The sequence below is a fragment of the Arvicanthis niloticus genome, chromosome 5 (assembly GCF_011762505.2).
Source record: "Arvicanthis niloticus isolate mArvNil1 chromosome 5, mArvNil1.pat.X, whole genome shotgun sequence".
Classification (NCBI taxonomy): Eukaryota; Metazoa; Chordata; class Mammalia; order Rodentia; family Muridae; genus Arvicanthis; species Arvicanthis niloticus.
In genome coordinates, this window is record NC_047662.1 from 51,292,020 (window position 1) to 51,580,377 (window position 288,358).

The following is a 288,358-nucleotide window of genomic DNA, read 5'->3' on the forward strand; positions in this document are numbered from 1 at the left end:
CTTGCATGGTGGAGGTATACAGAACTGAGACCTTTCTGGAATAGTCAACACAGCAAGTAACTATGTATTACGAGATCCTTGCAAACCATAAAATGAATTGTAAATATTAGTATTATGATTTGTTTTTTCAACATCTAGAAAGAGCCCAACAACACAACCCTGCCTGACAACTTACTGTGGAGTAGATACTGTGCTCACTCGTTTCCAGATTTGTGCACTGAATGATCCTCAGGCACCCAACGTTAGAGTTACCCTCATCTCCTACTTTGAAGATGAGGAGAATGGCATTCAAAGGTCACTTGAGGTGTCAGGTAGGATTCAAACCCAGCTACTTGGCTTCAAAGTCCATACCTCTAACTGCTGTGTTACCCTGCGGGCTCTGAGGGTTCTGCTCCTGCCCTGTTAGCAGTCCTGGGACAGCAACATGACAGGACACATATATGACTTTGCTCCACCAGATCCTCCAGATCTGAAAATTACCTTCTTTCCCAAGTCATTACACCAAGGTTTCTTTGATAACCCTGGGGGTTTCCAGAGGTTGCTGACCTGATGAGATTAAAACTTACAGTTCTTAAGTGAAAAGATTTTTCAACCTGCCCAGGAATCAAGTTTTTCTGGCTAGGACATCAAAACAAAATACAATCTCCCCTCATCAAACAAGGCAAACGGTCTGTTTTCTTTCTTTATAGTTATAAATAAGAATGACAACAGGCAACAGTGTAGCACATTCTGCTTTAATACCCCAAATATCTGTGCAGATGGGAGATGCAAAATAACACAGAGATCTGAAGACAAGCACATCTCGCTCGGAGGAAAACTGATTAGAGAGAAGGCACGAGAAACCATATTCTGTTGGATTGCATGTAAACATAAATGGGAGACATTCACAGTGAAGCAGGAACTTTGATAGCATTTTACAGGCGCACCCCATGGACAGGAGGTGGCCTTGTTGCTGACCCTCAGTCTCCAAATCTTTACAGTGTAGTGTACTGTACCTGATGCTGGGAGACAAGGGCCCACACAGCAGCAATTCAATAGGGCAAGAGAAGGAACAGACATGGGTGCGAGCCCTCAGGTCTGCTTTCCCTCTCCTCACACAGTGGCAGTGCCTCACAAATGGCTGTTTATCAAGTGGGAAGTAAAAAATCAAGACCGAGTCCTAAAAGGCCCAGGTGAACACACTGTTTCTGTCTGTGCTCTTCAGTCAGATGGCGTGGACAGGTCCTGGGGGAGGGACATGCCACATCTGGCCATCTTTCTAGGTGATGACAGTGGGTGCAGTGCGGCCTGTCCTCTCCTGGAGCTGGGACACTTTCAGAGCAATGGAGATCAGGGGCGCCAGCATGACCTGAGAAAAACACAAAGGAAAGAACCCTTTCCATCACTTTTCTAAACAGATCTGTGGTCTATGAGTCCAACCACCCATCCCAGGTACCAGCATGCCTAAAGCTCTTTTAAATAAAACAGCAAACCCAAGCCTGGTTCCAACACTCCTTACTCCAGTGAATGAACTCCATGGTCTATCCTGCAAAGCAAGCAACCACACCATTCTCAATAACCTCTCCATATGCTCCACATACACCCCGCCAAGCCTAAGAGACCCTTACGTTATGAATCTCTCGCCATGGTACTCAGTTCTCCCCAGCCCTCTGCTGTTACCTCTGAGCTGATCCTCATACTGTACTAAAAGAGACCTTTCAGGACTGGAGAGATAGCTCAGTGGTTAAGAGCACTGGTTGTTCTTCCAGAGGTCCTGAGTTTAATTCCCAGCAACCACATGGTGACTCACAACCATCTGTGATAGGATCTGATGCCCTCTTCGGTCACACAGACATACAGAAAAACAGACCACTCATATACATAAATACATACATTTTAAAAAGGAGAAAGAGACCTCTCAGACATCCCCCTTTCACAGATCCTTCAAGGCACTGGGTGGGGGAGGGATGGGATGAGCAGGGAAGGGGGTGGATTCCGCTGTTGAAATGAATCATCTTTGATATTAGACAAACAAAAACTATTCATCTAGTTAAACTACCCGTTTTCCAGAGCAGGAAACTGATACCACACCATACCAGAAGTGTGGCTAGACCAGACACGAACGGCCCGGAACAGGACCTTTGCTTGCCATTCCTGCCTTTCATCCACACCAGATCATGCTAACTGGGAAAGCCAGCTCCACCGCTGAGACTACCACGTGCCGCTGCCCTTGGGGCTTAGATATACCAGCAACAGAGTAAAGGCAGATGCTCCCTGGCTGGATGGTGGTGTCTGCAGGCACAGAGGGAACCACAAGCTTTTCTGATCCTCCATCCTGGGAAGTTAGGTTCAAAAGAAGTATACTTTTCATTCCTACTGTCTAGCATGGATCAGGCTTTTGTCTTGAAGGTAAAAGGACATGGGCATGTCCACCTTCCTCCTTTTCTCCTTCTCTATTATCTTAGGGGCCTGCACTACACGTTCCAGGGCCCTTGGTTCAAGTTTTATGGATGCCAGAATCACGTAAGGATTTGGAGATTACTGATGTTGGAACCTGGCTACTGGAAAAAGTGTGAAAGAAAAGAAGCTCTTGCTACTTCCTTATTAACAAAAGAAATTGTACGGTAAGTATCTAGTCAAATTCAGACACAGGAAGCAGAAGGTTGCCTGCAAGGACTGTCAGGAAAACAGGCTACCACCCAACGGTTAAGCTTCAGCTCTGCAAAAAATGAAAAGGTTGGGATGTGGGGATGTGAGGATGTGTTGGGAACAATGCAAGTGTGCACAACGTTACTAAACTTGCAGACTTAAAAGACACGGTAACACAGTTTGTTCAAAAAATTTTTATATAATTAAAAACTGGGAGTCAAAAATTTGAACTAAACAACTATAAGATAATCATTCTTTGTTATGTTTTGTGGGATAGGGAAGTCAGAAGGCAGCTTAGGGAGCCAGTTCTTCCACCATGTAGCTTCCGGGGTTCAAGCTCAGGTCCTAAGACTTGGTATCGAGTGCCTGTAACTGCTTTGCCACATCACCAGCTTTGAACTGTCTCGCTTGATTTTTAATTTTTTAAGATTTCTTTGTTTTATACTTGTAGGTGTTTTGCCTGCATGTATGCATGTGTACCACATAAGACTAGGATCCATGGAGGTCAGAATAAGGTATCAGATTCCCTGGAACTGGAATTATGCATGGTTGTGAGCTGCCAGGTGGGTGCTGGGAACTGAACCTGTGTCCTATGCAAGAGCAGCAAGTGCTCCTAACCTCTCCAGTCATGTATCTCTCCAGCCAGGACCTGATCATTTGTCAGAGCTGATCTAATGTGCCACTCCCAATGCCGAAGCATTTAAAAGTCACTGTCTCCCCAAACCCATAGACCAATGCAAAGTTATCATTGTACCATTGTACAAGACATACAAACATGAAACAATTCGCCCATGTACACGGGTCTTCAGTGACAGGAAAAGAATTTAAAATAAGACCTCAGTAACTGTACAACCTGTATGCTCACACCCACTCTAGCAGGACTCACCAAATTTGAGTTTTATAGATTTTATTAGGCACTACAAAAAAACCACGAAAAACAAAAACAAAGAAGCTTTGTGTAAAAGTACATATGGCATACATTATTTCATTTTTTTCATAAAAACTGGTTTGGATTTAAGGTATCAAATGAAATGTTTTAAAGTTTGGTTCTCTGCAGGACAGTGATGACAGAGGTGCTCTATCATGAGACCAAACTCCCAGATCCCAACAAGACCTATACAGTGAAGTGGCTACTGTCAAACTAACCTACACATCCAATCTCATCACATAGTTCTTTTTGTCATGGTGGCAGAGAAGACATTAGCAATACATTTTCTCAGAAAAAGTTAAGCACTTAATACAGCATTACTAACTACAGGCATCAAAGTGGTTAAGATCTCCAGAACTGCCACATCCTACGTAAATGCAAGTCTGTACCCTTTGTCTAGCAAATCCTGGTCCCACCCAGCCCCTGCTAAGGACACTTCTTGCTGTTTCTGAGTTAGACTGTTTCTTTTTAACCTCCACAAATAAATGAACTCATACAGCATCTGTCTCTGGGTCTGGCCTGTTTTACTCAGTATAGGGTTCTCCAGGCTCACCAAGGGGCTGCAAGTGGCAAGGTCCTCTTATTTTTAAGGAGGAGTAATTTTGCATGGAGTGACTTGGTTACACCCTTATCTCTTCATCTGCTGACAGCAAAAATGCTCGACCCACACATGGACCCGTTAGCACGGCTGCACAGCGACAGGCTAGGAGGTGCAGCCATCTCTTCAGCATAAAGGCTCTCGTTTCTCTGGAGAGACATCCAGACAAAGTCTGTTGACCACAAGGACATTCTTTGTAATCTGCGTGTCTGGGGTGGGGGTGGGGTCATGCGTTTTGGATATTGGCATACCGAGGTGCTTCCTATTTCCCAATACCAACACCTATCTTCGGTTGTTTTGCCAACAGCTGATCTGCTGGGATGGGTTGTAGCTTATTCTGGCCTTCATTTGCATGTCTCTTATGAAGAGACATGGCCTCCTTTCCACACACCTCCTGGCCATTTGATGCCTTCAGAAAGTGTCTGTGGAACTCTTCAGCAGATGCTATGAGCATCTTGGGGCTTTACGGAACAGCAGGAGCTGCAAATCACCGAGAGCAAGTGTGCCTTACTTCCCAGACACCGTGGAGATAAAGCACTGGCTCCGGAGCTTCTGTCAGGACGAGTGCTGTGAGGACACACCTGGGATCCTCTTGGCTCCTCCATTTTGGTGACTATCCTGAAAGTCCAGATCCCTTATCATCCCTATATCCAATCCACCAGACTGCAAGTCAGTAGGCTTTTCAATGAAGACAAATAGAACTGCCTGTCAACACTTGTCCCTGACCCCAACATGGCTGGAACCAGCAACCAGCGAATGCTTTGTCAGAGCAGATGATCCACCATGCAAAGCGATGCGTGGTCAGTGATAGCCCAGACATCATTGGCCAGAACCAATTCGAAGATCCATTCTCTTGTAACTGCTACTGAATAGAGCACAAGCCTAGTAAGACCTAGTTGATCTTCTGTGCCTTGGTGCCCTAATCAGTACAAGGAGAATAACAGTCTATATAATTTGAGAATAATGAAGAGGGGCTGGGCAGGGAAGGGCACTTGCTATGCAAACATTGTCATATGCATCAAATCTCCAGCACCACATAAAGTAAGCTGTGCATGGCTGTGCACATACTAAGAACTCCAGAGCTCTGGGGAACATAGACACAGGAGGGCCACTTGCTAAGTGACAGCCTAGCTTCAGGCTTAGTTAGGAGACTCTGTCTGGGGGGAATAAAGTAGGGAGCGATGGCAAGTCACTGCATGTCCTTCCTTCCTCTGGCTTCCAAGAACACAGGAGCATGCATTACATACATACACAATACACCACACACACACACACACACACACACACACACACACAAACACAGGGTGGGGGAGGGAAGGCAAAAAGGAGAGTATTAACTGAGTGTGCCTATGCAATGGGCTTAGGAAACAGCAAATGTTCAGAAAAGCTAAGTATTACTGTGGTAGTTATCAGGCATTTTGGCTGTAACATACAAAGAGCAAGTACAGCTGGTGACCTGATGGGCTGTTGACACTTGGCCGTGAGGTCATGGGTTCGGGGGACCACGATCACTCCCTCAACCCAAAACAACAAACCAGGGTACAGGCCTTAGCCATTACCTGGGGGTCCTGGTTGATCTTGGCAACGTCCTTCTCGTAGCTATCAATATATAGCCGGATGGTAGCCCCTGCACTCCCGGTGCCACTCAGTCTGAAGATGATACGAGAACCATCTGCAAAAATAAGCCGCAAGCCCTGGAAAAAGATAAGCAGAGGGTTTTCCCACTGAATCCTGAAAGGGGACTGAAGCCTGGCAGACCCTGGGCTGTCCATTTGGAGTCTTAATCTTATCCATCAGAGGATTAGATCCTTGACAGATGGCAGCCATCGAGCCCTGTGAGACTCGCTTCTATCAGACCCTTGCTGCATCCAGACGAAGAGGCTTAAGTAATGTAGGAGCAGCATTTCCAGGGTCATCTGGGAGATCCGTTCGTGGTGAGGCTGGACGCCAGGAGGCTCTTTCCCCTGCCTATTTCCCTGTGATTCACGGACTGGTCATTTCAGTTTGAAGCTTAATAAATAAGTAAAGCGGCTAGATGCACAGATCTGACTCATGGCTCTTGAGGGAGCTACCTGCAGATGAGAGGAAGAGCTTGTTATAAAGCACTGGTAGGGCATCCCATAAAGAGGCCACGTGCCCGACAGTAGGAGCAGGTGCTCATACTACCCCAGCATGATCCAGGGGTCAATCATCTGAGGATGAGGTTCATGTGGGTGCAGGGCTTTTTTCTCCTTCCCTTCCATCCAGTACCTTTATGCCTTACTTAAGAAGACGTTGAAGACTCGTGGTATGTTTTTTTCAGTGTAAGGAAGAAAGACTACAACAGACATTTTCCTAAGGGCCCTTCACTCTTTATGAGTCTATCTGGGCTTTGTGTGATGCCACAGATTGACCAGAGGAAAAAGTCCTCATCTCCTGGGGTTTGTCACCACTTCACAATTCCAGTGTGCCATTCTTTAGATTTACTGTGAGGACCACAGACAGGATACATAGAGCGTGTTCTCCAGGTAGTCAATGCAGAGGGTACACTCACCCCCACTCAGCACGCTTTACTTTTTAAAAGTATTCAGGGTGGCCTTTACTCCCAAATTTCAGCTTGAAGCTTCTAGTATCTTCCTGTTTCCTCTGGGCCCTTCTCTCTCCTACCCCATCTTTCTGATACATGCTCTACTCTTCAGCATGGCACAGAACACAGCCCTAGCTTCCCAGTGTGCCTCTGACCTCATGGGCGAGGTGCCTATACAGTTGGGGTATCTGTGTTCTGAACGTCTGCTCTGACTCTCCAGGCTTCACTACAGCTTCTACACAGGCCCACTCTCCCCTGGGCTACCCTCTCCTCTACATGCCTCCTCCCTTCTGATTACGAGACCAAAGTTATAATCAATCAAACCGATCCAGAGTTTTCATACGTGGTGGAGACATGCAGATATGCCACTTGCTAGAACTGGGCATGGAAGTTGAGGAGACTATGGTGTCCATCCACTTCCCACTCTCTGCAGAGGGGCTTCTAGTCACTCCTACTGAGGGGCTTCCAGTGACTCCCCAAACCCATCCCCTCCAAAACATCTCAGATGCCTTCTAAAAAAAAAAGCAGACCAAAGCTCTGCATCTCTCAGAAAACAAGCAGAGAGGTTAAGGTGCAATGACACCTTTATCCCCTTCATTGTTTCTGCTTCTGAATCCCCAGACATTCCTTGACAACAGGCTACAGATCTGAAAGTGAGTGGACCCTGGGTGCTGAATGACCATGGGGAGAGGGGAGATAAGTGACTGCCCTGCCACCTTAGGTACCCTTCATGAGAAACCCCAGCCATCTGTCACCATCCAGGATGGTCCAGATTCTCAGCTATGCTGTCCTACTATGCATTGCCTTGTCAGATGGCCACACATAACAACAGTGGGGATTTCTAACCAAGAGGCCTGCCTTAGAAAGGCATAGCCTTATTCTGGGTCTGGAACACGTGAAAGGAGAGCATGTAATGTCATTCATGATGTCATACTGCTGCGACACCTGAAGAGAGCAGAACTGATCTCTAGGGCCACAGTAACGTTCTTCTATGGTTTTAAGACTTTCCCATACATTCCACCATGGCATCTTGAGTATAATTACAAAACTCCCTCTGGCATATAGGCTCAGAGTTCTAGCATGGAGAATCAGGGGGCTGCAAAGAACTATGGGAAAAAAATTCTCCCTATGAGTATGCATGAGAGTCACATGTAATTTGGCAGAAATCCAACTGAGAACAACTGCCCCAGGAAAACACACCTGCCAAGGAAGCACAACCAAGGGGCTATTTCCTCCTTTTCTCTTGAGGTGGAGATGGCACTCTGGGGTATCTCAGAAACTCACAATCTGCTCCTACCTGATTTTTCGAAATGCTTCCATCTACTGGGTCACTATATTCAAAGTTATCAGCTTTCTCCACGGTGTAGACTTTATCGTTTGCTGAAAACTGCTTCCCCACAAAGGAGCGGTCCAGCATCAGGGCCTCCAGGTCCTTCATCATTTTGCTTGCACCCTCAGCTTCCACCTCCTCGTAGTCATACCTGAAAGAAGTTATGAAGTTGAGAGCCTGGGATGACCTTACAGCATCCGAGGCAAGCAGCACTGTCTCCATTCTTGGCTCTCCCCCAAAGCCATCTACCTTCAGAAGGCTTGGCTGTGAGCTTGTCAGTCAGCAGAGATGGAGTGGGCTGGGGGTGAAAGGAGAGCTTAGAAGAAAAGGGAAGGGCCTTCTGAATAGCCAGAGGACTCCTGGCTTGCATTTTCTACAGAAAGAGGCTCTAAGAAAGAGACATCACCTTCTGCCACTTGAGGAGAGAATATGAAAAGCTCTCTTGCCTCCAAAAAATTGCTGTCAGCCAGCAAATAACTTAGACCCTTCTTGTCCAAACTTCTATCACTCTTACAAGGTGAGGGTGGGGCCTGCCTGAGGCTCTGGACCTGTGTAATTCTATGAGACTGTGGCTACACAGAGTTCCAGTCTCCACAGGGATCTCCTTGAGCTAGGCCAGAATGTCAGAGACCAGATAAGCAGCCAAAAGCTAACTAGCTGTGCTTCAAACACCAGGCTCCTTCAGTGGGGCGTGTATTCTGCTTTAAATTTAGCCTGGCAGAGGATGCCTTAAGTGGATGATAAAGGGTCAAGAAAAGAAAACAGCTGTACCACAAATCAAATTCTGTGACTATTACTTTCTGTCAAGATTTGTTCTCAACCTCCTTTTTTTGTGAAGTTAAAGACACTTGCATGTCTTTAACTCCAGCTCCAGGAGTCTTGGAAGCTGAGACAAAATAGCCCCCTCCCTACTGAAGCTGGCGCGTTCCCTCTGTTACAATGATAAAGAACAAGAAATTACAACCAGGCTTCTGCTCTATTTTCTTATTTTCTTAACATGGCAGTACATGTCCTCTTGAAACAGTTAGAGGCTCAAGATGGCAGAACCCATTTGTTTGCAATAGTGAAACAAATACAAGATGTGCACTGTAACACCTCTGAGACATGAGGGATATTGCCGAATTACAGCCAACTCATGCTGGCTCCAGGAGTCTTGGAAGCTGAGACAAAATAGCCCCCTCCCTACTGAAGCTGGCGCGTTCCCTCTGTTACAATGATAAAGAACAAGAAATTACAACCAGGCTTCTGCTCTATGCCTGTGACCTTTGGGTGTTTGGGAAAGAAGATTTTTAAATCCCAGAACACAGAGGGTTTGGAATGGAAAGAATCCTGGCCTTATAACCAGACAGAGCAGGTTAAGACTCCAGCAAAGAATGGTCAGTTGTCCTAACTCTTGGGATCTAGGTTGTATTATCAACTAATGGTCTTGAGGCTTATGACAGACAACAGTGTGGCAGTGTCTAATGTTGTTCAGTGAATGGAGAGTTCAGTGGAGTCAGAGTCAATCACAAAGGCAGGTTCTGAAGGCTGGATTTGTAATCCTTGATTGGCAGTTGTAGTTGATAAGTAGTAAAACCAGAAAAATAGGGAGTAAATATTTGTTGGATCAATGACTAAGAAGATGACCAACAGCCATGGGTCCTATTCAATGAGTCAGAAAAGCCGATTTGAACTGAGTATTGTTTCCAGAGTTTAAGGAGAAACATTTCCAGGCCTTTAGAGCTCTAGAGTTTATAAAACATCTCCAGACTCTGATGTCACTTCATCTTCTCAGTAACCAAACTGATATTCTTCTGTCTACGGATGAGAAAACTGAACTCAAAGGTTAAGTGACTCCTTAACTCAGAAAAGAACAAATGCATATTCAAATCTATTTCTATGAATCCAAATGCAGTGTTATCATCCTGCCAACCTGATGTATACCTTTAAAAATGCTTATAAAGCATATATTCTTCTAATTAGGCTAGCTAAGATTTAAAAATCCTTGTTCTTTATGGCTGGCTTAAAAAGCAGACTTCACCTTGACCCTGATCAAATCATGTTCAAAGTTACCAGCTTAAGGTGAGTGAACCTGAGTGTTCCTATCTTTACAGACAGCACAAACACTGCCTGCCTGAGAATTCTCTCTGCTCATTTTCTCACCATCCATTTAACCCAATCCAGGTCTTACCGGGTAAAGAAGTTCCGACCAAACTTCTGCCAGTGGTCTTTGAGGATGTCCTCCACGCTCTGTTTGCGGGTGGCCAGAATAGAGAGCCAGGCCAGGACAGCCCACAGACCATCTTTCTCTCGGATGTGATCTGAACCTGCAAGGGAATGAGAAATGTGGCTTTTCAAGAGTCCTTGAGAGCAAGCCCAGCAGTACACAGACAAATGAAGCAGTCAAGGACTCTCCTGAAGACTCCAGGACACAGAAGGGCTCATAAATGCAACAAAGTAACACAATAGTTACAAACAATGGAAGTAACTTAGGAATCAAATTGGCAGACATCAAAAGGCATCTGTGGGATAACCTGGTAGAGCTTGGTGTGTCAACCACCAAGTATTAGTGTAGGAGGAAAAAGTCCCATATCAATAAATAATAATAAAGTGGCTATTGTAAATTCTTGGTAAATTAAAACAATCTGTAGCACCATGGAATAAAACAAAGTACCCAGAGACACAGATACAAGAGAGACTCAAGTTAATAAAGTCTCACTTTGAGCCTATGGGAAAATGGTGTATTGCTCTTAATGATATTATCATAACTGGTTCATTACTATAAAGGAACTTTAGGGTTTATTCCTTAAAAAGAAAACAGTTAAAACTTAGAAATTTAAAACCCTACTAGGCATGATGGTGTCCACATGTAATTGTAGCACAGGGAGGTGGAGGCAGGAAGATCATAAGTTCAAATCCAACCTGAGCTATAGAAGACTTTGTCTAACAAAAAAAAAAAAAAAAAAAAAAGGGACACGGGACTGAAAGCCTTTACATACTAGAAAATATGTAAATCTCTGTTTACTATTGAGAGTAATAAATACAGGTAAAGCTACTATTCAGAAAGAAACAACTGACATATTTATCTACCTTAAAAATACCTATTTCTTCATAGCACTATATTATAAATAAAATTAAAGGTCATTGATACAACTTAAAGAATCTACATATTTACAATTGTAAAACAAATTATTGGAGGGAAGGGGGAAGGACTGTGGGAGGGGTGACAGGGAGGGCAGTGAACAGGATATAAAGTGAATAAGTAAAAAGTTAATAATAATAAAAAATAAATAAAATAAATAGATTATTTATAATACTCAGTATAAAAAAGAATATTATTAATAAAAGAAAAACAAGATCTAAATTTTAAAAATACACCAAAGATAAATGGAAAATTCATACAAAAATTAATCAACTAATGTAATGAAAGGCCGACATTATTTTTAAAAAGATAAGTTAAACCACAATGAGCAACTGGTACTTGCGTGACAACAAGCCACAGATTTAAAAATTAGAGCCTTAAATTTAGGGGAAGCATAGTGGAAATGAGATTCTAACACAATGCTTGTGGGGTGTGCACTAACACCACTCTTCTGAAAAGCAATCTAGAAGAAAGTACAAACTCTTAAGGGAAGTCAGCCTGTTCTAAGACAGCTTTCTCTAAACCAGTAAGGACCCATTTAGTGATGTGACACATCCTATTTGCTTGTTAAGTTCCCAGCACTCAGAGTCAGAGGCATGCTCATATCTGAGTCCAAGGCCATCATGGTCTACAGAGTTGAGTTCCAGGACATCCAGGGCTAGACGAGAAACACTGTTCAAAACAAACAAACAAACAAACAAAACAACAACAACAAAACCCCACCAACAACAAAATCTCCACCAAAATTAAGAAATTATCTTGTGTGTGTGTGTGTGTGTGTATAAACCATTTTTAGAAGTCTGCTATGAGCCAAAATTTTAACTTTTATCATTTTAACTTTTTATATCAAAATAAAGTATACAGTACAGTGAGCTAATTTTCTTTCTTGAGGACTGTACACAATCTTTAAAGTCATGTTTCCCATACTGCCATGCTGAATTCTTTATATGCCTTCCTGCTCTGCTTGCCTTTGTACCTGGTCTTTTCTTGGTGCTTTAGGGTATCTGGAATGATGCTGGCCACTCTGTGGGCATGTTCAGGGACATCTTTCCTTTCTGTCTTCATCCTTTTAGACCCAGCTCAAATATCCTCTCCTCTTTGAGACTAGCTCTCAAAGCAATCCTCTGAGCAATTATGAGTTCTGTTTTTTTTTTTTTTCTTCTCCATGGCAACCCAAGCAAGAGCTCAGAGCTGATAACCATACTCCTTGAGCCCTACTCTTCTGTTTTCCCCACTAACAATGTGCTTCTCAGAGACTTTCTATCTTTGTAACTAGTTCTGATGACCAGCATAACATGTGTCATTTAGTGGAACTATGAATTTGTGCATGAGTGAGCAAGTAAATTAATTCATCTAATCCCAAACTTGCTCTTTTTTTATTAAAAAAAAAAAGACAACAACAACTTGTTTTGTTTCCAAGATTCTTCTCTTTGATGGATGCTACTTTTAGAAATTTCTTTGTTAGGGTTTCTATTGCTGTGACAACCATCATGGAGTGGAGGAGGAAAGTGTTTCCTGTGGCTGTCATCCAGCATGAAGGAAAGAGTTCAAGGCAGAAACTGGAGCATAAACCTTAAAGGAATGTTGCTAACTGCATTTCTCTCAGTTGGCTTTGTACACAGCCAGGACCACCGCCCAGGGACAGCATCACCCACAGTGGGCTTGGTCTCCCACATCAATCATTAATCAAGAAAATGCCCTACAAGCTTGCCTAAAGGACGATCTAACGGAGACATTTTCTCAGTTAATATTCCTTCTTCCAAGATATGCCTAAGTTTATGTCAAGTTGACAAAAACCAACCAGGATAAGAAGCAAAGGGATGTCTCAAAACCCAGATGCCACAGGAGACACAGGCAGTACATTTTAAGGCTTTATATTTTGGAAATATTTACACAATTTCATTATCTACAGACTTTTACTTTTATCACTATCTTAAGGAATAAAAAGCTCCCTGCCTGTCACAGCATTTACAAATGAGATATTCTGGAACAATTCACCCTGAGGATTCTGGCAGCGTCCCCAATACACTGGAGATTCACGATCGTTTGGAATTATTTATCTATGCTCCACTTTGTTTTCTTAAAGATTTATTATTATTTTTAGGAGCACGCTTGTGAACCTTTGCAGGAGTTTATGTGCACCATGTGTATGCAGGAGCCTGTGGAGGCCAGAAAGGGCATTAAAAACCCTAGAACTGGCCTTAAAGGAGGTGTGAGCCACCTCACATGGGCAGTGGGAACTGAACCCAGGGCCTCTGAGAGATCAAATGCTCAGCATCTCTCCAGCCCGTGTTTTACAGACAGGGTCTCCCTGTGTGTCCCTGAGGAGAGTCTGTAGCTCTCCTGCCTCTATTCTCAGAGAACTGAAAACAATAAAAATAAGAGAGATTGCCTGAAAGAAAACATAAACAATTTTTATCTAAATAATTTTAATTGAGTGAATATATTCATCTGATAACATTGCCTCTATCTTAGAATATAAAGTGCTTAGATTACCTGTAGTAATAAAAGTAGCATAAGTCTCAGAGAACTGAAAATAATAAAAATAGGTGAAAATAATAAAAATAGGACCTGTCTCTATCCTCAAGGACTCTGACAACTGCAGGTATGTGCCACCATGCCTGCACTTCCTTTTTGATTAAAATAAATTAATACATTTAAAACTTCACATTAGTTTTTTTTTTTTTTTCCTTTTTGGGTGTGGGTGCTACATTGAAAGCATTAAGATATTTCCACTTCTAAAAAAGAAAGTTTTTTTTCTTTCATGAGAAATGAAAATGAAACCTTAAAAAAAATCATACCAACTTTGACTAATTTATTTGGAAATACTAGACTCAGACAGACACTATCATAAATGAAGCCCCTGCCCTGAGTGACATCAGCACACATTCTAGTCTGCTTGTAGGGTCTTCAGTCTCGGTAAGTGTTCCGTGAATCTTGGATGGAAGAAAACTCCCGGTAATCTGGTTACTCCTCAGGAAGACCAGATCAATTCTATTTCCTTTAGTACTCTGATGAATAGTAATGGTTCCCAAGGAAAGAAAGGTGTGGTGCCTATGCGGCTAACCTGCTGTCATAGCTGTGGTTCCATAGAAAGAGACAGAAAAATCTCAACTTTTGGGTTGCTGCTCCTAGGAGCCATCTGGGTTTAAATAGGTTACTTCACTCTTTTCAAAGCCTCCATTTGGTCATTTGCAAAACTGGAGGGAAGCCTGCCCTCTCAAACAGCACTGAGACATCCAGTGGAGACATACAAACTATTGGATGTTTTACAATACAAATGCAAAATGCTATTAGAAGTAAAGAGAAAAAAATTTTAAGGAAAGCAATGTTTTCCTTTCACCATATTAAGCTTTCAAAACTTAATGTCCTTTCATTATACACATGGGAAGAAAACGAATAAATATAATCCAGGACACTTTCTCCTCTAGAAGAGGAAGCACCCTTCACCCCTGAGCTTTTTTTAAGGTGCAAGAAGCTAAGCTTTCTTAAATGTAAGGCAGAGAGTCAGTCCACTGTCACCCTAGCCAGCAGGAGGGTAGTGCTGGGTTTTGCTCTCAGCGTCTTCACTCTAGCTCTGGTGCAGGGCCTAACTAACCCCCTGGGAATTCTGCCCTTTCAGCATCTTGTACCACCTGTCACTGTCCTCCAGCTTAGTCAGCGCCTCGTGGTAAGGACAAGCTGGGCTCAGTCAGGGCACGATCTGGGTCATAGGCAAGAAAAATGTCAACCCCAGCTGAGGGAGCCAAAAGTTAACGGTTTAGGGATTCAGTTACATTTACTAGCATGGGCATCTCAAGAGCCATGCTGGCATCTGCCTCTGCCAGATGACAGCCTGAGACAGGGGTGGGACAGCTGGAAAACGGCACCATGGACTTCTCTGAAAGTATCAGTGTCCCTGCCTCCCTCTCCCCCTCCCTCCCTCCTGAACACACAACACTCTCTGTTTGGAAATTTCCATGCATCCCCAGTAGCCTGGCTAACATCACCTCACCCTCACTGAGGACTGAGGATGGCACCCTTGACCCCTCTGTGCTGTGGCTACCATTCCCCATGATTATACCCTATTCTTGACTATGTGATGTGCCCACCATTGGCTCATGAAAGCTCTCTAGAAGGGCTTTCCCCAGAATGGCCACTTCCTAGCTGTCTGGATATAGTCCCATCCTGTTTCCCTCTCTGTGTTCAACTCGTATCAGCTGGAAAGGACTGACTCCACAGAAAGCCTTCTCCAGCCCACTCCAACCCTCAAGGGGTTGTCCCTCAGGAGCACCCAGCTCTTTTCTTAGCATTTTTTCTGCACAGCCTCATGACTGCCCTGGAACTAGGTTTGCTTCCCACAGAGTTTGGTGGGAGGTAGTGAGTGCCTGGACAATAGGAACTGTCTTAACATGAACTCCACTTTATAGTCAACAAAAAGAATCAATGCCGGTATGTTATAAGTGCCAAGGTAGGTCTCCCATCCTTGCAGATGAGCACCAAGGCACAGGTGAGGAGGTAGACATGCAGGTAAGAGTATACTGGGTTAAATATAACTAGGGTCCAAGCCTAGTCCCATTGGGATAGTTTACCTGTAACAACTCCAGACATAGGATGCTGCCATCGTCCCTGGATGCTCTGTGTGTATCACAAATGTACTCAAAACTATGCAAGTAGAATGGGAAGACAGAGTATCGAACTTTCTACAGCAGGAATCTGGCACTCTGAGTAGAAAGCTCTGAGCACCTGGTCCAACACCTCCTATCACTTTATATCTATAATTGCATAGCTAGGATCTGGCTTCTCTGAAAGGCAGAAACTCATAGAGCCCTCCAAGAGGACAACTTGTTTACCAAATGCCTACAGACTAACATAACATCAAGGCATGGTCAAGTCCAGTGAGCAATTAAGGAATGATTTGGTACAAAGAAATATAAACACGTAAGGTTTTTATTAAGAAAACGAAATAGATCCCAGGATGTGTTAATTTGTTATCACCTCTGTGTGATATTTCACCATTTTTTAGATGGGATAAGGGAAAAAACAAAAAGCAAAAACACATTGTGAGTCTCCAGTTGTAGAAAGATCCTAACTGACTGCAAATCTCCGAGAGATACGAAGTTCATCTCCAAGATTTCCTCTCTGTGTTTCCCAAATCTTCCATTTTCCTGAAGGATTTCAAAAATAGTGACACTCTGAACTATTCATCTTTGAATTTCCTAACTTGACCAAAGTGGGTCGGAACTGCCACTATCCCTGCGTGTCATCACTACCTATGGTTATGAGAACAACCAGTTTGGCACCATGAGATCAATGGAAAACAATGGGCCCACTATCCTGCCTAGCTCTGCCTCCACATTCTGAGTCCTAACAAAAAACACATTTATCTCTGGCACATATAATGCTGGTGCCTAGGGGGGTGCCCAGACCTGCACTTACGGTAGTTATGTGAGAAAGTTGCTGTCTCTGTGGGAAGAACAGCAAGTGTATCCTTGGGAATGTTGTGTTCACAGTAGCGAGGCCTGCTCTTTAAGAGAATAGGTTTGACTCACATCGTGAGCTACTGCTTCTGAAGTCCTGCTTGTTTGCACGGCTTTCTTTGCCTTTGTAAAACGCTTACTTCTTCTAACAGAGATGGCAGAGTCCTCAGTCCTGGGATCTGGAGTAGGGATGAAGCTGAGTCCTTACAAGAGTCCCATCCCGTTGTTACAAGAGGTGACATAAAGATTCTTCATTATGTTCAAGAAAAACAAAAACCAGGAATACACTGACGGGTGCATACGGTTCCAGAATCATACTGGACATCACATCTGATGACGTACAAAGGTCTTTCCCTCCTAAAGGGGTCCACCTGTCTAAATGGAGGGCGCCAAGGAAGGAGTGCTCTTACTTTCTCACTCAGTAGCATTTGCTCAACACCTCTTCTACTCAGGATCCCACCGAAGGCTGTCTGAATATAATGGAAACTGGAACAGATAAAGCCCTGTCCTAATGGAACTTACAGTCTGGTGCAGCCAACAGGAATGGCAGCAAATAAAAGCACTGTGGTGAGTACACAAAGGTAAGTACATGGGGCCTGAGAAGACTCATCCTAGAAGGCCATAGAGGCTTTCCTGAGCAACTGCCTGCCATCAGTTGGGAGAGTGCAGGAATACAGTACCTTCCAATTCCAAAATCAGAGAACTGAAACAGGCTCACTGGCATCCACCCTGAGAGGAGCTGTGGAGGAACTGTCGGGGACATTTACCAGGAAGGGATGTGGTAGAGGACAAGATGCCTCTATGACTGAGGAACCCAGATTCAGATGAGTGAGCCAGTTCCACTTGGGCACAGTACCAGAGACACAAGTGAGCAGCCTAGTTTTCACCACACTTAGCAATTCAACAATTGGTTTATCTCTTACAAACGGTTTAACAATTTTCTTTTTTTCTCAAAGACAAGAAGAGCTGTGAATTTGTCTCAGGAGATTTTTATCTTTTTGAATATAAAAGGTAGCAAGCAAGGGAAGAAAAAACCATGGCTGGCACCAGGTTTGGCTGAATGGGTTAATAAGAACCAACTTGATCAATCAAGAGTCTGAAGTCTGACACTTTCATTCAAACCAATCAGCTCCACAAATATATCCAGGACAATTTTCCTTGACAGACAGATGGGCACATTCCACACAAACTGATATAAGCTTAACAGTATTATAGGGTGTCCTAAGAGCTACCATTAGTGAGCTGTACCAAAGAAAGCAGAGTGCCCAGCTCACTAGAAACAATTTCCTCCACACCCTTCAACTGCCAGGTCTAGAAGATTTGGGATCAGTTTGGGGTATGACATCCATGAGAGGCACTGGTAAACTCGGGAGCATTTAGAAGCTGGTGAGAGAGAGTCTACCAACAAGTCAGAAGTGAAGAAGCTGGAGGAAGGAGTAATGAGTAGCCTGGCGAAGACAGGATCTGAGTACTGCTGCTGGTACTTGAAGCCCCGCTGTCTACAGCAGTTGTGATATCTAGCTTTCAGGCTTCTTCTCAGTCAATGCCACAGATTCCTGCTTGGCTCTGATCCATTCTACACAATGAATGCTTCCTCCCATATGGGCCCACAGGATAAAATGTTAGTGCATTTGTGTGTGTGTGTGTGTGTGTGTGTGTGTGTGTGTGTGTGTGTGTGTGTGTGTGTATGTGTGTGTGTGTATAGAGGAATGAGTAAAACTGTGTTAACAGGGTTCTTATACTAAAATATTCTGGGTTTTTCAAATGCTAATATCAGTATGACTATTCAAGTTTCCCAAACTAGTTTTCAGGAAACTAGCATTCTTCCACAAATCTACCCGCTAAGAAACCTGACTCTAGGTCCTTCTCTGTTCTCCAGGCTCAGCACTGGTATGGCCCATTAGAGACACAGACCCAAAAGTTTAGACATAGTGTCTGCCACAGAAAAACTCCTCTTCTGTGAGGAAGAGTGACTGGGCTGGATGTGGATTTGCACCAGTGTTTTCCTAGCATGTTCAGGATTCAGCTTCTAGCACAGAAAATGAAGGATGGGAGGACCAGAAGACCGGCTCGTGCTGCAGCTTGACTGACTAAAGACCACTAAAAATCCCATGGGAAACGACCATCTCACAGGGAACAGTCATGCGCTGTCGTGCGTGAGTAACACTCACGGAGCTAAGTGGCATTGCCCTTGTTTGGCGACGCAGGACAAGACTAAGCAGTTGTCTTATATTCTCTTATTAAAGACCCAGAATTGGGTTTCTCTGTATAGACCTGGCTGCCCTAGGACTCAGACTCAGCAATCTTCCTGCCTCTGCCTTCCAAGTGCTAGGATCAAAGGCGTGTGCCACCAGTGCCTGGCTTCACCTATCTTTCTTAACCCTAAAGTCTATTAAGTCAATTTGTTATCAAAAAGTACTGGCATTCTCCCAAGAACAGTGAACTGCTTGGAACTTCATAAAAGCCCACGGGGCAGCTATCAGCTCAGACTCCCAGCACAGACTCTGGGGCCGAGGAAAGATCGGTATTTGGTCCTGACTGACAGGCATGAGAGCACTCAATCACAAGGCGTGGCGAATGCTTGCTTTGGATCTTTTCCTACTAAATGGAGAGTAACAAAGGACCACAGAGATGAGCCTCTGTACTTTAAAATGTGGGCGGAGAGAATGTAAGGAGTGGGACTACTTGAGAGCCTTGCAGCCTAGCTAGAAATGAGCACATGCTATGCAGACGTCTGGAGAAGAACAATTGTGACAGATGCGGTGAGACAGGAGGGTAGGGAGAGTCAGAATCTGAGGGAGGCCAGAGCTCAAGTTGATATTTTGACTGGCAGACATGAGAATGGTGTGTATAGAAACAGGGCTCAGAGATCACCAGATTCCATGCCATCCTCCCTCCAACTCAGTCCACATAGAAACCCTCATGCCAAGGCTATATTTTTACATTATTCTCACCCATCTACTTAGGTTCACACACAAGGTCTACTTTAGTTAAGCCTGATAAATCATAACTTGTTGCTACAGAAAACTTGGATCCATGAAAGGGAAAGATTTAATGCCATGCCTAAACCTTTTCTTACATAAAAACAAAACAAAACCAAAAAAAGTGACTTGTTCTGTCATATTTCTTCTTAGAAATGAAAACATTTGTTAAGGTTTCCTTGGCCACGAAGGGAAGAAAACTGTGTTTACTCTGTGTTTAATCACTAGAGACTCAATGTCCAATGCTGCCAAGAAGGCCCCCAAACTTCCTGTCTCAGCAGTTGTAATCCTATGAAAGTAAAGCCAGCCCTCCTGTCCAAAGGCGCCCACTGCTTTTCAAATGTGTATGCTTTACCAGGTTGTCATAAATAAATCGTATCTTGATTTAGAGCTCACCAGCTATTCCAGGATCTAGGCAGTCTTAACATTCCCCTGAGGCAGCAGTTGTGGGAGAAAAAAAAAATGTTAGCATGAGTGGCACTTACCAGTCCCAAAGCTCTCCTCTCCACAGAGGGACAGCTTGCTTGCATCCATCAAATTCCCAAAAAACTTCCAGCCAGTTGGGGTCTCATACAAAGCGATCTTTGTGGCGTTTGCTACCCTTCAAAGGCATGAAATCAAAGTTACATCACAGCAGGACTGCAACAGGGCCATGTGAGGATGGAAAAGATCAACCATCATTGTAAGCGAGGGTCCCATTTAACATTGCTTACAGGTCAACACAATTCTACGACTGGAGGAAAATTAGAAATGGAAACTTGGGCACAAGGGGCTCTTCTGTATGGATTCAGAGGAACGTGGAGCAAAAAAGAGAAGAAAGGATTAATTCAGATCAGTTTAACACTTGAAGTTTAACTGTAGTACAACAGCAGGGTTGGGGGCATTGAAACCCATGGGTCTGGATACAGAACACATCTACAAGCATTCTACAAAGAGCAACAGAATAATCACAGAGGTCAGCATTTCACAGGGAAAGTGCAGGTCAGAGCAGGTCACATGACCCACAGCCCAGCACTGAACGTCTAGCCAGCATTTCTTTCTTATCACCAGGCGTCCCGCTGTGGAGACTCCAATTCCAGTTAGCCTCACCCATTCTCATGAGTGGTCCCTTTCTCCTCCTAGAAATTTCTTATCCCTTCCTATACAGATTGAAACTACTGAATCTCTGAAGGGCTGCATCTGTAGCTCAGCAGAGGGGAGCATGCTTACCATGTTCAGCCCTGCATCAGATACCCAGCCCTGAGGAATAAGGAAAAAACTTTTCAGTGACTGGAAAAAAAAAAAAAAAAAAAAAAAAAAAAACCCTAGTAATGGAAGTAGCTTGGTACTTTTAATGCAGTCTCAGTGAGGTGTGCATTCCAGGTTCCTGCCCGCTTCTTTCAAGCATAGCTTGTCTGAACTCTAGCAGGGAGGAAAATCACATCTACAGTTCTGAGAACCATGAGAACACTTTTATTTGAAATAAGATTTTTCAGTTTTGATTCTATATAGGTTATCAATTTTTCCAAACATCATAATTAAAGTATTCCTGAAAAGGCACAGAAAGTATTTCAAGGCCACCATAGTGAGGCCACCAACCAGCTCTGAGTTCCAAATGTCAGATCTGGAGACAGAAACACTGGCTTCTGGTGTTGCTCTTGGTCAGCTGTGGGGTGTTAGCCAAGGCTAGCAACTCCTGACTCTTAGCTCCTTTCTCTTGAAGTCGGGATTCAGGGAGGATCAAGAGATGGAGCATGTGAAGAACTCCAATCAGTCTCAGCACCAATACTTTCTCCTTATTAACTTAAGTGGAGCCAGCAGTACGTCTGCGACCACCTCACCTTCAAAGGGGAAACACCGTGTGGCCTAGTGGCCGGGGGCTGGGGCTCCACATTCAATGTTCTTAAATTTTGATGTGAGAAAGATTAATTTTCAGTAAGCAGTTGCTTTTAGTTGGTAAAGCAACAAAACCAAAAACTCATCATAATAAACAAAGCATTTAGCTGGGTGGACGTGGCACATGCCTTTAATCCCAGCACTTGGGAGGCAGAGGCAGGCGGATTTCTGAGTTCGAGGCCAGCCTGGTCTACAGAGTGAGTTCCAGGACAGCCAAGGCTATACAGAGAAACCCTGTCTCGAAAAACAAAAAAAAAAAAAAAAAAAAAAAACCCCAAAAAACACAAAAAACAAACAAACAAACAAAAAAGCATTTACTGTCTACGACACACGGGGATAAACACCTTACACAATCTCCTTTGTTTTCACCAATGTAAGGAGAAATTTATGTACAAAATGTTCATTTTAGGCAAAGAATAAAATGTTAATTCTCTTAACATACTCATTATATTGACTATAAATAGTTACATTATCCAGCTAGCCTGACGTAGCCACTTACTATCTGAGTGAGAATAATTAACCTCCTTGACCTTCGACATCCACCAATAAAGTGGGGTTATTAACAGCATTTAATAGGAATTGAATGAGTTAATCAAACATGTAAAGTATCTACTGTCCTGGCCAAGGGACCATTGTAAGCTTAGCCACTGTTGGAGGTGTCTGGACCAACACACTCATTTTTTCTCACGCCCATGGCCTTTTACTCATTCACCGTTAATTCACTGGAAGATTCCTGAGGTCCTGACATGCTGTAAAGCATTGCCTGTTTGTTATTTATGACCTTTTACTTTTAATCATTTTCCATGGGCCTCATAAGCCACCTTTTATAAATGAAAAATGCCCGAGTGAGCAGACATGCAAGAAAATCTGAGAGTCTGTTTACTGCCGCTGGCCTTCCACTGAAAACATGTACCCCCCCTATTTTACTTTTTTGGACTTTCTGCTTTAGCATTTGGACAAATGCAGCATCACTGTATTTAAGCCTGCAAGGGTACTCAGTTCTGATTAAAGCCTGAAGTTTCTTTAAATGACTTTTTAAAAATGTATTTTATGTATATGGCTGTTTTGACTGCAGGTACCTATACGCCACATGTGTGCAGTGCCCTCAGAGGCCAGAAGGGGACACTGGATTCCTCTGGAAATAAAATTAAATATGGTTATTAGCCACTATGTAGGTAATACGGATCGAACGCTGGTCCTCTGGAAGAGCGGTGCTCTTCTGAACTGTTGAGCCATCTCTCTCCATTGCCTTAAAAATACTTTTCTCAGTCATGGTGTATGCACACTGCTCAACAAGAGTGACCCAGCATAGATCAAGAATAACGTCTTAAATACAAAAAAAGTACCATCATTCATTTCTTCTCTAATGTTCATTTACTCATTGTGTACATCCTATGATATTTAGAAACACTGCCAAGCAGAATCTAAGATTGTGAGAAAGACAGTGTTTTCTCTGTAGAGGTGACAGCCTAGCTGTGGAGCAATTAAACAGCTAGCCTGGCAGACCACAGTGTGGCAAGTACCAGGCTGGAGGAGTGCAGTATGCTGGCAGGACCTTAGAAGAGAGCTAACCCTGAATATACCTCATTCAAGAAAGACTGCAGCTGCTGGCTATCCTAAAAGCAGAGAACGCATGCTCTGGGCATAGTGCTGGACATAATGAAGAACTGTGATTGGAGACAGGTGGGCCCAAGAATGGAGACCTACCGGTCCAGAGCACCACTTGTGGGCATGCTGCGTGCAAAGCCACGAACCCCGGTCTGCTGGAAATACGGAATGCTGAAGATGTTGGCAGCAATGACAGCCACAGAGTCAGAAGGGTTCACAAAGAACCCGTGCTTGCCCAGAATCATGTTCCGATCCTGAGGAAGAAAGGAGATTCGATGTAAGACCTTTTAATCAGACAGTAAACAAAAGAAACAATAATCTGTGGAGTTTTCCAAATTTCAACATGGATCCTATACTCATACCGTGTTTTAAACACTGGACTTTTTAGTGGATTTGTACAACACTGTGAGACCAAAGGCACCTCGGTGCCCAAGAGTTAAAACTGGTTTCAATTAAAATGCAAGCACAAACCCCCTTTGAGCTAAGCCCTCTGTTCTCCCTCCTGGGGCCACTAACTTTAACCTCCTAGACCTTTCCAAACTCTGGAACCAATCATGTCTCTCCCAGAGGAGGGGAAAGGGTGCACACGAGAGGAAATGCTGGCTGTTGATGCAGTTTGACAGGTCTACTGGGCATCCTTTGAGGAACAAAGGCAGACTTCTTCACGGAAGGACTTTTAAAATCACCGTTCCTTTCATTTGCTACCGGACCCGACAAAGAAGGGAGCCATCCTCACCACTGCCGAGGTGCTCCTCTGCAGCACCACTCCAACACCTGAGAACTTGAGGGGGAATGGACATCCCCCACTGCACCCTAAGATACCTGGAGATATAGTATCTGCTCTGAGCCCCTTCAAGTTTCCTAAATTTTGATGTAGGGAAGATTAATTTTCAAGAATCAGTAGCTTTTAGCTAGTAAAGCAACAACAACAAAAAAAGTCATCATAATAAACAGAGCATTTACTGTGCGTGACACACGGGGATATACACCTTACACAATCTCCTTTATTTTCACATGGTTACCAGAGTAAGGAGAAATTTATATACAAAATTTTCATTTTGGGGAAAGAACAAAATATTAACGCTCTTAACATACTCATTATATTGGCTATAAAGAGTTCCACTATCCAGCTAGTATTAATGAATGCACAGGCACGTTACAGGATGAAACCTTCTGTAAAGATTAAATGACTAATCAGGGGCTGGCTGCGACCTAGCTTAGGACCAGTATCTAGAACTCCTGCAGCTTCTGGAGTATAGTCATTAAATCCTAACTGGGACCTAAAACCCCCACTCAGCAAATACGAGTGCCTGAAATTAAATGCACTGGTTATATTTCAAAGACTTGTTTCTGCTCAGGAAGGTCTTTTAATCATTTGGCCCTGGCCTCCGGTGTAACAGGGGGCTCTTGAGAGCTACTCAGCAGGCTCCAATGGCCTGGCAAAAACTGTCCATTTTCCCTGCATCCTCAAGGCCTAGCTTGCATGAGAAATCATTTAAATGTACTTATACACACCCCATCACCATCAAAGGCAGCCCCGAAATCATGCTCTCCTGACTTCATGGTCTCCACCAGGTCAGCAGCATAGGTGAGGTTGGGGTCAGGGTGGTGGCCTCCAAAGTCCTCCAGGGGAACACAGTTCACAGCTGAGTTTGCGGGGGCACCAAGCTCTTCACAGAGGATCTTCTTCACGTATGGCCCCACAACTGCAACAAATTAAAGGATGAAGAGCCAAACTGTAAAACTTATTAAAACATGGAATGGCTGCAGGGTGAGATACACACACTGTGGGAATAAGAATGGCGTGGGCAACCTCCTATCCCTAGACACCATAGTCTTTGAAGGGAGCCATCTGCCAAGTCTCTGCCCATTCCCCAAATGTGCGGAGGAGGCCTTCAGCTTGGCTGACTAGTTGAGGACACAAACCTTTCATATGAAAGAGGAAGGAGATTTTTTTTTTTTTCTATCAAAACCAGAGGGCCAGCAAGGATCCACTGGAAGGCTACAACAGCAGATTTTCCTTTCTCAGGGTGTTCTTCAGTGTATCAGGAAGCTCTGCCCAGACCCATAAAAGGGCTCAGGCAATGCATCCTTCAACAACCACAAGTGTGTGGGTTCCATACCCTTACCACTCAAATATCCCTACCACTCAAATATTCTCCAGTCCTGGATTGCTGCAGAACAGGCAGAAAGTTTATAGTCATGAATTTTCATGATCTATATATTGGAAAGTCTCACGGCTTCAGTTCATAGTCTTGATTGTCCCTACCAGCCTGGTCAAACAGCCCACAGAGGAAGAAGGGCAGGAGACACACATCCTGTTGCTGCTGAGTTTAATCCTAGGCTTGGCCCGGCCATCTGCTAAGAAAAGAAGTGTGTGGAAGCAGCGGGAGGTGGGGCTTGAGAACATGTCCCCCACAGCTAGCTAGTTAGCAGGCCAATGTCACCCTTCAGAGTATATGCGGTGCATAAACAGAATGTGGGTTACCCGCTGAGGGACAGAAAAGTACCTACAACAGCTGCAAGGGACTCAAAGCCCAGGGCTTGATGTGAAAACAGTGACCTTCACACCAGCTTACCACGAGGGACATCTCTACTGCTCTGTCAGCCTACAATGAGGTCTGTAAACTGTGCAAATATGAATCTGAAGTGCTTGTGAAATAACTCTGTTTAAGCCATCAGCAGCTTAAGAAAAGGGCTGTGAAGGCATCATGGCACACACAGCAGAGAGCAGCTCCCTATCTTTGCAGATCCAACAGCGTGTACCTCCGTGCATGGCATCTATTCGGATCTTCAGTCTGTTTGGACCGGAGAGTAGCTCCTTCAGGGCATTGAAATCGAAGATGTTTCTCAGCATTGTAGCATAGGCCTCCACTGAGTCCACAATCTCCACTGTGAGGAAAAGTGACATGGGAAGGAAAAACATATCCAGACTTATTACACTCCAACCTAACTGTATTTCTGTATTTCCTGCAGTAACTTATGCAAAAAAGCAACGGTGACGGCTGTTAAATGTCACCTTATACATACTAACAAGTCCTCTGACATAGATGTTACTCATGATTTATATGATTTTGTAGACGGGGAAGCTTAAGGTTTGGAAAACAGGGACTTGCACAGCTAGGGTGGGACACATGAACTCCCAGCAGAGGCTACATGACCTCTGCTCTGCTGCCGCCCACTGTCCCTACATATCCCCAAATCACTTCTATTTTTGGCATCAGGAATGACAGAAAAGATAATACCCACTTTTTTTTTTTTAATTTTCTTTTTAGAGGTCCAGGAGGAAAAAAAAAAAAAGTTTCCTCAATGAATCACTTTCTGTATCTCCTGCTAGTGGCTAAAACTAGTATCTTTGCTCTGGATATTTTCAATGCACAAGGAGTCTATGGAGTGCTCTAGTGGTGGCTCTAAACCCTAGGAATGTGTGGCACTTGGTGTTTACTGCAGTGCAACTGTCAGCCCCCAATGCACCCCCTAATGTTGTCCAGTGGAGAAAATACAAGCTGAGCTGGGCCAAATGCAGGTCCCAGAGGTAGCCCTTTCATCTTCTTAATATGAATTAATAAATATTTATTCCATATATCCTGCAATGTCCTAACATTCAACACAAAATGTAACCCACCACTGCCTTTTCAGGGAGTTTCAATCGGCCCAAACAAAGGGTCTGATGGACTGGACTGCTTGTCAGTGTGGCGGGGAAAACCGAAGAGTCAGGCTTGAGAGACATTCAGTGAGTCTGAATGCTGCTTTTACTGCTCACTAACTAGTGTGATCCTGCTTCTTGACCTCTCTTTGCTTTTGCTTCTTCCTCTGCTGAAAGTCTGCAGTGATAGTGCTGTCCCCACAAGCTATGAGAATAAAATGGACGGACACACATACACAGTAGAAGCCCAACAAGATTAATCAGAAGGTCTTCTAGTCAAGGCTATTGTAGAAACTGAGGCCTGAGAGTTGGAAACTAATCACCCAAAGTCATATCATTGCATCATTCACAAGGCCGGTGGCCCAGCTCTCTACACTCCCCAAGCACACTGCAGACCTGCTAAGTAATTAATCCTGTGAATGCTCACAGACCGCCATTTCCCAAAGCTGAAGACCCACTTTAATAAAACCCCAAAAGAAAAAGAACTGCTCAAGTTGAACACAGAGAAGAGTAAGATGCCTGTGAAGGGCAGGGGACAAGAAAGATATACATGCCTGTGAAGGGCTTGAACTTGTTTTCCAAGTCAAACTGCTGCTTTCCCAGAACACTGAGGTCTACCTTCAAGTCAGGGCAAATGGCATATTCTTCGATTGTCTTGCTGATTTGGAAAATCTTATCAGTGATTGCTTCTGGAGCAGGACCTACAAATCACAAGAGCAAGCAAGGGTCATCACATGCAGTGCACGAGGAAACACAATCCATCACTCAGCAATCACTCGACCCTAGCATGCTCCCCTGAATCACAAAGCATCAGGACTCTTTTTTCCAGATGTTTCTGAGACAAAGTCTCACTCTACAGTTTAAATTGGCCTTGAATTCACAAATCTCCTGTGTCAACCTTCAAAGTGCTAGGAGCTAATACCAGCTAGAATTTTTCTATAGCAAAATACCATGTTAGCTACAATTCATTACAAAGAAGGCAGCTGTAGACTAAGAAGTACTTTACCATCTCCAAGGGGAAGATGGCAAAGCCCCTTCTTAAGCTGGGAATCAGAGCCCAGGGCTTCCGGTACTAGCTTATCCAACTCTATCTACCTGTTCTTAACATGACAGAATACTTACCCCCATTGGAAATATTGAATTTAATTCCAAAATCTCCATTGGGCCCTCCTGGATTGTGGCTGGCTGTCAGAATGATCCCACCAATGGCTTTGATTTTTCGGATGATGCAGGATACAGCAGGAGTGGAGAGGATTCCATTCTGTCCAATAACCAGGCGACCAATCTAGGAGGAAAAAAAATGCAGAACATATAAATACAAAACTACTGCACAGAAATGCCAGGGAAAGGAGAGAATGGACAATGAAGACATTGTTGGACCAGAAAAGATGTTTTCTTCAGAAAACATCAGCATATGTGACATACAGATACGTGATATCTCTACCACATTACTGAGATAGAGTCAGAGCTGTTGAGCAAAGTCATTTCTTCCTTCTTTCCTTTCTTATTTTCCCATGGAACTCTGTAGTTAGAATCGTACACTGAGGTGCTGTAAGGCAAGAACATATTTACATGTGTGATCGTCCAGCCAGGGCAGGTTCTCAGTGTGGACGTACTGAAGGTCTGTGAGAACGCCTGCATTTTTATTCAACTCCAGCAGTATTTTCCATCCACAGTGGGAGAAAGAACATAGGCCTAACTAGTGAAAGGCATTCTAACCAAAGATAAGGCTTTTGCAATTAAGACCCTTAAAAAGCAAACAGATTGTACATGATGTCAGGAATAATACACAATGCACCTTACAAATTTCTTTCCGGGAATATCTGGTTTTTACATTTAGTGGGATCCCTCATGGTTCATCATGTTTGACTATAGCCGGATTACTTCCTGAGCTTAAGACAAGACTGTGAGGCATGGTTGCTGAGGAAAACGGTCTACCCATCTACATGAAAGGGACACTGGGACTGAGTTGCATTTGCAACTCATTTTCCTGCATCTCTAACTGATGGCATTCGCCCAGCTCTTGAAACTTGCCTTCATAAAATAAAACTCAAGCTGGAAAGGCATTTGGTCAGCTCCTTGGAGAAGGTGGGACTGCCATATTAAAGATACTTAGAATGTGGGGAGTCTGTGTGTCCCCATCACTATTCTCAAAGAAAGGATCAGGAATGTCTTTTGTCTTTTGCTTTTAATTTTCCATTAGTTTTGTTCGCTTGTTTGTTTTTGGTTTTTGTAGTAGAGATAACTTGGTGGTGGAGGATGTATTTTCCTTTTTAAAATTTTACTTTTATTTTTAGTTATGCGTATGTGTGTGCATGTCTTGTGTAGGTGTGTGAACATAAATGCAGTTGCACATACAGAACTATGACCACAGCTAGACCAATGGCAGGAGCACATCATACAGAACATTAGTTATATATATGGAAGAAAAGGGAGATGGGACCATCTCAGCCCTCCAGGGGTTTCTCTATGTGACTACTTTAAAAATAAAGCCAGGAGTCAGGTAATTTTAGATGTCTCTGAGGGAACTTAGAAGCTGTGATTTACTAGTCATTAGTCATTGTTTGAGTCACCTGAAGATGACTTTTCACAGTGAACACACCAACGTTTTCTTCGATTTTATATGTATTTGGTATGGAAGGAAGGTCTGATGAACAATAAGCCACACCACGCACAACCCCCCTTCATTCTCCTGTTCCTTATGGTAAAATGTGTGGTCAGCCATGACTGCAGGCTGTGGGGACTGTGCGAAAGGTTAAAAATGGCAGCGGAAACCAAAGCAAGAAAACCCAGGGCTGCTTCTCTCTTGAAGGACTAAAGGTTCTATAGCATGCTCCCATGGACTGCTTGACTAGAGAAGGAAGGGCAGTTCCCCTCCTCCTAAAGATGGCTGTACCACTGCAAGCACTCCCCATTCCACCTCCCACCATGAAGCTCACCCAGCTGCTCTTTAAACACAACTCTGTCCTGCTAAAAACCAGGCCCTGTTACACACAGTCCCCAAACCCCTCCCACCCCAATTATCCCTGAAGACTTAACAGGACTCAGCTGCTCACACACCCGTGTTCCTAGCAGCATCTCTCACCACAGCCAAAGGGGGAGAAAACACAGACATCCTGCTCCAGAGGAAAGGATGGACACACACACACACACACACACACACACACACACACACACACACAAATGTAGTATTACTCGGCCTTGAAATAGAAGCCAAACTGGAGGGTGTTATATAGTAAATGAGTGGGTGGAGGAATAAGAAGTAAAGATAAAGCAGATTATGAAGAAAGAATTCTTGTCACACATTACAATATGGATAAACCCTGGGGACGTCTCAAGGACAGATAAGTGCAGGATTCCATCTGCATGAGGTATCTTAAAATCATCAAAACCACAGAAACAGGAAGAAGAATGATGGCTGCCAGGGGCTGCGTGGGGGAGGGGTAGGTGAAGAAATGAGGAGCTGTTCAACACAATGGGTGTGCAATACAATAAAAGATGAAAACATTCTAAAGATGTGTCACAGCAACGTGAATACAGTTCACACCACTGACCCACACAACTGAAATGGCTATGTCACTGAAAAAAGTTATGTTTTCAAAAAACAATTAAATTGCTTTTTAAAATTGGTTATTATATCCTGAGACGGCATTGTTCTCTGTGCATAGGGAAGTGATTGGAAAGATGTCTATAGGGTCAGCCTCAATGGCTTTATTTTCTATTTTGAGACAGTGTCTTGCTGTATCTCCTCAGCTAACCTCAAACTCCACAATCATTCCTTTAGCCTCCAGTGCTGAGGTTAAAGGATTTGACCACCATGCCTGGCTTAAAAGCTTCTTAAAACTCAAAGAGAAAGGAATGAAACCATTCCTGACCCATGCTCCAGCATGATGAGATGTGAAAACATTATGCTAACTGAAACAGGCTAGACACAAAAAGACAAGGACTGAATGTTACTTATACAAGGGAACCAGGACAGGCAAACGTGCAGAGACAGAGGCAGACACCAGAGGCTGGAAAAAGCAGGTATGGGAAGTGACTGTTGAATGGGTACAGAGTTTCTGTTTGGGATGGTGATTGTACCGCATTATAAATGCCACTGGAAACGCTTAACATGGCAAAGCTGATGATATATGCTACCTCCCCTAAGAAAGGGGAAATACAGCTTGGTGGCTCTCATGTTTTGTTTAAAAGAGAAGGAGGAGGAGGAGGAGAAGGAGGAGGAGGAGGAGGAGGAGGAGGAGGAGGAGGAGGAGGAGGAGGAGGAAGATACCCCCCTCATTTTCTTTGTTCTGCTAGCTACTAGTACAGTCCTTCTTTTATTTAACCTCTGAACATTCTCCAATTTCAAAGCTCTGGGGACAAAGTAAGATGCCAGCAGTCTAAATGGGCCCTCCAAAACCTCATTCTGTGCATTAAGATATCCATTAAAAGTAGACAGCTCCATGCAAATGAGAACAGAGAGGAACTTCGACTGAAGCCTAATTATACTCCCTGCTTCACAGATGCCCCAGACAGGGAAACGGAAGACACAGACACACCAGACAGAGAAAAAGAAGACACAGATGCGCCAGACAGGGAAAAGGAAGACACAGATGCACCAGTACACAGAAAGGAAAAGACTGACCTTACCTCTAGCTTACCATGCCAAAAGGTCCTCCATAAAGTCATGGGGGTAGGGGGTAGCCACTGACAATGGTGAGCAGCACTGTCTTTTGCTAAAATCCATGGTAATAACCCTTAGATTTCCTGCATCCTACCACAACCAGGGATGTTAAAGCTGTCAGAATGTGAACTATCTTAGAAAAAGAAGAAACTAAGCAAGGTCTTTAGAACTTCAGGGTTGGTATTGGATTAGAGCATTTTATCAGTCTATTAAATGTCTTTAAAGTGATTCAGCCAGCCAGCAGGACTGCTTTCAATGCAATGCTGTTTTTTAATATGGAATGTCCTTTAAAAATATTGCTTAAGCTGCACAGCCTTAACAAATAGGCAGTTACCATATTTAATCAATTATTATCTCCAAAATGTATTATTTAGCAAACCTTCAAACAGTCAATCAGAGAAAGTCTGCAGGGTCTTCCTGAATTACACATTCCATCCACCTTACCCACATCCTTCAGCTCCACACAAAAAAAAACTTTAATGAAGCTGAATCTGTCAGAGCAAAGGGGACAGTGTACCAGATCCATTCAACAGCCTAGATATATGGAGAAATAATGTTCCATTTGTCCTCTCAAAAGATTAAAGCATCTTTAACACCATTCCCTGAGCAGCGCTCCTCAAAGATGAAATTTACAGCACGTCACATTTTATCTTAAAAATGTGTATGCTTCATAATAATTTCATATTTGAGTTCTTTATCAGCAATTTTTACATGACAAGCATTCAGATTCTGAAATCCCAGACTGTAGACAATAGTCTGTAGCACCTCTAAGTTTACTCTGGTAGCGTGCCTTTTGTTGTTGTTGGCTTTTCCAAACACCTGCTTGGCACATTCAAACAGATTCCAGATGAATGCCCAACACATTTGATTGCAGTGCTAAATATTATGGTCTCCAGGCCAGGATTTCTTCAAAAAAAAAAAAAAAAAAAAGTACAACAAGCGTTAAAATTTTGTAGATTGTAATAGAATGTGTGCTCCAAATTTTAACTAAGTATTTAACTAACACACACACAGGGTTGGCTTTGGGCCTCCAGAGGAATTGGCAGAACAAAACCAGCAATGTCCTGACATACACCTTCCTATAAAAGTGGGCTGTAGAGCTGTTCTATCAAGACCAGTGCTTTTTGCCATTTTCCTTCTAATTTGCTTAATCTGACCAACATGTATCGATAATGTAGCCCTTTGGCAGAGTCTACTAACAGTACTGCCATATAAGACCCGTTATCTCTACCCTGCTGCACAAATTCTCCCTAATAGAGGGCTTCTTTGTGTTGCAGGTCATTATAAGCAGATCCCTCTGTAATGGTCTTCCCTGAAAACTCCCATCTAACATCCAACTACCCCCCAGCCCCCACCCCTGGTACTTTTCTTTACATGACTACCAAGATCCACAAACAGCATGCCTTGCCTTTGTTTTCCTGTTTGACAAATGACTGAACTTCAACAAGGAAGCCATTGACCACACAGCAAATCCTCCCCTTGCCCCCAACTCATGACAGCTCTCCATAGGACAGGGGTAATTCTAGAATCTAGCTAGCAAGGAGTCACAGAAGCTTGGGGCCAGGAACATGCTTTATGTGTCTACAAAGCAATAGATACTTTACAAACTACAGGAACCAAGCACAACACATGCAAAGCTGAATGTCACTCCCAGGTCCCCATCACTGCTATAACTCTGAACTATTTTCACAGCACAATGAAGTCACAATGACATTAAGCAGGTGTTAGAACTGAGGTGTAAATCACATCCACACCTCGGTGAATCTGAGTATTTTTGCAGAGTTAAAAAGTTACTTGGAAGGGCCAGAGATGTAATAATACTTCTCGTATACCAACCCCATTGGCAGCTGCCATCTGCACTATTGTCTCTATTGCTGATTTATTAAAATACCGCCCATCTCCACCGACCACCAGTGATGATCCCTGGCGATCTTTTAGGTCTATGGAAAAGAATATGCTCTGGATGAAATTCTCCAGATAGCAAGGCTTTTCCTCAAAGTAATAGGTGTTCTTCCGTAATCCACTTGTTCCTGGCTTCTGGTCATGGTAAGGAGCTGTGGCAAAAGTCAGCAGTGGGAGTGGACCCTCTTCTGTTTTCCTGTATGTCCCAGAAATCCATTCTTCAAAGTCACTCATCTTTCATATCCAACACTTGGCTCTCTGAGGGTGTCCAGGAAGTAGCTGAGGGTCCCCCAAGTTGTCTATCGGACCTGAAGCTACCACAGTGTCCTTTGAGTAAACAACACAGAATTTTTCCTTGGACCATCACTGTTGGTTAGGAAGTCTCATTAATTCCCTACGTTGGTTGTCTCCTGAGAAAAAGTTACAGGCCACACACCCACCCATACCCCCACACAAAGCAGATCTTCAAAGTCGTTCAGATGAAGATCCTTCTGCCCACACAATGAAGCTGAACGCCCTTCAATTATTTTTGCCTCGTTTCCCGTTAGGGCAGAGTGCCCCGGAGTGCTGCCTACAGCAGACTTTGGTTTCAGACACAGACAGCTGCCAGCCTCTGCTCCCGAAGCCAAGGCTAAGATGGGACAACTGCGGTCCCTAAAGCAGGTTAGGACAAGATACCTGGTACGGCTCTGACTATTCCTGTTGCCTCTTGAACTGGAGCCTCTGGGCCATCTGGGCCATCTGCAGCTAAAGTTGCTTGGAGCCACTGAGCAAATAAAAGGTCAAGCTTAAAATGGAAGAGAAGGATCTCAGTTACCTCTGGTTTCTTCATTTCAATGCCATTCTGAGACCCACAGGATTATGTCCTAACCGCATGCCATCCCAGGTAGAAGAGGAATAATCAGCTAACAGAATATATCTGCTGGTTGGCCACCAAGAATTTAACCAAATAGGACTGGAGTACAGCATAGGGAGAATGTGCTTGTCAGCATGGGCAACGCCCAGGGGACACCTCCAGCACTGGGGGTAAAACTGGTGTGGGTACTAAAATGGTTTAGTAAGAGTATCAATCCACCAACCAACAGCTAGGCTCTTCTCTTACATTTATAGAAAAATGACTCTGGGAATTCATTACATTTTTGAGAAATACAGAAAGGACAATGAGGAGTTGATAGATGTATTTTCCTATATATATAAACCTGGATTAATTACTAATAATTAGACAAAATATAGGATAATAAGATTATTTTAGATAGGATCTTACTATGTTGCCCAGACTGGACTTGATCATGTAGCTTACACTGGACTGGATCTTGAAATGCTGCTAGCCTCTGATGGCATACAAACATGTGACACCGTGTCTGTTTAAACAGAGTTTACTGTCAAGAAAACACTTTAGCAGGGCAGTGGTGGCGCCCGCCTTTAATCCCAGTGCTTGGGAGGCAGAGGCAGACGGATTTCTGAGTCTGAGGCCAGCCTGGTCTACAGAGTGAGTTCCAGGACAGCCAGGGTGACACAGAGAAACCCTGTCTCAAAAAACAAAAAACAAAAAACAGAAAAAAAAAAAAAAAGACAGAAAGAAAGAAAGGAAGAAAGAAAGAAAGAAAGAAAGAGAGAGACAACACTTTAAACATTTTTATTTTGTGTGTACATGTGTTATGTCTTGGTACGTGTACATGTGTATCATGTGTGCCGATGGAGGTCAGAAGGGGACAATGGAGGCCCCGGATCTGTAGTTACAGGCAGCTATGAAGTGAGCTTGGTGTGGGTACTAAGAACCAAACTCTGGAAGAACAGTACCCTCTCTTATCTGTCAAGCACTTCTCCAGCCTTCTCAAGGAAACATTTTTGGTGAAGCAAATTGTCTTTTGCATTTGAAGAACCTAAACTGTTTTTAAAACATTTTAGCTAAACAAATTTAGTACCTAATATCCTCTGACTCCTGAGGTTTTCTTAATAATCGATTTAAATACACACCTGTGAGTTTCTTCTCTGGCTCAGCAGAAGTTACCAAATTGAGAAGCTGTATCATCAAAGTTTTGAATGTGTTAAAGATATTTAAAAAGTAAACCAGGTCTGGTCACACACAGGTCTGGGGAGTCTGATAGAACATAAGGTTTTGAAGGGAACCGTGAATCATCACCTTGGAAAACCAAAATTATTTATCTACCAGGGTGCCAACTTGGGTGTGATGGCAGACAAGTTCTGTAAGCAGCTACCTATCCTCTTGGAGGCAGGAGTGGCCCTATGATGGGGGTGAGGAGGGGCTACCTAGCAGAGGCCCAGCAGAGTTAATGGGCACATGGCTGAAAAGCAGTCAATTGGTAGGGGAGCCTGGTGCCCTTCATATAGCAGACGTGGCCACACTGACCAACTACCGACACCTCAAGTCCCTTCAGGTCTACTGGACTGTATGATCCAAGTGGTAGAGCAGCCTGCATAGCAGCCTGGACCTGCTGAAGAGCTTTACCGAGACACTTGGTGTATGGGCCTGAGAAACACACCCAAGTGTGGAATGTGCTGTCTTCAGAATCCAAACAGGCTTCTTCCTGGGTGGTGGGAGGGGGCAAGTGTAGTAACTTAGCCTTCACCCTAGAAGGTCAATCTCTCCATGCCCCACACTACTTAATGCTTGGGAATTTCACTGAGATAGAAGGCCCTTGAATTTTGGCTGGATTTATTTCCGATCTTCTGATGATGATATGTTTTATCAACAAGTCCAAAGTGGTTGCTACCTCCTGCTCACGTGGTCCAATCAGCACAATGTCGTCAATATAGTGGACCAGTGTGATCGTTTGTGGAAGAGACAGATGATCAAGATCCCTTCAAACTAAGTTATGACATGGGGTTGGAGAGTTAATGTACCCTTGAGACAAAACTGTAAAGGTATACTGCTGGCCTTGCCAACTGAAAGCAAAGAGAAAGAAAATCTGCAGATGTGGAAACAGCTCACGGGGCACATGTATTAGACTGAGAACCAGACAGCCCAAAACCAACTGCTCTTTTTAAAAATAGCTTATTTAGGGCTCCTGTTTTTTGTTTTGTTTTGTTTTGTTTTGTTTTGTTTTTAATGAAATTCTTTGAAATTGATTTTAAAAGCACGCTTGTTTTATTCACAGTTATATACCATGACTTTTTTTTTGACTTATTGCAAGTAGCTTTTGTTTCTTTAATTCATCTATTTTAAGTTCTGTGACAAGTTCCCCTTCATTTCTTATAGCCTTGCAAATTAGACCAACATACGTGTCTTGGCATATGCAACCCAAGAGCTAGATTTATGAAACATTATTCCAGTGATCTTTTTATTAGTCTAATAAGAGTGGCCCAACACTGCAACTTTCCTAATGAGACCCCGATATCTCAAGGCACTTCAGGGGCACGTGGACATGAGGGCGCTTGGGCAAACCCACCCAGCACATTACATTTCAGCATGCCCTCTGCTCCAGCTGGGCCACTTGCTCGTGAAGGGCTTTCTGAAGCTGAAATTACAAACATATCCATTTAGATGGCTGTGCATGCCCAGTCTGGTATTATCAATATGCAAAGGGAAGCCTGAAGGGACACATGGTAGACGTTTATTGTAGAAAGCTTCCTTACTTAAAAAAAAAAAAAAAAAAAAAAAAAAAAAAGAACACGAAGTCGTAATTTTACGGACACCATAGAACTCAACCTCATATAAAAATATTACCAGAAGCAGCAATGTTAGATGGACTGTGAAGTGGGGTAAGAAAGAAGAGGCATTAAAAACATTAAGCTTCCTGAGCCGCTCGGACTAAGTGGGGCAGCTATTAAGAAACTCATCCGTTTTAGCTCTCCAGCAAAGGTTGAACTTCATCTTCAGAAACGCTACTGTCGAGCAGAGCGAACCCAATTTGGCCTAATGAATTCGCCTGCGTTGCCAGTACTCCTTCACAATGACACAGATTACATTTAAACCATATGGGGGATTTAAGGATTGCTCCCTTCAGACAAGGAACTTTCATACTGGTCTTGGGCCCAATCATTCACAATGGCAGAGTTATGAACCCCTTCACTCCTGGCCTCCCAAAGATTCAGATCCTTTTCCCATCAGCAAGCTGGAAACCTCTCTCCCTCCTTTGCTTGCTTGCTTGCTTGCTTGCTTGCTTCCTTCCTTCCTTCCTTCCTCCCTCCCTCCCTCTTTTTCCTTTCTTCTTTCTTTCCTGTAACATATTTATTGGACAGCTAGATACTACTATATCTAGGCCCCATGCAAGCATTGGATCTATGTTCAAGTGGGTTCATGCTTCCAGACACAGGGCTCAGTTTTAGAAAGGTCACAGGGAGAGAAGTGCTAACCCTGATTCGGGTGCAAAGCCTAGGAAGCTTCTCATTCAGCTAAAAGCAACAGGGCATACCCAGCGCCTGGCCCATAGCTCTCTACTTCATGGCCCCAGATCCATACCACTATGAGCCACAGCAGTGGGGAAAGCCCATTCATTTCTCCAGCCAGCCCAGGCTCAGCACAGCAATATATGTGGTACACAGGACTAGGAGACAGGCACAACCAGGCCCCAAAGCTATGATTCTAAAAAGTATTTAAGTACACTCAGGAACAGGTCATTGAATTGAACTGAGTCTGCAAAATGTATCTAGCTCTCAATTGAAATGGGTAGTAAATCATGAAAACATCCAGTATTGTACATGGCATCCAAGTAGCTGCAAGTGAAGACTAGCCCATCCCAAAGCTCAGTTTATCGCTAAAGTGAGATCCCAATGTCTGCTTCATTCACAAGAGCAGGGTAAAGACCCTCCTCCTCCTGAGTGTTGAGGCAAGTCTCTGGAAATGATGTAAAGATACTAATTACCACTTATTTCACATTCTGGGTGGGGGCAGGGACAAAGATGTATGTGAGTGGGTCTTTGTTGGAAAGAAGTCATCATCCCATCAGGAGAACACCATCATGATGTGGTGGCCATCGGACTGTCCCAGGGGAACATTTACAAGCGCTGAGTCTCTGAGCAGTAGCAATCCCAGGGATGAGCCCTGAAACACACACCTGGGCAAGACATGGAGTTACATGACCCATAAACCTACTTTTGTAAGTATCAGAGAAGAGTGAGGAATTAAGGCAGGAAGGACACAAACCACCACAGTTTGGGAAACATGACTGGCTGGAAAGACTGTATAAAAGAGCTTGCAGAAAGAGATACCAGACAGATTATCCAAGGCTGGCAAACTCAAGCTGGTACACAAAGCCTGGCAGACCAAGCAAGGCTGGTAAAAGCACACCTTCCTTAGCTGGAGTGGCTTTGAAGATCCTTGTGGATATACTCTGCTGAGCACTGAGCTCCTGCTGGCCTTCTGAATACACCTTCAATTTTGAGTCCCTGAGCCTGCCAGAGTCTAGAGGTTTCTGCCCTCAAGCAGGAAGAGATTTCCTAAGCAACACTGCCCTTTGACCTCTTTCCCCACCTCAGCTTCTATCCATTCTCTCTCTTCTCTCAGAACTACCCCTTTCCCTGCCCCAGAGGACTCTGACTCCAGTCCATGATGACCAGGGTTACAAAGCTGAACCGCTTGTGACTTCAGGTCTTGGATTCTAAAACTGAGACTTTGAAGTATACTAGCCAGTTAGCCCTTTAACCAGAGAGAGGCAGATTAAGGGACTAGAGGAATTAGACCCGCCATATCTCAAGCATATCAGTAAAACTGTTTCTGACATCCAGGAGATACACTGGGAAGGATACTCAAACATTACTAACACGGTACCACTTACATATCTTGAGGTTCTGTGGCCTTGATCTGTAAGGAATAAATCAGAAAAGAATGCAAAATAGAATCAAGCAGAAAATGGGTTAGATGTATGTTCTGAACTGTGTAGGGGTTCAGGCTATCAGACCTGACCTTTAGGGAATACCTGCAGAAATCATGGAGGCTCTCTGTGGCATTGGCATTTTAGGCCAAGGAGGTTCCACATTGCAGCATGCACTCCATCCAGTGCACAGCATCACCCTCATTCAACTAGAAAAGTAACTCCTAATTGCTCAGAGCAAGTGAACACATGTGTGTTTAAGTGGGGAAGTGGGTGGTAGGAATCGAATCCCCGACCTTGAGCATCTAGGCAGACAATACACACCGAGCTACACTCATAGCCCCTACAAGGGCATTTTAAAATATACATTTAGAATGAAGTATAGACTAGCCAAGTATACCTGGTATAAAAATAAATCAAATTTACAGTACACGTTGAGTGCCTCTTATCCAAAATTCTCTAGGCCAGAGGAGTTTGGATTTTAGATGTTTCTGAATGTTCCCATTGATAAAAAATGAGATGACTTAGGGATAGAATCTAGGTCTAGGTAAATTCATTTTGCTCATATGCATCTTCTACACACAGACTGAGGGCAACTTTATACAAAATTTTTAGTGTGCCTACAATTCCATTGTGATCTGCAACATGAAGTCACACATGGAACTTTGCATATGTGGTACTGTATTGGTGCTCAAAAGTATCAGATTTTTGGAGCATTCTAGATTTTGGGTGCCATTTTCATATAAGTTGTATCTATCTTCACATATTAAGAAACCTCCAGGACACTCACAGTGTCTAATAAAATATAAACAGTTAACATTGCATTATTTAGAGAGTCTCTGCAAACCAAGGTTAATGAAACTCCTTTTCAAAGTTCTAGAAGTCAGGACTGGCATTTAGTTCAGTTAGCAATGCTCAAAGTCACAGGCTTAACACCTGAGTACTGTATAAGCAGGGCGTGGTAGCAAAGAGGCTGTAATTCCTGCACTTGAGGTGGAGGCAGGAGGATCAAAAACCTAATATCATCCTCAACTATGTAATCCAGCCTGGGCTACATGAGAACCTGTTTCAAAAAAAAAAAAAATCCTAAAAGTGAATAAAGCAAAGCATGTAAAATGTTACTGTAATGCTTGACCACAGAATAGCTACTTAACAGAGGATCCGAACACTGCATGACCATGCAGAACCAGACAGAGGATGACCTGAACACAAACATGTGATTTATAAATCTAAAATGCAGCACCAATGAATTTGAAAATAGAATAGTGCACACAGAGTCAGAGGTGCACATGGTACACACACGCCCCCCCACCCCCACCCCCCAAAAAAAAACCTTACCCTGAACATGAAGGAACATGAAGGGTTTGGGCTGAGATACAGAGATAAGGTTTTTTCTGTTGTTTTTCGAGACAGGGTTTCTCTGTGTAGCCCTGGCTATCCTGGAACTCACTCTGTAGACCAGGCTGGCCTCAAACTCAGAAATCCGCCTGTCTCTGCCTCCCAAGTGCTAGGATTAAAGGCGTGCACCACCACTGCCAGGCAGATACAAAGATAAGAATCAGAGAGCTATTGCCTGGGCTCCTCCTACACCTACTGTGAGGCCAAGGAGCCCCAGCTCCAGCTCCCAGCAGCCTTCAGCATTGTGCTATGGTCCTCACAGTGGTTCAGGGAATCTCACTGGGCTGACCACCTGCAACCACCAACATCTACTCACAGTTTTGATGAGCCTCCGTAATGCTGGACCTGTTGACTAGTTTGGTCTCCAAGCAAATGGGAAGAAATGGGAAGAGGGAGAAAGGCAACTGTCTCCCTTATCCTTTGAGAACTTTTTGGTAGAGGAGAGAAGATAGCTCAAAAGCTGGAGTAAACATTGCTCACTAGGAACTTGCACTGGAACTGTGTGCTCAGAAGGAAGAACATGGCCAGTAGCCCTGCCCTACAGGGATGCCATTCTTAGTCCTGTGGCTAAACTCAAAATCTCCACCAGTCTCCTTAAAGATGCACCAGTCTAAGTGTGCGCCCTCCCACACTCTGGGTATTACCTGGAGTTAAGTACTAAAATCCCTTGGTTCTTAGTTGGGGGACTGGGGGGGGGGGGGGGACCAAGTTCCAAAGCTGCCAGTCACAACAAAATAATAATTGTTATGGAGTACTGCATGTATGCATTGAATCACCACACTGTGACCCATAAGGATGTACAGTTAGTATGAATCCATTTAAAAGATAAAGGACACCCACACCCACAAGTCTGCTTACAGAACTGCTTTATTTTCAAAGCATTTGTGGTTATGTGTTTCCCTCTTGTGGTGGGAAAAAGAAAAATCAGGCAAATTTGCTGTAGCCTTGGGGTGACAGAAGTGTTCTCTTTTCCAGAACTGCTGCCCTGTCTAAACATAGGAAAGTCCTGCTCACCAGGCCCCTTGTGTCTTCTTATGGCCCACAAATCATTAAGATTTTAACACAAAGTGGAAAACAGTGTTACTCCAGGACAGTCTCATGCTTACACAGGCCAGCTTTGGAGAAAGGTGGCTCCAAAGAAAGGAAACTGCCTTCTAGTGGAGAATCAATGTGAAGGGAGCAAACTCCCTTGAGGAAGTTCAAGCAAATAAAATATATGAAGTGTTTATCATAACTGCCTGGATGGACACACAATAACAAAAATCAAGAGGAACTGAGAAGGCCTGATCTAGCCCTTCTAACTCATCTGATGTGAGCCAGGGAGGAGAGATGGTTTGTGGAATAAACACTCTCTCAATTTCTGCATTAGCTCAGGCACTGGGGGAGGCAGGGAGAAATGAATACAGAGGAAGGAAAATGGAAATTGAAAGGAACAGAGAGGAAGAAGAAATGCCTAGAACTGAACCAAGCACACCTTTGCTCTACCCAGAGGGCTCTGGATAAGACAGGCCTGGGTCTGCCTTCTTCTGGTTGTGTACAGTCTCTCTGACTTCAACTTCTTATTTGTAACATAGGGACAATGGTGGATGACTGTAACACCAACACTCAACAGGTTAAGACTGAGGAATTACCATTAATTTGACCAGCCTGGACTGCCTACTGAGTTTGAGGCCAGCACGGGCTACAAAGTGAGATATCGTCTCAAACTAAAATAAACAAATTCCTGGAAGGGCAGTGGTGGTTTGAATAACAACAGTCCCCATAGGCTTATGTTTGAATACATGGCCCCTAGTTGGTGAAACTGTTTGGGAAGGATTAGAAGGTGTGGCCTTGTTGGGGGAGGTGTGTCACTGGGAGTGGTCTTTGAGGTTCCAGTTAGCTTTCTCTGCTTAGTGCTTGTGGGTCAGGGTGTATGTAAGCTTCAGGCACTGCTCCAGCACCATATCTTCCTGCTGGCTGCCATGCTCCATGGCATGATGGTCAGACTCACCCTTTGAAACTGTAAGCTCTCAATAAACTCTTTCTTCTATAATTGCCTTGGTCATGGTGTCTTATTACAGCAATAGGAATAATGGTGGTGATGTGGATGATGATGATGAAGGAAGAAAAGAGGAGGAGGAAGAGAAGAAGGAGAAGAAGAAGAAGAAGAAGAAGAAGAAGAAGAAGAAGAAGAAGAAGAAGAAGAAGAAGAAGAAGAAGAAGAAGAAGAAGCAGCAGCAGCAGCAGCAGCAGCAGCAGCAGAGAGGTAGTTGTTTTGTTGTTGTTGTTGTTGTTGTTGGAGACATCATTACTTGAATGACTTCTTTTGGACCTCATGGATTAGTGAGCATAAAGTTATGGACTCTGCACTTTGAGGACCATCTTCTTTGAGGAGTTTCAGTACAGTGGAAACAAGGGCTCCAACTCAAATTCTTGACAGGCTTTATTTAGTACTTAAGTAGTATTGAGGAAATCAGTCTGGTTCCTCACCTATAACACAGCAGCTCAACCGCTTTCTCTCTCAAGCTGTTGAGATCATATAAATTCATGTAAAGTCCAGCACTGTGCTAACAGCACATGTAAGCTTTCTGGCACACATAAGAACAATCCCATGGTGTGGGTGTTCTCACTAGTCCCACACTACAGATGAAATTAAAGTATTATTGTATTAGGTCAAGCACTAAGTCCAATCAATGGCTGTCATATTTATAAGGAGAGAGTGATTTGAAGACAGAGACAGACGCCCCAGGAGGTGTGCCACATGGGGACAGTGATAGAGCATGTGAGCTATGCTGCAGTACCAAGTGCTAAGAGCTAGGAGGGAGCAAGGGCAGAGCCTTCTCTAGGGTTCCTAAGAGCATGGGCTACGGCTATGTCCAGAGTGGAAGGGTGCTTGCCTGGCATATGTGAGGACTGGGATTTGGAAGGAGGTGGTAAAGAGAGAGGAAAGAGGAAGGAAGAAGCAGCAACAGCTTACCCTCAGGGCTGCTACTCTGATTTCAGAATGCCAAGCCTTTGATGATAGAAGAGTGATTGGGTATTGTCTGAAGCAACAGTGTATCATAGCTTGTTCTGGAAACCCTGGGAAATTGACATAAGTTAGTAGTATTTTAAAATGACATGGGGCAGCTGAACTCTCTGCAGTAGGGTTGGCAGACTGAGTAAAAACATGCTGGCTTTCCCTAGCCCCTTCCCATGTACCTTTACTTTGCCCCAGCATGCTTGCTCCTCACCACCAAGTGTCAGCAGGGATGGTGGCTCAGGAACTAAGGGGAAGCTTCCTCTTTCTCTCTCACTACTTCTTACTTTAGTACCTGGAATAGGCTTGCTCAAAGCAAGTCCCCGAGTGACTCAACTACTGGCATGAGAGCATCAAATGCCCTCTGAGACTACTGGGGGCGGGGGCTGATGAACATGGGCATCTTCCTAGGGAGTCAAACAGTCTCCCCTTCTTAGAACGACCGCTAAGAAACTTCTCCCCTATCATAGACAACTTAGGCATCTGTAGAGGGCTCCCTGCCTGAGAACGATCATGTGACTACTTTCTAGAGCACACGAGACTTGCATAGTAACAACTGAAAATATATTAGATGTGGGGGGGTTGCCAGAGCAGTGAGGCAGGAGCGGGTGAGGGGGTGGAGGAGCACCCTCATAGAGGCAAGAGGGAGGGGGATGGGATGGGGGGTTAGGTAAGAGGTAATCAGGAAGGGGGATAACATTTGAAATGTATATGAATACAATGATTAATACATATGTGTTATGTATATAGACTGGAATCTGCAGGAGGGAGGGAAGGACAGTTGATTGGTCTGTGGGGCTCAGATAGAAAGCTTACTCCTCTCCTGAGCAGAGCCTCAGGGATCACTGGCAGAAATGGCAAGGGGCCTTCATGGTTCTATTCCCAGTAAGGTAGAAAATGTGAACTACACAGAGGATACACCGAGGCAAATCAGAGGGAAAGAAGGGTCACAGGAGACACTGTATCCTACTAGACTTGTCAACAATGTCAGAGAATGTCTGGTGTAGTGGCATATACCTGGAATCCCAACACATGGGAGGTAGAGGCAGGAAGATTGTCATGAGTTCAAGGACTACATCCCAAGTTCCAGGCCAGCCAAGGCTATACAGAAAGACTATCTTTAAAAAAAAAAAAAAAAAAAAAAAATATATATATATATATATATATATATATATATATATATACATGCATACAGACATGTCTCAGAGAGAGCTGTAGAAAAATAGCTGCACTGTGTAATTGTTTGCAGTGTGTTTTTTTGTATCTGTAAAATATGTAATTAACTAAGTACTCGAGTTTAATTCATTCTACAGTAACAATCTGGACCATGAACCGAAGTTCACAGACTTGCTCTAATGAAAACATCAGGTGACATGAAGACCTGTTTCATGTCATGTAGCCTGTTAGTTAAACAAAGAGCTAGAGCAAATAGCTGGAGTTTCAGTGTCACTGGACAAATACTGCGACCAGCCCTACTCAGAAACAGCCTTTTGGGTTTGCTGACCTAAGTCTCCAAAACTCTTTGTTCCCCTTGGAGTCATGAAGTAATTCCTGGACCAGGTTGAAGGTTGGCCTATACATGAAACAAATCCAGGGACTGACAAATTTCGATGAGGCTGCAGAGACGGGGAACTGCTACTCACTGTAGGTGGCCATGTACATTGGATTGGTATCGCCATCATAAATTAATATAAAGGCGCCTCAAACACTGTGAGTAGAACAGTGTGGCCCAAGTATCCCAGGGTTGATTATAAATGCAAAGGAAAAGTGACCAATATCATGTTTATCACAGCCACTATTCACCATAGCCAAGATCCAAAGTCAACTGAGTCCTTAGTGAATGAATAGGGAAACTGTCACACACATACAAAATGGACCACTATTCAGTCATGAAAAAAAAAAAAACCCTTCTGTTGTTCATGGCCTCATGGATAGAACTGAGTGCTCCGAAAGCGTAACAAATTACCAGGCACTGAAGCTGTGCTGGGTAACCGTCTAAGGGACAGAAAGTTTCCAACACTGTTCTAGAGAGGCCCCAGGAACAAGGGGACCCATCTGGCCACTTCTTACAACTCTCTTTGAATCCTAATGAGCAGCGGCACTGTGTATGCAAGACCACTCAGGGACAATTCTGCTTATATCAGGGCTGCCTGCCGTGAACTGAGAGACAAGATAGCTGAGTGTCAGAAAAAAGACAGACAGACTGAACCTAGTTTCTTGGAACAGGCTCCTCTCCCACCCCAAGCTTGCATGAAGCACTGTATATGAGAAAACACCTGTGCTCTGCAACATGAAGGTTAGCGGTGTGCGGCGGCGTGCTGCTAGACACTGGCAAATCTGCCAAGAGAAGCGACGCCGGGAAGGCGGGAACTGCTGCAGGACTCTTGGCAATATAAAGTGTATTTCCCACTGAATCCTGACCCTAGCCCCACTTAGGCAGCCGACTAAGACTGTGTGTGATTTGTGCAGGCAGTCTGTAACTACACTATGACATAATAATTTGAAAAATAAGTAAAAAGAAATTCAAAGGGCTAGGGCTCTAGTTTAGTTGTAGTGTGCTTGCCTAGTATGCAAAGGCCTGGGTTTGCTCCTCAGCACAAAACAGACATTTTTAATTTACCCTAAACAGAACATCGGGTAAGAAACAGTGTATCCAGGAACCAAACTCATGTTTGGCTGACTCTAATGTCATACTATAATAAAATCCTAAGTGAAAGAAATGATCTAATTTTTTTATTATATTTGTGTGTGTGTGTGTGTGTGTGTGTGTGTGTGTGTGTGTGTGTGTGTGTTCTTGTACACACGAGTGCATGTGTGCCCCTTTCTGGAGACAACTGCAGGAATCAGCTCTCTCCTTCCACCCTGCGGATCTCACTTTTCCCTGTAAGCCTCCCCTTCAACCTGGAGGAAGTAACTATGATAAAACTCCCACTACGCTCCTCAAGAAGCCGGAAGTCTGTACTGGTTGAGCTGCTCTTCAGCTCATCTGAGGCTTTGTCGGGTGGGCTCTGAGGTCTGTTTGGGGCAGGACTGAATCAGCCCGAGGAGTGCAAGGCTTGTTTGAATCAAAAGTACAGTTTCAGTGACAACCCTGGTAACTGGCACTCAGGCTGCATGCTGAGTTCCTCAAGCATTCAAAAGCCTATGAACTCAATCAGGCCCCATAACACTCTTCATCAGATATTAGAATAAACCCCTGGTCACAGGAGAGGATTCTGAGCCTTAGAGATGACAGGCAGAGCTCATAACATTTCACAGTAAATTGAAACTACAGCATGAACCCAAGACAATTCCAGCTCACACTGTGAACTACTTCTTTGTGCAATGCAGAGTGCCACCCAGTGGCCTGTCTTCTACTTGGCATTATGTCAGAGGCAGTCCACAGGGACATTGTGAAGGATGAAGCCCTGAGACCTAGAGTATGCATAAAGCAGTGCTTGCCTGATGTGACAGATGCTCTGGTCCCATCAAAGCAGCAGCAGCAGCAGTGTGTGTGTGTTTTTGTGTGTGTGTGTGTGTGTGTGTGTGTGTGTGTTTGGGGAGCAAGGGTCTCTGGGTTCCCATCACATGCTAATTGTAATAGATTAAATGGTGGTCTCTATTACCCTCAGGACTCTTCACTCAGAGCATGTGATGGAAGATGACCTTGTTTGATAAAATCTTTGCACGTTAAGGATCTAGAGAGCATCCTAGATTACCTAGGTGGGCCCTAGATCCAAAGACAAATGTCCTTCTGATAACAGAAGAGGGCTGAGGGCGTGGCACAGCAGTAAACCGCATACTTCAGGCCAAGAGCTGAATTCCCCAGCATAGAAATTCAGGGTGGGAAAGAAGACAGACACATAGAGATGGCCTTGGGAAGTCAGAAGTAGTGACTTGGCATATTCCAGGAACCCCTGGACTACCCAAAGTGAGAAGTATCACAGAAGGGTCCTCTGTCTACTATTTCTGCTACCAACATCTTGATTTTAGATTTCTGGTCTCCAGAAATAGATGATAAATTTCTGTATTTTAAGCCTTCAGCTTGTGGTCAGTCATTTGTCTCAGCAGTCACAGGAAACTAACCTATATATATATCTTTATATCTTTAGCTATCCATGGATGGGCCCGTCTTTCCAATGACCACACAGCTTTACCTGTGTTTCACCACACACCTTGCATAGTCACTGAGTCACTGGCACACAACACGTCAGTGTTTGTCAAATGAACACATCCATGTGTCCCAGGAGGCTGATGGCAATGTTAGATGTGTTTCTGGAAGCTTCCTATCTGGAGTATGACATTGGCCTAGGCCAGGGAACCACACCACAGATTCATCTTAAGGTATCACATTGAGCTTAACCGTCAAATCCAGGGGATGCATGGCTGAGCCTCATAGGGACCACAGACCACTGCCTGAACAGGCAAATCTAAGACACACTTTAGGGCTGGAGATAGGATGAGATATTCATGCAGTGGCTAGCAGCAGACACAAAAAGACTCTCTCCTTGTCCCTTCTCTCTCTGTCTTCCAATGGTCTTGGTATTTGAAATCACTGTGAAACCCTTAGAATTATCAAAACGCTCCTGTTTAGTAAATCATCAGGCACTGTGGTGCCTCACAAAGGCTGGTTCATCCTCGTACTAAGGCTGAAGCCACTTCACACTTCTCTCTGTTAGGTCTGCCTCGGGAATGCTGACAAGGCTGAACTGTGCGCTAGGCACTTTTCTCTCGGGTGTGGCCCCACCTACAGAGGAAGCTCACCCTTCATGCCGGGCGGGTGGGCGCAGTCTTCCTCCTAATGTATCTGAGTGGCCTACACTTACTTCCCCTCTGTTTCACTTAAAATCTTCCTTAAATCGTGCTTCATCTTGAGCCACAGAATAAATTTTTCAGAGGCCCCGTGAAGACCCTGGAATATAACAGTTTCATTACTACTAAATCAAAAGCCTTCCTTCCCTGTCCTCACCCAGTTACGCCATCTCAGCTCCACATTGATACCGTTCTACCGTGGGTCAGGTGGGTGTTGTCCTAAGGCTTGGGTTTCTGTGACTTAGAGTTGATGGGAGTATCTTCCTAGGTCAGGACTTGGTACTTAGCCATTTGTTTGTTGTGCCTGAACACTTCCCAAAGTTACACAGTTGCAAAATGCCCACTGGAAGAGATCTCATCCTGGCGAGCAGATCACATTGGGTAAGTAAACAGTTGTCTCAGTGGAGCAACACACAGGAAAGTGGGAAGGTGGGGTTCCCCTCAGCATGAGCTGTCTTCTAAGGTCCTCTCTATAGTGTGGAGGGAGCTCATGGTCACTCACTCCCAGTTCTGCGCCAGTGCATTCATCTCAACACTGGCTCAGGGAGCAGTAAGATCTCCAAATGATGCTGACACCCCACTCACTCTTTTAGGGGAAGCTGTCTTTCCTGTCTGCGGCACTTCCTTTGAAAGTCCTCAGTCATAACAAATTTCATCCTTTGAGAATAGATTTGAACTTTGAAAAGAGACCAAAAAAATTGGCTGGAGCCATGTCTAATGAATGAAGTGGGTGTTCAAATCTCATTACATCATTTTAAGTGAAAAATGAAGCCTGACTATAAAATAATGTGACTGCTTTTCCTACATGGCCCATAAACCAGTGACCTGAAAAATAATTCCCACAGAGGCGTTTCCGAAGGCTCTGAGCACTGGGCACACGACTGGAGTAAGTGCACCGTCCCGGAGTGGTCACGTGTCAGGGAACAATGCTCACTGGGATGTGGAAGTTCACATATGTTTGTCAAAAGAGAAAGCTGATTGCTTATGCACTGAGAAGCAGGGAGAGGTTATCCTGGAGACACTGAAACTGGCCCTCCTCTTCTTGATAGCCTTGTCTGCTCTGAACAGAAAGTGTCTGAGAACAATGCCCTCACCTGCAGCAAGCCCTCTCCAGCCTTACTCCCCTTAGAGACAGACACATATAGGACCATGCCCCAGGCTGGCCCTGCACTGACACAGACATCATTTTTCCCTCAACATCACCTCTTAGCACACCTGGTGATAACTGCTTTGGCTTATCACGCTACCCCATCCATCAGGGAGGCCCTTGGGAATGAAGACATCACCACTGTGGCACTAGTGTGTAGGCCTTGTGACACCACCATGTGCTTACTACTGCACTTCCGATCTTCAGTGTCCCCAAAGCCCCATGTGCTAAAAGTTTGGTCTCCAACATTACAGTATTTTGGAGAGGAAGTAGAACCTTCAAGAGGAAGGGCCTGAGGAGAGGGCATGCCTCTCTCCTCAGAAGCTTGTGGACTCCAGCCTCTTTCTGCATCCCGGCTTGTGATATAAGTCATTTTGCTCTACCACATGTACCATGTGCTCCCACCATAAGCTGTCTTACCACAGAGCCTGCCAGCAGTGAGCGTGCCTGGCCTCAGACAGGAACCTCTAAAACTCTGAGTCAAATAAACCCTTTTGCTTTATAAGCAGACCAGGGACGTGAGCAGAGCAGGCCAGCAGCCCTGAGTCTATAAGGGAACATGGACCCACAGCCTGCAAAGGCAACCCTGTCTTCCTAGCTCCACCTCTCATCAAAAGAAGCCTCTAAAAGGGTGCAGGGGATGCTCAGTGCTGTTCACTATGAAAAGGGGTTGGGGAGAAATGTTCCTTGCAGAGGGTAAGACCAGGGTTCCCCATGAGCTCACCCTTGACCAGGGCAGGAAATCTGCGTCCCTGGCCAGCAGAGTGAACACATCTATGGCCGACACTGCTCAGCACACGTCTCCATACAACTGCACAAAACTCTTCCGTCTCTCCCAACCTACTGACACTATTCTACCCACCTACCTGTACACACACATAGGTGGCTACACAGCTACGTTATTACACATATTAGTTACCGGATGCTGCGCTTCGAGGAGCCATCCATGGCCTGATGGAGAGAACACCAGACACTTAGAGACTGGAGACACTGAACGGACTGCATTGCTGGAAGCATGTGGGCTACTTGCCCTGGGGGGGGTAGTATAAACAGTAGGTAAGGTGGTCTATGTGGACAACAAAGCAATGGACCAAGGCAGGGATTTGAATTTTTTCTTCTCTCAAGTTACACAAGTATTTTAGCTAACCCCATGCCTAATATACTAGGTAAGGTGAGTTAGAGGACATGTGTCCTTTGGAGGACATGTGTTAGTGTTAGGCTTAGTTCTGGGCCCGGGATGCTATTAGGACTTTAAGAGGTGAGCCTACTAGTATTTAGTAGGTTGGTGCCCTTGAGTGGGACAGTGGGATCCAGCTTCAACCTTTGCACTAGGCCATGAGCAGCACTTCCTCTACCATAGACCAGAGAACCCCACTATGACATACTGTGCTACTACAGAGCCACCACAGTGGGGTCAACAGTCCACCCATCGAAAATTCTCAAAGATGAGCCAAAGAAACCTTTCCTCCTTTGAAGCTGACTCTACTCAGGCATTTGTTGCTATAATGGAAAGCTGGTTCATATGCACATCTCTTTCTACTGCCAACGACCCAAACATGGGTAAGAGCAAGCGGGGTGCATAGGGAGCCATGTGCAATCAGGTGGGCAAGCACAACCTCATGCATGAGCAGGATGGCAAAGCCACAAGACCATAGGAGGCCGGACCCAACCTGCTTGTACCTGCCATCCTAAGAAAGAAAAACTTCTATCTTCTTTAAGCCATGTCTATTAAGTCTCTTACCATAGCCTAACCTATGTAGTCATACAAATGATTTGGCTTACCATATAGACTGCATAGTATACACAATGTTCCCTTTGGGGGCCACCTCCGAGTATCAATCTCCAGAGCAGCCAAACCGAGCTACAGTGGGGGGCGGGGGGGCAAGCATTACTGGAACAATCTAAGAGGTTTCAAATATAAGACAGGCAGAAAGCTCCAAAGCCACCATGTTCCAATTTACCCATGTTAAGTTACAGTTCATGGGCTTTCCATATGTGCAGCTCAGGGTAACAGAAAGTTTGCAATGTAGTCACAGTGCTACAGCTGACACACACCGAGGAAGAAGAAAATGTCAACAATATGGGCAGTTCTGCCACCGTGTCACTCACAGATCACAGGCTCTCACTCAGCCCTGCTCCTTACACAGCTCTGAGTGTTAGCCTGGCCCTGTTGTCCTCTACAGATGAATATACTGGATTATGTATTTTTCTATACATCAGTGCAAAGGACTGAAGAGTGATTTGGCTATGCTGAAGTGTCACCTTCCACTCTAACGTGGAGCACACACGAGTATAGCATAACTTCCCACATGAACTGGATGTTGGCCACTGTCACCACTGACCCCTGAGAGGCCAGCTGGTCCTTGGATTACAGGCATCTAGTTCAGTTTCCATCTCTTAATATGAATCATCAAGAGAAAGAAACTTTCTCTTGCGGATTTTAATGCTTCTTTCACACTACAACTCCAAAACTCGTTTTGATTCAATCCAGAAGTCATGAAAGTGGTCTCACTCTAGGTGCCCATGGCCTTCCTGTTTAAAGTCATTTAGACTGTCTGTGCTTCTCCACCACCCAGAGTGGGAACCCGGCATTTACAACACTGTCCTGAGAACGCATCTCTGAAGGTAATGTGCCAGCTCACTGAGTCTAGTAGGAGATGGGTATCTAGTCACAGGGGGCTTCTGTTGCTCCCCCATGACTCCCCCCATTGGAACCTGAAAGAAAAACACATTTTGTGCTGAGCCACTTTTCTTCAGAGCAGCCGAACACAAATTCAAGCATTCCTTGCCATAGCAAGCTATGCCAGGTATCCTGCAGGAAAACAGATCTCATGTCCCGTGTGACATTAGAGAGTGGAAAAGGAAGAAGTCAGCTAAATTTGAGAAGATAGTTCTCTATGTTGTAGATGGCCATACACACTCAATGTCATGTGTGTTGGTATTCTCCAAAGTTGTTCTATCTGGGGACCACTTGTAAATACATAGAATTCATCTGAACATCAAAGCTCTGGGAGTCCATCAGCACTGCCTAATCCAGTGTCCTCAAACTTTGAATGAGGATGTCATCACATCCCCCAAAGCCACTTTCTCTGACTCACTATAATGAGTGACTATATAGTCACTTTTGTTTCTGGCTTGCCTTTTGCCTTTTGTTGTTAGGAGACACTGTCCCACTTAGTAATCCATGCTGGCCTTGAACTTACAGGCTTCTTGTCTTAGCCTGACTGCTGAGATTATGGGCATGTGTTGCTGTGCCCCATGACATAAACTTATTTATAGAAAAGATCAACTGTATGAAATATCAGAAGACCAAAGTCCCAGTTCCAACACTACCAAGAAGCTGGACAAGTGAACAACATTTTATGGTTTAAGAAATGCACCTGGCATAGCCTTCTCCAGTTCTAGGCTGATGAGTACAGTTGCCATTTATCAAGGGAACTTCTCTTTAATACAGATAGAGGCCATTATAGAAAAAAACACAACCAATCAAATCACAGTGCTGTGGAGCCCAGTCCCAATGGACACATCTTCAACACAATTCCTGCACCCAAGGCTGAGAGATCACAGCCTTAGAAGGGAGAAAGGAAATAATGTTATAGACAGAGGATCGGGAAGTTTTCTGTGACACTGTGTTTCCTAGAAACTTCAGAAGCTACACCCAAAAGTCTCACGAACATGACTGCCTAAATGTAAGTTGCATGAGACTACAACAGACATGCTAAAGTGCACAGGGAAAGTCCATGGCATGGCCTTGGCCCTATGCAAAGAATACAGCAACTAAGGAATGCTGACAGTGGGGGAAATAGGAAAGAGGACACCAACTGGTTATTCAGTACCAATGGCCAGCCCTGCATATATACATACAAGTAACATTATACAGGCGTAGCAGGTTATGTGCGCGCACGCGCGCGCGCACACACACACACACACACACACACAATTTAGGAATATATATATATATATGTATGTGTGTGTTACAGCAATTAATGAAGAGGCCATGAATTTGAGAGAGAAAAGAGGAGTATGAAAGGGCTTGGAGGGAGGAAAAGGAAGGGGGAAAATTATGTAATTACATTATAATCTCACTGGGGTATTGATTATGTTAATCCTTTTTCTGTAGTTATAGTGGAATGCTTAAAGTAAATACAATACGAAGAAAGAGACTGAGTTAGCCTGAAGTTTTGCAGATGGACGGTCGGAGCAAGTTCACATTACCATTTCACAGCAGCTCGCAGGGCTGCCCTTCTGTGTTGGCTCCTTTTCCATCACTTAACACAAGCTAAAGTCATCTGAGAGGAGACTAAATTAAGAAAAAACGTTCCCGTAAGGCTGGGCTGTAGGCAAGCCTGTAGGACATTTTGTTAATTGTGATTGATGGCAGAGGGCCCAGTCCACTGTGGGTGGTGCCATCCCTAGGCTGAGCAAGCCTGGGGAGGGGGTAACAAGCCAGTAAGCTATTATCCCTCCCCCATGACCTCTGCACCAGCTTCTACCTCCAGGTTCCTGCCTTGCTTGAGTCCCTTCTTTGATTTCCTTCCATGATGAGCAGTGCTGTGGAAGTGTAAGTCAGATAAATCATTCCCTCCCCAAGTCACAGCCACAAAAACCCCAACTGTGATACCCTCTGTAGCCATTTCTATCCTGAGGACAGCAGCTGAGAAAAGCCTCCTTCAAATTCTCCACCATAGCTCCTTCATGGACCCTTAAAACTTACCACACTAGGTAGTGATTTTTAAACATGGGAAGGAGCTCCCCAAATATGAGCTCAGCTCTGAAGTCAGGTGAGTGGCTATGACTGAGCATAAGACCAAGTTTTCCAGGGAGCTTCAGGAGAATGGGTGGGGCAGTTCAGACTTCCCTGCCTCGATTTCTTATACATCGTGGCTGGGCCTATCATGCAGAACACTTTCGCCACATGTGTGAGAGCTGGAATTCAGTCCCCTTACTCAAAGAAAAAGAGAGTTTAGTTTTCCTCTCCAGCAGCTTCATGATACAACCAGAGACAACTAACTCCTTAGAACCTTACAAAAAAATAAAATAAAATAAAATAAATAAATTAAAAAAAAAAAAGCATTACCACACCACTATATCTCTACACTGTTCTTATAAGGGCTCATTTATTTTTCCTACAAGTTATGTTTTCTAACAAAGCCCCTAGTGTCTCCCTTCTTCCCCTACTAAGATGGTATATAAACCAAAAATTCTAACTGCCTTGTCAGAACTTGGGTCCTCTTAAGGATCTTAATCACTGGGCCATCTCCCCAGACACCTTTTAGTCTTTAAGGATGTAGCAATAGACCACATTAAAGAAAAAGTGCTATTCATTTATTTTTAGAGAGAACACTCATGAAGATGAGGAAGAGAAAAAAAAAAAAAAAAAAAAAAAAAAAAAAAAAAAAAAAAAACAACTCAATAAAATCTTATGTGACCAGGGGTTAGAGATACAGATTAGTGGTACAGTGCTTGACTAATTCCAGTGAGGCCCTGGGACCAATGCCCAGCACAGACGGATAAAAAACATAAAAAAAAAAAAAAAAAAAAAAGCACATTTTCAGCAAAGACTATGTGTGACAAAGTGCCAGTCTCTAAAGCCTACTCTTGCCTGCTCTTCCTGCTGTTCTCCTCTCCTGAGAGATGGGCGCATGTCCTCTGTTTGCAGGCCATCACCTCAGCTCCCATGCTGAGGAGAGAGCTTACTCCACAAAGGCTGCATTGTAAGCATCAGGACCAGAGTTCTGGGACCAGGTGAGCTTGCAATCCCAGTGCTGGAGAAGCAGATACAGGAAGAACCCTGGGGCTCCCTGGCCAGCCAACCCTGATGGCTTGGCAAGTTCCTGGCTAAAGAGAGAACCTATATCGAAAAACAGAGTGGATGGTGCCTGAATAACACCTGAGGTTGTCCTCTGATCTCCACATGCATGTATATACATGTATCCAGATAAATGCATGCACGCATACTTGTGTACACACACACACACACACACACACACACACACACACACACACACACAATGAGAGAGATGGGGAGAAGGAAGGAGGGAGACAGAAAGACAAAAAGAGTCAGAGACAAAAAGAGTCTAATCAGTTCAGCCTCACTCTTTTCAAATCCAGAATGTTCTCTCTTTAATAATTTTTTTTTTCTGTGTGTATGTATTTTTTCTGGTCAGACTCTCCCAGAAGTCAAGATATCTTAGGTAAAAAAAAGACATAATCTTCTTCAGCCTGGTATTTAATACTGATTCAAAATCAGAAAGTAAGAACTACTGAAGAATCATTCAAAAGTTGCTGATAATTAAGAAGCAGAAAGTTATTAAACTTTTTAAATGGGTAGTCAATAACAAAGTGACTCAAAGACATTTCTCTGCTAAGCCAGGCCTACCCTAAAGATACAGCATAGCTTACTAGGGCTTGCTGGCTAGCTAGCTGTGCTTGGGGAATTTTAGGCCAATGAGAGATCCTTGTGTCAAGGAAAAATATAGACGGTGTATGAAGAAAAACATTCTAGTCTCTAAACACATACATGTGCATATACATGTAAGCATACCTGCACACACATACATAGGCACCCACCCATATAAACACAGGCCAAAACAGAGGTAGTCATCTCAAATGGGAGACTGGGAGTTCTCAAGTTCTGGTTGATTTGATCTGTGATCATAGGAACCTTCATGTCTGGGTCAGTATATTTCAGGCCCATTTTGGTACCCAGCCTGCTCAGACTGTTCTTTCCTGAGTGTACACATGGTGGACAAGAAATCCATTTCCATGGTATTGCTTTGTATCTGTGCTTGCAACATTGTCTACATTGGTGACTGACCAGTCTGAATTTACAGTCTAGTCACCAGGTCCACTCCCCTGGGTTTAATCAATCAAGGGCTGACAATATTCAGAAAGAACAAAAATAATGCAATAAAATATAATACAGAAGCCAGTGAGATAGCTTAGCGGGTAAGAGCATTTGCCGCTAAGCATGAGTTCCCAAGACCCACATGGTAGGAAAGAACCAAATCCCACAGTTGTCCCCACCTCCACATGCCTGCTGTGACACATGCATCCTCATACATAAACATTCACATATAAACATTAAGAAGTAATATGAGACAAATGCGAACACTTACATTGTATCCTCACACAGCACAGCATCTACGCCATATTTGGTTTTCTAATATAGAGATGATTTAAGGTGAATGTGAGGATTATAAGCAAGTAAGCATCTCATCTTACAGGACCCTCACTATACAATAACAAATTCAAGAGAATAGCAAGAGTGAAGCAATTTTTAATATACCAGTCTGCAGACGGAGGGACCAGCATAGGGAACAGGTGAAAATGGCTGGCGTGCTGATTCGGCACAAGTCAGTGTTTTTAAAAGTCCTTGATTGTATCCTGTTCTCTTTTTCTCATAGGCCAGTACTCCAGAGAGGTACAGTCTTCAGTTCTTCTTGCATAGCTGCCTTCCCAAATTCTCTATCATCCTGGTTCAGAACACAGAGCCTTACCTGGTGGTGAATACTCTGGGGCCTGAGACTATCCCCTTTTGTACTCATGGCTCAGTTAAGGTGCAGCCTGCCTGCAACTTCTCAGCTTTCAGAGTGTTCAGATAAGCAGATGCCAGCCAGCTAGCAGAGAAAGAAGCCCAGACCCCCCCCACTTATCTGCCACTCTCTGATGAGCTCTAACTGCACCTCATGCTGAAAATAGACCATAACAATTTGTTTCTTGAAGACTTAATCTTTTACAGAGTTTGCTAACTACAGAGGTCCTGGACCCCTGAGTATACCAAGGAAAGACCTTCATGTAAAATGCAGTCCTGTCTTAAACTTACTCTCCAATGGGCACACGTGACTTGCAAACATAACTTCACTGGAATTAGATTAATCTATCCTAGTGTTATCTATGGAAAAGGAGCAGTAGCTTTCTGAAGATATCGTAAAGGAATCACACATTTACACAGGCTGGGGAGGAGCGATATTTAAGAGAATCAGAGCATCAAGCTGGAGACAAAGACCTAGGGCATGGCTAGGGTGTATGTACGGCGGGCAATCTGTGATGGTGAGAAGGATCGGTGACATGCTCAAGACAAGGAATGAGACTATGCAAAGTCGGCCAAATGCAGGGGACAGGTGAAGGCCTACAACAGTGCTATGGGGAATGAGCAAGCAGAGTCACTCTCCCTGAGGGGGTATTTTAGCCAAGAGGTGGAAGCAACAGAAGTTAGATGGCAGTAAGGTGGCCAGTGGCCACTGTGTGAAATGGTGGATACAGAAACTATTAGAGTGTGGCCAAAGAGGGACGAGCAGCAGGCCAGTGGCTAAAGCGTGATGAGGTTCAGTAACTTTTGTTTGTTTGTTTTTGTCATAACTGATTCTTTCCTTCACACCCCACAGCACTCCCAAAGTGACAGACATCCATTTGAACCCTAAAACTCACATTATGCCAAAAGCTCCTAAGGACGCTGCTCATTGCTGACTGTGAGCCTCTCTTTCCCCCACCCATTCTCTGAAATGGGTATACATAGGCCAAGGAACTGCTGAATGAGGCCCCTGTAAGCACAGGCAGAGATGAAGGGATTGTCCTCTCTCCGGAATAGAAAGCTGTGGTGGTCTGAACGCTCAGGGGCATAGTAATAGAGGTCCTGATGTCTTTCACTGTAAATGTCTGGCCCATTCAGGAAAGTACACAGAGCTCAGTTTAGATCTTGAAAACTGGGGAAAGAAGGTCCTACAATTTAAGAGTCCCTTAATTTTCAGAAGCCACTTAAATGGGACTGGCAGGTCTGTGCTGGATTCAATGTTCCCGTTACAGTAAATTCTTTAAACCTGCCCAGGCTTCAGTATGGTCATCGGTGATTTTAAAGTACCCATAACAGCATCTTCCTTATAGGGCTTCAAGAAGATTCTTGAGTCACACCCGTGAAATGTTTGTCATGGTAGTTGGTAAGACAGCTTGAACTAAGTTAAAATACAAGTGATTGTTGAAGGGAATGAGCCCCAGAGGAGCTGAGGAAAATTCCAATGTTATTTTAAATATACAAAGAAAATGTGTTTCTTGAAACTTCTTTTAAAATATCTTGTAGAAACAAATAACCAATTCCAAATTCAAATTTACAAATCACCAGATTTATAGGGGAAAAAGAAGTTTCACCTTTCTAATGGACCTGCCCAATTAAGACAGTTAACCTCCTTAACCAGGGGGCGGAACCGGAGGCGTTGCATTAATTTCCTGGCCTGTCAGGACAGCTTGCATAAGAGAGCCCTTGGGCTTATTGTTACTGCTTTAATGAAAATTCAGGTCCAGCCCCCTTAGTGGAACAGGTCCAGTAGAAACTGGACTTTTCAAAAAGCCTGAGCCCAGGCAGCAGGCCCAGAAGGGGAAGAAGCACCTTTCCCAAGCCAACTAGAGGGTAGAGAGAGAGGCTGGACATCTGCACGCCCAGATCGCTGGCTTGACGCCCCAGAGGGATGAGTGCTGGGGTCATCCGGGCCCTCCCAACACCAGGCCGCGAGCCAGCGGGAGGTGCCCCAATCCCAGACCAGAATAGCACAACACCACCCAGGGTCTGCACGGCGGCGGGTTCACCTTTCCTGACAGTGCTATTGCGAAAGTGGGGGTGGGGGTGTCTAAGGCAAATGGGGGTGTGGGGGCAGGGTACTGCCAAGGTCAAGGGAGGGTGCGCGGGGCGGGGACGGGATGGTGGCGCGCGGAAGCGCCGGCCCAGAGGAGCCCGCACGTCGCACACGCTCCGCCTGGGCCGCGAGTCCCTTACCCCGTTGGCTGCGGCGATGCGTACGATGAGCTGAATGGCCTCGGTCATGTAGAAGCGGCCGTCCCCGCCCACAACCAGCGTGGCCTCCTGCCTCAGCGCCGGGTCCACCGTGGAGACGATGCTCTGGATGAAATTCTCTGCATAGTTGGCGTTGCTCTGGAACACCTTCACTCGCTTCCGCAACCCGCTGGTGCCCGGCTTCTGATCCGGGTATGCCTGAGTCTTCACTGTCACGATCTTCACCATGGTGGCGGTTGGCTGCGAGGCGACAGTGGTTGTGGCTCTGGCTACTGCAGAGGGCTCAGGGTCCGCTCCGCTCTGGTCCTGGAAACGACGGCCCAGGGCCTGCCCACGGCCCGCCCACTTCGCCAAAGTCCGGCTGCCTGAGAAAGAGGACGGGTCACGGGGTCGAGAGGGGCGGAGTCTCCGACTGACACTTCGTCTCTACCTGAGCCAATGATCTATATAAAGAAACTAGCTCTTTAACTGGAGAGCAGAGCTTGATGTAGGTACCGATCATAGTGCAAGGACAAAGACTTCAGTACGTTCCTGATTGGACTAGAGTATCACGTATAAATTCTAGAAGCCAGTCTAAAAGACAGAAATGCCATCCTCCGACTTATTTTCTGCAAGGACAGAGAATCAACCCCAACGTTAAATTTAGCTTTCTACTTTTTATGTGTTTGCTGTGGACCACAGGCTACTTCATTAGTGATTGTGGATATCCAAAGAACCGATTTGTTTAGTGTATAGTTTTGAGATCTTCCAAAAGTATGGGTTTTATTTTTCCATGTTTCTGCTCAAAACACTGAAAATTCCAATAATAAAATCCTCCCTCACAGCTAAGTATGGGGGCCACTTGAGGAAGTTCAGCTAAGTTTGGGTCTGAACAAGCCAGGCAGGCTCTTACCGGGATTTACCTGCCTGTCATCCATCGGAAACTGAGGGCAGCCTAGATAGCCACAGATAGATATAAGGTGTCATAGGATTACTGTGACAATAACCCAGTGATGGTGGAGACAGCAAGGGCTAAAGCAGCCAAAAAGGATTTGATTATTCAGTAGGGCTCCTTTTTTCTGCCTTCTGTAGTTCCTTTGGTTTGTTAAGAGTCTCTGCTTGACAAATGTGTCATTTACTAATTGTGACAAATTACTAAAATGTGTCATTTTAGTATACCAAGTAAACAAAGACCCTTAAGAAAGTTAACATATAGTTAACATCTGTGAGTGTCCAAAACTTTCATAAAGGATTTCTGCAAGAATAAGTGAGGCTGTGGTGATAACTGTGCCTGCATTCCTGTGCACGAACACACACACACACACACACACACACATACACACACACACCATGGAGGCACAGACCTATACAGACTTGAAATGACCCCGGCCTACTACAGTCCATGTGAATTCCGTATTAGTTGATTCAGTCATCAGACTGTATTTAAAACCTATCAGGCCTAAAATTATCAGCTTGCCTCTCCAGTTCCAGTACTAGCACATACTGATAACCCATGAACTCAACTTGTATTCATACTTTTACAGTGGCTAATTGGTATCTCTTGATTAAGCAGGGAGGTTGTCTGACCCATTAAGTTCTGCCTCAGAACGAATTCTAATTCATTATATGGTTATATGGTATATGGATATAAAGTTTATGAGAACATAGCATAGCTGGTTATAATCACTATCATTGAACTTCTGTGTTAACTATGTGGAAATTGAATCCTAGACGGCTGCTCATAATTTCTAATACTTACAACTTATCGTCATATTTTTGTACAGTAAGTTGTGTGAAAAATCCATTAAATAGATGAGAACTTTGATGGTAGAATAGTGGATATGATCAAGGTTACCTAACTCAAAAATGAAAATATAGCATGGAATCCTCTCAGTTTTAGAAATATCTACTTTAGATTTATATAGTTTACATTGGTGCATTCACCTTGGAACTGATTTAAAAAAAAAAAAGTACTCAACAAATGGTAATCACATAAAGTGCTGGGCTCAGACCCAGAACCCATGGCCTTCCAGCAGTCTTTTTTGTCTGTGGAAGTATGATGAAACTTTTCACTTAAGAATGGCTCTGTACTTCTCTCACCTTAGAACATGCAACAGTTAGCTTCAGGTGCAGAACAAATCCATCTAAAACTTATTAGCTTAATAAAACCTCCATGTATTATCCCCCAGGCTGTGGTTTATGCAAGTGTTACAGCTCTAAGAAAAAAGATTTCCCCAGTGCAAGTGTTGCAGCTCTGAAGGGAAAGTATCCTGGGAGCCAGGAGCCAAGAAATACCCCAAAGTCACACTGCATAACCAACCTCACACAAGAGATGTATGGGGAAAGACACTAGAGTGTGGCTGCCTGTGCTCAAGCAAGAAGCAGCAAAGAAAAACTGAGCAGAGCCAGGCTTCTTATGTAGGGTTTCTTGGGGGCAGGATTTATTTACCAGGGTGGAGATTTCCAGGGGCGAGGTGGGGGCAGCACTGCTGAGATTTCAAGTCCTGAGCTTGGGGTGAGCACAGAGATTGGAGGGATTTCAAACTCAGGGATTGGTGGGTTTTGAAAATCCAGAAGTGAGCTTGGAGTTTTTTACCCAACAGGTTAACTAAGCCATTCTGCTGAACTGAGCAAGACTCAGCCAGTCTTGGCTAGATCCAACGTCTCCTTTACAGTCCCTATGACCCTAGTAATCATTTATATAATCCCTTTGTATTACTTTTCTAGTGCTGGGTAACAAAATAACACACACACACAATGATTGAAAATGCCCATTTATTACCTCAAAATTCTAAGTCAGAACTCTGCCACATTTGGCTGTGTTCCACATTCTCAGACTTGGTAAAAAGATTGAAATCATGGTCTTGACCATGCTGGGCTCTTATCTGGAGGCAACGTGTTAAAGGTAAATAAAAGTAGAGGCCACAGTCTAGATACCCAAAGTCCAATCACCTGTAGCTATGTAGCCGTGTATTCCAAATTGCATTCATCCTGATTGCCCTCAACCACTACTAGCTCCAGTCATAAACAGCACAGAAAGTCCTCGTCATTATGAGTCAACAAAACCTACCAGCTACAGACAGCTTTCAGAGCTGTGCTTGCCACAGAAGGAATGCGGATGTGTAACAGCACTGTGGATGGGGCCTGTGCTCTATAAGGTGAGCAGGCTTTGCTTCTTTCTTAGAGGCTCCCACTTGGTGAACTACTCTTGCAACAATAAACTAAATTTAAACCATTTCGAGCTGGTTGCTGTGGACACGTCTCTTGAGATTGCTGAGAATGCTGTTTTCTTGGCAACTGTGGAGCTGAGACCCCTGCTTCTTTGGGAGCTGCAGTCCACTTCACTTTGCTACACTGTCCTCATGATTCAAATCTCTAACTTACTCTAAAGACATTAGCCAAAGAGATTTCAGGTTTTTAAAAAACATTGATTTGTGTGTACGAATGCACACTGCAGCACTGTACCTGAGGATGTCCTGCAGAAAGTGGCTCTCTCCTTCCACCATGTGAGTTCTAGGGATAGAACTCAGATTATCAGGCTTGGCAGCAGACCAAAACATACATACATACATACATACATACATACATACATACATACATACACACACACACACACACACACACACACACACATTATTAACAGTCTGTGTGAACTGTATCATGAAGTCTCAATAGCTACATTGCCTGTACACGACCATACTAGTAAATGCTCAAGCAAGGATGGGCAGAGAGCTGTTGTATAACAAAACTTTTCCTGGGGAGAGGCAATGCACATGTCTACTCACCCTACATGGGGAGTCTGTGACAGACCAAAGTACAGATCTTGTGTTACAGCTCTGAGGGGAAAGGTTTCCCCAATGGAAGTATTTCATCTCTGAAGGGAAAAGTATTCTGGCAATCTGGAGCCAAGGAATACCACAAAGTCACACTGCACAACAAACCTCACATAAGATTTATTGGGAAAGACACAAGAGGGCAGCTGCCTTTGCTCCGAAGAGAAACAGCAAAGACCTGAGCAGGAAGCTGGCTTTATGGAGGGTTTCTTGTGGGGCAGAGTTTTCTAGAGTGTGTATTTACAGGGTGGGGATAGGTGGGACATTTCAAGTCCTGAGCTTGGGGTGAGCCCTGGGATTGGTAGATTCTGAGCTTGGGAATTGGGTTTTCCAGTTCAGGGATTTGTGGGTTTTCAAGTCAGGGACTGGTAGGTTTTCAAAACCTGGAAGTGAGGTCAGACTTTTTAACCCTACAGATACCACCCAAGTCCAGATTGGCAAACCAATGAGTTTAATTGGTGTTATTTACAGGTATATGGGTGAGAGGTTACTTACAGGAGCAGACATGACAACATTTGGTAATGCAAAAATGAATTACCAAAGCCCACCTCACACAGGGTTGGACAGCTTCCTTTTCAGCAGACTCTGATCTAAATCTCTTCTAGCCGGTTTGGCTGGTTTCTGCTTCTTTTAGGTAGTCTGGTCTCAGTCTTCCTTGTAGCTGGAATCTGCTTATTCCAGCAGGGAGAGGCCTAGTGAGTCTGGTCAGTTATGAGGATTGGCTGAAGCTATTGTGATTTCACCTTCCTGTTTAAGGACCTTCCCAGCAAGATGGGATGCTTCAATCTGGGACAAAACTGTTAAACAAGGGCCTTAAGATCTCACCCCTAGTTGGGGAGCTATATGTAGCTGACAGAAAAAGAGTCAGTTTTCTTCTAGGACAGCTCTGATAGGGGACCACACCCAAGAGGTCAGCCTAACACCCATGTACAAGTCCAGGACTAATTGGACTCAGGATGGATAGATACAGATAGATGATAAATAAGATACATATCAATAATAATTATAAAAGACTTTCATTTGAGAGAAAAAGGACACCCAAGAGAATTTAGAGTGGGGAGATGAAAAGACATGATGAAAATGTACTGTAATAAATATATAATAAATAAATAGCCTGTGTAATCAGACTAGATTTTCCTGGGTAATCTCTGTTTTGCCCTGTAATGTAACACGTCCATGGAAGTGATATTCACACCCACAAGAAGAGAACAGTGAGTTGGAATTTGAAGAAGAGCAAAGGTGTGAGGTGAGGTCGGGGGCTGGAGGGAACTATTCTTGGCATATGGATAAAGAATTAAATGGGCTGGTTATGTGTCTGCATTTGACATCAAAACCTACGTGTTCTTCCTCCATGCTTTGGCATCCAAGCTAACAGTATTTCATCAGCCCAAGGAAGCACAGACTTGGAACACAAGCACCAAACAAGGCACAAAACAAAACAGGAATCAAGGCAGACTCTGAAATGAGCAGGATGGTGCTGGCCTGTATCAAGTGCTCCAGTGAGACAGGTACAGGTACAGTGTAGATAAGAAGCTAAGCCGAGGAAAAGTGACATAGAAACCAAGGCTAGACAGATGAGTAGTTTGCAAAGTGAAAAGGGAAGAATAATATTTCATGTCAGGGCAGGAACTTCAGAGGGGAAGAAAGGTGTGAGTTATAAGAACTTACAAGGCACCTTTCCAACTTGGGCCCGGCAGAATGACTCCTGCAAAGAAGGGTGGCGAGAAGAAGAAGGGCCGTTCTGCCATCAACCATCAACGAGGTGGTGACCCGAGAGTATACCATCAACATTCATAAGCGCATCCATGGAGTGGGCTTCAAGAAGCATGCTCCTCGGGCACTCAAAGAAATTTGGAAGTTTGCCGTGAAGGAAATGGGGACTCCAAATGTTCGAATTGACACCAGGCTCAATTCAAGGGAATAAGGAATGTTCCATATCGCATCCGAGTACGCTTGTCCAGAAAACGTAATGAAGATGAGGATTCACCAAGCAAGCTCTACACATTGGTAACTTATGTGCCTGTTACCACATTCAAAAATCTACAGATGGTCAATGTGGATGAGAACTAACCTGAATATCAAATAAAGTTGCAGTACTGCCTTAAAAAAAAAAAAAAAGAACTTAAAGGCAGCCATTGTAACCAGCATAGAACCAGCATAGAACTGGAATAGTGGGCCTGACCACACTGGCCTCCTACATACTGTCAAGTACTATAGTCTTTAAATATTAGCAGTGAAAAACAAAAGGATTTTTATTGTGGCAAAATGTGTACAAAAGTTATCACCTTCAGGACTGGAGAGATGGACCCATGGTTAAGAGGGCCCAGGTTCATGTTCTAGCACCCATATGTCATCCCACAACCATCTGTGACTCCAGTCCCAGAGGATCTGATGTCCTTTCCTGGCCTCCACGGGACTAGGCACACATACATACATATTGGCTAAACACTCATAAACATAAATACATACTGTTTTTAATCATTTAAAGTGTATTTTAGTGGCAGTAAGTAACTTAACTTCATGTTTTATGTGTAGTCATTACTACCATCCATGTGTAGAATTTGGGTGGTTGCTGAAACTTGAACTTAGGGATTCTCACACACTAACCACATACTCTAGCACTAAGCTATACCTGAGTGTCTCTAGAACTTCCTCATCATCAACTGAACCTATGTAGTCTCTAATTCATGATTCCTCCATGCACTTCCAGACTGCTCTTGGAAATCACGATTCTCTCTTCTATGAATTTAACTAACTCTCGCATAATTGGAATCATATAGTATCTTTCTTCTTGTCTCTGGTTTATTTCAGGTAGCATATGCTACCAAGGTTGATCTTTGTTGTAATATGGCAACATACTTTGAAGCAAATACTGTGTGTTTATACTGGCACATTACAGAGCTCACTGTAGCTACTGTAGATGAATAAAAGGGAAAAAATTAGGTTAAGTGAAACCAGTTAGGCAAGTGGAAAACTGGTGGACCTGCTACTGAAGACAATAGAGATGGTTGGGGTGAGTAGAACTCAAGACATTTTTAGAACAAGTCAACAACATGTGATAGTTTGTAGTGGATAAGTGAAATGAATGGCATCTCCCAGCAACTTGGGGTTAGGGATATTTAAAAAAGGACAGAGTTGTGTAGGAGAAGCTAAGGTGGGTGGAGTAAGGAGAGGAAGAGGAGTAAGGAGAGGAAGAGGAGAAGGAAGAGGAGGAGCTAGGAGACGGGAGAAGAGACGAGAGAGGGGAACACGGAGGCAGATGTTCACATGTCTCCTGCAGTCAAAGGTAGTTGGTATATCTAGGTTGGGTATTGGGTTACACCTCAATTGATTGAGTGGGCATCTTGTTATTGATCATTACCAAATATATAAGCCTATGGATAATCTAAGCATTTAGAGTCTCATTTGTACAGAGCCCTCGTGGTTGGCGGGATGGTCTGGGCAATGCCCAGCCTTGTGGAGACAGCATGGAAGATTGGCAGAGCCATCTCCCATGCTGGTGTCTCGTGGGTGGCAGGGCTGGTGTTTCTGGCTGGCTGTTTCTAGCTGCAGCGCGCATGTGGCCTCTGGCCACAGAACATGGTGGCTGAGCCAGGCAGAGCAGCTGCAGCTTAGATAGTCTGCTTAACCAGCAACCGATTTAAATAATTAATACAACAGAGTGGTAAGTTGCATATTGTATGAACATGAATTAACTTTTGAACATGTAAAGTTTGAACTGTCAGTCATGTACCTAAGGAGAGATATACCATAAAGTGTAAGACATACAGACCTAGACTTAGAAAAGAGACTTTGCCAAGTGCTATAAATGTAAAGGTATCAGCATACAGTATAGAAATTACATTTGAGGATGTGGGAATGAAAGAGAAGGCTTTGTACAGTGTGGAGACTGGGAGGAAGGTCCAACACCAATCTCAAACAAGTTCAAAGAAACTAGAACTTTAAAGTCTCAAAAAAATTAGCTTTTCTACTTTTGAAAGAAAATTTATTTATCTAACTATCTATTTATTTATTATTGTGGTGTATGTGGTGTGTGTGTGTGTGTGTGTGTGTATGTGTGTGTGTGTGTGGACGCACATGCACAGAGCATGTATGGAGGTCAGAGAACAACTTTGGATGAGGGTCTTCAGGTGCTTTCTACCTTTTTGACTGAGACAGGGTCTCTCCTTGGCCTAGAACATTGCCAAGTAACTTGGCTACCCGGCCAGTGTGCTTCTAGGGCTCTGCAGCTTCCTTTCACCCATCTCACCATTGCCGGAATTGCAGGAACAATACTACTTCATCAAGTGTCTACATGGGCTCTGGGATCAGAACTTAGGTCTTCACACTTGGCCATCTCCCAAGCCCCAAAAGACAATTTATTCAGAACCACTGAACAAGCATCAAGAAGAGACGAACATGTTTCTCAATATACTATTTATTATAAAACCTAAGGTAACAAGGTTGGGATATATTCAAAAGCCAAGGAGATCTAACTTTTTAATTTATTTTTATTTATGTGTTAAGTGTATGTATGTGTACCATGGTTATGCAAGTACCATGAGGGTATCAGACCTCCTATAAGTACAGGTCATTCTAAGCTGCACAATCTAAGTGCTTGTGGGAAGCCATAGCAAGGCCTTATTCTTGACAAACACTCATCCTTGTCTCTCCTATCTATTATTCTTCTTTCTGCTTAACTTCCATGATTCACTTGCTGCATTTTTAGTTCTTAGAACTTCAAACAAGGCCTCATAGCAACCCACATTAGTAACCCTTCCTTCTGATCTCTATATTTAGCCAACATCTTGCTAGATAGATGTTTTTAGAACCCCTGGTAACAGCAAAGGCTTTGTTAGAATAACATAGTTAAGACCCCACAGCTGCAGCTTGCTTCCTCCACCTGCAAAGCCCTCTTTCCTTTCCCACTCCTCCCCATATCCTGCTTTCAGAATATATAACCTGTGTGAACAATAAAAATTTTGCCAGCTTGATCAGACTTCTTGACTTGCTGTGCCTCCTTATTTTCTTGCACATCTCAGTCTTCTCCACAGGGTCTAAGGGTCTCACTTGATTGTCCAGCTGGACTGGACAAGTACTGGGAATAGAACCTGAGCCCTCTGCAAGAGGATGGTGTGCTTCTAACTGTTGAGCCACCTCTCCAATTCTGAGATCTCTTTCTTGAGAAAACTACTGATATGTCGCTTAGAAGCATGTTTATAGCAGAATTCCCAGATTTCATTAGCTTCAATCAGTGAAAGTACAAGCACTTCTAAATTTCTCTACCTATACTATATAAATGTATGCACATGGAAGGTAAATTAAATGTTAGATAGATAAAAATACCATGTTTGGTCCAAACTCATTTCCTTATACAGTATTATTTTTAAAAAGTTTTTCTTTAATTCATCACAAATAATTTACACTATTTTTATGATTTAAGGAAATTTATTTGCTATAATTATCAAGCTTTGTAACTGAAACAAGTAGCAACTATTTGTATATAAAATTTATAATACAAAGATGTATACAGAATTATAGTGAAGTTCACTATACCCTATGGGATTAGCCCATCAACATTTACTTAATATTAATATATGGTTCATGTACTGAGATAAATTATCAAGGTAAGAAACACTGAAAAAGGAATTTATTAGCATGTCAACAAAGCCTTAGAAGGCCAAAGCATAACTCCACATTGTGGAATTATCTGATAACACCAAGTGATGTTAGGACAACCATACTTAAACATATTAGAATGATCTCCCATTTAAGATGAGAATGATGATCCTTAATCCTTTTCCTACTGGACAGTTCACCTAGGCATGTGTGCACGAGTACACACACACACACTAGGAGTCAGTTATTTTCTATAAGAATTTTCAAGAATTTATAGCAGATATCCAATTGTTGATTTTATGTAAATCCAAGTTAATGCTGAATTGTTGCAAATGTCAATTTACTCCATTTGTTGAGTCTACCATTGGCTGTTCCCAAATTCAGGCTTAGTTAATTTATTGATGTCTAATCTATCTCAATTTTTCTAAAATGGCAACTTCATATTGAACTGCAGACATTCAGCAGTTTGTATATATTATGTATATACACTACAAGTTGTATCTATATATTATCAAGGTATTTGAAATTTTAATTTGACTAAAGTTAGTGATACTTAAAGAACATCATTCTAAATGAAAGCTTTTTCCTGTGCCAAAACAGTTTTAATCCATGCTTCACTATCGAGAGATTGTTCATACGGCTGTATGTGAAAAGCCCATAGATGATGAATTGGATTTCTTCTTTTGAATTCATTTTTGGAACTTTCTGTAAATCATATCAGTCTAAATTAATTTACATAAATATTTGATGTGCAAATATTAATATTTTAAATGGCAAAAGATAAGGTTTTTAAAAATACAGATTGTAAAGGACATTTTTCAGACATAATTAATGTGTTTGGTATCCCATCTCATCAGCATTCTCGGTTCCTCGTTAGATCATGGGGTAGGCTAATAATACCCTTGTCCTGGAGTGCTCCGAGTCCTCACCTCAGAACCAATGAGTATTAGCTTATATGGCAAAATAACTAGAGGTGAAATTATATTAAGGATGTAGGGATAGGGAAACTATCCTAGATGATCCAGGAGGACTTACTGCAATCACTCAGTGCCCTTTGAAAAGAGAAACCCAAATGGTAACTGGGCTACCACATTAGTTACACTGGCTTTCCTGTGACCACATGTCTGACAAAACTACTTTAAGGAGGAAAGGTGGCTTTGGTTCACTGTCTCAGAAGCTTTATTAGCCCATCACGGTGAGGAAGGCATGGCTGAGGTCATGGTAGAAGGGAGTGTGTGACTGGAGTTCACAGCAGGATGGCAGCCAAGAAACAGAATTAGCTAGAAGTAGCAAGCAGTAAATGTAACCTTCACTCTTCATAAACCACTAGCTACGCCCCACTATCCAAAGGTCCTCTACCTCCCCAGACAGTGTCACAACTGGGAACCTCATTGTTCAAGATCATGAACACAGGAGGATATTTTAGATTCAAGCCATAACAACTATAGAAGAGAAGGCAATATGACTGCGGAGACAGATCTTTGATGTAGTCACTGACCATGGAACATACACAGCCACCAAAAGCTGAAAGAGGCAAGAATGCAGCCTCCTCCAGAACTTCCCAAAGACACACAGACCTGCTGTTCTTTGAAATCTTTCCAGTGTAACTGATTTTGAACTTTTAGTCTCCAGAACCATAAGAAAGTCAATTTACATCACCAACAGAATACGAGGGAGATACCATAGAAAACATTGACACAACAATCAAAGAAAATGCAAAATGCAAAAATCATTAGGTCCTACTACAAAAGCATATACCCAACAAAACTGGAAAATCTGGATGAAATGGCCAATTTTCTAGATAGATACCAGTTACCAAAGTCAAATCAGGAGCAGATAAGCCATCAAAACAGTCCCATAACCCCTAAAGAAATAGCAGCAGTCATTAAAAGCCTTCCCACCAAAAAAAGCCCAGGACCAGATGGTTTTAGTGCAGAATTCTATCAGACCTTCAAGGAAGACTTAATACCAATTCTCTTCAAACTATTCCACAAACTAGAAACAGAAGGAATACTACCCAATTCGTTCTACAAAGCCACAATTGTGCTCATACCTAAACCACACAAAGACACAACAAAGAAAGAAAACTTCAGATCAATCTCCCTTATGAATATCGATGCAAAAATAATAAAATTTTCACAAACTGAATTCAAGAACACATCAAAACAAACCATCCATCGTGATCAAGTAGGCTATATCCCAGGAATGCAGAGATGGTCCAATATAAGAAAATCTATCAACATAATCCACCATATAAACAAACTCGAAGAAAAAAAAAAAAACACATGATCATCTCACTAGATGCCAAGAAAGCATTTGACAAAATTCAACATTCCTTCATGGTAAAAGTCTTAGAAAGATCAGGAATTCAAGGGCCATACCTAAACATAGTAAAAGCAATATACAGCAAGCCAGCAGCCAACATCAAACTAAATGATGAGAATCTTGAAGCAATCCCACTAAAATCAGGGACTAGTCAAGGCTTCCCACTCTCTCCCTATCTATTCAATATAGTATTGGAAGTATTAGCCAGATCAATTAAACAACAAAAGAAAGTAAAGGGATACAAACAGGAAAGGAAGAAGTCAAAATATCACTATTTGCAGATGATATGATAGTATACTTAAGTGACCCCAAAACTTCCACCAGAGAACTCCTAAGCCTGATAAACAACTTCAGCAAAGTGGATGGAGATAAAATCAACTCAAATCAGTAGCCTTCCTCTACTCAAAGGATAAACAGGCTGAGAAAGAAATTAAGGAAATAACACTCTTCACAATAGTCACAAATAATATAAAATACCTTGGTGTGACTCTAACTAAGCAAGTGAAAGATCTATATGACAAGAACTTCAAGTCTAAAGAAAGAAATTGAAGATCTCAGAAGATGGAAAGATCTCCCATGCTCATGGATTGGCAGGATTAATATAGTAAAAATGGGCATCTTGCTGAAAGCAATCTACAGATTCAATGCAATCCCCATCAAAATTCCCACTCAATTCTTCATAGAGATAGAAAGAGCAATTTGCAAATTTATTTGGAATAACAAAAAAACCAGGATGGCAAAAACAATTCTCAACAATAAAAGAACTTCTGGGGGAATCACCATCCCTGACCTCAAGCTGTACTACAGAGCAATAGTGATTAAAAAAAAAAAATCCATGGTATTGGTACAGAGACAGGCAGGAAGATCAATGGAATAGAACTGAAGACCCAGAAATGAACCCACACACCTCTGGTCACTTGATCTTTGACAACGGAGCTAAAACTCCAGTGGAAAAAGGACAGCATTTTTAACAAATGGTGCTGGTTCAACTGGAGGTCAGCATGTAGAAGGATGCAAACCCATCCATTCTTATCTCCTTGTACAAAGCTCAAGTCCAAGTGGATAAAGGACCTTCACATAAAACCAGATACACTGAAACTAATAGAAGAGAAGGTGGAGAAGAACTGGGTACAGGGTGAAAGTTCCTGAACAGAACACCAATGGCTTATGCTCTAAGATCAAGAATTGACAAATGGGACCTCATAAAATTGCAAAGCTTCTGTAAGGCAAAGGACACTGTCAATAGGACAAAACAGCAACCAACAGATTGAGAAAAGATCTTTACCAATCCCACATCCGATAGAGGGCTAATATTCAATATATACAAAGAACTGAAGAAATTAGACTCCAGACAACCAAATAACCCTATTAAAAATGGGGTATAGAGCTAAACAAAGAATTCTCAACTGAGGAAAATTGAATGGCCTAGAAGCACCTAAAGATATGGTCAACATCCTTAGTCATCAGGGAAATGCAAATCAAAACAACCCTGAGATTCCACCTCACACCAGTCAGAATGGCTAAGATAAAAAACTCGGGTGATAGCAGATGCTGTCAAGGACTTGGAGAAAGAGGAACACTCCTCCATTGTTGGTGGGATTGCAAGCTGGTACAACCACTCTGGAAATCAGTCTGGTGGTTCCTCAGAAAATTGGACATAGCATTATCTGAGGATACCACTCCTGGGCATATACCCAGAAGATGCTCCAACATATAACAAAGACATATGCTCCACTATGTTCATAGCAACCTCATTTATAATAGCCAGCAGCTGGAAAGAACCCAGATGTCCTTCAACAGAGGAATGGATACAGAAAATGTGGTACATTTACACAATGGAGTTTTACTCAGCTATTAAAAACAATAAAATCATGAAATTCTTAAGCAAATGGATGGAACTAGAAAATATGCTGAGTGAGGTGACCCAATCACAAAAGAACACACATGGTATGCACTCACTGATAATTGGATATTAGCCCAGAAGCTCGAAATACCTAAGATACAACTCACAGACCACATGAAGTTTATGAAGAAGGAAGACCAAAGTATGGGTGCTTTGATCCTTCTTAGAAGGAGAACAAAATACTCATGGGACCAAGTACAGAGATAAAGTGTGGAGCAGAGACTGGAGGAGGGACCATCTAGAGACTACCTCACCTGGGTATCCATCCCATGTGCAGTCACTAAAAGTAGATGCTGATGTAGATGTCAGGAAATTCATGCTGACAGGAGACTGATATAGCTGTCTCCTTAGAGGTCTACCAGAATCTGACATATACAGAGGCGGATGCTCACAGCTAACCATTGAACTGATCATGGGGTTCCCTATGGAGGAGTTAGAGAGAAGACTCAAGGAGCTGAAAGGGTTTGCAGCCCCATAGGGAGAGCAACAATACCAACTAACCAGAGCTCCCAGGTTCTAAACCACCAGCCTGGGAGCACATAGGGAGGGACCCATAGCTCCAGCTGTATATGTAGGGGAGGAGGGCCTTGTAGGGCATAGGTGGGAGAGGAGGTCCTTGGTCACATTATGTAGTGGGTGATATTTAAATCTCCAACCCAAATATGGCTGGTCAATGAAAACACAACTCAGGAATTATGAATATATTCTGTAAGCCTAGATTGGGCAGATACCCTTACACTACTCTGTTTCCCAGCTATGAGTCCCTTATAACTTGAGGATTTTCCAGATCCTGCATCTGTCCTTGTACCTCTTGCTTCCCAGTCGTCCTCTCCTTTATCATCTTCCTCCTCCATTGTCTTCCTCCAGTCCTTTCCTGATCTCTTCCACCAACCTTTATTTCTCCACCTCCCCTTCTTCTGCCCAATCAGTGGCTCCCGCCTTTATTTTACAAATTAAGATGGGCAGAAGGTTCACTAGAATTCACCTGTGTAATGACTCACACCTCCTCTGCAGCCCTTCACAGGAAAGGAGAATAAGTATCAAAATACAAGGCTGCGGCTATCCACAACAAAGTAAAGGCTGGATGCCCCAGTATGGAGGAATTTGAGGGTGGGGAAGTAGGAGTGGGTGGGTGGGGGCAAATCTTCATAGAAGCAGGAAGAGGGGGCATGGAATAGGGGCTTCCTGGATGGGGGGAAATGGGGTAAGGGGATAACATCTAAAATGTAAATAAAATATCCAAAAAAAATCTGGAAACAAAACTAGCAGATAAATAAACAAAGTGTGGTACAACTATACAATAAAATATCATTAAACTATTAGTTTTATATCTGTCTGTCTGCTACCTATCTATCTGCCTCACTTTCTCATGAAACTTTAGTCCTTTAGTCAACCTAGAAGCATGAAAGTTGAAAGTTATGGTCTAACAATTTTTAAGAGTCCGAAATAGGGCCAACATGATATAAAGGTACTTGCTGCCAAGCCCAATGACCCAAGTTCAGTTCCCAAGATCCACAGGATAGCAGAGACTGACTCCTAAAACTAGTCTTAGGATTTCAACGTGTATGTTGGTTCTCTCCCCACCACTAAAATATAATAATATTAAAATATATGAAATTAAAACCCTACAGGAAAAGAAAGATATTAAAATAGAAGCTCAACATCAGGAACATGTTCTCCTAAGCTGAGAAAAGGATGAAAGTTTCATGAAAAATGAGGCGTTTAAAAATGTATGTTAAAGGTTCCGCCTGTAACACTTGTTCACGATCTATCTTTTCTGATAGGCTATGTGAGGTGAGGGCCGAAATAATGTCTGACTTACTCACCACTGCATAAGCAGTATCTAAAGCAGTGTTCTGCACACATTAAATACCCTGTAAGTACAAGATTAATTGATGTATTGCATATTATATCAATAGTCAGAGGTACAGCAACAAAGAGCTTTAGGGAAAGTGAAAAACGAGAAGAACCACCTTAGGTTTCCATTCCCCCCAGCATGAATACTAACTTCACCATAGCTGCATAGATGAAGTCCTCTGCTTAACTAACCTTCCATCTTCTATATACTTTAGCAGGTGCAGGAGAGAATGTCAAGAGCTCAGAGGAAGTCTGATCCCTCCCATCCAGTTAGGGTGGAATCTAAATCGTGGTGAACACCATGACCAAGGCAACTTGAGTAGGAAAGATAGGGTTTATTTCATTTCCACGTAACAGTCCATCACTGAGAACAAGCAAGGGCAAGAACTTAAGGCAGGAACCTAGAAGCAGGAACTAGAACAGAGATCTTGGAGGAATGCTGCTTGCTGCCTCTCTTTCCCTATCTTGCTCAACCTGCTTTCTTATATCACCCAGGACCATCACTCCCAAGTGATCTGGACCCTCCCACACCCATCATTAATCAAGAAAATGCCCTACAGAACTGCCTACATCCCCACCATTCAACCTAAATGAAGAAAAGTCGAAACTTAGGTTTTAAAATTTAGTTGGTTAAGAAATCCTCCTGTATTTATCTTCCAGAAACCGTTGTCGTTTTCTTGGATTTGCGATGGAAATGTAAAATTCCATGTATTTTCACAATGTAACAATAAAGGGTGCATTGCTTAGGTCTATTTCCATGATCCTTTCTGAGGTCAGATCCCCACTGCTCACATCCACTACAGTCTTTGGAATCATGGTCACATCTGGAGGAATAGCTGAGAAGGGCCAATTTATAGTGGTAATATTTGCAGGAAGACGCCACAGGTAGCAGGGAGGCGAGCAGAGTGCTACTGAGCTTACCTTATAAGGACTCACTTAGGAGATCACACTTCAGCTGGCCTTCAGCTTAATCTGGTGGATCTTGTACTTGATTGTAAAGGATAATAAAATAAGGACTTTATAAAATACTAGATAACTGTGAATTACATCTAAAAGTAATGGGAAACAGTTTAATTTTTGAAGAATGAAACAATATTCCAGGTCCTTTATAATGCATATGGTGCTATCTTTAGTGTTGTTCTCTTGAGAACTACGTAAAGTGAAAGAATCCTCCCTTCCCTTTCTTCTTGTGATTCTGGAGGTCAAAGCCAGGCCCATGCACACTAAATGAGCACTCAACCACTGAGCTGCAGCCACAGTCCTAGGGTGCCTATGATAAAGTCCACACTGACTCTGGTTACAAATAAAGGCATCCCATAAGAATTACGGGTACCTGCTCTTGATTTCCTTAGATAGAATAGCTACAGTTAGCAAATACACATGCGGCAAAGCAGGCCGAAGTTTGTCCCATTAGACTGGGCAACTATTACTAGTTCCTGGTCCTTAAATTCTCTCCCTGCATGGATCCTACTTATTTCCTTTAAATCAGCACATTCATTTACTTTATTTTCTTCAAGCCATGATGTGGTTCCTTCTTTTCCTTAGGAATTAAGCAGGCTGGATAGCAACAATAGAGATTTTATACCATATAAAGTTAGCAGGGATAGAAGGATAGATAGATACACACACACACACACACACACACACACACACACACACACACACACAACCTTATAACGACAGTCACAAAGAATTACAAGTCAGTACTTTTTGAAGAAGAAGAAGAGACTTGGTATCCATTTTAGCAGGAACCGTTTTCATGTATTTTCCATTCAGACAAAGCACATAGTTTACCAAAAGAGCCTTGTTAGTAGTCATAAAGAGTTAACAGAGTTAACCCACCACCACTTTTAATATGCACTTATCCCCTAGTGGCCAAAATCAGAATTACAGTTCTATTTTCTGGGTTTATACCTAAGATATGATTAAATGTAGCATATCAAGTTTTTGCTGTATATTTAACCTAAACAAAAATAGATTTAAGAGAAGGCTACTAGCTTAAAAGAAACCTTGTCTATGTCAGTATCTAGTAGAAAATCAGTGATTAAGTAGAGTAATTTAAGACCTTCTTAAAGTAGTATCTGAAACCTAACAAATTAGTTTTAAAATATAAGAACTGTGAAATATTAAAGTTAGAAGAAAAAAGAAAATTTAACTGAGATGGAACTGCTAAGACAGTGAGCCCCTACCCCAGTCGCCACAGCTCCAGCAGAGCAGAGAGGTTTTGTAAGACAGGTCCTGCTCCGGTGCTCCATGGTCTTTTTCTTGAGTCTCCCTCCATGTTCGTGAGAGAATACTTCATGAGACCCACTATCTGATTATAAAGCCCCTATGCTACTTTAGACAAATGTAACAACTTTGTTATATGTTTTTAGCACCATACACAATTTTCTGTAACTCAGTATGAGGTAACATGAGATATATGGCCACAGCTGTTGAGCTTGTAAAGCATTTGACAATAAACAAAATAATGTTATATTTCACGACTTTTAATGAGATATCCGTCTGAAGAGTTCAACCCATAAGGTAATGCAACCATCTTACATACATATAAATTAATGGTCTAAACTCCAAGTAACATTTAAACTATGTGCTTGCATATAGTAGGCAAAATAATAGTATCTGCCAGATGGTACTCATATTTCCAAGCTGAGACTGGCCAAGTACTCTGCTACTGACAAACAGTTTTTAATTGCTTGTTGTCATTTTTCATGTCACATGCTGTCTCCTTAACTGCTACATATGCTTAATTTTAACTGTTCCATTGTACCCTTTGTGAAAAGCAACCCACAAACACACCAGTGGGAAATCTGCTGTCTGGACAAAAGACCCCTGCAATTGCCAACAGAGGTTAGCTTCTGATCACACAAAATAGGTCTCTTCAATTCCACTTTACCTTTTAATAACTAGACCCTTAAATAGCTGGGCTTGTAGTATTTTTTATAAGACAAACCAAAAGTTTTGAAGAAATTATTGAATGTTATTTTGAAAAATCCTATCTATAGTTTTCTTTTCATTAAAAAACAAAAAAAGCACTTATATTTCTCACTCAATTAACAAGACAGTCACATACTTTTAAAACACTATTTGTATTTTAATAATAAAATATATAACATGGACATAAAATATAAATGCATAGAAATGAAACAGATTATTAATTATACCAGTTACATGGAAAAGCATGTAGTTAATAAATAAAATATTTGATCTAAAATACTTCATAGTTTGATAGCTCCAAATGGAATTATTTAAGATACAAGAGAATACACACAACAATATATCCATTCTTGTTGTTCATTCAGGGGCATTACATGTTGACAAACCTGCATATAAAAACAGAGAGCTTTTATTTTTGATAATTTATTTTTATTTGCTAATTTTCAATATGACATTTCTAGGCCTAGTATAATAAAAAAAATATCTGTGAAACTAGGTGTGGTGGAGCATACCTTTAATCCAAGCATTCAAGAGACAGAGACAGACAGATATCTGTGAGTTCAAGGGAAACCTGGTCTACACAGCAAGTTCTAGGCCAGCTAGGGTTCCCCAGTTAGATTATTGTCTCAACAAAGAAAAAAAAATCCCTTGTGCACATGTGTACACATGTTCATGTGGGTGAACATGTATGCATGTACACATGTGGAAGGAAGAGGTCAAGCTTAATTATCATTTCTGAAACACTATCCCTGATGATCAGCTGATCAGGCTAGACTGTCTGGCCTATTTCTAGGGCTATATGCTGGGCAACACTAAGCCTGGTTTACAGGGTTCTGGGGGTGCACAGTAAGTACTTTACTCACTGAGTTAGCTCCGAAGTCCACTTCCTAAGTCTTCATTGGAGAAACTTAAAGATTAAGATATTTTTACTCTTTACCTTTAAATCACTAAAGAAGGTTGTGGAATTTCACAGAAAACATGGGGGAGGATGTAAAAAATACACTAGTAAGCTTTTTCTCTGTTCCTTCACCAGACCCTGGGAGTCTGCTGATTCATTCTTACCTTTCAGTTTGTGACCTCATCAGAAAGACAGAGTCTGCTATACTAAGATTATAGCTATTTCTGGCTCTTGACTCAGTTGCTTATCTAAAACTTAGAGGTGTTTCATTTCTCAGGTAATATTGAACAATCTTAATAGTGTAGATAAGCATAGTTTGGGTTATTATGATAACTTATTAGTCATATTATTTGGCATTTCTCCATATGATATTTAAAAGTACTTTCATGCACATAATTTTATTTTTATCTTTATACTAACCTTGTGAGGGATTTAACTGACCTAGTGATATGATGTTAATTTTACCCTTAAACTGGACAGAGCTGACAGATGGCTCAGCTGATAAAAGTGCCTGTTCCTGAACTAGATCCTGGAATGCACATGGTTTCCTTACATGTGTCCTCAAACTCTGACAGGCATTTTGTGGCACAAATGTGCATGGATGCATCCACACGTGTGCATATACACAATGGAAAACAAATTTTAAAACAAACTAGAACAGAGAAGGTTAAATGACTATCCCATAGTCGCTCAATCAAACACTGACAAGACTGAATTAAAAGGAAAGCCTCAGTCAGACATAGTGGACTGAAGATCAGGAGTTTAAAATCAGTCTTGGATACATAGTGAGAAAATAATCTGAAACAAACTAAACACAAATCTCTCTACCTCTCTTGTAGAAGAAACAGGGTATTTAGTGTTAGGAATGACATGCTTAAATAACTTTCAATTTCATTTCATGCCACATGCTTATTGATAGCATTAATAGTAAATGATTTCTTTTCCCAAGCCTTTAGTTAGAGAGTAACATTTACCATTGTAGATCTTGGTGCCACTTCTACTGCAAAGATGTTGAGTCCTCTGTTGTTGACACAGTTTTTACTCAGTTCATTATTGACATGAATAATCACTTTATCATCTGACTGTAAAAAATTAAAAGTCTTTAGTTTTGAAAAATAAATACAGGTATAAACCTAAAAATAAAACCTAAGCATCTGTTTCTAGAATCTAGTCCATTACAAATTCACACAAACCAGCTCAGTGCTATGGGTTTCCTTCTAATTGTCCACCAATGACATCAGCAGCTTTCTTTCAAACTAGTTTTGATTTTGCCTTTGATTTTCATTCCCAGACCACCGTGGACAGTAAGAGCAAGTTAGGTCATCCTTTGCTTATTATAGCAACAATGTCTGTCTTTCCCCTCTATTTTTCTAACATCCATTCACTTGGATTCCCACCTTCCAACTAAGATGTCTGAAACATCCACATAAGTGAGACCCTCGTATTCACTGACTCAATAAGCATGTGCCCTGGATCCACTCTACCACTGGTTTTGACCTTCCTAGTAATCCTTTGTACTGTCCCTTCCCCAAGTTTCTTCTTCTGTTTGCCTTGCTTCTAAAGGCTGCCTCTCAGTATATCTAAACCTCAGCTAAAGCTAAAATTCTACTCCACCACCCTCTTTCCCCTCATCACACATCGTCCCCAAGTTCTACAGACTAAACCATTACAAGAGACACAGGAAGGCTAAAACTACTGCCCATGCAAGCAGTACTCCACGGCTTACTGTTTACTTATCCTCTGTCTCTCTCAGATTATTTGTCTTTCTAAGCATCTCAACTTGAAATCGGAAAGTGTATTTCATACTTCTTAGTGGTCTTGCTGTGTAACAATCTAAAAAATTTTAAAACGAAAATCTTTTATAAAAACAAAGTTATGCTGACTCTTCACTGATCTCCAAATTTTAACTTTCATATTTTAAAATGAAAATGATACATAAAAGTATCATTCCAAGTTTTATTTATAATACTAAAAAAGAATAATTGTTCATTATAAATATTAAAAATATAGTAGGATATTTGGCTGCAAAGTAAGAAAGAAGATAACATTATTATTAAACTATATACTAAAATAAGAAAAATTACCTCATAATTAATACCTTATTTTCAATTAGCAATAATTGTACCTTGGATAAGTGTCACTGACTAGGATACTGCCACTGTGAAAAGCTTTAATACCTTATTTTCAATAATTGATGTTATCCATGTGTCATAATTGCAAGTATGTACGATTATATTTTCATAGCCATCCATGACTTTAGCATCGCTTCTTTCAAGGACAGATTTGCAAATGGCCTTTTCAAGTTGCCCACTGCATGCCTCCATATGGACAGCTTTGATTCTTGGCTTGCATTTTTCTGCATAGATATTGATGACAAACGGGCATGCCTGATGAGGAAAACAAACAAAATCTTGGATTAGCCTCCTGGTAAAATTTTAAATAAACAAACTATAAATGTTTTAAATAAACTTACTATAAATGCTTATCATATCACTTAAGCTTCATCTGGCCATTGGGTAGAAGTGCTTGCCACCAAGTCTGACACTGAGACAGAAGCTAGAACAAAAAATAATCCTGTCCTAGTCAGAGGGATGGTAAGAACTTGTGAGAGTTCATCATGCTCCTCAGAATAGAACTAAACTTAGATGTAGCTTTTAGTTTTTAAATTCTGGATTCTTCAAACTAATACTTCAGACTACAAAAGATTACATGTTACTAAAACTGTAGATAAAGGAAACAACTATAAACTCTTTTGAGCAAAAATCTTGTGAAGAGAGTGATTCCATTTTTAAGAGTTATACCACCTAAGAGTTCATCAAAAAAAAAAATTTTTTTTTTCACTCAAGGTTGGAGAAACTGCTCAGTGGTTAAGAGCACTTGTTGTTCTTCCAGAAGACCAAGAAACCATGCTGGGCATCTTGCAAACACTTGTAATTCCAGCTCTACGGAATCCAATGGCTTCTGGCCTTTGTGGGCACCTGCATCTACATGCACATATTATGCATACACACATACGCACACATATAAAATATTAAAACTTTCTCTTATATTGATGGACATAGTAAATAGTATAGCCTAAGATGTGAAGGCAGGGCAAACCAGCTTAGATTCTTGAATCCGAACAATTGAATCAAGGAAGCCTTGGATTTTCTTTTGACAAACGTAAGAGCCTGTACCAAATCTCATGCTTCTGGCTGAACCTGAATTAACATTACAGGTAAATGAGTTTCTATCAATTAAAAGGCATATAAAAAGGCTGCACAAGGTAAATCAGAGAATCTTTGGGACTTGTTTTCTTGCCCACACCTGGGAAATGTGAGCGTCATGGTTGCAGAGGGTCTTTGACTCACTCCTTATAATGTCTTGTTTGTTAAAGGTTGTCCTGTTACTGTTTTTCCTTTTGTATTTTACTTTAAGAGACAGGGTATTGCTATTTATTCTAGGATGTTCTTGGTTTCCTATGCAGCCCAGGCTGAACTCGAACTCAAGGGCCTCCTACATCAGCTTAGTACTTTACCAGGTGCTAAGATTTTAGACATATATAGCATGCCATGCAATCTCAGAGCCTTTAAAAACCACTGTCCAGAGTTTTAAAAATGGATGCCATTGATTGCCAACCAATCAACACAATTAAAAGTTTCCCACATACATATGCTTGTCTAAAGACTGACAAAGCAACCACATGGTAGCTGACAACCATTTGGAATGGGATCTGATGCCCTCTTCTCGTGTGTCTGAAGACAGCTACAGTGTACTCACATACATAAAATAAATAAATAAATCTTTTAAAATTACAGTAACTCTGTTGGACTATGGTGGTGCATGCCATTAATCCAGCACTCAGGAAGCAGAGGCAGGCAGATCTCTGTATGAGACCAACCTGACCTACAGAGCTAGTTGCAGGACAGCCAGGGCTGTTACAGAGAGAAACTCTGTCTTGAAAAGCCAAAAATAAATTTAAAAATTATGGTAACTCTTCACACTCAATAAAAACGAGGCAGTTAAAGGGGAGAGATGAGAGAGGGATAAAAGGATGGAGGGAAGGAAAGGGGAGGGGAATACTCAGAAAGTACACTTCTAAGGAATACTGAATGATATAAAAAACAGGGATTTAGTCAAAGTACTTACACTTTAAGTCTGTTATTTCTAGTACTACCCTTTTAAGGGACTGAGGAGAGATAGCCCAGCAGTTAAGAGCACTAGTTGCTCTTCCAGAGGACCTGGATTCATTTCCCAGCACCCACATGGTAGCTCATCATCATCTGTGACTCTAGTACCAAGGGATCTGACACCTTCTGACTTCTATGGACACAGACATGAATGTGGTACACAATGCAACCAAAGTATTTATACACATAAAATAAATATTAGAAAGCTGACTGATGTATGAGAAAATGAATACCAGGTTAAGAGTATAAAGATATCTTATTACTTAGTATGTGGCTTGAGCTCAAACTCTTAAATCCTGTATTTTAAACATGACACAGAATTTAAGAAGGCCTACTTTCCCTCCTCCTTTGGACTTACAGTATTATTTAACTTTGTACCTGCTGTGTTAACAGTCGTTATGTCATTGACTGATGCATCACATGCAGAGTACTTTGGATCAGTCACTCACTGTTTCCAGTGTCTTATAAACATTAACCCAAGAAGCACTATTAAAAACAAAACCAGAATTCCCAACTCTCTGTAGACACATCCTTCTTACTCTCAGAGAATCTTCTTTCTCTTAGGATGAAGTTCCTCTATTTATAAATAAGATTTTGACAATTCAAACAACCATCTCCAATTTAAAATAGGTTGGTGGCCTGAACCTAGGACAGTAGGACCTAAAAATGAGGCACACTAAAATCTCATGCACCAGCCAACTTCTTCAGAGCATCAGTCAATTTAAACTCTGAGTTAGGAAGAGTCACATGAGTAAGATGTTCAATCAGCAGGACAAGCCACAGGTAGCAAAAATATGTTTTTCCATAGAGGCATGTAAACAAATAACAATAGCCAGCTGTAATGAAAAACTGAAGTAAACTCACGCCTATCCACTACACCTGGGTGGGGCACAAAAGCACATTCAAGAACACGTCTGTGTTTTTGAAGAGAGTGAGGTCACAAGACCCTGTCTTGTTTTCTTGGAGTTTTCTCACAAGCACTCAGAATTCTCCTCACACAACTCCATTCTTAGACAGTGTTCCAGCAAAAAATATATACATTTGAATTACTAATTTCCCTCTGCACATCAACGTTCAAACTGTTTTGTCTTTGGTTGACCATAGTTGACAGTATATTTCAGTAAAGAACATGCTCCAGTAAAGTACTGGAACACACCTGGGATGTGCCTGGGATTCACCTTACACTACTGAAGTTCAAGGACTTGAGTGTCTAGATTTAAAAGTCATGTATCAGGAGAATGTTCCATGGCTAATACCATGGAAAGCAAGGTTTCTGTCAGTATTTGAATGTCTTACCTCTGTCAGCTCCAGAGCCTTATTGTAGCCCATGGAGTGCAGAGTCACCCACAGATCAAGAGGGTCTCCTTCTCGGTCATTTGCTTCCATCAGATGCAAGTCCATAAAGCCCTGTCTTGTTAATTCATTCTTCTTTGTGTCAAAGTTTTCTGAAAAACAACCAACACTTCTCCCATACATTGTTTAAAATCCATGTGTTAATGTTTATACTATTAATTATAAACTTTCAGTTGCCAGCAATAATAAGAAAATTAAGAATCCCTCAAACTTGCTTCCTTTTCTAATTTCCCACAGCTCAACACAGACACCATCCAAGGACATGGTTGGGTAGGTGGTTCTGTTTTATTTTGTTTTGTTTTTGGGTCCCCCCTGCCCTCGCAAGATATTGGTACATTGTAACAAATGCAAACACATTCCAAGTTAGGGGAAACTAATTTTCCCAACCTGACCACTAATTAAGAATTTATATTGATATTTCATAATTTCTCTTTAGGCCCACCAGAACCTGAATGAACTTGATATAAAATCCCAGACTACTGGAGTTTGAGAAAGGGAGAACAGAAAGGGTCAGGCTTAAGGAGACTAATACTACAAGCATAGCTTCTCTAACAAAGTGTTGGTAGGTCCTTGAAAAACTGGTAGATAATGAAAACCTGCATTTCCCAAGGGAAGTCTAAATATTTGTGAGTAAAAACAAAACTTTCCAGTATCTAGACATGCATACATACATAGACACACACACACACACATATACACATATGTGTGTGTCTGTGTTTAATAGCTCTAATCTATCCACCTATGTATCATATGATTGTCCTGAAATAAACCTGTAGATAATAAATACCATCAGTGGGTTATATTTTGGCAACTTCCTACAACAAGAAAGATTTCCCAACTCTCATCTGTAGTATACTCTATGGAAATGAGATAGCTCCTCTTTCCTATGCATTATTATGAGAAAACAAAAGACATACTTGATTGACCAATATTTTAAAATGTTTTATAAATGAAACAGATTCACAGGATTTTTATAGAAACTTATCCAAATTAAATCAGAGAGAATAATAATAGTAATGTACTATTTAGTAAAGATAAAAATTAATATTTGATATATATTATGAAGAAAGCATTAAAGAAAAATGTGTCTTTAATACTATACTATGTGGGCCAGCAATAACTTGATGACATTTAAAACTTAAAATTCTTAATCCTTATTAATTTTTCAAATTTATTATAGGGCTGGGTATAAAGCTCAGTGGGAAAGACTTCTCTAGCAGATATAGTCCTAGTTTTAACTCTTAGTCTACCAAAAGAAAGCAGATTATACTATTAACTTGACTCAAAGAGTTACATAAAGCTAAGATAGTAAAAAATGTTATTAGTGAGAGAATTGAAAAATAGGTCAATGCAACAGAATATATCCATATTACTGATAAGTAACAAAGGAGGAAAGCAACACAATGACTAAACAAGTCTTTTCAACAATGTCCCCAAACACATAAATAATACATAAAAAAATTTAGGCATAGACTTTAAACCTTTCACAAAGAGTAACTTCAAAAGAGCCACACATGAAACTATACTACAGGAAACTATAAAATTTCTACAAAGGAGAAAAGTCTAGTCTGACTTGTGTGTGGTGATGAAGTTTTTAGACACAATTTTAAAAGCATAGAAACCAAGCCACTGTGGTGAATCAGGCCAATAGTCCTCACATTTGAAGATAGAAGCAGAAGAATTAGGAGTTCAAGGCCACCCTTGATTGTGTAGCATGTTCAAGGCCAGCCTAGGCTACATGAGACCTTGACTCAAAAGACAACAACTGCACCACAAACGTTCTCTTATTTCTCTGTTGCTGTTGATAAACACCATGACCAAAAGCAAGCTGGGGAGGAAAGGGTTTATTGAGCTTACAAGTCACAGCCCCTTATAAAGGGAAGCCAGGGCAGAATGTCAAAGCAGGAATCTAGAGGCAGGAGCTGCTGCTTGTTGCCTTTTTTCCTACTTCTGATTATCTAGCTTCCTTATAGAAGCCAAGACCACACAGCCAGGGATGGCACTGCCCACAGTGTGCTGGGCACTCCTCCATCAATTAGCAAAATTATGCCCCACAGACACACCCGAAGACACGCCCACAGGCCAGTGTGATAAAAGCAATTCCTCAGTTGAGGAATTCCCTCTTTCTAGGTGTGCCAAGTTGACAACCTAGAATAGTTATCACAGCATACAAAATATGACCTAAGGAAGAATACAATTTCTTAACAAGTTAAGCTCTGTGAATAATATTAAGAAGAATAAAATATATAAACAACTAACTGGGAGGAAATACTTGCAGAACATACATCTGATAAAAAATACATATTTATAACATAAACAGACCTCTTAGAACTCAATCATTTAAAAATAAAAAGACAAAACTTAGGCAAGAAAGCCTAGACATATTAGCACATTCCTATAATCCAAGCACTAGGAAGGCTGAGGCAAGAGGATGGTAAGCCCCAGGTCTCCTTGGGAACCATATAAAGTTTAAGGTGAAGCTTAGCTACATAGGAAGACATTATTATAGTTGGGCGGTGGTGGCGCACGCCTATAATCCCAGCACTTGGGAGGCAGAGGCAGGCGGATTTCTGAGTTCGAGGCTAGCCTGGTCTACAGAGTGAGTTCCAGGACAGCCAGGGCTACACAGAGAAACCCTGTCTGGAAAAAGCAAAAAAGAAAAAAAAAAAAAAAGGAAGGAAGACATTATTACAAAAAGTAAGCCTCGGGCACCAACAGAAACATCATTAAAGAAGTTACAGATGACGGGAAATAGATACAAAGATACCAAATGTCAAATGATATTCGGAGATTACAAACAAGGAGATCTAACTACATACCTATTTGAATGCCTAAAACCCAAAAATCTGATGGTTTTTTTGGTGGTGACATGTGGAGTCTAATAATGCTAATAATGGTTAGTGGGGATTGGACCTTTCACAGCATCTGTAAAACAGTACTTCCTTTAAAGTTAAACACTGTCTCAGCATTCAGTCCAGTATTTACTGAACTGAAATATAAATGAGTTGAAAGTTGGTTTGTAAACAACCCTGCACACAGTGTGTACAGCAGCTGTATTCACAAATGTCCCAGATTGGAAGTCATAAGATCACCTTCAATAGGGAAATAGAAAAATTCAAACTGTGACATATTGATACAATGAAATATTATCCAGCATTAAAGAGAAATGAACTATCAAACCATGAAACCTGCAAGAAAACATGCAATTTAGCCATACAACATTCTTTAAGAGGTAAAATTACACAGTAAAAAGATCAATTACTACCCAAGGTTTGGGAGATGAATACACAGGGACACAGGGGAGCACAGAGGGTGTTTTAGAGCACTGAAATCCTTTCTGATACTGTGATAGCTGCATTTGTGGGATTAAACTGTTGTCAAACTGGCCACTGTACAACAGAAGTGAACCTTAACAATACAGTACATAACACAGCAAGATGAACTCCTGAATTCTAACAAATGTACCACAGTAACAGACATTGTTGATAACATGCAGGACCTGGTGGAGGTGGAATGGAAAAGATGGATCTCAGGGGTCTCCAGATCTTCTACTCAGTTTTCCAATCAATCTAAACCTCTTTTAAAAAAGCAAATCTATTACTGAACAGAATAGAACCAAAAGTATTTTTAAGTCTAAAAAAAAGGCATGTTGAGGTGATCTTACAATTAAATAATATATTTTATCATCAATAGGAATGAGTAAAAATTGGCTATGATAAGAAAGGTAAACATTTCAGAACCTAACCTATATATGTGTGTGCATGTGTGTAAGTATCATGGCTGTCACTGAAGCAAATATGTCTCCCAGATCATTTTCAATGCCATAGTTTTAAGAAACATTTGCTAGCGTAAAGTTTGTGTTTCTGGAACCTGATTGTCTGGAGCTTAGGTATAAAACTGTCTTGCTTACTGACTTAGGTCAAGCTACTTAATCTCTTTGGTTCTACATCCTTATGTGTAAAATGAGAGCAGTTCCAGGGCTACCTCACAAGCTGGTATATTAGCTTAGATTAGCCCCTGGTACATAATGAGCTCTCAAAACCGTTGATGTTATATAGCAACCCTGCTAATTAAATAGAACTTTATTGACTAATAATTTTGCCATAAGAAAATCTTAATTAGGGGATAGGGAAGATGGTTTAGTGAATAAGCATGTTTGCATGAAAATGGTAAATTTGGATCCCAGTACCCACCCAAAAATACTGAGTGTGGCTATGTGCATGCCTGTAACCCCAGTACTGGGGATTGGCAGCCAACAGGAGGCTTGCTGGGGCTTTCTGGTTTCCAGTCTAGCTCCAAGCTCGCTGAGAGACTCTGTCTCAAAGCAATAAAATGAACAGTGATAGAAAAGAACACGCAGCATCCCTCTCTGATCTCTTCATGTGCATGCATAGGCATGAATCTGCACACATCATACACACACACACACACACACACATACACACAGACAGAAAAGAAAACAAAATTTTGGTTATGATTTACTTCCATTGAAATAAAACAATGCCAATAACCTTAGAAATGAAAAGCTGTATTATTAAAGTTACAATATCTTTATATCTTATAGATAAAACTGTACTGTGTATATTAACAAGCTCAACAGAAGTTTAATATTAAACATTAGCATATTTATAAAAATGAATTTGAGAAACCTTTATAGTAGTATCATATTTTTACCCTACTTACTGTTTAGAAAACAGGCTTATCAGACCCCTGCCTAGCTTACTTATTCTACAAATTTATACCATCCTAGGAAACAAGTATTATGCCACTCCAGTAATGGACAGTTCCTCTTTCTCCCAACTACATTCTAGCCTCCACACTTCCTGTTCTGTGGTGTATGGTCAGCTATGGCGTTCAGGTTTTCCCCTTTGACTTTTCAAGCTTTGGCTTAAGCACACAAACCCTACTGTAATCTCAGATGCCTCCTAAGTGACAACTGGTTTTGCCTCCTTCTCAGTGATGTTCTGTTGTGCTCTTGGCTTCTATATCACCATTGGTGGGCTTTCTTAATTGAGCACAAATACAAAAAAAATTGTAGAGTTCTTTTGTTCTTTGTTTGTTTGTTTCTTTTTTGACAAGGTCTTTCAATGTAGCCATTCTGTCCTAGAACTCACTATGTAGACCAGGGGGCTCCAATTCACAGAGATCCTCCTGCCTCTACCTCCCACATGTTGGAGCTAAATGTGTATGGCACCATGACCAGTTAAGAACTGTTAACATGTATAAACAACTCTCTGGGACTCTCTTAACTTTTTTTAGTGAAACTAACTCATTAACTCTTTGTGGTCCTTTTCAGAACCAGTGTGTAGCCCAATGATACCAAGTACTGGAAAAGTAGTTTCCTTTTTTAAAAAAAGATACAGGTACCCTTCATGGGTGGACAATGTTTTCCTGAGAAGGCATGGGTTATTAAATAAAAATCTCAGTGCCAGGTGTTAGACAACTTCTTATGAGTTATTGGTCAGGGAAGCTCTAGAGACCCCTAAAATAACATGGGCTACTGCCACTTATGGTGGTTTAAGTAAGAATGGGCCTCGGAGGCTCATGTTTGAATACTTGGTCCCCAACTGGTAGAACCATTTGGAAAGAATTAGAAAGCATTGCTTTGTTGGAGGAGCTATGACACTGAGGGTGGCTTTTGAAACTTCAAAAGCCCACACCATCCTCAGTCCCCAACCCCCACCTATTGCTGTTGGATCAAGATGTGAGCTCTGGCTCCTGCTATAGCACCATGCCTACCTGTCTACCATGGTCATGGACTCTAACCTTCTGGAACCATGAACCACAAATTAAATGCTTTCTTTTGTAAGTTTACCTTAGTCATGGTGTCTTATCTTAGCAATAGAACAGTAACTAAGATACCATTGCTACTTGTGTCTACCATAACTAGATGTTAAAACTCTATTTTTGAAGACACATATTTTTTTTTTTTTGGTTGCAGGACATAGAGAAATCATTTTGGAACTGACTTGGAAAATTGTTCCCTGCTGGCTAGGTTGCATTGAGCCAGAAGGTACTATACTGGTTACTAGGAAGAAAAAAAAAAATCAATGGTCTTACCCAGTAGTACCATTGAATGCTGTATACCAACTTTTGCAGGCAAGATGTTCCCACTGGTGCAAATGTGGCATGAATGTTGTGGTAGTAACCAACCACTTAATGACTGGATTTGAGGCCTGCTCCACAGGAAGAAATTCATCTGTTATTATAAACTTGTCAAAATCCATGGCTTGGAAGATAAAGCCATAGACCCTAGCAGGGAATATATTACTGTTGTTTCAGTAAAATGGACATGTTATCAATACTGCCTCCTGAATATTTACATTTATACCCATAAACTTGTGTTGTTCTCAACCCTGGTGTCTCAACAGAGAAGCATTTTCTATAGTAGGCAGTAGCTAATACAGAGCCTCATAACTGATCAAAGTACTTAAGTGATTTCAAAGTACATCAGGACTGTTGAGCCCTCCAGGAACATCCCCACCCCAAGGCTCAGAGGACATGGTGGAAGGGGCAAAAGAAATCTAAGAGCAGGAGGATGGAGGGGAGTGCTTCCTTCTGGACATGGGCTCCTGCACTCTTGAATTCACTGCATGTGCTTACCTTCACAAGACCAGCACAAGATCAACTCAATAAGAAGTCAGTATTCCAGTAGGCAGAACTGACTGGACTCAGTAGGTGAAGAAGAAGAGTAGGAGGAAGAAGAAGGAAGAAGAGGGGAGAGAAGTAGGAGGTAGAGAGGAGGAGGAATAGGAGGAAAAGGGATAGGACATGAAGGTGAGAAGGTATACTGGGAGTGTATGGGGTGTAGATATGGATGAAAAACATTGTATACATGAGGTAGAAATTTAAGGGTTCTTTGGAAAGTCAGTTGGATGCTGTTTTGCTGGGGTAAACACATGAAGGAGTGCTTTGTTAGAGTGGATACAGGTGTGAAAGGTTAAGACAGACTCATGAAGGAATGTTTCACTGAAGCAGACAGAGAAAGGATGTTCTGCTAAAGCAAGCATGTAAAGGGGCACATGATGAAAGATTCTTTGCTAATGACATGCATGTATTGGTCCGCCTTACACTGTGTGGGTGACGGCTGCATTTGTCAGGACTCCATAGAAAGAAACACACCAAAAAAGTCTGGTGGTATGCTGCAGTTTCTTGCTGCTTCTGCTGACTCAGGCTGATTGGATGCACATGCTGAGGCAAGACCTAAGGCAAGACACACGCTGAAGACACAGGTGGAGAACACATGATGTTTGGATAGGACTCAACAGAGTGACTCAGAGAAAGCTTGGCTTCCTGGTATAGCTAGCTGTGTAATGCTTGTGCACCTTGAGTCTGCACTGATCTTCACTTCCCTGAGAGAGACACAGCAAAGAACTTCTCCTGATGTCACTCTGGGTCCCTTCTGCTGACTTGAGCTGAGGCTGAGGCCTGGCCATCTCTGCTAAGTCATGTCACCCCTGTTGCTAACCTGACTCTACCAAACTGGACTGCCGGTGTATCCATGAAGTGCTTGTGAGTGGATTGAACTGCCGATGCCTGTTAACCTATAAACTAAGCTGCCACTGCCTAATGACCTGTGAACTGATCTGCTGATTTCCAGACAACACAGATGAGAGTTGCTCCAAAGAACTCCACTTCCCCCATAACCTTTCTTTTCTACTACCTCTGGTAGGTGGTGGGCTACAAGGGAGGTTAAAGTGTTTAAGAACCATCATTAAAAATAAGGTTTTAAAAAATTAAAATTACATATACATGTATGAATTCTCAAATAAATAAATAATTTTAAAGTTTTTAAAATATATTTTAAGCCCCCCAAAGCTGAAATAATCATTAAGTAATTCATATCTTTAAGCAAGCATACCAACTATCACTTTAAGAAAAATAAATATTCAAGTTTAAGAAAAGAGACTTACTTTTTAAAAAATGTATTTGTATGTGTGTATGTGTGTATGCCTTCGTGAGTTTATTTGCACCATGTGAGTACAGATGCCTGTGAAGGCCAGGAAAGAGTGTAGAATGCCCTGGGGCTGGAGGTAGCTGCCTGAGGTGGCTGCTGGGGCCTGAGGTCCTGGCAAGAGCAATGGGTTCTCTTACCCACCGTGCCACCCTTCCAGGGTTCCCCCACTGCCTTCCATGTTATAATACCTTCCACAGAGAACGTGGCTTGTTTCTGAGAATGAAGGATGCCACACACTTCAATCCATCAGAAAAGAAAAGCACTCACCTCTGCAGACAGCCCAGGCGTCCTCATCACACTTCTCACCACTTGTTCTCAATTCAAAAAAATTGTACTCTTCAAGGCTAATCAGACCATTGCCATCTAAATCAATTACTTCAAATATCTCCAATAGAGTTGACCTAGAATTGTAAAAATTGAAAATCATTTAGAACAAAACATCTAAAGACAAAAATTTTTAAAAATGCGTACGTGTGTTTTGCCTACACATATGTCTGTGCACTATTGCATGCTTGATGTTTGGGAGGCCAGAAGAGGCCACTGGATTTGCCAGGACTGAAGTTACAGAGGGTGTGAACCACCACATATGTGCTAAGAATTGAACCCAAGTAGAAGAGGACCCAGTACCCTTACCACTGAGTAATCTCTCTACTTCCTAAAGGCAGTTTTTGAGGACAAGTTTCAAAGGCAGTAATATTAATGGCACTGAAGAATTTTTCTGAGATATATTATATTACATCTTGATCTGTCTGTGGCCAAATCTCATTGTGAATATCATCTAGGACACAGGAGAAAAACTGAAGGTTGAGACTTCATATTTGACAGTCATCAAGATCAAGAATAGGGGGCATAGCTCAGCAATAGAGCCTCTGACTGCAAAATTAAGAGTGGAACTAACAACATCTACCTTTAAAGGCCCTATCTAGTGGAGAAGAACCTAGTAGAGGCATACATTTAGTATGGACAAGTGCATAGAACCTAGATATTAACGACAATCCTAGACTTGCAAATACAGAGTCACTCTTGGTTACTTAGTGAATTTTAAAAATATATATTTATTACATATGGCATGCTTTGGTATATGTATACATGTGAGATGAATAAACCAAGCTAAATAATATATCTATTATTGCACATATTTGATTCATGAGAATACTTAGATGAAATCATGAGGTATTGGTCTTTTGTTCCTTTTCCATATTTTTAAGCACACTATCCATCATGCTGTGGTAAGATACTAAATTAAACCAGAAAGACAGGAATGAGAGCTAGCCAAAGTAAATAGCTAAAGACAGATGACTGATTTATATTCTATGTGACACATATGAACATATTCTATGTTCTAGCATTGATAAAACTTACCTAAACTCACTTGTAAGAGATAATTCCCCTGTTTCATCTCTATGTACAAGTTGGGCTTCTTCTGTTACTGGTTTTGTTTCTTTTTTTAGTCTACAGCCAGTTGTGGAAGGAATTAACCAATAAATTCCTGGTTCTAGTTCACCAGTCCATCCAAACACCTTTTTAATCAAAAGAATTAAAATAAGCAACCAAAAATCTTAATGACTTAAATTTTTCTTCTGAGGGTGAAACTTTAGACATCATTTGATTTAAGTCAACATTTATCAATTGAGTTATAGTTTATTAACCTTTCAGTGTTTTTAAATTCTTTTACTTTTCTATCTTGCACTTAGCCCTAGAGCAAGACCATGGGCTATGGTTCTTTATGTTTTCAAAATTATCTAAAAACAAAAGTAGAGAAGAAGCTATATATCATCTAAGTCATCACCAAAGGTCTTCACACATGTTTGTGATGCAAATGTCTTCAGCAAATGTCTTCTTAGGAAGCAGAGTATTCTTAGGAAATTTTTTTTTAATGCAAACACTAAGCTCCTTAAAGAAAAGGAGTAAAAATATAAATATATGATTTGTAAAAAACATTTCAATGGAATCCAAGAAAGTTAAATTGTTAAGTTCATATTTATGAGTTAAACATATTTGTAAACCTAAATTATATAGAATACAATGTTACTCTCTTTTCTGCTGTTGTTTATTTTTTGACTTTTAAGCCAGGAATTCAAATGGTTTTTTTTTTTTTTTTAGATAGTATGAAAATATATATAGTTCATGTTGGACTTGAATGTGTTATGAAGCCCAGGCTGGCCTTGAATTTGTAGACCTCCTGCCTCTGACTCTCCAGTGTTGGTATTACAGGAAAGTCACATAATGCATCTTTTCTTTAAGAGTCAGCCTCTCCCTCTCCCCTCCTCTCCCCTCTCCCCTCTCCCCTCTCCCCTCTCCCCTCTCCCCCCTCCCCCCTCCCCCTCCCCTCTGTCTCCCCTCTCCGCCCCTGTCCCCTGTCCCCTGTCCCCTGTCCCCTCTCCTCCCCTCTCCTCCCCTCTCCCCTCTCCTCCCTCTCCCTCTCCTCCCTCTCCCTCTCTCCCTCTCCCCCTCTCTCCCTCTCTCCCTCTCTCCCTCTCTCCCTCTCTCCCTCTCTCCTCCCTCCCTCTCCTCCCCCTCCCTCTCTCCCTCCCTCTCCCTCTCCCTCTCCTCCCTCTCCCTCTCCTCCCTCTCCCTCTCCCTCCCCCTCTCCCTCTCTCCTCCCTCTCCCCCTCCCTCCCCCTCTCCCCCTCCCCCTCTCCTCCCTCTCCCTCTCTCCTCCCTCTCCCCCCTCCTCCCCCCTCCCCTCCCCTCTCCCACCCTCTCCCCTCTCCCTCTCTCCTCCCTCTCCCCCTCCCCCTCTCTCCCCCTCTGCCCTCCCCCCTCCCCCTTCCCCTGTCTTCCCCCTCTCTCCCTCCCTCTTCCCCCTCTCTCCCCTCTCTCTCCCCCCTCTCCCCTCCCCCCTCTCCCCTCTCCCTTTCCCCCTCTCCCTCCCTCTCCCTCCCTCTCCCTCCCTCTCCCTCCCTCTCCCTCTCCCTCTCCCCCTCTCTCTCTTATTGTGTGTGTGTGTGTGTGAAATCATGAGGTATTGATCTTTATGAATGTCCCTTATAGTTTTTGACAAAATACTTTTATGTGGATTGTTAAGATTACTTGTGTGACATGTACTATAAAACAAGACGTAGAGTCCTAGACAGACCTGCTTATCTAAAACTGTTTTCTAACAAACTTTGGATATTTAAAATGAGTATCAAGACATTTGTATAGGAAAATATTTTATTCGCCTGTTCTATAGAAAAAGCAATCAGTACTCCTCTAAGTACCTCCTAGGAGCTTTCTGGAGCCTCAACATTTCTTATAAAAACCAGGCACCATCTTGTTATCATCTTAACTCTACATATTCTACTATTGTGGATAATAGCTAAGTGCAGTTACTTGTGCTAGTACACAGTAGCCATCAAATAGTGCTAAAATATTATTTTCAACCCTTATGTATATTTTAGGTCATCCTGGAGGTTCCTAAATAAGTTGCTCATCTCAGTTCTAGATTCAGTACTCTTCCTGCCTGATTATCCAGTTAATCATCTTAGTTCTAGATTCTTTCTGCCTGATAATCCTAGAACCATAATTACTCTGAGGTTGGCATCAAGCCCTACTTTGATAGATTAATTCAATGTAACTGAGGATTATTATGAAGACTAAACTACCAAATCCATGCTTTGGAAATGATAATTGTTTAGTCTGGATATATATATATATAGTTATCTAACCAGGCATGGTGGCTCACATGTTTAATCCTAGCACTTGAAAACCAGAGGCCAGAACTATGAGTTTGAGGCCAGCCTGGTCTACAGAGCAAGTTCCAGAACAGCCGGGGCTACACAGAGAAACCCTGTGTTAAAAAACAAACAAACTATATATATTTATATACATATATGTATATATATACACATACATAGTGTATGTATGTATATATACACACACACATACATATATATTGCTACTTCCTAATATATATTATCCCATAAATTTCCTTTACTCCCCACTTATAATGGTGAAATGCCACTATCAATGGCAAGTGGAAAGTTCTGAGGTACAAAACTCTTCTTAAGGAAAATCACTGATGCTAAAAGTACTAGTAAAAATCCTTTGTTAATATGACATATTAAAGATGACCAGAAGCCTATAAAGAGGCACACAGAAACTCAGTTGAAACAGCCTTCCTATGAATAATTGTTTTTACACATGCAATCTTTTAAGAGTCATTTTACCCAAACAGAAAAAGCTATTGTTTCTGACACTGCTTTATCTTGAGCGTCACTTCATAGTCAGCTCTGAGGAAGAGCTTTGTAGAAATGTTAACTTCTGCCATTTTATGTGGTCTGGCAAAAACCACATGGTCTGTTAAGCCTCCAAAAAAGACTTCGATATAACATTCCATCAGGAAAATGCTTGTCTGTCGCTGGCCCAATATTAAGATTAAATATGATATTGAAGTAAGTCTTTGGATAGTATTATTTCTGTGTTTGTGTGGTACGTTGTATTTTGTAGTCCTTATGAAATAATCACATGTGTGTATCTACTTACATATTTGGCCTAGGATAAATACATAATTAGAAAAGACCAGAACACCTCAAGGGTAACATATAAAAACATTTAAAATCATTTCTTTTCTTCAGACTCTTTCTGAACCCTGTAACATGAATCAAGTCTGAGAATAGTAACTTTGAAGTTTTCCTGTTTTGTAGTAGAAGTACAAGTAAGATGAACATCAAAAGCAATGGTTTTCTAGTAGCTGGAAACATGTATTGGATGAAGAGGAGGATCTAATAGAAATATTTTTATTGAGTACAACGAAAAATATTTGCACGAGACTCATTAGGGCACTTAGTAAATCCATCCCCAATCCACACCACCCCCCAAAAACCTCAGCATATAAGAAAAAGTCATTGATAGTTAATGAAACATATATAGTAGCATAATGACTATGCAACTATATATGTCTTTCTATATACCTGCCTATACCTTTACTAGAATACAGAAATTTTGAGTTTAAATTCTAGTGAACATCTATTATTTTCCTCAACTTGACTTCATATTACATTCTTAATGTTAAAATATATATTATATATATATATATATATATATGTATACTTCTCTGTTTCGTAGTTCAGTAAAACACATGAGCTGTGGCTCCGCTGAATTCTCATTTTTCTTAAGAATATATAAGGCTGTGTCAACCGATAACCAGGGGGAGTGTTTTCCTAGAAATACACACAACATCATCACCAACAAAACCCACCTCAGGTCAAGCAAACACTGAGCACGCTCTTAAGTTCTTTACCCAGTAGATTTTAAAAAAGAAATATACATTCCATTTTTATATTCAAATATCTTAATATCTATAATATGCCACTGCTATATTTAATTTTATGAGAAACATTCTCTCCATATTCAGTTTCTAAAAAGCCTAGTTTCTTGAAATCATCAAAAATGCATTTCAAGGGCTGGACATGTCTCCATGATGGAACTCTTGTTTAACATGCATGAGGCCTTGGGTTTGATCTTCCTAAACAAAAACAAACAAAGAACAAAGAAAAACAAGAGCTGAGGTACAAGACCAAGTCAAAGCTAAATGATAGCAGAGCCTTTCAGGAAGGAAGGGTGGGATCCAGTGCTGACACTGCCCTGGGCAATCACAAGGAGGAAGACAATCTATATTCTTTGACAGTCAGGCTACACGCTGTCCCTAGTTAAAATCCTCTGCTGAGATCAAGCTGAAAGTAAGAAAAAGTGGATCAATTACAAAAACCATTCAGAACTGATGCTATTCATAAGAGCTTGGGGCACTTTCCAAGGAGAGACAAGGCTCCCTCTGAAAGCTCTGGGTTCTCTATGGTGGAGCACAGCAGGAGGTGTGTGAGGAAAGAAAGAAGGCAGAAGAAATAAAGGGAGAGGGTTTTTCAAAAGCAAAAAAGGCAACAAATCCAAGATTCTTTGAGAACCCACAGAAGATAAATGCCAAACAGTGCACCAGCCACAACAAAATCAATAACAAAATGGAGATACATATTCAAAAATCATATGCTTGAAAAATCATAACCAAAAATTTTCACTTTCAAAACTTCATTTCTCTTAATAATAATAATAATAAAAAAGTTCTCATTCTAGGGGAAATCTCTTACAGTTTATATTCTTGTTCCTTCTGATCTTTATTCACCCTCTGCCAACTTTTCCTTGCTTACTCCTCCAGACAGGGCCACTTAAATTCTAAGACTGATTTATGTTATGTGTATGTATGTCTGCATACATGAGTTTATATGTACCACATGTGTACCAGAGCCTCAAGAGGCAGGAAGAGGGTGTTGGATCCCCTGAAACTGACCTTAACAGCTGTTGTGAGCCACCATTTCTATCCTGGGATCCAACAGCGGTACATGCATTTTAACTCCAAGTCCATGTCTCTAGCCTCACAGTCCCATTCTGTATCCCGCACTCTACACCAGAGCCCCTGACTCTGCACTTTAACTGGCATGCTCTGCCACCTCAACTGTTCTTCATTTATCCTTCCAGGACGATACAGCTTGCTCCCTTGCCTCCTGTGAGAGGGCAGCAAAAATGGCTGCCCTCTCTGCATTCACAGGCCTTTACAATGTAATTAGACAGCTTCTACATCAAGAGACAAAGTTTACTTTTCAGTCTTATTGATTTGGACTTTGGGACTTAGGAACAACAGAATTTAACAGAGGTAACATTGTGTCAGTTCTGAGACCACAGCTATTAGGACAATCTTCCGTGCTTCTGCTTTTTCTTCTTTTTTTTTTTCCCTTCTCAGATTCCTGTCACAAATAAGAAAGTAAAAAAGTACATGCTGGCTGGTTCACTGGAAGATGAAAGATCATATGGGACATTCAAACTGTCCCAGATGAGACTGCACACATAGGAGAATACAGACAATATCATAAAGCCAGCCATTAATTAACCTGTCACTGACTGTAAACCTGAGAGGACCCTGCACAGAAAAGCCATAACTGGCTCCTAAAATATCTATCTAGCAAGCCAATGGATTCATGAATGAACAAATTCTTGATTGTTTTAAGCGATTGAATTTGGGAGTATATTAATTTGTAGCAGTTGATAACTGACATACCTTCTTTAAAATTCTTTGGCCATAAGTCACCATCTTAATGAATCATTATACTTTTTTTGTTTGTTTGTTTTTGTTTTGTTTTTCCTTTTTTTTCTTTTTTTAGAATCATTATACTTAAATAGCTCCATTTTAATGGCAGTCTATACTTCTCAGAATACAGTCTTTCTATGCTTTTTTATTTTCTCTTCACATTGTGTGTGTGTGTACATACATACATACATACATACATACATACATACATACAGAGAGAGAGAGAGAGAGAGAGAGAGAGAGAGAGAGAGAGAGAGAGAGAGAAAACAACTGGGACCAAGACTGATTGATTCACACTTCAGCCTTGGTGGCCTGAAACTCACTGTGTAGACTAGCCTGGCTTTGAACCTGGGCAATCCTCTAGTTTCAGCCTCCTAATACTGGGATTATAGGTATCTTCTGCCATCATCCCTCCCTGTTTTAGACAATGTCTCATTGTGTATCCCAGGACGACCTGGAACTCATCCTCCTGCCTCAGCATCCCCAGTGCTGAGAATATAAGTGTGTTCCAGTAGGCCAGTTCCTTTACTATTTACACTTTTATTGCTTCTTCTATTAAAATCTAAGTCCTTGAGAGTAGGTACTTTGGCCTTTTATGTACTTGAATAAACTAACTGTGAATAAATAAGAATCTCACTAAATATTTGGTGAATAAATTAACAAAGGAATTCTTCATGAGAATAGAGAACAAACACTGAGTGTGCATAGCCATCCACTTCACTCACTAATTGATGCTGTCATTATTTAAAAGTATCAACGAAAGAAACAAAACTGCCGATAAATAGGCAATGAATTTTATAGTTAAAAAGAAACACAAATGGTTAATAACAATTTTTTTATTTTATGTACATTTGTGGGTTTGCCTATATTTATATTCCAGAGGGTGCAGATCCTCTAGAACTGAAGTTACAGACAGTTGTGAGCTGCCATGTAAGTGCTGAGAATTGAACCCAGGTCCTCTAGAAAAGCAGCCAATGTCTTACCTGCTGAGCTATCTCTCCAGCTCCATAACTATTTTTTAAGTGCTCAGTATGCCTAGCCATTAGGCAAATGCAAAATAAAGCTTCTTAGAGATACTACCTTATTCCAGTTAGAATGGCTATCACCAATACTGGAGAATTTGGGGCAAGAAAGAAATCCTTTAGTCATTGCTATTGGGTACAAATTAATACAGCCATTCTGAAAAGTAGTTTGGAGATTTCTCAAAGAATTAAAAATAGAACTACTTATTTGACTTGCCTTCTCACTCTCAGACATACACCCAGAGATCTCCATGACCTACCATAGATATTGGTCCCCATATTTACTGATGCTTTACTCCCTATTGCAAAGAATTGGAATCAACTAGATGTCTATCAACAGATAAATGGATAATGAAAATCTGGTGTGTGTTTATGCATATATATGAGTAACTAGTCTCAAAAGAAAAATGTAATCACAAAACTTGCAGGAAAATGAATGGAATTAGAAAGTACACTATTAAGTAAGGTCACACAGTCTCAGAAAGGAAGAAACCCTGCATATCTCCCTCACATGCAGAATCTAGGCAATAATTAGTGTACATATATATGTATATATAGTTATATAGATACAGGCAAATGTACATGTAGATGCACTACAACATGTAGAAAAGGGAAAAGGAAAGGCTAAATGCTAGGGGTAAGGAAGAACTGAATGGCTAGTCTACTGTATAGAGATTTACAGAGTTGTACAGTCTTTGGGTCTGAGAAATTTTTTTATTTGCAATTATTTTCAATATCAAAGTTTAAAATTAAAAAATAAAATAAATAAAGAAATCAGTAAAGGATTATTTTTATGTAAGTTTAACACATAAGAGACCCTAAGTTTCTACAAGTTTCCATCAGAAAACATGTAGATTTAATAAAAACCGTCAGTAAGGTGGCAGTACACAAGCATACAAGAACCAGTAGCCATCTTCTATACCAATAACACACATGGTCAGAAAAGAATCAAGAAAACAAGCAATTCACAATAGCCTCAGACCAACAACAAACCCTAAAATATACCTAACCAAGGGGGTAAAAGGCCTCTACTATAAAAGCATTATTTTTTTAATGAACATGATTATTTAAAAAAAAAAAAAACCCTTGCAAATAAATAATAACATCTTTGTAACTTCCAAACAGAAGAAACTTAAGATGACATAGAGAGGGACCGACCTAGCATGGCCACTGCTTTTTTTAGCTGTAAAGAACAAGGTTATGTTGTCTGTTAAGAAGATAGGTATAAATAGAGATAATCATAAATGAATTATCATTTCTTTTCTCTTAATTGTAGTTTCAAGAATTTAATAAAAAATATATTATTAGTTTATATGTGTGTGAGAGAAAAAAAAAAAAACTTGGAGAGGGTCACACAGCAGAGGGCTTGTGTGGAGGTCACAGGCAGTTCTATGGAGTCAGTTCTCTCTTTCCATCTTTACAAGGTGGAAATTTACATTAAATGCTGGTCATCAGGCTTGTGTGGCAAATGCCTTTACCTGCTGAGCCATGCCAATACAGGTTCCTAGATTTAGTACAGATACGTAAGAATCTGTATGTACATAGGTCATACAAGGAGAAGTCAAACTGCTTAAGGTAACAAAAGAAACTAGAGAGAAATGGGAAGAAAAGGAGGATTTGGGGGGACTTATTCAATGTATAGTATATTTTCATCAGAATATACTCATGTAACTAAACATATATGAATAAACATACAAGAATAAACATAATTTAAAAATTCAAAACTAAAAAAATCATACATTTCTTGGGCGGATCACTTTCTTAACTAGGACTAGAAAATATAAAATATTTTTAGGGAGGATATAACTTGGCATTTAAAAATAAAAATAGCTAAGCCTTGTGGCATATGCCTTTACTCCCAGGTGGATCTCTGTGAGTTCAAAGCCACCCTGGTCTACATAGTGAGTTCTAGAACAGCCAGAGCTATACAATAAAACCCTGCCCATAAACAAACAAACAAACAAACAGGAAATATGAACTTGCCTTCAACTTGACTCAGATATAATGGCTTAATTGTTAGGTAAAGCACAGATCTCTGAGTTATGTGCATTTTGTACTGATGACTAACGACTTCACCATCTTCTTCTAAAAAGAAGCAGCCTTTTGACTGTGCACACTGCCAATCCTGAAACAAAGGAAAATGCTTTAAAACAGTAGTTATTAAATGTTCCAGCATGCATACTAAGGAGAAACCAAGGGACAATCTAAAGGAAATGTCAAATAGAAGTGATTGCTGTCTGGGAGTGTACAACCACGGAAGGTAAAGTACAGAAATGAATATGTTAAATCAATCATAATTGTCAGGGGTGTGTGTGTGTGTGAGAGAGAGAGAGAGAGAGAGAGAGAGAGAGAGAGAGAGAGAGAGAGAGAGAGACAGAAATTATGGTGGCTAGGTTAAGAAGAAGAATACACATAAAATTACTACACTCCCAGTTCCAAAGGCAGTGCCTAGCACACTATAGTTGATCAATAAATATTTGTCTGATTGATGGAAGGCAATGATATGTCACGGACCGCTCTGCCCCACACCTGGGCACCAAAGTGTCGCAGACCGCTCTGCCCCACACTTGGGGGTCAAAATGTCGGGGACCACTCTATCAATGTTGGAACCCACACTGCCAAAAGTTTGGGGGCCAAATTGTTGGAGCCCACACTGCCCCAAGCTGCTCCGGTCTACAGGTCAGGGTTCAGCAAGAGAGAGAGTGAGGACGGACTCGAAGAATGGAGACCAGACAGAGTGTGATTCAATCCCGTTTATTCTTTAGTCTCTCTTCATCTCTTCAAGTCCCTAGTTCCAAGTCCCTAGTTCCTAGCACCAAATCTCAAGTCCTTCTGCTAGTTCTAGTCCTAATTATCTGTTCTAGTTTGCTAGTCTCTTTCCCAGTTCCAAGTTCCAAGTTCAAGTCTCAAGTCTCAAGTTGTCTAGTCCAAGTACCAAGTTACTTCTTCTGTCTGTCTCTGGCCTTTTATATGTCTCACTTCTAAGTCATGCCTTTAAGTTATGCCTTTAAGTCACACCTTTAAATCTGATCTCTAAGTCATACCTTTAAGTCTCACACACCCAAGGGAAGATCCTGAGTATCTAAAACAAGATGGCATCAGAGTGTGCTCAGCTGTTGTAGGCTGTTGTAAACAAGTCTCTTGTCAGGGTATATGGCTCAACATAGCTGCAAGGATGATAGCCACCTTCTGTCGGCTCCCCACAATGATATAAACTGAGCAGATGACAACAAACAATTTTCTATTTTTAAAAAGACTTATTTTTATTTCTTAAAATGATGTGTATGAGTTTATGCCAACAAGTACTGCCTGTGAAAACAAGAAGAGGGTGACAGATGCCCTGAAGCTGGAGCTGCTGGCAGTTGTGAGCAACTGGATAGGAGTGCTGGGGACCAAATGCGGGTCCTCTGCAAGAGCAGCATGTGCTCTCAGCAGCCAAGCCACCTCTTCAGCTCTGATCAACATTATTTAGAGAATGAAAAGCTAGAAAAATGCATCATGGAAGACAATTATAAAATATACACCTGTCACAGTCCTGGTGAGCTCAGCATTAGGAGCTTAACAGGAATGAAGAAGTAAGCATTACTAAAACTAAAACGAAAAGGAGAAGGAGCAGGAGTCTGTATATAAATAATTAGTTACACAACAACCCACAGAGCCATTTCAATAAAATAAAAGTTTATAAATAAAAGCTTCATTGCTCTTAAAACTATACCGAGAACCTGGGCCTGGTAGTGTTCCCTGTAATTCCACCACTCCGGCTAGAGCAAAAAGAGAGGACTCTGAGACCTGCATAAACCTTGCCTAAAACTTTTTTTTTTTTTTTAAAGAAAAGGAGGAGGGGAATCTGGTAAAACTGTCAGCTAGCCAAAGCCCTTCCCATCATAGAAGCTAAGTAAAATTTGAGAACACCGCATTGGGCACGTAGTAAAAGACAGTTTACTGAGTTATCAAATTTTGTCACTACCATAAATGTGTGGAAAATGCTTTTCACTTTAGTTAGTGAACTTGCCAGAAGCCAGATTTCTGTACTGTTCCTTTTGATCTCCAAAAACTAGAGAACCAATGAGGACTGAATTGACTTTATAATAAAATTCTGACTACTTCTCTGTAAGGATATTTAGATACTAACTTTAAGGACTTAATAACATTGATAATTATTCAAAAGATCCACACTAGACATAGAGTAATAACATCACACTATGTACTATGAAAAAGCAAGACTAAAAGTTATTTACATCGAGAATAATTGCTCGCTCTCTTCTGTTTAGCTCCAGTTGACCTAGAAACTACTGTGTAGTCCAGGCTACCTTGAACTCACAGACATCTGCCTGACTCTACCTCCCAACAATGGGGACTTAAAGCTAAAGGCATGTACCACCACATCCAGCTTCTCAATCCTTCTTAAAGGCAAAACTCTCCTTGTATATATTTATATAACATTTTTATTATATAAGTATAATTATTTCAAATATATTTATATATCTAAGACAAAAATTTAGGATACAAATCGCTATAATTCTGCTATCATATTATGATTGTAAGATAATCTTTTCTAATACAAACCATTATAGGAATCAAGTTTTATATTCTAAAAAACACCATTTTCTTTTGGTTTTTAAAATTTAATCTTACAAAATATTTTCTGTTTAAAAAGAAAAAGTGTTGGACATTTAGTTCATTTCCAATTTCTCATCAGCAAACATAATCTTAACATGAATATTGCTTTATTTAAAAGTTTCTCTCCTAAAAAAAATAATTTCTCTAAAAAGAAATTCTAGAGAAAAAGTATAGTTTTAGACCTATTAATATGCATTCCATATTATAACTCAGTGATGCTATTTTATAAGACCACCAATTATATGAAATATAATAATTTTATAATAAAACTTGGTCAAACTATGTTATGAAAAAAGTTGAGGATTGTGAAGAAAGATTTTCTAGTCAAAGTATAGGTACATAAAACATAGTGGTATGTTCATTTTGTGTGCCAGATATAACTGACAGCAAAAACTGGAATTTTAGTAACTTTTATATTAATTAGAATTTCTGATTATACTTTCAGAGATTAACATTTTGCCATATGTTTATAATTTTTGTTACTTTTCATGTGAACTGCCTATTTATTTCCTACTTTCATACTTATTTGCAGACTTGGCAGTTTCTTATTTTAATAAATTATTTTAGATATCAATACCTTTGTAAGCTCTGATGTATGTACTTGTTATTTTTTATTTTGTGTTTGGTTATTTCTCAATTGATGTAAATCCCCCCTTTTTGGGCCAGTACCTCAGTTTATACTTGAAGCAATCCTCCTGCTTCATCCTCTTGAGTGCTGATATTATAAGTATGAATCACCACACCTATCTAGTATTTTTTTTATAAATGGATGCCTTTTTAAACTGATTTTTAAGCTCTTATCATCACTATTGAACTAACACTTGAGCTTTCAGTCAGTCACTAATTATATGCATGGTCACACCATTAGGCCATAAAAGATAGTGGTATTTTTAATCCTAAGAAATTAATATATGACCTTAAATGATTGAAATTAATATTTTAAGTATATCACCAAAGACAAACAGATTATTGCATGTGATATTTTAAATTCTATGGGGCAATGTGAACAGCACCTTTTATTAGCTTTAGTACCATGAAGTTCAAACTTGGGCTTGAGCCAAAAGTTCAACTATTAATGAAAAGCATATACATAGACTATCATTTAGCTTCCCTGTAATCTCTTGGATGGGAACACATCATGGACTCAACAGATACAGGGCTCAGAGTGCACTGTCCTTAACTAGTCTACATGACTTGGCATGTCAATGATTTATAAGGACAAGAAAGAAAATATATAAACATATAGTATTTAAATAGTTTATCTCTCGAGATTGCTGGAATCATGATTCTGCCATGAAATGGCTTTGTTTCAATCCGTTTTGATTACAGCATTATCAGACTCAGGTCCATCAGGCGTTCCTTAGAAACACATGCTTTACATTTACCTGCAGTGGTAAAGGACAATTCAAAATTACACAATATAAGTAAAACATTGAACATCCTGATCTAAAATCATGGGGACCAAAAGTGGTCTAGATGTTACTTTTTTCTTCGGTTTTTGGAAAATCTGTTAATACATAACATGATGTCTCTGAGATGACATCAAAGTCTAAATGTGAGGGTTACTGTTTTTTATGCATGATTTACAGGTAGCCTAAGCATGCAGCACATGCCTATGCTGGGTACAACCATCACATGAAGTCAGGTGTGGAGCTTTGTACTTGTGGTAGCATGTTAGTGTTTGCAATTCAGGGGTGGGGTTGGGGAATTTAAAAATTTGTGCTTTTACATCCAGGATGTCAGCTCATTTTAAAGACAGAGGTTGAAAAGGCAATCCAGACATCCTTTCTGGTAGACAGGAGAAGCTGGGAAAACAGCATGGCAAGATGATGGCAGAGTTCTCAATGCCTTCAGAAGCCTTTCTCTCTAGTAGCATTAGTTTTATCCTGGGTTCTGCTCGATTTTCCATTTAAATATATGCCATAACTACTGGGCATGGTGGCTTTGCTACAATCCTAACATTTGGCAGAAATAGGAGAATGGCAGCAACTTTGAGGCCTCTTTGGAGTAGAGAGCTCCAGGACAGCTGGGGCTGCATAGTGAGATCCTCCCTCAAAATTAAAGCCCTCAACAAAAGCACTAACATGAATTTCTAAAGTGGGTGTTAAACTAAGTCTCATATTTATATTATAATCAATCATCTATAACATAATACACAGTGATGGAACATTATCATTCTGAATTACTCGGACATTTATGGGCTAGAAATAACTTAAGTGTTTCACTTTTTAATTTAAAAAGTGAAGATTTTGGAAGTTACCCACATTTTTTATATTTGTATCATAGTCATGTGTATAGCAGCAGTCCATATTTTGGGGGTCAGCTCTCTCCTTCCACTGTGGGACGTGGGGATTAAACTCAAGTTGTCAAACTTTTACCTGCTGAGCCTTTTCACCACCCTAAATGAACTTTTCTTTTTTTAATGCACCATGTTTAGTATATTAGAAGTTAGTGTGATTTGTGCCAGTGGGGAAACTAATGAAAGAAGTTGTCTATGGCAGACAGCTCCTTTGCAGGCAGTGCTGTGGGCTGATAGATGGCTTTAAAAATCTTGCTGAGAAGGCTAACATTTTTATCAGAGATCTTTCCCAAGTTCTAGTTCTAGAAAAAAAAAAAGCTACAATAGAAAAGAATTCATAAGTTTCAAAAAGAAGTTGGAGGTCTGCCAACCTCCAAACAGAGGTTAACAGGACTGGAAACAACAGGGGAAGCTATAAAAAAGTAAGACAAGTGCCACATGATTGACAGCAAGTGAACACTGGTAAACAGTCACACTGTTCTGACAGTGCACAACATCACTAGGAAATCTTGGAGCAATACCATTTAAAAAGAGGCACTTGTTTTTTAAGATCTACCAAACTTATTGCACACATAATGCTTATTCAACTTGAAATTTTATTTAAAACAGGACTCCCAATCACACAAAGGGTTTTTTGTTAGGTTGGTTGATTGCTTTGTTGGTTTTGGTTTTTATTTTATTTTACTGGCCATGAAGCCAGACACATTTTGAATTAAAAGTTTTTTTTAAAATTACTGAAAAATTGTCTGAATAAATCAATTTGAATGGAATATAGGCCAGGTTGATAACTTGAGGTTTTATGAGAAGATAGAAGTATACTGATTTTGAAATGTTTTTACAATACTAGAAGAGGAAATTTCATGTGTGACATATTTTTTAACAAATAAAACAGCTTGTAATTCTTAGAGTGGGCATGAGGTGGTGCTAGACTCTACCAATTCAAGAGGTTTCCTATAAATGCAAACAACTGTTATTTCACTTGTGGTTCACAGATTTTACTTATTTCATTCATAAGAAATAAGGCAATACTAAAGACACAAACTACAGATTTTAAATTAGTGATCAAAACGAACATACCAATTAAGTTACATCTTTCTGGGTCACTCTGGTAAGCCCTGTCCTCACATTTAATTTTGTTATTAGCAATCTAGGTGAAGAGGAATTAGTAAATGGATGTGCCACAGATGGCAGCATGACCAAGACACCTATGTCACATTTTTATTGGAAGATACTTGCTTTCATTGTGTTGAAGTAAATAAAGAATTGTTAACCTTTTCATCATTAAAGAATACTTTAAAAATAAAAGTTTAAATAGATGATTTATAAAAGAAAACTAATATGGATTATTGTTTAATTGACAGGTTAAATTGCTTAACATTTTGAAAAAGAAACATAACTGGTTCTTTAACCAAAATTAAGACTGAATCACTTTCAATTTGTTTGCTCTATTTGTATCATGCTTATACGATATAGTTATACTGTTTTATAGAGAAACTTGTATATATGTTTCACATGTATATGGCTTATAGACATATAACATGTTGTAAATACATATAGTTTAATACCATGTGTGTGTGTGTGTGTGTGTGGCGTATAATATGTATGTGTGTATGAGACAGGGCGGGTACCTATCATATAAAATACGTTACTAAGATATATATTTAGGCAAATCCAAATTAGGAGTATGAATACAGGCAGCGTTACATCTCTGGGGATACAACTGCTGACTTGTGGACTATTCTAATTTCAGTTGTGATTGACTTTATAGCAAGGAAGTTAAAGCTATTCATCTCTCAAAAGAAAATTCTTGACATTCTTGAACATTACAGACCGTAACTAGATAGAATTCAAGATTAAGAAGAGAAGGGTAACACAGTGTTGAAGTATGACCAGTAACACTCATGTATGACAGTCTCTGTAAAGTGCTTATTTTCCTCCTGTAATTCAAATCTTTTATAAATGTATGGATATATGATTTATAATGCGGCTGCTAATCTTGATGCCTATAGTTCCAAGTACTCAAGGAGGCTAAAAGAAAATAATCACTTGAGCCTGTGAGCTAGAGGACAGCCTGGATAAATATAGCAAGACAATGGCTTTTATAAAGTGAGCAAAAGCATTGAAGGGAGGGAGGGAGGGAGGGCAAGCGAGCAGGCAGGAGGACAGGCGGGCAGGAGGACAGGCAGGTAGGCAGGACAGGGTTTGAACTCTGGCTTCTGCTTGCCCCACTGCAACAATTTTACACATCTACACTGCTCATTTGCTGTGCAATTTCGTACTTCTCTGTTCCCCATAGGCCAAGGTTGCCAACAGGCTTATAGTACTTGAAGACTATTTAGCTGTCTTACTAGTAATTTATTTTGAATTTTCATAACCAAACACTTATTAGAATGGTATAAATATATATAGCATTTATGAAAATAAAGTTGCTTCAAAATAAAACAACAAAAGAACTGCTGCCTGCTGAATGACAAAGCTTCAGATTAGAAACATCAGTCCACACAGGAGTGCATCCAGCGCACCTAGCCCATGCAGCACTGGGGAGGCAGAAGCAGGAGGAGCAGGAACTCAGGGCCATCCTTGATGACACTGTAAATCTGCAGCCAGCCTGGAACAGGCTGTCACAGAAACCCAAAATAGTAATAATTTCAGCTCACTTTATCTAAGAAACACCAGATAGTAAACACAATGTTGAGAAACACAAGGCAAGCATTTCCAAAAAAATTAATATTTATATTAAAGTTATGGATTAAAAAGTTGACAAAATTGGGCTCTCAAGATGGCTCAGCAGGTAGAAGCATTTTCCACTAAGCCCAATGACCTCCAATCCACATAGTGGAAGAAGAGGACCAGTTAGTTCCCACAAGCAGCAGCTCTCTGACCTTCACATACACATAATAAGTGAATGTAAAAGTTGGCAATATGCCAACTTCATTTAATAATTATATTCTTAGAACTTTTAAAAATCTAATTTTCAATTCTGATTTTTGTTCTCTATATGTAAACATTAAGTGGATATATATATATATATATATATATATATATATATATATTATCTATAGCCTGCAGACTAATCTTGGGATGGCCTTTAGACCCTCCTGTTCCTATGATACTCAAGAGCTACCACAGGACAAGCTGGCATCAGGACATAATGAGATAACTCTATCAGCCTCTCAGGTAAGCCTTTCTCCCATTTCCATTCACAATCTAATACAGAAATAGCTTTCCTTCAAGTAGACTTTCCCATCTCATTTCCATAAAAAGAACTGTAGTTGTGTCTTTCTGTATTTAAGAGACTATGTCCCTAGTACTGTGCTATATGCTTTGAAAAAGATTTACATCTTTTAAAATACATAAAATAAAATTATTCCCAAGTCCCATTTAAGGAAAATCAGACTTAAAATAGAGGCTGTTAAATTTACCCCATTTACACAATTATTAGGGGGACAGCCAGGATTTACTCTCAAGTCTGTTTATTCTGAGCTCTTTATCAATTCCAAGAAGACTCTTTTTACAAAGTATCCAATCAATAAATATTTATTATAACAATCATTATAACAATGAAATACTATGCCATACTACCTTGGCATATGACAGCTTATAATAAAATGAAAATTTTGTTAATTCAAGGTCTATATTTTATACTAAGCAAAATAATTGACACAAATTACTTGATTAAAAATTATTAGGAGGTGGTGTGCACCTTCAATCTCAGCACTCAGGAGGCAGAGGCAGACCAGATCTCTGAGTTCAAAGCCAGCCTGATCTACACAGCAAGTTATTGGGCAACCAGAGCTACATAGAGAACCCTCCTGTCTCGAAAAACTACAAAAAAAAAAAAAAAAAAAAAAAAAAAAAAAAAAAAAAAAAAAAAAAAAAAGCAAGAGAGAGAGAGAAAGAAAGAGAGAGAGAGAGAGAGAGAGAGAGAGAGAGAGAGAGAGAGAGAGAGAATTATTTGTTGGACTGAACAAAACAAAATATATTTATATGGCTAATTAATATTATTTATATCTCTACATGATGACTAAAATTCACTTTAGAATTAGGTAAATCATAATTAATCAGGCCAATATTTTAACTTTTACCTTAATTACAAAATACAAAAAGGTTCTATTGGTGAAAACTAATATTGTTGGAACACAAAATATGTGTGAGCATACTGGACAGGCACACCAAATTGCTTAGGGTGTATAGATTCCTAAACAGTCAGAGGAAAATTCCTTAGAGATGATGTTTTAAAATTTTAATATAGAACAAATGTCACTGTCTAGCAATTTAAAGATATAAGGGACTTCAGAGTTCAATAACAAATACAGAGTTGTTATTTGAAACAAGAATGCAGCTCTGGAGAACAATCAGTTCAGTTCTCTAGCAGCCGTTATAGTGTGTGGTCATAACCATTTCCCCCCTTCACAGAGGTCTCCAGGTGCACATTCTTAATGTATCCTAGCAGTTTCCAGTTAATGTTTTATATTTCTGTAGCTATTATTTTCTGCTGAAAGAAAACTAGTAAAAGTTGAGTCTAGAAAGGGAAAACAAAGGAAGAAGATCAATATTAACACTCTACAAATATTGACTTAGCAAAGTGACTTTGTGGTCGTTCTCTCACAGGAATTGATATTGAATCAATGATTTATTTAAGAAGCACCTAGGGAAAGTATTTGTCAAACAAAAAAATTTTACTTGCTAAGGTCCATATTTAATTAATCTATTTATCAAGTTCAAAAACTCAAGAGTTGCTATTTTTAAACTAAAGACCTTATATATAATAATATTCATACTTATTATTTTTACTTTAAAATATCACAACTCGGGTCAGCAAGATAGCTCAGCAGACAAAGATGTCTACAAAGTACACAACTCAAATTTCATCCTGGATCCCACACAGTAGAAGGTAAGAGCCTACTATCACAAGTTGTCCTCTGACCGCCACTTATGCACTATGGCATGCCCATGCTGCCCGCTACCCCTGCGGAGAGATAAATGATAGATCGATAGATAGATAGATAGATAGATAGATAGATAGATAGATAGAATCTAATTTAAATATTACAAATAGATATGCTGCATTCTATAGAAAAAACTCAAATTAGTTCACAAACTCCATTGGTTCCCTGTATACATTAAATGATTATTAATAATCTTAAAGTCAAATACTTTTCAGAAAAAGTTGTATTTGTTCATTTAAAGTACTATACCTTTAAGTTTGGCTCAGTTAACGTTGAGTCTCGGTTACTGTTGGCGCTCATGGTCATTGTGAAAGAAACAGATGTTTTGAACTTTCTAGTTGTTGACAGTAAGGCATGGCTTGTGTCACCTGTAAAGAGTAACTGTCATTTGGTCGCATATATGAAAAGTGATCAGAAGCAGTGCATTTCTAAACATCACCAGGCATACTGTCTATGCATCAATGTCACTCTGTTCTTACTATTAAAATGCAATCAGAGGTTTTATACTGACCAGGCTTTAATGGTCTTTAATTTATGTGCTACTAATATAAGATTCTTTATTTCAATATGTCACCTTTTAGTCTGAAATTTTAGTTTTAATAAAATATAATGAGCCTAACCAAGTAAAGTTCCATAATAAAAATTTTACTCCAGTAGATTTTTACAGCTAGGAATGTCTAGAAATGGTGGCTAATGCTTAGATTCTCAGTTACCTTATCATTGATAACCTGAGATGAAAGGACAGTTTTGTTTGAATTATCATCACCACCATTTCTGATCAGAAAATTATTAGTATTGAGAGTAAATACCTTTACTTGAGAATGTTTCTTGGTCATTTTTTCTGATGATCCTAGGTGATGGTTTTGGTGCTGGTGACGGAACCCTTTCAGGGGACCCTTCGATGTGGCTTCCAAACTGTTGACGCCTCAGTTTACTGTCGGCCTCCAGTCTTTCTAGTGTAGTCTTGAGACATTGCTCACTGGTTGTCATGTATAATTTACAAAACTAAAGCAAAGAGAAAAAAGTCAGCTGGTGGAGAGAACGTCAGTCCTATATTTGGGAGTCAAGGGAGGCAAATAGGTATCAGTAGGCATGGAGGCTGGTTGCTGAAACACATTTCTTTCTTTACTTGGTGCTCATGTCATTTTCCTGAACCAGACTGCCCAGCCCCAAGTGACCTAGTGAAACGTAGCCATCAATCAGTGAGGTCACACTCAGTGAAAACAAATGGTACACCAGGAGAGGTGATTTATTTATTTAATTTTTTTACAGGACACAGAGAATTGCATTTGTTCTAAATAATTTTCATGAGTGCTCCACCATAGAAAAGGTTCATTTCTGAAGGGAGTCTCTATGCTTGTTTGTGTACCTGTACATGCATGTAAATGTATTTTAACTTAGTTGTACAGGCAGAGAAGCCCTTATTCAAAATGCTGGGACCAAGAACATTTTAGATGGCTTCTGATTTTGGAGCATTTGCAGACATATAGTAGGATATCTTGAGGATTCTGAGTCTAGTTTAAAAAAAAAAAAATCACATATGTCTCATGTACTGCTTATATGAATAGCCCAGAGGGAGTTTTGTCTACTATTTTTAGGAGGCTTCACATGTGCTCGCACATGGTCTTCAGCTTTAGATTTTGGAGCATTTCATATTTTGCATGTTCAGATTCAGGATGCTGCCCTACATTATTTTTATATCACCAGATCATAATTGTGGAACTCAAGAGGATAAACTGAAAGTATAATGGGTATACAGCACACAACTGTGCCCTTGCCAATATTAAAAAGATACTCGTATAGTGTCTGGAGTTGATCTTCATGGTACAGGGTTTAGCATGTATGAGGCCCGGGGTTGAATACAACAATAACAAGCCACTTGTTGGATGATGTCTAATCGTTTTACAATGTATGCATAGGTCAAGAGAATCGTTCCATACACTATAAATATATATCATTTTCTCAGTTATACTGTAGCAACATTCAGGAAAATTAAAAGTAATTCCATACAGAGCATGCAAGTTTATATCAATATGGACTTATCTACCTTAATGTAGTCAAACTTTCCATTAGCATTTACACCAGCCAAATTTATTACAGCATTTACTTCTTCCTGAGTCATCTTCTCACCTCTCTAAAAATAAAATAAGATTTATTTTAAAAGTAAGTAATGCTTTGTTATCCACGATGATTGAATTATTCAATAATTCACATATTCACAAAAAATTTTTTCATTTATGATAGTTTTATTATGTAGACCTGACTGACCTGGAATTTCCTATAAAGACCAGGCTGGCCTGGAACTCACAGAGATCTGCGGCCTCTGTCTCCCAAGTGTTGGGATTAAAGGTGTGTGTTACATTGCACAGTTGGAAATACATTTTAATCTCTTCTACAAATAAGTTTGAATATCTGGTTTCATTGTAAGTCAGAATGAGAATTATATTAAGCAATAATGAGATTATATTAAATAAAATTTCACAAAATTTTGTCACAATATGCTTAATTTCCATTTTAAAATTTATATTACAGAGTCTGTACTAATGGATATTAAAGTAAAGTAATAATATCTTCTAAAAGTATTCGAGAAACAAAATAAGATGGGCTCAGTGTTGCACACCTTTAATTTTAGCACAGAAAGGCAAAGGCAGGGGGATCTCTGAGTTCAAGGCCAGCCTGGTCTACAAAGCCAGTTCCAGGACAGCCAGGGCTACACAGAGTAACCTGTCTTACAAAACAAAACAAAACAAAAAACAGAAACAAAATTATTTCTAATTACATTTATACTTATTTTCCTTTACTAATCACATGAAGGACCCATTATGGATTTTCCAAGTTCTGTGCAGTAAAGAATTGCATAGGAGTAAAGGAGACTGAAACATAGTCTCAACATTTTACTTTCTCTTTTATCTACAAAGCATTTTTAATGGAGGATTGCAAATGCTTTATAAATACTGTATGCCACTTATTGCACCTGTTAAGAGAGAATACTTACTTTAATGTGGATTTGGGTAGCCAACGCTTGACTCCAGTTGCTTTACAAATATGCATAGTATAAAAGTCTCCCAGGTCTTACCTTTGTTAGATATTTATGAAGATCAGAGTGTAGAATAGCGCCATCATCATTTACATCTAACTGTTTAAATGATTTTAGCAATGCTGCTTTTGAAGTAGGTTTTTCCTTGCTTAAAATTATACAAAAATCATCAAAATTTAGTTTGGCAGTTTGAGGAGTCCAATACTTATCAATGGTCTTTTGGGATGGATTTCTTCCTGCATGCTGAAGAGCTGTACAATATTTTAAAAAAAAAAAAAAAGCATATGTTACTATAGCATTTGAAATTGATATTTGAGTATTCTTTTTCTTCAATCCCTATATATTATTAAGCAAATCCAATATATGTTAGTGTATATCACCTTTGGTGTTGATTATATAGTTAATTCAATGTATGCTTCATTCTCTAAGCATTCTTTATGCCTACCAGCTAAAGAGACCTGTCAAAGATCAGCTTTGGCACCACAGGGTAAACTGAGTCAGGCAGCAATGTGTGTCATCAACAATTGGGGTCAGTACTTATAACAGCTGACCAGGGTGAGCATTTTCAGGGTTGACAGGGGTTGGTCCTGATAGCAATTGACTAAGGCAGCTGCCTATGGCAGCCAGTGATTAGAGAAAAAAAAGGGGGGGGGAGACAAACACACACACACACAGAGAGAGAGAGAGAGAGAGAGAGAGAGAGAGAGAGAGAGAGAGAGAGTTAGTTAAGGCAAAGGCAGGCTCCAGTGTTGTTTTCTGTTGTTGTTTCTTTTAACACTTTTAATACTCCTTAAGAAAAAGTTTTTTTACTTAGGAAAAAAAGTTTCCTCATAGCCACAAGTTACACATTTTCTAAAAACAATCACCACAAAAACATATTTTTCAAAAACAGATTAAAATCATTACATGGGAGGAAATTACAACAGGATTATTGATTATGTATTCCTTTTTTGAAACTTATATCTCACTAAATTCTCACCTATCTCTTCATAAGCTGTAACCCCAAAGCAATAATTCTTTTGTCAGAGATTAACAAAGTTTAACCAGACCAAGTCTATAGTAGCAAATTTTTCCGTATTCTTGGTTGACAATGATCTGTACTTACTGAGGAACAGACTATCTGTCTTATGCCTTATTTTTAAAGTCTTGATCACCTAGTCTGGCTAATCATCTGCTCTGTGTCCTTATACCCATAATAGAATTGTTTTTTTTTAAATCCATAATCTTTCTATTTCATGGTACACACCAAAAACCCGTGAAGACATCCCTAGATCATAAGATCAAGGAACTCAGGCCCAACCTAAAGTGAGTGCTTTCTCTGATCATTAGCTTGTCCCAAGCCTATTTTTCTTGCTGCTACAGTTCTGTGCTTGTAACACATGAGTGTGCAGCTGTACTCCTTCTCTAAGTCATGCAGCTCTGCCATTCTATAAGGAAGGGGCACAGTCTACTTTTGAATCTAGCTTTAAACTTTCTATCAACTACCCCAACTTCCAAACATTATTTAAATCAAGCTAACTTCTTAAAATTACTATCAGATCAGGAATTCCATAAAATCATTAATTATCTAACCAGCATGATCTCAAGAACTTTCATCTTCCTGTTGATCTGAAGGAAACTTGCCCCACAGAGTAAGCTATCACCCAGGAAGTAATCGCACCAGGTTGTGAGGGTCTCCCAGTTTCCATTCACACCAAGCCAAGAAATAAGTAACATGGCAATGACAAACATGACAAGGCACATCAGTAACAAGAAACAATCCTGGGACCAAGTCTCTGGAGCCACGCCTTTCCAGGTTGAACTCATCTTGGCCAAGCAACACGGTGGGCCCACTGCAGCTCTTCCTGCATGGTGTCTACCAGGGACTTGATATATTAGTGGAAGAATTGAATTGTTTTTCTTCTATTTATTTTCAACCTACATAACTGTCATTATTTGGTTTACTTAAGGCCATTATTTTTGGAGTCAGGTTCTCACACTGTAGCCCAGGCCAGCCTGGGACTCATTTTGTAAATCTGGTTCCACCTTGAGCTTGATGTGACCCTCTCGCCTGTGCCTTTGAAGCAACAAACTTGCTGGGACCAGCCCCTCACCCCGCACCTCCATCTAGTTATCTAAGAACTTTTAGAGAACACACAGTTCACTGAATTTGTTTGGAGAACACGGGGTAACTCCCAAAAGCATAAATGACTACTTTTGCAGGATGGACAAATATTTCACTAAAGGGAAAAACTCATTTGTTTGAGAGTTTTGAAGTCAACAAGATATAGTATCTAAAATGTTTACCAAAGCCAGGTAGTAGGAGCTCCAAAACATCAAACATGTTCCAAATGTCAAACATATGCACTAAAGTATCCATTTGTACGGCTAGTGAGAAGGCTCAACAGACGAAGGGACTTGTCACCAAGACTGACAACCTTAGTTCTCCCTCTAGGATCCACATTGACGGAAAGAGCCAACTCCCACAGTAGTTCTCTGACCTTTATAAGCTTTGGCATGTGCATGTTTGCACAAAGAGGCACACAAAAGCAAGTGTGAGCATATGTGCATGAGTGTGTGCTTGCTCACAGACATGTGTACACACACACACACACACACACACACACACACACACACACACTCTTAACTAAATGTAATAAATGTAATTTTAGGAAGCATCCATTTGTAATTATGACTCTGTTAGAAATTAAGGAAAGCTGCCAAATCTCGAAAAGGGTATCACAGAGAAACAACTGTCATATCGTTTTCCATTTCATTTTTTAACTGTATCTTTATATCTGTAAAAGAGCTACAATCTCAGAAAAGATGTATATTTACATATGTCACACAACACTAAACACAATTATAGACACCTTGTTCAGTTGAATACAAGTGATGTAATGATTTGTGAATGAACTTCTACATATTACTTTTATAACTCTCTATAATTTGCTAATGAGTTTCTGAACCATCAGAAAAAAATTATTAAATTTGTTAAGCTATTATCTGTTTTGAATTGTGTTTTATTATAAAACATTTCTAACTATTTTGGGAAGAAATATATCATATATATGAATCATAAATCAGCACTAAAATGATAATCTGAATTTTCTACAATTTAATATAGTACAGTTTAGTAAATACAAGACAATTTAGAGACATACCCATAAAGAAATAGAAACTAGATCAACATAATAAATACAAATATTTTAATCAATTATTGGGCACTCATTGTACACAGTAATCTATAGGGTGACTTTGTTTTTCCAGAGAAACAAACTGTTTGGGGTCCAAAGTTCTGTGGTGTAACTGCAAATTCTACATTTTTAAAAATATGTTACATCTCACATATTTATTATTACAGTTGTTGTCATTGTTTTTATTACTACTACTATTATTATTTGTATGTGTGTCTACACATGCATGCCACAGGAGAAATATGAAGTTCAGATGACAACTTGTAATTGGTTCTATCCTTCTTCCGTGTGGGTTCTTGGGACTGATCTCAGGTTCTCAAGCTTTATGGCAAGCACCTCTACCTATTGAGCCATTTCTCTGGCCCATGTAAAGTCTGCATGTTAAGTGTTATATTGCTACTTGTAGTGATGACTTCTGTTTGAGAAACTAATAGACTTTCCCATCCTCCAGTTTGTATCAATGCACTGTACTTAGATGACTGAAACAGATACCGGAAGGGAAACAAGAATCACAGTCAACAGATTTAATTTTTTAATATCGTTTAGTGTGTGTGTGTGTGTGTGTGTGTGTGTGTGCGTGTGCATGTGTGTAATTTGTTTTCTCCCTCCACCCTGTGGGTTCCAGGGATGCAACTCCAGTTGTCAAGTTTGACAGTGGATCCCCTTAGCCACTAGTTCTGTCATGGTCTGTGGACAGCAGTTTTCATTGTAGTACCTACCTCTTCTATCTACTTATAAGACCTTTATGGAAATGGATAGCATTGAACTTTTTTTTCTCACATTTTGGATACAGACAAAAGTCTTTATTATGCTGTCATAGGAATAAAGAATAAGTATTTGCCTAGTATGTAAATGAAAAAACCCATAATTCATCTGCCAACAGAATTAGAGAGATAGCACATGCATTTAGGAATCCATTCTCAGTCAACTCCATTACCTAGAATGGGAAATAAACAAGAATCTAAATGAAGTTGTAGTTTGCAGGCTAAAAATCTACGGAGTAGGAAAATATTTTGGTCAAGATATAGGAAAACCATCTTACAACTCTCAGAAATAGAACCTCAGCAAACACCACTTGCCGCTATCTTCAGTAACAAAGGGAATTTTTGTCCCACATCATCCTTATTCATGTGTGTCGTTCTCCTTCCCCAGGTCATTGTCTCACACCCTCCTGCTTAGAACAACCACTCCTACTATAGCCCAGGCTGGCCTCAAAACTAAGATAAACTTCCTGCTTCAGATTCCTGAGGGCTGGGATGATGAACTGTGTCTTCATGCCTAACTACTATAATTACCACATAAGAATCTACAGATGCATTTTTTTTTTTTTCTGAAATGCTGAGGACTGGACTCAGGGCCTGTGCAAATTCTCCTATCACTAAGCTATATCACCAACTTTTTTAAAACTATTAATTTAAAAATAATTGTCTCAAAATAAAGCTAATTATGTCAAAATATGTGCTTAGAAGTAGATAGCTCTACATCTGCAAAGTCTTTACTAACTATAGATGTTTAAAGACTAACATCTATACACCGATCTTTTGCTTAAGGTTTACTTAAGCTTTTCCATGTATCTGTAATGCATTGTGCTATTGTGTCTGACTCTGAATGGAAATGTCAGGCCATATATGTTATGTGCTAAGGGCAGGAGTATACAGGAAAAAGAGCAGTAAGAAAGACACATCCCAATGAACATTATTCCTTTGTTAAAGCTATTTTTAGGCCAACAGTGCAACAAAGAACATTCCACCTTATACCAAAACTCCATGTAGCACTGGAGATGCTAAAACTGTGCATTTTCTCCCATATTAACTGATTAACACATATTAGCACATATTAACTGATTAACAATTCAAGTACTAAAAGCAAGGTGCACTAAAAGTTTTCAACTTAACAAATTCACCATCTATTTTCAAAAGAAAAAAAAAAGGTCATATATTTTGGCAACAGCAGCAAATTGGAGTTTTAATTAACTGAATTTCTACCTATACTATTTAATATATGCCAATTAAATACAAATATTTAAAATTCAAGATGAAAGTTTGCTAATTTTAAAATTATACAAGTCGAATTAAAATTATGCAGATTTTAAAAATTGCTTATACCATGTCCATTTGTTCTTGAACTATTTAATAAATGTCTTTTATTTAGCTAGCAAACATATTTTAATCTTGTCAATTTTAATCATTCCTCCCAAGGAATTTTCTCAGAAAGATCTTATGAATAAAATCCTAAGACATTTCTGCAGAAACATAGCAGAATTTTAGTTTAAGGAAATTACTTCTAAAGATGGCAAAGAATTCCATTTTCTCTGCTCATGCTAGCCTTGATAGAACTAACAGGAGTCATCTGCATTCCTTGCTATCATCATTTACCGCTTGCTGCTAACTTGGAACTAGAGTTACAGACAGTTGTGAGCTGCCATGTTGTCCAAGGGATATGCATATTCATACAGGCAAAATACTCATACATAAAACAAAAGAAATAAATCTTTTAAAAATAGTTTTTAAAACTTCATGCTAGTATGACAAATGACAGAAATGTTTTTATTTTATTATTACAAATATAAACCACCACACCAACAAATAAAAAGCAACAACAAGCCACAGGTCTGCCTGCATTCCCAGGGGACTGCTGGCACCAGGGACAGCTAGGTGGGACCCTACCTCCAAGCCCTCTGCTAGGTCCCCTCAGGACAGACTCAAAAGCAGTGAATTCTGCCTACCTGGTCCTCTGGTCTCCATTTTTCAGGCCACGGCTCTGTAGGCATTCTCTGAGGCCTGCTGGTACCAATGACAATGAGGTGAGACCCCTCACCCCTCAATGCCTTATCTGCCAGGTCCCTCTGGGGCATGTCCAGCAACAGTGAGCTGCACCTTGTCCCCGGTGCTGTTTTCCAGCCCACAACTCTGCCTGCATTCCCAGAAGTCTGCCAGCACCAGCAACAACCAGATGGCTAAAGGCCAGCATAAGAACACAATCAACAAGAGCCAAGGCAATATGGCACCACCAGAGCCCAGCTGTCATATTACAACAAGCCCTGGATATTGTAACACAACTGAAACACAAGAAAATGACCTTAAATCCAGTCTTATGACAATGAGAGAGGCCTTTAAAGAGAAAACTAATAAATCCCTTAAAGAAATATAGGAAAATACAAACAAACAGGTTGTAAAACTGCATTTTGTTTTTTATGTATTTTAATGAATAAAATTGTTCAAGACCTAAAAACGGAAATAGAAGGAATAAAGAAAACACAAACTGAGGGAATCCTGAAGATGGAAAACCTAGGTAAGAAAACAGAAAATACAGATTCAAGCATCAACAATAGAATTTAATAGATGAAAGACAGAACCTCAGGCATAGAAGATATGATAGAAGAAATTGATAGATTGGCAAAAAAAAAAATGTTATATCTAAACAGTTTCTGACACAAAACATCCAGGATATCTGGGACATTTTTAAAAAGATCAAACCTGTCCTTCCGGTCTGGGCCGGAGCACGGAGCAGATCCCAGGCAGCAACTCTGCACCCAATCTCACAAAACCCAGAGGAAGTGGGGCTCCCAAGAGCTCTAACCCGGGTAGTATCTTAGGTAAGAAGCAACACCCACCCCAAACAGAGAGTAACTGGAACGCACTAGGACCCAGGAATTCACTAGATTTCAAACAAGGGTTAGTGCATGTTTTAATGCTCTTTTAATTGTCAAGCTAAAATTGGTTTTGTCTCTTCTACAGCATTTATTGTAAGTTGCATTGACAGAATAATTTCCAATTATGTTAGTGTGTTGAAACCTGGCGTGTCTCTTACGGGGGTCTATCAACCAGCTTTTGTCTCACTGCCCTGGGTATTAGAAAACCTTGATTCTCTGAAAAAAGCTTGAAAGTGCTGAAAGAAGTGAGTTAGTCTTTAAACAGAAGCAAGAGGGTAGCAGACTTGATTATTGCTGGTATAACAGCTTTAATTCCATTAATTGTTAGCACCTCTCCTTCTGCAATAGCATTGACACAGGAGTTAAAACAACTATTTTTGTTAACCATCTAGAAAAAAAATGTTACTAATGTATTGAGTATACAAAAGGATTTATATAGGTATCTGGAACAACGAATGATGCTCTATAACCCATTCAAATTATCTGAAGGAGGTTCAGAGTTCAAGAGTTAGGAGCCATCTCAAGTGTCATGACAAATATCATCTGAGTAGTGTTACTTTTGAAATTCACAATGATTGTCATTATAATTAGAAAAAAGTTTAAAGACACCTGTAGGATATTTGGCATAATCCTAACACCTCTGTGTGTGTGTGTGTGTGTGTGTGTGTGTGTGTGTGTTAACTTTGCATAGTGAGATTATGAATTTAAAGAATGCTGCTCTGTTGACCTTTGATGCAGATAATCCCAATAAAATTATCCATGGCCTGAGCTCAGTATTTCCATTTTGGTCAAATGTCAGGAATGAAATATATAGCTTGATCAGGCTAGCCCTTCTTGTCCTGGGAATACTTTTATTCCTGCCCATTGTGTTAAAGCTTATCTTTAACAATATTAACATGTTGGCAGCCAAAGTACATGGCTTCAACCTGAAAATGGACCCCCCCCCCCCAGACAGAGTTATTAAACTAATAGGCTGGCAAGCCAAGGACAGGTAAGATTCTGCACAGAGACTTATCAACCTAAGACAGAAATGCATTGCCTTAGACAATGCATATTCCATGATGGGTAAGGAAGGCATTCTTGTCAGAACAATTTAAGACAGGCTCAGTCTTGTTAACGAAATAAAAAAGGGGGGAGAAGTGGAGACCCTTTGGGGCTGCTTGGCAAGAGCCAAGGACAAGAAAAGGGGTTGCTTGACAGGAATATGACATTGGCCAAGAACAAGGAAGTAGGCTTCAAGCAGGAATCTGACATTAGACTAGAACAAAGAAGTAATTTCAGGTAGGAGTCTAAATCATAGGCTACAACAAAGAAGTAATCTCAGGCAGGAATCTAAATATTAGGCTAGAACAAAGAAGTAATTTCAGACAGGAATCTAAATTTTAGGCTAGAACAAGACTTCAGACATGAAAATGACCTTGGGCTAGGACAGGGAAGTAGGCTCAGATACTTTGGTCATCCTGATAAGCCCTTAGAAACAGTGATCACAGGAATGTTCAGGTAACTGGGTTTAATACCTTGCTTCTTCTTTGACTATTTGTGTTTATTGAATTGCTTGTTCTTCAACTATTTGCATCTATTGTATTGCTAGACCGTCAACCTAGAACTGACCTTAATACATGCATGTAATCAAAATGTTATAAAAGCATAAAGGAAGAGGGAGTATAGGATAGGGGGTTCTAGGGAGGGGAAATGGGGAAAGGGGATGACATCTGTATTATAAATAAATAAAATATCCAATTAAAAAAAGGGGGAAAAGGAAAAAAAGGCCAAACCTAAGAATAGTAGGAATAGGAGATTTCCAGTTTGAAGGCCCAGAAAATATTTTTAACAAAATCATATAAGAAAATTTCCCTTACCTAAAAAAAAGAGATGCCTATAAATATATAAGAAGCTTATAGAACACCAAATAGATTGGACCAAGAAAGAAAATCCTCCTGCCAAATAATAATAAAAACACTAAATATACAGAACAAAGAATATTAAAAGCCAAAAGAGAAAAAGACAAAGTAATATATAGAGTTAGAGCTATCACAACTACTCCTTACTTCTCAACAGAGACTCTAAAAGGCAAAAGGGCCTGGCAGACAGATGTACTGCAGTCTCTAAGAGACCACAGATGACAGCCCAGACTTCTATACTCAACAAAATTGTCAATCACCATAGATGAAGAAAACAAAATATTCCATGACAAAACTAAATTTAAACAATATCTATCCACAAATCCTGCCCTACAGAAGGTATTAGAAGGAAACCTCCAACTGAAGGTAAATTAGAATCTAAGATACAACCAAAGGTTGATGACCATTTGTCAGAGCCAGATTGTGCTAACCTAGAGGAAGAGGCAGCCGAACATTATGATCCTGAATGGCACTCTTCCCAAGGACCCCCTCCCTATGCACCTCCGCTTCCAAGTGTTCCCCAAATGGAGATGGTGGTTATAGATTCCAGATGGGAGTTACAGGAAAAATACCTGTTCTTAAACAACAAACAGAGTTAGAAAAAGAGTATCAGGACTTAATTAATCAGCTATAAAAATTAAGGACAGGGAAGATGTCTTGAGAGGTAAACTGTGAAAATCTCCCTCCCCCCCCCGCCCCCCAGCTCCTTGCGTTCCTCAACCAGGAATCCAAAGGCACTCCCTGTCCTCTAGCTTAAGATTAGCCACATATCATCCAGAGAAGGGAGATGCTGAGGCTTTTCCTGTATCAGAGACCAGAGACAATCAAGGGGTTGCTTGGAGACATCACACAGGGTTTAATTTTCAAATTATTAAAGAATTAAAAAAATGCAGTATCACAATATGACGCCACTGCTGACTTTACTCTTACAATTTTAGAGTTTGCCGCAGAGGAGTGGCTGACTCCTGGCAACTGGAATACATTAGTGAGAGCAGTTCTTAGTGGTGGTGACTATCTTCTTTGGAAATCAGAGTATCATGAGAATTGGAAAGAAACAGCTAGGAGAAACATTCAGGCAGGCAATGGTTGGTCCTTTGATGCCTTAGTAGGAGAAGGGCAATTTGCATCTAGTGATAACCAGATGCAATATGACCCAGGATTATTCGCTCAAATTCAAAATGCAGCAATGAAGGCTTGGCGTAAACTCCCAGCAAAGGGAGACCCTGGTGCATCCTTAACAGCAGTCAGACAAGGGCCTGATGAACGATTTTCTGATTTTGTTCATCGATTAATGACAACAGCAAGGAGGATTTTTGGTAATGCAGAGGCAGGTGTAGATTATGTGAAACAACTTGAATATGAAATGCCAATTCTGCCTGTCAAGAGGAAAAAGACAGACCTTACAGGGTATATCAGACTCTGTTCTGATATAGGTCCCTCCTACCAACAGGGGTTAGCTATGGTGGCTGCCATGCAAGGACAATCAGTAAGAGATTTTTTAGCTAGTAGAAACCAAAAGGCCTGTTTTAAATGTGGCAAGCCTAGACACTTTACAAGAGATTGCAAAAGCAGAAAATGAGTTAAGCCAGAGACAGCCCAGAAAACAGGCTGGGCTCTGCCCACTTTGCAAACGTGGAAGGCATTGGGCTAGTGAATGTAGGTCCAAAAGAGATGCACAAGGTCACACCCTTTCCCATAATCAGGGAAACGGGAACAGGGGCCAGTTCCAGGCCCAGAACCAACACAAGCCAAAACAGGCTTATGGAGCAGTCAGTTTCTTACCAACAAACAACAATCCTTGTCTGAACTTCGTTGAGCAACACCAGGAACTAGACCTCAGTTCTGCCACCTACATAGTTTTAACCCCAGAAATGGGACCTCAGGCCTTACCCACAGGAATGTTTGGACCACGCTATCCAAATGTGTTTGGCCTGATAATGGGAAGAAGCAGTACTACTATGCAGGGACTACAAATTTTTCCTGGAGTAATAAATAATGATTACCAAGGTGAGATTAAGGTAATGGCACAGGCAATTCAGAATATAGTCACAATTCCTACAGGAATGAGGATAGCTCAACTATTGTTATTTCCATTGTACCCTACTAATCACAAATATAAAAGTCCTAAAAGAGGGGATCAAGGCTTTGGTTCCTCTGATGCATACTGGGTACAGCCTATAGTTAAACAAAAACCTATGATGACACTATGGCTGGATGGAAAGGCATTCCAAGGCTTGGTTGACACAGGAGCTGATGTGACTACCCTAAAACAAAGTGATTGGCCTGCCACCTGGCCTCTGACCCCAACCTTAACCAATCTAAGGGGTATTGGCCAAAGTCAAAATCCACAACAAAGCTCTAAGGTGCTGATGTTGAAAGATAAAGAAGGCAATACAGGAAATATACAACCCTACATCATCCCAGGCCTTCCAATTAATCTCTGGGGCAGAGATCTGTTATCCAAGTTGGGATTGATTATGTGCAGCCCTAATGAAGTAATCACGGCTCAAATGATAAACTCTGGATTTTCCCCTAAGGAAAGGATTAGGAAAAAGTGAAGAAGGGACTATCTAACTTGGATCAGGCCATAAAGGCTCATGAGTTACATACCTTAATTCTAAAACTTTAAAAATTATGTTTAAAATTACCAGAGAACAAGCTAGACAAATTGTTAAACAATGTCAATCATGTGTTACACTTTAACAGTTCCTCATTTGGGCGTAAATCCAAAGGGACTGATACCAAACAGTATCTGGCAAATGGATGTTACTCATTGTAATGAATTTGGCAATCAAAAATATATACATGTATGTGTAGATACATACAATGGTTTCGTTTATGCGACATTATGATCTGGAGAAACAAGCAAGCATGTGATCATTCATATGCTTACTACAATTGCTCTATTGGGTGTGCTTAAACAGATAAAGACTGACAGTGGCCCAGGTTATACAAGCTCAAGTTTCCACCAATTCTATGAAAAATTGAAAATACTACATAAAACAGGTATTTCATATAATCCACAGGGCCAAGGTATGGTAGAAAGGGTTCATCGAACCATTAAATGTCAATTTGAAAAAATTAAAAACGGTGAATGGTACCCTACCAAGGGATCCCCCAGAAATATCCTTCATCGCATGTTCTTTATTTTAAATTTTTTAACTTTGGATTCTGAAGGAAAATCCGCTGCAGATAGATTCCAGCATCCTGATACCAAAAAGAATTTTGCAACAGTCCTCTGGAAAGACCCGTTAACTGGAACGTGGAATGGGCCAGATCCAGTGCTTATCTGGGGAAGAGGTTCTGTCTGTATATATTCCCAAACTGCAGATGCCACATGCTGGCTGCCAGAGAGACTGATTAAACAAATAGACAACAATAACAAATCCAGGGAGGAGAAACCCTGAGAAGCGTATTTTTTCTTTGCAGGAAACAAAAGATGCAGGAAGCATCTTTGAAGACGCTTCTCAATTACCTTCAAACTGAAACAGATCAACCAGCAAACATGACTTGGGAAATCCTCAATGTGGAAGGAGACATCACCACCTGTACCTCCAGGGTGAATCTATTGGACTCTTGTTTCCCCAACTTATGATTTAGAGGGGAACATTGTTTAGACCCAGGAGAAAAACCACTACCACAGTCACTATAGTTGTTTTTTGGGTTTGAGATTGACTAGAGCAGGAACAGGGATTTCCTTACTTGTTTTGTTAAGATCAAAGCTATTATCAGTTCTGTATTTCTATAGATTTAGATTCTGCTATAACATATTTGTAAACAGAATAGAAGAGGATTATACCTTTTACTCCTCTGATAGAGGGAGTTGTGTGTTGCCCTAAAAAAAGAGTGTTGCTGTTATACTGACTGTTCAGGCATTGTTAAATCTCATATCTCTCAGGTCCATGCTGTTCAACAAACTGATGGCTTTTGTACGAAACCCATACAGGTCCATTATTACAGGCTGGAAGTAGGGGATTGTAAAACCTCTGCCATCAAGACTAACGAGGATTATCCCCTAACTTACATGCTAAGCTGGATAGCCAATGCTGGGTAAGAGAACACTTCAAGACCCTTGCCCCTAAAAAGGGAGGCCTCACCATCCTAAGACAGGAGCCCAACCAATGGCTGCTGAGTATCCAAAGATGGGAAAGGGAGGCTGGGGTCCTTTGTTCCAACCTAAAACAGGCACGGTTTCCATAAGTTTTCCCAGCTGAAAAAAAAAAAAATTAAAAAGGGAGACCTGTGGGGGAGCTGGCAGAAGGCGGCTATGATCCTTGCAGCCATCTTGAGCCATATACCCTGACAAGAGACTTGATTACAATAGCCTACAACAACTGAGCACACTTTGATAACATCTTGTTTAGATACCCAGGATTTTCCCTTGGATGTGTGAGACTTAAAGGTCGTGTGTGTGACTTAAGGTCGTGACTTAGAGATCAGATTTAGGGACAAGACTTAAGGGCATGACTTAGAAGTGAGACATATAAAAGGTGAGAGGCAGACAGAAGAAATTATTATTAGGTATTAGGCACTTGGCACTTGGAGGAAGAACTTGGAAGTAGTAGTAGTAGTAGTAGGCACTTGAGACTCGAGACAGGCAACTAGGAATTAGATACTTGTACTTGAGTCTAGGAACTTGGAAGAAGAACTTGGAACTAGGGACTAGAAACTCAAGACTTAAGACTTGGACTAAGAATAGAGACTGAAGAATAAATGGGATTGAATCACACTCTGTCTGGTTTTCATTCCTCGAATCCATCCTCACTCTCTCTCTTGCTGAACCCCGACCCGCGGACCGGAGCAGCTTGGGGCAGTGCAGGCTCTAACAATTTAGCCCCCAAGGCTTTTGGCAGTATGGGTTCAAACATTGATAGGGTGGTCTTAGGCATTTTGACCCCCAAAACGTGGGGTAGAGCAGCTCTCAACATTTTTGGTGGCCAACGTGGGGCAGCTCGGGCCGCAACACTTGGGCCCCCAAACATGGGGCAGAGTGGTCCTCAACAGTTAACTACAACCAAAAAAACAGGGAATAGTTTCATACTAGGAAATCAAAATGAGGGAAGCACATATGCGCGCGCACGCGCGCGCGCGCACACACACACACACACATATACACACAAACACACTACCGCCACCAAAATCAAAATAACAAGAATTAGCAATCATTGGTCTTTAATATCTCTCAATATCAATAGACTCAATTTCCCAATAAAAAGTCACAGACTATCAGAATGGATGCAAAAACAGTATCCATCATTATGCTGCATAAACACACACACACACACACACACACACACATACACATACGCCTCAACATCAAAGACATCACTTTACAGTAAAGGGCTGGAAAAAGATTTCCAAGAAAACAGACCCAAGAAGCAAGATGGAATATCTATTTGCATATCTAATAAAATAGACTTCCAACCAAAATTAATCAAAAGAGATGGAGGATACTTTATACTAATCAAGGGAAAATCCACCAAGATGATGTTTCGATTCTAAATATCTATGCTGCAAATGCAAGGGCACCCACATTCATAAAAGAAATATAACTAAAGCTGAAATCACACACTGAACCACACACATTAATAGTAGGAGACTTCAACACTGCACTTTCACCAATGGACAGGTCATTCAGACAGAAGCTAAACAGGAAAATAATGGAACTCACAGATGCTATGACTTAAATACACCTAACAGATATTGATAGAACATTTTACCCAAACACCAAAAAATACACCATCTTCTCAGCACCTTCTCCAAAATTGACCATATACTTGCTCACAAAAGATGACCCTCCATGCCACAAGGGGAGCATGTTTCACTAGTTCATAGTAGAGTTATTTGTGATAGCCACAAGCTGGAAACAACCCAGATGTCCCACAACAGAAGAATGGATACAAAAAACGTGGTTCATTTACACAATGGAATCCTATTCAGCTAATAAGAATGAGAACATCCTAAGTTTTGCAGGCAAATAGATAGAACTAGAAAATATCGCCGGGCAGTGGTGGCGCACCCCTTTAACCCTAGCACTTGGGAGGCAGAGGCAGGCAGATTTCTGAGTTCGAGGCCAGCCTGGTCTATAGAGTGAGTTCCAGGACAGCCAGGGCTACACAGAGAAACCCTGTCTCGAAAAACCAAAAAAAAAAAAAAAAAAAACTAGAAAATATCATTTTGAGTGATGTAACTTAGACCCCAAAGGGCATGCAATGGTATACTCACTAATAACTAAAAAACAAGTACAGAATACCTAGGATACAATCCACAGAAGTCAAGATGGTTAACAAGCTGAAGGGCCCAATTGAGGACACCTCACTCCCATTTGGGAGGGAGAAGAAAGAAATCACAGGAAGGGAGAGGGAGGGAGGGACCTGGGTGGAAAAAGAGACAGGGAGGAGAAGAGGAGAACATGATCAAGTATTGGGTTAGGGGGAACAGGACTGAACCCCTGATGGCCTGCAAAAAGAATAGAAACAGGCAACGTTGAGGAGTAGGAGGTTGGGGAGACCTTCTAGAATGTACCAGAGACCTGGGAGGTGAGAGACTCTCAGGACTCAAAGGGAGGAACCTTAGATGCCCTATAGTGAGGAAAGGAAACTTGTAGAGCCCACCTCCAGTAGAAAGACAGGGCATCAAGCAGAGGGATGGGGTTGCCATCCCAGTCAAAAACTCTGACCCAGAATTGTTTCTTTCTGAAAGAACTGCAGGGATTAAAAATAGAGAAGAGTCTGAGGAAAAGGAGGTCCAACAACAGGCCCAAATTGGGATCCAGCTCAAGGGGAGGCCTCAAGACCTGACACTATTACTGATGCTATGGAGCGCTCACAAAAAGGGGTCTATTATGACTGCCCTCCAAAAGACCCAACAAGCAGCTGAAAGAGTCAGATGCAGATATTTACACCTAACCAATGGACAGAAGCTGGTGATCCCTGTGGTTGAACTAGGGAAAAGCTGGAAGAAGCTGAGGAGGAGGGCAACCCTATAGGAAGACCAGCAGACTCAACTAACCTGGGCCACCGAGATCTCTCAGACACTGGGCCACCAACCAGGCAGCATACACCAGCTGATATGAGGCCCCAACACATATACAGCAGAGGATTCAACCAGAGAAGATGTCCTCAACAGACTGGAGGCCCCAGGAAGTGGGGAGATCTGGTGTGGTAGGGGTGGGCATGGGAACATCCTCGTGGGGTCGGGGAAGGTATGGGATATGGAACAGTAGTCAAAGGGTGGACTGGGAAGGAGATAAAGTCTGGACTGTAAAAAAAAAAAAAAAGATTAAATAAAAAATAAAAACTAAAATAAAAGAGAAAAAATGTCTTGGAGAGATCAGGGGATACAGGGCATATACCTAAACACAATAAAGGCAATATACAGTAAGACAGCAGCCAACATCAAATTAACTGGAGAGAAACTTGAAGCAATTCCACTAAAGTCAGGGACAAGTCATGGCTGTCCACTCTCTCCATTTCTATTCAATATAGTACTTGAAGTTTTAGCTAGAGCAATAAGACAACAAAAAGAGATCAAGGGGAATACAAGTTAGAAAGAAAGAAGTAAAAGTATCACTATTCATAGATGATACGGCAGTATACATAAGTGACCCCAAAAACTCTACCGGTGAACTCCTACAATTGATAAACACCTTCAGCAAAGTGACTGGATACAAAATTAACTCAAAAAAAAAAAAAAAGAAAAGAAAGAAAAGAAAAATCAGTAGCCTTCCTTTATACAAATGATAAACAGGCTGAGAAAGAAATTAAGGAAGCAACATCATTCACAACAGCCACAAATAATATAAACTATCTTAGTGTGGGCTGGAGAGGTGGCTCAGTGGTTAAGAGCACCGACTGCTCTTCCAGATGGTCCTGAGTTCAATTCCCAGCAACCACATGGTGGCTGTAACGGGATCCGATGCCCTCTTCTGGTGTGTTTGAAGACAGAGACAGCGTACTCATATACATAAAATAAATAAATCTTAAAAAAAAAAAAAAAAAAAAAAAAACTATCTTGGTGTAACTCTAACCAAGCAAGTGAATGACCTGTAGAACAAGAGCTTCACATCTTTGGAGAAAAAGGTTGAAGAAGATTATCAGAAGATAGAAAGAGCTCCCATGCTCATGGATCAGGATTAACATAGTAAAAATAGCTATCCTACCAAAAACAATCTACAGATTCTAACCCAATTCCCATCAAAATTCCAACACAATTCTTTTTTCTTTAAGATTTATTTATTTATTATCTTATGTATGTGAGTACACTGTCACTGTCTTCAGACACTCCAGAAGAGGGCATCAGAACCCATTGCAGATGGTTGTGAGCCAACATGTGGGTGCTGAGAATTGAACTCAGGACCTCTGGAAGAGCAGTCGGTGTCCTTAACCACTGAGTCATCTCTCCAGCTCCCAACACAATTCTTTACAGACCTTGAAAGAATAATTCTCAACTTGATATGGAAAAACTGAAACTCCAGTATAGCTAAAACAATCCTGTACAATAAAGAACATAGTATCACCATCCCTGATTCCAAGCTGCACTACAGAGGAATAGTAATAAATATTGCATGGTATTATTGGTACACAGACAATTTAATCAATTGAATCAAATTGAAGAACCAGAAGCAAATCCACACACCTAAGGACTCTTGATTTTTGACAAAGAAACCGAAACTATACAATGGAAAAAAGAAAACATCTTCAACAAACGGTGCTGGTCTAACTGAATGTCTGCATGTAAAAGAATGCGAATAGATCTATATCTATCATTGTGCACAAAACTGGTCCAGGTGGATCAAAGACTTCAACATAAAACTGGATACACTAATCCTGTTAGAAGAGAAGTGGAGAATAGTCTTGAATGCAGTGGCACAGAAAATCTCCTGAATAAGATACCAACAGCTCAGGCACTAAGATCAACAATTAATAGACGGGACCTCCTGAAACTGAAAACCTTCTATAAGGCAAAAAAACATCAAAAGGACAAAAAAGCAGCCTACAGATGGGAAAAGGTTTTCACCAACTCCACATCTGACAGAAGGCTGACATCCAAAATACATAGAACTCAAGAAGCTAGACATCAATGAACCAAATAACACAATTAAAAAATGGGGTAGAGCTATAAACAGAATTCTCAACAGAGCAACCTTTAATGGCCATGAAATATTTAAAAGAAGTGTTCAAAGCCCTTAGTCATCAGGAAAACACAAATCAAAACAATTCTGAGGTTCCATCTTACACCCACCAGAATAGCTAAGATCCAAAACTCAAGAGATAGCACATGCTGGTGAGGATGTGGGGCAAGGGGAACACTTCTTTATTGCTTGTGGGAGTGCAAGCTTGTACAACCACTTTGGAAATCAACTTGGCAGTTTCTCTGAAAACTGAAAAGAGATCTACCTCAAGACCTAGGAATCCCATTCCTGGACATATACCCCAAAGAAGCTCCACCATACCACAAAGACACCTGCATAACTATGTTTATAGCAGCTTTATTCATAATAGTCAGAAACTGGAAACAACCTAGATGTCCCTCAACTGAAGAATGGATAAAGAGAAGGTGGCGCATTTACACAATGGAGTATTATTCAGCCATTAAAAACAATGACATCATGAAATTTGCAGTCTAATAGAACTAGAAAATATCATCCAGAGTGAGGCAACTCAGACCCAGAAAGACAAACATAGTATGTACTCACTTATAAGTGATTAGTCATAAAGTACAGGGTAACTATGCTTCAAACCACTGACCCAAAGAAGCTAAGTAACAAGGAGAACCCAAGGGTACAAGCTTGAATCTCACTGAGAAGGGGACATAGATTAGACACTGGTGGTGGATGAAAGGAGGGGACTGGATGGGGGAGGTAATGACGATGGAAACAAAGAATGAGGTGGAGGGAAGACAGAAGGAGAGAGTACTAGGAGAGACTACTGTACTGGGGGAGGCATCTCTAAGATGAGCTAGAAACCTAGCACAATGAAAATTCCCAGAAATCTGTGAGGGCAACCCTAGCTAAGACTCCTAGCAATGGGTGTATATAGAGCTGGAACTGATCATCTCCTGTATTCCAATGAAGGATGAGACACCACCCAGACACAAAACCTTAAACCCACAATTTGTCCTGCCTATAGCATATGCAGGGGTAGGTAATGAAGTGACTGGCCCAGCTTGAGACTCATGCTATGAGAGGGGGCCCATGCCTGACACTATTGATGATATTCTGCCATACTTAAGCAGACAGGAGCCTAGCATTAACATAGAGGGGTTTGCCCAGCAACTGTTGGAAGGTGATACAGAGACCTACAACCAAACACTGAGTAGAGCTTAGAGAATCCTGTGGAAGAGGGGGGGTTAAAGGATTGAGGGAGACAGAGGGGTCAAGGACAAGAAAACCTACATAGTCAGCTAACCTGGGCCAAAGGGGCTCCTGAAGACTGAACTACCAACCAGAGAGCAGGAATGGGACAGACCTAGGCCCTCTGCACATATGCAGCAGATGTGCAGCTGGGTCTTCATGTGGGACTCCTACAGTGGAATCGGGGGCTGTATCTGACTACACTGTCTGCCTTTGGATTCCTTTCCTCTAACTGAGCTGCCTTGTCTAGCCTCAGTGGAAGAGGATGTACCTAGTCTTGCTGTGGCTTGATATGCCAGGGCTGGTTGATGTCCATGGGAGGCCTCCCCTTTTCTGGGGAGAAAGGGAGGAGAGGTTGGGTCGAGGGGAGACAGAAGAGGGGGAGTGAGAGGAAAAAACTGGAGAGGATAGGAGGAAGGAAATTTTAAATTTAAAATTTAAAAGTAATAAAACAATAAATTTAAATTAATTTAAATTTAAATAAATGTAAAAATTTTAAAGTAATAAAAGAAGGGAAACAATTCAATTAAAAAAACATCAACAATACCAACTCTTAAGTAGTAACTGATGGAAGCTTTAAATACACAATCCTCTAGATAGATAGATAATATATGTAGATAGATAAATAGATAGATGAGAGGGAGAGAGAGACAGAAAATTTGGAAGTCCCTAGAATATGTAACTACACAATCAGCTATTGTTTCTTAAAGTTCTTCTGCTTGTTTCACTGTGAAATTGGAATGATTTGATGACGTAATTTTAATTCAAACTTTTCATTCTATTAACTTCAATAAATAATGGAAAATGTTCAACTTCAAAAAATTTACCTAGGTAAAGTTGATCTTTAGAAATAATGTTTTCCAAGCTGCTTTTGAAGATAGTTAAGTAGGCGGCTCTACAACTCATATAAAATACCTCCTGTTCGGTAAGTGGGATTGTCTTTGTTCGAGGACTCCCTGAAAGCACTGACTTCTGAGTACCCACAGCTGCATCACTTCCAGGACTGCTGGCCATTCTGTTAGATAGAAAATGATGAAAAATGTTTACTTTAGTTGATGTAAATCACCTAAAACGCAAATGTGCCACCATGGGGTGGCATACTAGGGTATTAAAGTTTTTATATATAGAATAAAAATGATAAATATTATAACATCTCTATGAACTTATCAGTATATGTTAAGTAGAATAAGTCCTTAACAACTGATTTCTAATTATATACATACACTTATGTATATAATTTCTCAAATATTCAATGATATCGCAAAGAACAATGATGTAGCACAGTGCAAAAGAATCAGAACAAAGAAAATGCGTACATGGATCAACTCAATATAAGACTTCAGGGGAGACTTCACAGGGTTGTTAAGATTGCATCAGTTCACACTTGTTAAATATACAGAATACTTCAGGACAGATAAATGCTAAAGAAAACATACATGGAGTGAAATTCCCCAACAGTGAGATTTTTTATGCAAATCAACTGCAGTTGGACCCACCCTCCACTGCAGGATTAACTATCATTTCATTCCCATTTCTATGATACAGTTCATGTCAAATCACTGAATATTTGAAGTTTCACTGATTATATTGGGCTTTATAGAGTTCCTTTACTAGTAATAAGATTTAGGGTCTATACAGCATGTCTGCTCATAAGACATTAATGTACAATCAAACATCTTATCTCATCCTTTACTACACTGACCAGGCACTTTTTGCCCATTTTACAGATGATGAAATTGAGAGACAGAGTTGTCACCTAGTCAGCAATAAGTTGTGAAATTTCAATAGTTTCTTCTTTTAATGTGGATGAAGGCTTATTGAACAAAGGTTACTATGGAGTGCAAAATTGTTCTGGTGGTCTAATGGCTTCCAACATTACTTTATCCTGTGTTGACTTCTAAAAATACATTCCAATCTAATAAACTGAATAGCTCAAGTTGAACAATAAGATGACACAGGTAGGGTCTCCTTCAGGACTCATTGGATTCTTACTCAGGAGGCCCAAATCGCTGGCACCTTCTTGAATTATGTAGGTCTTTTACACTTGGGAAAGAAAGATAATAATCGCTTATCATGGATGAAGTACCCTATTTATAATACACAGACCGCCTGCCTGACACTTTCATATTACACCAGATTTAGAAGGACCCCATAGGGATGTGGTGTCACAGTCTGGTTACTGCAAATTGGCATCACCATAATTAAACATCGGTTTTAAACACATATGTGTGCACACCATCTCACAAACATGAAAGAAAACTATTCCAATAAGGAAGAACAAGCACTCGGTTTACAGCAAGCAATTTAAAAACATTTTTAAAGGATCTTCTTCAAATGCTCTTTCCATATAGGGTTATTCTCACATGAAAATCCCAGGGCAGAAATGTTCCAGAATTCTATTCTTTCCCTTTCTGTGAAGAGAGCCTAAACTGAAGCTTAAATAAATGTGTAATTGCACCCCTAGGGCTCGGAAACCACCTTTTATTTAAAATTCTAGCCCAAGTCTGAGACAGGGGCCTGGAGAGTATATTGTAGCAAACGGCTCCATAAATAACCAGGCACACAATAAGCAGGAAAAATAAACTGTTAAAAGCGCCTAAGGCGTCTAAAGGCCCGAGTGAAAACAGAGAGCCATCCAGTCACCATCGCTGCTCCATGTAACAGTCACAACTAATCCCAGACAAGCTCTCTCCGTTTTCTTTTTTATTCCTCTGGCCACAGTGCTGCATTCCCTTTTGTGTTTCCGGGCGTGCAATGACTGGCTCTAAGGAGGATACAGAAGTAAACGTAGCAGATGAGAGAGGCAGCCGCACAGTGAGGAGCAGAGTGAGCGATAGAGCAAGAGAGAGGGCTGGTTACTACCTAATTTCAGCTCACAAACCAAGAAGAGAAGCCAGTTTTCTTTAGTAGTTCCGCGAACCTCTCAGCACAACCGGACAGACAGCCTTTTTTAGATTACCATAGCAACTGCGCCTCTTCGCCACCGGAAGTAAGAGACAGAGCACTTTCCAAACGCTCCGACCAGAGATCTGTGGACTATTGACCCAGAGAGAACAGTCATGGCATTGTAGCTTATCTATTGCGAGGCTGGTATGTCCAGAATAATGGGGGGGGGGGAGGGGTCGTGTGCTGCACGCGGCTGGGGCTAGATGGGTTCTGGCCTTAGACTGCCTGCACCCCCATTTCCTTGCACACGTTTGGGCTCTTTCTCGCGCGGAGGCTGTTTCCGGCGAGCTGCATTCGGTGTGACACCTCATCCAGTGCTTACTACGCGGGCTTTTTACGCTTCCGCGTTTGCGGTTTCTCAATTGGTTCTATGCAGCAACGGAGTCCCGAAATGCCGTAGGTATTCCTTCCCTAGACGTTGCTGTTTTATGGGCCTTCTACGAGCAAAAAGAGTATGCAGGAGGAGCATGTGGCCCCATGGTTACCTTGTTTTTTTCTCTTTCTATAAACTTGTCTCTGTTGACAGCATCGGGGTGCTTGGTATTCCCAGCCCACCTCTACTCTTCCAACACTTCTTTGACTTTCAAAACCTCCCATCATTGTGTAAGCTGTAGGCTAAATTTGAGTAATGTCTAACTTGAAATAACTTAGGGTTAACAGACTGAGAATGAAATAGTATATTAAGTAAATATGTCTCTGTAATTTGTAGAACTTTTAAATGCTTAAGTATTTGTGTAGTGCATTGAAACTCGAGAGAGATTTCATGAACTGAATGGATTTCGGTGCCTAGATTTCTTAAGATTCTCACTTAGCACCTCAATAATAAGTAATTTGCTTTTCTTATTTTTAAAAATAAGCTTGAAAAAAAATAAAAATTAAGTTTGTATTGGATCATCTTTAAATTACAACCCAACCCCAATAATGTGATTACCGGAAATGACCATAGTAGAGATGGGTATTGTGCTAGACGATCTTGTATTCTCCTACCTTTCGGCTATCCTATATAGGATAAATAAAGCACAGTTAGCGGTTATATAAAAAGTTTTTTAAAAGGTCTTTAAAGAATTTGAGGGAGAAGGAAGGGCTAACTCTTGCAATACTTATTTGGCTACCTCCTGTGCCAGGCTGATTTAGATACTTCCTATTAGGGTAACATTTTTTTATTTGAGTAAAAGGCAGAATAAAACTTTAGCAGGAATACTTGAGTTAGATGTGAGCTGACATAAAAGAAGGAGGACCTTCAGAAATAGCAATCTACATTTATTGACTCTTACCATTATAAAAAGATTTGTCTTTTACTGCATTAGAAAAATGTCTATTATCACATTGCTGGCAAAGATGGTGGAACATAAAATAATCGGGAAAAGAATGAAAATGAATTTTATGTGTGAACTGTGTTCCTGATCTGTTTACAGAAGCAAGGAACCAAAATTTACTAAAGGTGGATCTTTTTTGGCAACTGGCAACTTTAATATATCACCAGATGTTGTTATATTAGAAGAGTCTTCATGTATCTGGCAATAAATACATTGACATCTCATATGTATAGCAGTTTTTTGGTTAGTCTGTTTTTTTCTAAAAAGTCAAAACAAACAAACAAACAAGCAAAAAACCCGGGGCTTGTATACCCCAGGCTGATCTTAAACTCACTCTGTAGCTGAAGAAAACAACAAACTTCCAATTCTCCTTCTACCTCCCCCAGTGCGGGGAGTGCATACCACCTACTGTTTATGCAGTGCTGGGGATCCAACCTAGAGCTATGTATATAATAAGTGAACACTGTACCTGATGAACTATATCCTAAACCCAGTTTTGCTGCTAATGTGTTTTAGCCAAGAGATTAAAGGCCATCTTAATAATTTAATGTGTGAAGCATAGTCATACTGTAGTACACTGGTTCTCAATCTGTGGGTTATGACCCCTTTGGAACTCAAATAGCCCTTACACAGGGGTCACCTAAGGCCATTGGAAAACAGATATTTACATTATGATTTATAACAGTAGCAAAATTGCACGTATGAAGTAACAGCGAAGATAATTGTATTAAAGAGTCACAGCATTAGGAAGGTTGAGAACCACTGCTATAGTACAGAGTTCCATCTTTGAGATGCTTTGTTTTTAAAGGTGACAAACTACTAAGTCAAAGTGGTCATAATTTTCTTTAAATTTGACTGGAAAATACATTTTGTTCTTTTTTTTTTTTTTAATAGAAGCAACTGGGAAAATAAATGTGGCCTGATTGAATATAAAATAAGGGAAGATACAGTGGCTAGGATTTTAAAAACAGTAACAGGAACCAATTTGTGGAAGACTGCATACAGCCTTTAAGGCTTAAGGACAAGCAAAATAAACAGTTGTTTGGGCTTAGATATGTATGTGCTAAGATTATAGCAAAAGCAAAAGATTATGTCCAAAAGCAGGGACATGGCATAAAATTCATTTTAATGCTTGCCACATGGGGGGAAAGTGGGCTAAAGAAGGAGCTGTCAGGTGTGTCCAGTCATGTTGGTGATGCTATTTCTTAAATAGTGCCATGAAATCTTTGGCTGCTCCCTTTTTAAATTTGAACTTCATTTGTTTTGTTTTGTTTTTTATAGTAGGAATTACCATGAACTTAAGTTGTTTTTTGTTTTGTTTGTTTGTTTTTTAGATTTAGAGGTTATCTATCTTGTGTTCTCAGTAAGTACAGTTTCTCTACAAACTGTTAGAGCCTTTGGCCCTTTCTTGAAAAGAGAAGCTGGTGAATCAACTAATTGCTGCTCCTAATTTCTTTAGTCTCCCCAAGCAAATGTACTCTTGTTTTTCTGTGTATGTTCTAAAGCCAGAGGCAACATGATTAATGTAGGTTGCAACCTTGCAACCTTGGCTCTTAAGCTTTAAGTGGAAAAATCACTTGTACTAAAACACCAGGGTTTGAATCTTCATGAATAGAATAGTTGATTGAAAATATTAAGTGACTGATAAAGTTGCTGTTTAAAACAAACAAACAAAAAAGATTATCCTAAAATAGATGTGGTGGTACCTGCAACCACGGTGCTTTGGAGCTAGAGGCAGGAGGATCAGATCAGGAGTTTCAGGCTAAAATCAGGCTCAGAATTAACGCAGGGAGGAGGAGAACTGCTTTAGACTATATGAAAAAATTTTACACAACGTTTTTGTTTACATATTACTAAGGCCAAGTGAAAAAGCTTTTACTATTACATTTCCATTGAGTCTTTCCCATCCCCCACATCTTCATTTATAGATTTTCTAGCACCATTTGCCTAGCCTTTCGAATTAACACATATTATCATGCTTCTGTTTCAAAGATAAAAAGTTAACCTAGCATTAGTGTTGGAGTTTCTAACTGTGGCGCTGTTCTTAGAATGGGTTAATTCTGCTAATGCTCTTACAAAGTCAGAGTTTTCTGGAAAAAAAAAATTAATGTACTATCTTTTTTAATTTACTATTTCTTAAATTTAAAACAAAACAAAACAAAAAAATGACTGTCTAGTGTAACCCAACCTCACTATGTAGCTGAGGCTGGCCATAAACTCTAATCCTACTGCCTCCATCTCCCAGGTGTTAGTATTCCAGGCATGTACTTTGATACCCAACTTTGGGCTTTTAATCAGACTGGTGTAATGCCAAATGCAATTACTTTTTTAAACATTTCTTTATTTTATGTATATGAGTATACTGTAGCTGTCTTCAGACACACCAGAAGAGGGCATCAGATCCCATTACAGATGGTTGTGAGCCATCATGTGGGTGCTGAGAATTGAACTCAGGACCTCTGGAAGAGCAGTCAGTGTTCTTAACTACTGAGCCTTCTCTTCAGTCCTGAAATGCAATTATTTTTATTGTGTCGACTGATTATAAAAACACAGGAGAGTAAAATAATGTAACAGACTAAGTAATAGTTAACTCTTTAATAAACATTGGTTGACCAGAGGAAATACTCAGTTATATAACTTAATTTATTTTACTTAAAGGTATCTTGCATTTTTAAGGTTGGTAAATTGTTAGTACTTGCTGTAAACATTGAAAAACATGAATTTTAAGTACACTTTTATTGATTATAAAAGTCAGCAAATTATTATATAATATATAATTTAGTACATTATATAATATGTAACATAATATGTGGTCATTTTTTATAATGATGCGAGGCACTCTCCTAATACATAAATTAAAATCCTTGAATGTCCCTAACATTCCAAAACTAATGCATAAATCACATTTTTGTTCAGGGATTCCCAGGCATTCCCAGGATTCCAGGATTCCAGCTGCTGCCTGGCCTCAGCAGCAGCTCTTTGGAACTGCAGAGGACAAATCCACATTCCCTTTACTCTAGTGTCCTTCATGCCTCTAAAGCCAGTGCCACACTGGATGACACTGCCAAGGTTGTCTCTACTCTGGTTGGACAGCTCCCCACCCCCAGCTGACCTAATTTATAGCCGCTTTGTTGTTCTTGTTGTTGTTTTCTGAGAGCAGAAACCCCCTGAGTTGTCTTTCAGGGTGAGTTTTTGTCCTGAGGTCACCCCTCCCTTTGTCCTAGTACAGAGCAGCAGGACTTGCCTTAATGGGACTAATCTCCTTACCAGTTACAGCCCAACACATTATGTTCTCTGGCTTTCTCCTTTCTCTTCTTTTTTTCCTCCTCCTCCTCCCCTTCCTCCCTTTCTCTTCTTCCTCATCCTCCTTCTCTTTCTTTTCTTTAAACTGTACACATTATATTTCTTTCTGCCCCATTTGCTCTGTTTTTAGATTTGTGTAAGAGTCGCTAATAGCAACCATAACATAGATTCAATATTATGCTGTCTTGAAATTTCTTTCACCAAAAAAAGTTGTCCTTTTTAGTTTAGCCTCCAGCAGGTTCTCGGGCCAGTGGCAGAAGACAGCCAGATTCTTTTCCAAAATGTTGAAGGAATGGCCTATAGCATAGTTGCTAATGTTTGCCTTGGAAACCTCTTGAGCTGGGCCTTTACCATCTGCATTTCTCTAGGTTGTGCTGCCTTCCAGACTTCTACTAGAACAGCCTGCTAAACTCTGCTTACAGAATTCAAGCATTTTTTCTAGTCCAAAATGCCAAAGTTTTCCACATTCCTCCAAATAATAATTGCCATGGTCATGTTCTTCAGAGCAGTAGCCTACTCTCAGTACCAGCTTCTCTAGTAGTTACTTTTCTATTGCTGTGATAAAACAGTGTGACTAAGCAAGTTAGAGAAGAAAGGATTTATTTTAGTTTATGGTGCTAGAGGCATTTGAGTCACTGTGGGGAGACATGTCAGCAAGCAGCAGGCATGATGGGAGGAGCAGGAAGTTGATAGCTTACATTTTGAACCACACTTATGAAGCAGAGAACAAAGTATAAGTGCTACAAGGATAAAATTTCAATACAGATTATTGCTGTTGCATCAATAACTTGTTAAAATTGTATTATGTTTATGTAAGACAACATTTTGTATTTGGGTAAAGCACAAGGAGACGTGTGGTAGCGAGTGCTGTAATCCCACAACCTGGGAGATAGAGCCAGGGGATCTGCTGTTCAAGGTCATCCTCAGCTAGCTACTGAATCTGAGGCCAGCCTGTGCTACATGAAACCATAATGAGAAAGAGAGAAAGGCAGCAGGAGAGTGAGAACACAGAAATTATGGGTCAGAAAACCAGTATAGTGAATGGATTTACATCTGTGTGCATTTAAAGAATGATTGATTTTAAGCAAATGAAAAAAAACTCAGACAAGTGGTAGATTTAGATAAAATCCAAATAATTCTTAGTCCTTTTTTGGGGGGAGTTGGTTTTGTTTGAGACAGGATGTTAGACTGTAGCTCAGGCTAACTCTGAACTTACTTTCAATTATCCTGCCTCAACCTCTGAGAAGTCTCAAATGCTGAGAATTATAGGCATGTGCCTCTACTCTGGTCCTTGGAAATTTGAAAAAAATAATTTTTTTAAATAAGGTTATATCAGAATTTACTGATTTGTTTTATTAAATTAATAAATCAATCAAATAATGGGTTAGACAATTAAAGAAGGGATTAAAAATTGGAAAATAAGTATGAAAAAAATTACATAAAAAACAACATGAAAAATGAGTTCAGTGTATTGAAAGATATATTAAGAGAGTAAAAAATTAATTCACTTCATGGTTAGAAAGGTAGCCTGGAGGAGAGGAAATATTTGAGGAGTTTGTAGCTTTTCTATAATCAATGAAACATACATCAGCACAGAAGTTTACTTTAGACATAACTATTAATATGACATCTTTGAAGACTGGTATTAAAGTGCCCTGAATAAACTTGACCAAAATGTCCTTTGAGAGGCCAGTGGGGATGTCACTTCATTATTTAAATACTGGCCAAGCATGCATGAGACCTTTGATTCAATTTCTACTACTACCCTCAAATATATAATACATATATGTGTTTACATATATATTTATGTGTGTCATAATATAATCTCTGCATTATATATCATGACATATATTTTAAAGACTTATGTAGGAGTTTCAAATGAAACCAGTTCCTCATATGCAAAAATGGGCCCTATAGGAAATTGAAATAATTATTTAATTCATTTTAATAAAAAAATTACAGTTGATTGAACAATAACATAAGTAACAACAATATGCCAACTACTTGAGAATTGAAATACATACTATCTAGTGGTTTGAGTTTTCACGGAAATTTCAATAAACATCTTAAAAACTTACTGCTTATTAAGTAACAGACAAAACCTAGTGATTTAAAAATCTAGGGAAGAAAGCATACACATTCTTTTGACATAAAGTGCTTAGTGAAAATGTCATGCACAAATGCTGTTGAGAATAAAAGGATACTTACTGAAAACTGGACCATATGGGAACCTCATGGAGATGACTGTCGGGGTCTTAAAAGTGGAATAGACATGAATAGTACTTGGGTGTTTTGTTCTTTCTGTTTATGTGTGTATGTGTGTTGTGAGATATAATTCAAATAGAAAAGTGCATACACACCACCTCACCTACCTGCCATTTAACAGGTCTGTATAAGCCCTTTCAATTGGTAGGACTCTGTTAAAGGACTTTTTAATGTCAGATACATGTACAAATTTTTTATGTGTCTTATATTGAGAATATCATTTAGGAGTGAAATGTCTTAGCTGGATTTCTCTATTTATTAAATCCTAGAACATGTCACTTCTGACTATGCTCTGTGGTTAATATTCCCACATATATCCATTAGCACATAAAAGAAATTTTCTTTGGCTCATTATTAATCATTTAATAAGGAAGGTTTTGATATAAAAACACATTACCTATTGGCCAAAGTTATTGGCTGATTGTGTCACACAATATCTGAGAGAAGAATGCCTTTAGTTGCTTTCCCATTGAGCCCATACTTCATGTGATGGGCAGAATTCCCACTCACCCATGCTATAATAGAGATTTTGTATACAGTTACAGAAAGTCTTTAACACAAACAAACAGACTTGAATGAGAAGGATAGTACAGAACAGATATAGAAGATTCTTCTCCTTTTTCTCGTTCTTATATGCAAAATAGAAAGTAAATCATTTTGTATACCTCAAATTATATTTAATATGTCACATGGGTTATGAATCTAGCTATTGCCTTTGTCAAAGGATTCCTAAGCATCTCAGGAGCTCACTCACAAGTCCTCTAAAGTCTCTTGTGAAGTACGTGGCTGGCAGCATTGTCATGTCCACTATACTGAGGAGTAATGGAAGCACTGAAATGCTAAGTGATAGTTTTATCTTCCCCTCTGAAATCTTACCACTTTACAGGCCAGTATTACCAAGTTTATGACGCTTAGTGTGATTATGTGGTTTGCTCAACCTTAGGGAAGAATTTGGCATAACATCAAAAATCCCCCTGCCCAGTCTTATCTGCTTTCCTAAGTTTATTTTTTACCACCCCTAACTACCATTCTTGACCCATGATTCAAAACGTGATTCAAAATCATGTTTAATTTTTAAAAGTTCTATTAAAAAGAACTTCATCATATAGTTTTGTGAGCTTCTATGGTATCTTTCCTTCTTGGTTAAGAATCAATGATAGCTTTCCCCCTTAGAACCATTGTTTTAGTATTATAACTCATGTTAGTAGCATTGTATAGTAAAACTTAACCAATCATTTTGTTGTAATGAAGCAGGGAATCCTTTTTAAGGATACTGTCATGTGGCAAGCTAAATAAAATGGTGGACCATTCCTAAAGAATGTTATATAATTTTACCTGTTAAAAACGTTACACAGCAAATATATTTGTCTTTATAAAATTGTAACCACATTTAATTCTGGGAGCAACTGTGATTTTGATCCCAGTTTTGTTAGCAGAACAAAACAGACTCGGGAAGGGAAGACATCTGTTTTGGCTCTCAGTTGTAAACATATCAGCCCACCATGGCACTGAGGCATAGTGGAGCAGTAACTCACATCATGGTGGCCAGGAAGCAAAGAGAAAATGGCTAAGTAAGGAGCTTTCCTTTGCCCTCTTCATCCCATCTGGGCCCCCTCTCTATGAAGTGGTACCTCCATGTTCAAGATGGGTTCAATGGATGCCTCCATTGAAACTCAGGGTTGTGTTGTACTGATCTCCTAGGCACTTCTTGATCTAGTCAGGCTGACAGTTAAGACTAACCATCACACAGTGAATCTAAACCTAGTACAACTAAGAATGGAATATAATATTCAAATTATGGGAGTAGGTGGAAATTTGAGGAAATGGAAAATGAGAGGTTACCTTCAATTTTAAGATTACCCTTAAGTGGAAGTACATCCACACTGATGTATAACAATCACAACTTGCTTAGTTAGGGCTTTACTGCTGTGAACAGACACCGTCACCAAGGCACTCTTATAAAGGAAAACATTTAATTGGGGCTGGCTTATAGGTTCAGAGGTTCAGTCCACTATCGTCAAGAGAGAAAAGCTAGCAGCATCCAGGCAGGCATGGTGCTGGAGGAGCTGAGGGTTCTACATCTAGTTCTGGAGGAAAACAGGAGAAGACTGGCTGATGGGCAGCTAGGAGGAGGGTCTCAAAGCCCACCCGCACAATGACACACTTTCTCCAACAAAGCCATACCTTCTAATAGTGCCACTCCCTGGGCCAAGCATATTCACACCACCACAACTACCATCCATCTCTAGACTTACTTTGATCTTGTGAGACTAAAACTACTCTAGTTAAACAATGATTTCCCATTACTTCCTGCCTTTAGTTCATTGAAGTCATCATTTTATTATGTCTCTGAATTTGACTACTGTCATGAATAAAATCTTCACAGTTTATCTTTTTGTAACTGGCTTGTTTTACTTAGGGCAATGCCTTTATCTATATTGTAATAGGTATCAAATTTCTTTTTTGTTTTTATTTTTTATCTTTTTTTTTTTAATTAAAATATAATTACACCACTTTCCCCAAACCCTTCCTATGGCCCCTTTCATTCCCTTTCTATTTGATGACCTCTTTTTCCTTGATTATTATTGGTGCACACACATGTACATATAAATAAAACCTGCTGGGTCTGCCTAGTATGGTTTACTACAGACCATTAATGACCCCTGAGAGGGAGAACTAACTTCTCCCAGGGATGAGTACCTTAATTAGCTAGCTATTGCAAAGTAGTCAGGCCTGAAATAAAATTGTATTTTTAAACTAACTAATATCCACATACGTACCACGTTTGTTTTGTGTATTACCTCATCTGCCACCAGCCACTTACTTGGGTTGCTTCTCTGTTTTGCCGTTTTAAGACTGCTGCCATGAGCATCGTTTATGCATGCCTGTTCATATCCTGGCTTTCAGTTCATGTTGTAGATGGAACCTTAATCATATGGTAATTCCATCTTTACTTCTTTGAGGACCCTTGATGTTTAAGTAGTGTCTTGCTGCTCTACATTCTCATCAGCAGTCTGCCCAGGTTCTTGTTTCCCTGCATCTTTGCCATATTACTTGTTTGGTGTCTTGTTTGGTTTCCTCTAATGCCATCTTAATAGTAGTGCTCAGTAGCCTGCAGAACCTCATGGGGTTGATGTGGATCGACTGTTGACCATCTTTTCGTGTGCTTGCTGCTCATTTTTATAGCTTTGGGAAAATGTGTATTCAAATCCTTTGCCCATTTTCCATAACCCTCCTTGCTTTCTTTTGTTATCCTGGGCTGTCTTGAAACTTGCAATGTAGCCCACCTTGGCCTTAAACTCTGGATCCTCCTGTCTTGGCCTCCTGAAGCAGTTATAGGCATATATCACCCTATTTGCTTGCATGGGGTTTTTGTTGTTTGGTATTTACTTAACCAAGAGAGTAGCCTTAAGAGTCAGTTGCAGCTTTAGAACTTCTAGAAAGATCCTTGTGTAGTCAAGTTTTACCTGTTCTTCCTCATTTGTCTCATCCATTTCTGCTCTGTTGACTTCAGCGTAATGCATTTAGTCATTTCATCATCTTATATCAGTTGTTTCTGGGTAAAGGAATACCGCTGTAAGCACTGCATGCTTAATTTAGTAGTTGATAACAGTCTGTCCAATTCTGATCAAAAGGTAAGGATAAATTATCATAAATTCTAGTAAATTTGTTTTTCTTTAAGTGATGTATAATTTTCTCTCTCAATTCAAAACCTATGTGGTTGGTTTGAATGCATGAATAATAAACTCTGAGACACCAATGATGAGTCAGTATCATCTTAAGGAAAGAAATTAAAGTCCTCCTTCATGCCATCTAACCAGTAACAGTTAACCCAGATTTGAGTCTCCACTTTGCCCTCTCAGTATCTTCCGTCCTTCATGGCTTTCTATGACTCTGAATCTGTGCCTGTCTAAAGGCTGTCTTGTGAATATGTCTATCACTAACTGAAACCTTTGCTTTGTATTTATAGAGCACAAAAATTACATGGGGGAGGAAATGAGGGATATTTTACAAAAGCCTTTAACAGTTTTACCAGGGATTAAGTCACTGACTTCAGCTGATCCTAACTGACCCAGATAACAAACAGTGTTACAAGAATCGTTTATAAAGCAGAACCCAAATTTTGTGTTTATCATTTGTGGTGGATATTCATTTATAAGACTGCTTTCAGGCCAGGCAGTGGTGGCGCATGCCTTTAATCCCACCACTTGGGAGGCAGAGGCAGGTGGATTTCTGAGTTCAAGGTCAGCCTGGTTTACAGAGTGAGTTCTAGGACAGCCAGGGCTACACCGAGAAACCCTGTCTGGAAAAAATAAAACAAAACAAAACAAACAAACAAAGACTGCTTTTAGTCTATGTGCTGTTTCCAGCAAATGATTATCAGAACACACATGCATTACTCTGGCCAGGGTCATGAAAGACCGCATAATGTAAGATTACAGAAACGCATTAGCTTAGTTGTAAAAGTTGATTGCATAGGAAATCCAAGGCATGTCTGAGCTAAACAAACAGGCTGAGTACACGATAGGATAGCAGTCCTCAAGATGGATTACTAGCTTTGGCTATGAGCTCCAGAAAAGATTTTGGTCTCTTAGCATGGGAAAGATGTTTTTATCACGACGCATTACCATAGATCTGACTTTCCCTCTCTGAAAACATGTCACATATTCAAGTTGCATAAACTTGTCTATAGGCTGAACTAACTCAATTTCTCACATGTCTTCTTCTGTTGTCTATTAAATCTTCTTAGGATACTTATTACCAATTTACTTACTACTGTTTACCTTCAGTAAATCCCATCTTTAGACACTAAACAAACATCAAATAGATTATAGCCTATTTTAACTGACTTTTGTGAAGTTTAACATTTCCTTGGGTTCATAGATCTACTTATTATCTAATCTGAAACCTCTTTACATCTAAACACTGAATTGTATTTTCTAAGAATTAGCCAATAATAATACAACAATAATATTTTGAGCAGTATCAGGGCAAGCTTTATGTTCTTATAAAAAGCTACTGTCAGAGCATTTAAAAACAAAGAAAAATGTTCTCATAATTTCCTAAGATCTATATGTATTTTTAGGAGAAAGTCTATAAAACAGAATACAGTGCAGTCTTTTACAGAATGCTCTAATTTTCTAATACTTGAGGTAATTTCTTTCTCAAACATCAAGAAGTACTTTTAATATTGCATTTGGAAAACCAGCTTTAATTTATATTGACCTTTTTTCTCCTTTGAGCATTTAGTCTATGATCAATAAAATGTTGATGACTGCTCTTTAGAAGGCAGCTGTATGGAGTAAAGTATTATAAATATTCAACTTTCCTTTCTAAGCACTGTCACCAACAGCTGGGCATCCCGTTTAGCAGAACAGATTTTACACAGAGAGAGCCTGGCACATTCCTGAATCAGTGTAGTGAAAGAAACAAGAAATAGTTTCTTATGGATTGGGGACTTAGAAAGACATGGAGCATCTGTTCCCCTTTTAAGTCATAGTCTGCTTGCTATGAATCATGTCCAATGCTAGGATAATGTGCAAAACTTTGCCTTACAAATACCTGTACCACTTAACACTTTGTTCCTGCAAATACATTTTCCAGTGTCTCTATCAAAGATATTTAGATTATTTTGCTGTTATATGTAATTTTTCCTCATAATATTTTAATGTAGACAACTGATTTTTTTTTTTACTAAAAATTTTTATAATAAAACTAGCCTGGGGATATAAATCAGAGATCTTACCTACCAAGCACAAAGGCCAGGTTTCAGTACCCAGTACCACTACCAAAGAAAAATAAAACTTTAATATTTAAATTTTATGGTAAGACATATATAAAGAAATTATTCATTTAAATATTTAATTAGGACCCCATATTAAAATATGCTACTAGAAATAAACTGATCAAATAAAACCATTAAATCCAAATTTATCATCATAATTGTTTTTTTTTTTCCCATGTGGCAATTAGCTTTAAGAAGCAGTATAAAAGTTAATTGGTTAAAAATAACTTGTTTTCAATTATTTCTATTTTAGCCTAAAATATCAGCCTAAAATAAAGCATGTCAAGTCTAAAATGTCTTTAAATATTTTGTTTTCAGAGTTAAAAGATCACTGAAACTGGATGATCAGTTTGAAGAAAATGTAAGTATTAGTTGAAGAAGTGTGATTGCAGCCTGGCTGTAGCACATACCTGTAGTCCCAACACATGTTAGGTGGAGGCAGGCGTATGCTGAGTTCAAGACAGTCCTCAGCTACATGGCTACCTGAGTCACAGGAAAGGGAGGAGGGTGGGGGCGACAGGGAAGAATGGGAGCAAATAAGCATTGTTACTGCATGGTTATGACTGTGTGTAACTTTCACCTAGTGATTCATCTTGCTAAGTATAACATTCATCAAAAGCATGACACAGTTTTCACTGATAGAATGTCATCTGCATACAAAATGTGTTTCTAATATAGCATATCAAAATTCTAGTCAGCTTGAAATAGACATGTGAGAAGGAAATGAGTTTACAGAACTTTACCACTTCTGTAATGTATAAGAAATGTATAAGAAGCAATATGAAATTGTAGCAGTATTTTAATATATTATTGTCTATTAAAGTAATATCAAAACATTAGTGGCATTATCATATCAAAAAGTAATAATTTGCCTCAACTATGCTGACAAATTAAATGATAGAGTACTACGAGTATATAAATTTTACCATGGTAATCACAATAAAAATAAAATTATACTGTTGGTATACTTTTCTAAATCTAGTCTTAGAATATTCCCAGTGCCAACATGTCTCAATGTACGCTAGCTAATAATCTTCCTATACGGATTTAGATACAAACACTGACTAACATACTTATTATTTTTCTAATCTTAAATGTAAGTAATTAAGGAAGTAAATTAAAACAAATTGCTTGTTAATAAATGAGCTTTTACCAAATCCCATGAGACTGCCATGCAAAAAAAAAAATGAGTTTTAAGCTAGTCATGGTGGCATGTGCCTTTAATACTACTCGGGCAGCAGAGGCAGGTGGATCTCTTCTTCAGTTTGAGACCAGTCTGTTCTACAGAGGAAGTTCCAGGACAGCCAGGGCTACACAGAGAAATCCTGTCTTATTGGGGGTTATGGGGAGTGATTTCTCCTTGGAGTACTCACTGGTTTTAATAAAACAGAAAATCATTTAAAAACCTTACTGAGTGTTTTTTTTTTTTTTTTAATTATACAAAGGTGGCAAAATACTGAAGTGGCACTAAAAACACCATTAAAGGTGTAATTAGCAATTTAGAATACCATTATCCAACTTGTGTGCAGGATGCAGCTGTGATTGTAATTCTGCATCTGTTTCTTTGGTCAGAATGGTATTTTGGTAGATGGGTAGTCCAGCTTGAAATGAAATAGTTCTTTCCTGCCCCAAAGCTGTTCTTTGGGAGATAGATGCACCATCTGAGAGGAAAAGCAACCGTTGTGAACCCATTCCTTTAGTGGGGCACAACTGTCTGTGCAGCAGACTTTCTGTCTGTGTTTTCTTCAGCTATGACTGTATCTAGGTAGGTGTCACAGGAACTATCTTGTGTTGGAAGACACATTGTTATATTTGTTCTGGGTTTATACTTTTAAGCCAGTTATCTGAATATTAACTCAGTTTCTCTACTTGCTATTGATTTATTACTGTTTTCTAGTTCTTCATGATTTGGTTGGACAGGTTGTATGTGTTAGGCCACTTGTCAGAGTCCAAACTATTTAATCTGCTAACACAGGCTCATTCATCCGATATCCTAAAGACTCATTTTATTTTCCCAAAGTCAGTGGCTTTACCATCACTAGCCAGAAAATCTGAAATGCTCTTAATTTTAGAATTTCTAGCAATAAACATAAAGTTATATTTTCTCTTTCTTTTGGTCAATCTTGTGACTTTCTTAGTAGGATAATGTTTTCACGTGACTATGTAAAAGTCCCTCTGTGGTCAACATGGATACTTCCATCAGGGACCATGCATACATCAGTGTGTTTTCTGCACTTGTCCCATTTGGACTCAGTAACATAAGTTCACGGTGGTGTTACAGTATAGAAATGAACTTGCCTTTCTCTTAACTCCTGTGCTGTCACACTTAACTCAACAGCAGGCAGGTCACTGGCTACAGATATTGTGAAAAAAATGCCTCACTAATGGGTCGTTCTAAAAACCAGAAGCCCAGAATTTTGAAAGGTTAAGTGTTTTCATGCATTCATTTGCAGATAGCAGTACAGATGGGTGCTTAGGGGACTGTCACTAAGATGTGCTCATTTGATGGCTGATTTGCTATACCAGGTAATCTCCTTTATGTTCAGCTATCTCTAAAATCCTATGCTTACCAGTTCTTCTTTTTTTTTTTTTTCCTCACAGACACACAATCATTGTACATGGCAGCTGTAACTGGTTCATAGTGAAGGATGACTGGCATATGAAGCTAGTTGTGTTCCCTACAATTAGAGGTTTCCAGTAGGGATCTTTTGTTATATGCCATCCAAACCTTGCCTTCCACTATAGATCCTTCCGGCCCTGGTCTAGGCTATAACATCTCTCCACCACATCCCTACTTACACTCATTTCCAGTCTCCCAGTAGAAGGAGACTAAGTCTTTTGCCTGCCTACTAAAACTGAGTCTTGGGCTAGTAAGATGGTAACATATAAAGATACTAGCCACATAAGTATGGCGAGCTGCGTTCAATTGTGGAACCCATGTAAAGGAATAAAGATCCAACTCCAAAAAATTGTCCTGTGACCTTTACATATGTGCCTATACACACATATGTTCACACACATAATAAAAAAATGAAAAGGACTCTCACAAAACATTCTTAAACAAGAGGAATTTCAAAAAGAGGCTGGTAGAAAAGCCAGCCCTTAGTGGAGAAAGTGTGGCAGTTCAGTAAACTGTGTCTCATGTCCTGTTCTACATTGTTAAGCTGACAGAGAGAAGTGCCTCCCGTGCAGCTCACACAGCTGCCCCATTGTCTGTGATTGCTTGTGTATCTGAGTACACAGCCCAGGAATGAAACCCTTTCATTAACATATGCAAATCTTAAATATTTATATTAAGAAAGGTATTTAATATATAGGGTACATCATTTGCATACACTGGGTGTATTTGACCTCCTGAAGAAATTAAAAACCAAGGTGTTATTCAAAGGAACAAATAATGTCACAGTGCCCAGGGTTGGTGGCATTAACTCAGGAGTTGCAAATCTACATCTCCTCTATTTCCTGTCACACTCAGTGATCAGGTCAGTTCCCCACTCTGTCTTTGCCCCAGTTTGCTTAAGAGATTCCTTCCTGCAAGATGTAATGACTTGTGGCATAGAAAGTATATTGCTAAAATTGAAAATAACTTCACAATCCAAGACACAGAGAGAAAGAGATAGACGGAGACAGCACTAAAGATTATGGGAATGGATCCTCAGCCAAAGCATGTAAGTTCTGTGGAGATTTTATTCATCCATAGTTTGAATGACACAGTTAGAATTCCTTGTCAATCACTTCTTCTCTTCAACAAGCTAGAAGAGAGGGTGAAGCCATTTATCCTAGCCTGAGACACTAGGCATTGCCATTGGCCTCCACCCTGGCTTTATTCACCATGGTAGATAAGTCAAATCCGGACAAATTATATGACCACAATGGGAAACTACTGAACAGCAGAACCATTGTGTGAGTCCTCAGTACCTAAAGTTCTTGTTCCATATGCCATAGCTATTTTCCCTTTGGTCTAATGGCTTAAGTATCACCTGACTCTTTAATTCTCTTGAAAATTTTGGTTTATGTTATCTTTCATAGTTTATTTATTTAATAACTTAATAAATTTAATATTTAATTATTATTTAATAATTTAATAAATTTATTAAATATTTCAAAATATTGTGTTCATTCAATGTAAAAAGTCTTTAATAAATAGTATCCATATGAAAAAAGATTTTAAAATTTTATACGTGTGTGTGTGTGTGTATGTGTGTATGCATATGTATGCATGTACATGTATGTGGATATGTGCATGTGAAATTCAAGTGTCCTTGGAGGGCAGAGGCCTCAATTCTCTCTGAGAGCTGGAGTTGCAAGTTATTGTGTGCTGCTCATTGTAGGTGCAGGGAACTCAGTCTATAGACCAGGCTGTCCTTGAACTCAGAGATTTGCCTGCCTCTGCCTCCCAAGTAAGTAAGTGCAGGAATTAAAGGTGTGTGCCGTACACAGCATCATAGTCTTAAAGTTAGCCAAAAGTATAAGGCCTTTGGAAGAAAATATAAGAAAACATCTCTGTGAATTTATAGGAACGAAAAAATTCTCAAGGCATAAAAAATAATATTTATAAAAGATAATAAATTACATTTTATTAATGTTATTTTTTTTCTATTGATTGAATGATCACATTAAGAATTGAAGAGATTCCAGTGATTTTTTTTAAATTTGAAATGTATTTATGTTTTATATTAGAGTTTAAAATAAAAAAAATTTCAAAATGAAAAACAGATGAAAGAAAATGAATAGGTATGTTATGGGCTGAGAAGAAAATATTTATCATACATGTATCTGACAAGACTTATGTACAAAATAGATAAATAAGAGTAAATAAATAGAAAAAAATGCAAAAACTTGACCGAACCATTAATCCCACTGAATGAGAGTAAAGACCACTACTACCTAAATTCTTTGGTCAGATTATGCAAGCTTTATTTTCTGTCAGACAAAGCTATTTCTCTAAAACAGGGTTTGCAAAAATATCTTTGAACACAGGATAAAGTAGGGTTTATATAGCCCCAAAACCTGCAAGACTAGGGGGTTTTTAAGTGTTAGGGGATTTCCTGAGGAATTTTGGTTACACAGGAACTTGGCTGAGCATTTCAAATTATTTGACACAGTATTTTATATCAGGATGAAGGTCAGGTTGTAGGCTTGCTAAGGCAAGCAAGCCAGCAAACAGGCTGGTGAAAATAGGGAGAGTTGAAAGTAGATATTGATGGAAGTGATGCACACATTTTAGAAAGCTGTCAGACTAGGTAAGGTGTAGGTATAGGCAAGGCCATATCCATCCTGTAACCAACAATGCACTCTTAGCTACCCCACTAAAGTAAAAATCATAGATACACAAAGACTGTGTAGAAGAGTGTCCTTAGCAACTTCAGTCCTGATCATTTCAAACTGGAAACAACTGACATGTCCATATAGAAGAAGATGGAAAAGCAAATTATGGCATCTTTAAACAAAGGAATACTACCCAACAATGAAATAGCACATTATTGACATCTCAAGAACATGGTAAGCAGAAGAAGCCAAATAAACAGGTCATATGCTTCATATAAATGAAACTCTCAAGAGGCAGCAGCTGTGTGTAGCTGTTGCCTTTGGGCTGGGAGGGGGCAGAAGGAAAGGTGTGCTGAGCATGCTTATTTCAGCGAGAGGCACATCGATGTATACTGTCAGAGCTCGTCAAGTAGAACAAGATCTGTGCATTTCATGTAAAGCATACTTCAGTAACTAAGAAAGTGTATTGAATGGGCTACGCAGCATTCTAGAAAAATAAAGGGACCTATGAATGTATGATTAGAAATAACCATGAGCATATTTCATTAAAAAAATCCTTCCTAAGGATTATAGTGTGAGATAGTAATAGTACAATAATATATATTTTTATAATGCTTGGAATACCTTTAAAATTAAAGATGGTAGTCTAGTTTCTTTAAAATTATGGAAGATGGGCCAGCAAGGTGATTCAGCAGACAAGGGTTGTAAGTAAGACTTAATATAAATTAAGTTCCATGTCTGGAATCTTCATGGTGGAAGGAGAAATATAATCTTAAAAGTTAAGCACACACAAACTAAATAAATAAATGTAAAAATAAAATAAGTTGCAGGAGACAAAGTAACATGGTAGTGGCTATCACTCAGCCCAGGATGCACTTGAGAAGCTGAAACAAGGAGGATTTCTGTGAGTAGGAAGTGGCCTGAGCTAGGAGGTGAGTTCCAGCATGGCCTGTGCTACAGATGGAAAACCTGCATCACCAACAAAAGAAACAAACCAATAAATAAATACACTGTAGCACCTTCTTCAGCCAAAGTTTTGTTTTTCTTTAAAACTTTTACTGCTACATTATATATAATTAAATTCTTAGATCTTAAGTTCTTAAGTACACATTTAATGTTTTTTACAGTGTGTAACCCTGTGTATCAAAGACTTTATCAGGAATGTTTCTGTTACCATAAACCTAATGTATTGGTCATACACACACACACACATACAGAGTCTGTGTACCCCTGGCTGTTCTGGAACTCACTGTATAGACCACACTAGCTTTGAACTAGAGATCCACCTACCTTTGCTCAGCACCTCCTTTTGTGTGCACGTGTGTTCATATTCTTCCCCTGATATTCCTATAGGATTACTAGATAAGTACAAAGTGCTTTTGTTCCATGTAGCTACAGTAAATGCAACAACAAATCCCAGTGCCTCTAGCACCATTGAGAGTGGTAATTATGGCAGCTGAGAAATGCTAGATCCAAAATGAAAATCACAATTGGTCTTCAGAGTTTCCTAATATAAATTCCATACTTGTAGGATACCATAATTATGTCATATATGGGACATTCCAATAACCTTACCAACCAGAGTAAGCTTAATAATAATCCAATAGGCATAGTGACACATATGTGTAATCCCAGCACTGACAAGGCTGAGGCATGAAAATCCTGAGTTCAAGACCAACTTGGGTTATTAGCAAGATCCTGTTTTAAAAAGAGACAAAAGACTGACCTTCCTCCAGCTGCCTTTTCTGTTTATCTGGATAACCTGGATAATCTGGATATTATCCTGGATAACAGGATAGTACCTGTTTTAAGTATTCTAGTGATAGCAGTTAATAGATCATAATAGTAAGTTTATATCCCATACGTCACTGTAAAAGAACCCTTAGTTAGTACTTTCCAGACTGTTTATAACAGGTATAAAATCAATAAAATGCAAGCACCTTTTTGGTTGACTGTGCTTTAAACAAGGTGACAGAGAGAGCTACAATTCATGAAGGATATCAAAGGCAAATGCCGCATCTATTTGAAATTATAGAGAGAGCATTGATTTTTTTTTTCAGCAGAAAGATCTATGCTCAAATTTTAGTTTTGCTTAAGATAAAAGGTTTGACCTCTTAACTAAAAGTACAGTAGTAGGGACTGGGCTGATAATAAACTAAATCTTAGGTCACTCTTTGTTTAGTAGTAGTGTTAAATATTCCTAAGGTGTAAATAAATATTTGAAGCAGACATAAATTATAGAAATGGGTTAGTGTCTTCCACATTTTGTTTGCATCCTGAATCCTTTGCCTTTTCTAGCTGTCTAATCCTCTCACCTTTTGTTTTTTGGGTTTTTTTTTTTTTTTTTTTTAATCCTAAAAGGATCAATAAATGGCACTTTTCCTTGCTGACCTCTTAATCAGTAACCCAGTCTCCCTTAATCCCTTCCCATTATTGGAGGTAATGTGTAAGTCCCTCAGAGCTTGGAGGACGGCAGAATGGAGTTCTTAGGATACTAAGATTGCTTGTTCTGAATCTTCACAGATTAAAAGTTAGAGGAAAAGAAGCCCTTGGGGAAGTTTGTGCACACAATAAGGTAGTAAACGATGGTGCACGATTGCTGAGGGGTGTTTTGGTGAGACAGTAGGCAAAAACAGGGTCTCCATTTTCTCTCTGTGTGATAGTTCTACATAAAACATTTTTCTTTGTAAACAACAGAAGTGACTGAGAAGGTAGAGAGGAGGGAATTCTTGGTATTTACACACACAAACACACACACACACATTTCCTGAAAGTCGAGAAGAAATATATTATCTACAGTTGCAATGTTTAGACATTTGGCAATTGGATAAAATAATTTTTGGTGAAAATAGGGAAACAGATGGACATAAACGTACAATAGGGTAGTAACTTTCATTTCTTGTACATACACAGTGAAATCATTGTAGGCAATAAATTTTTGGAGAAGTTGAGTAGGGCTTGGGTAAATGTCATACTTTATGACTGAATACATATAAACAGGTGAAAACTCAATATGGAGAGGTAATGGTAACTACCTGATAAAGAGACTTAGAACCCTTTTCATCCCACAGGAAGGATTGCATTAGAGACATAATGGTACAATAGTTGGATTTATAAAGGTATTTTTAAAAGATTCTGCTTACAATTTTGGCAGCTGCAGATATATAAAATAAATGCCTTTGTTCCCCCCAAACAATGTTAACTATAAGAGATTTTGACCTATAGTTTCTAGAACAAATACCAAAGTTACTTTTAAAGGTGACACTTCTGGGTGTATTAAAGGACACTTGACTGTAGATTTATGGAATTGTTTGAAGACAGTGTCTAAGCTAAAATTGTCCCAAGCCTTGAGACCTTTTCTTTATGCTCTGAGTTCATCCTGAGTACTCAACACTCTTGATTTCAGATTCTTGCACCTGTCTTAATTTTTTCTGAAACAGGTTTTTGTGTTTCTCAGATGGCCTTATCTGCACAGTGTAGCTAAGGGTGTCCTTGAATTTCTGATCCTTTTGCTTCCACCTCCTGATCACTGAGATTTATAGGCATTGACCATCATGCTCACATTATTCTTCCTAGGGATTGGAACCTGGGCTCTGTGTATGCTAGGCAAGCACTCTGCCAACTGAGCTACACCCCCAACTCCCTTTCATGCCTTTTCCACCCTCCTACTTCAGCCCCATCCTTCCCCCTCATAAGAATCTTTCTGTAAGAGATTACTGCAGCCCACTTTGATAGTTCCTTCTTTTCTGAATTTCTCCAGATATATTAACTTAAAAGCTCATCTCAGGCTTATTTAACTTTTGGATGGCAGTCTTTGAAGGCCATAGAAATTTATCTTTTTCTTTTAAAATTGAGAGAGAGGAGGGGTTGTGGGGAGCCAACAGAAGGCAGCTGTCATCCTTGCAGCCATCTTGAGCTGTATACCCTGACAAGAGGCTTGTTTACAATAGCCTACAACAGCTGAGCACACTCTGATAACATCTTGCTTTAGATACCCAGGATCTTCCCTTGGGTGTGTGAGACTTAAAGCTGTGATTTAGAGCCGAGACTTAAGGGCATGACATAGAGATCAGATTTAGAGACAAGGCCTAAGGGCATGACTTAAAGGCGTGACTTAGAGGCATGGCTTACAAGTGAGACATATAAAAGGTAAGAGGCAGACAGAGGAGTTCAGTACAACTTAGAGTACAACTTGGAACTAGGAATTAGGCTAGAGAGTACAACTTGGAGTAGGAATTAGGCATTGAGGAAGAAGACACTTGGACTAAAGAACTTGGAAGTAGGATTATTAAGTATTTGGCACTTGGAGGGAGCTTGGAAAGAAGCTTGGAACTTGGAGGCACTAGGGACTAGGAACTAGGGACTAGAACTAGGGACTAGGAACTCAAGACTTAGGACTTGGAGAGAAGAAGAGACTGAAGAATAAACGGGATTGAATCACACTCTGCCTTGTCTCCATTCCTGGTGTCCATCCTCACTCTCTCTTGCTGAACCCTGACCCGAAGACTGAAGCAGCTTGGGGCAGTGCGGGCTCTAACAACTTAGCCCCCAAGGCTTTTGGCAGTGCGGGTTCAAACATTGACAGAGCGGTTCTCAACATTTTTGGCCCCCAAACATGGGGTAGCTCAGGCCACAACATTTTTGGCACCCAACCAGGCCACAACATTTTTGGCACCCAACCAGGCCACAACATTTTTGGCACCCAACGTGGGGCAGCTCAAGGGGTGAGGAGGGAGAATGAGAATGAATTGGGTGCATATATGCTGGGTCACATATAGAAGTCAGAATGTGGGTGTGTGTAAACTCTAATACTTGTGTAGAAGTCAGAGGACAACCTTAGGTGTTAGTCTTCACCTTCTGCCTTGTTTGGGACTGATTCTCTTGTTCATCACTGTATTTGCCAGGCTACCTGACAAGATTCTGTCTCCCAGGGATCCTTTATCTCTGCCTTCCATCTTGCTGTAGAAGAACTAGGACTGCAGACATGTGCTGCCGTGTCTGGCTTTCTGTGGACTGTGAGAATCTAATCTTAGGTCCTCATGTTTCCTGAATTCTCATTTCTCCATCTACCAACTTGTCATAAGAGGCCTGGGATTACAGATGGGTTTTATTTCATCTGGCTTTCTATGGATTATTGAAATGTGAGCTCAAGTCCTTGTGCTAAGTCATTTCCTTAGACCTTCATTATGTTTCCTTATGCATATTAGTTGAGTGATCAATAAGCATAATGGAAAACAAGGCTTAGAGGAATTGAGGAGCAAACAATTAAAATAGTGGTAATAAATATTAGAGAAAGTTGTGTAGTTGTAGCCAAATGTTTGAGAAGGTGTAAGTGGTAGGCTCAGTTGTTGGCATGCTGACACAAGTAGGTGAGGAGAGCAATGAGCTTACGTAGACCTTCTCAGTCTTAGTACTAAGTACCTCTGAGAGTTTTCCTTTGAGAGTTTTCCTGGTCTAGCTCCCTAATTACACTTCACATTACATATTGCATATAGCAGTGAGAATATGCTGGCCAGACACCTCATCTGTAAAACTGTTGAGACACATATCAGAAGTTAGCAATGTTTCATGTTCATGTAGCAAATAATCTTAATAATGTCAATGTATCAAATTGAGATTATCGTAGACATCTGAAGTATCTACCTCATTTGAGAGGAATACTGGTCACTTTGAAGGTGATAAATGTATTCAAATTTTAAAAGAAAGAGCAAGAAAACCAGTATTAATTTGAGTTCTCATGAGTTACTTAAGGTATTTTCAAAGATCTGTAACTAAATGTAAGTACTTCTCTTCCAAATTATTATTTATTTCTAGCCATTTGGTCCTTCAAAAATCATGAGGAGGAAAAGTATTACAGCTTATTCGCCAACTACTGGAACTTATCAATTGAGCCCATTTTCTTCTCCCACAACTCCCAAAGAACAAGAGCACAGAAACAGACCATCAAATGGTTAGTTGAACATTCTTTTCCACTTATGATAAGATTTTTCTAGTTATTGGTTAAATCAAGATTTTGATTTAGTAATATATAGCTCTTGTTGCAGCTGGGTTTTCTCTCTTCTCAAGGAATTTAACATAGAAAAGGCTAGAGTGTAAATGTTACTTTGGACATAAATGTAAACTTTGTAGGCACTTATTTTAAAATGCCGCTGCTGTTCCCTTACCATCCCATCCATTAAATAGAAATTATGGCCTGACTGCCTTCAGCTACTATCAATTATAATGGTTACAGATATGCCCTTAACAAGCTATCTATCATGTGCATAAATTAACGGGCATATAACTCAGATATTGCCACACTGCAGTTTAAGAGGGATACTTCTAAATGTTATTTTTATCCATATTGTCCATTTAGCTTTACCCACATTTAGTATATAGTTTATTTAGTTTATCTTTATTGTGTTCATGCCCTTCTTATTTTAAATGTATTTGAAAAAAAAAAAAAAAAAACCTCCAAAAATTTTCCATATAGGATAACCTACCTAAATAACCTAATTTTTATATAGAAATATTATTTGTTTAATTCTGACATACATTTTGGTGCTCTCTAGTAGTTTATTGCTAAGATCTATATTTAAAGGCACAGGTCTCAATTTCATATGCTTAATTTTTTTATATTATAAGAAGTCATGAATCAGTGACATGTCATTCTCTGTAATATAAAATTTTAAATAGGCTCAAATTTAGTAAAATATATTCTAGATATGCTGTGACTAACCTAATTTATATTTTATTGTTTAACATTTATTAGATATTAAGCACATGCTAGACTCTATACAGAAATTGGTCTCATTTTACCTAATTTGTTTAATGAAATACATTATTAAATATATTAAATTTTTTAGTCTCTTTGATTTTAACCAAATGCTTTTACCCTAAAGCTATTGATATTATGTTTGTTTTCACAAAATTTATGAAAGTCTATACATTTCTCTCAAGTTCTATAGTTTTTATATAGCAGATATATCTTCTTAATTAAAATATAATAGCTTAGAGATTGCATATCTCTATGAAAATCTCAATAGATTTTAAGTAGATACATACTCAATTTCCATATTGAAATTAAATATGGACTTAAGGGAACATTGCTTTTGCCCATAAAAAGACTGGTCACGTGATTTCACTTGACATTTATATGGGTAATTATCACATTATCGGTACTAGGTATGCTCTTTTTTAAAAAGTCAAACTGCAAGGATTTCTGAGGTGCAGGCAGTATCTAGTTCTTGACTTATGTGCTGACTACTGATTCACTCTAGTTATTAATTAAAGTGACATATGTTTTAATTTACTCTGATAGCTGTATATGTACACACACATACACACATCATATCTAGAAGCCTCAAAGCAGAAATTTGTTAAGGTCCTAATGAAATCACATTATTTGTAATCATACTCCAATCCCAATAATCCTCCGCATGGTTTAGAAATAAGAAACCCTAATTGTTATCAGATATTAAAAGTTCCAAATTAGAAAATGTAACTTACAAAGTAATTTAAAATTCAGATGAGATCATGACCTCTTTTATATTTCCCCTTTTTAAAATATTGTGCAAAATGTAAAAGGAAATTTTAATAACATTTAAAAGACATTTCTATTTGCTTCTTAATATACTTTATATTAAACCCCAAACCCGTTTACTTAGACTTTGCATGTTCAAGTCTCACAGCTCGAATGTGGAGGTCAGAGGGCAACTTTTGCACATAAATTCTTGCCTTCCATCTTATTTCACTTGTTTCTGCTGCCGGGCTGTGTTCTCTAAGCTGGCTAGCATATGAGCTTCAGAGCCATTCTCCTGTCTCTGCCTCCCATCTTTGGTAGGGGTACTGGAGTTACACATGTGCACTACCACACCTGACCTTTTATGTTTGTATTCCTGGGGCTAAACTCAGATTGTCAGGGTTGTGTGACAAGCACTTTTACCCACTGAATCATCTTCTCAACCCTGCAGACCCTTATTGGGATTTTAAAGCCATTCATTAAGTACCTACCCATTTTTCTTCCCATGTTTTAGCAGCTCTTGTCTTCCTTCCATACTTGGTCTTGCAGTATCCTTGCTGACTTTGAATTTTGGTCCTTCTGCCTCCACCTTAGGAGTGCTGGGATTGTTGGCATGCGCCACCATCCCCAGCTCAAGTTAATTATTTCATGTGACTTGTTTAAAACAGTAGCCATCCCTAATAAGTGCCGTATGTTAAACGTTGTCATTATCATCATTAATTGTGCTTTCAAGCCTTATCTAACTGAAAGCTTTTTTCATTAGTTAAGAAAAAGTTTCCCGGGCTGGTGAGATGGCTCAGTGGTTAAGAGCACTGACTGCTCTTCCAGAGGTCATGAGTTCAAATCCCAGCAACCACATGGTGGCTCACAACCATCCATAATGAGATCTGATGCCCTCATATGGGTGTCTGAAGACAGCTACAGTGTACTTACACAAAATAAATAAATAAATTCTTAAAAAAAAAAAAAGAAAAGAAAAAGTTTCCCTGGATTCCTACCAGAAACTTCAAATACAATTCTGAATGTAGTCTAGATTCAGTGATGACACAGCTTTGTAAAGCTGTTCTTAAAAAGTGTCAAGAACACAAATGTTAAAACATGTATGCAAACTAGAAAGGAAAATGCTGATGTAATGATATGACTCCTTAGCCCTTTGTGTATATTGAGGTGGGGTTGTTGTTATTGTTGTTTGGTTTGTTTATTTGGTTTGTTTATTTGGTTTGACTTGGCTTGGCTTGGTTTGGTTTGCTTTGGTTGGTTTGGTTTAGTTGGGTTTGGTTTTTCAAGACAGGATCTTTCTGTGTAGACCTGCTGTACTGGAGCTCACTCTGTAGACCAGGTTGGCCTTGACCTCAGTGGTCTGCCTGCCCCTTGCCTCCCAATTGCTGGGATTAAAGGTGTGTGCCACCAAGCAAGGAATAATATTGTGTTCCCTTTTTAAGAAAAATATAGTGAAGAGAGAACTATTATCTGAAAATGTTATTTTGGACAATATCTATAAAATCCTACTTAGCAACTGAAAAGTACTTGAAGACCTTAGAAAACTAAGAATTTTATTGATTCACATATTATTTGGCAGCAATAAAAATATTTAAAAAGGCATTGAACACCTAATAAAAATTCTATGAAAATAATCTAAGCTGTCACTGGCTTCTGGGGCTAAAATGTGGAAATGAATACAAATTAAGGAAGTAATCTTAATACTTGATTTTGGAGCTTTACTACATATAGATAGCATAGTGCCAAATTCAGGAAATTAATTTTAGGTTAAATTTTTTTTTTTTAATAAAGAAAATGGAAAAACAAAATCGGGTGCTTTTTCCTTTCCTACCTCCCTTCGTCTCTCTCCTTACTCCTGACTCACCATTTAGCAATCCAGTTCATCTTTTCGTTCTCGGCTTGTTTTTCTATGCTGTGTCAGGCCATGCCTGTCAGACTAGCCTCAATCCTTCCCACTCTGTCTTTCAAGTGCTGGAATTACAGGGAGCTAAAATTTGGCAAGTCAGTCGATTAAAATTTGGCAAATTGTCTCCTTAACTTTGTGTTCTTTTCCCGTACAGGAACAAGAAAACCAAGTAACTTGAGCTCACCTGCAAGACAGGAGTCTACAGTGAAAGGCAGTGATGGGTGAGCTTGGTTTCAAAGTCATCGTCACCGACAATAAAAGTCATTTGTCTTTGTAAATTAACAGTTTATAAGTGGGCTGAGTTACTCTATCTATACACTTATTTTATATGATCTTCTTTTTTTTAACACTGTTGTTAAGAAAAGTGTTTGTGGTGTCTTGCAGTGTTCATATAGTGGAAGTATATAATGCTTTAATTTTAATATTCATCAAGCCTAGTTCTGGACTGGTGTATGATACACCAATTTAGGGTCAAGTTAAGGAAACCTCCATTTCAGAGTCACACAGAGAAGAATCAGAATGTCCTGAGCATGAGGAGGTGAGGCAGTAGTGTACAGGCTCTAAGCAGTCCCAGTGATGAGCCAACAGCAGCCATGTTCACATTGGCCTACCACTGATGCCCATGAATGAAAGCCTGTGTGTCATAGGAATAATATTTATGTATCTCACACTGGAGTGACTGAAGGTGGCTCATATGTTTATCTCATTTACCAAATGAATTCTGTGTGTCATATTCTGTGATGAAAAAATGAAGTTTTAACTCACTTAGAGCTCATGGTCTTCTGTTGTGAGGTAACATACCCTCCTCAACTTAGTTGAAATTAGTTATGTTAAAAAATGTTTCCCAAATCATTTATATGGATCTTAGATGCATTTTCCATTTAATAGTGTTAGAATCTGTAGTTTAAAACGTAAAATCAGATGTCTTTTATTTTGTAATGTAAGTGACTAGTATTCTTAATGTAAGTTACTGAATGCTGTATAAAACACTGTAGTAAAGGTAAGTCCTCTGGGAAGCCTAGGGTCTCCTACAGCACCTTATTACTTGCTTTAGGACTTCCTTTCCCTAACGACAAAATCCACCTCCCACCAAATATGGTCAAATACTATATTTGCATAGCACTGCTCTTTAAAATTTTTATTACATTTATCTATTGAGTGTGTGTGTGTGTGTGTGTCCAGGACTCAGCTCTCTCCTTCCAACACGAGGGCCTTAGGGATTGAGCAGGGAATTGAGCCATCAGACTATTGGCAGGCACCTTTATCCACTGAGCCATGCTACCAACCCACAAAGTGTTTTTACTCTCTTTTTCCTTCTCTTTTCTTTTAATAAAAAATTTTAAAGATTTATTCATTTTTATGTATATAAATTTATGTATATAAGTGTTTTGTTTTCATGTGTAGAAGTTCACTTTGAGAGTAGAGGCCAGAAGGGGCCTCCAGATATTCTGGAACTGAGGTTATGGATGTGAGCAGCCATGTGGGTGCTGGGAACTTAACCTGAGTCCTCTGCAAGACTAGCAAGTGCTCTTAACCACTGAGCCATCTCTCCAGCCCCATACTTTCTCTAATTAAGAATCCTAGTTCCTTAATGAAGCCAATCTTGACTAGGTATTAAATATTTAACCATTAAAATAGGCAACATATGTAAATAGCAAAGATCTGGAATTATGTAAGAGGATGTGCAGTAAAAGCAAGCAGCATGTAACTTCTAGATCACTGATGCCAGTGTATTTGAAAGTAGATGGGTGCTAAGCCAGGTGGATCTCTGATACAACTGTAAAATGAAGCAGAGTTAGAAGTAACAGTATACAGTGGGAGAGGAAAAGGTTGATAAAGGTGATAGCATATAAGCAAGCCCAACCACAGATGACTGCCCCAAGCTGGCTTAAACTGCCTTCGTTTCCTGTACTTTACTGGTCACCTCTTTCTTCTAAAGTCATTACATTCTTTTTTTTTTTTTTTTTTTTTTTTTTGGATATTGTTTACATTTCAGATGTTATCCCCTTTTCCCATTCCCCTCCACCAGAAATACCCCTCCTCCTGCTTCTATGAGGGTATTCCTCCATCCACCCACCCACTCCCACCTCCCCATCCTTGAATTCCCCCACACTGGGGCATCCAGCCTTCACATGACCAAGGACCTCCTCTCCCACCAATGCCCAACAAGGCCGTCCTCCACTACATATATAGCTGGAGCCATGGGTCCCTCCCTATGTGCTCCCAGGCTGGTGGTTTAGACCCTGGGAGCTCTGGTTGGTTGGTATTGCTCTCTCCATGAGGCTTCAAACTCCTTCAGCTCCCTCAGTCTTCTTCCTAACTTCTCCATTGGGAACCCCGTGATCAGTTCAATGGTTAGCTGCAAGCATTCACTCTGTATATGTCAGGCTCTGGCAGACCTCTAAGGAGACAGCTATATCAGGGTCTTGTCCGCATTCACTTCCTGACATCCACATCAGCGCTTGCCTTTGGTGACTGCACATGGGATGGATGCCCAGGTGGGTCAGACTCCGGACGCCTCCTCCTTCAGTTTCTGTCCCACACTTTGTCTCCATATTTCCTCCCTTGAGTATTTTATTACTCCTTCTAAGAAGGACCGAAGCACCCACACTTTGTTTTTTTTTTTCTTCATGAGCTTCATGTGGTCTATGAGTTTTATCTTGGGTATTTAAAGCTTTTGGGCTAATATACACTTATCAGTGAGTGAATACCATGTGTGTTCTTTTCTGATTGGGTTACCTCACTCAGGATGATATTTTCTAGTTCCATCCATTTGCCTAAGGATTTCATGAATTCATTGTTTTTAATATCTGAGTAATACTCCATTGTGTAAATGTACCACATTTTCTGTATCCATTCCTCTGTTGAAGGACATCTGGGTTCTTTCCAGCTTCTGGCTATTATAAATAAGGCTTCTATGAACATAGTGGAACATGTGTCTTTGTTATATGTTGGAGCATCTTTTGGGTATATGCCCAGGAGTGGTATAGCCTGGTCCTCAGGTAATACTGAGCAACTGTCAGACTGATTTCCAGAGTGGTTGTATCAGCTTGCAATCCCACCAACAATGGAGGAATGTTCCTCTTTCTCCACGTCTTCACCAGCATCTGCTATCACCTGAGTTTTTGATCTTAGCCATTCTGACAGGTGTGAAGTGGAATCTCACTGCTACCTATTTGATGTCAGCGTGGTCTACAAAGCTATTTCCAAGCCAACGAAAGTTAAATTTTGGTACCCTTTCTCAAAAACAAAAACTCTCCTATTCCCCCAAAAAAAGCTTGTTATGTTAAGAAAGCGTGGTTTAAACCAGTGGCTCTCAGCCTTCCTAATGCTGTGACCCTCTAATACAGCTCCTCATGCTGTGGTGACCCCCATAAAATTATTTTTATTGCTATTCTATAACTGCAATTTTACTGCTGTTATGAATTGTAATGTAAATATCTAATATGTGATCCTCCCCAAAGGAGTTATAACCCACAGGTTGAGAATCACTGATTTAAACTTACAAAAACTTTAATAAAGTTTATTTTCTTCACACTAAACCATGCAAGCCATTATTTTTAGGCTTCACAGTCTGAGACCATGGTAAGTGAACTTTGGAATATTAACTCAAGAAGGCATGTATAGAGAGGAAAAGACATCTATCTATCTCTTCCTGCTCACTCATAGGTGGGAATGAAAAAGAAGGAAGAGCAAGGTCTTTGGAGGATGGTTGATAACATGTATTCTGTCTATCTAGGACTGGCAAAATGACAGGGGAGTACTTACGTACATGGCCCCTTTAACATGGAAAGAAAGGGCTAGGCAACAGAATCTGTCTCTTGGAATAGAAGTATAGTTTTGTGACCTGAGACACTCACATTCTTATTCTTGGTAATTATATTTGTTTTTCATTCCTAGATTCATGATGTTGCTATCTAAAATTGAGAGATCATCAGAGAAAACCATGGAGATAATGAAAAATTTAAGGAGTATACAGGTTTGTACTTTTTCTTACAAGTAATTTTCATACCTCCACTATCTGTTTTGAAAAAGGAAAGAAAGAGTCCTATATTTAAGAATCCACTCCAGTCAAGAATTTGCAGGGTATATATTTAATTTATTTCTCATGGGAAGCTCTCATGGGATTATTTCTCATAATATGTAATGATTAACTGTAATATTTTAGTTTTAGCTGACTTTTCACATTTAAAAGTATTTTTGTAGATTATGAGATTATGTTAGGGGGTCTTTTTGTTTTGTTGTTTTGTTTTAGTTGTTGGTTGGTTGAGACAGGGTCTCACCATGTAGCTCTGGCTGTTCTAGATCTCACTATTGAACACAGAAATCTGCCTGCTTCTGCCTCCCAAGTGCTAGAATTAAAGGTGTGAGCCACCATGTACAGCATATTTACCTACTTATAACTAAGCATGGTGATGCACTCCCTTAATCCCAGCACTTAAAAGGCAGAGGGTGGCAGATCTTTGGAGGGTGAAGCCAGCCTCTTCTACATAGAGAAATTCTATCTCAAACCTTTACCATCCCCACAAACCCATAAAAAAAACAAAATTAGTATTAAAGTCATTATAGGGTTTGTAATATTTGACTTACCAGGAAAACTCAAAATTCCTAGTTTAAGATCTTTTAAATGAAGAAGACACTGTATTATATTTCCTTTGTAAATAATCTCTTAGTTGTAGAGAACTTTTTTAACTCATTAAAAATAGTTTTCTTTCAGGCTTTGGAGGGCAACAGACAACTTGAAGATCTCATTGGTGTTTCCCTAGTACCATGTTCCTTAAAAAGAGAAGCAAGGAAGACCAAAGAACTAAGTAAGAAAAATTAATGTACTTTTTAAGATTTTTAAAAAAATTTATGTATATGAGTGTTTTGTCTGTCTACTCAAAGAGGGCATCAGGTTCCATTATAGACAGTTGTAACCCACCGTGTGGTTGCTGGGAGTTGAACTCAGGGCCTCGGAAAGAGCAGCCAGTGCTCTTAACAGCTAAGACATTTCTTCCAGTACCTGGATTTTTAATGTTAGTAATTTTAGAGAGAAACCTTCTGATGTTTCTCAAGTTTCAGTTTGATAGATCACACATATCCTAAAGCTGTCCAGATAGAAGTACTGTTAGCATCTTTAGATGACATGTGTTCTTTATCAGGATGTATTGCTTTACGGCTTCCTCTTGAATTCGGAAGACAAGATTGCACAGGAGAGACTGTCAGCAGGCTTCCTTTATACTGAGCTCATTTTTAAAGTAAGATAGTAAGAGGGCACTTACTTACATTGTGCTTAATACCTATCGGATGTATTGCTCTGATTATTCTTTTTTCTACAGAGTTGCTTCTTCCAAACAATGAGAAATTATTAATTCATATTCGGTGTTTGTGTGTTCGTAGCCAGACTGTACTGGAATTCACTATGTCCCCCAGGCCGTTCTTGAAGTCACAACAATGCTCTCTTTTTTTCAGCCTCCTGAATGCTGGGATTACAGGTGTGCACCAACCACGCCCAAGTATTTTATATAAAGTCTTAAAAAAAAAAAAAGACTGTGTGTTTGTGTTTGAGATCATATGTTCAGGTGTGCACACCTGTGTGCAGGTATGGAGTGTCTTCTCACTGCCTGATCCTATGAATCAGTATTTCTTCTTGATCCTGGGACTTACATTTTCTCATCTAAACTGGATGCCAGCATGTCTTAGGGATCTTCCTGTCTCAGCCTACTTAAATCTGGGATTCCAGTCATGCACAAATCTGGGATTCCCAGCTTAGTAAATGAGGGCAGAGACCCAAATTCTAACTCTCACAATTGCTTAGCGCACTATCTTAAGCACTGTGCCATCTCTACAGCCCCTTATGTTACTTCTTAATGTGAGGGTATTTTTTTTTCTCTTTTAGTGACAAAAGTAATAAAACAAAAGCTGTTTGAAAAGAAAAATTCAAGAATTCCTCCCAAAGGTAGGATTGTAGTGTTTTAGTTTATTACATAAAAAAAAAAAAAAAAAAGTTTTTGTGGGCTGAAAAGATCATCAGCTGAAAGCATTTGCCACTTCTGCAGAGGATCTGATATGGGTTCTTTACAACACATGTGGGGGCTTACAACCAACTATAACTCCAATTCCTGGGGATTCCATGCCTTCTTCTTCCCTATACAGGCACCGGGCACATATGGTCTTCAGACTTACGTATAGGCAAACCACTCATGAACATCATGAACATAAAATAAATGTGTTTTAGAAAAAGAGAAGTGCAAAAAAAGAGTAGTTTCATAATCATTTCATGAACTAAGATCTTGTGTGTGTGTGTGTGTAGAGATTTATCCGTCTTTAAATTTTTCCAATTTATTGAAATATAAGTATTTAAGGTATGTCCTATTATTGACTTTCAGAATTCCATCAGTTTTTTTTTTTTTTTTTTTTTTTTGTTTTTTTTGTTTTTTTTGTTTTTTTTGTTTTTTGAGACAGGGTTTCTCTGTGTAGCCCTGGCTGTCCTGGAACTCACTCTGTAGACCAGGCTGGCCTCAAACTCAGAAATCCGCCTGCCTCTGCCTCCCAAGTGCTGGGATTACAGGCGTGCGCCACCACCGCCTGGCTTGGAATTTTTTAAATTTCCTTTTTGATTCCTCTAGTGATCCATTTATCACTCAGCAGTGCGTCATTCAATTTGTATGTTTGTATAGGTTCTATAGCTTTCATGTTGACTTATCCCACTGTGGTCAGATAAAGTACAAGAAATTATCTCAGCTTGCTTTTGTTGTTGTTGTTTCAACTTGCTTTGTATTGTAGTATATAATCTATTTTAGAGAAAGTTTTATGTTATACTGTGAAGAACATTTATTGTTCAGTGTTTGGTTGGAATCTTCTGAAGTGTCTGCTAGAGTCATCTGTGATCTCATTTAACTCACATGTTTTTCTTATTTATTTTTTATCAGGGTGCTGATGAAAGTAGGTTGTTGATGTTATCCACTGTGATGGTTTGAATAGGAATGGCACCCATAGCCTCAGATATTTGAATGCTTGGTCATTGGTGAGTGGCACTACTTGACAGGGATTAGAAAGTGTGGCCTTGTGGGAGGAATCACTGGGCTTTGAGGTTTCAGAAGCCAGGCCAGGCCCAGTGGCTCTTTCTCTTCCTGCTGCCTGCTGACCCTGATGTGGAACTCTTAGATACTTCTCCAGCATCATGTCTGCCAACATATACCATGATGGTATTGGACTAAACCTCTGAAACTTTAAACCAGTCCCAATTAAATGCTTTCTTGTCATAAGACTTGCCATGGTCATGGTGTCTCTTCACAGAAACAGAACATTGACTAAGATATCCACTATTAATGTGTTGGGATTCATCTGAGGCTCTACATGTAGTAGTATTTCATTTGTGAAATTCAGTCCACACATGATCAGTGCACATGAGTTTAAAATGGCAATGTCCTCTTGGTGGATTGTTGCTTAAATCAGTATACTCTTCCTTCTCTCTTCTAATTTTGCTTTGAAGTCTAGTTTGTCAGATATTAGAACAATATCTACTTATTTCCTAGTTTCATTTCTCCAAATATGTTTTTACATTCTTTCACTCTAAAGTCATGTCTGGCCCTTTTCTTTTGTCTTGTTTTGTCCATGTGTGGTATGCATGCATGTGTGTATTCATTCGCACAAACACATGCATATACATGAGCGGTTTGACATTGGCTGTCCTCCTTGAGTACTTTCCACCTAACATATATGGCAAGTCTCTTACTTGAAACCAGAGCTTACCAGTTTGGCTAACCTAGCTAGGCAATTTGCTCCTGGGGTCTCTGTCTCTGTCTTCTGTGCACAGGTGTTATAGGCGAGCCACCATACCCTCTTGGCATTTACATGAGTACTGGGGATACTCTGGTCTTCATGTTTGTACAGCAAGTGCTTTGCCCATTAAGCCTAAATATTAATCTTTGATAGTCAAGTGTGTTCTTAGAGACAACAAACAGATGGGTCCTGTTTTGTTATTCAACCTGCTAGTCTCTGTCTTCTGATTAAGGCGTTGAAACCATTACTATTCAGAATTATTACTAAAAGGCATTTCAGGTGAGCCACCACATGCTCTTGGCATTTATGTGGGTACTAGGGATTGTATTTTAGATATATATATATATTATATATATATCATATATATATAATAAGTATACTGTATATATATAAATAATAATATATATAATATATATAAATAATATATAATATATATATAAATAATATATATAATATATATAAATAATATATAAATTATATATAAATAATAATATATTTTATATATATATGTGTATATATATATATAACACAAGTATACTGTAGCTGTCTTCAGTCACAACAGAAGAGGGCATCAGATCCCATTACAGATGGTTGTGAGCCACCATGTTGTTGCTGGAAATTGAACTCAGGACCTCTGGAAGAGTAGTCAGTGCTCTTAACCGCTGAGCCATCTCTCTAGTCCCCAAACTATTGTACTGCTGCTATTTTGTTGATTTTTGTTTTTGTTTTGTTTCTGTAGTGTTTGAGGTTTTCATAGTCTTTACTTGCTAAACTATTGTTCTAATGTGGTTTATTCTTTCCTGTAGCATCATGGATGAGTTTATCTTTTTCTTTGTTCCAATGGATTCCTTGAAGTATATAGTGTCAATCACTGGCCCTTGTGCATGGCCCAACTCCAATAGGTTAGGAGTAGGAGAGCTATAAAGTGCCTGGCTGTGTACCATGAAATCCTTTAGCCTGTTTGAATCATGAAAAGTGTTTCTTCTTCAATTATAGCAAATAGTTTCACTGTATATAGTATTCTGAGTTAGTTTTATGCCTTTAACAGGAAGTCTTTCTTCTTCCTCCCTCTCATGATTTATAGACTTGGTCTTTTCATACGGTCTTCTATATTATGTTTATCCTTTCTTATTAATTCATCTTTGTCTTTGTCTGCATATTCCAATTCATCTCTCTTGTCTTCAGCCCTAGTATTCTGTTCTCTCCGTTCTATTCTATCATTGGTAAGTCTATGGAGCTTCCTATTTGATGTAATGAATTTTGAATTTCTTGCATTTTACTTGTTTTTTGTTGTTTGGTTGGTTTGGTTTTTTCATTCCACTTTCATATCCTGTATTGTTTCTTTTTTGTTTTGTTCATGCATGTGATATATATATGTGCACATAGCTGTGTATGTTCATTTGAAGGTCAACAGTAGGTATCTTCCTCTGTCACGCTCCACCTCATTTTTTATTTTTATATTTATTTTATGTGTATGGGTATTTAGCCTACATATATGTATGTGTAATACATGTGTGCAGTGTCCACGGAAGTCAGAAGAGGGGATTAGATCCCCTGGAACTGGAGGTACAGGTGATTGTGAGCCTCATATGTGTGCTAGAAATCAAGCCCAAGTCCTCTGCTTCTACTCTTCACAAGTACTCTTCACTGCTGAGCCACCTCTCAGCCCCTCTGGACTAGTTTTTGAGATGAGGCTTTTATTGAAACCTAGAGTTCATTGATTTCCAAGGCTGGCCAGCAAGCTCTCAGATCTGCCTGTCTCTGCCCTTCCAGTACTGGGAATTCAGACACACCAGCATGCCATGCATGGGTTTTATATGGTGCTGAGGATTAGACCGACTGAGCCATCGACTGGCTCTATGCTCCTTTATTTTTTTAGCTATTTTTGTTCTCTTATAATTCACTCAGGAATTCTTTGAAATGTGTCTTCTTTGAAATCTTTGAATAATTTATAATCACTCTTTTAAATTAAGTCTTCGGGATTTCATATAATTCACTCCCATTAAAGGGTATTACTGTTAAAGGGTATTACTGTTAAAGGGTATTACTGTTAAAGGGTATTACTGTTAAAGGGTATTACTGTTAAAGGGTATTATTACTGTGGGATAAATGTTTTGTGGAGGATTTATTGTGCCTTGGATTTTCAGGTTTCCTGTGTTTTCACTTTGAGACTTGCACATCTGGAGTTAAATCTTTGTTTTTTTTGTTTTTTTTTTGTTTTTCTTTCTTTCTAAATCACCCCTGTTCTTCATGTGAAGTGTTTTCAACATAGGAGAGTGACTGGGCTGTAGTAAGATTATGGTGTTGTTTTCTGCTAGACTCCAAATCTAGCTTAGTAAGTTACACCCCTCAGCCCACATATTCAGGGCACCGGGCTTAATTTCTAACATTCCCCTGAAGGAAGAATACCATTTGCGAAAGCAATCACTATCAAAGATAGATCAGCCCACGGTGAAAATAGCAGTAATGATCAAATTAAAAACAATCACATCCAAACCTAGGAAGTGGAGGAGCACTGATGGTACTGTGTGCACTGCAGTGCTCGGTAGTGTGTGGGAGGGCAGAGCAGTGAGACTAGTGGTTAGTACTGGCTGGACAAAGCAAAGGGGAGAAAAGGGGAAAGTCATAGAGGGACCAGTGAGGTCAGGGGGTCATGGGAGAGAAGCAGTTTTGGCTAAAGTTAGGATGAAACAAGAGGTAAAGAAATCCAAAAGGCAGTTGAAAACAACCCTCTCCTACAGGAGGCTGTAATAAGGAAACTACATGCAAACCAAGCTGTTATGTTCTTCTAGAAAGTTTATCAAAAAAGATGGGAAAAGAAAGTCTTGAAGTGGGAAAAGAGGGCAACAGAAGATAATTATTTTTTCTAAGAGGAATGAAAGAAGCCCTAGCCAAAGCTTGCATACTAGTCCTTGAATGCCCAGCCTAGCCTGGGTGAGCATGGAAGGACAGTGGGTCTTCTGTGCCTGGAGCTCCCTGTCCCCCTGAATGGCTAGCCATCATTGCCTTTCCCAATCCATTACCACCTCAGTCTTGGATCTGGGGTCTAAGCATAAGCTCAGAGTCCTCTCTATTCTTGGGGATACTATAACCTTAAGGATGACACAGATCTCTGTAGAAGAACTGACCTCCATCTCCTGAGAAACTGGGGGCAGGGGCAGTTTTGCCTCTATAACCCACTGTTGTCTAACCCATAGCATAAGAAGTGACAGCAAACCAACTCTAGAATCTAAGTTCTCTTCCAGTCTTTCTCCAGATTCCTACTTTTTATCACCTTACATCGTGGATGGGGACCCCAAGGATGAGCAGGAGGCTTGGGACATAGGAACATGGCAATAGTCACTAAGGAATACCAAGTATATTGGGGACTTATGTCTGTTCCTCTACAGACCCTGGCTCTCAGCAGATCCCACCTTCTAAACAGTGAGTCGATCTGATTCAGGTCCTTCTTTGTGGTTTTGAAGTGTATTGATTGCTAGGTTTCTGCATATAGTCCCAGGGTACTTGCTCTGAGGTTTCTGTAGGTGTGATTGATGGAGGGCCTGGAACCACCAAGCCACTAAACAGCAGTGGTCTTTTTTAAAATGCCATACTCAGGCTGTTCCTGCTGAGTGCTGCTTTGGTCAGGTGCCCAGCAGAGACCTCCTTGTTCTTTATGACTGAATAATACTCTGTTGTGTGTAGAAGAATGAGACTTTTAATATTATGACATGAATGTCACTCAGCAGTCTCTGCAAGTGGAGCCGGCCCTTGGCTAGTGATATTTTAGGCTAGCATCCTTAAGTACAAGCAACAACCATATACTGAGTACTGGTAATTTCTGTGTTCCCAGTCCTAAGCTTAGCAGATTTTACAGTAATATTACTAGTTATTTTCACTGTCATTATGGACAGTAAACAAATACACAAAATCCATTAACTTGACCAAAGACACTGGCACTTAATTTACAAAGCAGAGACTCAATCTAAAGGTCAGATGACTCAGAAAGTCTGGCCTTTCCATGATTTCATGTTCCTTCCAAAAACAAGTGAACTCAGCTAGTCACCCTAGTTTTCAAATTATACATAAATATAAGTGACACTGGTTCACCCAGTCTAATATGTTTGAGTGGGCTTAACTTGAACAGTAATCTTCAGTAGAAATAGCAAATTCCAGTCAGATACAGAGGTCAGCCACATTATACAAGGTTAACAACCAGGGCAAGATGCCTCCAAAGCTCTTGTAGAGGGGTAGGCTCCTGTGCCTCCCGCTGGCACTGTGCCACAGAGTCTCACACAAGGGAGTGTTTACAAGGTTAGGGGTCTTCTCTCCTGTAGCTTTTCATGGCTTCAGTGTTGTTTGTCATAGATTCACTTTTCTAACCTCACAAGATTTAGATTATAAGGTGACATTTATATGTTTATTATTTCCCTAGAAGAAGACCTTCTATATTTTCTGTGCCAATGATGTATTTTTCAAAATCCATGCTTTCCTAGAAGTATTAATAGTTAAAACTGACATTTACCAAATTTTGAGAAATGAAGGAAAAAAATCTCAGGTGATTAGTTAACAAAATTATTACATTTAATTCATCTATTGAGGGGTATACCATGGCACACTTGAAGGCATCAGCAGGCAAATTACAGGAATCCCTCTATCATGTAGCTCTTGGGGATCAATCTCAGGTTATCAGTTTTTGGCAACAAGGACCTTAACCCACTGAGCTATCTCACTAGCCCTCAAATAATTTTAAAGAACTTTCTAGAAGTATTAATAATCCATGACTAAAATCTTCAAGGGGTTTGGAGAGTAAGTATTGTCATTCCTTCAGTTATACACTGCAGCTCAATTCTTTGTGCATTTATGCAAGAACAGCCTCCTAGCTATTGTGTTATTTTTAGACATACAGACTGAATTGTCCCTTGTCAGGCTTCTACAGGGTTGTTTCTTTCATTCATAGGAGAAACTGCACCACTAAATTATATTTTGAAATTTCTAGTAAGCATTAGTTATTTGTTGTGACTTAAATAAAAACTTAATTTAAAAACCTGTTTTCATAATATGCATCAATATTGCCATGCCTAATTACCACTTCTTTGCTCTGATAATCCTCCATTTCCACTTGGCATGAGCTATAGTAGCTCTTTATGTTTTCTAAGGCACTAAAAGTTCTTCATTTTCCAACTCATGTCCACATGCTTCCTTGGAGTTTGAATCTGAGCTCTTGCACTTTACTGGATGCTTTTCCTGCCGCTGTCTCTGGTTCCTACCATGCATATCTTCAGTATGGGCTACTACAGGAAGAGGAGAATCTGTGTGACACTCCAGGGATAAGTAAACAGGCATATGGCAGGTCCTGTGTGTGAGGCTTCATGGAACTAAGAGAAACCTGAAGAGGTCACTCACCCTTTAATAAGAACTAGACCTATGAATCTGAATGCCTTGCCAGACTATGTGAATAACAGGCTCTCTTCTGCTAAACTCGAGGTTCTTAAACAAAGGAAGGCTTCTTTTGGTTACTCAGGATATAAGACTAAGTTCACATTCCTTAAAAATATTGGCTTTATGACTATTAGGAAAATAATGAAATGAAAGACTCCTTGTCTGTTAGAGTTAGATGTGAATTTTCATAATTATTTTAAATTTGTTATGCTGAAGATCTAAGACATCTGACTGTTCAGTGGTCCGAGACTGGTGATGGGTGTCACACTATGATCACATGGTGAGGCATGAAATGTATTTGCTTTACACAATCAACCCTACTAAAAACAACCTCATACAGATATTTCTTAGTCAATAGATGGCATTCTGTAGCACTTGGCATTTCCATTTTTTCTAGAGATATTAAAAAATGCCACCATTGTTTGTCTGTGACGAGGACTTCCAGTAAACAAAATGTTTTTGAAAAGAATGTAAGCAAATTGTAGAGCAGCTGCCAAGATAAGAAATCAAGAGACTCAGTTTCAGTCCAAAACACATTTTATGTTTTGAGAATAATTGTGTAGGTTGCAGAATGCATATTTCAAATGCTGCATAACCATCTGAACTTTACAATGTTCAAAAAAGGTAATTGTTTCAGCTATTTATAATAGAAACTATTTCAGAACTTCTAGCTCTGGTCTTCTGAAAAGGGCGCAGACTGTGTTTTCTTTAGTTAACTTGCATTGTAAAATGCATGTTGGCTACAGGATTCTGAATCTATCACATCCTTTAGGCTATAGGGCAAGCGAACCCCTGTGCTGACACCATAAAGTAGTTTGATGTGGCCTTGCCACCATTTCTAGCCACCACTGGGGTATTTTTTAACTAAATGTTACACTTCTCGCAATTCAGTCTTGAAAAAAATACTCATTATGTTAGCCAAATACTCTGACTTCTTGAAGACTTCTGCCCTCTTGGCATTTCATCTTTGATCTTAAATATTGTGCAGCATCTTTTTTTTTTTCGCAAATACTTTAGTTTTAAAAGCACTCAGATTTGAGTTTGAATTCTCTTTAAAATTCCCCTCTATGCTTTCATGGATTTATTTGGAGATAGCTGTTAATTTTGACATCACAGATTCACATTAATGTACATTGTAGCTCTCGGTCCTTCATGTGGACTCACTGTTGTGCATGCTGTCCATGGGTCAGACCTCTCTGTGGATAGTGTTACAGTTCTTGCTTTACGCCCGTCATCATTGTTCGGGGACTACGACCAACTGATAAGAATGCCGACTTAAGATTTGTCTTGGATGTGAGGAAAGCAGAACAGGGTTACTTTTTTTTTCAAAGCCTTTTACATAATTTTCTTCCATGATTTAAATTTTTATACTTTACTTAAAGTATGATAATTTTTCTTTTGAAAGAAATCTGTAGCAAATGTTATACTTTTGGACTCACTTAATAGCAATTATGTGTTTAAAAGGTGTAAATAACTTGCAAGCAGACAGTACAAATATCCAGGTGTTCTTATGTGCTGATGACAACAAAATTGAAAAGAAAGACTGTAATAATTCTGACTGGTTTTCTCTGCAGAAGATATTGATTATTTGTGTGTGGTGAGAGATTTGGAAAATTCAATTAAAGGAGTTGTGCAAAGGTTTCATAAATTTCCCTTCTACAGCGTGTACACAGACATTGTTGCCTTTTAAATCAATGCAGCACTTCACAATATATTTTCTTTGAAACATAAAAATAAATAACATTTAAACAGTTCTGCTTACTACAGAAACAAATTTTATTTTCTGTGAAGCATTTAGTCATGTGCTACCACTGACTCGGACCCATTTGCCAGCTGTAACAAATTTTATAGACACTTCCCTGGAGACATAGCTCACGTACTGTGAATTTTTAAATGAACAAATGGTGAAGAAGGGGTGTCAGCAATATAAAAATTGATCAGTTAAAAGATAAAAGCATAAGTAAAGAGATTTGTATGGTGGCCTTAATAGGTTTTATTAAATAAAAATACTATAAAAAGACAGTAATGAATAGACTAAGGACTGACTGTTCTTGAGGAGGAGAAGAATTATCCTGGCACATTTATAGAAATTGGTTTTTTGTTGCCTGACAGGTGAACATTTTCCATTTTAACCCTGAAAAGCAGTCAGAAAAACTAACCTCATCCCCAAGACTTACATCAAATTGCTCCGTGGCATACATATTTTAGACACCTAAGTAACAAAGTATATTTGCATTATTATATAGTTAATTATGTTAGGTGGTTTGCTGTCTATCAAAGACTCAAAAGAGGAGGGAGGTCATTTGTATTCTCACTTAGTTGCAGCCCACGGAATTCCTGGGCTCCTGCTGCTTTCCTTCTCATAAACTGCTTTTCTTCCTTCTCTGCCTCCAAGTCTCCTGCTTATCTCACTGTAAAGTCAGTCTCAAATGGACCGTCCTCTGGGAAGCTCACCATTCTCCTGAGTGAAGCACAATTGTTTCATGTCGTAGGCTTCCATGGACCCTGTCAACTGTTAATTGTGTTTGTGTAGTGCATTGTCACTTGGATTACTGGCCTTCTTGTGGACTCTTCTGTGTTACAGCCCCAGAGTCTCACCCAGCATCTGGAGAGAGGGGGCTGGGGTGCAACTACAGCATCTACTTAGAACCCAGATTAACTGTCCCTTATATGAGTGAATGGATGGATAAATGTCCAGTCTAAGTACCTATCAAAGCTAGATGCCTTGTAGCACAAGAAGTGTTGCCTGATTCCAAGAATTATCTAAACATTTTCAAACACTTAAATTTTTTTTAGTTTTGTTGGGTTGGTTGACGTGTTTTTTGAGACAAGGTCTCGCTGTGTAGTCCTGGCTAACCTAGAACTTGCTATGTAGATCAGGCTGACCTCAAACTCACAGAGATCCACTTGCCTCTGCCTCCCAAGTGCTGTAATTAAAGGGTCAAATACTTATGGTTGCCCTCTTTATGTCCTTCATTAATTTAATGTTTATAGAATATCTGTTATGAATTAGTCTTTTGGCCTTAGGGATACCAACAAAACAACCAAACATTACAGACCTCATCCTTCCCTCAGGAACGTAGAGCCCAGCACAAAGGGCAGATAACCATAGTGAAGTGTGAAAGAATAGCAACAGCATCACACTGATACTCTTTGGTATGATGTACAAGGCATATAACAGATTTCCTGGCTATTATCATTTTAAGATGTATATTCTGAAGTAGAGCCTATGAGATGTTAAAATAAAAATTATAAAGCCCAAACTTGTTTATTATGTAAAATAAAAGTTTTTAAAATGATTTATCTATTTTGAGTTTACGTGTATTGGTGTTTTCCTGACATATGTAAATGCACCTCATGCATGCAGTACCCACAGGATACTGAAGAGGGAGTCCGATCCCTTAGAGCTGGAGCTGGAACCAGTTGTAAGCGGCTGTATGAGTACTGAGATCCAAACCTGGGTCTTTGCAAGAGCAGTCAGTGCTCTTAACTGCTGCACCATCTCTCCAGCCTCCAACTTTATTTTAATTTCACTTGACTCAATATTTACTTTTGTATCATATAGTGTGGCAAGTTATTTTCAATTGTTTTCTGAAAAAAAGTCTCTTTTTTCACATAGAGCATCATCTTGACAGCTTTGAATTCCTTAAAGCCATTTTGAACTGAGGTAATGTCTTGCTTCTCTAACTCAGCTAACCTTGTTAAATTTCACTGTTTTGTTCATGTAAAAGCATTTTATTTACATTGTAAGATTTTATTAATTAGTTATAGCTTTCCTTTAAAGCAATTATATTGTTTTGTAAAGATAACATTTTTCCAGTAGCTAACTCTACCATAAAGACTATCACCGCTGGGCAGTGGTGGCACATGCTTTTAATCCCAGCACTTGGGAGGCAGAGGCAGGTGGATTTCTGAGTTCAAGGCCAGCCTGGTCTACAGATTGAGTTTCAGGACAGCTAGGGCAACACAGAGAAACCCTGTCTCGAAACTCCACCCCACCCCCAAAAAAAGACTGTATCACCATGCCATGCTATGATGTGTTCAGAACTTCATTAGATGGAATAGCCTTGCTTGCTCTGGGCATTTACTTCATCTCATCTGCACCTCTGGCTGGCTCACCCTGGTGAAGAGTGCTTCCATCCCATGAGTAGACCACACCTCAGGGCCACACTGTCCTAAGTATAGTTACTTCATCACCTCTCCCTAGTTGTTCTTCATGCTTCCTTTCTAGGGCTTATAGCACGCAGCTTGGGAAAGAACTTAAAACACATTCACAAGTGTTATGATCTAAAAGCATTTTAGATGCTAGGACAGACAAAATTTTGAGCTACACTAAATCACACAAGTTCAGACTCTTCGTTTTAGGGTTCTGACCCACTGCACAAATACTATAACTCTAATGAGGATCACAGTTATCAGTTTGAAGAAACAGATAATGTCCTGTAGGGCAAGCCTCTCTGGCACAAAAATGTTAGCAATTAACATGGACAAGGTCTCAAAGCATAGTGGAGTCCACTGGAATCCACTATATGGAATTTAACCTTGAACTCCATGTACTGCCCCAAACTAGAGGCAAAGCTTAATTTCTAAGTCTCTGAAGACCATAGAGCAGCCTTCTGCTCATGACTGAAGCTGGGCTGGCGAGGACGGGTGTCTCCTGACCACATGAGACAGGAAGCACAAAGGCCCATGAACTTGAAATAGGCAGTGATAGTGAAACTACACATGAGAAAGAATGGTGTGTAAAATTAATGACCTATAATATCAGTAAAATGTAGGCCAGTAAATGTTCTGGATTCTGCCTTTCATGAGGTGTAGAGCCAAGGAAAAGTTGATAATGGTTATAAACATTGCTTTCTGCTGTGAGTACCAGTGAAGAAAAAGCAGTATTAGAAAATTCACAACAGACATACATCGACTCAGGAAAGTGTGACAAGGTAATTAGTTAGAGACTGAGGACTTCACACCAACTCTAGCCTAGTGGAGTGCACACAGCTGCAGCCTCAACACTTGAGCAGCAGAGGTACACACTTGGGCTTTATAGCCTCGAGGAGGTCTTAAAGGTGGGTGGGGCTACCCTACTAATTTACATTACATCACCTCTATCCAGGAGCCACTTACACTCTAGTGACAGATGCCATGTACTTAGCAGATGGATGAACTGAAAACCTGTTTTTGGTTTCTCCTTTAAAAAAAAAAAAAAATACAGGGTTCCATAATATAGCCAGGCCTGACCTCAGTCCTCCCCCTTCACCATCCTGAATGCTGGGCACGTACAACCACACATGGCTCCAAAAACATGGGAAATTTCAATAGCTTGTATAAATATGCAGAAAGAAGTATGTAATCACAAAATATCAAAAAGCAAGACTAAGAGGAAGGGTTCAGGCAACACGGACAGTTATCAGGCTCAGATAATCAGATGGCCAAGCAACAGAGATTGTAAGACAGCAAGTGTCTCAAGAATACCTTAGAATATGTGGTTACTGTGAATGAGGTACACTGCCACACCTGTTGTACATAACATAAATCTTACTAAGTTTTCTGCTTGGTCCTGGATTTGACCTCAAAATCTTTTTTACTATTTCTCCCAACAACCAGAGTTGACTTTCTAATGAAAACCTTTTTTTTTTTTTTTTTTTTTTGGCAGTGTGGTGTCTGGTGTTAGAAAAAAATAATAGCTTTCTAAAATCCAAAGATGTCTGATACCATAACTACCTAGCTTTGACCCTATACATGCCTACGTGCCTTGGTTCCCTCACACTGAATTTTAAGTGAGGATTGTGATGCTACTTTGTAAGAATAAACTGAACTATTAGCCTAACTAGTATCTCCTTTATTGTAGCATTTTTAATGAGTGCTTTTCTCTCCTTTATAGTGTTATCTTCAAGTCTGACAACTGTGTCAACCTGCCTGGATACTAGTCAAGCCATAAGAATGCAGAGCAGACTGAAGTAAAGAGTCAGTGAAAGACTGTCAAGTTTGCAACCCATCTCATAAGACAGGTAGAAGATATGTTGATTATTCTAAATAGGAAAAAATAAAGGTGTCCATTGTGCACTGCCTTTCTGTGCAAAAATCTGTGTATATGCCTGTATGTATGTTTGTGGGAGCGGGTATATATTTACCATGACATATGTATGGAGCTCAGAGGACAACCTCAGGTGGCAGTGCATTTTCCATATTAAGAAAGGGTTTCTTGTTCAAATATATACACCAATTGAGCCGGGCTGTGAGCTTCCATTGCGTGCTGGGAGTCTATGTGCATGCTGCTGCCTCTAGCTTTATATGGGTTCTAGCAGTCAAATGCAGGTTCTCACACAGAGCCATCTCCCAAGCCCACCACTGCTATGACTTCTAACCGCTGATGAAAATGAAGGAAAAGAGCCACATGCCTGCAGGAAGGTTTCAGTCAGCAGTTGCCACTGTCTTCCCTGACACAGTGCTCCTAAGTCTAAATGAGATTCTGTCACCACTAGGAGTCCCCAGTGGGACACACTGAATAAGAATCTGTCATAGTCACCACACCCCACTTCTTGGCAGCTGTTGAAGGAAGCACCTGCTAGAGGCCCCTTAAGGCATGTAGACAAAGGCATCTAAATTGTGTTTTCAGTGGATCATACTGGAGTATCAAAATCCTCTCAAATGTATTTCTCATATTTCTTTACACAAAGAATGCTGTCAGAATAGCCAGACGAATGTGTGAAGGTGAATCTTGCTCAGAAGACACAAAAAATAAGTAAATGGGAACTTATCATTGTACCAAATTACATGGCAAATAGCATTGAAATCATTCTTTAAGTGATGTATGAGATGTATGTTAATTTGGAAATTCGTGATGATGTAATAACCATCTTCTGTATCCCAAAGGCACTTAGAAGAAATGCGCTCACTGTGAACAGTGTGTGCATCTGCCTGATCATATTTAAGGCACAGAAGAAATGTGTGTAATTAATCTGCCCAGTAAATACCAACTTGTAGCACTAGGCAGGTGCAAGTCTAGATAAAATTTCTTGCAGCTAATTTAAACTTTCTGCACACACCAGTAGATAATCTCAATGTAAATAATACATTTCTTCCTGACTCTTTAATGTAAGCCTTGCAGTACAGGAGTCTTGGCTTAGATACGGTGTATCACATGTTTCTATATATTTTTAACATTTCTGGCTAGAATTATGAGTCTAGTTTGTACTTATTGGAACTCACAATAAACCAGCAATCAGCTTTCCCCATGTATAGTTCCGGCTACTTATTAATTTACAGGTTATTTTATGCTTATTGAAAATTTAGAAGTGTGTTGAGGAACTGGTGTCTTGGGTGTGTATTGTTCCACTCTAGGGACCATTGTCTATGCTTACAGAGAAAATAACTGTGAATCTCTTAAGATTTCATATATTTAGAAAACACTGAAATGAACTATCAATACAGGTATCTAAATATAAGTTGAAGCGAATTCAAACTTTAATGAATGTAAAGAAAATACCTTTACTATAGGGCAAGTACATGGTCCCTTCCAGGTTTTTTGAAGCATTAACTTAGATGTGTGCTTCTCTGTGTGTGTTACAATGTGTGTGCTATCAGGATAAAGAGGGAAAGGGAAGTCAGCCCTATAACATGGTTTCTAAAGCGTTTATACTTGACCTGAGCTGCAAGGAAAAAAACGCCTTGGCACTTGTCCTAAGGTTTGACAAAAATAGTCTAACATGTTACTTGATTCTATTACATTTTGAAAATAAAAGTTTTGTGAAACAAAAGTCAAGGTTAAAAAGAACTTATTTTTCACTTAGAAACATTTCAGATTGGTATCTTACAGTGTTTTTTAAACTTATTACTATAAATGACATTGGCACTAAGCAGTAGTTCAATCAACTATTCAACCTAACTGCCTTCTAGGTTTTCAGGAACTATTTAAGCAAGATTCTTTTTATATCTGTCTGCGAAATATCAAGAATACTTACTGATATGTCTTCAAATATAATGTTAATAAAAATATAGTAATATAGATTGTTCTAACATTGAAAACTAGGGTGCAAGCCAAAACATTTTATAAAGTACCCTGAATTAGAGACTGAGGAGTTAAGGAGCAGGCTGCTTTCAGATGTAATGAGTTAGGTAGGTATGTGCTTATGGGGGTTGCTGTATGTTTGACTTCTTGATACACTGAGCATTTGCCTTTCAGAACAGCTGGGTCTGCTGAGAATCACTTCCCAGTTCTGTTCACTGTAGATCAGATGACTCTCGCTTTATCACCCTTAGAGGCCATGTGAAGGACAAAGCAGAAAGATCCACACACAAAACTAATGTTTATATGGTGGGATTGGGGAGGGATGCACCTAGCCCTGATCCTCTAAAGAACAGAGAAGAAACAACTTGAGAACTGGAACTATTGAGTTCCTCCAGCCATTCTTTAGTTGTAATCTGTCCATCTTTTGGTCCCTCCTATAGAACAGTGGGCTGTTTGGCCACCTAGGCTTTTAAAAGGCTTTTTTTTTTTTTCTCCCTCACTGTGGTTGACAAATTTTCTCCTCTACCTAAGGACTGAAAGGATAATGATTCTGGGATGCTTTATATGATAGGAACCTATACCCTATTCTCTTCATTACTTTAAGAAGCAAACCTAAGTACATGAGGAGTGGAGAAAGGTGCATGTCTCAACAATGCCTCTTCACTCTCCAGTGTATCTGAAAAGAACAGAAGTCTTCATCTTTGACAGGGAAGACAATGAGGCTTCTGATCTTTACTTAATTTAGTGTTAGATTCTATTAAAACATCCTGTGACCAGAGGTTAGCTGAGAGGCTGACATTTTCTAGGGAGGAGCTGGTGCTTTGGAAGCTGCCTACAGCAAGCACAAAGCACACTGTGTCTGACTTTGTTTTGTTTTTTAAAACAGGATTTCATGTAGCTCAGGCTACCCTCAAACTTGTGCTCCTCCTGCTTGTAGCTACCAAGTGCTAAGATGACTAGTGTGTACCAACAGGCCTAGCTTTATGTGCATTCTAACTGGTTTCTACTGGATATGAGTTATTGACTTACATTGCTCATTGTAACTCTCCTTTAACTGATGGGAACTTGCTATGGTTAGACTAAATCATCTGAAAAAAAATGTATCTTTATTGACAGAATTTATGTACACAACAGACACTGAATCTGGCATTACATTAGACTTAATACTTTTATTTTGGAGTTGCTCTACTGAATTCCTGAGATTTTAATGGAAATCAGCATTTCTGTGTTAAACTCAGATACATTATTATTGAAGATAAAAAAAGGTTCAGGTAAAAGCAGCCAGGATGCTGGCTGCTGGGCCCAGCAGTTACAGATAGTGACCACAGGCAGTGACGCAGTGATATTGCCTGCTGATTCTGCAGCCACCAAGGCTGCCTCTCTGTGCTGACCTTGACCCTGAAGTCCTCATGCACATTTGCTTTGTCAGACTGAGAAATACGTATTTTCTAGCATCAGCCTATGGATAGACAGCCATGTCCAGAACCAATTCTTTATACCACTTTAGAATATGCCATTTAATGACTTAATGCTCTAGTGACTACATTATGAAAGAAATACACTCAAAAGAGGCTAGTGGTAAAGTGACTTTAATTTTTGTCAAAGACTAAATAAACAGCTTTCCTGTGAAAGTAAAACACAATACATTATTTTTAACATTGATATGGGTGAAGGGATAACCCTACCAATATGACAAAGCCAGTGTGAGGCATGATTTGAATACACAGCTATGGCAGTGGAAACCTTAAACGAGGTAACAGAAAGGGAGATGAAGTCCTTGAATAAGGTAGTTTTAATTTAGAATGACTCTAGAAATTTAGAATTAATTATTATGAGTGACTAAAAAGACTTCAAGCTTCTGAGATTTATATTCAATAAAAGTTCTTTTTAATAAATGGCATCAAGAGATTCTACATTTTTGGAAATAAGAATACCACTTAATCTATAAGCATCCAATTTTGCATATGCAATAATGCATATGCAAATTTCAAACAGCATAATGTACCTTCACAGAAATTAAGAAAAATGTTAATTCCCTGAGATATACCAGATTTATTTTATGTATACAAATACATATATACATATATTTTATGCATATCAGTATGATATCTTCATGCACACCAGAAGAGGGCATTAGATCCCATTAGAGATGGTTGTGAGCCACCATGTGGTTGCTGGGACTTGAGCTCAGGTCCTCTTGAAGAGCAGCCACTCCTCTTAACTGCTAAGCCATCTCTTCTAAATGAGACACTTATCACTTGTAGCCAAACAAGTCAGGTGCTTAATTCTTCCAATAAATTCATTTTACATTTATTAAAGCACACTTTGTCTGACTTTGTTTTGTTTTTTAAAACAGGATTTCATGTAGCTCAGGCTAGCCTCAAACTCATGCTCCTCCTGCTTGTAGTTAGTTATGAAGTTCTAAGATGACCAGTGTGTAAGCAGGCCTAGCCCTATGTGCATTCTGACTGGTCTTAAATTTTAAAACTATATAGAATAAACTTAAAATTTATAAAACACATTCCATTATTAAATACTGGTATTGAGGACATATTTTTTCTCTCCCCCTTTTGTTGAGACAGGTGTCTCATGTAGCCTAGGCTAGCCTCAAACTTGCTATGTATAACCAAAGATAACCTTGAACTATAGGTACCCCTGCCTCTACCTCCTGGTACTGGGATTGCAAATTTGAGCTACTACAACCAGCTGGGATTTTTTTTCTCTTATTTTACCATTTAAATATCTCTGAATACTACCAAAATTACAATATGCTTTACCAAAAAAAATACTTAGAAAACAAATGTTTTGGTCTCTGTATACATTTTGTGTAAATAACAATGCCCTTTCATCATTTCTTTTCCTATAATTCCATGATTGTAAAAATGATATGATCACTTATACATAACAAAAGATTGCATTTGCTTGGGAATGTAGCTAGTCAATTTTCTTCCGATTTCTTCCATTTTTGGAATCCCACATGATTATAATGTTAAAGTATACCAAGAAGAATATAAAGTTTACACAGGACACAAAACATATAAGTACAGAAAACAAGTCTGGTAATTTCTGAGGAGGGTCCAGTGTTACGCTCAAAATCGTCAGAAGGACCATGGTGATGACTGAAGAAAGAAACTGTAAGGGAAAACAGAGTATCACTGAACGGTTCAGACGGTCATGACACAAACTACAATCATCTGGGTAAAATGGAATCTCAACTGAGAAAAATGCCTCCATCGGATGGCCTCGGGCAAGTCTGTAGTGCATTTTCTTGGCAAGCAAGCCAGTGAGCAGCACTTCTCCACAGCTCCACTTGAGTTTCTTCCCTCAATATACTCCAACCCAGATATGTAAGCCAAATAAACCCTTTCCTCCCCAAGCTGCTTTTGGTCATGGCCTGTATCACAGCAACAGAAAACAGACTTAAACAGGTTAGGTAACATTGATTTGTGCTGTATATTAGCAGAACTGAAGAGAGCTGAAGGAGTGTACAATCTGTCCTATAAGCAGATCTCTGACAGACTGTTAAAAACCTCCATGCACATGCATAGGCCATACCCTCAAGCAATTAGAAATTTAAGGAAAACACTTAAATATAAATACCTGTTGTCAAAGCTCTACAGAGAGTTCCCATATGAAGCTAAGCTTTTAATATTTGCCTTTTTGTTTTGGTAGGATTGGGGGGTGGGGGGGCGTGGGAGTACACTTCTGCCGTGTGTGTGTGTGTGTGTGTGTGTGTGTGTGTGTGTGTGTGTGCGTGCGTGTGCGCGTGCGTATTTTGTGTATAAGTCAGAGGGCAATTTGCCAGTCTGTTTTCTCCTTCCATCATATAGGTCCTAGAAGTTAAACTCGGATTTGATGGCAAGTGTCTTTCCCTGCTAAGCCATCCACAGTGGTGGTCCTAGAACCCGTCTTTTTAATGAATATTTTAATGGATATATATGTACACCTGTGTGTGCACATAGTGTGTTCATGCGTGTGAGGGCCCAAGGTTGACACCAGGTGTCTTCTGTCACTCTCAGATCTCTTGCAGAACTTCAAATGCAACAGTTCAGCTAGTCTGGCTAACTCCACCAGGAATCCCAGGGATTCCGATTTTCACATCCCACCATGCTCACTCAGCCTTTCCAAGTTCTGAGAATCTGAACTCTGGTCCCTAGCTATTACAGCAAGCATGGTACCTTCTGAACCAGCTCCCCAGCTCAATACACATTAGGTAACTGTAAATACAGTTTTCTTTAGGACACCTAGTATCCCCCAAGTATTAGGGAGAAGCTAGTGGCAGCAATAAGAAGTATAACCTTCATGCTCTTAGCCATGTGGCTTCACATCAAATTAATCCCATTCCAGCTTGCTTGGATTTAATTTAGACTAAATTCGAGACCTTTACAGTCCCAAATGGCACATAACACCAAAACTTCATCTCCCAACAAGGATTGCTTTATCTCTCTCTTATCTGTATAGTGGGCTGCCTAATTACTTATACCCAAATATTTGAGTTGCCAATTACATATATTTATAAGCATAATTTAGAAGTTACTTAATTAGTCCTCTTTAATAATTGATCTTAGGGCAGGCATATTTATTTATACTATTAGACAGTATTCCAAAGGCAGCTTTTCTTTCAACAATCAATGAATGCATAATGAGAACGTAGTGCATGTACACTATGAAGAACTATTCAGATGTTTAAAGAAGTTGAAATTTGCAGGTAAATGAATAGATCTAGAAAATACTATGAACTCAGACCCCAGAAAGACAAATGTGACACGTTCTCTCTCATATGAGACTCCCGGCTCTAAATGTGACTCATAGTCTAGAGTGACTGCAGAAAACAGGACAGTAAGGAGGACACGGCCAGGCTGGGAGTGTGGGAGAACAATAGAGCAGTGACAGGTACAAGTGATCTGGGTAGGGTGAATGAAAACTAGGGGCCAGGACTCTAGTTAGAGAAGGGGAAGGGAGAGCAACAGAGAAGGGAAAAAAATACTATGTCTGAATAAGTATTAAGGAATCATACTATTAACTACAAAAAGGAAAAGGCCTATTAAACATGTAAGGCTGTGTATAAATATACATATATAGTTCAAATAAAATTTTCCTAGCTGGGCTGATAATGATATCCCCCAAAACCAAGGACCATCTAACAAAAACCAAAATAGTCCCAAGAAGCCTTCTTTTAAGTCTGTGAAGGTTTGTGCAAGAGACTCCCAAAACATTACATGTTAATGCTCTTAACCCTTGACTGTCCCTCAAAAGTAGAAGGTGAGTCCCTGTTGCTGAAGGCACCATGCATTTCAGATGCAGTGCCCAGAGGTCCCAAGCTGGAACTGATTTGAAAGCCTCCTTTAGGAAAACTAGTTTTCATGGTTCAGAAGGTCTCGTGCAAGCTTTCAAAGGAGGGACGAAACCAACAGTCCCACCCAGCCACAACACTGATGAGCCACAACTATGGCCTGGCCACCATGGCACTATAACCCTAAGGGTGCAGTAGTGGCACAGATACCTTGGTGGTAACCAGTAGCTCTCTAACTGGACTTAGCAACAAGAGAGATACCATGCCTGACTCTAGAAACCTAGCCAATACTCAGAGCTAGTGAAGTAATACATCTTGAAAGAGAACCTGTAACTACCACTTTACTAAACCAGCATAATCCCCAACTACATTCTAAATATTTATCCTTAAACCAAGTATAGTCCTCACCCCTCATCAAGGAAACTTCTCTTTGAAGCAGGAGATTGTTACAGAAAAACACAGCCAATTGTGTGTTTAGTTGTAGAGCCCAGTCCTAACGGATAAATTTATTAAACAACTCCCACACTTAAGGCTCTGGAATCATTGCAAAGGCGATGCAAAGATTCTATGAGCCAGAGGATCAGAGAATATGCTGTTGATACCATGTTTCCTAGTAATATCAGAGCTATACCCATAGTCTGACCAACATGGCTACATAAACATAAGCTGAACAAGGACAACAGCAATAGAGATGCATGCTACTGTGGCTGGGGAAAAGTCCACAAGGTCTCAGTCTTATACAAAGAATGACAGGCAAGGAATGCTGGGAATGGGAGAAATATATTTTTCCCCAATGAAGACCACACTACTGGTTATCCAATACCAAATTGTCTCTGAAAACTTACAAATAACATTATTCAGACTGAGCAGGTTGTGCTTATGTGTTTAGTATGTATACACACACATATGTATGTTACAATTCATAGAAAAAAAGACGCCATGAATTTGAAAGACATCAAGGAGGAGTGTTCAGTAGAGTTTGGAGAAAGGAAGGCATGGACAATTATGCAATTATGTTATTCTAAAAAAATAAAAGAAATACTTTTAAAAGGTAGCTTTAAAAAAAACCTGCAGTTACACAAAGTGCCTGAGTTGATGCCAGTTTTCCTCAGTTGGCTGTATAATTAATAAGAATATTTAGGTATCTAACAGTTACTATATACAGCATTCAAATACAAAAGTAACTCCTGAAGTGTGTACTTTGAGGACAATACAGTTTTGAGGTATACTTTCTAATATATTTCCAAATTATTAATTTGGCCAAAAATCCATCATTACAGTCACACAACTCAGTTAGGCTGCAAAGATTTTCAAAGTGACAATGACACCACAGTAGTTCCAGCCTCGTGTCCTCCCATCTCCTGTAATACCCCTGGAGATGGATTTTCTGAAGGGAAAAATGAATTAGTTCACAGAAAGTGGTACCAATGCTTATATATAAGTACTCTTCCATTCATGAGTCTACATAAGTGATTGTTATGTAATGTGGTTAGACTTCATTTTCAAACTAGTTATTACTCTTGAAAAGAAACTTTAGTCTACAGAATTCCCTACTTCAAACTGTGTGTTATGGGCACACCCATTGTTCATTCAATATTAATGAAGATAAATTCTGACTGGAAATTTCTATTTGAGTACACCAAAATTAAAGCGTTTTGACTAAAACATAACAAAGAATAGCAAAAGCCTACTTAAGAAAACTCTGGGTGCTATTAGCCAGGTTTCTGATCTCCACAGTGCTGAGCACGTGTTCTCACAGAGCTCTGCTGTGGGAGCCCTGCACAGCTGAGCCAGTGCTGTCACCTACAGTGGTATGCAGCTCCTGTCCAGGCCCCTGTACACACTTTCTGGGTTTTCTGCATGAAGAACACTGAAATATAACATGGCATTCACATTGTTTTATTCAGTGTATTTTTTCCTCCTGGGACTACATGAATGTTTCATATCTGACAGAAAATAACTAGTCCTGTTTGCAGCATGAAAACATTCTTTGGTTCAGTGGAAGATGCCCCAAATACACAGGGCTCAGCAGACAGCCTTCCTTCCAGCTTGCTGCTACCATTAGTCGTCATGGGAGCAACTGCCTTCCTTCTGCTTTTCCTGCTGTGTTCTGGTCCAGCTCTTGAGTTTTCTCCACAATATCAGTACTGAACTATTTTCTTCAAGCAAATCAGGGATCTGGCAAAGTCATGCAATGGTTTTCTGACAAGTATGATTTTTTTTTTCTCCAAGGCTAAGAAGTGTCTCCTAAAACTATGTAAGTACAAGGGTATCTTCTGTATGGACACCAACCAAGGCAAGACCAGGCGCTGCTGCTGTCTGAGGAGGCCCAGCCTCTAAAAAATTCAAAAAAAAAAAAAAAAATCTTTGGGAAGGAGGCTGCTGGCTGCCAGGGCCCTGGGTTTTCCTTTCCTGAAGCCATGGTTTTGGCCAAGCCTCAGAATCTCTACCTACCACAAAGGCCCTGAAGAATAAGGCCCTAACAAGGAATACCTGATATCACTACTTAAGGTAATGGCATTCCTTTACCCAGGCCCAATGGAATATAAAATTCTAGGCTAACCAGGAGAATCTGTCCATTTTTTTTTTTCATGATCAATGGAAATTTACATCCACTGAATATTTTCAATGAGCTAGTGCTATCATAAATTACAAGACGTAGTTCTCTGGACTTGAAAAGTTAGAGGCACATTAAATAAAATCACAAGGTCTTATTTGATTAAATGTCAAAATCAGTAACACATTTATGGAACTGTGTAGTAAGTGGCTTCTCCAGAGCATGCTGTAAATATAACTTTTCTACAAGTACATTCTTCTGCACTCCCCAGTTCAGGAGCTGTTAGCATTGTGACTACTGCGTATCAGAACTGTGGCTCACGGCTGAAGAGCCACGTTCTAATCTCATTAGGTTTCCATCTCCACATGTGACTAGTAGGTACTATACTGAATAGTTTGTCCAAGCAAGCTCCCTTGAGACATAATCACAGACTATCTTCACTTTATCCCCAGCACAGCAGATACACAAAAGCTAGGTAAGTGAACAGAAAAAGCAGTGGTGGCTTTCCTGAAGAACAGACATGGATTCCTAAATGATGCCAACAGGACAGCAGCACTCTGAGAGCTGAGTGGAAAGAAATCCTTTGCTCATACCAGACAGTGTGGACAGAGTAGGACCCAGGCTTAAGAGAATTAAGACTAAGTATTCTCTCAAAGGAAAGTCCCTGAGTGAGGGGTGGAAGGGTGTGACATTTTCTGAAATTAAATCACAAAATTTAATAAATAATTTTAACTATTTGAAAATATTCTAAATAGTTGAATTACCATGATCTTGAACTAGTTAAACAAGAATGCCTTGCGGCTTAAGAGATACAAACTGCTCTTGTACAGGACAGGAGTTTGATTACCAGGACAATGCCAGGCAGCTCACAGCCTCCTCTAACTCCAGCTCCAAGGGAGCCAATGGCCTCTTGTGACCTCTGCCAGCACTGCAATCACATGTACAAAACTACACAGGGACATACACATAATATTTTTAATACTGTTAAAAAAAAAAAAAAAAGAAGCAAGGATGCTGAGATTTCTCCCACTTTAGATAAAAATGAATCTTGTAGCTCTTTGCTGTTTTATACTAATAATCCTAACAGGAGCTTCAGGAAGTTACTATATTCAATTCTTCATGATGTCTGAATCTGTATCACCTGGGCTTAAAACTGCAGTAACAGCTACAGTCATCTGTGCATGACTTCTGCTATGCTGTGGCCAAGGCTCTGGACATATTCCTGTTCATTTATTCATGCGCTCAGCTATCAGCGTAGAAGTAGGACATTATACCCATCATCATGAAATCTCTTCTACATTTCAAGGAAGCACAGCTACCATGATGGCACACTTTGACTCCTCCCACCTGGGATGGTCCATACTCACAGTTATCTGTCAGTTGAGTTCTTAGAAGACTCTGCTACTTGAAAACAGCCACTGTCTACACTCCCTTGCTTTGTTTTTTTCCAAACTACTTAACCACCCTGTGTTGTCTATTTCCTACATGCTAGCATCATTGGTTGTCCCACTAGAATAATTTTTTTGTTTTTTGTTTTTTTCATTGTTGTACTTTCAACCTGCAATGTACTATGTACTGCATTGAGTGCATAGTACTCAATGAATAGAACTCAGTGAATTGAGTAGATGGAGGAACCTATGATACTTGTCACCTAAAGATCACCCTGTGGCTGTCACAAGAAGGTACAGTTCTGCATAAATCCAAGTATTCAGACACACGCCCACAAAATAAACTTTACATCTTGCTTTCCGCATAAACCTCTGAATAAGAAAGTTAATAGAAAGTTAATCTATCCTTGTTTTCCTTGTTCGCCTCTTAATTTCCACGTCACCCTCCTGTATGGATCATCAACAGTGCAAAACTGTCAAGACACTCAATGAGCTGTGCATTTAAGGATGCTATCTAGGACTGTAAAGTACTCTGCACATCACCACAGATGAGAGGTAATCAGGATCTCCTAGCTATGTACCCTGTGACCTACAACAGTGATGTACTTGTAAGACAGAATGGTGTAATAGTGGCGCAACTGTTAGGGAAGTAACCAATCTCTCTCTGGCTTTAAGGCGTACTCCATGAGATGGAACCCACAGGTGACACTACTAAAGTGCCCAAGAACCTGAGACTAAATAGGTCATGAAACTACAGGAAAACCCACTACTATGATTCTGCTAAAGGAACCCAGCAATACAATGACTCCTGACGACTTTCTACTGTACTCATAGATTAATGCCTCACTTAGCCCTTCTTCTGAGAAACAACTTCTTACAGTAGATGAGAACACAGAAACCCATAACTGGGCAATGTAGAAAATAAGAGATTCTGGAGCAATCATTCATAAACAGGATGTCTTTGACAAAGCCCCCACTCCCAAATCTCCCAAGGCTCAGGGCTTTAAGAGGTAAAAGAGGGAGAAAGATTATAAAAAAGACAAAGGTAATTAATTACTCCAAGAAAACAGTATCTTCCAGACACAACAGGATTGGTGCACATATGAATTCACAGAGCCTGCGACAGCGTGCACAGGGCCTGCACAGGTTCAAACCAGATGGGTCCCAGCACTGAAAAGAGGACATGGACAAGGGTTCCCTCTCCTAACCAATAAACTATCAGCAATTGATACCCACTGCAAAAGAAAAACAAATTTTCTCCAAAGGAGTCTTTCTGAGTGTATTAACCACACTTCAGGGAAGGCTCCATGCCAAGTAGTAGTTGGCAAACACAAAACAAACTCAATAGTTTTATAGACCTTTTTTCTCATTTTGTTTTGTTTGGTTATTTTTTTTACTGTTTCATTTCCTTTTGTGTGGATGGGGGTTGTTTTGTGTTAGTTTTAAAGAGTGACAGACTAAAAGCTGGGTGGGTAGGCAGGTGGGGAGAATCTAGGCGGCATTGAGGGAAGGGAAAAACAGGATCAAGAAAGAATGCAGCCTAAATACCAGGCATGCTCACATATGCCTATAATTCTAACACTTAGGAGACAGAGTCAGGAAGATCAGTAGTTCAAAGCCAGTTTCATATACACAATGAATTCAAGGCCATCTTGAGCTACATAAAACTCTGTCTCAAAACAAACTGCATGTCAAAAAGTAATATTGTAAGAATGGTTATATTACTTAAGGTAATCTGTAGATGCAACAACACTCTTTTTTAAATTTCCAATGGCATGCTTCAAAGAACTGGAGTGATGGGGGGTGGGGTGTTAGCAGGGGACGGATCCTAAACTTCATATAAATGCATAAAAATAAGCAAGCAGTGAAAAGAAACCAATGAAAAGAGAACCCAGAAACAAACCCAAATATCTACAACCAACTCATCTTTGGCAATGGTGTCAAAAGCCAACATTGGGAAAAGCCTCTTCAGAAATGGCACTGGAGACCTGGATGTGCACATGTAGAAGAATGCAATTATATTCATATCTTATCCTGGGTAAAATCAGTTCAGAATGGATCTAAGACCTAAAACTTCAGACATGCAAAGGAAACAGTCACCAAAGTGAGAAGAAAGCCTACAGGTGAGGCGGGTGGAGGAGATCCATATTTATAATACATAAAAAACTATAAACATAAAATTATCCAATGGTGAACCAAACATTCAGATCTCAAAAGGAATACAAATGGCTAATAAATATTGAAACAGTCTTCAACATCCTAAGCCATCAGATTAATGCAAATTCAAACTCCTTTATGGTTGTCATCTTTCCCTAGAAGGAATGCCTGTCCTCACAAGAATAAATGGCAAACTGTGGGTAAGGCTGTGGGGAAGTGGAGCACACACTACTAGGGGTGAGAGAAACTAGAGCAGCCACTAGAGAACTGAGTGTGCAGGATCCCGAAAAACAAACAAACCTACAAACTACTACATCTTACACTCATGGATATAGAGCCAAAGACTGCAAGTCACTGAGTGTACTACAGATACACTGATATCTGCACAACCATGCTTATTGTTATAGTGTTCACAATAGCAAAGAAGCAGAACCAGCCCAGATATAGGCCAAAATAGAGAAAATACTGTACAGATATGCAGTGGAGTTTTATTCAGCCACAAAAAGAAAAGGAAAGAAAGAAAGAAGAGAGAAAAAAACATGCTATTTACAGAAAGGGAGAACTAAACTGGATTGGGAAATATTTCCTTTCACATCACTAAACTTAGGTCATCTGCAATAGCAGTATATGCACTTAACTTGAGCCATGTCTCTCACCCAATCAAAAACACACATCTTAAATAATGTATAAAAGGCTGTAAACTCAAAAATAAAATACACAACTGAATTAAAAATAGGCAAAAGTGGCTGAAGCTATAGCTGTCATTGAGAGGTAGCCCAGAATGTGCAAATCTGATTACCATGATAGGGGAGAGGAGGAACAAAGACTTGAGTAATTTCCTCCCTAAGAACACAAACAGCCAGTGAGGACATGGAAAGATATGGAATGTCTTCGATAGGAAACTGCAAACTGAAGTGTAGGGACACCACTGACAGCTAATAGGCAGCTATTACTGAAGACAGTAGCAGTGCTGTCCAGGACATGGAACTGTGTCCTTCTTCACATGTCATGGCAATGCAGAACCTTCAGGAAATAGTTGGGCCACTTCTGAAACAGCAGGCGCTGAATTACCACAGGGCCCAGCAACTCTACTCCAAGCTATACGTTCCAAAGGAATGAAAGCGGGGATTCAGTGTTTTCTACACAGATGTTCCTAACAGTATTATTCACAATACTAAAATCAACCTACTGCCTCTTAATTGATATGGGAAGAGGAGGGTAACATATTAATGCAATATAACTTGGAAATTTAAAAAAATCTAAATAGTGATATATGACTAAGTAGTGATATAGCATAAATGACTAAGCCATAAAAGAAACCAGTCGTGAAGACATTTTATGATTCCATGTCATGGACCCAACTGTGTCCCATCAGCAAGATGACTCAACAGGTGCAGGTGCTCACTCTGTCAAGCCTGACCACCCCAGTTCTACCCCTGAATCCCACATGTTGAAAGAACTGAACTGACTCTTAGAAGTTGTCCTCTGAGCTCTACACACATAGGATGGATCAGCACATAAAGGCACTTGCCACCAGGCCTGACAACCTGAGTTCGATCCCTAGCACCCACGTGGTAGAAAGAAACAGCCAACTCCCAAAAGCTTCCCTCTGACCTCTACGTGTATTATCAGGCAAGCAGGTACACATGCAGAAATGAAGTGTTAGAAACAAAGCTGCTGCCTAACGTACCAGACACTGTATGACTCTGGGGAGGAACGTAAAGCCCGGAAGGTGCCTCCTTACAGAGACAGCGAAGGACTTCAACTGCAGTTGTTCTTCAGAAGTGTTTTCAAACACTGGAAAGAAAGTGGCACAAGCCATTACAAACGCCATCATCGTCACAACCGAGGGCAGTAGGAGTTCATCCTTTGATAGAAGAGGCAGCATGCTGTAAAGGAAAATAAAAACAACAAAAGAAATAATTATGGTGTAAATTTTCCAATGACTATAATAATCATGCTGGAAATATTATAAAAATTGGTTTGACTCACCTAAATGTTGAAACCAGTAAAAACCAGGTTGACATGAAAGGAATTTCACTTAAAACTAAGCAAACTGGTCTAAAATGACAAGAAAAAACATTTTAATGTTACAGAATATAACTTTACCCCTAGCCTGGAAAAATACAAATAAACTCTACATGTCTGATTTTCAAGGTTAGTTTAAAAGAAGGAAAAGTTCTCCATGTGACTATTTAGGAAGTGTCAACTTCTCCACACTGTCTAGTGAACAGCCACATGACTAGGTCACTAGCAAACACTCCTTCGTGTGCCACATGAACAGTCCCTTGAGAAAAAGACGAGAGAAAGCATTTCTTTCTACTCTGCAAACACAAAGTGACTCCCAAGGCAACTGATTTCAAACTTCTTCCACGTTACATGCTTCTCAGTTGGTTACAAACTAAAGTTATGACAAACAGGATTACCACATCATTGGAGAAAGGATAACAAAGGAGAATGATAAAGGGGACAAGTTAAAAAATATTAAGCTAAAAGAAAGGTGAAAGCTGAATAATTAGAAGCTACACAGAAAGGGCAAGGTCATAGGACGGGAACACGTGCTGATAAACAAAGCCACCACTTTTCTGGGGTCTACGTATCACCACAGCCTTTGTCTGATGCTTTCTGGACTTGACTGCATCCATGCTCAAGGAGAAGCAGGCTAGTTAGAACCTCTTAGTCCTAGTTCCACAGCTGACACTTAACTATGTGACTCAAGCTAATGGTTAATTTCACTGTTCTCGACAAGTATCCCCTAATATTTATTTTTAGCAATACAAAAAGTTTTCTAAGAGTAACAGCTGTTGAATTACTGTTGCTATTACTACTACTCTCTCCCCTCTTATGTTTAAAAAGATTCCAAAAAGCTTGAGCATTATCCCTCTGCAATGGTTTGAAGGAGAGCATCCCCTATAGGCTCAGGTGTTTGAATACTTGGTCCCTACTTGGTTGCACTGTTTGGGGACGTTTAGGACATATATGTAGCGCTGCAGGAGGAAGTATGTCATTGGAGCTGGGCTTTGAAGTGTAAAAAAATGTGACATTCAAATGGGAGGATTCAAGTATCCGATGCTATTCTAGGCTTATACTATCGGATTATAACAAAGATACATATACCAAAACTATTATAATTAGAGGATCACACAGCCCCAATCTCACCCAGTTTTTTTTCTATGAAGAATGGAAAGCTGTAATGTTCTTTAACAAAATAATCGCTTTAAGGACTACCAAGAGGGTCTGAGCCCTTCATCTACAGGCTGTGGTGTAGAGGAGCAGAAGGAAAAAAAAATCGAACACAACATATGAAAGACATCACGAAGGTAAATGAAGAGAACAAGGCTAACAGATCGATGTGGGAATGTATGAAATACAAAAGGCAAAGAGGAGAAGCAAGAAAGCCACTTTGAGGGATGTATTTAATTAGTATAGAGAAGATATGAAGACCTGGAAGACATGAGAATATGTCAATAATAATTTTGTCAACTGTTTTGGTTTAAAATGTATTTTATAAAGTAAAATTAAAGCATTATCCTTCTGAAAATGACTAAGATAAATATATTCAAAAATATTGTATGGTTTTATTTTACATTTAAATTAACAATTTTACAAACACCCTTATATAATAAACATAATAAATATATAATTTAAAGATTTCTACTTACAATGATACCAAGAGAATGGACTTTTCATGTACTTGGAAAGAAAACAGAAAGAATGATAGTGCACAGCTGACCTTTAAGAAAGAAGAAGGTGAGACATGATTCAGCAGTGTGAAAAATGTATCACTGTAATTACAAATCTATATAAAACAACCAGTTTATATAGATTATAATATTATAATAATATTATTAATAATATTACTAAATATTATACTCACTACCTAGAAGTAAAAATCAAACAAAATATGCATATTACTTAACTAATGTTAAGTAATGTAAAAAAGTAATGTTTAAGTATGTAAATTAAAAAGCCAATAATAATTATTGAGCTGGTGAGAGAGTGCAGTGGGAATACGGTACATGCCACTGAATCTGACGACCTAAATTCAAACCCTAGGACCCAGGACCCACATGGTGGAAGAAGAGAACTGCCTCTCACAATTTGTCCTTTGACCTGCTGTGGTACAAGTAAAGCCTCTCACCCCCAAAGTATTAATTAAATAAATGAAAAACAATACCAAAACTATTAAAGGGCTATAAAGAACCATCTAAAATGTTTCTGAAACTCAGCTACTAATAAACAAAACTACCAAGTACAGGAAATAATATAACAATCAAACCCCATCACCTCTTGGAACTTGGATAACTACTTAAACAGTATGGGTCCAGCAAGATAACTCAGCAGGTAAAGGCCTGTGTTGCGCAGCCTGATGATGGGGTACCACTTGATAGAAAAAGGGAACCAACACCCATAAGCTGTCCTCTGCTTTACAGTGCACACTATGGGACACATGCACACGCATGTAAAATAAATAATGTAAACTCATTAAGTATGAAAGACAAAAAGGTCAAAATCTAAAACTGAAAACAAAACAGATCTATTGTAGTGGATTTTGAAAGTATGCCCAGTGAAACTGTTTTATGAAGTCATCTGTCTGTATGTGTGTATCTTGCTGCTCAAATACAATTAAGACCCAACACATCACTCTGTAAATACGCTGGCACGCCTATTATACAACAGCCATCCCCTTTGCTCGATTCTGCTCTGTCAGTGTCGGCAAAGCAAGGGCAAAACATGTCAGCTGGACAAGTACAGTAACTTAACTGGTAGCACTGCTACCCTCACAGTAACCTTCAATCACATAACACCCATCTCAAACCCCCTACGGGCTTCCTAGTACACTTACAATAAAATGTGGACTCCTGTGAAATCTGTCATTCCTAAGGCATCAGTCATTGTCTCCTTCACTCAACTTGGCCCCAGCCATATCACTTATCCCTTTATGCTTTAAACAACCCAAACGTTTCCATTATCTCCGCTTCCCAAATCTGTTTCTGTGTCTGTCCTACACAAGCCTCTCAACCAAACATCTGACCTCTGAAACTCTCCCCATTTTTTCTTTTTCTCACCTACCCATGACACACAGAAACAGACACGGACACACATAATATCCATTCCTAGCCTGCTCTCTGTCCTTCTATAGCTCAAGCTGTCTTCTGCCTTCAGCTGTCCAGAAGTTCCAAGTCTTGTCTAACAAGCCTCCCACAGCTGACTGAAATCCACTTGCTCAGCAAGTCTACCATTCTCCTCCAAGCTCTCTCCCTTCCCCACATCACAGACTTGGTCTGTACCAGCAGAACCTAATGCCACCTGTTCAACAGCATTAGACAGACATATGTTATTGCCACCTTTGTGACCCTCATTAACCAACCACTACAAAGCAAAAAACCAACAGTTCTTGAAGTGAACTAAAGATTCTGACTCAGCCCTAACCTAGCACCTGCAAGGACAGTGTTCAGTGTGTCATATGATCAGTGCTTTGTTTGGCAGCCCACTCAGTCCTACCCCAAACAAGAAAATGATTACTGGTGTCTTTAAAATGTCAGTTATAGCAATAACTAAGTATCTTAAGAAAAATGAGAAACTTACCAGAGTAAATTTGAATCTTCTAGAAGAGGGCTGAACTGTCAATTTTATGCATGCAGGAAGCAAGCTCAAAAATGTAAAGCAAAAGCTAAAAAGAATAAAATGTGTTTTCTGAGTTAGAAATAAAACAATTACTTTTTAAAGTAGATTATATTTATTACTCAATAATCTAAGATGATCTCGATTAAACTTTATTATTTATTAAATTTTAAACTAGAATGTGAATAAAACATACACATTGAAGTATGTATACACTTTTATACACAATTCTGACATTATACAAAATCAAACAATACTAAGTATTATATATGTCATTCAGCATTTAATATCATGTATGGCATCATGATATTATGTACATATTATATCATGTATCCTAGTTACAGATCAAATACCAAACACTAGAAAATAAGAAAACACTATCAGGCCTAAGGAGGCAACACTGTATTTTCAACACAAATATTCAAAAACTTTACTCCCAGGAGAGTCCTTGCCCTCACTACACAAAAGTTGACAATCTTTTTCAACTCCAGAAAGAAGCGATCATAAGAGGTATGTTATGGTTTGGTCTAATGTTTGTATTATTTTAATTGGGTCCTCAAAATTGTAGGAGAATCCACATGTAAGACACTGAGGGTACCTGCCCCCAGTTGGTTTTAAATTAGTAATTAGTAAATAAAGTTTCCAGTAGCCAGTGGCTGGATAGGGAGATAGAGGTAGAATTTTTAGCATTCCCAGATAAAGGACTGAGGGAGGGGAGAGAGAGAGCCGCCATGGTGAGAAAGTAGATGCCAGACAGAGAACAGAGCCTTGATATAGGTATTGGGAAACTAAGTCCAAGTTGGGTCTGAGTCAGCCAAGATGGAATATGGTTTTAGTAAGTAATATCAGAGGAATATCAGAGGAGAGAGTGTGTTAGCTGTGTGGAGGTTTAGAAGTGGCCCAGCCATTAAGACATATTAAAATATAAGGCTATGTGTGGGGGTGTCTTTCATTCAAGAGGGGTGGGTAGTGAGGAATGTCAATTTAAATAGAGATTAATTGGCTACTACTAAAGATGGCACCCAAAGTGGAGCACAAACTCATGACTCTGAGAAGAGTCTCTGACTACTACTACAGGAGTGAGTCTCTTAGACATGGCTGATGAGTAAAGAGGAGAAAAGCTAGACACAGCCACCCCAGCACTGTGACAAACAGCACATAGTGCCTGAAGACAGATACAGGTACCAACACAGAACCTCACTTCCTCACGTTGGGTGATTCTGTAACTTGTGATTGCTAAGGCTTAAGTCCCCAACCTCCCTTTCTGCACACTTCCTGAGAGGGTGGGCTACAGAGTCTATTCTGAGAGTCAGAGCCCACAGAAAGGCAATACTCATCTGCTAACTGAAGTCAAGCAGTGGATGAGTCTTTCCTGAGGGCTTAGCAATCACCTGGAAGCCCTCCTGATAGTCACTGTGGGTCAGCTGCATTTCCTTCCCAAGATATTCCCGATGTCTACCCTGTGGACTTATGGCTTCCTTAGCCAGACCCCCGCAACTCCTCACAATTGCATTAGCCAATTTCTGTGATAAACTCACACATTCATAATAATCTATTTTTCTGACCGATGTTGGCTGCACACCTATATAAATCATGATTCTTCAAAATAATATTAAATCATATTTACTCTATGTTCTATTTAAAGGAAAAATAGAACAAATGTTCACATAAAATAATTCAAACTGGAGAGGGGAAGAAGGACAGCAAAGGAAGGACTGGGCATGGTGATGCACACCTTTAATCCCAGCTGGGGAGGCAGAGGCAGATGGATGGATCTCTGAGGCAGCCTAGGCTTCAGAGAAAGTTTCCAGACAGCCAGGGCTACACAGTAAAACTTTGTTTTGGGGGAGGGGAATGCAGGACAAAGAATTTTAATGTACCAAGTAGAAAGTCACTAATAACCACCTCAGATAAATAGCATACTACTGTGGTATTTTTGAACAGTGGCTTATAAAGTACTATATATAAACTTTGTTAGTTACCTGATTGCTATCTGGATGTGACGAGGCAAAATGTCCTTAATCTTCAGAAAAACATTAAGGCTGCACCAAATATTGGCTACTTTATCCTTTAAAAAAAAGATTTGTTAGTTTTACATTTTGATATAATTGAAAGAAATATTAAACCCCATGAAGTACAGCCTATAATCTCCAGGTAATAAACTTTCAAGACATGAAACTTTCATTCATATTTATAAGAAAGTACATTAAATTCTTCAAGCACTAAAAGTATACACTCACAGCCTTAAGCATTTTTCGTTTTTGAAACACAGATTATGTAAAGCATCAGTAAACTATAATCTACATTCTAATAAACACTTAAAATTTAAAAAAAACAGAATATAAGCAAAAAACTCCTCAAATTTATAAAATAAATATTAATTACATTTGCCCCATTTTATTACAAATTTAACTTCCTGTCACATTATTTAATAGGTACTAGCAATGACAACACTAATTGCTAATAAATCAATAAGTTTTAAAATATTAGCAATTGTGCTAGGCTCACTCAAGATGAAATTTGCTATTTCAGCTCTCCAGATAATACAGTCTATCCTCTCTCACAGCTGCAAATCTCACAGCAGTGCAGGCATGAAGGCATCAAGAAGTGATAGCTTCTAACAAGTGTTCTGCCTACTTCCTCTTCCGGGTCAAAGACCAGATCTAGAGCTTCTGGGTTTGAGAGAAGTGGTGTACTGGTGATACACTATGAATGTGCCTGATACCAACCATCCCACAGTTACCATCACAGACACTTTCTTAAACTGAAGATACAGCAAATAACAGGTAGCTTTTGTATTAAAAGAAAAAAATCAAGTTTTTCTTTGCGGTTAAGGGTATTAAGGTTTGAAATCACAACTCTGCCACATAGCAGGTCTATAAATGCCTGACCTCAGTTTTCTAATAGGGGTGACGACCATTTTAGAGATATAAGGATCATGTTTAATTATGTGGAAGGGTCTAACATTTAATGAGTGATATTAGCCACCATGGGATTATCAACAATATCTATACATTGACACTGTCACACATCCATCTACCCTCACAACAATAACCATAATACCCAGGCTCTTTCAAAATGCTTATCCCACCCTCTTGTAAATCCACTGAAAATATTTTATAAAAATTATCTACTCAAAACTTAGAAGTGCTTTCTAATTCTTTTCAAAAGAAATGTTATTCAAAAGCAAATTATCTATAAATATGTTGTCTCTAAGTTTATTAAAAGACCTTTTGTTCCTGAAATAAATGGTTTGTTTAGCTTAATTACTAATTCTAAATGATCAAATTATTCATGCAATAAAAAGTTTAACAAGAGTGATTAAACTAGAGTTAAATGAAAGGTTCTCATTAAAAATTACTACAGATGAAGGTTATATATTTCATAAGAAATGATGAGATCTTTCTGAGGCAAACAGGATTATTAGCTTAACAAATAATTGTGGCAAACTAAGAGGAGCTCATAAACCAGCAAGTGGCGGGCTGTTAACTAACTCGGTGGCTGCAGCATCTAATGGTTCTTTATTATGGACCAATCTGACTAGAAAGAATGTACAATTGAATTATGGCCCTAATTATGTCAAAAGCATTACCTATTTATATAAGGCACTAAAAAATGCCAACTGAACTAGGGGTACTGCACTGGATTAAATAACTGATTTGAGGAGGAAATGGAGTTACTGTTCCTGGAATCTTCTATACAGGCTCCCCAAGGTTACAGAGAGGTCAGTAATAGAAAAGCATTGGTCCACTCAGTCATACCTCAAACAATCCACGATCAACAGGGAAGAGTCTTCTTACAACCTGCAGGGCATGCTCCCTTTCTGTCAAGAATGGCAGCCAACACAGAAGGAAGGAAGCCACAACAGTACAGGCTATCCTAATGAACAATGCAAACCTAGAGGCAAAAAAGAGGCAGGGTGAGCAATAAGACAGAGAGAAGGGATGCAAATATCATCTAATATGATAACTACAAATGTAACAGTGTTGTCTATGAATACTACAATAAAGATTGAAAATGGGACACCACTCACAGTACAGATGAAATTTTCACAACTGTTAAAAGACTTATTTCTCCAGCCAAGGACCCACCAGTATCCTAATTAACATTTAGCTTGGATGCCGTTGCTATAGGCATAAAGGGATGCAGCCATAAAGAAAACTGTCAAGTAGAAGTATCTCTGATAAACAGATAGCATGACAAGCTCTAAAGGGATGGCACTCTACAGCAGTGCTCTGGCAAACCCGCCCACACTGCCTCCAAAGTGTAAGTTGATCAATCAGTCCTGTAGTTATGCAGATTTACAAGAACAGAGAACATAGCCCAACAGCTGTCCTCCCATTCACCCATGGCTAGCACATGTATGAGAAACCACCAAAGCCAAAGACCACCTTCCTCCAGGTAAACATGCAAATAAATTCTCTGAAAACGTTAAATTCTATGTTTTAATAGTTACTTACCCCTTTCCTTTGAGGCCTTTTTTAAAACACTTGCCAAGTAAAAAGCAAAAAAATGGTAGGGAGTGGTAAAGTTCCATCTGTTTATAATTTAGAGCTAAGCAAAATGCCAATGACCCTAGCAGGTCCCAGTGACAAGATACTCCAATAACACCCCACAAAGCAAAGCCAAGACTCACAGAATTATATATGTTCCCATGTCAAGGAAATTAGCTCAATAATTAAGAGACAGAGCTTACATTGTATAGAGCATATTTCTTGTGTGATTTAAAAATAAGATATATATACAATGAAAATGCCTAGATATGACCTGAGAGCATTAAAGTGAAGAATGTCTGAAAAGAATATATACAAAGCAGCCTCAAGTATCCCAAAGCACTGCTACAGAGCAACTGAGGTATTACTGATTATGACAACAAACTTACTGCTGTCCCTGGATACTGTTTTTATACTATGTGTCAATCAGAGAATCAAAAGAAAAGGGGTGGGGGAGAAAGAACATTTTAATTAGAATTTCAAAATATGTCTAAGAAGACAAATGGAATAGACTTGTTAATAGCAAAGACAGGGCAATTTTCTATAAAGCACAAAACAAAAGGCAAGAATGCAGAAAGGGACATTAAAAAAAAACTAACTGGCTAATAAGATCAGAAAGGAGACAAGCAAGAAAATTATCAAGGAAATTAAAGAATATGATCTTTAAAAAAGAAAATGAGCCGGGCGGTGGTGGCGCACGCCTTTAATCCCAGCACTTGGGAGGCAGAGGCAGGTGGATTTCTGAGTTCAAGGCCAGCCTGGTCTACAGAGTGAGTTCCAGGACAGCCAGGGCTACACAGAGAAACCCTGTCTCGAAAAACAAACAAACAAAAAAAAAGAAAGAAAGAAAGAAAGAAAGAAAGAAAGAAAGAAAGAAAAAAGAAAAAAGAAAAAAAGAAAGAAAGAAAGGAAAAAAGAAAAAGAAAATGAATAAATCCACATGGTGTCCAAAACAGCCAGAAGAACAGCTCCCTATGCCTAGGGAAATCACAGTGTTTTTAGATCCCACAATGGAAATAACAAAGAGAGCAATTAGCACCAGTGAGGTGATTCAGAGGGGAAAAGGGCCTGCTACCAAAACCTGATGACCTAGTTCCATCCCTAGAACCCACATGGTGGAAGGAGAGAACCTTCTGCAAGTAGCCCCCTGATCTCCACATGCACATATATACACATATACATAAAATGAATGATGAAAAAAACAAAAACAGTAGTTATGCTACTAGCAATAAATACCTTACAATGTTCAGCAGCTCCAAAGAATTACTACTAGTGTTTTACAAATCCTAATTCATTTAATTCTCAAAGCAAGCTCACCAAATAAGAGTTACTGTTATCCCAATTTAAAAATAAAGGAACGGAACTGGAGAGATGGCTCAGTGGTTATGATCCCTAGTTATGATCCCAGAGGATGTGGGTTCAATTCCCACACCCACATGGTGGCTCACAACTGTCTGTAACTTCAGTTCCTGGGTATCTGTTACTCTTACATTGACATACATGCAGATAAAACACCAATGCACATAAAATAAAAATAAATAACTTATGGAAAAAATACTGGGTATGGTGGTACAAATCTTGAATACCAGGACTGGAGAGGCAGAGACTGGTGGATCTCTGAGAGTTAAGGCCAATATGGTCTACAAAGCACGTTTTAAGATAGCCAGGGCTATACAGAGAGACTCTGTCAAAAAAAAAAAAAAAAAAAAGTGAAAAAATTAAAATAAAAATAACAAAAAGAATACATAATCATTTAAAAAGTATTCCCACAAAAATTACACAATTCAAAAGCTTTAAGATGTAATTCACAACTTTTCCAACCCTTTCTATCTATCAAGTGAGAAGTGCTTATATAAATAAGTATACTAGCATCTATGGCAACAGCAGATGGCAATGCTATATTCAGTGAGCCTACATCATAGTATGTAACTGGTTTCGTGTCTAATTTAATAAAGGATACTGAAAATGTCCATAGTCGATAAGAATAAGACCTGGATACAGCAATATGCATAACACATTAGCGATCTGTGAAGAAAGGTATGGCGGATAAGAAAGAGATCATTACCACAGCAGAGTGATGTGCACTGTGCAGTTAGCGTGTAAAAAAGTCCCATCTTCCTGAGAGACTGTACTTCCTTAATCAGAATAGTCCACTTCACAAGTCACCTATTAAAACACTAAAGCTTTCATGGAGCAATAGAAATACTTTTAAAAAGTAAAATTACTGAAAGGAACTTTCTTATCTGTTGGTTTGTTGACTCTCACTATGTAGCTCTGGCTGTCTTAGAACTCACTATGTAGGCCAGGCTGTCCTCAGACTCACAGAAATGCACCTGTCTCTGCCTCCCTCCCACAATGCTGGAATTAAAGATGCCCTCAACACCACACCCAGAAAGACAGTTTAATCTAATGATTGGCTATATAATCAATCAATGTAAAATTCTCAAGGAAGGAGACTTGATCATGACTGTGGACAGACACAAACTTTCCAAAATGCCTTTTAGTTAAGTCCTTGTCACACGCCAGCTCAAAATTCTGATTTATGAGCTTAGCAGTAAGTGCAGCACGGTGTGCGCCAACATCACACAGTTCTAAAGTTCAATGCGCTGTTATTACTAGAGCGCACTTAAAGTAATTACTGTAAGTTAAACGTTGTTTTTAAATGCAAATTAATCAATAGAAGATAAAATATTCATTATCCTATGTACTCCCAAAGAGCAGGGCTTTCTTAAAGCCAATCCTTCCTAGGCTAGTAATAACACACACATTCAGAGATGAAACGTCAAGCAGGGGTAGCAGTTACCTTTCTCTTAGGTGAGATTTCTTTTAAGGAGTAACAGTACAAAAGCACAGCGGGTATGTAAATGAGCAAATCAGCAGCAAGAACTGAAACACAAGCAGAGAGGATGAGTTTGACAGGCTCCAGCAACCCAGCCCCCACCGTCCTCCTACAGCCCCCACTGTCCCCCTACAGCCCCCACCATCCCCCTACAGCTCCCACCGTCCCCCTACAGCCCCCACTGTCCCCCTACAGCTCCCACTGTCCTCCTACAGCCCCTACTGTCCTCCTACAGCCCCCACTGTCCTCCTATAGCCCTCACTGTCCTCCTATAGCCCCTACTGTCCTCCTACAGCACCCACCATCCTCCTATGCCTCCACCCCATGGCCTACACCTGATTATAAACACTGTATCACTAGACAATGTCAGAGTCATGCTCCTGCTGCTTTAATTTGGGCATCAAAGGAACATTCAAAGCACAGGAAGACACAGTATATTCTCTCTGATACTCAAAATGATCTGCTCAAAAGAACAACTAGAAGGAGAACTGTTAGTGCTACTATTTATAATATATATACTTCATAATGAGTTCCAGACTAGCCATGCAACAATAAAACATAGCAAGACCCCATCTCAAAAAAAAAAAAAAAAGCTTGAGAGAGGCCTGGGTAAGGAAGAAAGTGGAAATACACACAAAGTAGGTGTGTGTCTGTGTCTGTCTCTGTGTGTGTGTGTCTGTGTATGTGAACGTGTGTGTTCAAGCATGGGATAGGATGGTGGGGAACAACAGAATGGGGACAAAACAAAAAGAGAAAAAAGCAGTAGTTATTTTAGAACAAAGGATAACAGGGATATCAAAAAATTCTGCTATCCTGATACAAATTTTTAATGCCTAGCACTCTCTTTAAGGCTGCCCTAAAAGCTGTAGCTCAAAGGTAGATACTACTTTGGATGCTGTGATAGTTTGTATATGATTGGCCCAGAAAGTGGTAGGGGCTTGACTAGCATTTTAAGTTACTTTGTTTTCTCCCCAGCACCCCTCAAAAAGAGAGGAGGGGGTGTCTGAGTGAACTGTAATGTACAACCCACACAATGTATGAAGGACTGCCTTAAGAAAGGCTGAAGGAGCCTGGGATGAGGGCACTAGAACAGCACCGTAAACAAGTGCAGCTTCAGTCTCTTACCATCTGACCTACAGCAAGCTTCCCTCCCATGTAACTGCACCTTGAGAGTTTCCTCAGCTTTAAATAAGGGTAAGACTATTCATTTCAATTGATTTCTCATAGGATATATAATAAGTATATATATAATAAAGTAATATAATAAAAATGAAATACCCAGATTTACTCTTTTACTCTTGGTTTAAAGGTTACATATACTTTTAGTCTACAGCATTTACATATATACATATGCATAACTGCAAGTTTCAAATCCATTAGAACAATAGCTGGGCATGGTGGCACATGCCTTTAATCTCAGCACTCAGGAGGCAGAGGAAGGTGGACTTCTGTGGGTTCAAGGCCATCTGGTCTACATAGTACGTTCTAGAACAGCCAGAGCTACATATTGAGACACTGTCTCAAAAACAAACAAAATAAGAATAATACTTTTTCAATTGAGTACATTTATCAATTTACCCAAATTGTTATTAAAAATTGAAATTTTGAGCCAGTACCAACTGCTATTTTACCTGTGGCACGCATGAAGAGCTTGTGTGCCTGACTCTCATATCCTCGTGATGTGTGAAGTGCAACCCAGTCTGGATTTATAAACTTTGCCCTGCAAATCAAACATATACACATGCACTTTACTCCTCTCAGGTTTAGTAATTAGGGCATCTGAGAACGCAGGACTTTAAGAATTATCTGTTGCTGTTAATCAAGTCAAAACTGAAGCTTTATGTCATCAGGTAAATTCACTGAGGATACAGAACAGTAGCCCCTCTGTCCTGCTCATCTGCCAGGACAATCATGTAATATGCAGATGTCTGACCCTCACCATCCTAGTATAAAAAACAATCTGACATCACATTTCACTATTAAAAACATTCTCTTCAGGTATCATAACAATGCCTTTAGTAAACATATTCATCATAAATTGTATGTAAAACTCATCCATTATTATTGGTAAATGAAGCTTTTCAATCATATATAATACCCTGTACACTACAATGTATAACTAATCATCACAAAGTTTAGATGCTTTACTTTCAACCCATGAAAATTTACTTTATAAAGCACAAAACAGTTAAAAGTTGAAAGAATAAATCATGACAAAGTAAAGAAGTTCCTCAAATGTTTGCTGACACACTTCAAGTCTAAGAGAAACTATGCTACAGAGATGAACAGGGTCCCCACCAAAACAGAAGTCCTCATCTATGAACTACTTCACTTAGAACAAAACGAGGTGGGGGACAGAGCACATCCTAAGTCACTAACTTGTAAGTTTCTAACTTAGCAGAGAAGTTAAGGCTATTTGGACTTGCAGTTTTCACTTATTTGGCTACTCCAGAAAAATGAAAGCTATCTTATATTAGACACTGCTCAGCAGCCGATGTGTAGTTGGTAACATCTCTACTCCAAAACAAATGTAAACCTTGCATTCTTTCTAGCATACAAAAGCTACAGAAATATCCAAATTCTGAGTGGTTCTTAAGCTTGTAAGATGATTGAAGTTACAAACAATAACTTTTTAATAAGTCAGATCACACCATATCCAAAAGCATAAATATTCAGTTATATTAAAAAAAAAAAAGAACTCACACATATGCACATAAGAGACTATGATAGGCCGTAAGAGGTGGGTAATCCAATCCCCAGTACTGTAAATTGTTATCACTACTGTTAAAATACCTGGAAAATAAAAGGCACCATTATCAGTATTCAAGACACAACTTAACATCTCATGCCATTTAATTAAAATTAAGCTTAATGGTTTAATTAAGACATTAATTACCCTCTTAACATTAAATACAATCGGGGCTACCCCAGGTCCCTGGGACTTATTGTCACTCCATTCTTAGTAGACTTTAGTGTATCGATTATACTCATACAACAAAATATATCCAACAAGACATTTGTGGCTGATACTGTAACAATTTTAAAAAACAGCACTTTTAATGCATAATCTTAAAAAAAAATTGAAGGCCAGTTTCAAAGAACACATGAAGATATGGCTCATGGAAAGAGGAAGACTTCATGGATAAGCAGGCTTGATCGAGACTTTGAAAATAATTCAGCTAGCATATGTAACTCAGTCCTACTATACAAAAGAGTCTGTGAACCAATGGGGAAAACTTGGTCGAGAGTCTAGAAAGGTGCTTGGTTCCTCCAGGTAAAGATGTAAAGGAATTATAAATAAAATCACTGTGCCTCTAAGAGGAAAATTAAGTTATATGAATATATTTCTTAATTGTGTCCTTTGTAGCTAAGCAACTTCTTCCATCGACTTTACTCTCAGTCACAGGAACAATTTACGATAATGCAGACTGTAGTGGTTTGAATATGGAATGGCACTATTTAGAAGTATAGCCTTGGAGTAGGTGTGTCGCTGTGGGCGTGGGCTTTAAGACCCTCTTCCCCTAGCTGTCTGGAAGCTAGTCTTGTTTGCCTTTGGATGAAGATGTAGAACTCTCAGCTCCTGCTGCACAGTGCCTGCCTGGATGCTGCCATGCTCTTGCCTTGATGATAATGGACTGAACCTCTGAACCTGTAACCCAGCCCCAATTAAATGTTGTCATTATAAGAGTTGCCTTGGTCATGGTGTCTGTTCATAGCAGTAAAACCCAAACTAAGACAGAAATTGATACCAAGAGTGGGGTATTGTGTGATAGGCCTGACCATGCATGCTTTTGTTTGGAAGAATGTGGGTTTTGGGACTTTGGATTTAGAAAGCTATAGGATGTTTAAATGGGACTTAATGAGCTATCCTAGTAGGAATGTGGAAGACTTTATTGCTCTGAGTGATTTCAATTGTGCAGACATGGCCTAAGAGGTTTCAGGGGAGAATTTCAATATGTGACCTAGAAACTGTTTTTGTGGTATTTTGGTGAAGAATGTGGCTAGTTTTTGCCCTTGTCTGAAGAATCTGCCTAAGGCTAAGGTAAAGAGACTCAGATTAATTGCTCTGACAAAGGTAGTCTCAGAAATGCCCATCTAGACTTTGTTCCCTGGTTAAGTCTCATGAAGAGCATTTTAAACAAGCATAGCAAACTGAGAAAGAAAAAATATAAAATATATGGTTGGAGTATTAAAGGGGCACCAGGAAGTAAAATGGAGCTGAATCCTGTTTTCAAGGATATTAAATTTAATTAAGGGGCCTTGGGGCAAGATCCCATCCAGCAAAGTTTAGGTCAAGGCATGGTAGTATACACCTTTAATCCCAGGAGACAAAGACAAGCAGATCTCTGAGTTCAAGGCCAGCAAGTTCTCCATGAAGAAAAACTGAAATCCAGGCTTGTTGGACCCCACCTTTAATCCTCATCCTTAGGAGACAGGCATGAAGATCTCTGAGTTCAAAGTCAGTCTACAGAGCAAGTTCCAGAGCAGCCAAGCTTAGGCAATGAAGGAGTTGAAAAACAGAAAGCTGGTAATAATGTACAGAACAAAGGGCCATGTTCCAGGTCTTGCAAGCAGCAGAACTCAGCAGCTTTGGCCACGTGGCGCTGGCTTTAGAATCTAGAATAGAAGGGACTACTGGGACAATTGATGCTGGTTAGCTGAGGCTGATCTTTGTCCCAGTAGTCCCTTCTATTCTAGACTAGAAATCTAGGAAGTGTTTTCTGAGAAAAAAAAAAAAAAAAAAAAAAAAAAAAACTGTTCCAGAGATAGCCAAGGTTGGACCTCATGCTGCAGCTGGACTTGGTAATATAAAAGACTCACCCAGGTGGTAGAGGTTTTGAAAGCATGAAGGAGTCATGAAGAGCAGCTGAGGCTCGGCACTGTGAGAGGCCATGGAAGGCCATTGGTGAAGGTGCAGCCTCAGTTGCAATTGATGGTCCAGGACTGAAAGGGTCATGCAAAGGAGTTGAGGCTTGGCACCATGAAGAGAGCCTATGAGAGGCTATTGGTGAAGCCTCATTGCAGTGGAAGAGCCTGGTGCATGTGCGTGTGCGTGTGTGTGTGTAGGTCAAGAAACTAGAAAGGGAGAAAAGATATTAAGGAGCAAGAAGAGAGGAAGGAGGAATGGGGGGTGGGGCTGGAGATATGGCTCAATGGTTAAGAGTGAGTGCTGCTCCTGGAGAGAACCAGTGTTTGGTTCCCAGTACCCATGTCGAGAGGCTCACAACTGCCTCTACCTCCAGCTCCAGGGATCCTCTCGACTCATCATGTACATACATAACCCACTCACAGACACACAAAAAATGTCTGAATTCCTTTTCAAAAGAAAGGGCTGTGGAATATGTAAGGCATGAAAGCAGAGAAGGGGCTCTTGGCTGGGGAGAAAGGGAACCAGTGGGAGGGAACAGGGGAGAGGTAAGGGCTGCGAAAACAAGCATGCGTGACGTGCCTGAATACAGCCCTTGCTGACCAGTGAAGCACGCAGACGTCACTTCCATTCTGCAAGTGATAAAACTACAAGAGAAAGCTAGAAAATCTGCAAAGATCACAGCAGCAGTGAACAGAGCTGGGATCTGACCTCTGACCTACACTCTTCAAATTACATGGCTAAGATTCCTCCAGGTAGATGTGTACATGAAACTAAGGTTAGTGACCACTGTTTTAGCGGTTGAGAATAACAACAATTTCTATGATGTCTGAGTTCTACAAAGCAGACCATACAAAGCACACCATGAAACCACTGACAGGTAGAATGACCTTTTCTTTACACCACAGAGAGAACCACAAAAATAAAGACCTTGTAAGAGGGGACAAATGAATACTCTTCCCTTTGAGAGATGGTTACTGGGGTCTGTAGCATGCCAGGACCCACACAAGATGCAGCATACTCAGAGATAGCCAAAGGGGCAGAAGTAAAGCTTTCAATTGAAAACAAATTTAAATTTCCCTTTTATTCTATCTCAGCTCCACAGTTATTACTGCCAAGACCTTTCTGTTTTTACCTAGAGCTGATGTCTTAGTAAGATTTACAGAAAAAAGTACAGATTAGGAAACAGGGGAAAAAAACTATCTACTCATAATGCTGCTTTTAGCTTATATCTATTCAGAGGGATTTCCAAGATAAAGTGTTCTTGTATCAGACTTGTAGTTTAGGGCTTGCCAAGATGTCTCCACAGGCAAAAGTGACAACATGAATTTGATCCCTGGAACCTACATAAGTGTGGAAGGAGAAGACCAACACCACAGAGCTGTCCTCTGACCACCACAGGCACGCTGTGGCATGGGTGCACCCCCATACTGTCACACATGGTAAGAATAAATACAATTTAAAGATGTTTAAAAATTATAAGTTTTAGATTAATAGCAAAACCTAGCTAATTGGGTATGCATATGGATAATTTTCAGGACTGTGAAAGTTCAAAGATGAGATTCAATAAGCAAGAGATGAAGAAAATGGTGTTTGAAGAAAACCATATGAAGAAACGCCATCATATAACCTGTATTAACTATAATAAACAATAAAACCAAGCCAAAATTATCCATACCATTGTTTGACTGGTAAATTAAGGGTAATTTCTTGCCAGTGTCTCTGAGCTTCATAATCACCAAACATAGGTGGTTTTCCAGCACCTAGAATGAAAAGCAAAAAGAGAATAATAATGAACTTTTTTTTTCCTTATAAAAATGTCCTATATTACAGGAACAACTGGAGCTAGAAAAGGAATACAGGAGTAACCAAGGTCAGAGATGAGGCCTGAATCCAGTACTACAAGTCACCAAGTGACCACATGATGGGCAAATTCCTTACCCTCCCTAAGCTCAAGAGCCACACAGCCTACGGAGAACTGCTAAAGCAAACACCAGATAGGTGAACACCCAGTACAGAGCCCAGCACAGCAGACACTCAGGAATGGCCACTGTAGCACCACTCAGTTTATTAGCAGTACAGGGTAGGCATGATTGGTTTTTGTTTTGTTTTGTTTTTTTCAATTTTATTTGCTAGCATACCTTTAATCTCAGCATGGGGAGGCAGAAGCTAGATGATCTTTATGAATTCAAAGCCAGCCTGGTCTACATAGTGAGTTCCAGAACAATCAGGAATACATAATGAGACTCTGTAATAAATAAAAACAAATAAATGTGCACGCATACACGTACATGCACGCACGCATGCACACACACACACTTTTTACTAAAGTTGTTCATATTTGTTGGCTAGATTCTACCAATGCTAGACAATATGTAATTATGGGAAAAGCAGACTACCCGTTCTATATACTATATATACATGTGTTACACTATATACACATGTGTATAGACATATACGCATGTATAAACATGTACATGTGTATAGACATGTACATGAGTAACGTAACCGGCACAAGAAATAACCCACAGTACAAACACACTTGTACATATGCAAGCCCTGCCTCTCAGAATGTCTTACTCATCTTTGTCTCCTCAGGATATGTTCACCTAGTGCCTCTCAGCAGCACCTGGCAGATTCCCAGTGACTGTTGATACAGCAAAGACGCTGATGTAGGTAGTGTGACACAGCAAGGCTTTTAATTCAAACAATGTAAGTTCTTCATTTCCCACTTAATGAATGCTCAACACCCACTTGTGATGGCAGACATCATGCCAAGGCTGTTTGAATATAAAGCCCACGTATTGGTTCTTGCCCCCAAACACCTTTACTGTACGGCACTTTAAACATTCTGTTCATTATTTACTCTCTATTCTATATATAACTTCTATCAGTTCATCCATGCTGCCTTCAAGAATCTCCTCAGAGGACCAGGGAGAGGGCTCTGTGGGTACAGTGCTTGCCACTAAATCCTGCTTGTCTGAATTTGATCCCTGAAACCCATATAAAAAGCTGAATGTGGTAGTGCACATCTTAACCCAGTATCTCTAAAGCAAAGGAGGAGGCAGAGAGAATCATCCAGAAGCCTTTGGGCCAGCTACCCTGAAACAGTAAGAGCAACGCTGCCTTAATGTGGGAGGAGGGGAGAACACACTCCCTCAAGTTGTCCTCACATCTGCACACACTCACACACTAATAAGTTCTTTAATCACCTCAGGGTTATGGATATATCTTAGTGATAGAATGTGCCTAGTATGTACAAGGTTCAATCCCTAACACCAAAATAAATAAATAAATAAATAAAACCAAGCTGAGTTGAGTGTATTATAAGAATCACTTCAAAGGTTAAGAATGAATGGGGCAAGGATGATGGCATACACCTTTATTCCTCTACTTGGGAAGTAGAAGTAGGCAGATCTCTGTGAGTTTGAGACCAGTCTTGTCTACTTCAGGCCAGCCAGGGCTACGTGGTAAGAACCTGTCTCAAAACAAATTAGGCACAGTGGTGCATGCTTGTAACACCAGCACTCAGAAGTAGACAGGCAGGAAGATCAGAACTTCAAGGCCATTCTTGGCAACACAGGCTACATTAGTCCAGCCTAGGCTACACAAGCCTTGTCTCAAAGTACAAACAAAATCATTTCAAATCCTATATTCCCCATGAGCCTCCCCTTACAAACTAAAATAGAAATGGTTAATTAGTGACTTCTCATAATATGTATATTTTCCATATCATGTTTGTCATATAGCTGTACTACTTCCTAATTGACAGCCAAGTATGAATTTTAGTTACTAGAAACAGAAAAATTTGTTTTCCATAAATCAAAATAAGCATCATGTTAGACATGTACTAATTTTAAAATGTACTCAACTAAACTCAACAGGAGCAGAAAAATAATTCCTTCTAATAATTTCTTAAAGGAAAAGAATTCTTCAACAAGTTATTTGCATTTTTTACATGTATATGTGTGTGTGAATCTAGTTCAATAAATACAACCACTGAATATATAGTTTCTTTGGGAAGACAAAAAGAGGGTTTTTTTTTTCCAATGCCATTAGGATAATAAATTCAGAAAACATTTTGGTAATTCCCTATACCCGAAGAAAAAAAATCAAACTATCTAAAACTACTCGAGAAATCATTCAGTAGATGTAGAAGAATTTATTACTGCTCTCTAACAAACAGAAGAATGGATAACGACTCTCTTCAGGGTTGGGAAACAAGTTTTTATCCAGAGTCTGACCTACTTCAATAAATTCAGCTGACACTGGCTATGGAATTAGTACTTAAGTTTTTAAAACTGCTAAAGTGCCCTCAAAGCAACCCAGAAGGACAGCCCAACTGTGCCTGTGGGAGCTTCACTCAGAAGGGCAAAAGGATTTCTTCCACAGTGATTAAGTCTACAAACTTACTCACGGGAAAATGAGAACCTTATAAAGACAACACACCAACCAACTTGCATTCACAGAATGCCTGTTCTGTCACATTCCCAGGAAAATGGGAGTAAGTAGCACTAAAAATGTTCACTTTATTAAATGCTAACTTATTCAAAATGGTGTTTAGATAAAAATAAGCAGTCTGTCAACAACGCATACTTTACAGGAAACTTTGAACCTTTTAAGAGAAGAGTTCACTGCATTTTTCTATGAATGTCATCTCTTATTTCTGGTAAGAACATGCAACCTTTCACAAATAGGAGTGGTTAAGCCAAATGAAATCAACCAATCTCATGCTGTCATGGTTTTTAATAAACGACACTTTGCAAAAGCTGACTTTTTAAAATGACTTTTTCCTTAGCTACCAATATTATTTGTGGTTGGAGTCAGGGGAGATAACAAACAAACTCAAATGTTGTTATAATAGTTTAGTAGACTGCAAGAGGCATTGTAAATCTCTGTGAGAAATGGCCAATTAGTACAAATAAAAACCTGTCTATTCCCCATAGCTTATTTAATACAACATATAATATTCAGTATCTTAGTTCTGTGAAAAAGCAAGACTAAAAACAAAATGGGGATAAATTTTAGAAGAAATTAAATTACAATAATGTATTTAAGTAGTTTCCTAAATGATGTACATTTACAAGGAAGAATAATTCAGTAAAACTAAAGAAAGCTAACTTGAATTTCTATGCTTTAGTATGACAAGGATTTGGACATGCTCCCCAAAGTGCAGTCCAAGACACAATGCAGACGTTAAGCTGAAAGAATCTGAGAAACAGCAGACATAGACAGGTCTCTCTAACCTTTCCCTAGAGCAGGTCACAAGACCATCAAGCAAGAAGAGCTCTGGTAAATTTTCTGTGTAACCAACAATGACCTTGAACTCCTGACCCTTCTGCTTCTACTTCCCTAGAGCTGAAACTACTGGTATGCACGAACATACCTGGCTTCTGTGTGGTATGCACCAACATACCTAGCTTCTGTGGCATCAGGGATTGAACCTGTCTCCTCTTTACCAGACCTAGAGCAAAACACTCAGGTTTAAGGAGTTCTTTGATTTCACATCTCCTTAGGGAGCTAAGTTCTGTTGCTATAGTTAGGAAACAAGGAGGCTTACATGGCTCCTATACAACTCCTTTGCCTGGTGGTTGAAGTGAGCCGCATAGCCGGCTCCATGAAACAATATTTGTAATAAACTTGGTAAGCATACCGTGGCTACTGCACACAATCCCATTTGCCTCTCCTCACCCTACTCCAAATTCTAGGATGCTTCTAGAACAAGCTCCTAAAACAAGTATGATCTTATGTCCTTTCTGCCCTCACAATCAGTTTGGCTATCAGTCTGACTCATCTGTCTCAACACACATACACACACACACACACACATACCTACACACACACATACACACACACCATATTTTTCCATCCTTCTTGCTTTATTTCGTGTTTTCTTGCATCAGAATGTTCTTCTCACCCATTTTCTGCTTAGTAAAATCATTAGAATATATTAAATGTTACATACTAAGATTTTCTTGTCTGAATTAGAAAATGTCTAGTGTTTCAAATCTAGTCATTTTATTTTAATTTAAAAGTAATATATATTTACATACTCACCCTGCCCACCAAGCTGTTTGTTTTTTCTAGGAAATATACTGTACTGGCTAGGTTTGTGTGTCCACTTGACACAAGCTGGAGTTATCACAGGGAAAGGAGCCTCCCTTGAGGAAATGCCTCCATGAGATCCAGCTGTAAGGCATTTTCTCAATTAGTGATCAGGGGTGGGAGAGTCCATGGTGGGTGGTGCCATCCCTGGGCTGGTAGTCCTGGGTTCTGTAAGAAAGCAGGCTGAGCAAGCCAGTAAGTAACATCCCCCCATGGCCTCAGCATCAGGTCCTGCTTCCTGACCTGCTTAAGTTCCAGTCCTGACTTCCTTTGGTGATGAACAGCAATGTGGGAAGTATAGGCTGAATAAACCCTTTGCTTCTTGGTCATGATGTTTTGTGCAGGAACAGAAACCCTGACTAAGACACATACCATTTATCATTCCTTATTATTATTAAAGCCTTAATAATTACCAAGACCTCTTTTTGGCTACACAGCAATCAATTTTTGGAGGGCTTTTTTTTTTTTTTTTTTTTTTTTTTAAGACAAGCTCTCATACAAACCAGGCTGGTCCTTACTATATAGCCAGAGCTGGCCCTGAATTCCTGACCTTCCTGCTTCTACCTCCTGAGTGCTAGGATTACAGGTGTGTGACCACACCTGGCCAAATTTGGAGTTAAATAATCTACTGTGATGATCAATAGAGGAGAGGCATGTCCATGTGCTAATTCTGTTCCTACATAAAGAGAGCACGGTTCATACTTACTATTTGAATTAATCCCTCAAGAAATCTGCTGAAGTATTTATTGACACTCCTGACTTGTTAAAAGCTTGGAGAAATTAAATAACTTCCCCAAGATTAGGCAACTAACAGGTAAAAGATTTGAGTCCAAGCTTTACTGCACAGCATTTAAGCGATTTTTTTTTTTTTTTTTTTTTTTTTTTTTTTTTTTTTTTTTTTTTTTTTTTTTGGTTTTTCGAGACAGGGTTTCTCTGTATAGCCTTGGCTGTCCTGGAACTCACTTGGTAGACCAGGCTGGCTTCGAACTCAGAAATCCGCCTGCCTCTGCCTCCCAAGTGCTGGGATTAACATTTAAGCAATTTTAAACTTCCTTAAAAGTACAAATTCATCTGAGGGGCAGGAGTGGAAGAAAAGTTGCTGGCACAATCAACATCCATGCTTGCATGTATGGGGCTACCACAAGACTCAGTAGCTGGACCATCACAACACAACCCTAACCATTTAGCTGAGTTAGTCAGGTCCTCCTCTTTCTCAGAAGCCTCAGAGCAGAGTCACACAAGCACTGACTGGAATCAAGTGATCATTTGAACCCTGCTGCCATTTAATAATTGTCTTGGGATTTTTGTTCTTTTAAACTTTTTTGCTATGTATGGATGTTCTGTCTGCATGTCTGTCTGTGTACCGCATGTGCCTATGGAGGCCAGAAGAGGGTGCTGGATCCTCTAAAATGGATCCACAGCCAATTAGTAGTATCAAGTGGGTGCCAGGAACCAAACCTCGATGGCTTGAGCCATCTCGCCAGCCCTCTTTCTTTCTTATTCCAAATTATGTTCAGATGAATTAGTCCTGGCGAACGTCCAGTGTCATGACCCTCACTCCTCAGGACTGCCCCATTCTGTGTTTGTGCATTTGGACGTTTCCCATCTTCCATGGTTGTTAATACTAAAGAGTATAGTGTCAGTCATCGTAAATGCTCAACACGCACTCTCCTTGCTACTAGTTCTATTCTGTCTCTTTACCTCTGACCTTTTCCTGCCATCTTTTTTATTACCAGAAAATTCTACAACCAGATTGACTAGGTAAATGTAAAAGCACAACTCCAGCCATGTCTAACAATGGCTGTGCTGAGCTACATCTTGGTTCTTTTTTCTCCCCAGGCTACTTCTCCACAGACACACACACATCAATTTTTTGTTTTTTCCCTCCCATTTTTATTCCTTTGAAGACGTTTTTTTCAATCTTAATTCTTTTTTAGTGTTTAGGTCACTCCGTATTGGTAGCTGTATTCTCTTATATTTCCCTCAAATCCTTAAGTCAGACATCTTATCTCAGGTCCGCTCTGGTGTGCTTTTCATCAGTCACTTCTATTACCCTTGTACCTCAAACATAACTAAATTATCACATCTTACAATGACTGATTATCTATGTGAAACTGAAATCTCTGACATCAATATTCACCTTATATTTCCAGCACCCAGCACATGTGATACCTGCCACAAAGCATTAAATCCACACCTGCAGAACTGAATTTGCTCCATCCCCAGTCTGCAGGATCAGGCTCCATCCCTCCTTTCAATTGTCCTCTGCTCCACTGTTTCCTTTCTCAATCTAGTGACCTACCTCTCCACCACAAACACCAGCAAACATAAACCCACGAGACCATCTTCAAGGACTAGCTCATGACATAATAACACCTCAGTTTGTCACACTCCAAGCCTGAGTGCATTTTTGTCTTCTCATATCACACAATATATTTACCTCTTACACTTTTTCATTATAATTAGATGCATATGGTTTCTTAATCATAACAATAAAGACTCAAAATCCTCTATTTCAGTCAAATAGGACTATTTACCAATCTTTGAGACAGGAAAAGTATACTACCTGAGTAAGAATTGAGAGAAACCGTCCACCGCACTGTGAGCCCTATTAAGACCACGACTGTCATCCAGGACCAGCTCTCCATAGCTCTTCAAACTCGGGGAGGAAAACAAAAGCTAGAGCCACAATGCTTCCCCCAAAGTCAGTCACTTGTCTCCTCCTTCAAAGTGATGTTACCATCCCTGTCGTTAGGAGCTTGAGAGGATTTTAAATGATGCTTTGCTTCAAAACAATGAAAACTTGATTATGACTCTGTAGCCTAGGGAGAAAACATAAAGAAGCAAGATTTAACTCAGCACCCCAATAAAGAACACATGGAGCCACTCAGAAATGTGGGGAGGTTTTGGAGGAATGGATTGAGAGCTACAGAGGGCTCCTTACCCCCAGGATTGAGATATATACTGCAAACAGCAATTCTGTAAAACAAGGTGCAATGTGTCTAAGGATAAGATAGACAAAGGCTTGTTTTGTTGTTGTTGTTTTGTTTCCTTTAAAGGCAGGTTTATTGGAAAGCTGCTCTCAGGTGGGCGTCTTCACTGGCCCCAAGGACCAAGGCCAGGGAAGTTGCCATGGGGGAAGGGGAGGGGGATAAGGAAGGGGGAGAGAGAAAGAGAGAAAGGGCCCTCAGTTCTGGACTATAACCTATAAAACAACATTTCCCCCACTAAGGTTGGCTATGGTTATGGTGCTTTTCATGGCAACTGAAAGCAAACTCTGAGAGTGAGAACAACCAGGTTAAATGAACTGTCCTCTGTTCCAGATAATCTGATTTCCTCGGTGCTTCTTCAGGAAAATTTAAAAAACAAAAACAAGCCTTTTGATAAGCCAAGTTATCAGCATCATGAACTTACAAATGCTAGAATACTTAACAGGTATCATGCTGCCCCAGCTTGCCAAAAGCACAGCGGCAGAAGACCAGCTACACCACAGATGAAACATTCGAGTCCAAAAAGATAAAACAGAGCAACTATGGAGTAAATCTAACTCTAGAACTAACAAGAGTTTATACATTCAAATTCATTCAAAGCACTGTACTTAAATGTGGCGGGGGGGGGGGGGGTCAAGTGTGTGCTCACTGACAAGAAGACAATGGATAACTAACACTCTTCAGTTTTGTGTGGACCTATGAATGATGGCCCATTTAACAGACACGTTGATTATTAGCAAGAAAACGTGATAGGAGTGTAGTCCAGTGGTAGGTCCTGGGTTCAATACCCAATGAGATCTGCCCAAACACAAATGGGTATCTCATGAAGGAAGTTCTTCTTCAAGTTCAAACACAAACTGGTTGACTATTTGATGGTAATATTTTAGATGTGGAAACAGGATCTCACTATGTTGCCTAGATTGGCCACCAACCTGGAATCCTCCTGCCTCAGATTCCTAAGCACTAGGATTACAGGTATGTACTTATAGGAATGTTTAAGATTTATTTTTTAAGTGTGTGTGTGCATATGTCCACAAGAGTGCGGGTGCCCTCAGAGGCCAGAGGTGGCAGATTGCCTGGAACTAGAGTTACAAGCAGTTGTGAGCTGTCTGACCCAGGTGCTGGGAATCGGACTCAGGTCCTCTACAACAGAAATAAGCACTCTTAACTGTTAAACCTTCGCCACAGGCCCCCCCAGAAATATTTTTAAGAGTCAGAATAAATGACTAATGTTTAAATTTTAGTCAGTGTCTCCCTGCCTCTAAGACACGCTGACACTTTTACAGAGCCTCTCTGATGAACTAGGCCCTCTTACAGCAATCATCAATTAAGAAAATGCAGTCAGGTATAGTGGCTCATGCCTCCAATCCCAGCATTTTAGAGGCAGAGGCAGGCAAATCTCCAAGTTCAAGGCCAACCTTGTCTACAAGGTTGTTCCAGGACAATCAGGGCTATACAGAAAAACCCTGTCTTGAAATTTTATTTTTTAAAAAAGAAAAGCAAAGCACCAGTCTTGTCAACAAGCCAGTCTGATGGGAACATTTTTTTAATTGAAGTTCTCTTCAATTAATGTTTCTGACTCTAGCTTGTTGAATTGCCAGTAAACTAGCCAGCACACCTATATGGTGCTATAAATTAAGAAAAAAAAAAAAAATTACCTAAGGGGGTGGGAGAAGGGTTAATGAGGAAGAAGGATTCTCTGGAAAGGTCTTGTGAGATGCAATGAATATTGTTATCTGAATGGAAAGAGTAAAAAGATGTGTTCACTGAGTGTCTAATTAATGAGCAACAATTTCCTGCACAGTTATGTACAGTATGGTTTTGCAAGCATGTATTCCAAACGCGCTCAGGAGGAAATGCCAGTCACTTGTTATTCAGGACGACACTGCTATGGGAGCAAAGATCATCTCTAGTCATTTCAATGTCCTTCCATCCTTAGAGCACGGTTGGCAGAAAGCAGGAACCCACTTGAATAGAGAGGAGAGTGGGGGTGGACAAATGAGGGCAGGAGAAGGGAGGAGAGAGAAAGGGACACTACATTTTCGGGAGTCCCGTGTCGTTATTCAGTGAAACACGGGGGTCTCACCGTGTTGCTCTGGCTAGCCTAGAACTCTCTAATGTAGAACAGGCTGCCTCTGCCTTCCAGTGCCACCATACCGGCTCTTTCCCCCCTTAAACTGTGACTGCTGTGCCACCTGCAAGAGCAGCTTAGGAACTTTCTCAGGAGGCCATGCACAGGTAGCAAGCAAACAAAACCCCGACAGGGGGCTAGGACGCCAGGTCCCAGATTGCTTCTTTTTCCTGCTAAAGTACCCTCAAGACATCCGCCTCCTGGCTCGGGAGGGACAGACCCACAGGACGGGGACCGAGTCGTCAGGGCCAATCCGGCTAGGCCGCGTCACCTCTGCTGGACGACCGCATGCCGGGGGTCTCGGGGATGGGTGGGTCCTCCCAGCAAGCCTCCGAGTCGTCCCCTCCAGCCGGCTGCCGGGACCTCCCCACGTCTGCCGCCTCCAGACTTCGTCCACCCCAGGCTCTTACCAGCCTCTGATCTCCGGAATTGGCGCCCGTAGAGAGCCAGCAAATGCGCCTGCGCACTCACAGCCCGAGGAGCAGGCGCGCCCCCAGCGGCCATCACGGGAGCGAGCCCGTAAGGCGTGGGGGCGGAGTGATGGGCGGAATCATCGTAGAGGGGCGGGACGGAGAGAGCGAGGCTACCACGTTTCGGGAGGCGGGGTACAAGTTCTGGAATTCGAGAAGCCTGGTGGCCGGGGTTAGGTCAGGGGCAGGTGGAAAGCCCCTTGCTCCTCTTTCCCGGGACCGTGGCCAGAGTTCAAGCGGCTGCTTAGCCCACGGATTCCTGTGAGGGGCGGCTCCTGCGCGCTTCGCAGTGGCGAGCCCTTGGCCAGTCCTCACCCCGAGCGGCAAGTCTTCCTCCTGGGCCAGTGCCCTCCAGTAGCCACCAAGCCAGCCTGCTTTCTTAGAGCTTAGCAAAGACTACTTGCTTACTAAGGCTGGGAAGTTGCTTCTAGTGAGAAACCTTCTAGAGGCTCTGAATTGAGCCTATGAGCAGCACTAGCCACACGTGGTGATAATCTCACCTCTAGGCTCAGGCAAGAGGATGGGGAGTTAGAGGTCAGCCTGAGCTACAAAGCAAGACCCTGTCCCCTACCCGAGGGGAAAAAAAAAAAGAACAGCTCCGTCCCAGAATAGACACTCTGCATGCCCCATCAGGCAACTTGAACCAACCGTTTCCACATTTGCCAAAAATAATAACCCCACACACACACACCCTGCTTTTGAATTGTGCCGTTTTGTAGACACCAACTCCAATATAAGAAAAAAAAAAAAACAAAGAATTAAGTATTGCTAGGACTGCTTTGCTTGTTTGGGGGTGGGGCGGGGAATATGTGTTACCTGTGTGTACTTGAAAAGGTCAAAGGTCTATGCTGATGTCTTCCTCTATCCATCCCCACCTTATATTTTGAGACAGTCTCTCACTCAACCTGGAGCTCATCTGTTTGACACTGTGTTGGGAGCCAACTTTAGTAGAAAGCGGCTAGATCAACTTTGCAGCCATCTGGAACCATATACCCTGATGAAAGACTTGGTTGTCAAAAGCCTATAACAGCTGAAGCACACTCTGATAAATATATTATTTATCCCACATAGCTTGTTTTGCTGTTTAGTGACCTCAGCTGTATGGTACATGTGGTAAAGTTTTTCACCTGTGTTCTCCTGCTTGTGTATATAAATACCTCAGAATTCCCTTCAATAAGGGAGACTTGAGGGAGACTTGAGAAAATAGAAGAGACTGAATCACACCCTGTCTTGTCTCCATTCTTCGCGTCTCTTGCCCCAAGAGCCCCACACTCTCTCTTGACCAGAGCACTAAGCCCCCAAAGCGTTGAGGCAAAAGTGTTGAGGCAGAATGTGGGCCTCAACAACACTGGCTGGCCAGTGATCTTCAGGTATGTCTGTCTGTCTTTGCAACACGAGTCGGCTTGACTACATGAGATCCTGTCTCAAAAGAAAAACAAATTACCATAGAAATATGGCAAGCTATAAATCTCTGCTCTCACAAGATCTAATTCTCTTCAAAGAGCATTTCCCATGCAAAAAAAAAAAAAAAAAAAAGATAGAAAGCAGCTGAGTGAAGTGCATACTGTCACTTTAGTGATGTACACACTACAGCCCACAGGACAAGACTCAGGCTCAGTGTAAACTATCACTATCAGGAAAGGCTTCTTCCTGAATGAGCCACCTTAGCTTTGAAAGAAAAATCGGATGCAGGTAGATAAAGTCACAGGCATAAGTGTCTGAATCTAGACAATGGAAATAGTTGACACCAAAATCGTGGCAACTGAAAAAGGGCAGAGCATTTCTGTAACCACCGGAAAAGGGCAGAGCATTTCTGTAACCACCGGATTACCCGGTGGTTAATGAAAGGTGGTGTTATGAGGAACTCAGAGCACCAGGCTGTGGTGGTGAAGTGATCAGTAAGGGCCCATTAGTGACATTTAGCAGGGAGTCGAGTGTATGCAGGGCTGGGCTGGAGGAAGCTTAAACTGATGATGATGGGTGAGTAAGAGGGAAAGGTTATGGTTAAATAGAGAACTAGGAAGGGTCGATGGGACAGGGGATGTGTACAGGTCTTTGTAACATATAAAGTGTGCAGGAAAGTGAAGTGAAAGGAAAGAAATCTTACGGGATGGTCTCCAAGATGTTGAGTTGGGAAGCTTGGAATTGATTTGGATGCTACACTGTAGTGAATTTGATGAGATGTCAACACAACAAAATAGTGATACTTGTGTGCCACTTGTGAATCAAAACCTAGGAAAGACACTGGAGCTAAAGCTATATGGAGTGTTTTTATTTGCTGAAGAAATGAGGGAGCTAATGGAGAAAAAAAATACAGCTGTACTTAAGTATGCATTTAACCTGCAAGGAGGAAAGCGAGCTGAGGAAGTCTTCAGCATGCTTACCCATGCTGTCTGCAGGATCATATATATGAAACACCTTGGGAATAAGAACCATGCATGGCACACAAAATTCATGTGTTAGTGTGTTTAAGCTTCTGCCAAATGAAAGGTGAAGCACTTCTATGTTATGTCCCACTGAGATCAGAAGAAAAAGGCAAGCTACTATTTAAACTAGTAATGGTTATAATACATATAATTCAGAAATATGAATATGAAAATATATATATTGAAATGATGAAAGGTTATTAATGTCCTCTTCCTGACTCTTAAGCCAAGTAGTCTTTGACCCAATGTTTATCTTGGAGTTGGTAAACTGTTTGTTGAAGTAATAGGAGTGTCAAGCCTCCAATCTGTAGCTGAACTGCCCCAGCACTGCCATCTACATGCTGACTTGCCCCTGCTCTTTCTCAGTGGTACTATCTTTCCCCTCTGAACATGGCATGCCTATAAATAACAGAGGCTAAATAAATGCATTTTGGATGACAACATTTACCATCAGCAAAAAGAGAGATAAGATATAGCACAATTGTTGAGCAAATCCAGTTTTCAGACAAGACAATCAGTAGTTAAGAACTCTTATCTAGGGGCTGGAATGATGGCGCAGCAGTTAAGAGCACTTGTTGCTCTTGCCCAGGACCTTGGTTCAGTTCCCAGCACCCACACTTAGAACACAAGCATGAAGACCTGAGTTTAGATCCTCTGCAGCACCCACATAAAAGGCTAGGAGTGGCCCTGCACCTTGACTGGGAGAGAGGATGTGGAGCCAGGGAATTACTGGGACTTGCTGGGGTGTCCATCGGCCTAGCCAAAATACAGTCCCAGGTTCAGTTTCCCCTTGTCTCAAGGGAGTAAAGTGGGAAAGAATAGAGGAAGACACTCATCACCCAGATCAAGGCTAACAATCTCATTATCTGCTCCTTGGCAAAGAGGGTAGGGCCACCAAGCCCTTTCCCAGGCTAAGCCGCTTGCTACTTGAGTTCTTAACATGTCTGCACATCCAGCTCTCCCTCAAACCAGGCCTGCTTCTCACAGCCATGTGTCCACTCTGGGAACATAGCAGTTGACTACAGACTCCCTGGTTTGTTTGTTCCTTGTTGTCAGGTCCTCTGGATAGTCAATAGGTTCCCTCTCAGACTGGTACCCACACATAGGCCTCCAAGACAGAAGTGACAAATGAGCATCTCTCCTCTGCTGACCCCTGCCAAAAGGTCACTGTGTCACACAAACTCCAAAGACATTTGAGGCTTGCAAGAACTGTAGACTTGTCCTGTTGATAGAACTGCCAGACTGTCACCAAGGCCATCTGGTTTACCTTTTAGATGAGGTTTCCACTTCCCCTCCCCAGTCCAGGAGCTACACAGCCCAGCTCTGTGCTGCTTACTGATTATTGCTGAGCTGACTTCATGTTTCCTTCCACCATTCCACTGTATTGTCACAAACTTTGTGGGGTGTATGAGTACGCATGTACACGTGGGAAGTGTATGTATGTGTGCACATGTGTGGAGTATGTGTGTGAGTGAGGGGGTCTGAATGTGTGTGTGTGTATGTGTGGGCTGGATATTACTATGTGTGGGGTGAGTGTGTATGACTGTGGGGGAGGGGTGAGTGTATGTGTATATGTGTGTATATGTGGAGTATGTATGAGTGAGGAAGGTATGAATATATGTGTGGGGTATGTAAGTATGCACGTATATGTGGAGAGTGTATATGTGCACATGTGTAGGGGGTGTGCACATGTGTTGGGTGTGTATAAGAAGGGTGCGAATGTATGTGTGAGGTATGTGGGAGTATGGGGGTGGGTTTTGTGTGTATGTATGGGAGATATGAGTGGGGGGTTGAGTGTATGTATGGGGGTGTGATTGTAGGTGTGTGTGTGTGTCTGTGGGTATATGGGGGTGAATGAGGAGGTGTATGTGTGTGTGCATATATGGGGATGAATGAGGTGTGTGTGTGTGTGTGTGTGTGTGTGTGTGTGAGTGTGTGTGTAGTACTCTTTAGATTCCAGAAGATTCTCTAATACAGTGTCTTAGTGATTGTTACTGGTTAGTTGCTTGGTTTGTGGGATTTTGTCATTTTTGCTCCTGCATTTATGTTTCCCCTTTTACTATATTTTTATTATTGTTTAAACCAGTTTTACTTTTAACAACTGAAAATAATAACGAATCCCTTCAACATGTGAATGATTAAATTATTTTATGCTCAGAATACTTCTTAGCAAAATAAATGGGTAACATCCACAAATCCAGGTTAGGGTCACAATGATTATTTCTGGTGAAAAGAGCGTGCACACACACACACACACACACACACACACACACACACACACAAAGGTCTTGTAAAGATTGACAAATGATATCACACGATAGTGGCAAAAACAGCACTCTCCTGGGCTGTGGAGAGACTTTGTGAAGGACAAAAGGAGACTCCATCAGTGAGCACAAAGAAAGAGTTTCCAGTGACTGATCTATATGCACATTTTTAGGTAAGAGAGCTTTAAGAGTCTGCTTATAGCAATTTTCATCAAATTGAGTGTTTGAAGTATTATTTAGTATTTATTATTATTATTTAGTATTATTTGGTATTTGTGTTTGAAGTATTAAAGCAGTTTATTATATGTTTAATTATATTTTAATAGAGCCATTAAAAGTTTCAGGTCCAGGAACTTAGATCCAAGACTAAAAACACTAGTCCAGCATTCTGTCTACTAGAAAATCCACTATATTCTCCAAGTCAGGGACAAGTCTGGCTCAACAGATAGCCATTAAGATAAGATTACTTCTTCCGCAATTGAGCCCCAAAAAGTGAAGAACAGAGCCAAAAAAAAAAAAAAAAGTATGAACAGAGACAGATTAGTAATAACAGGTTTTTATACACATACCTATTTGAGAGGGGAAGATTGAGGCAACAATGAGGGGGAGAGACTGCATAAAGCAGGGACAGCATGCCAGGTCCAGGGATGGAGAACACCGACCAGAACCTAGTCAGCCTGGTGAGCAGCTCATCAGGAGGGGGCAGGTCACCTACTGTCCTCACCCTTTGTAAAGCATTCTTGGTGTGTCTAAATAGACAGCAAGGTTTTAGAATAGGGACAACAGTGGCATCACTGTCACTGTCCCCTTCAGTCTATGAAGTTGCATGTTCTCAGACTGAGGCTTTGAGTGGGTCTGGCAAGCCCAGTCCCCTCTGTTTAGTGGAGCTGCAGATCTCATAAACACCAGTGTGCTGGGAGTGGAGCAGGAAAAATGATGAGCTATGTTGCCAGAGCCAGACACTCTTGCAGCGATTCTAAAGTGAGAAGCTGGGACCATAGCAATGTGCTAACCACCTGGCTCTTCCCAGATGCTGGCTGGGCAGTGACAGCTGTGCCAAAGGCAAACCTGGGTGATTTCATGCCTGTATGCCCTGACTACCTGGTGCTGCCACTAAGAGGCTGGGTATGCCAATGACTGTAGCTCAAGCTGCTGGGTCCCTCACATAGAGCTATTGTTCAGCTGCTTATTAAGGCACCCCAGATGAGAGCTGAAGGATGGATCTAGTATGAAGAGTGTGATTGCAAGTTTCAGTTGGCCCCAAAACTTACTACTTACTCACTACTGTAGGGGAAGGTCTAATGTAGGGGTCCCACCCTAGAGGCATGGTAGAGGCATGACCATGGTGTGGTAGGTTCCCAAAGCCAAGAGGTATGGTATAGAACAAAATGTAGCTGTCGTTTGAAACAAGAGGGGAGTAGAAGATGATGGCCTTGTTGGAAGGATGGTTGGTATCCATATCCTTGAGTTCAGCAGCAGAATGGGATGAAGACTTTTTTTTGTTTGTTTGTTTTTCGAGACAGGGTTTCTCTGGCTGTCCTGGAACTCACTGTGTAGACCAGGCTGGCCTCGAACTCAGAAATCCGCCTGCCTCTGCCTCCCAAGTGCTGGGATTAAAGGCGTGCGCCACCGCCGCCACCACCACCACCACCACCTGGTGGGATGATGACTTAATTGGGCACGTGCTGCCTGCTAACATAGCTGAGAGTACAGGATGTAGTCCAGGAAGAACCCAAGTTAAGGAACATTTATAGGCATCCTTCTACTTTCCATTAAAAACCTGAACTATGGGAACAGAGAGAAGATTGAGCAAGAAAGGCACTGCCATGAAGCCTGAGTTCAATCTCTAGGACCACATGGTGGAAGGAAAGACCTAACTTCTGAAAGCCATCCTCTGCACAAACATACACACAATAGGTGGGCAGATGGACAGACAGACAAACAGACAGATAGATAATAGATAAAAATAAATGAGGTTTTAAAAGATCCCCAAATATGGGCCTGGGAGTGGTTTCTAAGCCAAAAGGATAAACAGATTGGAACTGGAATGAGGCAAGAGACTCTGAATGTAAGTGGCCTGATGGAGAGTATTAGCATTTATGGAGTGCCTCTGCTGCATGGAGGAATGGGAAAGAGCTCTTCCTGCAGCCTGGAAGAGACCTCAAAATAGCAGCCTGAAGAAAGGTGCCATGTCTAAATCATCACCACGGGCGCTAAAGATGGCTGCCGGATCAAGCTCCCCGGTGCATGGGCTCCTGGAGTAGAAGGGAATGGAGGAAGGAAAGAGGATGAGGGATTCTACACACACTGGTGTTGGGGATCCCTTCTGCAGGAGGAGTGGCAGGTCTGGCCAAATAAGTGAGGTCTTCCTTCTCATCAGGTGGGACCCCTACATTAGTTTGGCCTGCCCCTACAGAGGGGAATAGGATCAGAGGGGAGAGCCGAAGACTGAGGGTTAGGGATTGTGGGGCCCTTTGGTGTAATGGGAGATAGAGGGATAGCCCCAAGAGCCACCTTTATCTGAACCTTTGTAAGGGGAGGAAAGACAGGAAGTTGTAGTCCCTGCAACAGGTGGGGAAACGCTGGGTAGACGTAAGGCAGTTTGGACTGCCACCACATGTGTTTTAAGCCCCAAGTCACCTACTTTATCATATTAAATCTTAGTATTATACTCTATGTGCTGCCCGAGGTGACCACAGCAAGGCAGGGAAGCTCGGAAGGAGGCACACCTCACCAAGACCTCCAATGTAGCAGCAGTAACAGCAGTGGGAGTGGCTAGGGTGGCACTTGTCTGGCCTCCACACATGCACAGGCACACATCTGCACACAGATGTGTTTATTTACACATGTATTCTCTGTTTCAAAACAGGTTTTTCAAAGTTATTTTTAATCAATTTAAACTCTGAAAAAAAAATTAGTCATTCTAAGAACACATACAGCTAGTCCAAGTTCTCAAGATGAATTCTCAGCACCCATGAAGGGTGGCTCACTACCACCTGTAACTCCACTTCCAGAGGGGGTCTGATACCTCTGACTGACACCTACTCTCTCTCTCTCTCTCTCTCTCTCTCTCTCTCTCTCTCACACACACACACACACACACACACACACACACACACACAATTAAAACTAAAATAAATCTTTAAAAACCAATTTAAATAAAGCCAAGCTGTTGTGGCCTGCTCAGTCTGCTTGGTCAATAATCAGGTTCAGCTCTGTGCCTTAAAAAATCATGCCATATCTTTAGAAGTATAGCTTTTAGATTAAGGATTTCTTAATGCTATAAAATATCAGATTAGCAGTCTATCTTTAAAACTGAAAAAAAAAATGATAGTAAATGTTATGGGATTCTTGGTATATCTTTAAATTCTATTTATAAGTCTTTTAGTCTTAACCAGGCTACAGCACAGACCCAAACAAGATCAAACCAGTCAATGGTCCAGCATGAAGAGGGAGGGGCTCTGGTCCCACCCTTAGTACAGAGCTATTGCCAGTTGGATACTGCTTGGGGGATTGAGAGTCCACTTTCTTCAGTGGTGTGCCCCATGGTAAGCAGCCCATGGTCCAATGCCTACGAACAAAGGACAGCTTTAAATGGACTCAGTGGACTACAGAAGACTGAGGCGAAGGTGGAGGAGCAGGGATGTTGAGAGGGAGTGGTTGATGAAATGTCCAACTTGAGGATGGATATGATCTAAACTCACTGTAGTATATGAGATCACCAAAGAATGAGTTCTTAAAAATCAGTGTGAAAACAAAAAAAATCTATCTTTATATATGACTTTGTATATGTATGCTGTCTATATGTGCTTGTGGTTTAATCATGTCTGCCTTGGTACCAAACTGGCCTATAAGTAAATGGTCGTATGAATTAAAACTGTCAAATTAGCCCAAATTCCTTTTAGTTTGTACTTTACAACATTTCAAAATAAGAAATGTATGTAGTTAAGCAGTCTTAGTCAAGATATTATTTGGGCTGGAAAGATAGCTTAGCAGGTAAGAGCACATGCTCTTGCAGAGAACTGGAGTTTGGGTCCCAGCTCCAACACTGGGCATCTCGCAACTACCTGTAACTCCAGCTCCAGGGGATACGATACCTCTGTCCACTGAGAGCACTGAGACTCACATGCACACCCCTTCCACCCATACACACACACACACACACACACACACACACACACACACACACACAGAAGTAATATTGAAAAGACAATTGATTATCATTGTATCTGGTCAGATTTTACTCCTCCAAACCTCCAAATTGCTTTTGGTCAGTGTTTTTTTACACTATCAGCTAACTAGAACGTTTTTTCATTTTTCTTTTCTCCTTATTTTCTCCTTTTTTATCATCCCAAAATCATAACATTGCCTGGTTTGCAGGGCCCCTGTGGCTCAGCCTTCTGAGAAGGGTGATTCCAGTTATCTGATTCCTCACTTGTCTCTTCCCTGTCACCTTCAGCCAAAATTCTATCCCTACAATTGTTTTCACCCCAATAGTTCTACTGTCTTCTATAATATTTTCATTACACTCTGTGTGCGTGTTTGTAAGTATGTGTATATGTGTACAACTTATAATTTGTAGGAGAATGTTCTCTCCTTCCACCATGAGAGTCCCATTATGAAAGAGAGGACTCAGTCATCAGCCTTGGCAGTGTAAGTAAGTACCCTTACCCATTGAGCAATCCTGCCAGCCACAAGCCTCCTTCTAAAACTCACATTTAAATCAGATTAATGCTGCTCTTGGCCTTTGTCAGAGACACGGTTGCAGCTGCTAGTGGTTGATACAGAGAGAGACTTATAACTGGTCAAAATGCCAACACTGAATGATGGTGGAATGCTTGACCTAAATGGGGATCTGTATCAGTCCCTCGGAGGCTCAGGGAACATTAGGAAAGAGAGGACACAAACAAAATGGAAGATGGGGGAGTGTGCACATGACATATCTTTGAACAAGACACAGCTGTTGCACTATAAAATTACCACAACCGTGGTCACCTGAACAAGACTGAGCATGTCAGACATCTTGTCATAAAACGAGGGGATGGTTCATGAGGCTTCACCCCTCCCTAAGAGACTAGATAATGGTTGCCAGATAACGGTTGCTAGGGGAAGTGTATCACTTTCTTCTGTGATGTTGATTTTGTTGCCTTAGAATATAACCTCCCACTTACACTCATGTGAAATGAAACTCAGTGGGCCTCTCACCCAAGAGACACAGAAGTAAGGAGGAGACTTGTGCAGAAGAAGAGTTTAAGCAAGGGAGTAAGAAGGATGAGGGAGAGGGATTAGGACTAAAGATAACTAATATCCTCTGTATACATGTATAAAGCTGCCAAAGAATTTTTAAAAGTTTTATATTTGTTTTTTAGGCCATGTAGTAATTTCAAAGTAAATTTCTCATGTTACAGGTATTCATTCAGCCAGTACTTACTACAGAAAATCCAAAGCCTTTTCTCCAACCAAGGGAAAGCCTTTTAGCCCCTCATATCTAGGGACCACAGTGTCAGCATGAACATTACTAGAGAAGATTGATTGATCGTGATCTGTAACGACTGAGCTGCCCCACGTTGGGCAGCCAAACTGTAATGACCGCCCTGTTCCACAGTTCCCGGTCTAGCGAGAGAGTGTGTGGGGCAAGCGACACGAAGAATGGAGACAAGACAGGGTGTGTGGTCAAGTCTCAAGTCTCCTTTATTGTGTCTTTCTCTCCTTTATTGTCTCCTCTTGTCTCTCTATTAAAGGGAAATCTGGGGTATTTATAGGCTTATGTCACGTGCCTTGTAGGCTCATGGATACCACGTGCCTTGCAGGTGTTGATATGACGTAAGCCTTACAGGCGTCTATAGCATGGATAGCACGTGCACCGTGCCCTTGCAGGCTTGGATACCACGTGCGCCTTACAGGCATGTATGGCGTGGATAGCACGTGGACAGCACGTGAACCGCATGCCTTGCAGGCATGGATATCACATGCACCTTGCAGCTGGGGGCAGTAAACAGCAAAACAAGATATGTGGGATATCAGAGTGTGCTTCAGCTGTTGTAGGCTGTTGAAAAACAAGTCTCACGTCAGGGTATATGGCTCAAGATGGCTGCAAAGCTGATAGCCGCTTTCTGCTAAAGGTCGGCTCCCAACAGTGATCCTTTTGCTACCTCACAAATGTTCTGGGATGACAGGTCTCAGGGGGTTTGTGACTTAAGAACTGGGACTGGAGACTTGGAGAAACAAGATTAACCATGAAAGACTCTTGATAGGCAACTGGAAGCCTTTTCCCACCAGGGTAAACCAGCAAACAGAACACAGCAGAGAGAAGTCACAATATACAAACCAAAGAGGGGCCAGTACTATGAAACTGACCTATAAAAAGGTCCTGAATCTTACAATTGATGCTCTTTGAGCACATCTTTTTCTCTAGTACACCCATTCTCGGTAATGCTTTCCCTTTCTTAATAAACTGTCTCTTAGGGCCAGAGATGGCTCAGCAGGTAAAGGCACTGGCCACCAAGCCTAAGGACCTGAGTTTCATCCCTAGGATGCATATGATGGGAGAGGACTGACTCCTGCAAGGTGCCCTCTGACCTTCCTCATGCATATGAGAACACACACACACACACACACATACACACACTGGATAAATAAATAGTAAATGGTTTAGGCCTAGAGAGATGGCTCAGGGGTTAAGAGTACTGACTGCTCATGCAGAGGTCTTGAGTTCAATTCCCAGCAACCACATGGTAGCTCACAACCATCTGTAACAGGGATCCGATGCCCTCTTCTGGTGTGTCTGAAGACAGAGACAGTGCACTCACATACATGAAATACATAAATAAATAAATAAATAAATAAATCTTTAAAAAAAAAAAAAAAAACAAACAAGAAATGGTTTAAAAAGCAACTTTCTATTTCAAATCATGTGTGCCTCATCCGGTTCTTGGCCCTGTGACATGGGACTCTGGAAAACCCCAGCAGGTTCCCTCCAAACTCAGACTCATTCATCTCACCAGAGAAGACTGTTGGGCTCGTGGTAAATGTGAAATAAGAGCGGGAAAGAAGCCCAGGTCTCCGTACCTCCTTCTAAAGCAGATCTCCATTAATCTAACTTTCTCCCACTAGGCCCCACCTCCTAACTGTTTCACTGCCTCTGAGTAGAAGGGACATTTCAAATTCAATTTATAGCATCTATGTAATTACAAGGATGGGAGTTAGAGGCTGGTGAGGAGAGACAGTCAGTAAACTCACTTTCCCACAAACCTGCTGAACTTAATTTGATCCTGGATCCCACATAAAGGTGGAAAGAGAAAACTGACTCCACAAAGTTGCACGTGACAAATAAGTCATAGTATGCATGCCCATGTACACACACACACACACACACACACACTACACATACGTGTATTGGCTAGTTTCCTGTTGCTATGGTAAAAACACCATAATTATATCAAAAGAAACTTATGGGAGACTTTATTTTGGCTTACACTTCTAGGCGTAGTGACAAGAATAAGAAGCTTGCGTACCACACACATAAACTAAGAGAATGAACTGAAAATATCACAAGCCATTAAACTCTTAAAACCTGCCCTGGACCCAGTGATGTACTTCCTCCAGTAAGGCTGCCCCTCCCCACAACTTCTCCAAACAGCACCACCACCTATAAAGACCAAATTCTCAAACACATTAACCTAGAGGGACAGTTATGATTCAAACCAGCACACACATCCATAATAATAAAATACAATTTAAATAGGAGCATTGGATATAGGCACGCTATGTACACAATAAAGAATACAAAATGACAGGAGAACATCACTTATGAGCTCAGGAGAGGGGCTTGGAAGAAATCAACTTTCAGGGATAATGGTGCAGCCTGGTTGGTAGAGAGGTTACCCCACCATTCATGAAAGCCCTGGCCTCTATTCTGAGCACTGAATGAGCTGGGACTGGTAGCCATACATGTATTCTAGCACTCTATAGGTAGAGTTAGGAAGAGCAATATCAAAAGTTCAAGGTTAACCCAGCTACTCAAATTTGAGGCTAGCTTGGGCTACATAATATCATGTCTGAAAGCTAAAAGAAGGGAGAAAGGTATAAATGAATGAATGAATGATAGATAGATAGATAGATAGATAGATAGATAGATAGATAGATAGACAGACCAACCCTGTGGACATTTTGATATGGAATCTCAAGATTCCAGAACTCTTCTAGTATTTTTGAGTGAGACTCCTAGGGTTACAGGGGTATACCACAAGCCTAGTACCATGTTCTAGAATCTTAAGGAAATATATTTCTGTTATTTACACACCTTGGCTTATGATATTCTGTTGCCTAAAACCATAGTTAATACATATCTTATTGGAATTCCTTTTCATTTATTTATATTTGTATTTTATATGTATTGGTGTTTTGCCTGCATGTATGTCTGTATGAATGTGTTAGATCCCCTAGAGCTAGAATTAAGAGAGTTGTGATCTGCCATGTGGGTGCTGAGAATTAAGTGTGGGTCCTCTGGAAGAGCAGTCAATGCTCTTAGCTGCTGAGCCATCTTTTCTGCCCTCTATTAGTGAGTAATTCGAACTTCCTCATACAAATCATCTTTTTTTTTTTTTTTTTTCTTTTTGAGATAGGGCCTCACATGACACTGGCTGGTCTCCATCTTGTTATGCAGTCTAGGATAACTTTGAACTTCAAGTCCTCCTCCAGCTTCCATCTCCTAAATTCTGGCACTATGGATGTACCACAATGTCTGTATGCAAATCATGTTAAGAGTAGCTTTTAACCTCTCCTAGGCACTTCCATTCACTAAGAAAACAAGCCCTTTCTACACAGATCCCAGACATCCTGATTTCTAGTGAAACCCATTCATCTGTTTACAATAGTTCCTTGAAATAGATTCTCGTTTCCTGTCAGTAGCACTTCCTCAGTTGACCTTTGCTTGCCATTGCCCATCCTTCTGAAATTGCCAAGTCTCATCACACCCTTGCCCCCTCCGGGGCATAAGTCACCTAAATAGTGCAGTTAGAATTAACTACATCCTCGAGTACCATGCAGGCACTGACAAAAGTCTTTTGTACACAGTTCACTTGACCTTCAAAGTGGCTTTGAAAGAATGTAGATGGACATTATTAACCCCTTCTTACAAATGAGAAAACTTGAAATCAATTTTTAATAAAGTATGGTCCACAAAACTCTCACTTTGTGTAGCTGAGTCTACTGGAAACACACAAATCTTCCTCATTTTTAGTACTGAGGTCTGAACCTAAGACCGTCCGCATTCTAGAGAAGCACTCTACCGTTGAGCTTATATTCCAACCCACCAAAATAACATTCTTTATTCTGGTTTTGGTTTTTGTACTTGGGTATTTTTTTTTTAATAAATAAGCTGGCAAATTTCATATCCATAATCCCTTTGTGTAGATCTGAGGTTAATAAAGCAAATTGAAATCTCTGGGGTGGTGTGAGTTAAGGGCCTCCCCCATGCTAGAAACCTATTTTTATAATTGCTATAGCCCTAACTCATCCTCACCTTTTCCTTTTAATTGACTAATTTTGTCTTACTGTCTGTGGATGACTTGGAACTCACTATGTGGACCAGGCTGGCCTTGAACTCACAGAAATCCGCTGCCTCTGCTTCCTAAGTGCTGGGATTAAGCAAATATACCACTCTGCCTAGCTTTTCTTTTTTTCTTTTTTTCTTTTTTTCTTTTCTTTTCATTTCTTTTCTTTCTTCCTTTCTTTTTGAGATAGGATCTTATTATGCATTCCGGGTAGACTCACTATGTAACTGAGTCTATTTGAACTCATGATCTTCTTAGAGTTCCAAGTAGCTTTGATTACAGATATATGCAAATATGCTGACATCCCTGGCATATTCCTGGTTTTAATGCCCCTCAATCCAGGCTGGGAATCCAACCTATATCAAGCATGCTAGAAAGTGCTCTACCATTGACTCATACCCTCAACTTCTAGGCACTCATGTTTTTGTAATTTTATAAATATTTTACTTTTATCCATGTGTATGTGCTTGCATATCTGTATGTGCACCATTTAAGTGCAGGTGCCCAAAGAGGCATGAAGGTCGCATCAGATCGCTTGGAACTGGTTTCAATGGCTGTGATACACTCAAAAAATGACCAATTTCAATAAACAGTACCCCAGTCTCTACTCCGTTCCTGTCCAAGTCTCATAAAAGGCCACTAGGCAGGGCAATATAGTAGTAAGAAAACTATGTTAGGTTTGGAGGGGAAAAGGCCACCCTGCATCAGCATCTCTCTTCTTCCACCCTCACAGACATGCTACCAGCTACATCTCCGAGGTCCTGCCAAATCCAGTAAAGTTGGCAATGAAGAGTAACTACTCCCACCGCCTGTCAACTGACACCCAATCAAGTAATTTTAAAACAAACTTTTCTCCCTAGCCTTTGAAGTATTGTATTCATCTCATAATGCAAAATTCCATTTAGTCCATTTCTAAAGGCTTCCAAAGTTTTAACAGTTCTAGTGCTGCTCAAAAGCCCACAATTCGATCTTTTCTGAAATAACATAACTTATTAACCATGAGCCTCCATAAAATAAAAAAGGAAGGGGGCTGGAAAGATGCATCAGAGGTTAAGAACACTGGCTGCTCTTCCAGAGGTCCTGAGTTTAATTCCCAGCACCCACATGGTGGCTCATAGCCATCTATAATGAGATCTGATATCATTTTTTGGCCTGCAGGCATACATGCATCACAGAATACTATGTACATAATAAACAAACAAACAAATCTTTAAAAAATAAAATGTAAGATACGTACTTCCAGTATAAAATTGCATAGGGTAAACATTCCTATTCCAAATGGGAGGACTAGGAACATAGCAAGGAAATATCAGCTCATATAAAATAAAAACTCAGCAGGAAAAACACGTCATGCAGTTCCATGTTCAGCATCTGGGACTCTTGGTGGCATCATCTGGTTTCTGACAGCCTTGAGTAGCCCTTCCCTTCCAGTTCTATCTGAATACAATCAGCTTCTCTCTTGAGCCAATACTGTCTCATGTCCATAGCTTCCCTAAGTGCATAGGCCACAGTCCTAACGTCTGAAATATCCTAGAGTCCCTGTTGCAACTTAGGCTTTACCTTCCCAGGCTCACTCAGTGAACTCTCATGATTTCCTTTCAGGGAGTCTGACTTAGCCAAATGCTGCCTTGCCTCAGCAGCTTTCTGGAATGTCAATGGTTCCACAACTCTTAGATTTTGCATACCTGCAAAATTAACACCACGTAGATGACGTCTCAAGTTCTGCTGGCAGCTAAAGATGTATTCTATCCCCTTCTACTATGGCTGCAGTAACCCTTCATGTGCCTTGCTAGATTAACCTACATTCATTTCCTTAGATGACTGTTAGAGTCCTGCAGTGGTTGGCCTGCTCAGTTCAGTCTCTTCCTTTCAGAGGAATTTAAATGTTTACAATCCGGGACCTTCCATGAGTAGAGTCTTGCCCTCATGCCAAAATGTAATGCTCCTTCTTTATTATACAAATATATTTAACAGCTACAGATGTTAAATTTTGCCTCGCTCAACTTCTCAGGGCATGAGCACACGTAGCCAAGTTGACTTCCAAAATAAAACAGGATCTTTACTCCATTTCCCACAAGCCTTTGCTCTCCTCTGAACCCTCATGAGCTCAGCCTCCACCGTTTGCTTTTTCTTGGCATCCTGATCTTCTGAGCTCAAATCAGAACAGGACACTAAATTCTGTGTACAACATTCAAGGACTTCTCTAGCCTGAAATTCCAACGCAAATGAAGAACCTCGTAGTCAGGTTCATCCCTGTAATGACATCACTCTATAGTACCAATTTCCTGTATTAGTTACTTTTATAACTGCTGTGATAAAATACTTGTCAAAAGTAACTTCTGGAAGGGTTTATTTGGCTCATGGTTTTTGAGGGTACAACCCAGAGTGATGGAGAAAACATGGCAGCAGAAGCACTTGTAGATGTGGCACTGGGAGGCTGCTCACATCTGCAGGTGCAGTGGAAGGTTGCTCACATCTCTGCAGGTGCAGTGGGAGGCTGCTCACACCTGCAGGAGGCAGTGGGAGGCTGCTCACACCTGCAGGAGGCAGTGGGAGGCTACTCACACCTGTAGTAGGCAATGGGAGGCTGCTCACACCTGCAGGTGCAGTGGGAGGCTGCTCACATCTTCAGGTGGCAGTGGGAGGCTGCTCACACCTGCAGGTGGCAGTGGGAGGCTGCTCACACCTGCAGGAGGCAGTGGGAGGCTGCTCACACCTGCAGGTGCAGTGGGAGGCTGCTCACACCTGCAGGAGGCAGTGGGAGGCTTCTCACACCTGCAGGTGCAGTGGGAGGCTGCTCATACCTGCAGGAGGCAGTGGGAGGCTTCTCGTACCTGCAGGTGCAGTGGGAGGCTGCTCACATCTGCAGGAGGCAGTAGAAGGCTGCTCACACCTGCAGTAGGCAGTGGGAGGCTGCTCACACCTGCAGGTGCAGTGGGAGGCTGCTCCCATCTCTGCAGATCAGGAAGGAGAGAAAGGGGAAAAGTGCTCATCTGGCTTTCTCTGTTTTCACTGCATATCAATCTAGCACCCCAGCCCTCGGGATAGTACCACCTACATTAGAGTGGGTCTTCCCCCCACAAACTGGAGGTAAGTCTCCTAGCTAATTCTTAGTCAAGTCTATTGTCTAATCAAGTAGACAATGAAGATCTACAGTCACAATGCCTCAAGAAAAAATAATCTACTTTAAAATAAATAAAATAATATGTGTTGGTATTTGTGTGGTTGTTTGGAATTGCTATTCTGAAGTGTAAAGCAGGACAAAGAAAATTATTTCTATGATATATAAATGCTGTCATTGATGATGTCAGACCAAGATTCTTGCCCACCCCCTTTGAGTTTTTTAGACAGGGTATTGTGTAGTCTAGGTTATCTCAGGTAGCTCAGGCTTATCTTGAACTCCTGATCCTCCTGGCTCTACCTCTCAAGTGTGGGGATTGCAGGCCTGCACTATCATGCCTGGCTAAGGACAATGATTCTCAGTCTAGAAAAATGAGATAAAAGGTAAAGAGGTTAAAAAAGTCTAATATCAATATGGTTCAGGATATTCTTTACTAAATCTGAAAGACAGAAAGGGAAGGGGAAAGAGAGGTAGAGTTAAATAAACAAAAAAAAAACATATTTTTTAATGTATGCTTTGAATCTTGTTTCGGCGTATCCTCAAAGGAATTTTAGACAATAATTTAATCATCATTGTGGATTCTAAAGGGATAGAAAATCCCATTATGATGTTGAGAAGTGAAGCTGTTGGGATGGAGAGATAGCTCAGCAGGTAAGAAAGAGTGGCTGCTGCTCTTGCAGAGGACTTGAGTTCGGTTCCCAGCACCCACATCGAGCAGCTCACAACTACCTATTACTCTAATTGCGGGGGAGTCTGACCTTCTTCTGGCCCTCTCAGCTACACACACACACTTGCACATAGTCACACAGGCATACACATAAATAAAATAAGTATTGAGAAAAATATGAACGTGACTAGGGTTAGGTAAGCTCATCAGAATAAAACCTGGATGATCCTGAGTGGTAGATTCCTAAAAAAGGAAGGATTCAAGGAAAGACACACACACATGTACACACACACACACACATACACACACATGTATACACACACATACATACACATACACACGTATACACACAAATACATACACACACATGTACACACATACACACATGTATACACACATACATACACATACACACATGTATGTACACATACACACATACATACACACATATACATACACACACACTACTATTACTACTACTGTCTCTTGTCATTCAATGTCCTGCGTTTTCTCAGGACTCTGCTGGCCCTGCTATAAATATCATCAGATTCAGCCTTATACTCTACAACTATGAACTAGAATAAATCTTTTGTTTTCCTTATGACTTTCCTTTGTACTGGTCTATGATATTGTGTAATTAGAAACAGAAAATGTGCCAACATACATGTGCCAAGATACCTGTGCCAACATATCTGTACCAACATACCAAATAACAATAATAACTCCCTGGCCTGGTTGTAGAGGTGAAGCATAGTCCCCAAATCCAAGTTTTTTGTGAAGCTGAGGCAAAAAGATCGTAAGTTCAAGGCTATCCTGGGCTAGAGAGTAAGTACAAGGTCAAGATTAGTTTGCACAACTTAATGAGACCCTGCCTCAAAAAAAAAAAAAAAAAGCAGGGGCCTAGGGCCCTATAAAACTCAGCAGGAGTAGAGCGCTTAGCTAGCGCCTAAGTTGAATCCCCAGTACTAATAAAATAATGATAAAATCAAGTTCAACCCCATAGAAGTGAACATTCTCAGCTTGTAGGCTATAGTCTTACAAAACCAATTCCTACTAAAAGGATCTAGGGATCCTTGGAGAAATACCAGACTACAGATCTGAAAGAGAAACAAAATTAAACTTGGAACGTTTTGTTATATAGAAAGAAAAAAAAAAAGGCTAAGCAAATACTTGCAGGGTTTTGTCAAACGGTCTCTGTAGAGATCAGTGGTAGAGCATTTGCCTCAGGTACATGAAGCTCTGGATCCCTTCCTGCTGAGGTAAAATGAAGACACTGTTGCTGGATGTTAGAGTAAGCACAAGCATTGCAATGGATCCAGACACAGAAGACACATGTATCACGTTCTCCATGTGCTCAAAATCAAAATGATAGTTTTCTTTGAACAAAATGATCAGCTGAACTGGAGAGATAGGTTGGTGGTCAGGAGTTCTCTACTCTTTCACAAGACCTGAGTTAGGTTCCTGGCTCCTGTCAGGTGGCTTATAACTGCTTGTAACCACAGCTACTGGGGATCAGATGCCCTCTTAAGACCTCTCTGGGCACCTGACATATACATGTTATGACATTCACATGGACATATACTTTAAAAGAAAAAAAAGGGGGGGAAATGGGGTAAGGAGATAAAATCTGAAATGTAAATATAATATCCAATAAAAAATATTTTTTCCTTTTTCATTAAGAAAAGAAGAAAAAGGAACACTCATGGAGAAAAAAACAAACTCATTATTTTGAAACCTACTAAATAACAGAATGAAGAGGTTATTCTGTTTTATCTAAATGATCACAGGAGGTTGAAAATAAGATATCAACCTAAATTGAAAAAAAAAAATCAGTCAACCAAGTGTTTTCTTAACGATAGTGATGTTTATTTGGGAATAGCAGAACGCTGCTGTCGGTCATAGCAAAGTGTGGGAATATTCAAAGAGCTGGAAGCAAGGAGAATGTGTTAAAGACAAAATGATTAGGCAAATTCCTGGTTTCTTTGGAAACTCAGTTGTGTCTCGTGATGTTTTTCTGGAAGCTGTCTTGTGAGATGTTTTGCTGAAGCAGACGCGTGAAAGGGCATATTAAATTTTGCTGGAGCAGAGGCTTGAGCTGGTGCATGATGTTTGGAAAGAGTATAAGTAGAACCCCACAGAGAGTGAGAGGATGTTCTTGCATGACTACACCATGCAACGCCTCACTGGTCTTTCCTGATCTTTGCTTGTCATGACGTCATAGAGACAAACACGTCAAAGAACTTTGCAAGGCATTCTGGCTGCTTCTAGGCTGCTGCTTGCTGTTTCCATTGACTCGGGCTGATTCGGTGGAGCCTCACGGTTTCTGCTGGATTGAGCTGCTGCTACTGTTTCGTGTTTAGTGTTTTCTATTGGACTGGATTGCTGATATCCTGACAATGAAGATTGGGATCGCTCCAAAGAGCTATTTCTAAACAGGTCCACAACCCCGTTGTCCTATTCATCATCTTTCTCTCAGACATTTGGTTGGTGGTCTAGAAGGAAGGTTGAAGCATTAAAAAACTCTAATTAAAGTAGGTTTAAAAAAATCTAAGCCTACCGCTTAGGGATGGAGAGATGGCTCATTATGTAAGAGCATTGGCTCTGCTCTCACAGAGGGCCAGGGTTCAGCTTTCCAGCATCCACATGAAGCTTACAGCTATCTTTAACTCCAGCTCCACGGGATCTGAACATGTAGGCCCCATAAGCACTAGGAATGCACATACATACACACAGGCAAAACACTTACATAAAATAAAATATAATTTTTTAAATGAGGAAGATCGGGGTTAGAGGGATTGCTCATGGGTCTGAAAGACGTTTGTTCCTGGAAGTTTTTTGGTTGGTTGGTTGGTTGGTTGGTTGGTTAGTTTTGGTTTTTCAAGACAGGGTTTCTCTGTGTAGCTCTGGTTATCCTGCAACTCTCTTGGCAGACCAGGCTAGCCTCGAACTCACAGGCCTCTACCTGCCTACACTTTCCAAGTGCTGGGATTAACGGTGTGTGCCACCATGGCCCAGATTGTTCTTTTGGCTTTTGACCAAGCAATCACATCAATACCGTTCTCATAGCCTCACGGATCTGGTTTTTGTTTATTTGTCTGTTTGTTTGTTTGTTTGTCTATTTTTTTCCTTTTTCTCAGATAACCTCCATGTGGTTCTGACAGCTTTCACATTTCTTTCATAGCAGAGCTAATGATTTTTCAAATCTTCTTTCATTTTCCTTCTCTCCCTCCCCTCTTTCTCCCTCTTTTTTTTTTTTCTTACCCACAAACATACAACATGCATGTGTACACACAGAGTTACCCTTTTTCCAATCTAGTGCCAGAAATTTATTTGGGAAGTTTGGAAAGTAATTTTATATTTACATAAACCTAGAGTCAACCTAAAACTGAATTTTTGTCTAGTGAGAGTACAGTGATTTTGATTTCCTTACTGTTGAATGAAGTTATAAAGTTAATTTATACTTGCTATGATATTTATTTATATAAATATTTACAACAAATAAAATATTTTATTTTTTGAATATTTTATAAATATTTATTGAATAAGTATCCTACCTTAACATACAGACCAAAATATAAACATCCCAGAAGAACATAGTCATTATTCTTTTTATTGTCAACTTATGATACTGTTGAAATTATTCTTTTATATTAGCAGACACTTCAAATATATCCATGTATATAATCATGCATGTAAGAACAATTTTGCAGGCTAGAAAGATGATTCAATGGTTAGGAGCACTGACTGCTCTTCCAGAGGTCTTGAGTTCAATTCCCAGCAACCACATGGCGGCTCACAACCACCCATGATGGGATCCGATGCCCTTTTCACGTATGTCTGAAGAGAGTGACAGTGTGCTCATCATATACATAAAATAAATAAATAAATCTTTTTTAAAAAAAAAGAAAAGAAAGAACTTTCATGAGGCTAGAGAAATGTCTCTGTGGTTAAAAGCAGGAACTACCCTTGGAGAGGACTCAAGTTCCATCCAAACACCCACATCAAGTGGCTCACAACCACTAGGAAATTCAAGCTCTTGGGGATCTGACAGCCTCTTCTGGGCTCCAGGGGCATTTGTACTCCTACACACAAATAACTTAAAAATAAAAGGTAAATATTAAAAAGAAGAAATAATAATATGAGCCATAAAAGAAACTATGTATATAATATGGAAATGATACTAGGATATTCATTTATACTTCATTTATATTCATTCATTTATATTTCAAAATATATATAATAGAAAAATATAAAACTATAAAGAACTCCAGCTGGGCAGTGGTGGCACATGCCTTTAATCCCAGCACTTGGGAGGCAGAGGCAGGCAGATTTCTGAGTTCGTGGCCAGCCTGGTCTACAGAGTGAGTTCCAGGACAGCCAAGGCTACACAGAGAAACCCTGACTCAAAAAAAAAAAAAAAAAAAAAAAAAAAAAAAGCCTCCACATAAGAAATCTAAATTTAATAGAATTCTGTGAGCCACCCAAAAACTGGAGTGAAGGCTCTCTCTTCCTAAAGGTGTAGCTGGATGGTAGTATCCATCCCCTACAGGGTTGCCTGGCCTGGCCTCAGTAGAAGAGGATGCACCTACTCTGACAAAGACTTGAAGCCCCAGAGTAAGGGGACACAGAGGTGTCACCCTCTCAGAGGAGAAAGGGAGAGGCTTTGGGGGAGGGTCTCTGTGGATAGGGGACTGGGACAGAGGAAGCATTTGGGATATGAATAAATAAATATAAATTAAAAGATAAAATCCTAAAATTTTACCACAATTTTGTTGCTGTTGTTGTTTTTGGAGACAGTCTCACTATGTAGCCCTTGTTGAAGTGGAGCTCATAATGTAGACCAGGCCAGTCTTGAACTCACAGAGTTCTGCCTCCTTCTGCTTCTTGAGTGCTGAGATTAAAGGAGTGCACCACCATGCCTAGCCTACACGTCTGGCCTATTACTCTGCTTTTTTAAGTTGTTTAAAAATATAGAATGGTGCTTATATCTTTACAAAGAGAAAGAGTTCTTTAATGTGGAAATATAATGTATTCACTGGTTCATGGACCCCAAACCTCCAAGGAGTATCACAAATCTGCACCTCTCTCAGCCTGGGATTTTGAATTTAAATACATGATATACAACTCAGCCCAAGATAGTTTTGAAGAACTATAAACATCTATAATTTCTGATATAAGTTCCAGGGTCAAGTCAGTGTTCAGATAAGTGTGTAAAGACGATGTGTTAACACAGATGCTGTTTTATGACTTCAGCTCCAGTGTCTTTTACAACTGAGTGAATTGTCACAGTCTATTATGTCGCACACACATCCAGATCCACTGGCTTACAGCTGTCATGGTACTTGTCTAAAACTGTCTGTGAAAATGAAAATTTGAACTAAATATAGAGGAGGCAAACTGTTAGTAAGAACTATTCAACCCAAAGTCTCCCTGAGGGAGATGGTAAAAACTCCATTTTAAAATCGTCTAAATCAAGAGGGCTGGAGGTTATGACTTGTAAGTTAACACTTACTTGTTTGCTGTGCATATGTCTTTATGTGTGTTTGTAGACATACCACAGCATATGCACAGAGGCCAGAGGATAACTGGAAGGTGCTGTCTGCAGTCAGTTTTCTCCTTCCAATAGGAGGATTCTGGGGATCCAACTCAAGCCATCAGCGTTGGCAGCAAGTTCTCTTACCTGTTCAGCCCATCTCACTAGTCCATAAAGCCAGGTTTTGAAATGAAATTTTTATTTATACAAAGAGTCTGGGGCGGAGAAATGACTGAGCAGGCAAAATTCTTGACACAATAATAACCCAAGGTCAGTCCCTGGAATCCACAAAAAGGTGGAAAGAGGGAACTAATGAACCACCCGGCCTCCATCTTGAACCTGAACGTTGTCTTCAGGTAAAGACAAACCAGGTTCATCCCTGTTTATGATTAAACCTCAGTTTCTCAAGGATTGGGCTATGCTCTACCTGGAACCTTAACTATAAATGGCTCTATACTGTCTGTTCCAGGAAACGGCAACGATATTTTTTGTTTCAAAAAGTTGTTGCCCTACCTTGTTTCTAAAGGTTACTATAACCATCTGTTGTTAGGACTATGTTATGTTGCTCCTGTAACTCTATTCGCCTGCCACATTCCCCATTTGGAAACTCTTTACCCTTGATAGATATATAAAATTGTGTAACCTTGCTGATGTCCAGGGATGATCTCTTAACCTGCCTTTAAGGGGAGTCAGCCATGTACACCAATGGGGGGTGGGAGTGGAAAGCTTGCTTTAATTAATACTTTCTTTAATCTGGCCATGATGGTTTGGGCCTGTGGTCTTTCCCCTTTCTTCTGTTAACCTTTGAGATTAATAGAACCAGTGCATTCCTTACATACTTTGAACTGATTGCCAGGCTAGAGAAAACGTGGATCAATTGTTCTTCAAAACAGAACCTCATGAAATGCAATTCTGGTTCATGAAGTACTTGGTTTTTCCCAAAGAACTCAAAAAATACTGTGCTTTCCATGAAGTGCACCAAATCTGGCAGCTGGTCACATTAAATGCACCGTGAGCCTAACATTAGGTGACATACACCTGTAATCCTCGCACTGGGGGGCCAAAGTGCAAGAGCACCACACCTCAGGTCAGCTAGAGCTTTCTAGTGAGTTCCCGGCTAGTCTAGAAGGGGGGTGGGGGTGGGGGAGGGAGGGAGGGAGAAGAAGGGGGAGGGGGGTGTCTCAAACAAACTAACTAATCCTGGACTTAAAATGAAGTCCTAGGTTTCTTAGCTGTGTGCACTTCTCAAAAGTGTTTTTTTTTTTTTTCCCCTAGAAACATCAGGGGTGTAGAAAGACTTTCTGGAATGTACCCCCACAGTCTTTCTTTTCTTCCTTTCTCCCTCCATCCTTTCTTGGGTGGGGGCCGTTTCTGAGACAAGATCTGGCACATTGAGCCTCTGGCTACTGCAGAGGCTGCAGGCATGCACCACCACCCTGGAGCCCCTTCTTGAATCTTTGCTCCCTACCTTTTGTGAACTCCTCAATGCCTTTCAGCTATTTCCCCATCCAGGTTTAATTTTGCATTGTTATTCTCTGGTCCTTCTTTTGTTTGAAATCATCATCACCATCATCGCCATCACCATCATCATCATCCTCATCATCTCTCTCTCTCTCTCTCTCTCTCTCTCTCTCTCTCTCTCTCTCTCTCTCTCTCACACACACACACACACACACACACACACTTTTTTTCTTTTGAATCCTGAGGGCTAAGATATTCTAACTAAAATTTGGAAGATCTTGTATTTTTAATAAAGTTCTCCGCTTTTTCTGGTGCGTTTGTCTTACTTGGAATTAATAAAGTTTTGGTAGTTGTTTAAATAGATTAAATGTCACACTTTAAATAGAAAGAGAAGACTCTATGTAAGTGACCTATTTTTCATCTGTGGTTTGGAAAAAGGCAAGATTAGCATGGATATTGCATTTTCAAGGACCTCACCACTATTAAATAGACTGTTAAGTGCATTTTATGGCTGAAGAGTCTGTTCCCAGTTCAGTCCCCAAGACATGTTAAGTTCATCTCCACCTGCTACATTGAACATTCACTGACTCAAACCCTTCCTGCACCGGCATGTCTATGCTCTGTATCTTTTAAGTATATAACTCTAAATATTTTAGGATGAGTAAATGTTACTCAATAAAAGCCCCAAGGATGTGTTGTCCCTCCAGAGAGACACTCTGTTGGCACTCCTCAGAGATGCACATCCTTTGCTCCATTAGCCGCTGTGTCTTAACTGCCAGATGCTGGAAAAACAACACAGTCTCTCATAAAATGAGATTACAAATTCTATTTAAACCAAAGCAAGCAACCATAGCTGGTTAAAGCTCCATCCCCCACATCATCTCAGTTCTTTCTCTGGGTTTTGGGACTATGGCAGCAGATAGTGGCCAGTGCTCCAAACAGGGTTGATATCACACTCCGTATTCTCACAAACAAATTTAGGTTGACTGGTTAAACAAACAAACACACAAACCAAGAAACATACTTGGAGCTGGACTTGGTGTATGGGCAGTCTACGCTCCTGGGATGTGTCAGCAAAACACCCATCCAGGTTTGAGGCCAGCCAGGGATAGGGGTAGGCTCAGCGGTTAAGAGCACTGACTGCTCTTCTAGAGGAACTGAGTTCAATTCTCAGCAACCACATGATGGCTTACAGCCATCTGTAATGGGATCTGATGCCCTCTCCTGGTGTGTCTGAAGACACCTAAAGTGTACTCATATGCATAAATTAAATAATTTTTTTAAAAGAGCAAAGCAAAAAAAAACCCTCAAATCTAAAAAACAAGCAACCATCCACCTAACCATTTGTGGCTTTGATGCTTGCTTGAGATATGACCTTGCTTTATACCTCAGGCTGAGTTTAAACTCTGTTTAAAGTTTTTATAGAGACCCTTCTGCCTCAGGGGCTCGCCCTCTTTTTGCCTGTTTTATTTAGGTAGTTTTGAACACAGAAGAAGCCATCAACAGATGAGTCCAAAAGCAAAAAAAGTAAAGATGGTTGTTAAATTTTAACATTTTTCTGTTTCCTCCCCATCACAGAAGTAACTCCCGCTAGAGAATTTTCTTACAGGGACCACTTACTTGTCTGCTTCCAATTCACTTGGCATGATAGACACTTGGTCTGGTAAGGTCTCCATCTAATTCAGATAACCATGCAGAGTAACAGTGAACGGGATTCTTCAGTTCAGAAAGTCACAGCTGGAGATGTTGATCTTGTCACATTCTCCCTGGGTTAAAGGGTAGGAAGAACTACCCACCCAGAGGCTTCCTGCATCCTAAACACTCCGGTTCTTCCAAGTTCTCCCCCTTGGTCTTCTATAAAGCAACCCTATCGGCTAAATCCAGAAAGGGTCTCTTTCAGGTCTTCCTCCTTTGTGCTGAGCTAATGATACACCTGCAAGGCTCTGAGTTGTGGGTGAGTCTTGCCTCACCTAGCTGTCATTCCTACAGTTTCTTCTACACCCTCACTCTGAAGGAGTTCTAGGTAGACTAGGAAAGAATAGACTTCCTAATGGCAGCTTAAAGCATTTGGAGGAGAAATGTTTGGAAGGTATGAAGGAGGTTATCTAAATGGAACTTCGAAGAGAAAAGGAAGAGTACCAGGAGCCCTTTAGTCAAGCCAGCATTTCAGACTCCTAGCCTTGACTTTTCCTATGTCTTAGTTAGGGTTTCACTGCTGTAAACAGACACCATGACCAAGGCAACTGTTATAAGGACAACACGTATTTGGGGCTGGCTTACAGGTTCAGAGGTTCAGTCCATTATCATCAAAGTGGGAGCATGGCAGTGTCCAGACAGGCATGGTACAGGAGGAGCTGAGAGTTCTATATCTTCATTCAAAGGCTGCTATAAGACTGGCTTTCAGGAAGCTAGGATGAGAATCTTAAAGCCCAAGCCCACAGTAGAATACCCACTCCAAGACCACACCTCCTAATAGTGCCACTCCCTGGGTCAAGCATATTCAAACCACCACATCCTATGTCAGACATGCAAAGTAGTTACTTTTCTATTCTCCATGGTTTTATCTTCTCTTTCTTGGTCACCCCATGGCCACTGTCACCTACCTCCACTGTCACCCACCACTGTCACCCATCATTGTCACCCATCACTGTCACCGAACACTGTCACCCAACATTATGTTTCACGTGTTGAGATCTCTCACCAGGAGTTTGAGGAGATCTACTCAAGGTCATATACTTGACTGAGAAGACACAGACTCAGAAGTGGACATGACCTATCCAGTACTCAAACGGCCCCTTCCAATCGAAGAGGATATCCTGACCGTGACTAGCACAATGGAAACCCAGTCAGTCCCCACCTCAGAGGCTTCTTTGGCTCTACTGTGGGGTTGATAAAAGTTCTGACTTTGCAAAGTTTACGCTCGCTCCATGCATGCCCCCTTCCCATAGCCCAGGCTCTCCCATGGTCCTACTGTGCATGCAGAACTCTGTTGGCCTTGCAGGGGACCTTGGGTTCTAGAGATCCCCAGGCTGGTGGGGAAGATGAGAAGAAAATGGTCAGAACACTGCCTGTGGGGTTATCAGTGGGGTTGTGGGTAGGATTATCAGTAGGGCTGTGGGTAGGGCTCAGGGGTAGTAACACACAGAAATAAAGACACAGAAAGTCATGAATTTCATCCTCAATACTGAATTTGCAGCGGCCCAGAGCCAGGTGTTAGATAAACTGCTGCCAGCTAAAGCTAGAGGGAAGGGTTAACTAGCTTAGGTGCTGCAGATTAGGGTTCCCCTGGGTCTCAGTGCCTGCTCTTGTTGCTCAGCATCCTCACCAGTCTGTTTTTTCTCTATTCTCTCCTCCTTGCTGTCTGCTTTTGTCTCTACCCATCACGATTTGTTTTCACTTTCAAGTTGCTATGGCACAAAGGCCAAGGAAAACCAGTATTTCATATTTTCTAGATTACAGGTAAATTATTCGCTCTGAGTGCTTGTTGCTTGTCGTGCTTGCTTCTACATTATAAATTTGAGGGGTAAAGGTCAAAGGTAATGTCTACTTTCTTTTTTGAATGATGAGTCTTATAAGATTAGGAATCTATTAAGGTTACAGGATATTAAAGAGTCAGATCTCACATCAATGAGAGCAAATAATCTGAACAGGATCTCTCTTCTTTCATGGTCACTAATGAGGAATAAGATATGGGTACCAATGCTCATCTCAGTAAACCCTCCAAAGGATGCTCTGGGGAGAAAGACAAAGAGCTGGAAGATGTTCCAATATAGCTCCTTTGACTTACAATGGATAGTTATCAGCAAAGGCTCCTCTAGACTATGCCTTTACCCATTGGGATCTTTTGGATCCACAGCCCTTGAGAAAGAGCCACATGGTATTTTTCTACTCATTTGCTTGCCTAAGTAACTCTCTACAAATGTGATCAGATTCTGGCATGAATTGACAGGTTGCTTGCCAGGTGAATCTTGAGAAGCTGTTGCTGCAGGTCCTTTTGTTGCCTAAGAACTTCACAATTTTTTCCAAGTGTTATCAATATATATATATATATGATATATATATATGATATATATAAAATATATATATAATATATATATAATATATATATATATTATATATATATATTATATATATATATGATAGCCCCAGAAGCAACAGAGGTATGCAAGAGGTGTATCAGAAACCACTCACTGCTGTAGGTCAGAACAAGAAGGGATGTAAAATCAGACTGGCATGCTCTGAGCACCTGGGGAATCTCCTTCTCTGTTCTGGCTTCCCACTGTTAAAGGCTGTGGGTTGGTTTTGTATCTAATTTCATTGCTTCTGGTGCTGCTTTTCTATCTCGGACACCACCCCTCTGGGCCTGGTCATGATGGATAGACAGGTCATATCCAGATGATTGAGGATGTTGTTGTTATAGTGGTCCAGAGTGTTCTTACAGATGTCTAAACCATGAACCCTTCAGTCCTAATAATCATTAGGACTATGACCATTTTTCTTCTCAATTATATACCCACTCACCCTACCAGGAATGGCTTTAGCCCTCTCCCTATTAAGAATTCTCCCACTCTGTGACTGATTCCTATGTTGAAAGTGCTACATTAAACTCCTGGCGTCATGGTTGTGCAGTAAGATACGATATGGAAAGTGAATATGAAACGCCAGCTTCTGTTGAAAAATGGGCATGAATGCAGTCCCAGAAAGTATATGAAATCTTGCTGGCTAAGTTTTAAAAGATACCCAAGCTGTATATAACTTGTTTCCATTGTGACATTAGACACAATATGAATATTAGACAGATATGAAGCTTGGATAAACAGATGTCATCTCCCACAAAGGCCTCCAGTCTGTTCTCTGGGTACCAGGTAGGAATGTGATGGTCACCAGAGGCTAACCTGTGAGGGAGCACCAATTCTGTCTGTCACCTGTGACTCTCAATGGGCTAGTAAGCCTAGGTTTGTGGAAGTTCAGAAGGAAGTTAGAGAGTCCATTAAAGACCTTATCAAGATGGTTCCTATGCCCTGTCTCAAAAACCAAACCAAAACAAAACAGATGGTTCCTATGATCTATGGATATCTGAGGCTAAAGAATCAGCTGTGATTAACAAAAGACCAGAACCACTGAAGTGAAACCCCAACTTTACTGAACAATTAACACTGTTTAGGTATACTGGCTAGGGTGTTTTGTTTTGTTTTCCAACTTGACACAAGCTAGACCTGTCTGGGAAGTGGTCTCTCAAATAAGAAAACGAATGACCCCTCCACACACAGATTGGCCCATGTGCATGTCTATGGGGCATTTTCTTGACTGGTGATTAATGTAGGAGGGCCCTGCTCACCGCAGGCAGTGCCATCGATGGCCTGGTAGTCCTTAGTACTATAAGAAAGAAGGCCGAGCAAGCTAGTAAGCAACATTCCACCATGACCTCTGCTTTAGCTCCCGCCAACAGGTTCCTGCCTTGAGTTCCTTTAGTGACAGAGTGTGACCTGAGAAGTGTAAGATTAAAGAAACCCTTTCCTCCTTAAGTTGCTTTTGGTCATGGTATTTTATCACAGTAATAAAAACTCTAAACTCTAAGGCATTAGGGCTGACAAATAGTCTGTGATTAAGAAAAGACTAGCATTATTGAGGTGAATCTTCTGATGCATATTTTCTACGGGTCAGCCCATGGAAGCTGTAGCCCAGAGAGGGCAAAAATTGCCTCTCATGCAAGCAGATGTCCTTGGTAATTCATTAAGAGTCTCTTACACAGTGAGACTGTGTTTGGGTGGCATAAAAGCTGCAGGAAACAACCAAACAGTGAGATAACCACCAAGAACAGCAGCAGCTGTAGAGTGGACCTAGCCTGAGTCTCTAAGATGAGCTATGTGTGTTGTGGAGGGCAAACCCAGGGAAGTGGAGCAGACCCTTTGGGTCCCAGAACATAATGAGTGAGTCCCAGATGTCAGATACTGAGTTCTGATTATAACTGTATCCTGGATCTTCACTGTTAAAAGTGTTCTAATTGTTTCTCTTTTGGGGTGGGGGGGTGGGGGGGGGTGGCAGTTCGAGACAGGGTTTCTCTGTGTCGCCCTAGCTGCCCTGGAACTCACTCTGTAGACCAGGCTGGCCTCGAACTCAGAAATCCGCCTGCCTCTGCCTCCCAAGTGCTGGGATTAAAGGCGTGTGCCACCACTGCCCAGCCTAATTGTTTCTCTTGAAGTTTTTGCAAAGAACTAACTTGGAGAATTTCTGGATAGGAAGGTAGATAGGTCATAAAATGAGGCAGATAAATCTTGGCTCCTGAGCTTCCCCTGTCAATTTGTACACAAAGCTAAGGATCTAGAGCCTGCTTGCCTCTGTCTCCAGCTCTGTGACTGATCCCTAGATCATGAGAGACTGAAGCAGAGCAGCACACAATGTATAGCACATGCTCAATGAGCCTGTTAGATGGGTTTTCTGGAGTCTCCCAGACCTTGTGTGGTTATCAAATACTAGGGAAGAACCCGGGAGATGGCAGGGGACTAAGCTACAAATGGATCTGGAAATCACTACTTAGTCTGACCTCTCCTTGCATAAGCTGCTCCCTGTTGACAGAGTAGAAATGTCCATCCATGTAGACAGAAATTAAAGGTAGAGAAAGGATAGCCTTGACCCAAGACTTTTTGGTCTTCCATTTCACTTCAGATGGGACAAACTAATTCCAAGATTCCTCAAAAATTGTCACTCAGCTCTCTGAGAACACTAAAATTATATCCTCAGAGTCTCAAAACAAGCAAACAAACACACATACCACAGAAACCAGATTTGTCAGGAGGCATGGTCCCACTATCCAATGGAATGTTTTCTTGCAGGAATTTAAACCCGCTTTCATTCAGAGAATCAATTTCTTTCTTTCCTTTTCTTTTCTTTTTTTTCTGAGACAGGGTTTCTCTGTGTATCCTGGCTGTCCTGGAACTCACTCTGTAGACCAGGCTGGCCTCGAACTCAGAAATCCGCCTGCCTCTGCCTTCCAAGGGCTGGGATTAAAGTTGTGTGCCACCACTGCCTGGCTCGAGAATCAATTTCTTAACAGAGCCTAAAGAAAAAGAGAGGGCATTAGGTTTCTCAGGTTGTCTGCCTCCATTTGCAGGCACACACACAAACTAATTGCAGACACAAGTGTCCAACTCATTGGTCAACCCAAATCCGGACAAGGTCTCATATATTGGATATTGGTAAAAGCAAATACTTCTATTTGATCATGGTTGCTCATTGCCACTCACTGGAATAACTCATAAAGTCTGAAAGAAAAGCTTGTCCATGCCTGTTCCTAATCAATACAACTCACCTGGACAGCTATAAGGAGGGTGGGTGCTTTGGTCAGTAAGCTATCACTGGACTCAACAGTGAGTCTCCTGTTTAGTATAGACCACTAGCATCAGTATTATAGAGGAATAATGTCATTTGTGAGTGTGTTGCACTGTCACGTGCTGTGTGAGATCACTGAGAAGCTGACTCTGAAGGTGAAATTTGGCCTTTTGCCTTTCCACTTCAGACCTAAGCATGTTTTGTCTCAGTGTTCTCCAAAGCCCTCTTTCCTGAATCAAGCTGATTCAGCCTAACTCTGTGACCAAGAGAAAGGAGGACAAAGCAGCCAATGATCAAAGGTCTGTGACTATTATTTATCTCATGATCTAAAGCTCTGTCTGTATTTGCCACTTATACACATTCAAAGCCAAAGCCCAGTTATATTAAATCACTCTATGTGCTGTGTAAAGACTGTCTTGTGTTCTCTATGAGGTTTCCTTGGGAATTCCCCAAGCCCGGTAGTTTGGCAGGGGGTATTAATTTTTTATATATCCCAGTTTTATTAAGCTGGTGTTACTTAGCACTATCTTCCAAGACAAACCACTGTTGTGACATCAGCTGTACCAGCTTGGAAAAGATCCTCATGGCCAGGCTTGTTGATTCTTGATTTGCTAACGTTATTACATCTCATGGGATGGCTGAATGTTTTTCCCGAATAGAAATGAAAGCTAGAAAGTTTAAGCAAGTTATAAGGGCCTGAGCAAAGGATGGAGAACATCCAAGTCCAGTATATTGGTGTCAAACCTCTGCTCAAATCAATGGTTATTGATCTACTGATCTTTTCTACATGACAAAGACTAACCTAAAGAACAAAAAAACGTATTCAACAAAAGTTTGTTTGGCTTTTACTCAAATTTTACCTAAATGTTATACAGTAGTTAAAATACCCGACCAACATAAATGACCTTCTGGTGTTCAATAACTATTCTTAGAGACCATCCTAATGTGGTCAGAGGCTTAAAAAGAAGAATATTTCTCCCCCTTGTTCTCCGAGGTCAAGTAGATCTCTAGAGACTGTGGAACATCTCTCAAAATATCCCTAACTGTGTGGAGTCACCTGTTCTCTTGTTTGGGGAGGCCATAGAGAATCCACCTGGCGAGCTTTAGCCAGCATCCAGTCCGTAAACAGGAGGATCTGTACAGAGGAAAAATTGCCTCCATGCCAATAAGTGAAGCCATGGTCAAGTAAGGCTTTTGACTTAGCCTCATGTACTTGGAACAACTAAAAACACTAAGACGAGAAGAGGCAAACATTCTTCTCAAACCCCTGAGAGCTGGATCCACAACTCGACTTGACAGTAAAAAATAAAAGTGATTAATTTTGGTCACCTGCATGGACTTAAACCATAGAATAAAATGGCAGTGTGTTTCTTTAACACCTTAAGGGATCATACATCTCAGGCATTAGGCTTTACATGGTATGAGATGTTGTTTAGACAACTATTTCACTAATTATTTCCTTCATGATAAGAACAGTGCTGCCCAGATATATTGCCTCAATTCAACACTGAAGTCTCTGCTGCTAAAAAAAAAAAAAAAAAAAAAAAAAAAAAAAAAAAAGCAGGCAGGGGGTGGAAGGGAAGGGGTTGGGAGGGGGTGGTCACTATTGTCTCTAAATGATGGTTAAATGTCTTTTCTCCACCTCTCAGGATGTTGGAATGGCTGAAACTGTGGTTCCTAACCTTCCTAATGCTATGACCCTTTAATCCAGTTCCTCATGTTGTGATGACCCCAACCATAAAATCATTTTCATTGCCACTTTATAGCTGTAATTTTCCACTGTTATGAATAGTAATGTAAATGTTTTAGGTGACCCCTGTAAAAGAATGGTTTGACATCCGGAAGGGGTGGAGACACAGGTTGAAAAACATTGTTACATGTGGTTGTGAGCCACCACTCAAGTGCCAGCGATCAAAACTGAGTCCTTTGGAAGAGCAGCAGGGTGCTCTTAACCTCTGAGCCATCTCTTAGTCCCTATGCTTCTTATTTAGAGGAAAGGTCTCACTAAATGGGTTGCCCAAACTGTCCTTGAACTTACTCTGTAGCCCACACAGGGCTTGCCCCCTCTCTGTTTTATAAATACTGGAACCAAACACAGGACATCCCAGCTGCTAACCATTCTGTCTCCAACTCAAGTAGATTTTTAAGTGAAGCCATGATCAAGCAAGGCTTAACCCTTTGGGTGTCACCACAACATGAGGAACAGTATTAAAGGACTGGAGCATTAGGGAGATTCAAAACTACAGATTCTTTTTTAATACTTTAATAAAAAATGTTTTAAACAATTTTTCAGCACTGTGTTTTTAACCTACAGGCTCACAATAAATAATAGTTGAGTTAAATTAAAGCTTCTTTGATCTGGGTCCTTTGGAAAACCAGCAAATGCTTTTATCCACTTAGCCATATCTCTAGCCCTCTTTCTTCAATTTCTTTCTTTCTTTCTTTCTTTCTTTCTTTCTTTCTTTCTTTCTTTTTGTTTTTTTTGTTTGTTTGTTTGTTTGTTTGTTTGTTTGTTTTTTCGAGACAGGGTTTCTCTGCGTAACCCTGGCTGTCCTGGAACTCACTCTGTTGACCAGGCTGGCCTCAAACTCAGAAATCCACCTGCCTCTGCCTCCCAAGTGCTGGGATTAAAGGCGTGCGCCACCACTGCCCGGCTCTTTCTTCATTTTCAAAGCTAGCTGCATTGTATCTCTAAATCCTCCCCTTTTTCCAAATTCCTCTACTCTGACTCCTGTTAACACATCTCCTCTGACTTCAGATGTGTTTTCTGTATTCTAAGGATCTTGTCTTTATGTTGAACCCACCTAACAACCCAAAATTATCTTCTTTTCTCAAGGTTTATCATTAAGCTCCACCTAGAATGTTCTTTCTATTAGGTTGGGGGTGTAGCTCATTTGGTAGGTGGTTTAGGATGCAGGAAGCCCTGGGTTAGATGCCCCGTGGCACAACTTAAATGGGATCTGCTAGAAGACAACTGTAATGTGAGCACTCTGGAGGTAGAAGCAGAAGATCAGGAGTTCAAAGGCATCTTTGACTATATAGTAAATTCAAGATTAGATGGGCTACAGTCTAAAAAAAAAGAATAACAAAGTCCTTTTGTTGTGTAACATGTTTGTAAATTCTGAGAACAAGACTGTGGGCATCTTTAAGAACCTTTTAACTTATCTTCCAGTAAAAAAAATATACATAATGGGGCTGGACCGATGGTTCATTGATTAAAAGACCTGATTTCAATATCCTGAACTGATATCAGAGGGCTCACAAACACCTGTAAATCTAGCTTTAGAGGCTTCATGGCCTTCATGGGCATCTGCACTCTTATACATGCGCGTGTGAATGTGCACACGCATGCTTGAGTGCAGGCACGCATTCGCGTGCGCGCGCACGCACGCACTCACGCGCGCGCGCGCGCGCGCGCGCGCGCACACACACACACACACACAATGTAAAGATAATAAAAAAACAATAAAAACGTATCTTTAGAGAATGTGTATAATTAATGTGTAGAAAATCTAGCCAGCAAGATGGCTCAATGGGTCAAGGTGCTTGCAGCCAAGCCTGACAACCTGAGTGTGATTCCCAGACCCACAAGGTGAAAGGTAAAAATCCTCTCTGTGAGATTGTCCTCTGACTTCCATATGGAGACCATGGTATGTTCATGCATGCATACACACACAAACACACACACACACACAGAGGGAGAATACATTCTTGAATACATACAAACACACACACACAGGACCACTCACACACTAAATACACATACATATCCACACATACATGCACACATACACACTCACACACATACACATGGACACATTAACATATATGCACACACCATACACTCACACACACATATACTGAATGCATATATACACACTCAACACAAACATGAATAAAAGTAAAAACCATTTTAAAGAATTCTTATAACGGGGCTGGCAAGATGGCTCAGTAATTAAAGGTGCTATGGCCAAGCCTGTTGACCCGAGTTCCATCTCTAGAATCTATACGATGGAAAGAAAAAAATTGACTTCTGACTTCCATGTGCATGAGAACACACACAAACACATACAAACACAAATAAATAAAAAACGTTTTAGAAAATTTAAATGGAAAAAAGAAAGAAAGTCTGAGGATGGCGAGGCAGAAAGACAGAGCTCAGGATCCTAAGAGCATTGAGAAGCACTGGCCCCAGTGCTTCTCTGCAAGGCTTGCTTCACATAATTAAAAGTTGTCATTGCTGGAGTCACAATTAATCAGACCGGCATTACTCACAGCTGAACACACTGGCATATTTCATGGTGAGGGTCTTTAAAGAGCTGTGTCAACCGAGTTGCATTTGAACCAATACTACCCACTCTGTGTTCGTGCTGATTTCTCCTGAAAGTACCAAGTGGTTCAGCCGTCGATGGCTCTTGTCACCTCCCTTCTCGGGGCTGTTTTCCTCTCATCATTTCCATGGATGTTCACATGCCTCTCCTTGCTCTTCCGAGTCCACCTCTGCTTGCTAACCTCTGCTTCTGTGTCCTGTCAGCCCTCCACCTACCTACACTGATAACAGAGCCAGCACCTGCTTTGCTCTTCATTGACTCTCACGCTACATACAGGACACTGTCAGAACCCAGTCTCCCCATGCTCAGGTCACCTTTCCTTCTGACTTTTTTAATCCCAGGCAGATTCTTCCCTCGTGGAAACCACATGGTGACCAGTAGCTTCAGGCTCACCTTTTACCAACTTGGCAACATTGATGGAAAGTGTGTCTCTCTTACATTAGATCCATAAAAAGACCTGGCCTGATCTCATTGGCCTAAACTGAGCTAGGCATGGGCTCCCCAGCAACTGCTTTTTTTCCCCCTTTGAGACAGGGTCTTGCTGTAAGTAATCCAGGCTGGCCTAATACTTGATCACTATGTAGCTTCCAACTCCTGGCAGTCTTTCTACATCTTGAATACAAGATTGTACCGGTTTGCTACTTATTTTTTTCAGTAGTGGGAATTGAATCCAGGGCCTCATGAATGTGTTCTACCACTTAGCTGTAGCTCCAGCCAGCATCACCACCAGTAGTAATTTCCGGGACACAGATGCAGGGTCAGTCTTTCGAGTAGCATTCAGGATGAAGAAGGGAAGGCTTTGCAAGAAAACTGAGGCTCTGAAAGTAGAAAATGGAAAATAGGCACTAGACAGTAAAGTAACGATGGCCATGGGACCAGAGACCAAGGGATATGTACAATCTTCTGTTTTCAGACAGGATCTTACATGATCAGCAGTTACTTTATTATCTTGCCTGGACAACAGAAGGAGCTTAAGGCTTGCTGGCCAGCTGAATGAGACCTTGTCTCAAAATAAGAACTGTAAAATGGACCAGGATGTAACAACTGCCCATCATGGACCAGTCCTTGGGTTCAATCTTTACTATGGCAAACTGAAACAGGTTCCTGGAAGGTGCTGGAAGATAAAGGGGGAAAAGCTGGTTTCTGGATACTAGGTTACAGTTAGGTAGGACTAAGAAGTTTGATGCACTCATTATGGTGACAATAGATAATGGCCACATGCTATCAACCTCAGCAAAGCAACAAAACAATTTTAAATGTTTTCACCATATAGAAATACTGTGTTTAAGGAGATAGCTATGTTTAACCTGACACACAGTACATGATGTACACATGTGTTAAGACAGCACACCAATATGTATAATTTTATGTTACTATGTACCAGTTAAAGATAAATTTAATTTTAAAAACTATTACACGTTAGGTATAAGAACAAGAAAGATGAAAGATAGGGTAAGAAGAGATAGGATTGTTCCTAGAAACCTGACAGGCCAGGGCTACCTCTGGGATGCCAAATCAAGGTATTTTAAATCAAATTGAAATGGATATCAAAGATAGATAGAAAGATACATATATGAAATAAAGAAGAGATACACCTATATTTTTCATAAGTTGGGGGAATTTTGGGGGTAGGCTTGGTGGTGCCAACATGAAACCCTATCACTTGTAAGGCTAAGGCAGGCGCATATTGTTTTTTAATTGCGTGTGTGTGGTGGGAGTATGATATGGGTATATGACTATGAGCATGCGCGAGACACAGTGCATGTGTAGAGGTCAGGGAACAACTATGGCGAGTTGGTTTCCTCCTTCCACAGTTGGTTTCAGAGAGCAAACACAGGTGTCCAGGCTTGGCAGCAAGCACCAAGCTTTACTTGCTGAGCTATATTGCCAGCCCAAGATAAAAGAACCTTAATTTTAAGGTTCATCCCACAACCTGGGATGCCGTGCTAGTTAATTTTTAACCGATGTAACACAATATAGTGTCAGCCCAGAAGACGGAATCTTAATTTAGGGATTTCCTGGATCAGATTGCCTCCTGAGGAATCTGTGAGGCATCATCTTGATTGTTTATTTTATTTTATTTTTGGTTTTTCGAGACAGGGTTTCTCTGTGTATCCCTGGCTGTCCTGGAACTCATTCTGTAGACCAGGCTGGCCTCGAGCTCAGAAATCCCCCTGCCTCTGCCTCCCAAGTGCTGGGATTAAAGGCGTACTCCACCACTGCCCGGCCTTGATTGTTAATTGCTGAAAGAAGGCCCAGCTCACTGTGGTACCCTAGGCAGGTGGGCCTGGTCTGTATAAGAGAACTAGCTGAGCATACTGGATTCAAACCAGTAAGCAGTGCTCCTCTGTGGTTCTTGCCTTTAGCTTCCTGCCTGGAGATCCTGCCCTGGCTTCCTTTGATAATGGACAGTAACCTGGGACTGTCAATCAACAAACCCTTTCCTTACCAAGCTGCTTTGGTCAGAGTGATTTATTAGAAAACCAGAAAGAAGCTGGAAGAACTGCATTGCAAGTTTAAGGAGACACTGAAGTACACACTATTTCATGTTTGACACAAATGAGTCTCGTCTTCCTTCCCTGTTTGAGCCTCTCCCATTGCATAGTCCTTAGGGCATAGAACATGAGTGTTAGAAGATGATGCCTAAGCCAAAACCCCTAATCCAAAACCTCCCTAATCCAGAGGTCAGCCAAGCCTTCTCTTCGATTCACCAACAGTGAGCTTCAGTGCTCTGAGCAACATCTCTGGAGATCCACGAAGTGAAGCCCATGACAGTGGCTTCTGACTGTGGCTGCTCTGTCTCCCACATTCTTGCTGCTCTTGGCTTCATTGTCAATTCAAACATGTAACTTAGCCATATGAGGCAAATTTAAATTAACTGACACCTTATCTTGTCCTGAGGAGAAAACAAAGCCGCAACAGCAGGATCTATGAGCTTGCTGTTAAGAGTGGAGGCAAGGAGCTGGAGAAATGGCTCAGTGTGTTGGAGTATGCTATGTGAAATTGTGTCTCTCTGTCCTTTCTCACCGACCCAACGCTCTGATTGGCTTTAATATAAATCTGATGGTCAATTCTCTGATTATCTGATATTAAATTAATATCAATTATCTGATATTAAAGCCAATTCTCTGATTGGCTTTAATATAAATCTGATGGTCAATTAGCTGAGCAGGAAGTGGAGGTAGGACTTCCTAGGAGGGAGAAAGGAACTCTGGGAAGGAGGAAAAAAAAAAAAAAAAAAAACCCCTTCTGCTAGGAGACATGGAAGGAGATGGACATGATCATTGTGATTCCTGATGACCTGCAGAACTACACTCCACCAGGGACCTACAGCTAAGTGGACTTGGTCAAGTCCCAGAGTGGGTAACAGCAGCCCAAGTAGGGAACTCTTACCCAATGAAGAGCAGACCAGATATTTATACCAAGAAACACTTCAAATGTCCTAACTCCAGATGCCTAGATCCCACTGCAAAACACATAAACATGGGCAATTAAGACAACATACCTCCTCCAGAAGCCAGCAGGCCTATTATAATAGACTCTGAGAAAGTTAGCTGAAGCACAAGACAAGGATTTTAAAATAAAAATTATGAATATGATCAACAATCTTAAAGAGGATATGAATAAGTAGCTTGGTCAGAAAATAAACAGTTGAATAAAATCATAAAAACATTTCAAAACATGAAAGGATTTTTGTTTTGTTTTATTTTATTTTATTTTATTTTATTTTTTGCTTTTGAGACAAGGCTACTCTGTGTAGTCTTGCTCTGTAAACCATGCTGGCCTTGAACTGAGATCCTACTGCCTCTGCTTCCTTCCCAAGTGCTGAACTAAAAGCCTACACCACCATTGCCCAGCTACGAGAGTAGAATTTAACAAAAAACAAACAAAAAAAAAACCAAAAAAACAAAAAAAACAAAAAAACAAACAAACAAAAAAACTGGAATAAAATTGGAAATTAAAAACTCAGGGACTGTCAACAAAACCCTCAGAGATCAGCTCAACTCTCATTAAAGCCAATCAGTCTACATCATCGGTTAAGAATACTCCCCATGCTCTTATGGAAGACCAGAGTTCAGTTCATTCTACTCACATAGGAACTCACAACCACCTGTAACTCCAGTCACAGGGAGTCCAACACCCTCTTCTGGCCTCTGTGGACACTGGGTAATTTTCTTCTTTGTGTGAATGGTGATTTACATAGAGCCCCATGGCTGGACAGTGTGTAGACAATGACTTTGGAACACTCAGTCCTAAATGAGATGTCTTCATTAAACCCCTTCCCTCAAAGCTCAGGGGTCTATGCAGAAGAGGAGAGGAAAGGACTTCATAAGTAGTCTTAGGTAGTGGATAACTCTGCAGAAAAATGATTTTCCCGGCATGCAGCAGGACTTGTATGCATAAGAACTGACAGAGATTGTGACAGCACCCACGAGACCTCCATAGGTTCAAACCAAAGAAGGGAAAATAGACACAAAGCCCCAGCCCCAACCAAGACGCTATTTGCAATTGATGCCTGATTATGAAAGGGAAAATTAGTTTTCTTCAGTGGAATGTCACTGCGCATATCAACCATATTCAAGGACAGGCCCCATGCACAAGACTAGTTGGCCAATACAGAATGGACTCCATTTTTAATGGGATTTTTGTTTTGTTTTGATATTATTTGTCCTAGTGGGTTTTTTGTTTTTTTTTTTTTTGTTTGTTTGTTTTTGTTTTTTTTCTTTCTTTTACTCCTTTGGCTATAGTCTCATGTAGCCAATCATTGGGGTACATTATGCTATTCTTTTCTTTTTTTTCTTTGTTTTTGTTTTGCTTTGGGTTTGTTTGGTTTGGTGGGGTTTTTTGTAATAGTTTTGCTTCTTGCTGTTGTTTTTGAGAGAAAGAACATGAGGTCGGGTGTATAGGAAGGTGAGAAGAATCTGGGAGGAGTTGTGAAGGGAACGAATATGATCAAATACATTGTATGAAATTTTTCTGAATAAAAAAAAAAAAAAAAAAGCAAAGGCAAGCAGGCAGACAAGCAAAAGGGATTTTTTTGTTCATGTTCTTTTATCTGGGCTGACACCAGAAGGTGATGCCCACATTTGGGGTGGGTAATCTTGCTTCTTGTAATCTCATTAAGGAAATCCCTCACAGATGTTCCCAGCAGGTTGAGTTTTACTTGATTCCAGAACTAGTCAAATTGATAACCAAGATTGGCCATTACAAATTACTCCTTGTCAACTTGACAACCAATCAAGTCCCCTCATGTCATGGTTAATTTCCAAATGAAAACAGACATGATCGTCATTCTGCCTAACATGTAGAATATCTCATGAACAACTGAAAACACATTATATTTTTTAGGGTAGGTGGTAAAGCTCCTTGTAGAATGCTTAGTGTTTTAGTGTCTCATAACTTAAATATGATAATAAAGCTTTATAATATTTAACTACTGTTATTACCTCAACTGATATTACATTACATGATAAATATCTAGGGAACAGAAAATACAAATTTCTGCCTACTGTACAAATGTGCACAAACTTTTAAATTTTTTTGTCTGTTTGTCTAACTGGGTGGTTTGTGGGGTTTTTGGTTTTTTGTTTTGTTTTTGTTTTTGTTTTGTTTTGTTTTTGCTGATTTTTTTGAGCTAGAATCTCTCTATGTTGGCTTGACTGACCTGGAACTCAGTGTGTAGATCAAGCTGGCCTTGAATTCATGAAATCCTCCTGCCTCCACTTCCAGAGTGCTGAAATCAAAGGCTCACACCACCGTGCCCTGCCTCACAAATATGTTACAAAAAAAAAAAAAAAAAAAAAAAAAAAAGCAGACTCATGGCAATTACAACCCTCAGGTCTGAACTTGCCACGTGACCTCAGCAGTTACCTATCACTGCTGTGTCTTCCCCCCGCCCACCCCACCCCCCTGTTCCATACTCCCTCCATACTCAGCAAGCACCTCAGCAGCTCTTTGTTCCTTCACTGGAGTAGTGACCCATATTCTCATCCCTGAAGGATCTGAGCCTTTGGGTTGTTATAATTTCCTGCCTGAATTGGGTTGTTATAATTTCCTGTTACTCTTGGTCACAAGACATGGTAACACCAAGACATGCCCTAAAGGATCCCCAATATTCCAGACTTAATCTTCTCTACCTCCATTTTGGAGAAGGAATCCAGTTTCCCTCTGGTAGTCTGGATTAATGAGCCCCCCAACACTATTCTTCTTCTTCTTTTTTTTTTTTTTTTAAGTCTGTTAAGAGTATCAGAAGCCCAAAATGGCCAAGGGGGAGTCTGAAACTTCCAATTCAATTGAATATTTGCGTTGTCTCTTGGAAGAAGCATTCCCTACTCTGGAACCAAAAATTCTAGGATATCAGAGGACAAGGTCACAGGAACAGGAAGGGAAATGTTTTTTTAGTGGGTCATAGGATGATTCATACCCTAATGAGACATAGAGAACCATTCCCATGTCCACACATTGATTCCTGGGCCTGTGAATGCTGGCTTTGGGAGAAACCATACCATATAGCAGATGCTGATTCAAATCATATACCACTCTCTGAAGAACCCTGCTCCAGCCCTCCTGGCTGCTGCTACCTAACTGGTATAACTGTAACTGTTTCTTTTTTCTTTCTTTCTTTTTTAAAATTTTATTTATTTAATGTATGAGTGTTCTGCTGCATATACATCTACAATCCAGAAGAGAGCATCAGATCCCCTTATAGGTGGTTGTGAGCCACCAGGTGGTGCTGGGAATTAACTCAGGTCCTCTGGAAGAGCAGCCAATGCTCTTAATCTCTGAACCATCTCACCATCACCCATAACTGTTTCTTAAAAAGGCTATTCAACTGTTCTGTCAAGCCAGATGTTTTGAGGTTATGAGGTGCATGGTAAAAGCAGTGGATTCCATGAGCACACGCCCACTGTTGTAATTCTTTGGCTATGAAGTGAGTTTCTTAGTCAAAAACAATGCCATGTGGAGTACCTAAGACTGAATAAGACATTTAGTAAGTTCATAGATGGTAGTTTCAGTAGAGACACTGTGTACCTGAAAGACAAACTCATAATCAGAAGAAGTATCTATTCTTCTAAAGACAAACTACTTCCCTTTACATGATGAAAGTGTCTAGGGTAGTCAACCTGCCACCAGGTCACTGGTTGGTCATCCTGAGGAATAGTGTTATATCAGGGGCTCTGTGTTGGTCTCTGCTAGTGGCCGATTTGGTACTCAGAAGCAGGTGCAGCCAGCTGGTGATTGGAAGTTTATGTCATCAAGCGCATGTGTAATCTCCATCTCTGCCACCATGGCCACTTTGATCATGGGCCCACTGGCAATGACAAGGATGACTAGGAAAAGAGGCTGCCCACAGACCCGGTTTCCTTATCTATTTGCTTACTGAACTCCTCCCCTGCTGAAGGCATCTTCTGATGAGCAGTCTCATGGGATACGCCTGGAGAGAGCTAGCCACACATTTCTTCCTCAAATGTCTTTCTCACCAATTTTTCAATCATGATTCTTCCATTCCCTGACCACCCAGCCAAAGCATTGTCTACAGCCATATATCAGTATACAATCGCACATCTGGCCATTTTCCTTCCCAAGAAAAATGTATGAATGTGGAATGATTACAGTTCTGCCCCCATGTAAAAATTCCGCTTCGTCAGCATCCTTCAGAGCTGTCCCTGAAAGGATTGAGTGCTATGGCTGCCCACTACTTGGTGGCACCTGTGCTTCACTCTCATTTACTATAGTGCTTAAAGTCTTAGCTACAGAAATTAGGCAAAAGACGGACATGAAATAATACAAATGAGGAAGGAAGAAAAACTGTCCTTATTTGCAGATACGACTCTATACATAAAAGACCCTATAGGTACTGGGTGTGGTGAAGGAAGCCTTTAATCTAAGACCCAGGAGCCAAAGAAGTAGGCAGATCTCTGTGAGTGTGAGACCTGGTCTACATAGTAAGACTGTCTCAAAAGCAAAACAAAGCAAACAAAAATCCTATAGAATCTACTAGAAAACTTTTAGATTTGACAAACACATTAAAGTTTCAGGATACAGTCAAGATATGTGTTTATTAAAGAAGAAGAGGAGAAGGAGGAGAAGCTGTGTACACTAACAACACACTCTTATAAAAAAGAAACAATAGAAAAAAAACCTGGAATAAGCCTAACCAAAGAAATGAGAGATGGATGCAATGAAAACTTCAAGACGTTGAAAAGGGAAATCAGGGTGGAGTGATGGCGCACCAATTGAGAGCATCCACTGCTCTTTGAGGGTACCCAAATTCAATTCCCAGCACCCATATCAGTGACTCACAACCCCCTGTAGTTCCAGCTCAAAGGAATCTAATCCCCTAGTCTGGCTTCTATGGGCAGTTGAACACACATGCATGCGTGTGTGCGCAGTGCATGCGTGCATGTGCATGCACACAAATAAAATTAATTCTTGAAAACAAAACCAAAGAAGATCCAGACCATTGAAAGACCTCCCATGATCTAAGACTGACAGAATTAATATCACAAAAACGGCTGTACTATCATAATTTATATACAGATTTAAAGCAATACCTGTCAAATTTTTAAAAAAATTTTACATTTGTTTGCTGCATGTGTCTGTGTGTGTGTGCGTGTGTGAGTGCGTGTGTGTGTGTGTGTGTGTGCACGAGCGTGTGTGCGTACTCATGTGCATGTGTGAATGTGTGTGCGCATGCAAGCGCAAGTGTGCACATGAGTGCAAGTGCATGCACTAGTGCAAGTATGTGCGTGCATGGCCGCATATGTGCCAGAGCACGTATGGAGGTCAAAGGACAACCTGCAGAAGTTGTTTCCCTTTCTCGGAATCAAACTCAAGCCTTTGTCAAGTGACCACACCTACTGAGCCATCTTGCTCATAGCTTTGTTGAGCTGCTAGGTGGGACTTAATCTTTATGAGATGAGAAACGCTCTGGCGGGTCTGAATGGTTTAAATTGACTTGTATATCAGGTCCCTATTGTGCTAAAGTATTCAAGACGGGGATGAGAAAAACAAAATAAAATAGACAAAGGAGTCTGTCTAGGTCACTGGAAAACAAACATAACAGGGTTTGGGTCTAGCCTAAGTTCCTAAGAGGCAATTAAGTGGTAGAGGGCCAAGTCCAGTGCTTGAGAGGTCCCGGGAAGCTTGGAAGCCCGAGGAAAAGCTTGTTGAAGATATGCATGACAGCAGAGAGAGTGAAAAGGGCTGTACTTATTCCCAGAATGGGCACTTATCCCCTCCAGAAAAATCTGTATTACTCTCCTGTATGAAGGTATATTGGAGTTAGAGACTGGTCTAGCCCAGGCTCCTTTCAGCCCAATGTCATCAGTGTGGGAAGACTGTCAGACTTGGGTAGTCTGTGCAACTCACCAGGTGAAAGCTTTCCCTTGGCCCAGGGCTTGTCACAGCAGGAGGAATAGGCATCTCATAGAGAATGACTGGCTAGCACAGAGCTAACTGAGAAAGTAACTCCCATCCACACCTTTGTATCCAACATGGACCTTCTGAGACCATGATAATGGATCCAAGCAAAGGGCTCATTTTTTTTGGGGGGGGGTCAGTGGGGGACTGTTTTTTTGAGACAGGGTTTCTCTGTGTAACACCCCTGCTGAATGAACTGTGTGCTTCAGTCACAAGACAGGAAAATCCAGTTGGAATTAAGCCTGAAGCTTCCTCCCTGCTGGTGAGCATTTGCAGTACTGAAAGATGCTATGCACCTTAAGGGAGGATTGTCACTCATGATCCAGCTTGGTCTTGGACCTCGAATGCTACACTGTCAACATTCCTGGCAAGATGTATCTGCTGGTATACTAGTGTATGACTATTATTAGTATAACCCATTACTTATGATTGGTTTGGAAGCCTGCTCCACAGATGAGAGTTCATGTTTGGTACTGTGGGTCAGGAGCCCATGTTGAGGAGGTTGTAGGCCCTAGTGGGGAAATTAGGGTTTTGGTTTTTTTGTTTTGTTTTTTTGTTTTTTGTTTTTTGTGGGTTTTTTTTGTCTAAATGAACACAATGTGTCTGTCAAATTGCCATTAAATACTAGTTTGTGCCCACAGATTATTACTGTTATCAACTTTGGTCAAGGAGTCTTCATTTGCTGCAGACAGCTGTTACTGAAGAAAGTTAACACTGAGTATAAATGACTGTTGAATGCTCAGCCCTAAATGAGACATTCGTATCACTCCCACATCGTCTCAGGGAGCATTGAAGAGAGAATGAAGTGATGTTGAACACTGTCCTAAGGGCATGACATGGACACTGATCACTTCAACTCTCAATGCCTATGATTATAAGCCACAGACTCACACAAGGTCAGGCCCACTAGTGTTTTGCTTCTTAAGTCTGGATCTCACTATATAGTCCTTGTTGGCCTGAAATTTGCTATGTAGACCAGGTTGGCCTTGATCTCACAGGATCTTCTAAGTCCTGGGCTTAAAGGATTCTATCACCATGCCCAGGTACTACATGTTATTTTTATAAACTTCAAGGAATAATTGCAAGCAGAACCTTATGACTAAGGAGAACAACAATAACTTATTGAAGCCAGTGTTTCTTCAGACTATTACAGAGAACATTGATTCCAAAAGACATCATATTGATTACATGACTAGTGGGTGGGAGGTCTAGACCTTCCTTTAGGGAGATCACAGGAAATCTCTGTGAGAATCAAAAGCTAGCAACACATGTAGTTCAGTGGCAATGGAATTCTTAGTATTCCAAAAATTAAAAAGGAACGGAAGGAGGAAAAGGGGAAGGAAGGAAGGAAGGAAGGAAGGAAGGAAGGAAAGAAGGATAGAGCAAGGGAGGGAGCGAGGGAGGAGAGGAAAGTTAGCATTTCAAATACTGCAGCAGGAGACTGAGTGCAGTGCCTTATTCCCAGCACTTGGGGGCAGAGGCAGGTGGATCTCTGTGAGTTCCAAGAGAACCACATAGTGAGACCCTGTCTCAAAAAAAAAAAAAAAAAAAAAAAAAAAAAAAAAAAAAAGCAGACAAAACAAAGCAAACAAAACCCTGGCTCAAGAATAAAAATAAAACAAAATGGCAGCAGGGTCTTACTTTGTAATTGTAATCTGTAAAGTGAGGTGGTCTGAAAGACATAACAGAGGAAGGGTGGGCAGATGAGCAATGAGGCTAACATATCCTCTCGTTATCGTTTCTTATTACATCCATTTATTGTGTGTGTGGACACACACACCCAGGGGTGCTTGTCAGGACATACATATGAAGGTCAGGGGACAACTTGTGGGAGTAGATCCTGGGGATCAAATTCAGGCCATCATCGTTTTCTTCCCCCACCCCACCTCCACACCCTCCTCTACAACCTGGCTCTCGGGATGTCCTGGAACAAACTGTGTAGACCAGCCTGTCCTCAAACTCACAGAGCTCCACCTATGATACCTGTACCTCGTGAGTGCTGGGATTAAGGCTTGTGCCACCACACCCAGCTCCCATTGTTTGCACAAGACCTCACATGGTGGCCCAAGACTTCAGCTTCCCCAGTGCCTGGAGTACTGGATAATGAACAACCATGCTTGCTAAAGAATTCCCATTTTTAAAGGAGATTCTTTTGTCCACTTGGGTCAAACCTTTTGGACTCTATCAACCATAGAAATACATTCCTATAGTTCTGGAGGGAGAAAGCCTGTCCTTGAGATAGATTCAGTGTGAGAAATGGCTTCCTTGAACATGGCCATCTGTTCACAGTGCTCTCAGAAGGTAGGAGAGCTAAGAGATTTCTTTAAGATATCCTCTTTTTTTTTTTCTTCCTCCTCCCTGTTGTTGTTATTATTACTATTACTATCTTCTTCTTTTTTTGGATACAGAGTTTCTCTGTGTAGCCCTGCCTGTCCTGGAACTCTCTCTGTAGACTAGGCTAGCCTCAAACTCACAGAGACCCACCTGCCTCTGCCCCTCAAGAGCTGGGATTAAATGTGCCACCTCATCTGATTTATTTAATTAAATATTTTTTTTTAAAAATTATTTAATTTTATGTGAATTGAGTATGTTGTTCATATGGATTTATGTGCCCCACATTGGATGGTTGTGTGCCCCCAATGTGGTTTCTAGGAACTGAACCCGAATCGTCTGTAAGAAGAGCGAGCACCTTAACTGCTGAGCCATCCCTGCAGCTACATTTTAAAACAATTTTTACCCACTTTCTTGTCTTATAACTGTCTTTGGTGATTCTATTTTATGTTACCTTTGTAGTATATACCTGAGTTGCACAACAAGGCTGTTTAATCTACATACACAAGGTGGGAAAAAAAAATGCTCAGTATACCAAGCAAGAAGAGCATTGGTCCTGTTCGCCTGCTCTCCAGAGCCTCTGACCTGCTGAAGATCACCCCTCCCGCTAGTGTCTCCTTGTGGGTTAGGATTTCAACACAGTTTGGAAAGTGGGTTCGTTTGACACAGTCTTTCACTACATAACTGGGCCTCAAACTCTATGCAGCCCAGATCCTCCTGCCTCAACTTCTTCACTTCCCTGAATTCAGGGATTGCAGTGTGAGCTTCCACATCTGGCTCTTCAAGGTATGGCTCTTCAAAGGAAACAACACCACTCAGCAAATTCTGTGTGAGAAATGAGGAGCTGAATGTAAATGCTTTTCCCATCCTGAGACTGTACCTCAGCCTGTTAGCACCTCACATGAGACAGACAACACAGCCAGCAGCTAACTGAGCCAGAACCTGAAATCCAGCTGTCTTGTGTCCTGGACAGTGCTCCTGTCCTCTCTTGTGATGCCTCCTAGGCCCGTCCATGTTTGTATGCCTTCTCTGGGGCTTCCAAAGGAGGACACAGTTGAGAAGTGGGCACAGGTGTCATTGATTTCTCTTAAGTTAGTTTGTTTCCTGCAAAAGCTCAGCTCTTAACCACTGAGCCATCTCTCCAGCCCCCAAACTGTGTTTTATACCATTTGACTGCAGAGCAACCCTGGTGGACCAGGTGTTATGATGGAAATTATGTCTCAAGCATGAGTTAAGATTCCAAAATAGCTGAATGGCAAAAAATAAGTACAGTAAAATTTACAGAATGGGAACGATTTTTTATCAACTACACATCAAATCGAGGTTTAATATCTGAAATATATAAATCACTCAAAAAGCTGGATATACAGTAAACAAATAACACAATTTAAAAATGGGGTACAGATCTAAACAAAGAATTCTCAGGACAGTCAAATGGCTGGAAAACATTTAAAGAAATATTCAACATCCCTAGTCATCAGAGAGATGCAAATTAAAACTACTTTGAGATTTCATCTTCTACCTGTCAGAGTGGGTAAGATCAAAAACACAAGTGACTTCAAGATCTGATACCCTCACATACACATACAAACAGGCAAAAGACCAATGTACATAAAATAAGAAATAAAAAAATAAAAAACAAACAAACACAAGTGACAGCTCATGGTTGCACAAGGTGTGCCAGAGTAACCAGCCTACATCTGGTTTGAGTTAAGGCCCATTCCATGAGACAAAACCTATACTGGATGCTGCTTGGGTTACAAAGAACCTAATGCCAATTAGAAGTCTTTACTCCAGATGGCTGGGAGCCCACTCAAGTATTTGGGGACCTAGGTGTGGCCACCGTTGTCCAGAAGAAGAAGTTTTAAAAGGCAGAGGATACCACGTGTGCCTTGCAGCTGGGGGCAGTAAACAGCAAAACAAAATATGTGAGAATATCAGAGTGTGCTTCAGCTGTTGAAAAACAAGTCTCATGCCAGGGTATATGGCTCAAGATGGCTGCAAAGCTGATAGCCGCTTTCTGCTAAAAGTTGGCTCCCAACAGGATTCTCCATCAAGGAGACCAGATCCTAGTTAAACCTGGAGTGGCCTCAGCAAGCATAGAGGACGGAGGAACTTCTGCACTGTCTTCCCTATCACAATGACATTCTGCCATACTCACAGATCACTGCCTTGCACTGCCATTACCATAGAAGCTTCTTCTTGCAGTGAACAAATAGAGTGAGACCCACAGACAGACAATACATATGAACACTCAGCCCTAAACCGATGTCTCCATCAAATCCCTCCTCTCAGGGCTCAGGGAAGACTTTGGAAGAATGTAAAAGCCAAACAGAATGGAGGAAACAAGGCCTTTTAAACACTATAACCGAAGCACATATGAACTCACAGAGTCTGAGGCAACACTCACAGGGCCTGCACTGGTCTGCATCTGATGAGGTCCTAGAGTTGAAAGAAGTCAATACATGCTCCCATCCTTAACCTATCTCCAACTGATAACCACTTGCAAATGGAAAATTAGTTTTCTCCAAGGGAGCCTCACTGGGGAGGTAAACTACTTTTAAGGCTAGGCCATTTGCCCAGCAGTAGGCAGCCAACAGAAAACGAACTCAATGGCATCTTCGGAGGTTCCTTGTCTCAAAACTGTTTTATACCTGAGGCCTATTTGACATATCAAAGCAGACCTGGCCACCAGGTTTTCCCAGTATCCCTCAGTCCCTACATGGGAATGACCCATCCTCACCCTGACCTAGGGTCAGCCTAGGGCCTGGGCTGCACATCCCTCAAAGGCTCTTCCCTAACATTTTGGTTACCTGCCCCTTTTTGTACCTTTGGACTCCTGGCTGCTGTACTTGGTTCTACTCTCTTTTCTCCTCCCCACTACATGGGTCAGGGTCATGACCACTCTGGACTCTCCCAGATGTGTCTGCCTCTGGCTATGTCCCCCTTTTATCTATAATAAACTTTCTTCTCTGCCATACCTAGGAGCAGTCAAGTTCTTTCCTTTCCTTTTTAATTATTTATTTTGTTCCAATAATGTTTGTTGTTTCAGGGTGCTTTTTAATTTTTTTTTTTACTTTTATTTTTTTAACCCCACAAGTTGTGCATATATATTATTATGCAAATGCTTCTGGTTTTGTCATTTTATGGAATTCTTGAATGTGTGAATGAGATGGTCTCTGCATATCAGTTTCTTAGGATTTTTCTGATCAGTTTGTTTGTTTGGTCCTGTTCCAATTTGTTCGATGTTGTTGTATCTTATAATAATCATCTGGAGACCGGTTTGTTTTCCAACAAAAGACTGAAAGGGGTTGGATCCAGATGGGAGGGAAGTAGGGCAGGAACCAGGAGGAGTAAAGTGGGAAGAAACCATAATCATAATACATGATATGGAAAACACATATCTTCAATAAAAGAAAAACAATAGCCACAAAAATCCATTCAATCTGCTCTTACAGTGTACACTTCCCTTGTTTAAACTCTAGCTATAGGAGTGGACTCCCATCTAGAAGCCAAGTTATACAAAAATAGAGAATATGCTTCAGCACAAAGATGGCACTTCCGGAAGTGAGAGACTCCTACTGTCAAAGGCACAGGAGAGTTGAGACTAGGTACGGAGTTGGCAGCCTCTGTCCATCCATTTCCCTGCAGCCCATGTCTAGTGAGGGGAACTCAGGATCGCTTCACATTGAAGTGGTTTTTTTTCATTTTCTCTCTTACTTTTTAATTGAAGCTTGGTTTAACTTGATTAACTAAACTGTTTGGCAATGTCTACTAACCAGAGTATCATCATCTGTAGTTCAGAGTCTCAAATGAGTTCATAGAAGCTACCTAAACCTACAGCCAGCTGATGTCATTGTTGTTCTTATTGTTTTACCATGGGGTCTCAGGTATGCCAAGATGGCCCAGATTTGATATGTACCTTGAAATGACCTTGGACTTTTTTATGGTTTTAATTTAAAAAAAATTATTTATCTGGGCTGGAGAGATGGCTCAGTGGTTAAGGGCACTGACTGCTCTTCCATATGTCCTGAGTTCAATTCCCAGCAACCACATAGTGGATTACAACCATCTGTAATGGGATGTGATACCATCTTGTATATGTGAAGACAGCAACAGTGTACTCCCATACATAAAATAAATAATTAAAAAAAATTATTTATCTGTGAGCTGGGCAATGGTGGCTCACGCATCTAATCCCAGCATTTATGAGACAGGGGCAGGTGGATCTCTGAGTTCAAGGCCAGCCTTGTCCATAGAGTGAGTTCCAGGACATCCAGGACTACACAAAGAAACCCTGTTTCAAAAACAAATAAGCAAACACAAAACAACAACAACAAAATTATTTGTATGTCCCTGAGTGTGCAAGATGATTATGTGCACTCATGAATGCCAAGTCCCAGATGTGGAGCTCAGAGAACAATTGTGGGAGTTGGTTCTCTGCAGCGGGTTAGAGGGTCAAACTCAGATCACCGGGCCTTCTAAGCAAGCTCCTTTACTCACTTAGACATATCATCAACCTTAAAAATTATGTTTTTTAAAATTATTATTATTAGTGTGTGTGTGTGTGTGTGTTGTATGTGTGCCATAAGTTTTGACAGTCTGTTGTTCTCTTCTTCAGCTATGGATTCTGGGAATATAGAGGTTGGGTCTTCAGGATTCCCTGGCAAGTGCTTTTACAACCACCTCACTAGCCTGACCTTGACCTCATCCTCCGGCCTCTACTTCCCTAGTACATTACCAAATTGTTTTATGCAGTGCTAACGATGAAATCCAGGGTCTTTTGCCCATGCTAGGCAAGTGTTCTACCCACTGAGCTATAGGGAGTTGTTTGTTTTTGAGCAGTGTACTGCACTGAGCCTAGGCAGACTTCAAATCCACGGTGACCCTCTTGTTCCTGCCACCTCTGCCACAACAGGTGTGCATCACCACACCCAGCAGAGTTGGTTCACTTCTAGCTCATTCTACTGTGTCCTTAGACAGGTAGAGACCAAAATGGTTTTCATAAGCTAGCACTTGGACTTTGGCCTAATCAGATCCAGTCTTGGCAACTAGAGTAACTTCCTCTAGTGAAATTTCAGGATAGACACAGAAGAAAAAAATGTCAAAATTAGTCTACCCAGACCAGAGCTCAGCAAAGAGTCATAGTCGCATGTCCTTGTGCTTGTGGAAAACACTATCATATCTTTAATGACTATTGTCAAGACCTCTCATCCACAAGACTGAAAAATATCTTGAAAGTGAGAAAGTGATTTACCAAGCAGCACTACAGAGTAAATTGCTTCACATTTGTTAAGTTGTGAGAACACAAAAATGATACCTAACTCAAACAGATGGGGAAGACAGTGGTCCCAGCAACTTCATTTTTAAATATGAAGTGTGACAACTATTTGGTATATGTTATCAGAGAAAAAAAAAAAATAAAGGTGTCTTCATAGAAATGTGACCACGATAAGATCAGCAAAACTGCAGAGCAGTGAGCTGTCACCATCATTAAGCCTGCCAGACTCATCAAAGTAAATCTTCATGTTCTGATTCTTGTTTTACAAACAAGGAAACAGAAATGGAAAGACCAGCTAACTGTGATTAAGAGCCACATACCAAGAAACCAGCAAGCCAGGCCGTTGTGGGGGAAACCCACAACCCCAGCACTTGAGACTGAGGCTGGGAAGTTATCACAAGTTCAAAGTCACATTAGGCTATAGAGCAAGATCCCCCTGTCAAGAATGGGGGTAGGGGGTAGGGGAGAGACAGAGAGAGAAAGAGAGAGAGAGAGAGAGAGAGAGAGAGAGAGAGAGAGAGAGAGAGAGAGAGAGAATATCAAGGTTTGACCATTATATTATTGAGAATCAAAAAGACCATTAAATTCAAAGCCCACACTTTTCCTATCCTTTTTCAGTATTTCAGCTAATAAACCCCTACTGGCAAAGAAAACAATGCAAAATACAGTAGATATCTCTCAGATGATGTTTTGATGTTTTAAACTCATAATTAATAAATTTAATAAAATGGTTTCTTAAATCTCATGTCCTTTAATGTAAAAATATTTTAAGGCAACATTAAAAAAGCATCAACCTATTAAATTTATAAATTGAATAAGCTACACCTGAATGATACTTCCCAAAGTGGAAGGTAGCTTTGCTCACAATCTTTTTGCACAGGGCCTTCTGGGTGGTAGAAGGGGTACTCAGTTTCCTAATGTATATATTAGCAATGTCTTCACAGAGCCAGAGATTTGAGTGACAGATGGCTTAGGATGACAGATATCTTAAATCAAGACAAAAGTGAAATCAAACTTTAAAAAAAAATCTTTAAATTTTTAAACAGTTACTCAAAAAGTTTAAAAAATTGAAATGATAGTTATTATACTATAATTTCTGTCTTTCAGCTAAGTCTTCAATGGTAGTCCTCAGGGCTGGCAAGACAGCTTTGGTGGTGAAAATGTTTGCCCAGAAATACAGTCAGCAGAGTAGAAAGAGAGAACCAACTCCACAAAGTTGTCCTCTAAATGCCACATGTGCACATGACATGTGTGTTTCCTGTCACTTCATCCCCCTCTCTCTTACACACACACACATACAACACACACACACACACAGACTCACCACAATTGCATGCATACATGCACATACATGAGTGCACACAAGCACTATATTCATACACACACACCAACCACACACAGACTCACCACACATGAATATACTCCCACACACACACAGGTGAGTGCATACACATGCACTATACTCACACACACACATATATACACACCACACACATACATCAAATTTTAAAAATATAGAGCCCTCTACCACAGCAAATATAGAGTCCATCAAATACTTTGAAGTTTAATGTCATGACTAGAGCTGGAAATTAAACATGTCTTTTAATCCAGGCTATCACTTCCTGCATTGTTTCTTGATTGCAAGAGAAAGTTTCTCATAAAGTCCCAATTCCTGGTGGTGTACCATCAATGAAACATATGTTTCACCCTGGCTAGGATTCCAGTAGACAATACTCATATGTGGGAGATGCTGGACTCTACAACAATGCAGAGAAGGAAGCTAGCAGAGCCATGCAAGGCTAAGATGAACAAGGACCACACAAATGGAGATATAAATTTGCAAAAACCCCTATCAAATGATTCACACTCATTCTTGATCCCAGTTGGAAAGCAATGACCAGATAACATGAGATTTCCCTTTTGCTCTGTATTAAATGACATGTGTGAATATACTCTAAAGACATCTACTTTCATAAGTCAAATGGCTTTAGTGAGCTGCAAGTAAGAGAAGACTTTAGAGAGTGATGTGATACAGGGTCTCAAATAAATAAGACTGAACTTGAAAATACTAGGTATGAGTCTGGTCTTGAATTCTTGATCCCATGTCTCTCTTGGGTGCTGGGATTACAGGCATGTACCACCGCACCTGGCTCTGAACCATGACTTTTATGCCAGGGACACAAAATGAAAGAGTAATTTATTTAACCTTTTAAAACTTTTATTTTATGAGTATGCATGTCTGTCTGTCTGTCTGTCTGTCTGTCTATATGTATGTACTCATGCATGTAATGTTTACCATGTGTGTGCCTGGTGCCATCGGAAACCAGAAGAGGGCACTGGATTCCCTGGAACTGGAGGTACAGATGGTTGTAAGCTGCCATGTGTGTGCTGGGAATGTAACTTGGGTCCCCTGGAAGAGCAGCTGGTGCTCTTAACTGCTGAACCATCTCTCCAACCCTATTGAACTCTAAAAATGCTTTTTATCGGAAGGTAGGGAAACACAAAATGCTAGCAACCATTCTGTGTGATTTGTGGCCTTTGTGGTCTGCATCCAATTCCAGGTAAGGTAGTATTCATATGGATCCTGGAGAAAGGTCCCCAGACCATACTGGGACATCCTACCCACCCCCCCGCCACCCCCTACACCTACTCTGGTTTTACCATCGCTGCCAAACTACAATGGATTCTTGTTTCTAGATAAAGAATCCCAACATATACTGGGACCATCATCGTTCCTTGATGAACTTGAGCAAAGAGCTCTCAGAGCTATTCCCCTTTCCCAGGGAAATAAAAATAATCCTTTGAAACAAAGACTTTCAAATAAGGATGCCCTAAGTGTGAAGGACTATTGTGTGAGGTGGTGGTTCTCTTTTCAGTGGGAAAGCTGAAGCACCCACTGGCTGAAACAGGCAGTTGGAGGGCGGGGGGGGGGGGAGGGGGGGGGCTGGGTGTCCGGAAAGGGGGAAACTCCCATTACAGGGAGTAGAAGTAGCTGCTGGTATTTCAGGCAAGAAATCTTCGGCCGGTTTTATAGTGGCAGAGAAAACATACTCAGAAAAGGCAATGAACAGCTCACGTGTCTTACACGTTTTAGATTTCTAATAAATGCATTTAAAAATTCTTCATCTAAAAAATTATCAGTGTTTCTAAAAACATTTATTATAAAGAAAGGGCCCAGTGAAAGGGACGGAAAGAAAACAGTCCCTCCAACTCTGAAGACCTGGCTTCCATCAGGTCAGCTTCTCCAAGCTCATCCTTGCTTGAGGTCAAATGCTTTTGATCTGACTGTCCCTTTGTGCCCAGCAGTGTTAGGTAGTAAGGGATTCATCAGAGAACCAGAGAGCATGGATAGCTGATTCATTAGTGTACATGACCTCAGAGAAGGGAGCGACTAACTTAGGTTAGCTTGAGGAAGGCTTCCTGGAGGGGGCGTTGCAACCCGGGGTGGAACCTGAGAGCAAAGAAAACTTAGCACTTGAGCTTGTAGTAGCGCAAAATTCCCCACGAACCAGATATGCGACCTTTGCAGAGAAGGATGTAACAAGGGCAAAGGGGTGTGCTTTTGAAGAAGACTGGACTGAGTCCTGCCTACCATTTGTTGAAAAGAGTGGGAGGAGTCTTGAGAGAAAAGGAACCAAAAGTTGCTTCTCAGGACTCTTCAAATGCGAGGGTCCCTCTAGGCTGCACAGGCGCGGGCCGTGGTGGAGTGAGGGTGCTTCTCTCTGAGATCCTCATCCACGGCACAGCATGGCTTAAAGTGGTAACCTACCTGCGATCCCAAGGGCGGCTTCTGCTGCCAAGATTAAACTTTGAGGGAAATGGCCTCCCATCTTGCAGCTGGACACTGCAGGACCCAGCCAGGGGACCTGTGCCCATTGCGTATCTCTCTCCAAACCACCTTCACAGTAGGTGCCTTTCCGCGCTGGGTAGCCTTCCTAATGTGTTCCAGGTCTTTCTTCCATCCACACTTCTAGCCTGGGGGAGCTGGAACCGTCAAGGCTGATATAGTGGGTGATACCCTGAGGGCAGGTGTCGGACACCGATGACATCCGCTCCTGACACTGAAGCGATGTGACTGGGCTACCGATGTGGCTGGGCTACCGGCCACCGAGCCAAAAAAGCTTCTGGCCTAACTCGCCGGGTTTTTCCCTCTTAATTCTCCGGGAAAGGTCAAGCCGCCGCCGTCGGTCCGGGCAGAGCTGTCCAGTGCGATGCCTGAGGCAGCGGTCCCGGGATGCTAAGGGAAGGTCCCCGGGGTGGAGGGAAGGCCCCAAGGACCAAGTCTGCCGCCTTCCCTCAGCTGCCCGTGCCCGGCGCTTCTCTTAGCTTTTCTTCTCCAACTCTCCACCTTCGTTTGCCCCAGGGCTAGCTGTTTTCCTTAGATGACTCAGTCCTTCCTGGGTAAGCAACATGTTTCCATCCCAGGACTACTAACAGAGCCTGGCCTGGTGGTAGACTTTGGGCAAGTCTCTGGAGTCTTCTGGAGCTGTGTATGTGTGAAGGAGAGGACTCTCCTTGACACTAGCTGCAAGGCCGGTATTCTAGGTGTGGGATTTGGAAGGAAGTGATGATCCCCTTGGTTCCCACCCCTGGCGGGATGGAGCTGTGTGCAAAAACACAAAGTCCTCTGGGGAAAGAAGTCTTTGGCATCTGTATTATGATAAAAACGGGGAAGCGGACTAATTTAATTTTTCACAAAATGTCTAAGAATAATTTAGGGAAATTCCGATGTAAGACATCGTGTGGATAAATAAAACCGGGATGGTTGTGCTCATTCTAAGTTTCTTTTCGAATTATATTTGGTACAGAGTCCTACTTGGCTAGTTTTACCCCAGAGAGCAAAGAAAGAATGGCTCGTACAGTCAGTCATTCCTAAGAGGACATGAGAAGCGGACGGCGGCTGAGAATAAGTTGGCTGTAGGTGCCATCCAGCCAACAGTTGGAGGGCGGCGAAGGAGGGTGGTCCTTTAGGTGGTTTTGAGGTGTGACTATCTTTAACTCGACTCCGAGGCCAGACATGGAGCTAATGGGCTTCTGTCAGCGGAGGTCTTCGATTTGCCCAGGTTAGTAGAAGCAAACTCTCTAAAGAGAAAGTAGACTGCAAGGCCAGAGAGGAATACCCCCTCAGCGGTGCGGGTCGGAGGGTGGGAACTCTCCTCCCAGGGCACAGGTGGTGGTCCAGCAGGATTCGGGACTGGAATCTTGGAGAAGCTGCTCTGAGCTGCCACAGGGGGCTGAGACTGGTTCTGTGACCCATCCTGGGAAACTCTTACACCCATGAAATTGAGACGCTCAAAACCAAGGAGAACACTACCGGTGTTAACAGCAGGATTGTTTCTCTTCTAGAGACCATGGGGGAGGGGAAAGGAGAGAGACTGGCGTGACCGTGAGGCATTTTACAGTTTATACATTAACCCCCCCCCAACTGTCACAAATCTAATTCTGCAGAATCCAACAACTGGCGAGATTTAATAAAACCAAAACCAAACACAGGCCGCTTGACCAAAGTTAAAGGATATACCTGGTTGGGATGCCTTCTGCGAGACCTCTCTCACTCTGCTGCCTTCCCCACCCCACCGCGCCCGAAGTATTTCGGTCCGGCTGCAGCCCGCACCCCCTGGGACACAGGTGGAGTTGCATAGACTCCTGTCTCTGTAGCTGGCTTTCTTTCAGTTCACATTCTCTTCAGGTCAGTTTCTCAAGGCATTCGCTTTAAAACCTCTCTCTCTCTCTCTCTCTCTCTCTCTCTCTCTCTCTCTCTCTCTCTCTCTCACACACACACACACACACACACACACACACACACACACACGCACGCTCGCTTTCCATGCTCTGTTCGCTACCAAGGTTCTTCTTATACCCTGTAAAATAAATAACTTCAAATGTAATTCTTAATTGCTTCCGAGACAGTGGTTTTCTCAACACTAAATTTCACTGTTTTATAATTTCTAGGACAAATTCGCCTCGAGACCCTGTCCCTTTCAGGACATGGACTAAGGAAAGCAGCTTCTCAGAGATCCGACCTGGTAGTTCCAGGACCTAAGGATGAAGGATGGTATCAGGGGGTTGGTTCAGAGCCTGGCTAGGAAGAGGTCTGGGGAGGGGGTAGGAACGAGGGGGCGGAGGTCGAGCGTTGGATCTTCAGAAAAACAGCTCGGGAGTTTTCCATCTGTTCGTCGCCCCCTACAGGCCACATCCGCCATCGCAGCTACAGTTCTGCTTAGCTAGTATGAGTATTTCACATTTTTTTTTTTCCCTGAACCTTCAGAATCCCCCCTGCACTCCCACAAGAGACTGGATGAGAGGCCTACTCGGGAACTCCACCCTGAGGTCACACTAGAAGTCCCAGGCTTTGAGAGTGAATTGATTGTCTGGAAATCCGTGCCGGAGGAAGCGAGGAATGTTTAAACCAGAGTGTAACTAAAAGGCTAGCATCTTCTCTTTTATACCCAGCCTGCTTTGTTTATGCCCTTCTTTTCTTTTAATTTCTCTTTTTGAAACTATAATAAAAATCAGGTGGCACTTGATCTGTTTTAAAATCCCAGTTTTAGAGTGATTTCATCGTCTTTTATCACAAATGTCTAAAAACATCAAATCTGGGTTTAAAGCTTGCTCCACCCTACCAAGTGCTTGAGTATATTTATCTACAATTTTTTACATTTCCTTGTCTTCTCTAAACCTTCACCATTTAAACAGCTTAAGCTCAGTTCTTTTCCAAGAATATGGCTGGGCTCTACTCTCCCGGTATTACACTAGGACTTTCAATAACCGCTGGCCGCTGGCGTTTGGGCATGAGGCCTCCTACCCTACAAATACGTGGGAAAGAGGCTGTTTGTTGTTTGAGCGAAAGTGGCTGGAAGGAAAGTTGCAGCGGTCTCTACACCGCATTGCCTAATGCATCGCTGGAAGAGGCCCTGCAGATCTCAAGCGGCAGCTTGTGTCCGAGTGTCACGCTGCGTGCTCAGGCTCGGCCGGTATTGCTGCTATGCGCGGAAATATGAGCGAGTAATTTTATAAGTAACAAAGGATCAGGGATGGAATGAGGCCCCTGTTATCCAATGTCATTTAGAAGCCTTGGATCAGCAGCTTCTTGAGGCTAAAAGTGAATTCAAGAAGCCCTGCCTTTCTCTTTTCCCAGGGGTGTCAGCTAAATTTAGAAGTAACCTCTGTGTGTTTGCACAAATCGTGTACCATTTGCTGTTTGTGTAAAAACCGATTAGCCAGACACAACTGTGAAACAACTTGTGACTTTTATAGCTACAACGCACAAACCAATTTAGATCCGTTTAGTTTTCCTTGTAAAAGGAGATTAGAAGGGACCCGCCCGAAGTAGAGCTCTCCTCGCTGAACGTTACAGTAGCTTATTCAGCAGGGCTCATTATCGGGTTCTTGTTTATCAAGTTAAAAACTCTCACCCCAGCAGCCTGTTTTATTTTAGGACTCCGCTCTCGGCGGAATGTTTACTCTGGACACAATAACATTTATCGTTTACCAGGAAAACAGAGTCGGTATTTACAAGGAAGTGTCTTTCAGAGCGACCCCCAAGCCCACGCTGGCCGCCGAGAATAAGGCTCGGCTTCCGAGTGGGAAGCGAGGGGTGGACACGACTTCTGACACTGCTGGGTTTTACGGACAAGACGCTCGCAGGGTGGAGTTGACATCGCTGCTACCTATGATTCCGCAGTTAAAAACTGATTTCGCATAAGTAATTGTAACAGCTAAATTAATTACAAAATAATTAGAATTGATGCCGTTTGAGGATATGCAGGTGGTGGCCCAACAGACCTCCTATGTCTAGACGTTTCATTTCTACTTTACCTAAGACATTGAAACAGCTGAAATGCATACCTAAAATAATCTACAAGGACATTTCCCACCTCTCTCTCTCTCTCTCTCTCTCTCTCTCTCTCTCTCTCTCTCTCTCTCGCTAAGATTTAAAAAAAGGGTGGAGGTAACATGCACCTGTTTTTAGAAGGGGTATTTATTATAATTCCTTGGCCTTCTGAAAGGCTCGAGAGAAGGGGTTACGGCTTCAGGAATCCTCCAGATAGCTAGTTATGTGAGTTGAAAATTGCAATAGAAACAAGACGGATCTTACTTGATAATTTCTGGAAAAAAAAAAAAAAAAAACAACCCAAGATCTATTGCCTATCTTCGTAA

At 40.5% G+C, this 288,358-nt stretch overlaps 4 protein-coding genes and 1 pseudogene across 17 annotated transcripts; 2 read left to right on the forward strand and 3 right to left on the reverse strand.

Annotated features, from left to right (window-relative positions):
• Positions 1 to 713: 713 nt before the first annotated feature.
• On the reverse strand, positions 714 to 59,544 carry Pgm1 (phosphoglucomutase 1). Of its 2 annotated transcripts, none has more exons than XM_034502670.1 (11): positions 59,183 to 59,544; positions 27,863 to 28,025; positions 27,295 to 27,441; positions 25,861 to 25,986; positions 24,610 to 24,800; positions 23,194 to 23,348; positions 20,097 to 20,212; positions 10,221 to 10,356; positions 8,018 to 8,201; positions 5,714 to 5,848; positions 714 to 1,348 (listed from the first exon to the last, which is right to left on the reverse strand). In XM_034502670.1, the coding sequence occupies exons 1-11, from the start codon at positions 59,426 to 59,428 to the stop codon at positions 1,259 to 1,261; spliced, it is 1,689 nt and encodes a 562-aa protein (XP_034358561.1). In that variant the 5' UTR covers positions 59,429 to 59,544; the 3' UTR covers positions 714 to 1,258. The 2 variants fall into 2 exon arrangements, with proteins under 2 accessions (XP_034358561.1, XP_034358560.1); XM_034502669.2 differs by lacking the exon at positions 59,183 to 59,544 and adding an exon at positions 33,243 to 33,710.
• Positions 59,545 to 64,578: 5,034 nt separating this feature from the next.
• On the forward strand, positions 64,579 to 65,123 carry LOC117708806 (large ribosomal subunit protein eL31 pseudogene; annotated as a pseudogene).
• Positions 65,124 to 77,168: 12,045 nt separating this feature from the next.
• On the reverse strand, positions 77,169 to 137,179 carry Efcab7 (EF-hand calcium binding domain 7). 3 transcript variants are annotated; one of them, XM_034503187.2, is made up of 14 exons: positions 137,039 to 137,179; positions 134,907 to 135,094; positions 115,036 to 115,247; positions 114,007 to 114,093; positions 112,769 to 112,964; positions 112,209 to 112,327; positions 102,075 to 102,216; positions 97,044 to 97,153; positions 93,372 to 93,529; positions 92,277 to 92,410; positions 83,996 to 84,144; positions 80,708 to 80,917; positions 79,505 to 79,612; positions 77,169 to 78,018 (listed from the first exon to the last, which is right to left on the reverse strand). In XM_034503187.2, exons 2-14 carry the CDS (start codon positions 135,091 to 135,093, stop codon positions 77,944 to 77,946), a joined length of 1,887 nt encoding a protein of 628 aa, XP_034359078.1. In that variant the 5' UTR covers position 135,094; positions 137,039 to 137,179; the 3' UTR covers positions 77,169 to 77,943. The 3 variants fall into 3 exon arrangements, with proteins under 3 accessions (XP_034359078.1, XP_034359076.1, XP_034359077.1); XM_034503185.2 differs by having other exon boundaries at positions 136,942 to 137,064; XM_034503186.2 differs by having other exon boundaries at positions 136,961 to 137,059.
• On the forward strand, positions 137,035 to 184,789 carry Itgb3bp (integrin subunit beta 3 binding protein). Of its 10 annotated transcripts, none has more exons than XM_034503191.2 (9): positions 137,035 to 137,169; positions 150,013 to 150,055; positions 152,148 to 152,220; positions 160,777 to 160,912; positions 164,524 to 164,590; positions 168,270 to 168,348; positions 169,087 to 169,180; positions 170,251 to 170,310; positions 183,436 to 184,789. In XM_034503191.2, the coding sequence occupies exons 3-9, from the start codon at positions 152,200 to 152,202 to the stop codon at positions 183,513 to 183,515; spliced, it is 537 nt and encodes a 178-aa protein (XP_034359082.1). In that variant the 5' UTR covers positions 137,035 to 137,169; positions 150,013 to 150,055; positions 152,148 to 152,199; the 3' UTR covers positions 183,516 to 184,789. The 10 variants fall into 10 exon arrangements, with proteins under 10 accessions (XP_034359082.1, XP_076790736.1, XP_076790737.1 ...); XM_076934618.1 differs by lacking the exons at positions 137,035 to 137,169; positions 152,148 to 152,220 and adding exons at positions 137,229 to 137,425; positions 181,177 to 181,224; XM_034503190.2 differs by lacking the exons at positions 137,035 to 137,169; positions 152,148 to 152,220 and adding exons at positions 137,274 to 137,421; positions 181,177 to 181,224.
• A 2,346-nt stretch (positions 184,790 to 187,135) lies between these two features.
• Alg6 (ALG6 alpha-1,3-glucosyltransferase) lies at positions 187,136 to 226,516 on the reverse strand. 2 transcript variants are annotated; one of them, XM_034501683.2, is made up of 15 exons: positions 226,418 to 226,516; positions 223,453 to 223,708; positions 216,460 to 216,544; positions 212,618 to 212,707; positions 211,546 to 211,634; positions 209,879 to 209,961; positions 209,036 to 209,100; positions 207,043 to 207,228; positions 206,344 to 206,479; positions 204,565 to 204,650; positions 202,547 to 202,631; positions 200,620 to 200,690; positions 198,950 to 199,018; positions 198,648 to 198,846; positions 187,136 to 188,694 (listed from the first exon to the last, which is right to left on the reverse strand). In XM_034501683.2, the coding sequence occupies exons 2-15, from the start codon at positions 223,532 to 223,534 to the stop codon at positions 188,497 to 188,499; spliced, it is 1,524 nt and encodes a 507-aa protein (XP_034357574.1). In that variant the 5' UTR covers positions 223,535 to 223,708; positions 226,418 to 226,516; the 3' UTR covers positions 187,136 to 188,496. The 2 variants fall into 2 exon arrangements, with proteins under 2 accessions (XP_034357574.1, XP_076790731.1); XM_076934616.1 differs by lacking the exon at positions 226,418 to 226,516 and adding an exon at positions 226,279 to 226,417.
• Between the last annotated feature and the right edge of the window lie 61,842 nt (positions 226,517 to 288,358).

Bases quoted from the DNA above. Each gene is read 5' to 3' on its own strand.
- Pgm1 (XM_034502669.2), bottom strand. From the start codon at position 33,542: ATGAGTGACTTTGAAGAATGGATTTCTGGGACATACAGGAAAACAGAA. The intron at 24,801-25,860 runs GTACACGCTGTT...AATTTGTTGCAG, and splicing joins AATAGATGCCATGCACGGAG to TTGTGGGGCCATACGTGAAG. The intron at 1,349-5,713 runs GTAATGGCTAAG...TGTTTTTCTCAG, and splicing joins AGATCAACCAGGACCCCCAG to GTCATGCTGGCGCCCCTGAT.
- Efcab7 (XM_034503187.2), bottom strand. From the start codon at position 135,093: ATGGCCAGCAGTCCTGGAAGTGATGCAGCTGTGGGTACTCAGAAGTCA. The intron at 115,248-134,906 runs GTAAATTTTTTG...AATATTGTACAG, and splicing joins TAAAGATCAACTTTACCTAG to CTCTTCAGCATGCAGGAAGA. The intron at 112,328-112,768 runs GTATTTACTCTC...TACTCTTTACAG, and splicing joins AGAAACATTCTCAAGTAAAG to GTGACACAAGCCATGCCTTA.
- Itgb3bp (XM_076934617.1), top strand. From the start codon at position 137,229: ATGGGTTCTGGCCTTAGACTGCCTGCACCCCCATTTCCTTGCACACGT. The intron at 150,056-160,776 runs GTAAGTATTAGT...ATTTATTTCTAG, and splicing joins ATGATCAGTTTGAAGAAAAT to CCATTTGGTCCTTCAAAAAT. The intron at 169,181-170,250 runs GTAAGAAAAATT...TTTCTCTTTTAG, and splicing joins AAGGAAGACCAAAGAACTAA to TGACAAAAGTAATAAAACAA.
- Alg6 (XM_034501683.2), bottom strand. From the start codon at position 223,534: ATGGAGAGCTGGTCCTGGATGACAGTCGTGGTCTTAATAGGGCTCACA. The intron at 212,708-216,459 runs GTATGGATAATT...TTTATTTTCCAG, and splicing joins AATTTACCAGTCAAACAATG to GTATTTTAACAGTAGTGATA. The intron at 209,962-211,545 runs GTAAAATAGCAG...CTTGTGTTTCAG, and splicing joins GCTCTTCATGCGTGCCACAG to TTCTTGCTGCTGATTTGCTC.